Source organism: Pogona vitticeps, chromosome 1, assembly GCF_051106095.1.
Source record: "Pogona vitticeps strain Pit_001003342236 chromosome 1, PviZW2.1, whole genome shotgun sequence".
NCBI lineage: Eukaryota > Metazoa > Chordata > Lepidosauria > Squamata > Agamidae > Pogona > Pogona vitticeps.
The window spans coordinates 192,683,404-192,935,745 of NC_135783.1; the positions used below are offsets into that span (position 1 = coordinate 192,683,404).

General features: G+C 42.3%; 1 protein-coding gene and 2 long non-coding RNA genes across 8 annotated transcripts; all 3 read left to right on the forward strand.

The window, feature by feature from the left end:
* Positions 1–29,824: 29,824 nt before the first annotated feature.
* LOC140702314 (uncharacterized) lies at positions 29,825–177,195 on the forward strand. 3 transcript variants are annotated; one of them, XR_013545327.1, is made up of 4 exons: positions 29,825–30,272; positions 71,214–71,319; positions 176,213–176,337; positions 176,686–177,195. It is a non-coding gene; the product is annotated as an uncharacterized LOC140702314 (long non-coding RNA). The 3 variants fall into 3 exon arrangements; XR_013545325.1 differs by lacking the exons at positions 176,213–176,337; positions 176,686–177,195 and adding an exon at positions 92,445–92,830 and having other exon boundaries at positions 29,828–30,272; XR_013545324.1 differs by lacking the exons at positions 176,213–176,337; positions 176,686–177,195 and adding an exon at positions 75,644–77,728 and having other exon boundaries at positions 29,830–30,272.
* On the forward strand, positions 53,723–58,916 carry LOC144589287 (uncharacterized). Its single transcript, XR_013545328.1, has 2 exons — positions 53,723–54,354; positions 57,499–58,916. It is a non-coding gene; the product is annotated as an uncharacterized LOC144589287 (long non-coding RNA).
* Positions 177,196–189,027: 11,832 nt separating the features above from the next.
* Positions 189,028–232,545, forward strand: TFPI (tissue factor pathway inhibitor). 4 transcript variants are annotated; one of them, XM_072981285.2, is made up of 11 exons: positions 189,124–189,197; positions 189,593–189,693; positions 204,691–204,813; positions 214,451–214,651; positions 217,139–217,177; positions 221,297–221,473; positions 222,981–223,064; positions 224,634–224,717; positions 225,698–225,781; positions 229,834–230,016; positions 232,302–232,545. In XM_072981285.2, exons 3-11 carry the CDS (start codon positions 204,693–204,695, stop codon positions 232,400–232,402), a joined length of 1,074 nt encoding a protein of 357 aa, XP_072837386.2. In that variant the 5' UTR covers positions 189,124–189,197; positions 189,593–189,693; positions 204,691–204,692; the 3' UTR covers positions 232,403–232,545. The 4 variants fall into 4 exon arrangements, with proteins under 4 accessions (XP_078249731.1, XP_072837386.2, XP_072837394.2 ...); XM_078393605.1 differs by lacking the exon at positions 229,834–230,016 and having other exon boundaries at positions 189,028–189,197; XM_072981293.2 differs by lacking the exons at positions 189,124–189,197; positions 229,834–230,016 and having other exon boundaries at positions 189,240–189,693.
* Positions 232,546–252,342: the final 19,797 nt, after the last annotated feature.

Here is a 252,342-nt window from a genome sequence, read left to right on the forward strand (position 1 = left end):
TACTGGCCTGAAATAGGGAAGCAGATCAAGGAGTTCTGTAAACAATGTGATGTGTGTCAGAGGCAGGGGAATAACCGTGACAGGACCAAAGCAAAGTTGTGTCCTTTGCCTGTGATTGACACCCCGTTTAAATGTACAGGAGTGGATATTGTGGGACCTTTGCCCAAGGCCACAAAGAGGGGGAACCGGTTCATTCTCACCATTGTGGACCATGCCACGAGGTACCCCGAAGCCATTCCCTTGACTAACATCGAAACCAACACAGTGGCAGATGCCTTGGTGGGGTATATGTCCAGGATGGGATTTGCCTCAGAAATAATCACAGATTTGGGCACATCGTTTACATCAAAGCTCATGAAACGGTTATGGCAAATCTGTGGAATTAAACACAAGGAAACCACTGCCTATCACCCCGAAAGTAATGGGTTAACGGAGAAGTTCAATGGGACTTTGATGCGCATGATTAGGGCTTACTTGGCAGAGAATCCAAACAATTGGGACCAGAAGCTGCAATCCCTTTTGTTTGCTTATCGATCAGTGCCTCAAGCCAGTACCGGGTTCAGTCCGTTTGAACTTTTGTTTGGGAGAAGGGTGAAAGGTCCACTTGATTTAATCAAGCAGAATTGGGAGCAGATCACCCAGGATGACCCACAAGACATTGTGACATATATAGACTCTTTAATGAATGACCTAAAGAGAAACCTAGAGCTAGCAGCAGAGAACCTGCAAGCTCAGAAGGTTAGACAGAAAACCTGGTATGACCAGAAAGCCAGGGAGAGGCACTTTAACCCAGGGGAGGAAGTGCTTTGGCTTAGGCCCTGCAAAGAGAACAAACTGCAGCTCAAATGGGCAGGACCATATAGGGTCATTTCTAAGATGTTGGACCTGAACTACCTTATAGAGCAGGAGGAACACCAAGCAAGGAGGGTGGTACATGTGAATGCCCTGAAACCCTACTACAGAGGGGAACAGAGGGTTTTATTTGCAATAAAAGCAGCTGAGAGTGAGGAAGCTGAATTACCCTTCTGGGAGGGTAGAGGGGAAGTAAAATACAACCCAGATGAGGTAAAGATCAGTCCTGCACTCACCCAAGACCAGCAGCAAGAACTAAAAGTGCTGCTCACCAAATATCAAAAGGTGTTTTCAAATAAGCCGGGGATAGTGAAGGGAGTGATGCATCGGATCCATACAGGGGATGCAACCCCACAAGCAGTATCCCCATACCGAGTGACGGGACCCTATAGGGACAAGGTGCGGAAGGAGCTGGACGAGATGCTTAGGGAGAACATAATCGTCCCCTCTTCTAGTCCTTGGTCCTCTCCGATAGTCCTGGTGGACAAGCCTGATGGGAGCATTAGATTTTGTGTAGATTACCGGAAATTAAACCGCGTAACCACTCCTGATGCCTACCCGATGCCCAGGCTAGACAACCTGATTGAAACCATAGGGGGTTGTCGGTTCATTTCATCGTTGGACCTAGTAAAGGGATACTGGCAATTAAGGATTGATCCCAGGGATCAAGAAAAGACCGCATTTTGCAGCCCTTTCGGTCTCTATGAGTTTAGAGTCCTGAGTTTTGGTCTCAGAAATGCACCAGCCACATTCCAAAGGCTGATGGACCAGACCTTAGCAGGGCTCAGTGACTTTACTGTGGCCTACATTGACGATATAGGGATCTTCAGCAATACCTGGGAAGATCACCTGAAACACCTGGAGATAGTGCTGCAGAGGTTAAGTGCAGCAGGGCTAACAGTAAAGGCAAGCAAGTGTCAGCTGGGTAGCCCAGAAATAAAATACTTGGGTCACATAGTAGGGGGAGGAGTGATCAAACCCCTAGAGGCCAAGATAGAAGCCGTTCGTGATTGGCCCAGACCCAACACCAAGAAAAAAGTCAAATCATTTCTTGGGTTGGTGGGCTACTACAGAAAGTTCATCCCGAGGTTTAGCGAGATAGCGACTCCGCTGACCGATCTGACGCGGAAGAAGACTGATGACCGCATCCCGTGGACCAGCGACTGTGAGGAGGCGTTCCGGAGGTTGAAGGAGGCGCTCATCCATTATTCAGTGCTGCGTGCTCCCGACTTCGACCGGGAGTTCATCATCTACACCGATGCGTCTAACAGCGGGGTAGGAGCAGTTCTTTGCCAGGAGGATGAAAATGGTGACCAGCATCCAGTATCCTACCTGAGTAGGAAACTCCAGAAAGGTGAGAGACATTTGGCAACTGTGGAAAAGGAGTGCTTGGCCATAGTATACGCGATTCAGAAGGCCAAACCTTACATCTGGGGAAGACATTTTGTTCTGTGCACTGACCACTCACCACTGCAGTGGTTAAAGACAATGAAAACCCACAATAGTAAACTTATGAGGTGGGCGTTAAACCTGCAAGATTATGACTTTGAAGTGAAGGTGGTCAGAGGGTCAATGAACTGTGTTGCTGACGCATTGTCAAGAAGACCCGAAGAGTGAAGACGGCGAAGAAACATGGACTATGTATATTTGGTGGCCAAAAGTTAAATGTACCTGTTTTTTTTTTTTATCAGTCTTGGTTTGTATTAATAAAGGTAACTTAATGTATTGTAAATATGAATGTTAAAATGCATAAGTGATATGTTTAACCTAGAGGGTAAGTATGGTATTGTGTTATTGTATAACTGTTTTTGTGTGTTTTGATCCTGGTTGTTTTTTGGAGAAAAGCACTTTAGCTTTTCCCCTGCAAAACAACTTATAAAGTGGGGAGGTGTCACATACAGCACTGATGGTACCTGTCTGTCATGGGTTTGGAGGGAAAGTTCCATCCTATGGGGAGTGGAAGGCGGGACATCAGGGGGAGGAGCTGTACTGTATATATATTTGGAGCTTGTGTGGAAATGAGGAGTGGGAGTCTGTGTGTCAGACTGAGTACAACTGTGTGTCAGTTAGTACATACCTGATAGGTTCAGGTTTCTTTATAGGTAGCCAGAACTGATAGGTTCAGGGTCTGTGCTTTACTTTAAAGTGTTCTGTGTGAACCAAACTGTTGTATGTATGATTGAGACTAAGCCACGTTACAGTATCTTATTTACCTAATCTTTTTATTTACCCTGTTTGTTATTTAAATAAACCTTGTTCTTTTGTTTAGTAAAATCCATTCCTGGTCTGTGTGACTTCTTATAGGGAATGGTTGGTGGCAGCATAATTAAAGTGTGGCATATTCCAGTAGGTCTGGGGTTGTCACATTGATGTTACATACAGCACTGATGGTACCTGTCTGTCATGGGTTTGGAGGGAAAGTTCCATCCTATGGGGAGTGGAAGGCGGGACATCAGGGAGGAGGAGCTGTACTGTATATATATGTGGAGCTTGTGTGGAGAAGTTTAGAAGCTGGAGGTGGGAGTCTGTGTGTCAGACTGAGTACAACTGTGTGTCAGTTGGTACATACCTGATAGGTTCAGGTTTCTATATAGGTAGCCAGAACTGATAGGTTCAGGGTCTGTGCTTTACTTTAAAGTGTTCTGTGTGAACCAAACTGTTGTATGTATGATTGAGACTAAGCCACGTTACAGTATCTTGTTTACGTGATCTTTTTATTTACCCTGTTTGTTATTTAAATAAACCTTGTTCTTTTGTTTAGTAAAATCCATTCCTGGTCTGTGTGACTTCTTATAGGGAATGGTTGGTGGCAGCTTAATTAAAGTGTGGTATACTCCAGTAGGTCTGGGGTTGTCACATTGATTGGTGGATCACAACCCAAAACAGTATACATTATAACACAATAACATACAATCCCATACTTACACTCTAGGTTAAACATAGCACTTATGCATTTAACATTAACATTTACAATACATTAAATTACCTTTATTAATACAAACAAACTTGTTCATTAAACAGGTACATTCAACTTTTGGTCACCAAAATATACATAGTCCATGGTTTCTTCGCCGTCTTCACTCTTCGGGTCTTCTTGACAAGGCGTCAGCAACACAGTTCATTGACCCTCTGACCACCTTCACTTCAAAGTCATAATCTTGCAGGTTTAAAGCCCACCTCATAAGTTTACTATTATGGGTTTTCATTGTCTTTAACCACTGCAGTGGTGAGTGGTCAGTGCACAGAACAAAATGTCTTCCCCAGATGTAAGGTTTGGCCTTCTGAATCGCGTATACTATGGCCAGGCACTCCTTTTCCACGGTTGCCAAATGTCTCTCACCTTTCTGGAGTTTCCTACTCAGGTAGGACACTGGATGCTGGTCACCATTTTCATCCTCCTGGCAAAGAACTGCTCCTACCCCGCTGTTAGACGCATCGGTGTAGATGATGAACTCCCGGTCGAAGTCGGGAGCACGCAGCACTGGATAATGGATGAGCGCCTCCTTCAACCTCCGGAACGCCTCCTCACAGTCGCTGGTCCACGGGATGCGGTCATCAGTCTTCTTCCGCGTCAGATCGGTCAGCGGAGTCGCCATCTCGCTAAACCTCGGGATGAACTTTCTGTAGTAGCCCACCAACCCAAGAAATGATTTGACTTTTTTCTTGGTGTTGGGTCTGGGCCAATCACGAACGGCTTCTATCTTGGCCTCTAGGGGTTTGATCACTCCTCCCCCTACTATGTGACCCAAGTATTTTATTTCTGGGCTACCCAGCTGACACTTGCTTGCCTTTACTGTTAGCCCTGCTGCACTTAACCTCTGCAGCACTATCTCCAGGTGTTTCAGGTGATCTTCCCAGGTATTACTGAAGATCCCTATATCGTCAACGTAGGCCACAGTAAAGTCACTGAGCCCTGCTAAGGTCTGGTCCATCAGCCTTTGGAATGTGGCTGGTGCATTTCTGAGACCAAAACTCAGGACTCTAAACTCATAGAGACCGAAAGGGCTGCAAAATGCGGTCTTTTCTTGATCCCTGGGATCAATCCTTAATTGCCAGTATCCCTTTACTAGGTCCAACGATGAAATGAACCGACAACCCCCTATGGTTTCAATCAGGTTGTCTAGCCTGGGCATTGGGTAGGCATCAGGAGTGGTTACGCGGTTTAATTTTCGGTAATCTACACAAAACCTAATGCTCCCATCAGGCTTGTCCACCAGGACTATCGGAGAGGACCAAGGACTAGAAGAGGGGACGATTATATTCTCCCTAAGCATCTCGTCCAGCTCCTTCCGCACCTTGTCCCTATAGGGTCCCGTCACTCGGTATGGGGATACTGCTTGTGGGGTTGCATCCCCTGTATGGATCCGATGCATCACTCCCTTCACTATCCCCGGCTTATTTGAAAACACCTTTTGATATTTGGTGAGCAGCACTTTTAGTTCTTGCTGCTGGTCTTGGGTGAGTGCAGGACTGATCTTTACCTCATCTGGGTTGTATTTTACTTCCCCTCTACCCTCCCAGAAGGGTAATTCAGCTTCCTCACTCTCAGCGGGAAGGTGTGATACGACGGTACAAATGAATAAAAATAGCCTAAATACCAGGTAATATGTCTTGGTTGCTACACTGGGAGTGAAGGGAGTTTGTGTATTTGGAATCAAGGGTAGGAATAATATGGCTTGCCATTTTGTTGGCCTCTGGAGCCTGTAGTTTTTTTCTGCAAAAAATATAAATAAATAAATAAAAGAGGAGGAGATTCTTTTCTTTAAAAAAAAATCTTGTTTGCTCAACACTTGGTTTTGATAGAAATTCCATTTTGAATAATAAGAATAAAAATAATATCCATATGTGACCAGAAAATATCACTCTTGGATCTCTGGAGCTTGCCCATTCCTGCTCTGAATATTGTAAAATTGGATTCAACCCATGCTCTTTGATTTGTAAATCAATGCGGTATGTTACTGACCATATTATGTCTACACCACATAGACTATACCTCTGCATAAGATGTCATTACTTTGAAGGAGGTAAATGCCTTCATACAGGTAGGGAATTGGAAGGTACCGAGGAAGAACGTGACAAACTCTGTTGAAAGGACTAAAAGAGGCACATTTTGTTTATATAATTTCTGCCCTGTAGAGATGCCTAAAATATGGAACACTGAAAGGAAAAAAATCTTTAGTTTGGGGCGACATTTCTCAGTTACATTGCTACAAATGTAAGATAGCAGCAATCACATAAAACTGTTTTTCTGCCATAACCAGCTGAGAATCTAATCTGATCATTATCGAGAATGACTCAATTATTATGTTAATACTTAACATGGAATGTATGTTGAGCCATTTCTTGTAATTTGCATTTCGGGAGAAGGCTAGTACCAATGGCAAGCTATAAGAAGATGCTTTGTTTATGCAGATGTCATCTTGACTTGTAGCGGACTATTTGCTTGGGATGGAAATACTGATGTACGGCCAAGGTCCTGGATATGCCCTGCAACCTTCATTAACTGGTGTAATTGTAATTGTCATTTTGGTATTGTGGTCTGATCACCGTCTTGTGTAATTTAGAGAAGAGGTGTTTATGCCTTGAGCACGTTCAGAACATTTGAGCTATAATCGCCTCCCAAGTTTTAAGCTGTATAATTTGGGAATGATGAACTGGGTGCTGCTGTAAACCTGGACTTGCTAGGTGGTGATTATTCCTAGGTTCCAGTGGGTTGTTGTCACCATTATCCTTGGAGATGTTTAATGGGAGACTATATATAAAATGAACAAACTTTGTCTACTAGTGTTAGAAGGGAAGTGGATGAGGAGTGTTGTAGTTGCCTTCAAGGATAATTATTTATCATCATGGTTATAGGGACCTGATATGACCTAATTTCAAGGCAGGATCACATAAAATCTCATTCTGTTATCACAATGAGAATGTGTGATACAGTGCATTGAAACGATCTCTAAGCTGTCCATGCAAATGAGGTTCATTTGAGGCTATTGTGTGCCAAGTTCGAAGCAGGATGGCTATGAAATGGCTTATTTATTGGGGTTTAATGAATGACCTTCAGCAGATTGGCAGTGAATTCATTCAGGTCAGGAAGAAGGTCTAATATTTTCGGTGCCCTTGCAATAGTACAGTATGTTTAAATTTTTATTACAAGGGAAGTGTTCATCCAATTTTTTCCCTGGTGGCTTCATAAGATTTATTTCAAACATGCTCAGCTTGTGTTTGTTATCTAGTGCAGCCATTCTCAATGGGTGCCATAGGGCAACTTTGGGGCCTGGCACATTTGAAGGGGGCCACAGACTGGAAACAATTCTTCACACACCACCTTATAAGGCCCACTGTGCGACTTGTACAATCCTGATTTGCCCTATATTTCTATCATATTGTGTTCATGGCTGTGGCAAAAAAAAAAAAGTTGAGAATGGCTGCTCTAGGGAACCTCTTGTTGTCTGCGGGGAGGGTTTATGAACAGAGTGGGCGTGGCTTGTTTCCAGGGGGAAGTAAAGATGGGAGAGGGAAGCCACTATAGATCTATAATAGATTTTAGAAGAAATCAAACCAGGCTATCATGGTAAAGAAAATCATCTTAAATTTCAAGGGCAAATATTACACTTGGGTACTGCTTTATTATGCTGGATAGTGTACTTACGTCTAATCTACATACAAATTTTAACCAGTTGTTCATCATCATTTAGTCGTTTAGTTGTGTCCGACTCTTTGTGACCCCATGGACCAGGGCACACCAGGGGTCAAATTCATGTTGGTTGCTTCGCAGACACTGTCCAGCTATCTCATCCTCGGTAGTCCCCTTCTCCTCCTGCCATCACACTTTCCCAACATCGGGGGCTTTTCCAGGGAGTCTTCTCTTCTCATGAGATGGCCAGAGTATTGGAGCCTCAGCTTCAAGATCTGTCCTTCCGGTGAGCACTCAGGTTTGATTTCCTTCAGAATGAATAGGTTTGTTCTCCTTGCAGTCCAGGGGACTCTCAAGAGCCTCCTCCAGCACCACAATTCAAAGGCATCAATTCTTCGGCGTAACCAGTTGTTATTGACCATATTATGAGAAAAAGTCCAGAGCTGCACTGCCTTTCACATAAAATTCATGTTAATGTTTGTTATCCATCCTCCAAACAGGACATATTGTCATAATGTCTTCAGAATTAATGAGCTAAGATGCATGACAGGACTCACTGCTGCAAATAAATCACTAGAACAATTTAGCCAGAAGGACTAGAAACCAGTATAAAGTGACATCAGCATTTACTAAGTGATAACAACCAAACTCCATTTGTAGTGTCATGCCCCTACTACAAAGGTCCCTTTCAGATCGGGATCCAGTGACTTCAGGCCCAGATGACAGGCAGTGCCTGAAGACTCTGGATCCTCAGAGAAGATGGCAGAAATCCCTTCTAAAGAGGCCTGGAGTCCAGATCAGAAGGCAGAGGGTGAGGCAGAACTTCCTCCCAACCCAAGAGGGCAATACCAATTGAAGGTACCCGTGAGGGGTTAAGTGCCTGTTTTGGTGGGTTTCCTTAGAACTGGAATCCTCCTCATGACTCAAGGGTCTTCTCTGGTTCCACCTGACTAGAAACAGGGCATCCAGGATCTGGTATCATTTTGACTACAAAGAAAAAAAAAGCAAACAAAAAACAAACGTGTTGTGTTACCTTTAAGTTTAATAAATTTATTTCAGTAGTAAAAAAATCTGTTGGTCTCAAAGGTTTCCCACCACCTTGTATTTTGTTGTTGCTAAAAGAGGCTGACATGGCTGCTTCTCTGAAATGGCTACATTTTGGGACTGACTCTCACCCTACACAACAATTTCCCCAAGAGATGTTTAAAGAAAAAGATGTTTAGTCCCACAGGGGAATTTGATGCCCCAACTTTAATACATGAGTGTTCAAAACTACACACGTGTGTGAAATTACTTTTTTTTTTTTTAAATCAAAGGGCAAAAAAGAAAGAGCACCTGGCAAGTTTGGCTAATAGCACATAACCACAACACACACACACACAAACAGCCTGAAAGTTCGGGAACATTCATGTTATCTTGAAAGCGGCAGAAATTCTCTACTCATCTTTATGGAGAGGTCATTTGTGACGTGACAAAATACCAACAGATTCTTAATTTAAGTCCATGAAGGTGAGATTATTGTTGTGTACTTAAGGCGTGATCATGATCATGATTCAAAATGTAGTCTCTCAAATTACTGTTCTCTGTGGGATGAAGGGGCTGAGCATATCATTAACCTTGATTTTAAGATGTGCAGTTGCACATCTCATCTAATTCTAAACAGTCATCCTTCCCTGACCCTCAAGAGAGAGTAACCTGACAGAAGAGGAAATTTCACTGACCTGTTTGAAACAACATCATTATAATTCTAGGTAATCTTTTATGAGAGGCAAACGTAAGCTACAATTTACAGTCTGTTCTCATTCTCAAACCAGGAAAAATGTTTTGGTGTTGTCAGGGCACACAGGAAAGGTAGCATTTCTGGCAAAGCTGCCTCTGTAACACACCTTCTCCTGACATCAATTTGAGTAGAGGAGAGTGAAGGTTCTAGGCAACCTAAAATCCAAGTAAATCGGGGTGGGGGGTTGTTGTTTTTTTAGTGTGCTTTGGTGAGAAGTTGGATGTAACTTTCATGTGGTGTCACTGAAACCACTTTGGTCCTCATGTGGATGACCCACACCAGGAGCAAAATGAGGAGAGTACAATCCCATCAACTTTCTTGAGACTCTCAGTAGCTTATAGTACCACTGAGCATGGAATTCTTCAGGAGAGTTTGTCTGAATTGGGATTAATTAGGATAACATTACAGGCATCCTGCTGGTTACAAGAAATATGCAACTCACCTGTTACTACAGTTTCACTAGCTGCTGGTCTGTTTCTAGGCTTAGTTCAAAGTGCTGCTTATGACTAGAGATGAGCACAAACCATTGAACCGTTGGTTCATGCCAGTTCATCTTTTTGGGTGAACAAGTGTTTGGCACTTCCCAGCCCCACCTCCTTTGGCGGCTGCCCACTCAGAGGCTGTGCCCAGAGGAGGTGGGGCAGGGAATCAGGGATGCTGCCTCTGACCTGCCTTGGGTTCTCTATGGAGAAAAAGTGGCATATTTTTCCGTGTATAAGATGCGCTCATGTATACTTCTCCCTCTTTCTAATCTAAAATTTCTTTCTTCGCAAGAAAGTGGAGGGGGGAGGCAGGAATAATCAAAGTGCATTGATCCCTGCCTTCCCTCTCCACTTTCTTGTGAAGAAAGTGGAGGGGGAAAGCAAGAATCAAAGCACTTTGGTCCCTCCCCTCCTTATTTCCATGTATAAGACGATCCTCAGTTTTTAATCTAAATATTTTAAACAAAAGTATCATCTTATACATGAAAATATGGTACATTATTATTATTACTACTACTACTGCTACTACTACTACATCTGTTGTTTCTTTCTTCTTCTTTCTTTCTTTCTTTCTTTGATTGATTGATTGATTGATTGATTGATTGATTGATTGATTGATTGATTGATTGATTGATTGATTGATTGATTGATTGATTGATATATCACCCATCTGGCAGCCAGGGCCACTCTGGGCAGCTTACAACAAATAAACAAACAACAGAATAACAAAATAATACAGTATCAATAGAATTGGGACAGAAATCAAATATCATAAAGTGCAGTAAAACAATAACAATACAATAAATTACAATTAAAAGCATAACATATAAAAACATAAAACAATGAATGAATGAATGAATGAATGAATGAATGAATGAATGAATGAATGAATACAAATGAAAAGAAAGAAAGAAAAGTAAATAGTTAAGGAAGTAGATAGGTGTTTGGAGAACTACTGATTCCCTTGGATTTTATGTTTTCGGATCCTGCAAGTAACCTATGGTGAGATCAGTACACTGACATTGTGAAAATTAGTTTCTCTTTTTTGTTAGACCCAAATGAAGCAGCACTGCATAATTAGTGCTAAATTAGATAATGGACTGAATGTAGACTCACAGATAGAGTAAATCCAGATAAGATGGAAGTGGGTGGGTCAGCTATCTGAGACGGTGTTGTTCCATTTTTAACATAGTAGGACACAGTTAGAGTAGACCCATTCGAATCAGTGGAACTTATAAAGGAGTTGACTCACCAAATCCCCATTGATTCAATGGGCCTACTCTAGTGTGATTTACTATGCTGGATTTTGGCCAACAATGTCATAAATCTGCAAGGTTTATACAGGATTGTGTCTGACACCTGCTGGCTTTGGGCAAAAAGGATACAGTTGGCAGCTGTTGAATCTGCATGCCTAAAAGGACAATCTTGCATAATCCCAGTAGCATTTGCTCCTCTCGCCTAGATCAGGACACAATTTTGACCGTAGAGCTTTGCTTTGTTGTAGCTGCAGATGCTGAGCAGCATTGGGTGTTCATTTAATTCTCTGTGTCTTCCATTTATCCGTAATGCCAATGGGATCTCCTGTTAGGCTCAGAATTTCCCCAAGAGAGCTATTAAAATCAGCGGGAGTTTTCCTCTTCACTGGGAAGAAGAGCATGGTTTCCAAACAGCTGTTGCTCCACTAAAAAAGGCATTAGCTCCTCTTCATTGCTTTTATCACATTTTTGCTGTATGTAGGGAAGGGTAAGGATTAGCCACAGAATAAGAGGATAGAATAAAAGCTGAACATGAATCCAAAATACATACAAACATATAGTCTAATAAAAAAATGTGCAAGAGTTTTATCTTATAAAGGTCACTACAATAAAAGTATAAGCACAAACAACCAAAAGCGCTTCGACAACATTTCTGTCATAGAGGCGATAGCACTGGTTGGACTCTGCTGGAGGTTATGAGGTACCAGAGAAACTGCTGGAGATCCTATCCTTCTTTGAATTACGGCAGGAGGGAACAGACAGATACAATGCTAAACAAGAGTTCTTTATTGAATACAAGGCTAAAGAAGAACGAAAAGCACTGTGTGTGTGGGCCACGCAGAGGCCCAACAGAGATAGCTCATTACGCTAGAGTTAGCTTGGTGCCTGGGAACAAGCCAGCCAGAATATGACTTCTCTACGGCAGGACCCCTCAGGTGGGTGGTGGAGAAATGGCCCTGACCTCTGGGTATCCTTTAGTTTTTTGCGTTTTTTTTATTATACTTTGCTTCCTATTGTCCATCTTCCTCTCTTACTGAAATGCTTTGTTCTTACAGTTAGGGTTGCACAGGGAATTTTATATATCCTCATATATAAGTTGGTGAGTACCTGTGAGACGGACCTCTGTCTGGAGAAAGCAACAAGACATCTCAGCTGGGTTGGCCTTGATCCCATCACAACTCGGATGGTACAGGAAATCCAATACCATCTAAACCAGTTTCCCAAACTGTGGGCCATGATCCCCCAAGGGGGTTGCAAAGTGTTTTCGGGGGGGGGGGTTCACTATGGTTATTTTCAGTTACAATTATTTTTATATGAAATTTCACCATAGAAGATTTCAACTTTTACGATGATCTCTTCCTCCTCTATACTTCCATGATAATCTGAGGTGCCTCTTTGCCTTGCTGTTTTAAACTGAGTCTCATACACTGAGTTCAATGCTGTTTATTCCCAGCCAAGGGACAAAGACATCAGCGTGTGAGACACCGCCATGAACTCCCCCTCCACCTTTTTTCTTTTCATGGGAGGTGGAAACTTTTGCCATGCTCTCTGGTGTGCTGACTGGCTTCAGTTTTGGCAACGGGAGCGCTGCAGTGCCAGCCAGGGGAAGCTGGCATTGATTCTATCCCTCAGTCAACAGTTCGAGTCCCGCCTCTTTATGCAAAATATGTCTCTCTCTCTCTCTCTCTCTCTCTCTCTCTCTCTCTCTCTCTGTGTGTGTGTGTGTGTGTGTGTGTGTGTGACAGATTACTTGGCTTTCATAAAAGGGGTCACAACTCAAAAAAGGTCTAAACATTCTGTTGTGGACATAGAGTGCATTCCTTTGCAACAAAATGGACCATTTGACTCTCTTTGAGGCATGCTGGCATGTAGGCATTTTTTTTTTCCTTTTTGAGGTGGCACAGAGATTAGTAAAGCTGTGGTCTGGCTCCCATAGAAGAGAAGAGGAAGAATAATTTGGGGGCCCAGACTTTTTAATAGCCTTAAAGTGTGGACCAGAAACACACATGATGAAGGGTCAACTCTTTGTCCACTAGCGCGGTGGGGAGGAGACAAAGGGTTTAGAGAATTGTCTGATTGCCTTCATACCTGGGCTGATTGGCTCTTTAGCTCTCCTGTCAAAACTTTTACCTACACAAGGTATTAATTTGCATTTAATAACCAATTTAATTAATCTGCAGTTAATAATGCACAGACGTTGTTGGAGTTTTAACAACCTGTATGCTGCTTTTAAGAGGTTTTGCTGGGAGGGTTATTTCTGGGCTGGGTTGACTGTCAATCAATCTAGCAGCAAACAATTATTCCCTCTCTGACTCAGATTTTGAAGAAAGCCATGCCTTTCCAGTTAAGAGTCCCCCCCCCCGTTGATTTTCCTATCAGTGATCAGTTACTGTTATGTCAGTATTATGTCAATATTCTGTCAGTATAGCTTCTTAGGTGGAAATGGCTGCAGTCCGCAAGAGGCCTGTGGGGGGAGGGTGTGGCTTCAAGCTCCTCCCCGCCTATGTTTTTGTATCACCCAACTCTTCAAGCAAAGGGCAGATCAGCAGTCTAATCTCCTCTCATTTTCCCCTTCCACCTTCTTTTGAAACACAAAGCATTTCTACTTGGCTAAGGAAAACAAGAGAACCCCACAAGCATGGCCAGCCTCCATCATAGTTGGGATTTAAAATAATAATAATAATAGTTAAACCACTAGGAACAGCCAATTTTAGCCAACGTAAAGGCAAATAAATAGTTATACCAGGTGGATGTGTTCCTCCCCATGCATCCATGATGTTCAAGAATTCATGTTGTTCTTCAGTTGGTGCTCTGACCAGCCATTCTACAATATCTTACACGTGTGTGTGTGTTTAGTCGTTTAGTCGTGTTCGACTCTTTGTGACCCCATGGATCAGAGCACGCCAGGCCCTCCTGTCTTCTACTGCCTCCCGGAGTTGTGTCAGGTTCATGTTGGTTGCTTCGCAGACACTGTCCAGCCATCTCATCCTTGGTCGTCCCCTTCTCCTCTTGCCATCACACCTTCCTAACATCAAGGTTTTTTCCAAGGACTCTTTTCTTCTCATGAGATGGCCAAAGTACTGGAGCCTCAGCTTCAGGATCTGTCCTTCAAGTGAGCATTCAGGGTTGATTTCCTTTAGAACTGATAGGTTTGTTCTCCTTGCAGTCCAGGGGATTCTCAAGAGCCTCCTCCAGCACCACAATTCAAAGGCATCAATTCTTCGGCGGTCTGCTTTCTTTATGGTCCAGCTCTCACTTCCATACATCACGACAGGAAAAACCATAGCTTTGACTATTCGGACTTTTGTTGGCAAGGTGATGTCTCTGCTTTTCAAGATGCTGTCAAGATTTGTCATCGCTTTCCTCCCAAGAAGAAGGCGCCTTTTAATTTCAGGGCTGCTGTCTCCATCTGAAGTAATCATGGAGCCCAGGAACATAAAATTTGACACTGCCTCCATATCTTCCCCTTCTATTTCCCAGGAGGTGATGGGACCAGTGGCCATGATCTTAGTTTTTTTGATGTTGAGTTTCAGACCATTTTTTGCACTCTCCTCTTTCACTCTCATTACAAGGTTCTTTAATTCCTCCTCACTTTCTGCCATCAGAGTGGTATCATCTGCATATCGGAGGTTGTTGATATTTCTTCCGGCAATCTTAATTCCGGCTTGGGTTTCTTCCAGTCCAGCCTTCCGCATGATGTATTCTGCATATAAGTTAAATAAGCTGGGGGACAATATACAGCCTTGCCGTACTCCTTTCCCAATTTTGAACCACTCAGTTGTTCCATGACCAGTTCTAACTGTTGCTTCCTGTCCCACATATAGGTTTCTCAGGAGACAGATAAAGTGGTCAGGCACTCCCATTTCTTTAAGAACTTGCCATAGTTTGCTGTGGTCCACACAGTCAAAGGCTTTCGCATAGTCAATGAAGCAGAAGTAGATATTTTTCTGGAACTCTCTGGCTTTCTCCATAATCCAGCGCAAGTTAGCAATTTGGTCTCGAGTTCCTCTGCGTACAACATATCTTACACAGTTCAGGAAAAATCAGGAAAAGGCCACGTGGCCCCAGAACAATACGAATACAAGAACGGGCAATGCCTTTATTGAACCACTCATTTATGAGAAAAATATTTGCATGTTGTACGTGACTTTAAAAATCCTCCAAAAAGGGACATGTGTTTGATAATTGTTAACCACAGTTTTCTCTTCATTGCCTTTTTGGGATACATTCAGCAATTGCTGTCTTCTGCTGACATATTTCTCAGTTCCTAATTGATTCCTCACTCATAGGAGGCAGTGCGTTCAGCTTTCAATTCAGATGTGTATGACGCATAGAAGCAAAGGGAGCAACCTAATTATGATAATAAAGGAGGAAAAGCACAGATACTGCAACCATACAACTCCAGATTTTGGAGCAGGCACTCTGAAGCTAGTAAGCTGGCTCAAAGCACAGGGGGCAAGGGTACTGTCCTCAATATATCTCCTCTTTTGGCCATTCTCATGATGACAGTTCCCGAATTTGTCAAAGAAGCTTTGTCAGTAAAGAATAACACCATAGTGAAGATGGAAAGAGAACCTTTGTCTATTATGTATAAAAAAGGGGGGGGAGTATACCACCAATGAGAGAACCTACATTTCTTGGCTGCGTGCCTTTCCGTTTCACCTGTTTCTGTAGTTTCCCCACAAGAATGTTTTAGAGGACTGTAATGATTTTTCCAGCATAGTGTACAAATTTGTTGGAAATTCATATCGGCAAGACTTTACAGCATGAGTGGCCTTGCAGATGTTGCTAGATTTCAGTTCCCATTAATCCCAACCTACTTGATCAAGGAGCATGGAGGAGGAGAGCTGTAGTCCAAGAGGACTGGAGGGACAAGGTACATTATCGGGTTTAAAATAATCATCATGCAGCAAAGTTAGTCTCTTTGCAGCCCCTTCCCCACCCATCACATGCACCAAAAAGTAAATTCAGGTCAATATCAGATGTAAAAGTGTGTGTGGTAAACATGAATTCATATGAATGTGTTATAATGGCAAGCCCAGACCCTACTTACAACAACAGAGTGGCTTATTTCTGCCACTATTCCTTCTTAAACCTGCTATATCTCCTTTTGATTCACATCTGATTCAGAGTCTTGCAGGGCGGCATTCACAGGATTAAATTGGGCTGTCTTTCATTGTTGCACCCTTTTTGAGTTACTGCACTAGTTTTATTCCACACCGTTCATGATGTGCAGCATCTCTTTATCCAATCCCACTGGCCTTTCATCTTGCTTGGTGGCCTGAAGAATTGCACCCTCAATGTGCTGTGATATCAACACCATTTTTACTCAGAAATAAGACCCACTGGCCAAAATCCCGTTGCTTACTGTAGTAAATTGCGCTTGAGCAAAACAATGGAGACTTGGTAAATCAGCCCCTCTTTAAGTTCTGTCAACTCATATGGACCTAATCTAACTGCAACTTACTTTAGCGTTGTAAATCGCGACCAGAGTAGGCTGATTTGAATGCATGGAACTTATGGAGAAATGGACTCATTAAAGCCCCATTGATTCAATGGGCCTATCCTACTGTGATTTATAGTATTAAATAAGAAGATTTGGGCAGCTGAGTGGAGCTAATTCCTAGGCAGATACAATTAAGCACTGCAGCACTAGAGGCTGATCCTGTTGCAGGTTTACTCAGACAACTCCCACTAAAATCAATCTGGTTTACTTAGAATAAAGTAAACCAACAGCCCTTTACTTTTGAGTAAACCTATGTAGGATCCATTTCCATCATGTGACTTTCGTTCAGCAAGAACAGCCAACAATCTTGTATCACCTTGAAGACCAACAGGTCTTATTTGGCACAACTTTTATTGAATGTGATGGCTTCATTTGCAGTTTATGCCCAGTGAAACTTGCTAGTCTTTAAGGTATCACAAGATTCTTTGATGTATAGGTTCAAGCTGTTCTGTGCTGCCTTTTCCACAAATCCATTGTTGTTCTTTATTAACGTTTGGTTTGGTGTTACATTTCACATCCAGTAGATTAAGAAAGTGTGTGTGTCTTTTTCCCCCATTTATTTTTAAAAAAGAATATCTTGCCAGCGCCGCATGCCAATAGAACATCTATAAAAATGGCAAAATTGATGAAGAATTGCAGTACATGTATGCTGGCCGCATTTCAGAATCCTAATTATGGCATTATTAGGGCTTTATTGCTTCTTATTGTGACAGTTTCAATCTGTATTCTTTTCCAAATGTAAGACAGCCTGGGGTTCCTTATGATCTTTGGCTGGAGGAAACAAGCTTGTTAAAGGCTGCTTTTCCTAGTTATTTTAATAGCAGATATTGAACCGCTGGCAGGTATTTTATGAAAAAGTTTTTTTAAAAAAGTATTCGGCTTTGCTGCTGTAAATTGAAAATCCCAAAAGGCACTCTCTCTGAAGGATGAGAAAGTGAGGAACAAAGGGATCGGCTAATTAGACTTAATTAGATCATTTTACCAATGCATATTAACATAATTGATTTAGCTTGGAAATGAGCCCAGGGGGATGGGGTATTACCATGGACACACTGGTTGGAGAGGATTAAAGAGGATAGCTAAGGGTGTAGGGAAGAGGCAGCAGGAGTAACATTGTGCTAAAAAAAAGGAGGGGAGGGGGTTGGCATTAAGGTTTCCAGGTCTCAGGTGTTTGATGGATGTCTCAGGAATTGCTGTGTTCACCAACCTCTCTAGACGGGAGCTAAACCCTTAAGGGAAACCGTGCTGGGGAAGGATCAAATTTATCCCCACATTCCCAAGTGGCGACAGGGCTTCTTGGCTCAATAAAGGAGGCGTTGTTGTTGTTGTTGTTTAATGTCTGATCTGCTTGAACAACGGTAGTACAAACCAAATCTAGGAGCAACAAGGAAGGCCTGTGCCCGTTGTGCTGTTTGGAGCAAGTTAGGAAGGAGAGTTCGAGCCTTGTTCAGGATAGGAACCTCCCCCAGATCCTAGTAACACAATCGCCTTGGTGAGCATCACAGAATCCTTGGTCTAGGAGAGAGAACTTCACAGAATCATCATGACCAAGCTAACAGCGGCTTTAAGTAGAACACATGTGACGTGTTTTTTCCAGACCTCATGCTCTTTCTGGGGCTTGGGAAAGGCTTATCATTAGCTGCAGCAGATTTTTATTTCCTCCAGTTCCTGCACTGCAACATCAGCCGAGGCACATGTGATGAGAGGGCTCACAAGTTATTACATTGGTGCTCCACTCCTTGTTTGCTCCAAAGCAAAGCAAACGGTGCTGCTTATATGACACCTCCTAGCACTTAAAGCACTCTCTGAGCAGTTTACGATTTAATTATGTAGGCTACACATTGCCCACCTCCCGCAGTGAGCCGGATACTCAATTTACTGACCTTGGAAAAATGGAAGGTCGAGTCACCCTTGAGCCAGCTACCTGAGCCCAGGAAGTCATGAGCACTAATGCAGTTTAACCACTTTGCCATGACGCTTCCAAAAGTTTGCAAAAGGTCCAAGCGGACATACCCATCTGCTTTCTTCTCAGTTCCCTCCGCTCATGCCTGATTTTTTTGGGTGAGATGACATGGTGCAATCGTAAGACACATCTGAACATCTTCACACTGAGTGGGATGAGTGGCAATGGGTGGTCAGAATTTACAGAAATAAAAATGATCCGGAAAAATGTAGTATTTTGATCCACCACATTAAATTTGATTCATACTTACTAAATAATTTTAAAAAATTATCCCGATAGCATCGAAACATACATTGATATAGTGGTGGTAGTATCAGACTAGAACTAAGCTGGGGAGACTTGGCCAATCAAATACTTGATTGTCTGCCACTCTCTTGCACTCTTACCCCCTCAATGAGATTCTTAGCATGCATTTTCTTGCTTTGTAAATCCAAAACACACCAATGGAGTGCACGGAATGTGAAGAGAGCTAGTGTGATGTAGTTGTGGTTGTGAAGATGAAAAACTACCAAGTAAGAAAGAAAACACACACACACACACACACACACAGAGAGAGAGAGAGAGAGAGAGAGGAGCATGAAGGAAGCATAAAAGAAAAAAAGTGAGCCCATTCTGTGTGTTTCATGAGGTGAAACAATCATTTCTTGGTTTTGTTTTTTTGTTCTAACCTGTGCAGCCAAAGGGTGAAGTAATGAGTGGTTATGGGCTGGAATTCTTAATACGTATTTGTTGTTTTATTCTACCTCATTTGCAAATCAATGAAATGTAGATTTATTCTCCCCCATATTTCTGAGGGATGACCACCAGAAAAAACATTAATGTAGGGCACAGCCCTCGGTTTATATTCATAAAAACACAAAACTTTAATCTGGATTCTGTCTTAAATTTTGTTTAAAAATATAAAAATGACTTTGTTGGCCAAGACAAGTTTGAACTGCCAGATTTGTATAATACAGTGGTGCCTCGCATAGCGAGGTTAATCCGTTCCGGATTAACCTTCGCTATAGCGAAACATCGCTGAACGGGACAAAAAAAGCCATTGGAACGCATTAAACATCGTTTAATGCGTTCCAAATCGGCCCAAAACTCACCGTTCAGCGATGCTCCCGGGGTCCGGCAGCCATTTTCGCGCCCTCGGTAAGTGAGGGGAGGGCGCGAAAACGCGTGCGGCCATTTCGGGTGTCCGGCAACAGCCGATCGCCCGAGGGCAAGAGGAGGAGGAGGAAGAGGGAAAGGGGGGCGGACACACGAGCGCGCGCCACTTCCCTCCCTCCGCCTGCCTGTCTTGCCGCCTGTGTTCCTCCCCAGCGGCGGCAGAAGAGAGAGGAGGAGGAAGAGGGAAAGTGTGGGGGAGGAGGACGAAGAAGGGAGGCGGACGCATGAGCGCGCGCCACTTCCCTCCCTCTGCCTGCCTGTCTCGCCGCCTGCTTTTCTCCCCGGCCAGCATGGCCCCGCATCACTCTCGCGGCGGCGGCGGCTCCTTCCAACGGGCCCCCCACATGGAAGATCGGTAAGCGAGTTTTGCCCATTGGGGCCGACGCTATGCCTCCGCATTAGCGATCCCGGAAAAGGGATCGCTATGCGGATTCGTCGTTATACGGTGCATTCGTAATACGAGGCACCACTGTATTGTAAAGTACTGTTCTCCATTCGTTCTTATTAATTAATTTTGTTATACACAGAGGGAGGGAGAGACCTAGGGAAACAGCTATATATACATATGAGAAAGAGAAAATGTTCTTTGAAAAATTAAGCTCTGAAATTATTATTTTTCTGGGGAGAAAAAGTCCATTGAAGGAGGTTTTCTATTAGACATCACTGTCTAATAAAAATAGCAAACTTTCCTTGCTTAATAGTGCCTGTCCTGCTAGGTCTGCAGGAGACTAGGGAAGCACAGCAATTGCCCAAGGCTTCTGCCCGAACACTGAGACTTGAATGAACAGCTGGATAGCTCATGTGGTTGGGAGTTCGATTCCCGGGGGCTGGACGTGATGATACATAGCGTCCTTTCCAATTCTGAAGTTCTAAGATAATGATGATCATGATGATTGACAACCCTAAAACCACTAGTGGCCAGAATTATTTTGGGAGGCAAGTGAAAGCAGTAGGACGAAATCTGATCATGGGTGGATAAAATTATTTTCCTTTTTGTTCATCTTTATAAAGTGAAATTCTCAAGTCTCTCTCTGAGGGTTATTCCATTGACAGCAGGGGTGGAATGCTACAGAAAAGACACTTCTCTAGTAGTAGTCAGAAGCACTGCTGTTGGCAACAACATCCAGAGAGGGTTGGGAAAAGCCTATGATGAAAATTTTAACTATGGGTGAACCAAAGCCCTAACACATTATGTAGCCAAATAAAGGGCATAGAGCCCAAAGTCAACCCACCTTGCATTGTTTAGGAGAAAGCATTTAGATACTTTTTCTTGGTGCTGTTTATTTTATTAATATCTGAATTTTTGTCAAACCATTATTTACTACTGTATATTTTAATAACTGTAAACTTCCCAGAATAGTGCTTTGCTCTAATGCGGTGGTATATAAATCAAATAAATCAATACATTTCAACTTTTTTTTCTTCCTGGGCCTGTGACATCTTTTGTGCATTTCTGAAACTAGAAGTCTTGTAGCACCTTTAGGATTAACTAGTTTTTATTTTCTCATATGTTTTTGTATGGTCAAGCACATTTCTAATGAATGGAGTGGCTGTGTCTTTGGGGGGAGTTTAAAACTGTTGGCAGGGTAGGTGCGTCAGAAAGAGCAATTGGTCCTGGGTAAAGAAGATCTATTGCTGGCCTTCCTGCCAACAGTTTGGGGTTGAGTTTCCAGTGTGTTCACTGCAGTCAGAGACCAATACAGAGCTAAAGGTTAAAGAAAACCTCTGCCTCACCTCACATAGATGAAAATATAAGGCAGAGTTGAGCTTCATCCTCATATTAATGGCCCCCCACTTCACCCCTCCAGGTAAAGGTAAAGGTTCCCCTTGACATTTTAGTCAGTCGTGTTCAACTCTAGGGGGCAGTGCTCATCCCCATTTCCAAGTTGTAGAGCCAGCGTTTGTCCGAAGACAGTTTCCATGGTCACATGGCCAGCGCAGCTATACATGGAACACTGTTTACCTTCCCACCGTGGTGGTACCTATTTATCTACTCGCATTTACATGCTTTCGAACTGCTATGTTGGTGAGGAGCTGGGACAAAGCAACGGGAGCTCACTCTGTTGTGTGGATTTGATCTTATGATTGCTGGTCTTCTGACCCTGCAGCACACAAAGGCTTCTGCAGTAGACACTCTCCCAAATCTGCTTCTTGTAGATTTCAAAAGGCAAGAGGGACAACTCTAGAGGGTCATCAAAAGTGAGGTTTTACAAGACAAAGCAATGGTCCCCTTGACAAGTCAGACACAAGAAAATGTACGTGAGTTATTACTTACAACATTTGTATTTATAAACTCCAGTATGATATATCAGAAATAGAGTGATAGAAACTCAGTCAAGATGAGATACTGCAAAATTATTAAAGTAATAAGTCTCAATTAAACAAATCACAGTAACCTCAATAAATCCGATGAATCAAAGAATAAACCAAAAACCATCATCATCAGTTTGCAAAATAAATTCTTACTGCCCAGAAATCTCTCCCTATTACATGTACCTCCATCTAACACTCCCAGACTGCTATTTATATGCCTTTTTATCACTTATTAATCCATCAGCTCTCAACCATTTTTAGTGTTCTAGTAAATTACATTTTATACGTGTTTTCTATATCTTATTATAGAAATTTCTATTAGTTTTGCTACGGTAACAAATCACAATTCTTGTTAATTGTAAGACTGGCAAATAGCCACTTAAGCAGATAATGGGATTTGCTTTGATTAATCTGACCTTGCACCTGCACGATATATGGAATAAAGTTGCTGCAAATTAGTAAAGGAGTATATTACTAATGTGGTAATGTACCACATCTGTAATTATCATGTGCTGGATTTACATATACATTTTGACATTTTAAACAATGTGAGCTAGATTTTTTTTTTTTTTACAAATACAATATCATATCCTTCACATCATCTACAACCTTGATCCCCTAGTGCTAACTACTTGGCCAAATGCAAACAGAACAAACAAATAAACAAAACCCCACAGTGTTTCCAACTTCCCATTCACGCACCAAAAAAATAAATAAATCTCAGTTTTAATATGAAAAGAAATTGAGAGATTCAAATAGGAATGTTCAATTGGAACACACTCCTCCTGTCTTTCTCCCATCAAAAGTCATTTCATGGGGTCACCAGAGCAGACTCCACTCCAGAAACAAGGCTAAAATGTGATCGAAATGAATCTAGAAGGTCAATATGCTGAAGAAGCACCTGACATGGAGAAGTGACAATCCAGTCAGTTAGTTTTCTCCCAAATGGGAGATTGATGGATGGTCTCAAATTAGTCAGGTTCTCTGAATCTACCTCTAACATCTTCAAAACAGGCCAAACCCCTGTGAGGTTTGTTTGTTTGTTTGTTTGTTTGTTTGTTTTTTTTTTTGGTAGTTGGCCATCTCTGAGGGAAGTGTCAGTTATTTCTTGGGTCTAAGTATTCAGGTGAGAAATGTGTGTTATAATCTGCCAAGGTGGTGAAGAATCATGAGCAAAGATAGCTGGATGGAGAGATCTAAGTCTCTCTACATCCTTTGAGCCTCAGCAGATTGGATTTATCCTACTAAACAAATCATTGGACTGACTGATCGTTTCCTCTGTCTCGTTTGTGTTGCCTATGTATCATTTCATGGACTCTTCATGGCAGATCTGAACTTTATCCTCAATTTATATCACAAGGCACATTTATATCACAAATCACTGTGATTTTTCCTCAGAACCAAAAGCAGTGTGCGGGGAAAGCCTGTGAAGATGCAGTAGTGGTGGGAAATGAATCATTAGGTTCGATAATGACCTCTAACCTAGAGATCAGAAAAGTTCAGGGATTTGTAATCTAAAGAAGTATTTTTTTAAAAAAGGTCCTGTCAGTAAGTTGGATTCTGTATGGGGCTTTCATCTTCTGCTTTCGGTCTTCCCGCTTCTTTCCTTCATTCTAATCAGTTCCACTGTACAACAGGCTCCAAATTATCTGGAGCAAACGGTACAGACTAGTCAGTGATCAGATTCACCCCCCTGATTACCTTGCACCAGAAGACCAAGGCTTCAACAGAAGCACATTCTTCTCACTAGGAAAATCTCAAGCCCTCAGAGGTCCCTTCAGGTTCTGTATTCTCTGGGAATGGTTAATTGTAGCACTTCCATTAATTCCGAAAAAGGGAAAGGAACCCCAAGTCTAAATCTCATTAAGTTGCTTGCAGAATGTTTTGGGGTATTTCGAGGTTGTTCTGAGAGGTGAAGGCATGACATTGAAGCTGATGTTTTGCAGGAGGAGAGATGGTTGCATTGCCAGGGCACTATTTTGGCGTTTTACCATATTTGAAGCATTGCCAAGGCTTTGCTGACTGGAATAAATGAAACTTCTAATTTTCAGAATGTAGGTCTCCACCTACTACTACATTTATAGCATACGTTGCACTGTTTAAATTGTGTTGTTTTTGTAAAGCCAACAATAACATTTTAAAAAATTGGATTTATTTACTTGTTATAGATTCATTAAGTATTTTTTTAATTTTTATTTCAAAGAAAAGACAATCCATCATGTTACAATAAATACAAAGCTTAACATATTAAGCTGTCATCTTACATTATTATACAATTTAACTGTTGACCAATTGCTATTCCCCACAATTCTCCAAATCACATTTACACCATTCCCCGTCACATCGACCAACAATCTAAATGCTCCAAATTGTTTTCCAAACCACGTGTCTCAAAATTAATTTAATTGCCATATTTTAATCAAGGCTTCCAATTTTCAGTTAATTGACTGTGCCTTATTTCTCCTCTATATAGTCTAACTTTATTAGTCATTTTTTCCATCAACATTGTATGCCATATCTTTTTCGCAAATGCTTGTAATGAGAGATCTTGAGTGTTTTTCTAATTTCTAGCGATCTCAGATCTTGCGGTGCCTATAAGATTTGCAACTAATTCTTTATATTCAAGTTTCCCATTTTCCCCTGCAAATAATGAAAATAACAATAATGTTTCATTCATACCTTTTTTTTTTTTTGGTCAGCATCTCTATCCATCTAATCACCTCGTGCCAGAATGCTTCTATTTTGGGGCAAGAAATCCACATATGTTCCAAAGTTCCTTGATTCATTAAGCATTTTGACTGATATAGATCCTTGTTGACTTTATCATAGTGTTGGTATTTATCAATGATAATGATAACAGTAATTAAAGTATTAATTGCTAATATAAAATAAAATATTAAATTCTTAGAGCACAACCAAGTTAAAAAAACCCACTAATAAATTTCTAAGAAATTTAGTTTTGGAAGATAAAGAATGTTGTTGTTTTAATTTACTTTAAATGTATAATTCTGGCTGGGCTGAACCCCCCCATCCCCTTTCTGTGCTATTTCATTAAATGCATACATACTTACCAGAAAGCTATTATTTGTTCTTCAGTTCAAGAATTAGAAGTGGGGGGGGGGGAGGACAACCCATCAAATCTGAAGTCATAAAACTGTCTTGAAACCCAAGTTTGTCGTTTCAGAGGGTTTGGAATGAGCGCTCCTTAACAACGGGGCTTTGCCAACTCAACTGTGATTACCTTTGCCCCTAACACAAAGAGAAGGCAATTACAGTGAACACTGAATGCTGTGCAAAGTGGCTCTTGTCATGTCTGGCAGGTTTTGGGCCCTGTCTCATATTGTTCCCATTTCATCTGGATTGGAGGGTGATTTAAAGGTCAGACTGTAGTCTAAGATGCAAAGCCTTGTCCCTCTGCTTCTGTCAAGGCCAGGGTCCTCCTTGACATGTGCCTGGCCTTCAAGCAAAAACGGGAGGGGGGAACATTTGTCAGATGATTAGGTAACTATAGGAGACAATAGCTTTGTCAACTCATTGATACAATTGGAACAAGAAAGAAGCCCTATCTCATCACTTAGCTTTTTGTCTTATAAATGGGTGTTTTACATCTTGCATGTATCAGAAGACAAATCACTGGTGCAGAGCTTCATCCATTCCCCCTTAAACTCTCCCCCCTCCCTATGATCGGGATTAGAGAAAAGGAGCTGTGAACAGTTTTTTCTCCATGTTTGTTTTCATGTGGCATGAACATGTTAGTCAAGAAAAACTGGCCGCAGGATATCGCCACTGAGTTTTAACTCGAACCAATAACCTAAGGAGGGCAACGGGAAATATCGATGAAGTTTTGCAGCTATGTCAATCTTTGTGACGAGGAATTATAAAACTTTTTTTCTCCAACCTGAAAAAATGACAGGCATCATTTATAATGGAGATAGTTTTATTTGGAAGAATATCTTACCTCAATTTTTATGCAGTTGTGTAACTTGTACAAATTATCCATATTGTGTACCTTGTACATATTGGACAAATTCCACAAAACCACAATAGCTACCGTCTTGTTGTTGTGACTTAAAAATTAAAAGCATTAGTGTGAGCCCTGCCAGCCCAGGCCGGTCAATGGGAACTTCCTGCCCCATCCCTTGATCCGTAGACAATGGCACAGTGGGTTGAATCAAAATAGGGTTTCTTGTGAAAGGCCAGGATTGATGTTTGTACTTTGCATTTTAAAAACAAAGGTCCTTAATCTTCTGCTGACTTCTGCAGAGACATTTTGCACATACTGCAGAAACCTTGATGAAGAAGGAAACATTCTTTGTTTCCCTTTCTTGCTGGAGGTAATGAATCTCACAAAACTTGCAAATTCTTCATCATGTTTCATTATGTTGAGACAGTGTAAATTGATGAGAACAAGGGATGTCGTGCATATTTTTCACATTCCGGCTTCCAGAAGGGGATGGGCATTTATTTGAGGCCTGAGGTGGGTGGTAGGAGAGAACAGCCGAAGTTATGGCAGTGGAAACAAGAGGATGGAAGTACAGCAACTTTGTGGAAAATACAAATTCATTCAACCTTGTATCAATACCAGATAGGACAGCAAGACAAACAGTTGAGATCAGAGAGGCAGACCACTTGATAGCAATGGCAAGAACAGCATCCAGAGGAATATGGCCAGCTGATCCATTGTAGGTTGCCCAACAGATGCGTAGTTACCTGTGGGCTAGGAAGAATGGTAGGTCATTTCTTCTTTCACTTATCATTTTGGGATCCATGGTTTAAAACCAGCTCACAGACAAAAATCAACCCATCTCCTCCACCACTGCTCACCCTGATTCTCTGGCTGGAGAACTGGAAAAGCATGGCAATGCCCTGAAACGTCAAATCCTTCCTTGAAGCCAGGCAACTCTGATGCTAATATTTATCTAGGAATAAGAGTCCTTCTGGGCCATGTCTTCTAAACATGTAGATAATTCAGCTCTGTGGGCTGAGAAAGCACAAAACATTCACAAAGTGACACCAAGCAAGGGAAAGTCCCAGATGTTGACACCTTTTTAAATCAGTGAGCCATTTCTCACCCAGATGCAATGCAATTATCATACCCGTTTTTCAGCAAGTGAGAATGGTAGTGAGCACAAGAGGGTATCCTATTGACCAGGGAGTTTCCAAACTTTTCAGTATGAGGGCCACATCATATATTTTACACATTTTCGAGGGCCGAAGGGGAAAACAAATAGTTTTATAATGAATAAATAAGTTTTATCTGGATCAGCAGACTTGTACTTGTGTACTACAGTATTAATGGGAATGATGGAACTGTTTGTTCAATTTCAAAATATTGCCGAACTGAGATTTCAAGTTTGAGGAGCCAGTTATTAGAACGGACTGAAGATGCTCATCGGATGAACTTGCTTGATAAGTTGGACTTGACACACTTCATTATTGAAAAGGTTTGTTCACACAGATATGTTGTACCAAAACCTGACACAAATCTGCAAGCAAATCGCTTCAAATATGGAAATTGCTCAGGCTGCAAAGATTTATAAAACTGGATGAGATTTCCTTCTGCCCACAGCATACAGGACTGGGCTGGGTAAAAAGGCAAGGTGGGCCAGATGTGGCCTGAGGGCCGTAGTTTAGGGACCCCTACTATAGACCATCTTGACTGCTGCCATTGGTATTGTCAATATCCAGGCTGCCCTTTTACTATGTAAAGCTTGGCATCTGTTTTCCTGCTGGCAACACAGGAATGATATTGTGCAGCAATTTTGGATCATTTCCTGGCTTTTTGGATTGCGGGTACAGAAGCACAATATCTCACATTCATAAAATGGAGGGTTTTTTTGAAGAATTGAATTTCCTGGAAGTTTAAATACACATATGCCACAAACAAACTCAATTAGAAAATTTCCTCATATAGAATTACCCAATGCTAGGGGATCCCAGATGATAGCACATATGGTTGCTGGGAGAGGACAGAAGCAAGAACAGCTGAGATGTGACTGCAGTCCCTCTGTGGCAAAATATTTTGAGGGGCTGCTTTGGACTTCATGAAATGGTGAAACAAAGGTTTGAGCAAGTGCAACACATACAACGGAGAAACATACACATCCTTTAAACTCTCAGGGAAGTTAACCTTGCCATGCCCACTCAGCAGAATGCAGAATAGAAAGTTATGTCCCAGTTTCCAAACTTGAGGTAGGCAAGTTGAGGGACCCAAAGCTCTACAAACATGTTGTATGTGTGTTTTCCGAAAGATCTCCCCTTACCTTTCGAAATAATAATAATAATAATAATAATAATAATAATAATAATAATAATAATAATAATAATAATAATAATAATAATAATAATAATAATAATAATAATAATAATAATAATAATAATAATAATAATAATAATAATGGGAAGGCTTGGAATTAGCAAAGATTGCCACTGGAACCAAAGTCAAAATCATCCATACTATGTGAAAATAAAGTTCCTCAATTTTGGCACAGAGAAAGAGAATACTGTCTACTACACCTGTGCCAACTTTGGTGCTGATCCAGAGTCCAATTTCAAAGCTATAATGTTTTGTTTGGGCTGCCCCCATTTTTAGGTTTGCCTTGTAGAATGTGGATTTGCTCCACTGCACAATAGCATATAATTATGAGCTGTGTGAAAATGGCCTCTCAATATTCTCCGTCCTTCTTCTGGCAGAAAAATTATAGGTCCCACTTCACTGAATTTGTCCAGAAGCGAGAGATAAAAATTCCACCCTGAGAATTCACAATAAGTCACTGTGTTAAGGCAGCTTCTTCATTTGATTTTGTTTGCCAAAAGGTGTGTGTGCGCTTGCAAACATCTTGGCAGCAATACCATAATTTTAAACTCTCTGTAAGGACCCTACTGTTGATTTTTTAAAAAATATATAATTATCTGTATTAGCAGCTCTGGGATGGAGTTATAGTGGTTATCAGCATGAAAAAGATAAAGACTATATAATTTTTTTTCTTAAAGTAGCTGTTTTGTCGATCTGAGATAGGGCTGGTGATGAGAATATGAAAATCTAAGAAATTGTCTCAGAAAGCAAATACGCACATGCGCGCGCACGCACGCACACACACACACACACACACACACACACACTTATGAAAAACCAGTTTAGCTCTAAAACTAAACCTCCTTCATGTGGTTATAACTGCAAAGATGAAATGAGTACTTAGTCATGCTCATGAATATTTTTGCTGGCAAGACTCTCATCTGCCCTTAACATTGATTCAAAAGGGAGCTATTTACAAGAGGACAAGTGCTAAAGGGGAGAGATATGGTCTCACTAGCAAGGCAACTGAACTAGAACAGCATTTCCTTGACCATTTTCACATAACTCACTACCAGGAGTAGAATGTGTATGTAAACCATTTTTCAAGGGTCGACACCTTTTTTTTCCAGACCCTGCTTTTTTTGCCTTCAACAGACAAGGAAAACTTATAATACATCAGGCTCCTCCAGTGTCATCTCAAGCCAGGCTTCTTCCCTCCTTCCAACCTCCCAAACATCTGTCAGCTTAGCTAGTTCTAGCCACCTGCACGGATCCTTTCCATGAGATTCAAGGCAGCCTGGGGCTACCAAGTATAGGCCCAGACCAAAGACTGTTCTCTTGGAGTTGGGAAATGGAAAGAGGGATCCACTGCATAGCTTTTAGATCACAGTTGAAACAGGCACGGTGAGTAGTATTGGGGGGGAGGGCAAATCCAAGTGTCCTGGTTTGGATTCAATCTCCAGGCAACATTCCCTTGCCCTTTATAAAGCTCAGCGTCGTTTGACACAGTAAATATTTATTCTGGAACAGACCGTTTTGTGCAAAGGTTGTAGTACAATGATCTTGGCTGTCTTTGAAGAACCGTTCCATTCCATTTGTTTTTTAGTTTTTCGCTTTGGAACTGCAGAGAGAATTTGGGAGACGAAGTACAGGAAGAAATTGCTAGCGCTGAATATTTGATTTAACAAAGCGTTCCCATCTGTCTGACCTCAGGGCGGCTCACCCTATTAGTCCACCTCAGAAGAGAGTACAAAGTGTTTCTTTTAGTAGCAGGGCAATTTAACTAGTGAGGCCAGAGCAGCAGCTGCTGCCGGTCACTAGACATGAAGGTTATCATCGTTGTTTAGGATTCACCTTCCTTCGCTCTTGCCATTTTGTTCTGGAAGCTGCCAAGATGGCTATCTTTTCATTTATTTGGAAGAAATGACCGCTTGGCTAGAAGATGTCATTTCATTAACATCTGAACAATGAGCTTGCTAAAGAGCAGCTGAGATACAAACAGGCCTCCAAGGCAGGATTTTAAGCAAATCAGGACCCAGGTGGGTGTATTTACTGTGTTTATCCGAAAATAAGACAGGGTCTTATATTAATTTTTGCTCCAAAAATGCATTAGGGCTAATTTTCAGGGAATGTTTTATTTTTCCCCCCCAAGTACAAGAATCTGCATTTATTCAAATACTCTACAGTCATGTCATCTTCTGGTTGCTGCACAATGGTGGAGGGCGGGGTTTCACAACTGGGACTTATTTTAGGGGGTAGGTCTTATGAGTATCCCGAATAATCTTACTAGGGCTTATTTTCCAGTTAGGTCTTATTTTCAGGGGAACAGGTTACACAGCTAGGAATTGAAGGAGAGATGAGGCTCCAGTAACCTTGAGAGAATTAATTACTGTCTCCTGCAATATTCTCAGGATCTCTCTCCTTTAAATGGAGGCCTGGACTTACCAAAGGTCCCCCATGTTCCTGTTGAGGCAGGCTCTCGGGGCTTAGTGGGCTGTAATGGTGATGGCCACATGGTTCCCAATTGGCTAGCAATGAGTGGGGTTCCCCTGTTAGCCTGGTATTGGCCAGAAGGGGAAACCCAAAGAAGACTGTGGGGCAGGCAAACTGGGAAAGTAGGGCTTCCATTCCAGGCCACCTGTCAAGCATATAACCAGGGATGCAGCTGACCCCCATCCAGTCCACTGCTTATTGGATTCCCCCATTTTTCCTCCCCCCTCTTTTATGGTGGCGGAATGGGATGCTGTTTTAGATTAATTCATAAGCTACAAGGGTGAAAGGTTGGGTGTGTTCAGTTCGCTGATCTTACGTTGTTAATTAGGTTTGTCTCAACTTTGTTGGTGGCTGGAGCATTAGGTTGGATCTGGATGGTAAAAGGGTGAAAATGGGTGCCTGCTCACTTAGGTTGGTGAATGAACGGCGGCACTCTATGGGGAGATCCGGGCAGGGAATGGTCTGGCCTAGCTTGGGGGCCCGCTGGCCCAAGCCCTGCCTTCAGGAGTCAGAGAATCACAGAGTGGCATATGCCTGGGTGGTCCCCAAAAGATGGATACTTTTGGGAGGGGGGATCTTAGGTAGTTCATAAAGCAAACAATGGTGGGCATTGGGAGATTCTTGGTGCATTGGATCCAATTCCCCAATGCTAGCTGGGGTCTGCCAATAAAGCTGAGCACCTTCTTTTATTCCAACAGGAATTTGTGTGTTGTGTTCCTTTTGTATAGTTTAGAGAGCCTGTTAGGGCCTGTTCAGCAATAGGCCAGCAACCACGGACTCCAAGTACCCTGTCTGGACAATTCTACCAGCAGGGACAGATGAGAGTCTTGTTTCTGTTCACATTTGATGATAATTTAATAGCATCTACACATGTCTTTGTATTTGGAATGGAGATATTAAATGCACACTCCACTTTAAGTCTTAAAAGTTTGGGTTTGAATCCTTCTGTATTCTGCCATGCTAGTGCTGAATTTAGGTTCACCGTCCGTTTTTCTTCCGAGAAGCTCCTCGTCTTAAATGCCTGCACGTAGACAGGTCCAGCCTATGCTGGGAATTTGGCCCATGGAAATGGGACGAATGAGATTTCATTTAGATTTTGAAGGATTTACCAAAGTGCATGCATTTCTTCCTATGTGAGACAAAGAGATCATGCAGTTTAAAAAAAAATCTGTGTGGGGGGAAAAACTCATGGATTTTCCAAATATGAATGCAGGCCTCTCAGCTTTCAGCCTAAATCCAACTGTTAGCCATAAGTAGAGTAGACCCATTGAATCAGCTTTACTTGCTCAAGTCCCACTGAGTCATTGGGACTAGGAGTTAAATTTAGGCCATCATTATTAGGTTCAGGCAAATGCAGTAAAGTCAGGGAAACGCCTTGAATCAAGGGTTGAGGGGCAGCAATCCATACTTTCAACGCACTACGGTTTCTCAGTCCAGTTTTGATGGATTCACTCCATAATCCTAACCCCAGAATTTCAGAGCACCCTGATGGCTCAGCCCTACCCACTTTGTTTTTTAAATTGCACTCTAGTGTGGCAGGGGCAATGCTGAGAGCAGAAGGAATCTTCCCTTGTATGCATGGAACTGGGGGCATGGAATTGCATCTGATCTTTGAACACTTTGCTCTGTGTGTCTATTAATTATGTGAGGGAATCACTGCAGCCACGCCCCCCACGCCCCTAGCTGATAGCTGCAACTAAATCCAGGCTACTGACTATACTGCTAGGGGGAGGATGATTCTGTGATGTCTGATAAATGAGCAACTCAGTAGACCCTTAAGAACTAGTTCTAAAGAGATGCTGCTTTGGGAAGGCTTTATTCATCAGCAGCAACATCAAGAAACAAAGAGAAAGAAAATGAGATGTGCTCAGAAATTTTACTCAGTAGAAGAGATTTTTCTTCGTCTTGCTTTCAAAAGATTAATGAGCCAGTGCCCCGGGCTCCAAAGCTAGTTATTTCATCCTGCGGTCATTGGAATAAAAAGCACAAATGTTTTCTCTGAGGCTATTGGTACCCCCATCCTAACGTTTTATCAGTGTCACTCATATGTCACTCATATAATAGTTTTGTCGCAGCAAAATGGCTGTGATCTGGCAACGGCTCCATTATAATTTATAAAGCTTACTAAATTTCAACAGATTCATTCCTTTTCTTTCCAAACAGACAAGGCAGTGAGGCAAATGTGAATGGAACCCATTTGTATAAGACCATGAAATGCACAGCTTTAAATTAAACAATGTCAAATATCCTTCTCTAGCCACCTTTCATCCCCTTTTTAGCTTCTTTTTGGCTTCTCTCCCCTTTTAAGCTTCTTTTTAGCTCTTTTTGGCTTCTCTCTCTTGCTTCCTAAATTTCATATGCTCATCATCTTGTCTTCCCCACACCCCCATCTCTTTTTTTATTGAAAGAAGGAAAAATTCATTGCCAAACTTTTACAATTGTAATTACCAGTCATTCAAACCCAATGATTCCTTGTTAATTCCTTATATCCATTGTATTTTTTTCTCCCCGTCTTGCCTTCTTTTCAACAGGTGTGCTCAATGATGCATGCCTCTGTGTATCCTGGAATTCATCCCATGTTTCTTTACAGAGCAAACAAGCAGGTAGCAATCAAATCAATCCAACCTCTCAGGTAATTCCGGCCTTTTCAACCATGTTGACCTTGTTCACTTTTCTGTTAAGAAAGAGTGTCACTACATCCCAGGGTTACCTTGTCATGCAATCCCCTCAACAGAATTCCTGAGAATGGCAGTACTGACGTCCTGAGTGAAGGCGCTGGCAGGGATCTCTAATCTTTAGGGACCAGAATAGGACCTTTTTGACCCCTGGAGTCAGGTTTCAAGACAGAACCAGACCACATTATAGGCATTGTGTTATATGGTTACCTAAAGAACAAGGTGAGGGACGTGGTGGCGCTGCGGGCTAACCCACAGAAGCCTGTGCTGCAGGGTCAGAAGACCAAGCAGTCGTAAGATCGAATCCACGCGACGGAGTGAGTGCCCGTCGCTTGTCCCAGCTCCCGCCAACCTAGTGGTTCGAAAGCATGCAAATGCAAGTAGATAAATAGGGACCACCTCGGTGGGAAGGTAACAGCGTTCCGTGTCTAAGTCGCACTGGCCACGTGACCACAGAAGATTGTCTTCGGGCAAAAACGCTGGCTCTGCGGCTTGGAAACGGGGATGAGCACCGCCCCCTAGAGTCGAACACAACTGGACGAAAATTGTCAACGGGAACCTTTACCTTTAAAGAACAAGGTGCCCAAGTTTCAGCATTTGCAATATAAAGTATTTTTGAACAAGCAGATAATCATCTGGTTAAAAGTTAAGCCAGCATAAACTGGATCTGGCACTAGAAAAAAAATGAATTTCAACCCTTTGAAAGCTTTCTATCCCATGCCCTTCAAATTCTGAGACTCCCAATGGCTGCCATTCATTCTTTCATTCCTTAATTCATTAGATTTATATACCTCCCACCTAGTGGCATGCCACTACTCTTCCGCCATGGGGAAGTCTTTGGGAAACATTTGGTGTAGGAAGGGAGCCCTTAATAGTAAAAAGGCACTGCTAGATTGCTGCTGCTGGACTCTGGACCACTAATGGGAATTTTTGCATATTAAAGGCTCCCTGCTCCATCCTAAGCTCTCAGAAACTTCCCCAAAGCAAAGGAGCAGGGGCATGCCACATCCTGGCAGCACCTTAATGGCTAACACATCTGTTATAGTATAAGTACACAAAATCGTATGCCGTGATGAATTTCTGTGCCTTCATGGAGTCAAAGGATTCTTCAATGAATTGGTGCATAACATGATTTTTTTTCCTGTATGGAAAATTATTACCTTGTGGTTGTGTATAACAAGCTATTGTTAGATGTATTTGCACGACGTATTTGCATATACACTGGGTTGTAAATTGAGTAGAAAAATTTCGGTACTGCTATCAGCAGCAAAGAAAAAGCCAGCACAGTTGGTGAAATAGGATCTGTTCTCATGGCAAGTTGTAACTAGCAGTTTTGGTGTCTGGGGCTATGTGAGAACCTGAGCCTCGTGAGACTGGTATAAGCAAAGGGAGGATGGAAGAACAGGAAGAACATTTCAACCTGAACACACAGTGGCCTGCTGGTTCTATACTGGACCAAGCCTGTTTTGTGTTTCTTCTAGAGATGGGCACAAATTTAAAAATTAATTGAAAAATTCATTTTAAAAAGCACTAATTTGTCAGTTTTTCCTGTCGTGATGTATGGAAGTGAGAGCTGGACCATAAAAAAAAGCAGACCGCCGAAGAATTGATGCCTTTGAATTGTGGTGCTGGAGGAGGCTCTTGAGAATCCCCTGGACTGCAAGGAGAACAAACCTATCAATTCTAAAGGAAATCAACCCTGAGTGCTCACTGGAAGGACAGATCCTGAAGCTGAGGCTCCAGTACTTTGGCCATCTCATGAGAAGAAAAGAGTCCTTGGAAAAGACCTTGATGTTGGGAAAGTGTGATGGCAAGAGGAGAAGGGGACAACAGAGGATGAGATGGCTGGACAGTGTCATCAAAGCGACCAACATGAATTTGGCCCAGCTCCGGGAGGCAGTGGAAGACAGGAGGGCCGGGCGTGCTCTGGTCCATGGGGTCACGAAGAGTCGGACATGACTAAATGACTAAACAACAATTTGTCAGTTTAGGTTCATCCGAAGCAATGCCCTTGAGAAACAAGAATCAATAAATCTTTAGTGGTTTTTGATTAATTGATTCATTGGACTATAAAATGCTCCCTGGGGCACCTAGAGAAACCAAACTCACAGAGACACCGCCCCTTACTCTTCTCTACAATCTGTACAGGTTTGGTAAAGATTGGGTTTTGCTTGTCTGAGTTATACGCTTACAAAGATGGTTCCCCAGGAAAGTTCTCGCCAGGCACCTCAAGACACCAAAATCACTGAGAAGCTTTTACTGTCTCTTCTCTACAATCCCTTCAAGTTTGGTGAAGATTGGGTTTCCCTCAAGCCAGCTGCTAAAGGGCACTTTCCTGGGGGGACCCACTCTGTGGGTGTATAACCTGGATGTCTGAAACCCAATATTTATCAAACGTGCACCAAGTAGGGAGCAAAAGGGGCCAGAATGATTTGCCTTTATGTCGTGTACTCAGTTTTTTAAAAAAATGAATTTAATCATTTTACACCCATTTGACTGTGCAGTTGCAGCCTTAACTTTTTGTTTAAATGTTATTACTATTATTTGGTCAGCTATGTAGATCTAGATTCATGAGGTCCAGTGAATCTGGGGACACAAGGAACAACAGACTAATTTAGGTGGCACAGATAGCAGAATGACTGAGAGTTCCCTTTCTACCTTCCAGCGGAGGGAATGAAAGAGGAAATGTGTTGAGGACTAGAATGCTTAATGGAAAGCAGTCTGTTTTGAGAATTAGTATAACATTTTAAATGTTACTTTGGTGGAATCCTTCTGGTGAAACATTCACAAAAGGATAACATGAAATGCCATTTAAAAGAGGAAAAACATCTTCCAGAAAACTAAACCTCACCTACCTTCTTTCAGTTACCTCTTAGAAGATGAAATTTCAGAAAAACGAATGTTCCCTAGCTGTGTTTGTCAGGATAACCTCAAGGAACCATGAAGGGCATCAACAATGCAATTTCCTCAGTGTTAAGAAAACAATTCCTTCAGTCCCTAAATGTGATTTTTTTCTTGAGAAGCTAATATTGATCACTCACCTAGGCATCACTGGCCATTTTAAATGGGTTAAATCCATTTAGAGAAGATGGATATGCTATCTTAACTGGAGGAGGTTTCAGCTTTCAATCACAGTGAAAGGTGAGGTGGACTAGAAACTTTATTTCTTGTCTTGTCTATGGTGTTTTATTAAAAACCCTTTTTCTTTGAGGGGAGGGTCTCTTTTTTCTTCTACCTTAAAATGGATCATATTCTTTCAGAAATGTTGGCTGACAGGAAGAAATAAGGAAAGACAAAACTGTTGAAGTATAAAGTGAGGCAGGTATTTGAAGGGAAATCCATATTATTTCAGTCATTTTGGCAAAGGTGAAACTTATTGTGCTCCCCCCAGCCAGTTACTCACCCTATATCAGTGGTCTCCAACCTTGGGCCTCCAGATGTTCTTGGACTTCAACTCCCAGAAATCCTGGCCAGCAGAGGTGGTGCTGAAGGCTTCTGGGAGTTGTAGTTCAAGAACATCTGGAGGCCCAAGGTTGGGGATCACTGCCCTATATAACAACTTCATTTTGAATTCTCACGCCAATCCCTGTAAAATATGGTCAAGCTAATGTATGACACAGTATTAACCCATGTACTCTTTCACCTCCCATTTTTCTGTGATGTGGGATAGTATTTTAAAAATAGTACAGTGGTGCCTCGCTTGACGGCGATAATCCATTCCAGCAAAACCGCTGTAGAATGAAATTGTCGTCAAGCGAAAGTAAAAATCCCATCGAAATGCATTGAAAACTGGTTCAATGTGTTCCAATGGGCGAAATACCTCAGCGTCCAGCAAAGATCCTCCATAGGGCGGGCATTTTCCTGTGCCTGTAAAGCGAGGAATCCATCCTAAAACACAGCAGGGAGCCATTTTACACAGCGGGGAGCCATTTTGAAGCCCGATGATCAGCTGTTTTGATTGTCGTTAAGTGAAAAATCGGTTAACGAAGCAGGGAACCGATCATCGTGAAGCGATTTTTCCCTATTAAAACATCATTTTGCAATCGCAAAAGCGATCGCAAAAACTTCATCGTTAAGCGATTTCCTCATCTAACAAGGTAATCGTCTAGCGGGGAACCACTGTACTTGTGATGATTTCACATGATGGGGTGAGGACAACGAACTTGGTACTGGGCTTGATGTTTGGCTGGCAGCTCCTTAATTTCTGCTATACCTGTTTATGGCTTCCCTTCGGCCACCCAGGGGGCTCTGAAGGCGTTTCTGGACTCAATACTCATCATTCCTCCATTGGCTTTTTGCACACTTTTGACACATCAAATCTATACTAGTCCGTATTGCCCTGTTCCATTTTATTTAATGCTCATCATTGCAAGACATTTAATGCACTGCAAGAAAAAAGTTGTGTTTTTTTGTACTTGAGAAGATTAAGAAGATTAGTTATCTCATAGGATGCAAAATCCAGCAGCTGGGCTAACTACTACACACTCTTGGGATCTTATTATGCTGGCTGTGGCGCCCATTTTCTTTCTGGTCCTGATTCAAGGTTGATTGTAAATTTCAAAGCCGTAAATGGCTTGGGAAGTGGTTGTTCTTACAGTAAGAAGAGGGACAGCTCAGTGGTTTAGGCATCTGGCTGCAGCACCAGAGGTAGGGAGTTCGATCCCCCCCTGTGCCTCCCTAATAGGAGCTGAGGATCTATAGGTCTCTTCCAGTTCTGCGATTCTGAGATGATGATGATATTAAGAGTGCTATCACTTGGAGAGGCCTGCTTGACAGGTTTGCAGGAGGGGACCTTCTCTTATGTTGCTTCCAGACTGTGACATGTCTTCACCTGAGAATTTCCATTTTCATTCTCTTTGCTTTTAGCAAAAGTGTGAGATGCTTTTTTTCAATCCTACCTTTTGAGCTGTTTCATTATTGTGATGATTAGGTGGAGGATTTCTATGACATTTCACATTTTTCTCTGCAACCTACATTTGAACTCATAAGTAAATTCAAATATGCTTATCTGTAATCTGGCCTTTCTCAGCAGATTACTCATAAACAGGTTCAAACCGGTCCATAATCTCAGACATAGCTTGCAGGGGAGAAAATAACATGTCATAGAAATCCTCCTCCAGATGACTAATGATTTAAAATTTATGATTAAAATTTTAAATGGTATTGATGGTTAAGGTTGGTTTTAGTTGTCTGTTAGCAACTTGAGAGGCGTGGTGGCGCTGCGGGCTAAACCGCAGAAGCCTTTGTGTGCTGCAGGGTCAGAAGACCAAGTCGTCGTAAGATCGAATCCACGTGACGGAGTGAGTGCCCGTCGCTTGTCCCAGCTCCCACCAACCTAGCGGCTTGAAAGCATGCAAAAGGCAAGTAGATAAATAGGGACCACCTCGGTGGGAAGGTAACAGCGTTCCGTGTCTAAATCGCTCTGGCCATGTGACCACAGAAGATTGTCTTTGGACAAAACGCTGGCTCTATGGCTTGGAAATGGGGATGAGCACCGCCCCCTAGAGTCGGACACGACTGGACAACAATTGTCAAGGGGAACCTTTACCTTTTTACCTAGCAACTTGAATCCCATTTTTTTAAACAGAAATTCAGGCTACAAAAGTAACAATAATTAAATGAGTAATTATGTGCTGCTATAATGAAATAATAATATTTATATGCTTGACAGCCTTTAATTTGCTATTGAGGTTAGCTAAAATATTTTTTTAAGTTGTTCACTGGGCTGCCTTATCAGCAGATTCTCTCCTCCTGCTGGCTTTTGATTTTACTTGCAAGTGGCATATTTGTAAATGAAGGCAGATGTTCCCTTTCTGAGGAAGCAGCAGAAACGTGAGATAATCAATAAAACTTTATTAGTCCGAAAGATGCATTTGCTGCACTCTGAAGTAACACTCCGACTGGTTCTTACTCTTTGGGGTAGGGAGAAATCCACAACGTCTTGCTCAAATGCAGCAATTTTTGTCAGCAACAGATGGTAGAATCTAGTCTTCTACCTCTGGTCATCAAAATAAATTTGGTTAGCAGGTGTGTAATAAAAAATGAGAACAAAACACTTTTGTGATTCCAAACAACAACACAGATATCACCTGAACTTGGTTGGAAGCAGCTAATGTATAATATTTTCCGGAACTAGGCTGCAATGAAGAAGACTTGGTGGCTTGTGTTTTAATGTCAGTGCTAATGTCACGTTCTATGAAGAACAGGGATTGTAGTATTTCAAAAACTTTCCTGTTTCTTGACCAATGTACCCCTCCACTGTACCCCTTTACTGCTGTTGGACTCTATTATGAATAGCTCCATCCATTCTGGCCGCTGGGGAAAGATTGCGAGAGTAACAGGTCGTGAACATCCAGAAAGCCACTGAATCTCCAGTCCTGCTCTAGACTGACCTTCAGCTATTGACCATGCTCAGCTGTCTAGAGACTTGTCCATCTAATTGATGTATGTGTTTCTTTCCATATCCTTGCAGAAAAAACATATCCCTTATTGAGGGCCACTATGTAAGACCTAGCCGGCTGGATAGCTCAGTGGGTTAGGTATCTGTCTACAGAGCTGGATATTTGGAGTTTGAATCACCATCTGTGCCTCCTGAGAGTAGAACCAGCCTGGGTGGCCTTGGCCCAGCTGCGCAGTCCCGAGATGGCCCCAGAAAAATGGAAGGGGAAGCCCCTTTTGAGTAGTCTCTACGTTTAAAAAAAACCTGGAAAGAGTTGCCATAAGTCAGAATTGACTTGACAGCACACAGTTATGATCAGAGATGGACATGAGCTGGTTCAATGGTAGTTCATGATGATGGTTTGTGGTTCATCAATGTCCATGAACCATCATGGATAATTTTTTTTAAAATGAACCAGTTCTAAATGAAGGGCTGAGTGACACAGAAAGCCCCTCCTTGTGGGGGTCCCACACAACTAATTCCTTCATGGGCTCCAGCACCTACCTTACTTGCTCTGGGCCTTCTCCTCCCCTCCACTGCTGCTGGACCATCTGGTTGAGTAGGCTGTTTAGGGCCTTCTTCCTGCCCTGGTGCTTCCTGGAAGGCTTAGGGTATTGTGGGCAGTGTAGACTTGATAGCCATTGGGATATAGAACTTCACTTCCCACACTGCCCTAAGCCTCCCCTTAATTTCATACCCATCTCTAAATGAAACATTTCTCCCTGCTGCAATATAGTGAGGAGTCTTTAAAAATTTGTCTACATTGTTTTGTAGATTTTCAAGAGTGTTTTTGTGTATGTGCACATTACTGTAAAATATGCAAAGCAGAAAAAAATATGTTAACTGTTGGTTTGGTGTATTAGTTAGTAAAAATAATGACAGTGGATGAGTTGTTTTTGTCTTGTGTTCAATCAGCTTGCTGGTTATATTTGTATTTAGTGTAACTGGGATCAGCTGTTCAGCAGGCACATAGGCAGAGAGGGAAGTCTAGACTGCCGGAACAGAAGGTGCCATTCCGGTAACCTAGCCTTCCCTCTGGGGATGAATAAAAACCAGGTAAATATTTGTCCCTTCGTATTTGTCAGTGTCTCTGGAATTGACAACTATGAAGCAATGAATGTTCATCGAATCAGCGATTTTCTATGAGTATTGTCATTCATTTTTTATTTCGTCCTCATGTCTAATACATCAGCTTTGAAAGCAGTGGCACATCTAAAAAATAAAAATCCTGGATTTGACATAGCTAATTCTTCATATGCAGAACTGGCAAAGATTAAAGTTCTTTGATAAAAGAGGAATAAAAGCTTTTTATAACCCACTTCTAATCATTCTAGTGATTTATGGCATAGGAATTAATATATCCCTTTGCAAATTTGCCTTGTAAGAAACCATAAAAGTTTTTTTTTCAAAGTTTAAGCACTAGAATTTAACTTGAGAGTGTCAGCTTATGATGGAATAATGCACTTTTCTTGCTGTGGCACTGTATACACAGGAAATCTGAATCCTAGTATTCATAAGTACTCAAACACAAATCACAGTTTATAAGATTATATACATGCATTTTGCACAAACACACATTTGTACTGGCAGTTATTTGTATAATTGTTGATGCCATTGTTTAATCCACTGATTTACTTCTGAGTGTGGTTGAAAAGTAAGGACGTGCTGTATTCAACCACATGCTGACAAGTGAAAGGAATCTGGGCGATGGGTACATTTCCATTTGACCACCAGGGGGAGGTAAAGAGCAGCAAACCCCCCCCCCCCATGGAGCCTGTGTGTTAAATCTGACATTGGTAAAACGTTAAAATAAAGAAGATGTAGCACTATGAAAAGTGGGGAAATGGGAATTAAAGCTGTCAATGCCTTATAATGAAAATGCTGAGCTCATGCTCTTTACCTTAGAAATGGAGCTTCCTTGCCTTTCTTGCCGCGAAGTGAATGATTAAATCAACAAAGGCTGTGAATTCTTAAGAGTTCATAAGACTTGGTTCTGCAACCATCCAACATTCTGCGTCTTTGCAGAAATTAGCATTTCTAATTTCATATCTCAGGAAGGGGGTGGGAAGAGAGAAAGGGTACAAGGTGTAGACAGGGCTGAAAGGCTAACTCCTTTTTCCCCCTATAGAGGGCAGCCCCGGAAAAAAAATGCACATCTCATAATGAGGTAAAAAAAGCAAAAAACAAAACAAAACAAAAGCGTGCTGCTTATATACCGCCCCCATAGTGCTACAAGCACTCTCTGGGCGGTTTACAAGTTAATTATGAAGGCTACACATTCCCCCTCCCCAGCAAGCTGGGTACTCATTTTACCGACCTCGGAAGGATAGAAAGCTGAGTCTACCTTGAGCCGGCTACTTGGGATTGAACCCCGGGTTGCGAGCACAATATTGGCTGCTGTACAGCAGTTTAACCACTGTGCCATGAGGTGCTTCCTAGGTAGGTCTCCTAGAAAGCGCTGGGTCAGTTTCCTTTTTTTGTACAGAAAGCTGGTCAAATACAGAAGATAGGGCCACTTCCAGGACAGTGAAATGCCACTGTCTGTATGTGTGTTTCCAAGAATTCCACATAAATCAGCATAAATTTGTTCTTCGTTAGATTTGCTTCCCATAACCTGCCAGGTCTGTCCCTCCATTTGGGCACCTAACCACAGCTATAGTTAGGTACAGTCCAGAGAACAGAACATTTAAGGAGGATGTTGGCGTCTTCTCCCTGCTCAAGATGTAGACTTCCTGTCCTCATAGGAGTTTTAAAGCCAGTGCGGATAATGGGGGATTAAGTGCAAAGATTTTGTAGGCTGAATGGAAAAAGAATGTTCAAATGTGAAATGGTTACCAGGAGGGCCTGGTAACAGGAGGTTTTAGGCAACAGAACTGTACAAAGTCTTGTTGTAAATTTTGAGGGACTGTGCTATTCATTCATTCTGTTTATATCCCATGTTTCTCCTATACCCTGCCTTTCTTTTGGGTTTTTAAAGCTCTTCACAAGGCAGTGAGGAAGTTGAGGTGGAAAGACAGTGACTGGCTCAAGGTCAATCAGTGAATTTCATGGCTCAGTGGAGACTAGGTAGCTCAGTGGTTTAGATATCTGATTGAGAGTTCAATTCCCCACTGTGCCTCCTTGATAGGGTCTGGATTTGATGATAAGGCCTGACCTTGGGCTGACTCACCCTATTAGTCACCTCAGAAGTGAATACAAAATATTTCTTTTGGAAGCAGGACAATTTGATGATCTATAGCAGGGGTCCCCAAGCCCCGGTCTGTGGCCCGGTGCCAGTCCATGGGCCTCCTGGAACTGGGCCGTGGGCACGGATCTCCGCGCGCCCCCCCGCATGCACACACGGTGGGCGCGTTGCGCTTGTGGTTGGGTGTGTCGTGCTTGCGGAGGGATATGTTACGCTTGCGGGTGGGCATGTCGCACTCATGGAGGGGTATGTCATGCCCGTGTGCATGCACACAAGTGCAACACGCTTCTCCATGAGTGCAACACGCCCCTCTGAAGCGCGACACACTCATCCACAAGCAAAGGGGTGCCCTGCCCCTCTGCCCCCCCACGCACAGAGCCTGCACCCCCCCCAACCAGTCCGCGGTCCCAAAAAGGTTGGGGACCGTTGATCTATAGGACCCCTTCCAGGTCTGCAGTTCTAAGATGACGATGATGACAATGATGATGATGATGATGACTGAGGACTTTATATGTACTTTATAAGTACTCTTTACTGGATTACCACTTTACTCAAGTGGCCGTGGTTTACCAAGAGTGCAACCTACTGTCAGAAAGATGAATAAAGTTTGTCAACAGGTTATGCGATGTCTACTTCCTCCTGACTTACGACAATCCTTACAGCATTTTCAAAGTATGCCAGACATTTAAGGAGTGGTTTGCCATTGTCCCCGCTGAGTGAATTTCCATGGCTAAGTGGGGGTCTGAACCCAGGTCGCCTGAATCTTAGTCTGAAGTTCTGTCTACTGCACTACCCTGGGCTTTAATTTAATTACTTAGTGCCTAAGAATACAGAGCATTGGAAGAACTGATTCAGTAAGCTAGGTCCCTTTGGAATGGCTTCCTAGCATCAGACACAGACAGTTTGCCATTGCATTAACACTTTCTACACATATAAAGACTCCTAATTTCTCTGTAAGTGGATCTCCAGAGAGTTGAGGTCAAGAGTAGGAGTGTTTCATGGTTTACTACCTAGCCAGCTCCTTGCATTGTTTTGCATGCTGCTGTATAGTCTGTTGTTCTTTTCTAGAAGTCAAGGTGTTGATAATTTGGCTTTTAGTTTGTTTGAAGAAAGTATGAGATTGCCACTTTTTAATGTCCTTCAAAGAAAATTCATCTTAACACACTTCGTATTTAGAATAATTAAACAAAGATACAGATGGCATGTGTGTCTGCATCATAGGGCAGCCACTGTGAACTCCTTTAGTTGTATGACTGCTCAAGATATTTTGCTGCCTGAATGAACTAATAATGCGTGCGCGCGCACACGCACACGCACATGCGCGCGCGCGCGCGCACACACACACACACACACACACACACACACACATGAAGACTCATAACACCTCAAGCTAAGCCAGTTATTTCCCAGGCCTGGGCCTATTTTTAGGCATGGGGAATGATGGAAGTTGGATAGCCTATAACTCTAAAATTCACTCAGATCTTTTCTTCATTGAGAAGCTATATAGTTTTAATACTTGATTGTGTGACCACAAGGGATCTCCAGGTAGGAAGGAATCTTGGCTGAAACCTTGGAGGATCACTGTTCATTAGTGCTGATAGCATTGGGCTAACTCAGTGGTTCCCAATAGAGATGGGGGTACAGTGGTGCCTCGCTAGACAGTTACCCCTCATGACAGTTTTTTTTTGCTAGACATTGACTTTTGTGATCGCTATAGCAATTCGCAAAACAGTGATTCATATGGGGGAATTTCGCTGGACAATGTTTGGTCCCTGCTTCGCAAACCGATTTTCGCTAGATGATTTTGACAGCTCCCTCCGCACTCGCAAAACGGGTGTTTTCGGGACCTAAGTTTCACAAGACAGCGATTTAAACAGCTGATCGGCGGTTCACAAAGCGTCTTTCCTATGGCTGATCTTCGCTAGACAACGACGATTCTTCCCCATTGGAACACATTAAACAGGTTTCAATGCATTCCAATGGGGAAATGCTTTTCGCTAGACAATGATTTCGCTAAACAGTATTTCAGTGGAACGGATTATCATCGTCTAGCAAGGCACCACTGTATTCCTATTTATACTCATCCTTGCAGCGAGGCTCATCCTCCCACCTCCTGCCAGGAGTGGCTTGCAGACCACAAGCTCCTGATCGATAGGAAGGGAGCGCGGAGCCCACAGCATCAGCAGAAAGTGAGTGGATGGTCTGGCCCCAGGTAGCTGGACCCTTGCTATGTCCACCTGTGGATGGGGTATTTGTATTCGTATACAAATGCCCCCATCTCTAGTTCCCAACCATGGGTCCTTAGGTGTTCTTGAACTACTGCGACTTCTAGAAGCCTTCACCATTAGCTGTGCTGGCCAGGATTTCTGGGAGTTATAGTCCAAGAACATTTGGGGACCCAAAGTTGGGAACCACTGAGCTAGATGAACCAACGCTGTGACTCAGGATAAATCATCTTGCTGTGTTTCCAAGGGCTGCGTGCCTTGTAAGTTGCTCTGCACCTCCTAAACTGGACTGTAGCCTTCAAACATGCCAGAGTATTACCAGTGCTGAAGAAAGGTTTAGCTGGCTTGGCCTTTGTACGTGGAATGGGAGAGCACCATCTTGTTTTTTACCTTGGGCAGCAAAAGGTCTTGGTCCAGGCCTGTTATTTTGGGACTTGAGACAAAACATCCACAGTTATTTTTTTCCTTTTCCAGCAATATAAAAGTTGGTGCCTTTTCATGGTGCTGCACCCACATCAGCTGACTTGATAGTCACCTCACCCCCATCTCTAGTTCCCATCCGTGGGTCCTAGGTGTTCTTGAACCTGCAACCAGAGAAATTAAGTTATTAATTGCCCTAGCCATTTCTCTCTCACACTAGTCATTAAGACACCTCACACTGAAGAGATACCAGGTGTTATATACATTTGTAATATATCCCAAGGAAACCAGAACAGTGAGTATAAGTAATGCACACTTTATGTTCATAACAACTCTTTATTGGAACTTATTGACATTCTAAGGCTGCCCAATGCGACACCACATTTAAGGAGGATTTCAGCTGTGCTCTTACGTACTCCTGGTCTGAACGAAATGTTTTATCAAACAGCAGATTTTTATTGGTGCAGTGATCAATGTGAAGAATGGCTGTAACTAATCGTAATTATTATGGGTTGTCAAGTCAATTCTGACTTATGGCTACCCTTTCCAGAGTATTCTAGGTAGAGAGCACTCAGAAGTGGTTTATCATTTCCTTCTTCTTGAGGAACTCTGGGACAGTGTTGCTTGCCCAAGGCTGCACAATCTGGTTCTTCTCCTGGCTTGTGGATAATGGGGAATCAAGTTCCTTAGCCCTGTCTCCACAGCCAGATACATAACCATCGTAAGCAACCTGTGCCATTCAGAACATCTGTAATATTCCAATGGTGAACTGTTTAAAACCTGGAATGGCTTTAAACATTTTTAAAGTATTCAAGTATTAAGTTCTTTTTAAGTACAGTATTCTTTTTAATGTTAGACAAACATTTTAATTGCATAAATAGTGGCTATCACAACAATGTATTTGTAGGGCCTGTTATCGTATTGGCAATAGCACAGCATCTGAAGGAGAGCAGAGCAGCCTCCTTTTAACAATGCAGTTGATCTCTTAATTAGCCCACTGTAAAGCAACCCTATTAATTTCAAAGGTTATTTCATTCTCCATCTATGTGGCAGAGTTAATACAAAAGCACTTCTACAGTTACAATAAGCTTGTGAATCCTTAATGTGTCATGCATTATCTAAAGATACTTAACTCGCCAATTAACAACACAGCGTTAGTATGGAAAAAGTTATGTTTCGAAAGATTGTGGGCTCAGTTGTGCTTCATTGTACTCAGTGGTGCTTTTAAATGGCCCTGGCTTCAATCGGATTTGCGTAAAGGGTGGGGCCTTCTGTTTTACTGGTATACAACGTATGATTTGATCAGTGTCAGAACTGCAGTGCTTAGGGATCGGCTGGGAAGGAAATAGGGTTGTTTCAGAGGGGCAATGGAAGTGCAATGGTCCAGGTCCACTGACATACTGCACGTTTACCTGAAAAAAAATGTGGGCTAGTTCTTGGTCCATCTAATACAAGTTGGCTGAAATCCCACCCCATGTTCAGCAGTTTCTTCAGTGTCACTGGTCAGAAGAAATTTACTTTCCCTCATGGAAAGTTGTACTTCCATCCTGGGAGGAAAACACGGAATATAGCATAATGCTGGTAGAAGGTGCAGGTTTCTGCTTTATGAGGAAGTTGGACTTAATGGCCCTTTTCTGCCCATTCTAGCTTTATAATTCCGTGGTTCCGTAAGCCCTCTGTACCCAACAAAACATATTCCTTAGTAAGGGTGTTTGCCACTTTGCAGTAGTTTCTAGATACTGTATGCCACAAGCTCAGCTGAACAGAAGAGCAGTCTTCTGGGTCACTTCAATGCCTGTGTGGGGCTTTTGAAATTCATAGGCACAGAGCTCAGTATATACAGCTTTGCTAATAATCAATTCCATTAATGTCCACCTTTCTAACATAGTCCATCTGGTTATGCCAATATTAATTGTGTGATTATTTTCCCTCACTGTCCTTGTGATAGACGAACATGCTGAGCTCTTGAACGGGGAAGGATAGTCACATTGACAACAATGACCTCCCTGCCATTATGCCAAGTCATAATGGCCGGGAGGCTTTGCCCTCCCACCCAGAAAGGCGGCGTCATGGTTGAACGACGCCACTTCCGGGGGGGGGGAGGAGGGACGGAGGCTTGATAAGCCTCCATCATCCTAGCTCAGCCTCTTTGCTGTTTTTCCCCGGCAAAGAGACGAACTGTGCAGTCGAGCGAGGAGAGGTTTCGTTTTCCCCACCTCGGCTTATCTCTAGTCTCTCAGCGGGTGACATTTCAGCACTACCCAGCTGCTTCTTACTTATTTAATCTGTTAATATTAGATTGCTTTATTATTTTTTGGTGATTTTTTTGGCTTCCTTGTGTTCTCCAGCGTCGTATTGGGTTCACGCATCAGCAGGCATGAGGGATGACCTGCACATCTGGTTACGTTTCCTTGACAGTTTCAATGGGATCTCCTCTTGGAGAGATGATCTGTACTTAGGTACTGAATTCCAGGTACCTTCCGATGCTGACAGATCATCGGGTTATGGAATTTATTTTAGAGGCCAATGGTGTGCCGGCCTGTGGCCCGGGGAATGGAGTGACTCCGAAGTCACCCGTGACCTCACATTTTTGGAATTTTTTTCCAGTCCTTGGAGCCCTATGGCTTTGGGCGGATGGTTGGGCCAATTCAGCAGCCACCTTTTGGTGTGACAGTTTGGCAGCGGTTCACATTGTGAATACATTTACATCTAGATCACCAAGAGTTATGCAGTTGGTAAGAGCATTCATGCTCTGGTGTTTGGAATATAACATTGTGTTCCAGGCCAGACATGTACCTGGTGTTAAAAATGAGCTGGCTGATGCCCTGTCCCATCAACGGTTCGATCGGTTCAGGGTGTTGGCTCATACAGAGACATTACCTCAGGAGGTCTGGAGCATTGGAGGATTGAAGCCAAGCTGCATGTGAGGAATGTTTTGTGTTTTTTAGCCGGGTAGGATTGGGACGACCATAGCCTGTAACAGTCGATCATTTACAACAACACAGAGTTTATCTTCATCAGAAAGGTTTGCCTCCTCGCACTATACAGGGAAAGATGTCGGCCCTTGCATTTTTCATCAAGGCACATGGTTGCCCGGATCCTACCAGTGATTTTTAGAAGTCGAAAAATGATTGAAGGGTGGAGTAAAGAGAGGGGTAGGCAGGACAACAAGTGCACACCGATGTCATCCAAAATCCTTTTTCAGCTTAATCAGGTTTGGGAGGCGGTGTGCACAGATTTGTTTGAAGTCAAATCATTTAGGGCAGCCACTCTGACTGCTTTCTTTGGGGCCTTCAGGGTTAGTGAATTGATAAGGGCATCCAAGGATAACAATTCTAGGACGGCGTTGCAGATCAATGGCTTATTGGTCTCCAAAGACAAAGTCACGTTCCATCTCCACCTATCCAAAACTGACCAGTACAGGAAGGCCCAAATTATATCCTTGGGAGTGTGTTCTGTCAAAGACCTTTGGCCATTTAGGGCCATTTCTGAATTTACCTAGGTAAGGGGTGATGCAAAGGGTGATCTTTTTTGCCATAAATATGGCTCACCCCTTACGAGATACCAACTTTGGGCGGTTACGTCTCGGGGTCTTCAGGAAGCAGGTGTCGTGGGTTGGAAGTTTGGAACCCATTCCTTTAGAATAGGTGCAGCGTCCACTGCAGCAGCTTTGGGTTACAGGGAGGAGCAGATAAAGAAGGTGGGGAGATGGTCATCATGCGGATTCAAGTCTTATGTTCGTTCTGTCCCACATTAGATCTGAATTTGTTTTCTTTTTCAGGTGACAAGGCAGACTCCACTCATTTCCATGCAGTTATATTTGACCACAGTTACGTTCACTGGGCAGTGAACCATGCCTAGCAGACTGGTTGGGGTTGCAACTTAGGTTTTGGGGCCAGAGCCTCGTTAGACTGGAAAGGACAAAGGGGTATGTTATGGCCTGAGCTGCTAGAGCAAGCTCTCGGATACATTACTGGTGAGCCCCCAGATATATCTGTGATTCACTTTGGAGGAAATGACTTGACTGTGAGAACGGGCAAGTCATTAATATTGCAGGTGACTCAGGACCTGTCTCCTTCATGGATTACTGCCTTGTCGTGGCGAAGGGGCTTGAGTAACTCAGAAAAGCTATGGGCTATGCCGTGCAGGGACACTCAAGACGGACAGGACATAGTGGAGAGTTCCGACTAAACGCAATCCACCTGGAGTAGGAAATGGCAAGCCACTCCAGTATCTTTGCCAAGAACGCCCCATGATCAGAAACAAAAGGCTAAAAGATATGACGCTGGAAGATGGGCCCCTCAGGTCGGAAGGCGTCCAACATGCTACTGAGGAAGAGTGGAGGACAAGTACAAGTAGCTCCAGAGCTAATGAAGTGGTTGGGCCAAAGCCGAAAGGACGCTCAGCTGTGGACGTGCCTGCAAGTGAAAGGAAAGTCCAATGCTGTAAAGAAAAATACTGCATAGGAACCTGGAATGTAAGATCTATGAACCTTGGGAAGCTGGAGGTGGTCAAACAGGAGATGGCAAGAATAAACATCGACATCCTGGGCATCAGTGAACTAAAATGGACAGGAATGGGCGAATTCAGCTCAGATGATTATCATATCTACTATTGTGGGCAAGAATCCCGTAGAAGGAATGGAGTAGCCCTCATAGTCAACAAAAGAGTGGGAAAAGCTGTAATGGGATACAATCTCAAAAATGATAGAATGATGTCAATACGAATCCAAGGCAGACCATTCAACATCACAATAATCCAAGTTTATGCACCAACCAGCATTACTGAGGAGACTGAAATTGAACAATTCTATGAAGATTTACAACACCTTCTAGAACTGACACCAAAGAAAGATGTTCTTCTCATTCTAGGGGACTGGAATGCTAAAGTAGGGAGCCAAGAGATAAAAGGAACAACAGGGAAGTTTGGCCTTGGAGTTCAGAACGAAGCAGGACAAAGGCTAATAGAGTTTTGTCAAGAGAATAAGCTGGTCATCACAAACACTCTTTTCCAACAACACAAGAGGCGACTCTATACATGGAAATCACCAGATGGGCAATATCGAAATCAGATTGATTATATTCTCTGCAGCCAAAGATGGAGAAGCTCTATACAGTCAGCAAAAACAAGACCTGGAGCTGACTGCAGTTATGATCATCAGCTTCTAATAGCAAAATTCAAGCTTAGACTGAAGAGAGTAGGAAAAACCACCGGGCCACTCAGGTATAATCTAAACCAAATCCCTTATGAATACACAGTGGAAGTAAAGAACAGATTTAAGGAACTAGATTTGGTGGACAGAGTGCCTGAAGAACTTTGGATAGAGGCTCGTAACATTGTCCAGGAGGCAGCAACGAAAACCATCCCAAAGAAAAGGAAATGCAAGAAAGCAAAGTGGCTGTCCAACGAGGCCTTAGAAATAGCAGAGAGGAGAAGGGAAGCAAAATGCAAGGGAGATAGGGAAAGTTACAGAAAATTGAATGCAGACTTCCAAAGAATAGCAAGGAGAGACAAGAGGGCCTTCTTAAATGAACAATGCAAAGAAATAGAGGAAGATAACAGAAAAGGAAAGACCAGAGATCTGTTCAGGAAAATTGGAGATATTAGAGGAACATTTTGCGCAAAGATGAACATGATAAAGGACAAAAATGGGAGGGACCTAACAGAAGCAGAAGACGTCAAGAAGAGGTGGCAATAATACACAGGGGAATTATATCAGAAAGATTTGGATATCCCGTACAACCCTGACAATGTAGTTGCTGACCTTGAGCCAGACATCCTGGAGAGCGAAGTCAAGTGGGCCTTAGAAAGCCTGGCTAACAACAAGGCCAGTGGAGGTGATGGCATTCCAGTTGAACTATTTAAAATCTTGAAAGATGATGCTGTTAAGGTGCTACATTCAATATGCCAGCAAGTTTGGAAAACTCAACAGTGGCCAGAGGATTGGAAAAGATCAGTCTACATCCCAATCCCAAAGAAAGGCAGTGCCAAAGAATGCTCCAACTACCGTACAATTGCACTCATTTCACACGCTAGCAAGGTTATGCTCAAAATCCTGCAAGGTAGGCTTCAGCAGTATGTGGACCGAGAACTCCCAGAAGTACAAGCTGGATTCCGAAGAGGCAGAGGAACTCGAGACCAAATTGCTAACTTGCGCTGGATTATGGAGAAAGCCAGAGAGTTCCAGAAAAATATCTACTTCTGCTTCATTGACTATGCGAAAGCCTTTGACTGTGTGGACCACAGCAAACTATGGCAAGTTCTTAAAGAAATGGGAGTGCCTGACCACCTTATCCATCTCCTGAGAAACCTATATGTGGGACAGGAAGCAACAGTTAGAACTGGTCATGGAACAACTGAGTGGTTCAAAATTGGGAAAGGAGTACGGCAAGGCTGTATATTGTCCCCCAGCTTATTTAACTTATATGCAGAATACATCATGCGGAAGGCTGGACTGGAAGAAACCGAAGCCGGAATTAAGATTGCCGGAAGAAATATCAACAACCTCCGATATGCAGATGATACCACTCTGATGGCAGAAAGTGAGGAGGAATTAAAGAACCTTGTAATGAGAGTGAAAGAGGAAAGTGCAAAAAATGGTCTGAAACTCAACATCAAAAAAACTAAGATCATGGCCACTGGTCCCATCACCTCCTGGGAAATAGAAGGGGAAGATATGGAGGCAGTGTCAAATTTTATCTTCCTGGGCTCCATGATCACTGCAGATGGAGACAGCAGCCCTGAAATTAAAAGACGCCTTCTTCTTGGGAGGAGAGCGATGACAAATCTTGACAGCATCTTGAAAACCAGAGACATCACCTTGCCAACAAAAGTCCGAATAGTCAAAGCTATGGTTTTTCCTGTCGTGATGTATGGAAGTGAGAGCTGGACCATAAAGAAAGCAGACCGCCGAAGAATTGATGCCTTTGAATTGTGGTGCTGGAGGAGGCTCTTGAGAATCCCCTGGACTGCAAAGAGAACAAACCTATCAGTTCTAAAGGAAATCAACCCTGAGTGCTCACTGGAAGGACAGATCCTGAAGCTGAGGCTCCAGTACTTTGGCCATCTCATGAGAAGAAAAGAGTCATTGGAAAAAACCTTGATGTTAGGAAGGTGTGATGGCAAGAGGAGAAGGGGACGACCGAGGATGAGATGGCTGGACAGTGTCTGCAAAGCAACCAACATGAACCTGACACAACTCCGGGAGGCAGTAGAAGACAGGAGGGCCTGGCGTGCTCTGGTCCATGGGGTCACGAAGAGTCGGACACGACTAAACGACTAAACACACACAGGACCTGTAGACATTAAGGCATAAGTTCCCTGCAATGAGAATCCTGTGGTCTAATATTATTCCACGATTGGTATGGAGGGCTGAATGTGACCCCAGGTGTATTGACCATTCAAGTTGTGGTGTAAATCGTGAGGTCGGTCGGGCCGTGAGGGCTGGTCTGGGATCCATGATTCAGCACCCGGGCATAGGAGTGCACTGGCAGGGGTTATACAGAGAGGACAGTGTTCATTTGTCAGAACTGGGTCTGGGCCTTCTTCTTAGGGACCTGCAAGGGGGGCTTTTGTGCCAAAATTTTCGGCTCTGGTGGTGGGCTTGGAGCATATAAATAGCCCCCAGCCGTGGCAGGTAGTGCGAAGACAGAGATGGGTTGAGTTCACAGTTAGCACGTGATGAGACTATGATGCCATCTCTCTGTCAGATTGAGCCAATCAGGCATCTGAGGAGAGGTGGTTCCATATAGGGGAACTTGCCTAACAGCAGCCCATTTAGGGTCACGACACTCGGTGGGCTGAGAAGGTGGGTTACCCTTAGCACTGAGCACCTTAAGGCGTGCTATTCAACAAACAGCACAATTCAGAAATAGGAGCTTGCCCTGCTCTACTTGAATCGTCCAGAGGTATAGGTTATTCCGGCCTCTAATAGGAGATTGCACTACGGTTAGGACCCCTTGTAATTGGGGAATTAGTTTAAATAATTAATAAAGCTGTGGCCCAAGTTTAACCCAAACAACCTGTGTGTCACCTCGTTATTTTGGGTTGGGGGGGACAAGTGCATTTTGGTGAACATCAGTGCTGGGAAGCATCAGTAGGACAGCATTCATGTCTATTGCAAAGAGATGAAATCTTTCACGATTCCTTTATATACCTATATTTTTAATGGTTGTTTCTGGCAACAGCATCTTTCTTGTTGGAAGAGTATAATCAAACCGTAATAGTTTACCCTCAGGGTTTATAATTATGTTGACAATAATCGTGAAATTGAATAAAAGGAAATCAGCATCAAGTTATGCACTTAGTCTGTGCTTTATAGGATTCTAGACAGTGACGTGATAATTTATCTCTATAAACTGGAAAATAAAACAACTATAGCAAAATCTTACACATCACCACCCTGATATAAGTTCCATTGAGTTCAGTGAGACCTATTCCCAGGTAAGCAGGCAGAAATTTGAAGTCTTGAACAAAAGAAAAGAGCTGACAAAATGTGATAAACACTTGTGGGTCTCTGTACTGATTCAACTTCCTTTGTATCAATGCAGGGCTTTTTGGTGGTTCTGTTACTGGAGTAGAGTGAGCCATACATTAGCGGAAAAAATCGAACACATGTTTGGAGGAAAAAAGAAGACTGTAAATTAGGCTGCAGTCTCTATCAGTTTTGCATATATTTATCCACAAGTCAGTTCCATTTCATTTTACTATCAAATTACTTTTTTTAAAAAAAAATGCATGAAAAGTGGAGGTTTAAAAAATAATTTATATCAGTCTCACCCCCTAAAATTCAGCTTTGTACACTTTGGCTGAAACCCTGTTCACACAACTGTGCCCACAAAAGGCTGAAGACCTTCACCTAGAGGGGATGGTTTTCAGTAGTTAAAGACTTTCTCCTCCTGTCCTGTGGCTCCCACAATTTCCATGCAATGAAAGGGATTACATGGGAGTGGAGGGAGCTACAGGACAGAAGTGGGAAGTCTCTGATTCTGAAAATTGCCCCCTGCTGATGAAATAATCAGTCTTCCACAGCAGTAGTTGGATGAACAGGATTTCAGCCATTATATCCTAGATAAATGTTTCTGTATATATAGTTCTGCAGAGACGTGTACAGTAAAATAGGATAAGTATGAAATCTAAAGAGTAACTATGCTTCGATCCATGTGTGGCCTAGAAAATGTGAATTGAGTAATTTCTTAATTAATACAACCTTTAAAAAACCCTTCAAGCATCCATAGTAGTGTTAAGGGTAGAGGTCTATAAATGGGGATAGGTGAAATTAAGCATGTGTCATAATAATTAGGTGGTATTTAAATGTACTTACAATTTAGAGGTATAGTAGTTGCTTCTTAAACTGTCTAACAGATGTGAGGGTGACCGATGTGTATACCATTCTATTAACTCCTGACTATTAGAATTGACTTGTGTAACCTTCCCTGGGATTCACTTCAATTCATGTCTCTCTTTTGCTATTGCTTGAAGGGAGGTGTGTGCTGAACCAATTTTCTTTTGTTGAAATAATATGATAAAAAAAAAATGAGGGTTATCCATGCCCAAGGCACCGCTGCAATCAATGAAGTTTTCATCAAGTAAAGTCTGCAATATCAGTATCTTTGAGGGATGTCTGGAAGATTTACTTTGTGAACATGAGAAATTTCTGGTGATGTTTTATTCCTGGACATGTCTTCTATACTGTCTTTGGCACTTTGATAGCATAGGAAGGTTTAAACTATGTGATCCCATAAGATGTAAAAGGTAAAGGTAAAGGTTCCCCTTGACAATTTTTGTCCAGTCGTGTTCGACTCTAGGGGGCAGTGCTCATACCCGTTTCCAAGCCATAGAGCCAGCATTTTTGTACGAAGACAATCTTCCGTGGTCACATGGCCGCTGTTACCTTCCCACCGAGGTGGTCCCTATTAATCTACTTGCATTTGCATGCTTTCAAACCGCTAGGTTGGTGGGAGCTGGGACAAGCGCTCACTCCGTCGCGTGGATTTGATCTTATGACTGCTTGGTCTTCTGACCCTGCAGCACAGGCTTCTGCAGTTTAGCCCGCAGCGCCACCACGTCCCATAAGATGAGGACAGTTCATAATCGACATGAAAATGTGACTGAATGGAATGGTGTATGGTGTGCCATTTTAATTATGAATTAATGCATTAAATGTTTTACTTTGAACTAAGAATGCACCGTCAACTGTCCTAGTGATATCAGTAAGGCTTTTGTAGTTAAACCAGTAACATAAGTCTGAAGTGGTAAAAGCAGTCAATGATTTTACTTATTGCCCCAGGAAAAGGCAAGTAAAGGATACGTCAGTTATGATAAAACACAATCAAAACAGATTCTTTTTTGGTTTATTTTTGTTTAGAAATTAACTGCTACTTTCACTCTATCCCAGAGTTTGTAAAGTACGGTTTTAGAAAAGGAATTGTTTCAAAGGCCCCCCCCCCAGTTAATTTGTTATTGTTGCTATTCTTTTGTTTGTTGTTCCTTACAACACTATGTTACTTTTTCGTCGCATTCAGGACACTTTGAGGGGATAGGAATGAGAGAAAATGAGGGAGGGAAAGCTCAACCAAAATGCTTCTAAACTGACCTCTAAGAGTACCTTTTAAAGGTAACTGGAAAAATCAAAACTGCACCTGAAACTCTGCAGCACGAAAAATCTGCAGCAAACGATGTATGATCAGCTGAGATGCAAAGAGGGATGTGACGGAGATGTGTTGTTTCTCAGGACACCAACTGAGGTGCTATGAGAAGAAAATACAATCTTCTCATGCTCTTCCTACTACTTCTTAATTTATACTCTGAAAACAGCTTTAGAAAAGAAGCACTCGCTGATCCAAAACAATGTTATCTTTGTCCATGGAGGGCTTAGCAGTAATTTCTAGTATACAGACAAAATAGTGATATTCTAAGTAAGAATTTTGATTGTGTGTAAAAGTTACTGAAAGGTTTCCATCAACTGTCTCTGCCCACATATAGATTAATGAAATGTCATTGGACGCAATCCTCTTAAAAGATGTTCGACCAGATCATGGGCGATGGAGCCCTGTTTGGGTGTTACTTACTTAGTTCTCTCCAGCTCACAAGGAAAGGAGTACCTGTCCCCTCCAGCGTTGTTTTCTGCATGTGATGAGTGATGCATCTGCAGAGGAGAGCACTCTGCTTGCATGTTTGTTCTCTCTGTACAAACAAGAGCACAGATTTTTTAGAATCCTTGCTTATGTGGAGAAACGTCCTCTGAACAGGAATGGAAACGTCCTCTTTGGATATGGAAAGAGAAGTGGTCTAACCAGGCCCCTGGTCATGCGTCAGAAAGAACTAGGCAAGGCCCTCGACCATGCAGTTCATTTTAGGACTGTTGACTCGTCAGCATCTGTGAACCTAACGCATACACGGGGTTGCCGTGAGCTTTTTTAAAAGGGAGGGAAGACCACGTGCACCATCTTGAGCTTCCTAGAGGAAACTGAACATGTGACTAGTAAATAAGTAAATAAATCATCTCGTTGACAAGAGTTGTTACTACATAGCACTCCTTTCCACTTAATTCTTCCTGGCACAGAGAGACTCCATAACTGTAGTGTCTACCATCTGGCATGAGAACTCCAAATCAAGTGGAGTCACTCTGTGGAAAGTGACAGAAGTGAAAATCCATGCAGAAAGTGCATGAACGGTGGCTGAAGTAAGTTGACACATTCTCTTCTGTGGTAGTGAGGTTGTCTTCAGTACAAAATGAGAGATGTCAGTGTTCTTTGAGGACATTTTCACATAATATAAAAAGCTGAGCAACTGAAGAGACATGTTTGACTTTTTCCTCTCCTTTTTAAGGGCTAAAAATGTATGGCCATATGGTATTGAATGTGTTGCTGAAAGAAATCGACATATTGTGCCATTGCTATTACGCCAAGAATACTGACATATTCTGGGGGAAAATCAGGAAGAAGAAAAAGAAAATTGAATTTGGCAGAAAAGGGTGAGGTGAAATCTTTCTGAAATAATATTTGCATTTTTGTGCTGAAAGGATGTTTCCGAGCACAGCTCTATGTTTCTTGAAGTTCAATGACAAAACATAGGTATTGCGTTCCTCAGGCAGGAGCTTCGGTTCTTGAGATATTTAGGTAGGATTGAAAAAAGATCTCCTTTGAAGTCTTGGGGAGTTGCTACCAGCCATTGTAGACAATAGCAAGCAAGATGGACCATAAGCTGAACTTTAGCCTCATAGTCTTAAGCATTTGCTCACCAGTGCTGGCAGTACATACAATGGTGGCAGAGTGACTGGCAAAAGCCACAGATTCTGAGGGCTCTTCTTTGTTTAGGAGGAGGTGACACCTGGAGGAGGTGGCTCCAGTACTTTGGCCATCTCATGAGAAGAGAAGACTCCTTGGAAAAGACCTTGATGTTAGGAAAGTGTGACGGCAAGAGGAGAAGGGGATGACAGAGGACGAGATGGTTGGACAGTGTCATCAAAGCAACCAACATGAATTTGACACAACTCCGGGAGGCAATGGAAGATAGGAGGGCCTGGCGTGCTCTGGTCCATGGGGTCATGGGGACACGACTAAAAGACGACACCTGGAGAAGATACTGTCACCTAGAAGAGATGGAACTGCTCCACTGAGCTCGACGCCTTGATACAACTCCAATCCTGCCTGCGTAATTGACCCACAGATGTCCCTCTTGCCCTGTAGGCTCCAGATTATGAAAACAAAAGATAACATCACTGCTTTCCCAGTGTAATTATAAGTTTTATGGTTGAAGGGACATGGCTTCATTAAATGATGGAAGAGGAATATCACATAACTCAAATGCTGCTGCCTCATGCTATATTGTGGGCATTGAGATGACCCTAGGGTAGAAGGGAACAGAGTGTCTTTTGTAAGTAGAGATGGGTATGAATTGCTTCGCACCAGGTTGGCTTGAGTTATTGTTGTTGCAGCACAGGTGCCACCCATTCCCTTCCCCCACCCCCTGGCTGGCTTCCCCGCTCACTAGCCAGCACACACTGTTCAGTTCCTCCTCATCATGTAACTGTTCAGTCCCAACATGGGCACCTGCTTCCCTCCTCCACATCCTCCCTCAGCCACCCAACCAGATGAGGAGGTGGGTCAGGGGTTCCTGGAGCACAGCCTTTGAATGATCAGCCCCCTAGGCTCAGGGTGATCTCTGTTGACCCCTCTCACAGAAGGTAAAACGGGAATTTAAGCTGCTAGTCCCTGGCTCCATAGCCAGGAGCTCCAGCACACTGACTGACTGACTGACTGACTGACTGACTGACTGACTGACTGACTGACTGACTGACAGGCAGGCAGGCAGGCAGGCAGGCAGGCAGGCAGGCAGGCAGGCAGGAAGGAAGGAAGGAAGGCAGGAAGGAAGGCAGGAAGGCAGGAAGGAAGGAAGGAAGGAAGGAAGGAAGGAAGGAAGGACTATTTAGTTGCAATGGGGAAACTGAAAAGTTAATGCTGAATAATGTAGCTATAATTGCAACTAACCTTGCTGGAGGGGGATTTTGGATCTACGTATAAAAGTACCATAATTAAATTAATTTAAAAAGCAAATTTCCAATTTATGGGTAGATATTTGCCCTTGTATAGTCCAGCAATTTGAGTGTCCTGTTTGCTAAAGTCCCCACTCCTGTGCAAAAGACACTGGCTTTATGTTTTAAATATTTCTAGAAGAAAAAGGGCAAGAAACATGGTTTTGTTTTAACCAAAACCCAAGATTCAGACTTCTGCCTCAGCTGTATTTTGCACATACCACCATCCGGTAATGTACAGATGCAGAATGTTTTTGGCCAAAGTGGCTATTTATATACGTAATTGAATAAGTTCATGAATGGGACGAGAAAGAAACTAATGGCTTGCCTAAAAGGCAAAAGGTTTTTCATTGGGTTGTTCTTCTTTTTCATGGGTATTTTACTGCAGGGTGCAAAATGTAAACTCCTCTTCAGGATGCCAGCTCTGTTCTCCTTCCCCACCTTTCCTGAGGAATTCACAGAGAAAATTTCACCTCAGCCTTTTTCCCTGACCGACTTAGAGGTTTTCAGGGATGTTTAATCAGTAAAAGAACAGAACTCTATTGACCATGGAAGTCAAGAACAGCATCTTAAAAGGGCTATAAAATGTGTCTCCTTCTGATTTCTAAATGCATTGTTCTTTTAGAGTGATGTTTACAGTATTTCTATTGCACAGAAACGAAAATAGCATAAGGATCAAAGTAGGGAAGTGAGTTTTCCAGATGACATTCTGTGGCATTATAAACTCTCTCTTGCAGTTAGAGCTTGTGAAAGCTGTCCCTGGGTTCCTCTCCCCACCCCCAACCCATTAGAAACTCCATTCTTATCTTAAATTTTCAGAATGCTGGGTACTGTATAAATCACATTCACTTCTCCAGTGGGGATGGGACCAATATGCAAGTGTAGTGGAAGGAGAAATGTGACCCAAGATAGCTAGATAGAGCCTTGATGTAGAACACAGATGCTCCCTGTCTCTTGCTAGTCCTTCACTTACTTACATTGTCAAGAAGGCAATCATTATGGCTGTGGAAGGAGGGGTTCTCAGCACTGCTGCATATGAACCCTGCCATGTGTTACAGTGGTGGCTGCTCTGTGAGCTGCCAGGCAGCATCTTCCAAACCCAGAATGTGACAAGGAAAGAGAGACAGAGGGGGGCCTGTGGAATCTGAGCTTCACAAATTTTACAAACTGCTCTATGACTATCGTTGCATTTCTCTCTCTCTTGAATATTTCCAGTGCACTTTGCTGTTTCATTTGTGTGTATGTTTAATGGGGGGAAATAACCCTGAAAACTATGATTTATAGTGTGAAACAGGCTCTGAACTTGTAGAAGAACAAAATTCTCTGTTTTTTTGTATTGACTAGAGACACGGACATGGACAACCTAAATGACTGACCAGAGATTTACAATTTTTCCCAAAAGAAACATGAATTGAGTTTTTGGTTCATTCAGGAATTTTAGACAGCCTGGTGGCTACTAGTTTTGAGCAGAGACAATTTGGGGAAATTACAGAGATGTTCCAGTCACACACATATGATGGAGCCACATATCTGTGAAAGCTGGACGCAGCCAACATGATATACACACCACATTCACACACATCCATCCACCTACGTACTGTTTGTGTTGGGAATATAAAGGTATTTCACCAGTGTGCTCCAGCATTATAATGAGATGCTGAGCTGGTTTTCCCCCACTTCTGTTCTGGTTTGCACAACTTGCCCATAATGCCTCTACTGTGGTTTTCCTTTCTGAAGCTAAGCATGTACATATGCGCATGCTCTCTCTCTCTCTCTTTCTCTCCAAGCACAAAAGAGCTGGCTGATCAATGATGAAGATGCAAACCATCCATTTAATGCATCAACTTTTAAAAAACTCCATGCCACAAGGCAGCAGTTGTCATTCTTTTAAGTTTTGTGCAGCTGCAAATTCTGTCTCATAAATGTGCAATTTCTCTCTGAGAGCAAGATTATAAAAGGCTTCCCCTCAAGCTATAAGAATAATTGTTTTTTTGGGGGGATTATGCCTCTTCATTCAGCATGTGATGACAAAGTAGGTTCCGATTTACACCCTTGGTTCACATACACCCAATTTTACTGGTAAGCATCACATTCTCTTACTGTCATATTCATCTGTCTGTCCAAACTCCCTTCCAATTCTCCTTCCATTTCTCCTTCTGTCAACACTTCCTTTCATCTGTCCTCAACCCCAAAGAAATTCAAGCTTTCATAACTGTAGGGACACAATAACCTATGGTTCCTGTCACTTCCCTATATCCTTGTCCTCTATATCAGGCAGATAGAAATTCACAAAACTCTTTGTATAAAGTTTAGATGTGATTTGGGATGGACCTGATAGAGAAGGGTGTGTGTGCACACATGCACATTTCAAAGGGTGGAGCTCTGTAACTGAACAGTTGCTATGTGGAAATCCTGACTTATTCTAGAAAAAAATGACCGTGCACAAAGAAGGCAAGAGCAGGTTGCTGTAGAAATGCACGAAAGAAGGTATATTTAAACACAACACAAGTAAAGAGGGGCATGAATTAAAAACAAATTGCAAAATTCTTCAAAAATTGCTAATTTGTTGATTCTTATTCATCTGAATTCATCCCCAATGAATATGAATCAATGAGTTTTTAGCAATTCTTTATTTGTTGATTCATTGGCCTATAAAATGCCCCTCCCCAGGAACACAAAGACACCAGAATTGCACAGAAGCGTCCCCTGAGTCTTCTCTACAATCCCTCCAAGTTTGGTGAAGATTGGGTTTTCCCCAAGCCAGTTGCTAAAGGGCACTTTCCTGGGGGGAACTGCTTTGTGGGTGTATAACTTGGACATTTGAAACTGAGTCACCACCAAACTTGGAGGCTTATTAGAAGAGAACCAGACAGAGCTTCTTTGCAGTTTTAGTGTCTCTTGGTCATTTTATAGGGTTTTAAAACCAAAATGAATTGACAAATCAAGTCATTGATTTGTCAGGAAAAAAATGTAAATTTGTTGTTTGTGATTCATCAACCCTGATGAATCATGAATCAAAATGTACCATCATTTTTCCAACTTGTGCCCATCTCTAAGCACAGGACTTTGTCAGGACACAGAGTTCAAGAGGCATATTTTGTCTCAATTCCTTGTGAATTTGAATACGAGACAAAGGGGAACCCAAAACTAGGCACAGAAAGAGATGATAGAAAGGATCCGTTGGGGCAGGTGAGGGGGCCTGAGCTGGCTGGACAGCTGGTGGGTTGACTTCTAAGGCTTGGTGTCTCCCACCACTTTCCTAACAAGTATGGCAAATTGAAACTTAAATTTTAAACCATTGGTTCTGATTCTGGCTTGGAGACCGGCTACAAAATCAGGCAAACAAGAGTTTGCCAATACTGGGCATAAAAATAAACCATCCAGGAGGGAGCTGGTACATGAGAAAAGCAGACAAACTTTAGGCATTGTTTGGATAGCCAAGTTATGGCCTGTTTCCTGTGAATTGAGAAAAGACTGTACATTTTGAGAGCTACTTTAGTCTGACAGGACAATTTTCAGAACCTTCCATAAAGCTTTTCTAAAAAGGTATTACTTGGACTTCTTTTCAAAATCTGACGCTCCTTTTCTTTTTAAAAACCTGCAGAGAGTTGAACTGCTTGTTCAGTTACAACCCATTCATTGTTTAGATTAATCTCCACTCTCAAAGACACTTGTTTCCTATAATTAATCTTGGCGCGTGTGTGTGTGACTGAGCAAATGGCTCTGTTTACCTTTTTGATGAAATATTCTCTCATATCTGGTTCAAAGTAGTAAATCAGCTGCAAGAAGGGTCTGTAGAGGTTCAACATAGGCTTGAAAGTGAAGAGGGCATGAAGGAGGCATGCTGCGTTGTGGCCATACTGTCCTCTACCACATCTAGGCTGAAAATGTAATTCTTATTTTTAATCTAAGGAAGTTAATGTGAGCTTGACTCTTAAATCTCTTCCATGGCTACTGTTTCTAGTCCCTCAGCTTTTTCAGTTTCTGTTACCTTGACCAAAGAAAACAAGATAACAAATGTCATCCTACAAAATACAATGTTACACAAAATGTCATTTTTTCCAGTAAAAAAAGGTCCTAAAAGGTGTGTGTTGGGGTGGTGGTGGTGGTGGAATGCTCAAAAATTTTCAATTTCACCTGAAAAAATTAAGTAAGGTTTGCATCAATAATTTTTAATTGGGTTCTGTGTTGGCTTAAGTTGAAGCCCAATTCACTGTGATTTGAATAGATTTAAATTTTGCTCCAGGATACAGCGAAGTAAACTTACAAATCATTTCAGTCCACTAAGATTTTTTTAAACCAAACTGAAATATACCCAATATTCAAATCCCACAATCTAGCTGTCTGAAATCTTGACAGATTTACTCATTTCTTTAAAGTCTATCACATTTCCAAAATTCATATACACCAATGATAAAATAGAAAAGTTACAGCTTTTTCCCCCTGTGCAAATCAGTAGGAAACTGATAGTCTGTATTTACAAATGGACTCAGATCTGATATAAAAATCAATTTTGTTGGGACACAAATCATTCTTGACCAAATCAAGACACATTCCAAAACAGATCACCACTATTTCCATCTTACGTATGGACTCCGTAGGCTATGTAGCCAAGGGAAAACATCTAATTTCTATTTTCAGGCTACTTTTGCATATATCACACTACTAGTCATTTCCATCCAGTTTATTTATACATTTACAAACAAGACAAATATTCATGTTTATTTCCGAAGGCAGTTTTCCCTAAAAAATGTACTTTGGATATTGCTTTCCTTAATATATGCATTTTTGTGGATACCATCTGAGCGAAGAAAAGTGTCACAGGATTCAGAAAAACAGGCCATTTTAGGGACAATGCTTTCACTCTACATATTAATCATATCAGGATCTAGCCCTTACTGCCCTGGCAGCTGCAGGATTGGGGCCATCCTGGCCCAGGAATAGCTTGGTGTTTTCAGGCTCAGGCCCTGGCCTGTGTAGCAGCTGCTGGGCCACTCACGAGGCTCACCTGGAAATTGGGAAGGAAGGTCCCCCCTCCCAGAACTTGCCTCAGCAACAAAGGTCTTTGGCTGTGTTTACTGACTTGCTGTTCCTCAGTCCATACATCTCTGCATCTTGACTCCAGTGTTTCTGCACCTGCTTCTGTTCCTGCCTTGGGCCGTGCACTTGCCTTCAGTATCTTGGTGTCTTGCTCTGGATCCATTCTCCCAGCCCGTTGCTCCTGCCTCCGCTTGGTCATGACCAACTGAACAGTGAGTGCCTTTGGACTTGATACTCTGCATGGGGGACTGGGTCCTGGTGCCCTTGCCCCTGGTGAGAGGCTGCCTGGGATATCTTGGATTGGGAAAAATCAGGAAAATGTTATCTGGGCTGGTTTACTTGAAAATGCTGTCAAAATGACACCATCTGTGTACTTGGCTTAGAGACTGACTACACAAGCATTTAGCCCACTGTTTGATCCACAACAGGTGTGGGCTGGTTCAGTCATAAAGACAGCACTCAGATGACATCTTTGTTGGAGCAAAGCAGCCCATTCCCTGAGTGGTCCTATTTGTATCTTTCTGAGCCCCTGTCAGGTACTTCTACTCTTTTGGGGCGGATAGGATTGCTCTGGTTTAGATCATGTGTGGTTGCTAGAACCAATCCAAAGCAAGCCTTACAGTTTGAATTTGCCAATAGTGTGATGTGGTTTATTAAGCTAGCCACTTCAGCATTTTGGCAAATTAATCACTTCCTCCGCTCTGTAGCAGAGGAGCAGAAGAAGTGAATTTTTAAAAGATGGTAGCAGACCATCACTGATGTGATGCATCAATTAAAACTCTTTTAATTGCCTTGCCTTAATGGGATGGTTAAGAAACCACCCACAGTCAATCCACTGTGGTGCCCTTTAAGAGGAGGCAAAGATGGGCTGCAATTTCCATATAAATGGGAGGGCTTGATTAGATCATGCTTATCAAGCTCAACCATTCAAAAGCAGCCCACACTATCTAGCTCGCTTCCTTCCACTACTGTATCTTCACCCTAAGTGAGAAAGTGTACCTCAGATCACTTGTACTCTTGAGATCATACAGTGAGGACTGATTTAAATATACTGTTTTCTGGTTGCTGCCAAGAATTGCAGCTGAGTGATTGGGCTGCAACATGGCAGTGAGAACTTTTATTTGTTCTTTCCACAAAGAATCACATCTGATCAGGTAGGCATAACAATCTGGCAGCAAGTGTGCAATAAAAATGATAAAAACAAATCTATAGATCTGTGTGAGGTCCAAGGAAGAAGAGACATGTATGTAAACTGGTTTGACATCTTTTGTAGCCACATAGGGATGCATAGTCCTCAACAAAGAGTTTCTTAATAAACTCGAAGCTTAATAAAACTGATGGTATAAGCGAGACTGCACCAAGATCCTTCCTGAGACTAAAAGGCATATACCCCACCACAGATTAAATCCAGGTCTATACTATCGAAAGCCAGAGAAAATATTTTGGTACCTGAAAAAATCCAGCACCACTCCCCAGGCCTGTCAGCAAAAATGTCCTAACACCAACTTAAATAACTAAGAAATTGCTGTCTCATGACACCCAAAATTTGCTGCCTGAGATTGTCACCTCATTTTGCTTAATGGCAGGACTGGCACTTCATCAAACAGAGCTCATCTCTCTGATCTATATCTAAGCTTTTGCTGGACAACAACACCAGCTATTAAGACTAAAACTGATTAAAACGTTGCTGTTCTTCCAAATCACTATATATGTTTTGCTGAATTAGCTTTCACTATATAGCTATGCTAGGGGGGTTGTATTAATCTGGTCTGCCAAAAAGAAAAAGAAAAGCCAGTTTTTGAACTTTCAAAACTTAGTTCTGTTGGAAAATTTCATACTTTCTCAAAAGTTCCTCCAACTTCAAAAAATGATGCCTTCCTTGCCAAAGATACTATAGTTAGGCACTGAATTTTGCTCGCAGTTCTTCTGGTCACTACATTTGGGGCATTAGGCTGGTATTGACTGGTACTGCTATCTTTCCAACACAAGGCGTGTTTACTTCTATATACGTGCCACTGTGTTTAGTGGGGCAGAGTCCTTGAGACACACTGCTAGTTATTGTAACTATAGCTCTTTAAACACATCATTGTGTGCAAGAGGAAGTATGATTGGCCAGTGGGGATGGTTTTCCATTAATATTTGGGTTATACATTAAAGACATATGTATCCCACTGCCTAAGCATTTAGTTAGGCATCTGGCTGTGGTGCCAGAGATTGACTCCCCTCCGAGCCTCCTGGGAGAAAAGCCAGCCTATGTGGCTTTGAGCAAGCTGCACCAGCCCAGAGTGCCTCCAGAAGAAGGGAATGGGAAACCATTTCTAACAATTTTATACCTAGGAAACACTGGAAGGCATTGCCATGAATCAGAATTAATGTGGCAGCGTATAATATCATCTCCATTATTTAAATGTCACTGTTTCGTTGAAAACAGCTAAATAGGTATGTATAAAGCTAGCCTGCTAGATGGGCTTGAGTTGGGATAAATGGTGATGAAGTTTCTTTCTTGGCTTCTCTAACTTTGAGTCCATGGATGGAATTGTATTAGGACCTAGCAGTCCATATTAGTTCGCTTACATGAAGGGCTCTTGAAAGGGGCCCCAAAATGTAGACAGTATAGAGGCATTTTGTTTGAGGGGAAAGAACGTATCATCCACTACCATCTCCCCCCTTGGTCTAGTCCTCACTAGTTTCCACTTCCAGGTGTGCCCCACCTGTCATCCGGCTTGTTTCATCACCCATTGATTTTTGTGTAAACCAGAATTACAAGTGTTGCTAAACTGGAATGGGTGTTTGGGGGCAATTGGACTGGCTACCTTTTTCATCTCACCATTCCACTGTGAGAACAAGGTCTCAACTGAATCACAAGCCCTATCAGCTGGAAACTCTCCCAGAGCATTCAGGAATTTTTGGGGTTCCGTAAACGTCTGAGGGTAGACCATTCTAATAAGTCCCCCACGTCTGAGGGTCTGCTGCCATCAAATCAAACTTTACGAGGAAATGATCTAATCGTGATAATAGCGTTACACCACACCCTAAAGATCATCCTTTATTCTCCTAGTGGCAAAAAAAAAATTAAAATCAAACTCCAGAGAATCATCTGCCACAGGTGTTAGGCCCACAATGGATTGAGACAGTTTCATGGCAGCCATGAAATCCCAAGCAGAACCTGTCAGGAGAGCCTTGGTGTGGATGTTGAAGTCCCCCAGAAGAACAGTTCTGGGCTTATCCAGCACCACCCTCAAAATTACCTTGGCTAGCTCAGACAACGAGGCTGCTGGGCAGTGGGGTGAGTGGCGCACCAGCAGCGCTCCAGTTCTGTCTCTTTGGCCCAGCACAAGGTACAAGACCTCCAAATTGGGGCCAGGCGTGAGAAATCTTATGGGTGACGGCAACTCCTTCCCTTTCCCCAGCCCTCCTGTCTCGGCTGATGCCTGATCAAATATCCGGGGGGGGGGGCAGAGCTGAGACAGGGCCACCCCACCCAGCTCATCTACCCAAATCTCAATAATACTCGCCAGATCAGCTTCTTCATCCACAATCAAATCATGGACGGTGCCTGTTTTATTATGGACTGACCTGGTATCTAGCAGCTGTACCAGCAGACTGGAGAGTGGGCTGACAAGGACAACCTGGAACTTGAGGGATGGGGAAGGGAAGGACTGAAACATGGGGTAGATTTCAAAAATCTAACCTGCCTCCCCCTCACCTGGCATGTGGGTCCCCCAGCACCATATCTTCCTCTGCCTGGTGTAACATAAATAGGAGCATCTACTTCCCTCCCTTTTTCTGAGATTCACCCAGATACATGCACCATATAGGTACAGGATCAGTGCAAGTGTAAAAGTGCAGCAGGTGAAGGTAACAGCATTTCCCAGCAAGCATAGCAACCATTACAGGGGAAGGCACAGAGAACTGCATGGAACACAGAAAGGGGAAGGGTATTTCTCTGGTCACCATCATCCCCCCGCCCACCTCAAGACACTCCAGGTGCCCCACTCTCAGCTAGGCACCATCCAGACCATCCCTTTGGAACCTGCTTCTCACACAGGGATTCTGGAGGCAATCTCTAGCATGCTCAACCTGCACTCCCACGGTGGGTGGTGCCACCGAACCTGATCTCTCACCCAAGGTCTCTGTTCTCCTGTCCATTTCCACCCCCTCCAAGCGATAAACCAAACAACAAGCTTGGCTTTTTTTTTATCCTCGGCCTCCCACGAAGGTGAAGTTATTGGGGTGGGAAGAAAAGCTGGTCCTGATCAGCTGAGAGCTTCCAGCAGCAGCCAGCAGGGTCCCAATTCAGTGGAGAAGCAGAAACCTCAGAGAGAAGGTGGACAATGTGAAAAAGCCTTTCTCTCTTCATTTGTGTTGACCCAGTTGCCAGCACCCATCATGGGTAATGTATGACTGTATATATCCATACCCATTCGCAATATGTGAATATTTGAGAACTATTAGTGGCTTGATTCATAGAGATAACAATATTACAATCCCAAAATACAAATCTGCTGGATAGCTCAGTGGCTTAGGTCTTTGTCTGCAGAGTCTGAGATGGGGAGCTCAGTTCCCCACTGTGTCTCCTTGAGAGGAGCTGGACTTGATGATCCCTGGAGTCCCTTCCAGCTTTGCAGCTAAAAGTTTATTATTATCAAATGAAATAGTCTAACTTCCAAATATTATCTGATCTTTCTTTCATTGTTCAGCAGAATCTAATATTTATTTACTCATGTCAGTCCCATTGACTTGATTGGTGCTTGCTGTCAAGTAAGTGTACATCGAACTGTAGGCTGAGTGTTTAAACTTCTGATTAGCAGCATGACAAAAGATGGATTCTGCAGTGCGAGGAATTTTCCTTCTCACTGGGCAGAATAATGGGGAAGTTTTTGGTGCTCTCCGCAGAGTTGTGGGACTGCAGTTTTTTGAGTCAAACCCTGCCATTCATGCAGTTGCTTGAATTGTGCAAATTGCTCGGATGTCTGGTTGCTTCAAGAACTGGATGGGTTCTGTGCATCATCTTTAGTATTCAGCCGGTCCTCCTGTGCTTGTTGTGTATCTGCCCTTTGCTCCTCTGATTGGCATTTTGCACAAATCACAGAGAGTTGTGGGGGGGAGGAGAAACATTTGTTTCATACTCTGCTTGCAGTGAGGAATCTCACAGAGTCTCGATGTTTCATACTGAGACATTGATGAGCCCGAGTGGTTTAGCAAGTGTGCTTTCCACACTTGATGATTAAATATTGAGTACATGTGAAACTGACATGAAAACAAACTTGGTTCTTTCATTTCAGCTGTAAATGAAAGGTTCTTATCTTATTGCATCCTAAAACCTGACTTAAAACTTATAAATCATACCCTCTTGTACTTTGGTGAAGATTTCAAATGGCTGTGGAATTGTGTGCTTATTTTTATGTATATATATCTTGGAAGTGCTTCCACTGGAACCTGCCAAATCTTCAGCCACCTGAGGGTTGTGGGATTTGCAACCCACAGAAGTAAATTTTATGAGTTTTGTTCATTTGATGCTCAAAGTTTTAAAGAAAGAAGTGAGAGGAAATAAAGTGGATTGGGGCATGGGACTACGCACACAGGCATTGTAGACTTCATTTGCAGATATTGTTTGAGGGATGTGAATGAGTAATTCATGAGCTGATAGGCTGACTGGGTATTTAGGGCCCTTGATTACTTCAAGAGCTTTCAAATTGTGCTCTTCTAAATGAAATGCTCTCCAGGCTGATAGCCAGCGCATGAAATAAAAGCCATTTGCATATAATGAATTTATACTACTGCCACTTGTAAGTGAGAATACACAATGCTTACACATTAAATGAACACTTCCGCTCTTATTAAATGCAGATACTTGAAGAATGTTTTTATTTGTGAAATCCAATTCACAGTATACCATTCCAGTGCCACTCTGGCCCGATTAGAACATCCTAAAGTCATGTATGGATCAGTGCACAGCTATTTTTAGATTTCCATGCATCTCTGAATATTGCAGTGCCATTCTCTGCCCCCCCCCCCCAATATAGAAAAATCTGTAGAAAATGCATATATGAGAACAAAATGTTTTAGAACAGTGTACCTTTGAGAGGAAACATATTTACAGATCTTCAAAATTCAATCTTTGGAAATACAAATGTTCATATATGTTTTTAAATGAAATAACTCCAGATTAATTCAGAGATGGGACAGAACAGTGGAGCACTTATGAATGACTATGTACAAAACTTCATCCAGTGATCGTCGGATCCCTCACTCCTTAGTTACCTGTTTTTGATAAGATCTTGTTATTAATGTTTTTTGAAAAGTGAAATGTCCATTATTATTTTAATTGAACCAGTAACAGCTTTTAAAAAGCAAATGACTAGAAATGTATTTGAGCATATGAAAAGATAAGACACAGTATTGTGTCCTAGATTTGTGCCCCACTTACAGCTGCCACATTGAAATTTTGCCGCAACTCAGGAGGAAGTCAGTAGACCTGTTCCTAGAGGAGTGGGTCTAGGATTGCAGCCTAAGCAAGTTAAATGCGTCCGTTAATGATTATGGTTAAGCTTCAATCGGTTGTGTGTGTAGGATGCTGCACAGGCACCCTCGTGTGATCTTTGTCCAAAACAGGTCAGAAGCCAAATTTCCCATGCTCTTTGTGGGATGCCCCTGTTTCGTCTGTGTTTGTGTCCATGCTGGTATGTATATGTTGCCAAGTCTTCAAGAAAAGTGATATTCCCATGAGGGGAACTGTTGGATAGCTCAGTGGCTTAGTTATCTGATTATAGAGCCAGAGGTTAGGAGTTCAGTTCCCCCCCATCTCTGCCTCCTTGACAAGAGCTGTACCCACAGGGTCCCTTCCAGCTCTGCAGTTCTAAGGTTGTTTATTTGTTTGTTTGTTTAAAAATATAAATTATTTCCGGCATAATTATTTGCTGGCATGAACTGGCAGAAGCTGAGACTAAGACACATCCACTTTCTTCAGGACTAACAACCGCATCAGCAGAAGGGAATGGATAGTTCCAGTGATGATGGGGGGAAGGAGGAACTCCTGGCGGGCAGCTCCTGGGCGGCGGCGGCAGTAGCTGAAGGTAACGTAGTTAGAGGATCTCTCGCAAACAATGGCACTGATACTCCAGGTAAAAGTGAAATCTGGGCACCTGTTGGGGTTGGATTTTGCTACCTTGAGGTTAATTCAGTCTTGTGCAGCCTAGGGGAAAAGGCTAAGGAGTATTTTGGATATTCCCTGTGAGTTTTTTTCCTTTTCCTCCTTTCTTTCATATTCATTTGTAGCATTTATTGTCCTCAGTAAATATTGCCTCCACATGAATCCAACAGAGCTGTGAGTAGACTCAACTGACTGGGAGTGGGAAGCTCATTGTGACCTGAGAATCCCATTTTGACATGGTTTTCAGCTGCAGGGGACTTTCTGTTCATGTGGAACCCAAGTAAAATCTCCCTTCTGACCACACCATTCCATGCATCAAGGATAAGGAGACAAGTCCAGGTGCGCACAAGACCCTGGATGCTGGGTGTGTGTGTGTGTGTCTGTTTAAAAATCACTACTTAAACCCTGCCAAACCTTGCAGGAGAGCATGGAATGCATGCTGCACCTACATAGGACACAACTTTAATAAGATGAAATAATAGGAGTCCTTACCGATGGAAAAGCTCCTATGTTAAGCTTTTTGCCGTTGCCCGAATCCTGAGCTGGGATCATACTGTGAAACTGGGCTTTGAAACGAGCTGCTGCTTGAGAGGTTAATCCCATCGACCTTAGCAACAAAGCCTCTTAAAGTAAGGATTCCCAGCTCACCCCTCTGATTGTGGTGGCAATTATTTTAATGTTAGAGTACAGATATGAAGCAGCGAGATGCAGTTTTACATCCCCGCCCTTAACAAAGCTCTTGTATAGTATCTCAGATCTTGTATAATATCTGGAGTTGAAATACATTAAAGGCAGTGCAGTTCTTGATCATTTTAAGCTGAAACCCCCCCCCCAATGTGAAGTCAGTGCAGGCTTTCTGAGTATGTCTGAGTGGGGTTGAGGTGGGGAAGATGATTAAAGGAAAAGTAATAGGGGATGATTAGCAATATAATATCGTTTCCTTTTATCCTATGCCCTGGAAAGGATTGCTTTCCTTTGCATAGATTTCACTGCTTAGGGCAAACATCTGGAAGAAATGTGCACCTTGTGAAATGTGTACCTTTGGAGCTTTCCTCTGTAATACAGATTCCTACGGAGAGACTGGTCATTAGCAGCTGTGCAGCTTCATCTTTTCAGGTTATTCAGAAGGAAAAATGGCCAATTGCTGTTGCATTTGAACTTTTCAAGCGAAAGTGAAAGAACAATAAGATGCAGGAAGGGAAACGGAAAGCCTTTGCATATCATATAGGGCTATGTGGGGCCTGTCTGTGAAATAATTCACATTGAAGAATTCAGATGTAACACTAAACCACAGAATTATGAGAACAAGATGCAATAGGACTTGAACCCGCATGCTACCTCACTAGTATATTCCTTCGGCATAGCTGTGAAGAAGTAGCAATTTACATTTTAGAGAACTACAGTTAGTATCAAATCCACCCCTAAAATATTGTTGACTTTAATTATGACTTGCTGAAATCAAACAGCTTCATAACCCAAGCTAGCATATTCCAAGAAAGGACAGTTAAAATTATTGATTATTTAAAATTACCCAGTTTGCTTGGGTTTGGACAATGTTTCAAGCTGTGATTAATCTAAAAGGGGAATGAAAGTTCAAGTTCAATTTAATAGCCACACTAGAAGAAGAAGGAAGCCCAAAGTTTGCTTAGAATCATTCTTGTAATTATAAACATTGTTTTAGCACTTATTCCAAACCATCAATTGTATTCTCTTCAGTTTGGTGTTGTTTGAAAAACAGCTACCCACAAATAAAGTATTTGTGCCATACATCAAAGGGGCCATGGACCACATGAGGGAACTTATGAAAAAACACAACCTACAAACAGTATTCAAGCCCACCACAAAAATACAACAAATATTACGGTCAGCAAAGGACAAAAGAGACCCCCTCACCACTGTAGGAGTGTACCGGATACCTTGCAGTTGTGGCCAGGTATATATTGGAACTACAAAATGCGGCATCCACACCAGAATCAAATAACATGAGAGACACTACAGACTAAAACAAACAGTAGCTGAACATGCCCTGAAACAAGCTGGACATGAAATTCTCTTTGAAAATACTGAAGTACTGGACAACACCAGCAATCATTATGTTAGACTGCACAGGGAAGCCATTGAAATCCACAAACACCAGCAGAGCTTCAACAACAACAAAAAAGGAAGTCTAAATCTCAACAAAGCCTGGCTTCCAGCACTGAAACATACAGCCTGAAAAAGGTCAACGAAGTCTACCCAACCACAAGGACCGGTGATCACTGCACACAAAAGATTAGATAATGATGCCCATCAATCACAGTGACAGATCAACTCTCCCCCTTATCACAACAATACACCCACAACAAAAAACACCATAATCATCCAATCTCCTGAAAAGGACAAAAGCTGATCCCATAGCTATAAATACTCTACTATCCCACAAACTGCCCCAGAGCACAGACAGAGTTCTGACTCCTGTCCTCTGAAGATGCTGGCCACAGAGACTGGTGAAACGTTAGGAAGAAAAACCTTAAGAACACAGCCAAACAGCCCAAACAACCTGCAACCAATTAAAGTAGAGTTTGACCTGTGCAACCATCTCTGTGTAATAATGAATTAATGCCAATTATATCTAAGATATCAAGGACAGGTTATTGCTGTTTTTTTAGCCAGATCAGATCTGATAGCACCGAGCTGACAGAAATCTCTTCCTAATAAGTTACGTGCCTGCCTTTTGTTGCCTGCAAAGATTGTTAAAGGCAAAACTAAAGTTTATCTGAGTGCCATTCCTAGAGGTTAAACTTTCAGACTATATAAAGTACCAGTTAATTGATCCTGATTTAGACAGAGTATTTGGACTTAAGTTTTTGACTATCTAACTGGAGTCAACTGTCAGGAAGAAAGGTCAACCTGATTGCAACTGGGAAGTGACCTTTAGGTTTTGCTCACCTAATAACTAAATGGTACCTTATTGCTGTCAATCTTCTTCAAGCAGTATCCCGAAGACAGGATTTATTTTCTTCCTGTGCAAAGCCAATTGTTTGTTAAAGGTTGCCCGTCAGACTGGATTTAATGTAGAGCAAATTTATGCAACTGCATTGTTTTCCAGAAAGATAAATATTTAAATAATATTTAAAATTGTTATTGGGATGTTCAGATGAGGTCCAACTATTAAAAAACTATAACCATATGTCCTCTGAACATTACAGTAGCAGTTTTGATGATCTGATGCATGTGCTGGTATTAATGGGGAAATTTTACAGCTAACACAGAAGCAGATGAGGACATTCTGGGAACAGGCAAATATGGATGCTTGCAGAAGTGATTTCTGAAACCAGCAGAGCTCTGTTCACAGGTTGTTTGGAGCTAGAAGGTCCTTACCTTGAAACAGTGAGCTACTTCTGTTCTGCTTTATCTGCTCCCAATCTGAGAATTCATGTTCTGTGTAGACCGGGCAGGAAGGCTGCCTCATCTCATGACACTGGCTGACATCTCAGGGAATTGCTCTGTTTTGTTGATCTCCAGGTGGACAGGCAAATCTCAAGGTGGGAAGTGGTGAAGGAGGGCAAAGTCTGATTGTTGTTTGTAAGATGGCTTTCAAGCTTGCATATATACCTCTTTCAATTCCAGTTCCCTAGCCCTGTTGTAGCAGGAATCCAATAAGGCTTTTTTTCCACATCAGGATACTTGGACTAGGATTACCATAGGGATAGAAGAGTCCTTGCCTTCTGTGGGAATGTTATCATTCCCACACATGACAAAACAGTAATGCTGAGAAAAATTTAAGTCAACAGGAGAGGAGGAGGACCAAATATGAGATGCATGGACTCTATAAAAGAAGTTGTTGCCTTGAGTTTGCAATATCTGGGCAGGATTGTTTATGACAGGACCTTCTGAAGGCTGCTAGTTCATGGCATCAACAAGAGTCACCTAAGACAACATCCTGCAATGCAGGATTAATACCAGTATTAATGGTGGTTGACAATACAGCCTATGCTTAAAGACCTCCAGTGAGGGAGAGCCCTTAACCTCCTGAGGCAACCTGTTCTACTGTCAGTTCTGAACATTATGACATTTCTCCTAACATTCAAATGACATTTGTTTCCCTACAGTTTCTGCTCATTTCCTGTTCTCCAAAGCAAAGGAGAACAAAGCAGTTCAATCTTCTGAATGGCAACCTTTCAAACATGTGGCCACTGCCTTGCCTTGCATGAATCTTCTATTCTCTAGGCTGAACATAACCTGCTTGCAAAAATTGTTCTTTATAGGACCTGGTTTTCCAGATCCAATGCCATCCTGGCTGCTCAAGTCCAGTTTATCAATGACTTTCTAAGAATATGGTGCCCAGAACTAAACACTCTGGCAGGTAAGTGATGTAATCAATTTGATTTCTTTCATAACTGGGCAATGCTTTTGAATACAAAGGTGAGACACTCTTTTGATTGTTGTGATGGAATTGGAAACATTATATAGGTTTTCTCAATGCTAAGAGACTCAACTCAGGCAATTATAAAGATGTGAATTCAGCTTTGGAAAGCTCTTCTATATACATTGCTGAAATTTCAGTTTGCAAAAAAAAAGGAGGGTTCTATATAAGCAGTGTGTAAACACTCCTTGAAGCAGAATAGTTTCCTTCCATTGTCTTTCTGTTTAATTTCTGTGCGACTCAAACAATAAAAAAAAACTTTCCATAGATAGAATCATTTTTGGCAAATAGAGGTGATAACCCATCTACTTAGAGCAGAAACAGATGACAGCCCATTTCATAATTCAAGCATTGATAAAATAATACCCTCTAAACATAGTTTTTCAAAGCATTGTATCTGTGCAGTTGACGTGCAAATGAATCCCATGCTTAACTCACAGTGACCAATCACAGAGCAAAAGCAACCTAATTCACAGCTTGTACAGGTCAGAAACCTTATAGTATGAAAAACAAATGTTTAATCTTTAAGGAATCTTTGCAGTTAAAGTGAAAGCTGGTAGGTCATCTGTGTCTGCATTGCTTCAGCGAGGATCATCAACACCAGATGTTTTTATTGTCTTTTTTGGGGGGGCCCAAACTATTTTGAGAGTGTATTTGTTTAAAGTTGCAGAGATATATCTAATGTTGTGTTGAAACAACATTATTTTGCTGTACAAAAGCCAGAATCTTATCGTTTTATGGAATCACATAAGGTGCATTAGGCAAATAGTTCTGCCTTTTCGGTCTCCTCTATCTACTACTGGTCTCATGATGAGTTGTATGCCTGGTGTGATGGATTGCAAGCAAAACAGGAAAACATGACTGCACCCTTGCCCTTAAATGCACAGGGTTCTCAGTAAGAGTTTGGCCATTATAATGTTGAACTGCTTGATAGCTCAGGGGTTTAGGTCTTTGACTGCGGATCCAGAGGTGAGGAGTTCAATCCCCCACAGTGCCTCCTTGATGGAGGCTGGACTCGATGATCCAGAGGGTCCCTTCTAGTTCTGTGGTGGTGGTGGTGGTGGTGGTGGTGGTTGTTGTTGTTGTTGTAGTAGAGCAACAGATGCGTGCCAGGGTGTACCATAGGAGACATTATTGGGCGCTATCATAAGAGGTCAGATTTGTATGGGTTTCTAAATTGTAGCTTTTTAGGTTAAATTATAGATTTTTAGTTATTCCCCTGCAATTCCTCTAAGAGATATAGAATATACGTTCCCATGTGTGTGCATGCATGCACTTCTGACTATAGCAAGAAGTAATGCTTCTTATTGAGTACCAATATTATGATCCCATATCCCCATAAACTGAAGAAAGGCCTTTTGAATTGCATGCTTACTATCTTCTTAAAATACAGTCAGTGACTGGAGATGTATGTAGCCATTGATGGCTATGGTGGCAGTTTTAGAGAGGGTATGGTTTTCTCCATTCATTTTTATCTCTTGCTTACTTTGCAATAACTTGAGATTGCTGCTCCTTGTCACTCAGTGACTAAACCTAATTGGAAAGAAACTCGGGTGCCTTTCAGACGGCTATAAATCTTTGATTGTCGTGTACTTCAGGGATTATTTTGAAGCCTGTAAATGGAATGATCTAAAGGTTCCCCATCAGCTATTTCCCAAAGGTTAAATACAAAGAGAAGTATCACGTGCAAACTAGTAGGGAGAAAAAAAGGAGACATTGTGGAACTGCGTGTTGGCATTTTTTCCAAGGACATTGGATGGCTGCATGCAAAAGGCTCTTCTTGCTTCTTTTGCTGCTGGTACTGGACATGGCATTCAGGAGCCCTCTTCTGTTTTCGGATCTCGCCGTCCTGCAAGAGCACCAAATAAGGCCAGAGTTAGCTCTCAGTAAACAATTAATACCAGTCCAGAAAACCTAGAAGATAAAACATAGATGTTCCTTTAAAAAAAATCCTCAAAACTATTAGGATTGTGACCAGTTACCTTGGTCATATTATGACCGTTATTTATTCCAGGATTATCATGTTTCACTCTTTTTGTGCCTGTTTTTTGATATTTCTATCTCATCCTGCAATAACCCCACCACCATCTTCTCTGTGTCTACATATACATTATCTATGTTTACTGTTTCTTCTGTGCATCTAACAAAATAGTCTTGTGAAACCTTTTGCAATTAAAGAGAGAGAGAGAGAGAGAGACTCAGAGATAAAAGCAGATGGCCAAATAGCCATGAAAACTCACTGGGGGTGGGGTGGGGGGGTGGAGAAAGTTGGTAGTCATAAACCATTCTTTGAATATCAGTGGTATACCTTAAAAACCCTATTATAGTTGCTCTGAATTGGAAGTGGCTTGAGCCACTGACCAACAAGAATAAAAAGGATGTTTCCTAGAAATATGTATTCTGAAAAATTTTGGCTTAACGCTTGTTGCTCATGAGGCTCCACAGCCATTTTTGTTTTAAATGAATTGTTTATTGAATAACCAAATATTCTTAAAGCAGGGGGGAAACTTAACAAACAATCTATACATAGGAAGTATGAATTGGGGGGAGACTATCATATATATATTCATATTTTTCTGTAGCCTCCTTGCAAAATTAGAAAACTCTGAAAACTATGGTTTCAAATTACATGAGGTCCAGGGCCAAACTGCAGAAATCTAACTCGGTTGGATCTATTAGTGCATTTCCATGTGACCATCGGGTGGAACACTTAGGAGTGACTGCAGTGCATAGCAGCACCTCCACCCCACAACTTTAATCATGATACTACATTGGCCTTTTCCTATATTGGTGCCTGAGATATGTTAAGCAAGATCCGTTTTGTAGTGTTGGTAAGTGTTCTATAATCCAGTTGCTGTTTGACTCTCCAAAAACAGACAGCTAAATAGGTCTCTTGGCCCAAGATATGCCATTAAATGTAATGATGACCCCAGTATCACCATTAGTTCTAACATACACCCTAATAGTCTTCTATGTCAATCATTGTTACGGTCATGAATCTAAGACTAAGACAAAGCAAGTCAGAGGTGTCTCTGCAACCTCAAAGACCAACATGCTCCTCTCAGGACTGGCTCCAGTTTTTCCCAGCCCAGATTCCCTGGATGTTGTACTACACTTCTCAACATCCTTGATAATGGGCCATGCTGGCAAGAGAAGGGCTACAGTTACAGTCTAAACATTCATTGAGGGTGTGGAACTGGTTGAAAGCTCTCCTTAAATAGCTCACTTACCTTGAATGCCCTGTTAATGCTGGTATAAGTCAGTTCTGACTTGATTGCATAGAACACAGACACAGACACAGACACAGACACAGACACAGACACAGACACACACACACACACACACACACACACACACACACACACACACACACACACACACACACACACACACACACACACACACACACACACACACACAAGTTTGCAACATTTTTGTAGGTGGCATAGAATACCAGACACATTCAATTGTAACAATCAAATCTGTCCTCTGTGGGTCCCAAACCCCCTTTCGTAATGTGTCCTCAACAGTGAAAGAGAGCTGTTTGTCAAGGTTGGCTTAAGATGTTTTGCTGCCTGAGGCAAAATAACAAATGGTCTCAGAGAGAGAGGGAGGGAGGGAGAGACCCCACACACATCAGGTTAAAACCATGCTACCCAAATTCAGCCAATGTGTTTTGGTACAGGAAGGAGAAAGTCCAGCAAACTTCCATTTCTGGCAGGAAAGATACAATTGTGCACAACCAGTTTCTCAAAACTCTCCAGCCTACTTATGGGAAGAGAAATGTGCGAAGTGGGGTATTTCACCAAATTTCTCCTAAGGAAAAAGCCATTTTCCAGCAGTTGTTCAGAAGTGGGGATCAACATTAGCTGTAGTCCTAGTACAGGTTTCATTTCCTTCCTCTCCTCCTCCCCCTCAAATGATGTTGTTTTTTTGCACTGCCGTGGCAAGTGTTAAGCGCAACAAGCCTGTGGTCAGCCTAGCAGTCATTTTGTTTCTTCTGCAGTGCCCTCTATCTAGAGTTGCTCAAGGTCCTAATCGTGGAAGAGGAGGAAGCTGCCACCAAAAAATGGGGATGAGTGGCCTTCTGTTTCTAGCAAAGGAAAAAAGAAAAAAGGACCGAAAGCCAGCATGGTGTTGTAGATGCAGCACTGGAGTAGGACATGAGTTCAGATCCCTAGATAGTCATGGAAACCCACTGGTGGCGGGGAGCTGGTGGCCGTAAACCATTCCTTGAACTTCACTTACATATCTTAAAAACCCTATTATAGTTGCTAAGAGTTGGAAGTGACTTGAGGCACTGAACAACAAGAATATAAAGGATGTTTTGTAGAAATATGTATTCTGAGAAATTTTGGCTTAATGCTTGTTCATCAGCATTGTTTGTAAAGCTTATCTTGGAAACCGACGGTGTGAATTAGTCATCCTGCTCATTAAACTGGAAATTGCCGATTACAAAGAAGCCTTTTTGGCTGCCTGCCTCATATGCCTTTGCCACAATTCTCCATGTAATAATAAAGAAGTATACCAACCGAAACTTGCCTGAAATTCAAATATAAATTTCTCGAAGCAGCATAGAAATGGTAGGTTATGGATTCACTACTGTTCCTGTGCAATGTTTCAGTTTGGTTCCCCCACCCATCTCTGATGCCTTCTTTGCACTTATCCTGATTGCTTCAGCCGACTGTGACAGAACCTTCTGTTAACAACCCTCTTTTTGTATCTTGGTCCTATGTGGAAGCACTCGACTAAAACTGACAAAAACAGAAGCCGTCTGAAGACTTGTGGACTGGAGGGAAAAGGGAGAAAGGAAAATCTCTCCTGACCTTGCAAGCAAAAAAAGGATCAGCAACATATTTTACTTCAGAATGAGGAAGAAAAAGAAAAAAAAGCCATTAGAAAAGTGCTCAGCTGCATGGTGTGCACTGCGCTAATAATAAAAAAAGAAATGTCACAAAATCCCCCAGGATCCAAAGTATCCTTCCAGTTTCCCCAGGAAGTAGATGTCATTCTCTGAAGCAATTGTGATCCTAGCTCTGAGATTTTAAGGGTCATTGATGTGAACATGCCAGCTGCATCTGCTCCCCCAGCCCCTGGATAGACAACAAACACATTTTGAAGCAATTCCTCAGCAATACCAAAATGCCATCCTATTTGTTAAATAGTTCAGCCCGAAGAGACATTTCAAATGAAGTAACACAGATCCATCCCTTCTGAGAAGATGGGGCTTCAGAGAAGGGGAAAGTTACATCTGCTTGGGTTTGCTGTCATGGCTGCCTCACACTTTGGAGCACCCACCTAGTCACGTAGCAAGACTGCATGAACTTTGCATACAATTCCCATCACCCTCAAAATAAAATCAATAAATATAAGACTCCTTGAAGAACAGATGTATGTGGTTTCTGGAAGATTCTTCTACTGCTGTGATGAAATGCTTACTGCTGGAGCTTAGGACGTAATAGATGCAGCTCTATTTTCACTGCTGTTTCATTGTTTTGATGACTATCATTATACATACCGGTATACATACATGCACGCACACACATATACTAATATCTATCCCGCCCTTTTTCATCTAAATTGGTTCTCTCTTAGAACACGCGAAATTAATGGCTACCAGCAAGGATGGTATGGCAGAAATTTCAAGCACAAACTTATGAGAAAATCCCATTGTGGGTGGCACCGATAGAGGCATTCTCATTAAAAGCCCTGAACCAGAAAGGAATGTTAACCACATATGAAAATCTGTTAACAAAAGAGCTGAAGATAAAGGACAAACAAGAGCTTGAAAAAATGGGTATAGCGGTTGATTGGTGGTCAATGGTAAAATTAGAATCAAGATACAAAAAAGACAGGACTGTGGGTTTTTTCGAGGGCAAAGTCCAGGTGGACAGACTGTGGCTATATACAGACGAAGGAATAATTAAGAAATGTATACATATCTGTTAGAATATGAACGAGAGGATGAGAGGGTGAAAGAGACAATGATAAAATGGGCAAAAAATTTCGGGTATAATGTGGACCTTGATGATTGGACTAAGATGTGGAAAGAAAGCTATAAGATCATTAAACCAGTAAACTTAAGAGAAAATATACTCAAATGTTTTATAGATGGCACTATACACTTGTAAGATTAGCAAAAATGTCAGAGGGTAATAGCAATATATGTTGGAAGTGTAAAAAAAATGCAGGAACCTATTATCATATGTGGTGGACATGTGAAAAGGTCAAAATTTATTGGACACAGGTATTCATTTCGTTTCGTTTAGTCGTGTCCAACTCTTCGTGACCCCATGGACCAGAACACGCCAGGCCCTCCTGTCTTCCACTGCCTCCCGGAGTTGGGTCAGATTCATGTTGGTTGCTTCGGTGACACTGTCCAACCATCTTATCCTCTGTCGTCCCCTTCTCCTCTTGCCTTCACACTTTCCCAACATTAAGGTCTTTTCCAGGGAGTCCTCTCTTCTCATGAGATGGCCAAAGTACTGGAGCCTCAGCTTCAGGATCTGTCCTTCCAGTGAGCACTCAGGGTTGATTTCCTTTAGAATTGATAGGTTTGTTCTCCTTGCAGTCCAGGGGACTCTCAAGAGCCTCCTCCAGCACCACAATTCAAAGGCATCAATTCTTCGGCGGTCTGCTTTCTTTATGGTCCAGCTCTCACTTCCATACATTACAACAGGAAAAACCATAGCTTTGACTATTCGGACAAGAAATTACTCAGCAGAAGCTAGATATAAAGCCTGAAATGGCATTATTGAATGTCATTTCAGAAGTAAATGACAATAAAGTGAAGCACTGTCTGATGTATATACTCACAGCAGCTAGATTACTCTGGGCCCAAAAATGGTAAACAGAAGAGGTTACGATGATAGAAGAGCTGCTAAAGAAGCTATGGGACATAGCAGAACTGGACAATCTATCAGAAGCACTACGGGAACAGCCAAGAGACTATGTAAAACAAAGCTGGGGACTAATATATTCTTGGGCCCAGAAGAAGACAAAAGTCTAGGGTAAAATTTATGACATATGTATGACCATTTAGTATATATTGCAAATCGATATAGGGAGAGTAGAGGAGCTAACGAGGCTGGAATCTTTGACTCCAAAAGGGGGAGGGCGTACCTTAAATAGAGGGATTAGCCAGTTTTTTTGTCTCTTTTTTGTTTTTTTCTTTTTGTATGGTTTTTTTTTTGTTTTGTTCTATGTTTTTCTTTTCTTCTCTTTCCTTTTTTTGATGTCCTTATGGTTTCTGTATGTTAGAAATTACTTTAAAATAAAATTTAAAACAAAAACAAAAGAAAAAAGTAAAATTAATGGCTACCAGCTACTTTGTAATCTACAGATGTCTTTAAGAAAAGATGGGAATCTGTGGAGGAGGAAAATGGTTGAAGAAAAGAAAGCACAGACCATTCATTTAGACAACAGAGTCTGGACTAGTGGGATTTACTGTACAAAGTGCTTGCCTGGAGGATTTTTCTGAGCACTCTAAGTTCCTGCAGAAGAGCATAGTTCACTTCAGATCATAAAGGTGGCTCTCAAGTACTTTATCTCCTCACACCATTGCCATTTCCTAGCTTGAAGTCTGATGAATAACACCCTCTTATATTTTTTTTTCCATAGGGTCCACTTCACCCTTTCAGTCTTGCCATGTGGAAAGATTATGATTTATCTGCAAAACACTTTAGAATGCCACACCAATATCCCAAAATGAAACGGTGGATATAGTTTAATGAAGCATGCACGTTTCTTTCTCATTTTACGGAATAGTCCTGGGTGGCATAACTAGCACATTGCAATAAATCACCGGGGGGGTGGGGGGTTGTGTGAGCAAAGGAGTATATTGCAAAAAGGTCTTATTTTCTGGTCTGTGCATTGTGCTCCAAAGACCCTGCCCAGGTCCTCCCTGCCATTAGGCAGACAAGGCTGGCAGCCCATTGTGCATCTCATGAAGGGACAGCACAGTCTTGGTTAATTTGTTTTGATGTCACGGATGGGGAGAGGTCTGTGGTGGTGTTTTTCTTGGTCTCATGCTTCAAGAGGTTGTTCTGTTTGTGTACTGTGTGTGCACCTTGATCAGGAGGAACAATTTGCCCCTGTCGGCAAGATGTCATCATGCAACAGCAATAACACTCAGATGCTAACTTAATTGTATCCTTTGAAAGCAATATCGTTGGCCTCTCAAATTTTAGAACTTTCGAGGCAACTCATATTTTCTTTTTGTTAAAAATATGGATTGCAAATGTAGAAACACTTACTGTATAAAACAGTCAAACATCCATGGATGCAGTAAACAGATCATGCAGGCAAAACTAGGTATGGAAAAAGAATCAGAGAGAGGAGCTGGCGTGAAGCTAAGTTCTGTTTCAGAAAGTTTCGGTGCTTTGCAGCAAGGACTGGACCACATGGAATAGATAAGTTTTTCACAGGCTAAGCTTTGCTGCAAAGCATGTTGTCCAAGAGTATGGAATCAAACAAGGATTTGCAGGAGGTTGATCAGGATATACTGATGATTTGATGTTGGATGATTTGAAGTAGATTGTCAAGAATCTCTGACTCCCAAATGTATAACACCAGCAACAACAAAATGATGCTCACACACATACCTTCATGAACCTGAAATGAAGGACATTGGGCTTAGGGAAGTGGTCTTTTTGAAGTGTACATTTATGTAGAGGGATGCAGAGCTATGTCCAATGCAGGTACCCAAAACAAATTCCTGGGCTCAGAATTCTTTGTTTGAAGAGCATCTTTTAGACATCTGGTCACCCCTGGCCTCAATATCTCAAAGGTACATGATTAATAGGCAAATCTCAATCGGGTTTTGCCACATCAGCAGGTGGAGCCAGATGAATGTGGAATTGTTTTCTTCCCTGCAACACCCACTTTGGGGGCAAGGAGTGACAAAACTTTGCAGAAACTTTGAATGGTGGTGACTGAGATAACTTTTTCCCCCCAGTACAAACCTTTAAAAGGCCATTATGCTGACACTCACAATAGCACAAGGTTATACACAGAGATTTTTTTTTTAAAAAAAAGAAAAATTTAGCAGCACATCCTAGAATGACCATGTGATCACACAACATCGTGGATCACGTGACCATGTGGCACAGCACTGGCAAATTAAGGGGGGGGGAAATCTGTATAAAGAATGCACAAAGCGTTTTCAACACACACACAGAGTGGGAAGAGATTTCTCAAACACCTTCTGACTCGAGCAACTGCAGCCTCCACTTCTCTCCAACTTAGCAAGTTTTTTTCTGAAGTTTGTTCCGCAGCCTTTTCAGTTTCCCTCTCTCCCACTTGAATGGTACCCAAGAGATGAGAAAAGCTCAGCGTAGTTCTAGAAAGACCTTTTGTTCTTCTTTGGTTCTATACATTTGCCTAAGGCCCCCAGAAGCGAGGCTTGCATCCCTGTGGCATTTCCCCTCTCACTGTCCCTCTCTTCCTGTCTTTAGACCCAGAGCTGACACAACAGGTTCTTCTTCCCCCATGCGCTTGCTGCTCAGCATTCATCATACTCCTCTGCCTTGAAGGAGAATTGCCCATTCGCAATACTTCCAAGGTCACTGAGTTACATTAATGCCATATTGAGATACAAGGTTGGTAGTCTCTAGCATGTAAAGCCTGCTTCCCAAGTGCAAATGGAGCAGTGCTGGTTTATGGGGTTCTTATTTCTTATCTGACAGCTTTAGAAGACCTCAGGTAGAGTGTTTCTGCATGCTAGGCTCAATATCTTGCCCTCAGCAAAACTCCAGGGCGGATCCTTGGGAATTCGTTGCCAGCAAAGGTGCTGCTTATATTCTTTTGTGCTGTAACTTCTTCACAGAGCCGAGTGATCATATACTTCATCCCTTTCTGCATCAATTTCAGGGTCATCGTGGGGACTGCTTGGTTATAAACTATCTATGGGACTGGAACTTCTATGCAGAATTCTTAGTTGCAGACTAAAGTCAGTTCAGTGACTGAATTACAGTATATGGAATTTTCCCCCACCCCACTTTGCAATGTGCATCTTGTGTGCTAGGAGTAAACAGTTTGGCTGCACTTTGAAGGGTTTGTCCTGAGCTTTTCTTGATCTGCGAACACATTAACATTATTTCATCAGCACCTGGAGGCTGATCAGGCTTGCCATGGGGCAACGGGGAACCAGCAGTGATAAACTCAGTCACAATCGAGCAACACGAGTGTGCGAGCCCACTAATTTCACCTTCCACTACTACTGTTAAATGTTAATCTGTTCTACTCTATACTTCCCTTAGTTATAGAAAATGAACATTTTTTTTTCATTTTTTTAAAATTTGGTGACTGACCTGTTTTGGGATATTGCCTTCTGCAGTATATTGTTTTTCTTGGAGGGAGGATTGATCAGGGTGCCTTAGTTAGCCCCAATACTTCACTTCTTGACATGATATTATATAGCAAGAATCTGTGGTCCTCCATATGCTGCTAGACCACACCTGTAGGCATCCTTCAGTCTCGAGAGAATATGGTAACACACTCTGAATAGAGGTCTTGGAACAGCATTTAGTGTGGTTGAGAAGGCCAGTTTGAGAGTGACAATCCCTTCCACACTGAAGACAAATACAATCTGTCCCCTGTCCAGCTCCCTGATTTTGCTGGGTTCAGGACTGCCTCTTCGCCTCGGCCTGCTCAACAAGTGCCTCTTCAAATTGCGAGAGGCCATGATGCACCGCCTGCCTCCAGGCTGAACGCTCAGATGTCAAGGTTTCACATCTGTTCAGGTCCATTCCTAAGGCCTTCAGATCCCACTTGCAGATGTCCTTGTATCGCAGCTGTGGTTTCCCTCTGGGGCGCCTTCCCTACACTAATTGTCCATACAGGAGATCTTTGGGAATCCGACCATCAGCCATTCTCACTGCATGCCCAAGCAAACGTAGATGTCACTGTTTCAGTAATGTATACATGCTAAAAATTCCAGCTCATTCTAGGACTACTCTACTTGGAACTTTGTCCTGCCAGGTGATACCAAAAATCCGTCGGAGGCAACGCATATGGAAGGTATTCAGCTTCCTCTCCTGCCGTGCACAAAGGGTCCAGGACTCACTGCAGTACAGGAGTGTGCTCAGGACACAGGCTCTATAGACCTGGATCTTGGTATGTGTCGTCAGCTTCTTATTGAGCCATACTCTTTGTGAGTCTAGAGAACATGGTAGCTGCTTTGCCAATGCGTTTATCCAGCTTGACATCTAGAGAGAGGGTGTCAGAGATGGTTGAGCCAAGGTACACAAAGTCATGAAAAACCTCCATTTCTTGTGTGGAGATGGTAATAGAGGGAGTCGAGTCCACGTCCTGGCCCATGACTTGTGTTTTCTTCAGGCTGATTGTTTGTCCAAAGTCTTAGCAGGCCTTGCTAAAACAATTCATGAGTTGTTGGAGCTCTTCAGCAGAATGGGCAACAACAGCTGCATCATCGGCGAAGAGGAAGTCCCTCACGCACTGCTAGACCACAGTTCCCATCATAAAGTTGTCACCAATGCTCCTTCCTCAGAGACCCAAGCAATTGTTTTAAATTTAAAAGAAAATGTTGACCCACTTTGGGGTGCAAGGAAAAGCCTTTGCTTGTTTTTTTTAAAATAATATTCTTTTGGGTGGTGTAGATTGTGGGAACAAATGTGGCCTGTGAAGGTCCCGGGATGAGAGTGAGAACTCCCAGGCCTCTATTGGCTGCTCACCCTTGCAATAAAGCATAAGGGGTTTTGATTGAAAGAACCAAAAACCAAGACTCGGTGTCCATTGCACATAGAATCCAGCACTGGCCCAAAGTATCTTGCTGCCTAAGGCACAGCTACAAAGAGTGACCCCCTTCATCTGTCAAAGTATTTAGTACCTTAAACCAGCCAAATTATTTTGGCCCCTAAGACAGATCTTACCCGTGATCATGTCCTTCATAGTACAGTAGTTACAAATTAGACAGTTAAAGATGTGCTGCCCTTTCATGGCAGCCAGCATCTGCTTCTTGAGGCAGTTGCCTCATCCTGTCTGATGGGAAGTCTAGACTTGACTGACCCGACACACTCAAGTGCTCCTAAGACAATACATTAAGGTGGGGTATCCCAGTGTGATGTAGTAAACAGAGTAACAGACTAGAACTCAGGAGGCCTGGGTTTGAATCCTCGCTCAGCCGTCGAAATTCACTGGGATGTGGAACTGATAAAACCACACCTTAAATGCCTCACTTACCTTCAGATCCCTGTTAGGGTCACTATAAGTTGGTTCCAACTTGACCGCACTTAACAGTATCTGCAGTGCAGCTTTATTCACACACAGTCACATACCCACACATCCACCCACTTACACACACACCAATATACACTTACTTTCCCACTGAGAGCGACTGCTTTGTTTGCATTTCATGTTGTGTCAGCTTCTCTTGATAATGCACTTCTTATATCAGGCTGGTCATTTTTTTCAAGATTTAGTTCAGGGGGAAAAAGCTCTAATCTGATTCTTTGAAGTTTGGCATGAAAGAGAGAGAGAGAGAGAATATATATTAGCATCCTATCATCTGATGCATGCAAGGTCTGTGCTTCAAGGTCATGCAAAAGTACTGAAATGTTTCCTTAACCTTAAATTATATTCCATGTCTGATGTTCATTTTTGTATCAAGTATGCTATTTTTTCTTGTTGTCGCTCAGATCTTTTTTCAAGTGCTGGTTTTCTTTCTAGCAAATGGCCTTGTAATAATAGTAGTAAAAATACCACAGTTTTGTGTTTTCATTTATTATATCTCTGAGTGCACATTTTCTTTTTCTTTTTCTTTTTTTAAATTAGAGTTCTGGTTAAAGAAAGAGCAGTCCATCTTCAGACCTCAAGAAAAGAAGTATTTTAAAATAAGGGGTTGTATAATTCATAGAATGTATTGTATTTCTTTAGCTGTGCATTTAAACTTTAAGTGCTATCTTGTGTCCAAAGTACTGTGATTTCAGACCAAGCAGACCTGGAGACAGAATTAATTTTTCTATCCAGTCAAGTTTCTTCAGACTAATTTCCAACTGATTTATATTAAAATAGTCACCTCAAAGGAAAATACCTATTGGTTCAGCTGCAGTGATACAGCTGAGACTTGTATTCTATATTCAATACTATATTCAGAGAACACAATCATGTTTATTTCTAATATAGTAGGACACCTCCCCAAATCCATGGGGGAATGGTTCCAAGCCCCCCTGGAGATGCTGAAAACAAATGCTTTATACAGCATAGAAAAAGAAAAAAAACACCCAGAAATAATATTTTCACAGTGTATTTACCAGAACTGGACACTGGAGGAAGCCAGAGATCTTGCTGTGTAGTCTTCAACAACATGAATTCATAACATGTTTATTGGCTCCCTGCGGTGGCTAGTTCTGGTAAATATATTATGAAAATACATATTTCTAGTTTTTCTTTTATTACTTTTAATATTTTCGGACCATGGATAAGTGACTGCAGATACTTATCCTGCAGATAAGGGGGTCCCACTGTACTAGGAAAACTTTGCTCCTGCAGCTCTTCTGCAGCTTGAGTTTCAATTTCATCTGGAAAAAACATCCCCTCCCATTCTCCTGACAACACCAGCACACACACACACCGTGCCTTATATTCACCCCGCATATCGAGCTACGGCTTCTCCAGTAGTAAATCCCTTACCTGCCTTTCTCACTTTCTGGATTGGTAGGTTGAGCAGAATTCCCATGGTCAATTTCCATTTGAGCAAATCAGAGCTAACATGGGGATTCCTCCAACCACTGTGCTTTCACAGTTAGGTCCTTGAGAAGAAGGGAGGCTGTTTGGTGTCCTTTGGACCACACATCACAGCGTAGCTGTCTGAGGAATTTGGGAGCTTGAAGTAAAACAAAACAAAACAAATCAACACATCTCTGTGTCTTTCTCTCTTTTAAAACTAGATCTGAGTGTTACACTTGAACCGCTCACCATGTGTTTCTTGAATAGGATTATAAGAAAACTTCTAGTCCCAAGGTGTGTTTCCTCTTGAATATCTGGTAGATCTTGAGACATGTTTTCTCTTGAATATTAGGTATGTCTCTTGACTTTTGTCTGGGGCTGATAGTTGTGTTCCAGATATGACTCTGAAATGTCACTCATGGTCCTTGTTAGGATGAAGATACCCTGTTTCTTCAAAAATAAGACCTAACGTGAAAATAAGCCCTAGTATGATTTTTTAAGGTGCTCCTAACGTAAGCCCTACCCCCAAAATAGGCCTCAGTTAACTGAAACCCCACCCTCCACCATTGTGCAGCAACCAGAAGGAGATGACATGACTGTATTTGAATAAATGTAGATTGTTGTACATAAAAAAAATAAAACATTTTCTGAAAATAAGCCCTAATGTGGATTTTGGAGCAAAAATTAATATAAGACCCTGTCTTATTTTCAGGAAAACATGGTATGTACATAGGCATGGCACCCAGTTTTCATTCTGGGTTATTTTTTTATCAGGAATTATGTAGGAAGTGAAAGTAACAGAAGTGGGTCAGGTGGTTCTCTGGTGGGAGATCATCTGATGTTACCAGCCACCTGTGGTTTGTGTGGTGGACCGCCTCATCCTACTGCTGCAGGCGGAGCTACTGTCCCTTGGTCAGACCATGGACCAGTGCTATCTTCTGCCACTACAGGACAGTTGGGAAGACCCAGGGGTAAGAATAATTGGAGTTGGGGTGGTGGAGGAGGATCTTTCTCCCATATAGTTGCAGACAAGTTAACACCTCTGCCAAATATCAGCAAACTAGGCCACCAAGCACCACAGACCTGTACATTAATTTAGGTGTCTTTTCTCTCACTAACTCCTTCAAAACGTTGCGAGGGTGTTTTCTCCTCCCTCCGTGTGTCATGCTCCCTCTGCAGTACTGACAAATGCTTCCCACTAGAGAGCCCCTTTATCAAAGGCCACACTGATGACCCAGCTGCAGGAGCAGTCTCCTGTAACAGCTCTCTGTTAAGAGTTCCTATAGAAATAGCTTTTAGAGTCGATCAGCAACTGGCTGTTTGCAGCTGGCTTCTTCATGCAAGGTCAGCCCATAATTTCATTTGTTTCCTTAGTTTGCCATTCAAAACCCAAGGCACAGCAGATTTCCCTTGACCATGAAAGGTACCAAGCAAATGTGTGAGTCTCGACGATGATTGCTCATTAACCTTTTGTCCCAAGGGCAGTAATTTCTTTTTTTGTGGTGAAACCTTGTGGGTAGTGTTGAGAAGGGAAGAACAGGTGGGAAAATAAATGATAGCATGTATGAGCTATTTGATGGTATATTGGAGTTTTATTTCACCAGTCCGATGACACAAAACATTGTTATTTTCTAGTGTCAAGAAAACGCTGTCTGGGATCAAGAGCTCAACAACAATAATAAAAAAGCAATAGTTTTAGAACGGCCGATCAGTCATCACAGTTTGCTTAAAATGTCAGCCAGTGCCATGCTTTTAGACGAGAAGTGTGCAATATTAACCATAACTGTGTGTGTGTGAACGCAGGATGTAATGCTGTTCGAATTCATAAGCTATGTCAAATTTTAGACTTACGTTAATTGAAGATGCTTACAAACGTAACATTAATTCTCTGCTGCTGTCATTCTGGTGCCTTTATGAAAATCTTCTGTGAAAATGTTTATTGCCTCTTTGTGTTACTGGAACATCTATTTCACAGACTGCTGTTCAAACAGCATTCCTCAGAACCTCCTGTCAGCCATTAACAGGTGTGTGGACTGATATCTGCCCATGTAAATTTCCTTCTAGATGTGGTGCTGAGTTTGTACCTCTGATAAACCCATCAAGCTTTGCTTAAAAATGTCATTTTCTCAGTACAATAGACACTCCTTTTGCTGTGCAGTTTTGTTTCTGCTGTTGTGTTTTTCTGCACTCTCTCTTTCTGCTTCTATCCATGTTAGCCATCTTTAGAACGGTGAAGGGTTGTCGAGCTGAAACTTCCTCAGTCTCATAGGGGGACAAAAAGATGGCAGGGAGGGCAAAGATGAACTATTACATAGTCCACCACAGAAGTTAAAAATTAGACTAGGGTATGAGGTTATTTTGTACCATTGCTGATGTATGTAAATTAGAGGGGGTTATTCGTATTTGTATACGGATACGAATACCCCCGCACAGGTGGAGATAACGAGGTTCTGGCCCCATGGGGCCGGATGGTCCACTCACTGATCCGCCGCTGCTACGGGCATCGCAATCCCATCCTATCACTTCAGAGCTCGCGATCGGCTAGCCACTCCTGGCAGGAGGCGGGATGACAAGCCTCTCTGCAGGGTCGAAGAGTGGCTTGCTGGTTGCGAGCTCTGGAGTGATAGGATGGGATTGTGATGCCCGCAGCCATGGCAGATCAATGAGTGGACCATCCAGCCTCATGGGACCAGACCCTCGTTATCTCCACCTGTGCGGGGGTATTCGTATCCAAATACGAACACCCCCATCTCTAATGTAAATCTCTTGAGGCACCAAATGAATTAAAATGTCTGAAACAGAATTCTCACCCAGTTCTTCTTTCTCCTTGACTATAAAACCTCATGGGTTTCCTCTGGGTGCCATTACATTTTGGTAAAAAATTCACAGGGGGGGAAAAATGAACAACGCCATGTTTTCTGCTGAAGATTTTTTGTTGCCCATGTGTTTTGCCACAGGGATATCTGTACCAGTCAAGATGATTCTGTTGCTCTGGGGACACTCCAAGCAGAACAGCCTCACGGAGACAAAAATAGTCCTAAGAGTGAGCAGCATATGCCCATTCTTCCTTCAAAGTGTTATAATTTAATGTGCTTGGCCTGTCAACAAAATTGCGCACGGTTGCTCTGCATAATATATCTTTCATCATGAATATATAATTTTTGGTTCTCTTGCTTGGAAAGAAAATGTGAAAAGTTGCATCCTCTCCATTCATTTTGGATGCTGTTGTTCTTAGATGCTACTGTGAGCACCAAGGGTCTCCTAAAAAAACACCTGAGGTTTGAACAGAGAGGTTCCAGGTGTAAGCATACTCCTAAAGCAGCTGAGCTGAGTCTGGGTACCCATCCAGCGTACATTTTGGGGTGGTTGTGGCCCCATCCAGTGTATGCTGTTTCCTGGTGATCACATAACATGTGAGAAATAGTGCTCCAGCTCAATGCTGATCCATGACCAAGCTGCACCTTTTTTGGTCCAGCAGTAGGACTTGTGCTTTTTGAAGCCAAACGAGTGATGGGCAGAGACCAAGAACGATGCTGGCAGATTTGTAAAAAAATATCATAAACAAGTGGTTACTTTCAGGGAGATTGCTCCTTGGAAACAACACTGTCAGGACACACTTTTCTTGCCATCAGATCCCATGTTGACTTATGAATCATTGACTTCCAAAAGGTCCTATCATTAACAGCCCTGCTCAGCTTTTTCAAATTCAAGGCCACGGCTTCCTTTATTAAGTTCACTCCTCTCATGTTTGGCCCTTCTGTTTCCTGCTGCCTTAAACGTTTCCCAGTGTTCTGTCTAGTGCTTCTGTTAGCAAGTCCTATGGGCGCAATGGTTAAACTGCAGTACTGCAGTCAAGTCTCCGTTTACCACCCGAGTGAGCCTCATAGTGCAGTGGTTAAACTTCTGTACTGCAGCAAAAACTTTACTCACAACCCAAGGTTCAATCCCAGCTAGCCAGCTAAAGATTCACTCAGCCTTCCAGCCTTCCAAGGTCAGTAAATCCAAGGTCAGCTTGCAATGTGTAGCCTGCATAATTAAATTGTGAACCACTGAGAGAGTGCTTTAAGTGCTATGGAGGGTATATAAGCATCATGCTTTTTTTGCTTTTTGAGTTTTATCCCAATGGCTTCAGGTAGCCAGCTCAAGGTTCACTCAGCCTTCCATCCTTTCAAGGTCACTGCAGTAAAATGAGTACCCAGCTCGCGGGGGCGTGTGTGTGTGTGCAGTGTTATTTGTATAATTATGTAAACCACCCAGAGAATGCTCTAGTGCTGTGGTATATAAGTTGAAACAAACTATAAATGAAGCAAGCTGCTATAGAAGCAGAATTTTTAAAACTGGCACTGTGCATATAATTCTGTACTTTTCAGACATTCTGCATACTATTGTGGGCCAACTTGTTGGTGAGCAAAGCTTTCTCATGAACAGTATGATACAGTCCATAAAAAATGCTTTGAACTCGGGATTGGCAAAGTCTTTTCAAGAATCATTTGTTGTTCTTTTTGTCGTTAAGTTGTGTCCAACTCTTTGTGACCCTATGGGGGAAAGTGAAATAACACTTTCAAGAATCATACATTTTAATAAACATTCAGCTATGTCAATTTTTGAAAAAAATTAACATTCAGACTGCAGATCCAGAAAAGAATGACCTCTGAATCAGAGAAATTTAGATCTCTCTCTCTCTCTCTCTCTCTCTCTGTGTGTGTGTGTGTGTGTGTTTGTAATAATTTTCTCTTTTATACAATACAAAGCTGGGATGGTAAAGAACAATGGAATACACTCAGGATTCCTAGTGCCATTAAGTTCCCCACCTGTTCTTGTGTGCCTTTGGCAAAGTCATTGTCCATCTTTCCTTGAGGTTTCCAGTTAAGTGGTCCTTGATTGTTCTGTCACTTAAATTCCATTCACATCCCACTGACCACATTTTAAATGTAAGACTGATGCCATAGGGCTGCAGGCCGGTTTTTGAGCTCATTCGTCATAACTTTCAACAGAGCTACAAGGAAGAATGTATTGGAAGAGAAAGGTTCTGAAGACCAACAAATATGCCAGATGATTTATAATACATCACTGTGAGGATGAAGGAACGGGCATTTCAGTCTCTGCCAAGGGCCTGTGTCACCTCCCAATGGCCGCGGAAAATGTTCCCATCTTTAGCTGTCCCTTAGATCTAGGGGAAGCTCTGTCCAACACAGAAGAGAGAGAAAAGGCAGGAAAAGAGGCAGAGAGGAAGGGAGGACACCTCGGTGAGGGAGGAGAAAAGGAGGAGCAAGGAGGAAAGGAAGTTCCGGTGAAGGAAGAGGATAAGGAGGGAGAGACTGAGGAGATGGTAGAGGTATGGAGAAACACAAAAGAAGAAATAGAAGTTGAGGCTTGCCAGGCTGAAGTGAATGTTCTGAAAGTAGTGGATCTTCAAGAGGGTTGGAAATGTGTAGAACATGAGGACTCTTGGACTGGGGATCATGTCACGTTAAGAGTTCACAGGGTTGAGGTGGAAAAGCTGCAACGATCAAGACCTCCTCATCAGCCCTCCTTTTGGAGTGAGAAGAAGGAGCTGTGAGGGTGGGGAGTGAGAAGAGGTTTGACTCAAAACCCTTCAGCCTGGCCAATCATCGGAGGCGGCCTGTCAACGCCCCTGCTCCGATGAGAAGGAGAGGGAAGGTGGGATAGCTACCCCTGTCATACAGTCGAGCATAAATAGAAACCATTCCTGTTGCGACACCCTTTACTTAGCGTATTTCAAGTGGGCCGTCCAGTTAATGGAGGGACAGGGGATGACTTGACAGGGACAGAGAGAGGGGGAGTAAATGAGGAGACTAGTAAAGAAACTGTGCTTGGTTCCAATTTAGAAGAACCTGGAACCTGTTAATAATGGTCCTCTTTTACGAGTAAACTCAATTTTAATAAATGCGGTTGTTGATGAGCATACTCCGTCTCCAGTGGTAGATTCACTCCAGTGGGCCACATTAGAAGATGAAAATTTGGTTTGGGCCGCACATAAAATAACAGTAACGATACCTGATCATCAAAAAAAAAAGGGGGGGGCGAGAGGTTCAAAACTTTGTAAGACAGCTCTTCGTAACCCTTTTCACACTTTTTTTCTGTTCTGTAACTGTCCTGATGACTCACACCAAAGTAATGCTTTTGCTTTGGTTTGCCTTCATGATACAGAAGCTGGAAAGCTACCAGCACGGAGCGACCCCGCAGCTGGAGACAGAGCCCAGGAAATTCAAATGCCCTCCCCCACCGGGCTCCTGCCTCCTGCTGCCATGTCTCTCCATGCTGCTGGCTTCCCAAGTAGAAACTCCGAAGTTTCTACTTATACTCAGCCTTTCGCCAGCCAAATCCAGCCCTGCTGAAGGCGGCGACCACGGTTGCGTCGGTCTCCCCTCTGGACTCCCGCCTGCAGTGGGCTGCCTTTCTCCCCGCTCAGCTGGAAAACCCAAAGCCTGGCAACTGGATGGATGAACCGCCAGGCTGACTTCCTCCTTCACTCTGGGCAGCAATGGAGTTGAGAGGCTCGGCTACCCGCTTTCCCCCCAGGCGCTGAGTTGGCTGTTGAGCTGCAGGGTGGATTTGGCCCTAAGGCTCCAGAGTTTGAGGCTGGCTTTTTCCCGCCCGACACACAGACACTCCGCAGGCGGGCGGGCAGCTCCTCCCTTTCCACCTTCCCCTCGCTGCATCTTTCCAGCTCTTTTTTGCTTCCTCGCTCACCCACTCACACGCTTTCCTCTTCGCCAGGAGAGTGGCCGGGTAGCAGAACTGGAACGCTAGCACAGCATTGTGGGAGGTGTGGGACCTTTAGTGGGCTGCATTAGGAGCTGACCTGGGCCACATGCAGGCCGTGGGTTGGACAAGCCTGATCTAGAATTTGGGAGGTTCTCCACTCCTGACAAAATTCTGAAGTGAATGGGCTTAAGTGTACCTAAGCCACAATTAGACTGTGGTTGAAGAACTATATCGTATTGATGGGCCGCTTGTATGAACAGCATCAAAAAGTTATTTTGTGCTTTCTGAATTCACTCACTGTAATTGTAAATAAAGCAGTTGATTTTTAAGCACGAGCAGAGACGGAATTCTACCTCTGGTCACAGTCTTATGCTGTTTCCATGGGAAGAGGGACTGTCTAAAGAGGAAAGCTTCTGTGACAAATAGTAGTTTTTCTATGCAGTCGAAGATCTTGAAAAATCAGGATTTTCAATTGAATGGAGAAGCTCCATCGGTAGCAAACTGTTTCCTCTTTGGACTCTCCTTGGCCACCTAGAGACAGTGACAGGAAGTCAAGGCTAGAACTCTGTCCCTGATCACACTTTGAAATTGACCCTCTTTTGAACACCTGGAGAGGGCTTGTTGATCTTTGATTCTTATATTCTGAATGCGCAAGTTCATAGACCAGAATCGTCAACCCAATTTAGAGCCAGCAAAACAAAACAAAGCGGAATAAATGAAGAATAAATACCTGCAAGGATGAAGGGTAGAAACGTCTTACCTTGTCCTTTTGCTCACTCTGGAGCCTGCATTCTTGGAAGAAACAGCTTGTGACTGTACAGTGAGAGCAGTCACTGATTGGTCTGACATTTGAGTACGCTGGATGTCCTTTTAGATACATAGCAGCTAGGAATATGGCAGGCACTCTCCTTTCCTGAAGGTTAAAAGAAGTACAAGTCTCTTTCAACTAGTCAACTTGAATATATCTGAGGTTTATTTTAGTATACCATTAGCTGCCTAGGACTGTTTCAGTCTGCTTTCGAAACAGAAGGAAGTGCTCCTTCAGACAGCATGGAATCCAACCAAGACATTTGCTGCCACAAGTCACAATGATGGCTGCCAACTTAGATGATTTTAAAGAAGAATTCATGGAGGATAATGCAGTCAATGGCTACTATGACTTGACTTCCAGTGGTTTACAATGACAGTTACTAATGATATTATGTCCAGTGCCTATTCAAGAAACTTCTCAGTGTCAGTTTGCTTGGGGAAAAGAAATAAAACGGTACTGTTCCACTTCTTGTAAGAAATAGTTTGTGGGTTTTTCATAGGAATATGATTGCTTGCCAAAGAAATGCTAGAGGTCTTATGTTCTTAATATGCATCTGCTGCATAATGTCAGAATTTAGCAAAACATGGGTGAATTCTGACCACACAACCATAAGGCGGGTTAGTTGATTATCTCTTTGAAAGGATCTGCATCCACATGTAAAGCCATTCATTTTTAGTGCCTGACCATATGATGTTGTGCTTTGCTATGTGGCCAGAAAAAGGACATTGGTGAGATTTCTTCGCAACCTTATTTTTAATGCATCACTTCCAAATTTTTATTTAATTATCCTTGCCCTCAGTCCCAGGCTCAATCAAACTATTGATCCATCTAGCCCAGTAATCTAGATACTGCCTGGCAGCAGCTTGTGAGGATTTTAGGTAGAAATCTTTTCAACCTTACCTGGAGGTAAGTACCAAACCTGGAATCTGCTGCTACCACTGAATTATGCTGTTCTCCAAACTCAGTGGGCGATCTTCAATAGCATAATGGCCTAGCATCCTATTCAGAACATAAGGACAATTGTGTAATCATTTCCCCACTCCACCAGGCCCGTGTTGTGCAACCAGTCACACCTCCAGTTGCACAGACAATCTCACAATCAGTGGAAGACAAAAGGAATCTTGCCAATTGGGGGAATGTTTATTGGACTGAACTTTCTTTCATTGATCATGTAATGTGAAAGGATACTGGCTTTTAATCTGTTAGCCTAATCTAATTGCCAAGATTATGATGACAAAAGGCATTGTAGTGTTCTAAAGAATGACACTCAAACAACACTCTCAGAACACTATAGAACTTTATAACATCCCTTGATAGTTTATGGAGGAAAACCCATGATTTCTCTGTGTTGTTTCTGCGCTGCTGTCTCTGAAACTGCCATTTTTTTCCTGCCCCTGGCCTCTTGGCTCAGCTTGGCATGGATATGTTGTGGCTCAGCTGGTTTTGTTGTCTCTGTGCTGGCTCACTGGCAACATGCTTAGATTACACCAGCCCTTTTATAGGCATGGATGTTTATATATCTTTATGTATTGCTTACACTTTCTAACCAAGGTGATTCTAATAATAGAAGATTCTAAGAGTAGATTCTAATAGTAGTTCTAATGCAAAATGCATACCTTCTGCTTCAGTAGCGGACAACAGATTGATAAGGTTTATGCCAATAAAGTCTCTTAACTATGTCTTTTCCTTCTTTACCAGATTCAATGGGATTTTTCATTGACTCTGCTTCTGCAGAGACTTTCATTCACTTAACATTGCTCTTTGCATGAGAAGCAAGCCCCATGGAGAAACAATGGGTTTCTGCTTAGTTAGAAAAGTACATGGAATTTAATATGATTCTGTGTATGGAGTCTGAGAGAGAGAGAGATTCTGGTAGTGAGAGACAGTGTGAAACTTAAAAGTAAACTAAGAGTGAGTTAGAGATCTGTGAGGATGATGAATGCAATAGAGAGTTAAAAGAGGTTTAAAGATATAGCAGTCTTGATTCAAATACTAGTGATTATCAACCTGTGATTTGCCTATTGAATATTAATCATTTTGGTTAACTTCCCTGATCTAATAAATGACTTAAGTTTTAAAAGCACACATGTCTCCATGATTAAGTGGTATTAAAGCAGTAATACCTGGTGGCAGCGAAGAAAGAAGAAGGGCGAGAACCTCATGAAGACCTGAGGAGATAAGGGCTTCAGAGGAAATCGCCACAGGAACCCCCCTTTTTAATTATTATTTTCTAGGCTACATTTCTTTGTCCAAAGGTAACCTCTATCAAGCAGTTCATTAATGTTCAAACCTCCATGTTATAATCACATTTCACATTTCCAGGGTTACAATTCTTATACTTTTAATCATTTAATACTTTATTTATCCAAAATTCAAACTGTGAGTTCCCTCTCCTTCCCTCCAGTCAGGTGAGTGTGGGGATGTCTTGCTTGTATGTTTCCTCTCTTGCTTGGCATTCCCGTTTTGCAGTATTGACATTACAATATAAATGTTTAACATCAAGAAGAAGAAGAACTGTCGTAGTAACATCAGTTGCAATGACAACAGAAACAACTGCAGCATTATTAACATTTATGCTTGGTTAAGGATGTGTGCAAATAATTCCCTTTAAATCTCACAGCCTAGGATTGCAAACTCACACATGTGCATGGATTTGGAACTAGCCACTGAGATCAAAGGAGTGTGCCACTGATCAGGGTTGGAAAAGATTGCAGCCTCAGGGCCCACATCTTCAAAGCATGGGCTCCAGTATAATACTGATCGGTGCAACGGGAATATAGGACAAACAGTGATTGATGAACCCCAAGCCAAATATGAAATGAAGAAGATGAGAAAAATGACATCCAGGGAAGATTGAACCAGGTAAGCTTTATTAAGTAGTAGAAGTAGAATGTAAAGTTACTAAGAAATATTACAGCAAATTCCAGTTTTCAAAAAATTCCAGCAGGGTCTGAAAAAAAATACTCTTAGCAATGAAATCAGATGGTTGGGTGTTAATTTACAATGGATTTTATTGTCAAGAATGTAACAAAATACACAGTGACTAAGCAGAGATTGAAATTTGAACGGCACTGAACCTTCTTCCTTTTTTGGCCATTTTTGTTTTGTTCTTTAAGTAGCTATTTTTTTTTATTTCTACCTACAAAACCCGAACATTGACATAAACATATAATACTTCTGATCACAGGTTAGTCCTGAGAACCTAGCCATGATGTTACTTGTCCACAGTGCAATTAACAGAAACATGATTTGGTTATATAGTCATAGGAAGTCTGGACCACTGATTCAAGGGTCTCCTGAGATTATGCCAAAAATTGCCATCCCAAAGATGCTATTTTCCATTCAGGGAGTGGATGCCAATTTGGTCCATGGTGATCCAAGCCCTGCCTAATGCAGTTTATGCCCCCAGATCCAGGGTGAGAAGTCTAATCAGATCACTGGCCCTCCCACTGGCTTGTACCAAAACAGGTATAACATATTCTTCTTTTTGCATTAAATTTAAAAAACATGATGGACCTTAAAGAGGGCAGTAAGGCACCATGTTTCAGACAACTAGCTTCAAGGACTTGTGTAGCAAGCAGCTTTAAAATTTGCTCCTTGAAATCTGAGCTGAAATTCTGGCCTGAAATAGCAGATAACAGCTGCCACTAAGCAATGGCCAGCTCTACTCTTTTCCTCCCCATCATCCATTCACATTAATCCCACCTTGAAGTCTGGCTTCCACCCTCATTTAAAATGTTCAAATAACCAATTTAGTATGAATGCCCTTAGCTTCACCCTAGAACCGAATCTGCTCTTTTTACTTCCATCTGGATGTCATAGAAATCGGCTTCTGTCAGACAGATCATTTTCTAGATTCCGCATTTGGCCAAAGATGACAGCCCTGATGTAAAAACGGTATATATATTTTAGGGAAAGAGAAAAAAAATCTTTGGCTTGATTAATCAAGGACAGCTTTCTAGACAAGTAAAAAGCATTGTTTTTAATTTGCTGATCAGCTGAATGTTGCAGTGCTTATATTTCATAACTGTCTAACAACATTGCTATTATCCATCCTTTGATTCTTCCTTGCAGCGTTGTTTTCCCTCAAGCAGACAGTGGGCAGAATCCCAAGAGGAAAACCAATAGACACCATAATGGGAAGATAATGGTTAGCCTATTTGGAAAGTCTTACCTGACTTGGAAAATAATTGATGAAGGGAAGCATTGCCCTCTCAAATAATTGTAGGATATAGGCTTCTTATAGAGCTAACTCCAAAGTTAAGGTAGACTGATTCCCAGTCTCATTTTACCTTAGAAGTCTAATTATGTTTCATCTCCATCAATTCCATATGGTGAGCAGTTCATACTTCATTTTCTTTGCATTTGTGTGGGAGAGGGGAATCAATAAAGCATCCAAGCACTTTTAATAGATGTATCCTTGGGAGATTCCCTTCATCGCACCTTTAAGTAGTCGATTGACTAGATGGGCGAGGTGTAAATGCAATAAGTAAGTAAGTAAATAAACAAACAAATAAATAAATAAATAACAACTTGAGTTTACGCCATGAGAAGCATATGCATCATTTTCAGAACTTACAGAAATAGGAGAGGGGTTTGGAGAACAGGCAGTCGGAGAACATCAGAAACAGGTAACCATTACTACATGTCAGCTGGGGGCCTTAAAGATACTCTTCTAACATCAAGAAGATGCACAATCCTTCAACATAACATTCTAACCTGCCAAAATCAGACTATCAACCAACATGAATTTGTACTAGAAACTACAGTAATTGCAATGTTCTCCTAACAGCTTATTGGACCTCCTCGAACAAAGTGTTCTGCACTCAGTTCCTGAACTAGTGAGGCGGTTGCGCTATTCCGTCCCGCTTTAAAGTGCATGAAGCTCTTGTGTGTTGAAGGGGAGCATGAGTGCCCTGCCCTTGCCATCTGAACTGGGGGAGGCTGCTGTGGGCAGGTAAGCCCTCCACCAAAGCCAGAACCATCCCCGGGGCTACTTGGATAGGGAGCCTCCTCTTCTTCAGAGAGTTGTATTTCTGTGGCTAAAGTGATGTTGGAGGGCTTAGGTCTGGCAGAACGTTCTGAGTGTGTGTGGTCTCTACAAGCTTTAAAGCATGACTGGAAGAGGCTCCTGTAAAGGCTTCTGTGGTATCTGAATAGCTGGCGCTCATTTTTAAAAAAACCCTTTTTATCTGTTTACTACATAATAGTAGCAAACTATTAATTTCAAAAGAACCTTGTGGCACAGTGATTAAACTTCAGTACTGCTATGAAGACTCTGCTTATGAGTTTGATCCTGGGCTCCAGGTAGCTGGTTCTAAGTTGACACAGCCTTTAATCCTTTAGAGATTGGTAAACTGAGGACCCAGTTTTCCAAATCCAGTGCCCATATAGGAGGTTTGGAAGACAAAGATACAGCAGGTGACATGGCCAGACTAGGGATGGGCACAAAATGAACCACGAACCAAACAACAACAACAACAAAAACCCACCTGATGAACACGGTGGGTTGATGGTTTGTTTCACAACCCAATTCAGGCATCCTGTTTTGCAGAAGCAAAACAATATGCAGAATGTTTTTCCTTTTGCTTCCCTTTGTTTGCTTCAGCAAAATGGGATACGCACCTGCCCCCTTCTCACTGCCCCATTGCCTGTGCCTACCTGCTCCTGTTGCCATGGGTCCCATCCTCAGTGGCAGTGCCCAACTTCCCTGTCAAGAGCTAGGCACTGCCTCTGAGCATCCTCCCATAGAGGTGGCAGGAGCAGGTAGCCCCCCCCCAAGCACAAACTGAAAAAAAATGAACCAGTTTGTTTTTCTGGGTGGTTTCCAGTTTGTACTCCTCTCTAGTCCGAACTAATAGCATTTATTTATTTTTTTAAAATAAGCTCTACAAAAATACAGGATAGTAACGTACATGACTACTGAAAAGCCAGTCCCCCTTTGATCCACTGGACGTACTTTTAAGTAAGAGGGTACAGGATTTCCAGTAAGCCCATTTTTCCAGATGATGCAGCAGAAAAGTACTTAATTCTCTTAGGTATCTTTTTCATACTAGGCAGCCCCCAGCAGGCAAACAGCTTAGAAAAAAAGATATTGATGTGTATGATAAGAAGAAACACACTCAGTGCATGTGCAGAGTGCCAATCTAAAATGAAGTTTACTTAGAATATAGTTCTAAATAAAGGTCAGAAAGAAAAGGAAGAAGAGCAATTCAAATCGATGAGAAATGTAACTGCAATACGACATAGAGATGAAATCCCATTATTTGGGAGAGATGGTTTTCCTTAATCTGAAGGTTTCCAGATGTGTTGGACCCCATCATCCCCAGGCAACAACTGTATGTGAAAACAATGCCAAGAAGGCAAACTTAAAATGAAAAAAGGGAGAGAGGTTTTTTTAAATTAAAACTTATTTATTGCCCATCTGACTGTGGCCACTCTGAGCCATTTACATTTAGGTGCCACTAGGGGTCAGTTGGCAGCCATCCACGTGCCATTCTCTCTAGGGTCCCACTGTCTACTGAAGATCTAATGATTTAGCCATGAACTACTTCGAATCAGTTCAGTGAATTAATTCATCCCAAACACTAACAATAACAAATTAATCTCCCTCCTGTTTCTTTAGTCAAGAGGATTAATGAATTCATTTTCAAACTAACATGGTTCGTGATCATATAAATGAACTCTCAGGGGGAAATGTACGTATGTGGGTGCAGAAACGTGGGGAGTGTGTACAGGAATACTTCATCATTTCTTTTAATTGGGGCACTTTATGACGACAATAAGGACATGGTGGCGCTGCGGGTTAAACTGCAGAAGCCTCTGTGCTGCAAGGTCAGAAGACCAGCAGTCGTAAAATAAAATCTATGCAACAGAGTGAGCTCCTGGCACTTGTCCCAACTCCTGCCAACCTAGCAGTTTGAAAGCGTGTAAAAATGCAAGTAGATGAATAGGTACCACCTCGGTGGGAAGGTAACAGCATTCCATGTCTAGTCGCGCTGGCCATGTGACCACAGAAACTGTCTACAGGCAAACACTCGCTCTACAGCTTGGAGATGGGGATGAGCACCGCACCCTAGAGTTGGACACGACTGGACTAAATGTCAAGGGAACTTTTATCTTTACCTATGATGACAAGCATTTTGACTCTTAATGGTTACAAAAGTGTGCAAGTAACAGGGTAAACTATTTTGAGCAAGGGTTCAATAAGAAGATTCTGCTGATCTGACTGTTTCTATTCTTGGAACTAGGGGGTTGATACCTTCTGTTGCCCTAGTGTGCTATCCAAAACCTGCTCTAGAACACTGGTTCTTAACCTTGGGTTACTCAGGAGTTTTGGACTGCAACTCCCAGAAGCCTTCACCACCAACTGTGCTGGCTGGGGTTTCTGGGAGTTGCAGTTCAAAAACATTCAAGTAACAAAGGTTAAGAACCACTGCTCTAGAAGACTTGGTATACCCCACAAACTGGTATTCTGCCCCCCCCCCATGCAGAGGGCTTTAAGTGGAGAGAAGTTCCATCATGTTACTAGGTCTCAATGAGCACAATCCTGAATGTAGATCCTAATGCACTTTTTGGGTAGATTTACATGCCTCACATCCAGAAAAGAATGTTCACAATTTTTGACTGCCAACATCCATTCTTACGTTCAGTGCTGCATAACAACAAGAGCATTCCTAACTCCACTAGATGTCCACTCTGTCTGTGCCAATGTGTTGGACAGGAAACTGTACAATTTTGCAAATGGTTCACCTATCAGTCATTTCCATGAGATGATACCATGTGATGCAATTATAAATTGGGCTGCAATTGGATAGAAAAGCACTCGGGGGGGGGGAGGAAAAACGAACCACACAATGACACGAAGTGCAAAAACAAATCCAGGATTTCCTGTGAACATATATAAGCAGCTTGCATTTGCTCTCTATAGGTTCACCTTGGCATGATCCTCTAGAAGATTTTTCCATATCTCTGACACCTTTTTTTATTTATTTTATTTATTTATTTGATTTGTATCCCGCCCATCTGGTAGGTCAGTACCACTCTGAACCATTGTGTGGTTCGTTTTTTGCATATTTGATACTTTTAAGATTACTCCCTTTTTTCAAAATTCATCATGCATCTTGCTATGTCATAGAATCATAGCATAGTGAAGCTGGAAGGGGCCTATAAGGCCATCATGTCCAACCCCCTGCTCAATGCAGGAATACACATCCAAGGATATCCATCAGGTGGTTGTCTAACTTTTTCTTGAAGGCCTCCAGGTTTGGAGCACTTACTACCTCTCAAGGTCATGGTTTCTAATGTCTCAGAACCTTATGCTGAGTTCACATGCCTTGTTGTATTTGACCTTTCTGATATTATAAAGACTGAATATTTACTGATCATGCTTGTCTATAACTGCTTTTTTTTTCATTATGTGTTGTGTATTTTGTGCTTTGTGCTTTTGCTTGTCCAATGGCAAAGATGAGCAGGTTCAAAGGAAGTGTAAGAGATGAGCGGCCAAGAAGATACCTACCTCTCCCCTCTCCTGTCCTTTAAAACCTACAGATTGTCTCTCTATATGTGCTTTTCTATGTGTTTTGAGAAAATACTGTAGCGTTACTGCCTGCTCCGTCTTTCCAAAAATGGTGGGCTGGGAGACTGTCATAGGAGACTGGGATATAAGAGAAAACCCATCCTGACTCATTTCCCAGCTTTCTGAATACTCTTTTTGTGGATGTTGATACTGCTAAATCCCATATTTTGAAGGTAAGTAGAATTTGGGGGAGGGGGGAGGAGCAGTAAGGTGTGGTGTAAATTGGCCCTGTCTGTACTACTGTACTCACAAATTCAGCTCTGATAATTAAGCAAAGCCCTCAGTCTGGAAGGGCGAATCCATCAGCTTTGGCATCCACATTCAGATATTTTAAACATCAAGTGCTTTCCATCTCAAACTTCAAGACACTGGAGAATTACAGAATATCCCACCCCATTTGTGGATGGTAAACTGAAGGGATCCCTTTTCCTTAATATTCTTCGGGGAGAGGAAAATGTTACCATCAGTTTCTTGGGACAGGACTTGCACTGGCTGTCGTGGCATCATTTTCCTCCTCCCTCCCTCCCTCCCACCTCTGAGGGTTTTGGTGACAAAATAAACAAGAGCAGCAGTGGATTAATTAGAGAAGGAGAGCACACACATAATGGTAGGACAGGTGTGAGTCCTACAGCTTAGCTGTCATACGTTATGTGACGAAGCCACAGCAAACAGTTTCATGTCTGGAAGGTTTTCCAGTATCGTGCCAGAAAGAGCAGGCTTCAAAACTTTTTGTCTCCAAGCAAAATCAATCATTAATAGATGTTCAAGTTGCTATCTTTTTTTTTTGTCTCTTTGTCGTGTCTTGCTCTAAAACTAGAAGAAAAGTTGGAAAGGGAAGAAGCGGCCCAGTGTGTTGTTCAATTCAGAAATAACAAATTCCAGTTATACAGAGGGAGAAGCTGTGATATTGATGGTGCTTTTTCAGGTTAAAAAAGAACTGTGACCAGGATAGCCATATGGGGAGAAATAAGAACACATTTCTTTCTATGCCTCCTTAGACTAAGGGATGAATATCTGGCAAATCTGTTTAGAACACACAACCTTTTGCTTCACTGTGTTTTGGGATTATGGGATTATATAATTTACAGGGTGACTATATAAAGTCATTGCTAGAGATTTAACTGTTTTGCTTTGTTTTCATTTTGGAAAGATAAGGTTTTGAGAGTGCTGAGAACCAGGAGTTCCTCATTTCAAAATATGTGGAGAAAGCAAGGACAGAGAGGGTCCCATTGCTCCTCTCTGACCTGGTTGATGACAAGTAGTTTAAGTAATAACTGACTGGAATGTTTATATGCAGACTATACACATGAGCAAGATCCCTGGAAAATTTGGGGTCTTGTTGACATGTTCAGCACATATGTGGACAGTGTAGAAAAAGCAATCTGAAAACGCACATTGTGCTTTAAAAATGATAATTGAACAGCAATTTGCTAAAAAAATCTTTCCAAACAGTCAGCTCCAGCCAAGTCTCAGAGCAAGGTTACTATACGATAACATTGCCATGCCTGAAAATCAAACTGTGGAAGTAAACAGAGGAGAGAATTGAAAGTGTGTTTAAATAATTGTTTTGTAATATGTAAAATGCTAACATGACAGGTAGTTGGCATTTGCAGTTCCAGTGATTTGCTGTACCTTATTTTACTAGGCCGTTTATTTTAGAATCATTGAAATCTGCAGGCTCTGTAATTGTTAGCCAAAATAATAATGCTTATCATCATGGTGGCAGTTTGCCAGATTCTGATTTACAAGCCATTGTATTTATAGGAATTGTAACAGCATTAGAAATTTCCATTATAAAATTCCTGACTATGTATTCAAAACCCTGTAGGTTACAGGTCCTGCGAAAGTCAGTTGTTTATAGTTTGAAGGGAAATATAAACATCTGAGAGAAATGTAAACATAGGGAGGCAGAAGACACACATCAGTGCAAGACAACACAACATGCCACACCACACACACCAGATATCAGCAACACAGATAGCAAAGAGCAGCATGATGTAGCAGCACAGATGAGGACAATATGAATTTTCCTCCATAAGTTTGAATTGAGTTAGCTGAGTGACCACTTAGAGGAATTTTGTATGTGTGTTTATAATATGCTTAAAATGCAAGTCATTTTCTTTAATATATTCTTACTTTTAAGAACTTTGGTATTTTAGATATTTATTCTTTGCTTTTTAATTGTGCTATAAACTCTTATATTACCTGAATGTAGTTAAAACTTTTTTTTGTATTTTCTTGTACTTTTTATGCTCCTGTCTTGTGGACTGAATTTCGATTTAAGCATTTGCCTGGAAGTTTAAGTTTAGCTTTCATATATTTTCAAAGCATTTGTGCTTATAGGTTTTTTTTTTAATAGCTGTAAGACTTTTGGAAGTTTTCAATATTGGGGATTTTATTTTTGTGCATATGGAAGATAGAAGCAATGCAGATAAATAAAGCTTGTAGAATTAGACAAGTTGTTATTGCCTGGAGTTACTGCAACAATGAAAAGACTTTTACCTTGATAGCCAGATGAATTTTGATGTAATGGAGATGATTGTCTGACTTCATTCTGGAATTAAGCCTTCTTCTGAGAGAAATGCCAGCTGTGACTAACAAAGGCTTCTGATTTTTTCCAAGAGGACTATAAAATTCTAGGAGGATGTTCAGGCATCTCTGACCTCACAAAGGCATAAACTGACATCTTTTTTGAAAAAAACTTTTATTCTTGAGAGTTTGTCATTTTCAGACGAATGCATCTGCCTTAGAACTGAAGAACTGAGATAGATGAGATCTGTTCTTTTTTTTAAAGTAGTAATTACATGCTAACTCTCATTACCATCAAAATGGAAGAACAGAGATGTCCAGCCACTTTGTATAAATAGAGTATTTCCCATAAAGAAGCTAATTTTATTAGGCAAATTTAATATTCATACCAATGTTTGGTGTAGTGCAAAAGTGAAAGAGCCAACATTGTAATCTCAATTAACCATTCAAGTGAGTACTAATCATACATCAGTCTGTTTTACTTTGGAATCCAGATATAAATTGTTCCATGTCATTGCACATCTCATTGCACTAGGCAACATTATGGTGTGTGGTTTTTTTCTTCTTAAAGGCTAGTTCACAAAGTTATGTTGACAAGCGATGGACTCCTTGAGCATCTCTCCATTTGGAGAAGTGAGGTGGGCAGAAGAATATGTTAGCCCTATGTGTGGTATCATCATTGAGCAGATGATAAATTCACATGTACTAGCTGTGTCTGCTGTGGGCTTCACATATAAGGACCCCAGGTTTAGTTGCAATTTCTCAGAATAGGTCAATTGAAATTAAAGATTTGTTGGGGGGAAACACTATAATTGGTACAATGAAAACTATATAGGTTTTTCTGCTCTGAATGAGATGACCTGCCTTGAACCATCAAGAGGGCTTCATTGTCTGTTGAATGATTGCTAGCACCTGCAATGTGTGTTTGTTCTTTAGAAGTACATGAGCTACTGTGTAATGAAGGGCAAACATCCAGTCCATAGGCCTAACGTGGAGCACAAATGGTCAACAACAGGCCCATGGATGATCTGGATCTGCCTGTCCTCTCCCAATCATTGCCAGTTATCAGATACAGCAGAGATTCCCTGTCCTGTTTCTCAGCTACTGCTTAGGAGCTCCTGGATGTGTCAGCTGAAAGCTCTTTGTTCTTCTGCCTCCATTCCCTTGTTTTGGAGAAAGGGGAGCAAAACCTGCTGTTTCAGTGGAGGGATGAATTCATATTCCTTCCCGAAACGCCATGTGAGGGAAAATGCCATTTTAAGGCCATTTTCCTGATGATGTTAGTGGGTGAGACCAAAAAGCCTTGGGTGTCTGCAGGTGGTATGATCCAGCCCTCGTTTTGTTCTAGTTATCCACTCTGATAAAAAAAAGACTGAACTCCTGATGCAATGGGTCTGTTCTAGTGCAACTTTCTATGCTCAGCAACAGGATTTCAGGATTTCAGCCAATGCGTGATTAAAGATAATAACCAATTAAAGGAGGCATTACTTCCCCCCCCCCTTTCCAGATAACTTCTTTGTATGTTTGACTTTAAAGGAAGTGCAAGGATGTTCTAAATATGCACAAAATGCTTGTTACCAGACTGTAGGGGAAACATGAGTTTCAAACAACAGAGACTAGTTCTTAAGGCTGGAAGATACAAGATGAATGGTCATCATAAAATTTGATTGATATAGGGATAGAGAAAGAGATATCTACTTCAGTACTGACTAGAGACCTATAAAGGTTGCTAGTGTGTACCTGATGAGAGGACTAACATGCTTCTGTCTCTTAATTCAAGCAGAAGAAACTTCCCTCCAAGGATAAGCCTGAAAAAGTTGACTGGTCATCCCCACCTAACATATTTCATCCTTATGGCTTATGTTCTGTGATCTCTGTGTGTAACTGCACTGTACAACACAATTTTCTACATCCCACGACACAGGAGTGTAGGATGTATTTCTTCCCCTTCTTCCTTGTTCAGATACAAGAAATGAAACAGAGTGGGCTTAGTGATTCCCCCACTCCCCACCTCAGCCAGCTCATTAGGTGCAATTAGGAGAGAACGGTCCGCCTGGGACCGATGCCTCAGAGCTCCACTGCAATGAAGAAACACGAACATCCATCTCACCTTCACAATTCTTCTGTAATGTAGTTTGAAACTTCTCTTCTGGAACTAAAATTGGTTTGAAATCCTGCCTGGGAAAGAATTTAATATCAGTGATGGTCTTATACGGAACCTTGTGATCCAATATGATTTCTGTGTCTTTCCCTCGCTTGGTTCAGTAATAGATGTGTTCATTTCAGGAGGGAACATTTTTGGAATATTTGAGCTAGAGATGCTCCCTTATTGGCTTGACAGAGAAAATTGCTTATGAAGGAGACCCTTCTGTCCAAGATGCAGGATATACCTGTAGATGTAAATATGTTATACACTGATTGATAAGGAGTTAGAACAGTAGCATTGCAATCCCATATGTACAGAAGTACACCCCACTGACTTTATCAGGTTTTACTTATGGGTCTAAGTGGTTATACTGGGAGTATATCCCACTGAACACAGCGCTTATTCTGAATGATGGGAGACCCATTTTAATGGATATTGTTCACTCTCTTTTTTCATACAAATAGACATGGATCTGTTCTTTCGGACACACACTAGAATTTTTGTGCAGTGGAGTTCTCTGGTTAGAGAAAAAAATACAGTAAGTATAAGGGTGAAATCACACAAAAATCAGGTTAGTGAAAATAACATTCAGAATACATTCTGTTAAGAAAATTGTGTTTGTATCTTAGACAAAATTGAAAATCTTAAAAAGCAGATGCATTTGGAGAGATTCCCATTTTCATGTGAAGGAAAAAGATGCTAGTTTTGTGCGGAGACAGTACAGAATTGTGCATATTTTGTATTTGGAAACTGCAGAAACCAGGCTGATCTGGCATCTCCGTTTTGTGTTGAAGGTCAGATCTCTTGAGGGGTTCGATATTCTTCAGAAAGCTGCCTCACCATGTAGAGATGCCTAATCCTATCCCTAGTTTAATATCTCTGGGTTGGAAACAACCATTGTATTAGCCTTCAGACTTGTCACAGCTTGAGTCCAATTAAAGATAGAACTAGATCTTATTGGCTGTACTGAAGAAGTGCATGAGATGCTGAGCTGAATACTCAAGCTATTATTGTTATTCTTTAAAATTAGTGTCTGTAGTTATCGGAAAGTGATACTACAGTCACCCAGCCATCAAATTATAGCTGTTTCTATACTATTGAAAAGGAGCAATGTTTGCCCACATGTAATACAAGATACAAAGCTGCCACACATATTAAAAACTCAGTGATAGAGTGAGAGATCTTTATGAACAAATTTCCTTTCTGAATATAGTTCCTACTTCAAGTTGTGATCAGATCTGGCCTCATGGAAACCTGGATTTATACTCTGTTTCCCAAAGTACTGCATCTCATCTCTTACTTTCCTCCTCAAAGAGAAAAAAGCTCCTGTCCCAACAAGAAAGCAACCACAGGGCTATGCTTTGGTTGCAAATTCAGCTCAGTATAACTCAGAAGAGCCCTGCCTGGCCTTTCCTGTCAGTACTATAGTCATCTGATGTCTGCTGACTAGAGGTGGGCACGAACCGAACCGCAAGCCAGAAAAACCAACAAACCAGGCTGGTTGGTGGTTTGGTTTGTGACCAGCCTGAAGGAAAATGAAATGCCGACCTTCCCCTCCCCTCCCGCTGCCCCATTCACCTGGTCTGGCTGCTCCTGCTGCTGTGCAATCAAGTGGGAGGTGGGTGCTTACTCAGAGGAAGTGCCCCAGCTTCCCTGCAAGAGCCTGGTTGCTGCCTCAGATCAGGACACCTGGGGAAGGGGGGGGAGGAGGAGGAGGGGGAGGTGCATAATAGGAGCAGACAGGGTCCCCTCCATGCATGGACTGAAAACCCAATCAGGAACCGGTTTGGTTTTCCGGATGGTTCATTGTGGGTCATGGCTAGCTCTACTGCTGACCCATCGTTTCCCACAAGGTAACACTGTTCTGGTTTGGGAAAAGAGGAGGGGAACAAAAAAGAAAAGAGGAGCCGAGGCTCAATTGGCCTATTTCAGAGCTTGACACAAGTACATTAAAATCATTTGCTCAGCAATAACAACATTCATTTTCAACAGTTGGGAGAATGACCTTCTCAAACATGCCGAGTGCAATGAAAACTACCTTCATTGCGTTGTGGTTATCACCAGTTTTTATTTATGTAAGCTGACCTGGTGTGTGTGTGTGTTCCACTGTTAATGATGTTATTCGTTGGATAATCACCATTGCTTGCCTTTATTTAGCACAGGCAGGCCACGTCTCTCCTCTTTCAAGTTTTACTTGAAAATAATGATTCCATGCCACTCAGGGCAGTGGCCCACACAGATCCTGGAGTGCTTTCAACCTTTCTTTGCTCTGTTAATGGAATTATTTTAAGCCAGATTTGGGCAGTTTTGATGGCCATGAGTAACGTGTTTGCACCCCCATGACCTGCCCTGGGCTTATTATTTATTTATTTTTATTTTTATTTCTGAGGCTTCATGGGCCTCAGAAATGCTAACAAATAGGGAGAAATTAAACAGGCATTTTCTAGGTGGCCATTTACACTTCTTCTTTCGGGGTGCTTGGCGTACTGGGAATGCATGGCAGCTTTCCCTCTTGCCCTTTGCAAAAAAATGCTGGCGTTTGACTCCAAATCTCAAAAATTGAACTTGTTTACTGTAAACACTCAGGGCTGCGACAAACACAAGTGCTCTGTGCTTCTGTAATGCAGAAATACTTTGAATATATATGCCTTACAACATTGTATGTTACTTTCCTGGAGACAGATGGCAAAGTGACCCTTTCTGGAAGAATGTCATTCCATTATTGACTTTAAAACAAGGTTGGGTTTGTTTGTTTTTTACTCTTCGATGAAAATCTGTCTTTTGACTGTTTCTGTGAACTTCCACTGTCCTACAGCCTTCTCTGCCCATGATGCTGCAATAGTGTATCTACTTCACAACGCATATGCTGGTAAGCCTGTTTCACATTTGTTCTGTTTATAACAGTCACAGTGACAGTGGGGCTGGGGGATCACATGGGTCACCCTTCCCCCATCTTCCTATGCCTGGGCCAGAGAAAAAAGCAAGGCAGGTTGGATGTGGCCCATGGGCCGTAGTTTGGAGACCCCTGGTTTAGTCCTAGGCCATTGTTCCCTATCTGCCTATTCAGCCTAAGAACCATAATATTCTGAAGTTATCCAGTTCAACATGGGCTGGCTCGCCACAGTATCTCCTCAAGCAAGCTACTCTAATCTGGTCTAAACAAAGATGTCACACATTTCTCTGGAGGTGAGGGGCTTCATTTTGTGTGTGTATTTAGTTCAGCATTTGGCAAATTTCAACATTCCTAATATTTAGCTCAGATGCTTCTTTGGTTCTCTTTCTTGTGCCTGCTTCTGGTTAAATTTCCTGCACATGCTCCTGAGCATCTCCTGTCCTTTCACTAGGCTATATACCACTGGTTCTTAACCTTGGGTTACTCAGGAGGTTTGGACTGCAACTCCCAGAAGCCTTCACCACCAGCTGTCCTGACTGGGGTTTCTGGGAGTTGCAGTTCAAAAGCATCCGAGTAACAAAGGTTAAGAACCACTGCTATATACTAATAGTGCAATATATGGATGTCTTGTATTACCTACTAGTAATGCAAATGCAAGGGTAGGTGGTATCTTTATAGATCACTTAAAAATGATTGTACAATATGCAAACTTTCATGGATCAAGACCGCTTTGTTGGGCTTGCACCAAAGTGAAGAACTTAGAAGTCCAGATGTTATAGGCGAAATGGATTACGCCAGGCATCTCTGTCATGCTGATTACAGTCAGCATTAGGGTTGTTTCCAAGTAACAGCTGAGGCAGATGTGGATTGGATATCATACCCCAATTCTTAAAGCAAAGATACAAGCCATTCTCTCTCTCTCTCTCTCTCTCTCTCACACACACACACACACACACACACACACACACACACACACACACACCTTCCCATTTGGCCTTTCTTTGAAATGGGCTTGTCTCTGCTTGGCCAGGGTGGGGAGGGGTGGGGGAATGGTCCTTTCTACCATGGCAACTTTGCTCATAGGTAATTTAATGACTCCCTCTCCCAAAGATGAAGCCATCATCATTAGACACCCTTCAGTCTTGAAAGACTATGGTAACATGCTCTGTATGGAGGACTTGGAACAGCATGTACTGTGCCTGAGAAGGCCAATTCGAGAGTGACAATCCCTGCCACACTGAAGACAAATACAATCTGTCCCCTGTCCAGCTCCCTGATTTTGCTGCTTTCGTAACTGTCTCTTTGCCTCGGCCTGCTGGACAAGGGTCTCTTCAAATTGGGAGAGGACATGATGCACTGCTGGACAAGGGTCTCTTCAAATTGGGAGAGGACATGATGCACTGCTTGCCTCCAGGCTGAATGCTCAGATGTCGGGGTTTCCCATCTGTTAAGGTCCATTCCTAAGGCCTTCAGATCTCGCTTGCAGACGTCCTTGTATCGCAGCTGTGGTCTCCCTCTGGGGAGATTTCCCTGCACTAATTGTCCATACAGGAGATCTTTTGGAATCCAACTGTCAGCCATTCTCATGACATGCCCAAGCCAACGTAGACGTCTCTGTTTCAGTAAAGTATATATGCTAAAAATTCCAGCTCGTTCTAAGACTACTCTACTTGGAACTTTGTCCTCCCAAGTGATACCAAAAATGTGTCGGAGGCAACGCATATGGAAGGTGTTCAGCTTCCTCTCCTGCTGTGCACAAAGGGTCCAGGACTCACTTCAGTACAGGAGTGTGCTCAGGACACAGTCTCTATAGACCTGCATCTTGGTATGTGTCGTCAGCTTCTTATTGAGCCATATTCTCTTTGTGAGTCTAGAGAACATGGTAGATGCTTTGCCACTATTGTAGATTTCCATGCATGAAACTAACATTGTGTGAGTTGTGTTATTGACAAGGTGTCTGTTGCACAAGTGGTTAGCTGTGTATGTAGAAATCCCCAGCTGCATACTAGCCCAATAAACTGGAGATGGGAGGGAATTTTGATCAGTTCATCCCTTGCCAAGTTCACAGTTTGAGACTTTTAAATAGCAGTTAAATTGAATTTTCCAAGTTTGAATGCATTTAATTCAAACTGTTTTATGTTGAATTTATGATGAAATTTGTGGATTCTGGAAAGTCTTTACCAAACCAGGTGAATTTTTTGTTCACCCCTAAAAATGAATGTCATTCAGTGTTTTTCTTTCCTCCAGCCATCACAGGTGGAGAGATAATTAAAGCATATGCAACATTCCAATTCATGCAGTTCTTCTCTGGCATAGAAGAGGATAAAATGTTTCACAAATCAGGCCACTGTATGCATGGATCTCTGCACAGAACACATACCTCTTGTAGTGTGCTGTATGTATGGCTGTTGTATTTTTTTGTTTGTTTCAGTTGTTGATTGATTTATTAACAACTTAGCATGGACAACAGAAAAATGACCCTCCATCTGAAAAAAAATCTTAGTCAACTGTGTCTTTTCCATTTTTTATTTCTTCATATTTTCAAGCCCATTGCCCTTAGCCTCTATGAGTCACTATACAATGGTCACTGGGATTTACAGTGACTGTTCCTATTCTCCTGTGTGATAACAGGAAGGTAAATTTTCAGGAAAAGAAGCTGTACAATTATTCTCCTCACTCAATGAGACAGCGAGAAACATTGTGGATGCCTTGACAAGAGAGAGCGAGAGTTCTTTTTTGCTCAAATTAAGCAAGATTGCACAGCTAATGAATGCTTAAATTATGCAAAATGACAAATCATAGAATCATAGAAAAGTGGAGTTGGAAGGGGCCTACAAGGCCATAAAGTCCAACTCCCTACTCAATGCAGGAATACCATCAAAGCATATCTGCCAGGTGATTATCCACATTTTTCTTGAATGCCTCCAGTGTTGGAGCCCTCACCAACTCCCGAGGCCACTGGTTCCACTGTTGTACTGCTGTAACAGTTAGGAAGTTTTTTCTGATATTCAACTGAAATCTGGCTTCCTGTAACTTGAACCCATTGTTGTGTGTCCTGCACTCTGGGATGATTGCGAACAGATCTTGCCCCTCCTTTGTATGACAGCCTATCAATTATTTGAAAAGTGCTATCATATCACCCCTCAGTCTTCTTTTCTCAAGGCTAAACATGCCCAATTCTTTCAGCCTTTCCTCATAAGGCTTGGTTTCCAGCCCCCAGATCATCCTTGTCGCCCTCCTCTGAATTTGGCCATGGCTTTCTCTTTACTAGATTAGAAACATTTGAGACAAAGTTTTTGTTTCTTTTAACCTTCAGCCCTCACATGTTCTGGGTTTAACTCTGTCTGTCTGTCTGTCTGTCTGTCTGTCTGTCTGTCTGTCTGTCTGTCTGTCTCTCTCTCTCTCTCTCTCTCTCTCTGTGTGTGTGTGTGTGTGTGTGTGTGTGTGTGTGTGTGTGTGCGCGCGCGCGCGCACATAAACCTGTATTTTGCCTCTCAAGGGTAAAGGATATTGGGTCAGTGTAGAAACAGTTTGTGAAGACTGATTTAGGATAAATCACTCCTTGGCCTGGTGTTGCCTGGAGATGAGAAATCTCAGAAAGCTAGAATATTCATCATCAAGGCATCTCCTTATATCCAGACCCTTTAAATGTATAAGGATAAAGAATTTCATGAGTATTCTTTATGTGCCTTAGGGGTATGTTTGTATCATATATCATCGGAAGCATTTTCCTGGCGTGGAATACCCAAACAGTGTGCCAGGTTTATAAGTTTGCCTACTGCATGCAAAATGCCAGACTCAGCCCCACCATCTGCTGCCATGATTCTGTTAATTATTTCCACCACAAAGGGAGGTATTGCATACCCATTCATACACTTACCCATTGTCTTTCTAGTAAGTGTTTGAGCCAGATGCACGGCTTTTGAAATTACAGGTTTATATTGGTGACAATTCTTGGCCCACTTATCTAGGCTGTTTGGGCATTGGGAAGAAGAACAAAAATGGCCAACACTTGCTGGAGTTTTGCTGTTATTATGGTCTCTGTGTCAGCAACACGTTCTTTAATATGAAGCTTCGACACAGAGTCTCTTGGAGACTTCCAAGCTCCAAGCATTGGCATCAGCTCGATTTGATCCTCACTAGACGCTCCAGCCTTCCTAGTATTACGATCACATACAGTTATCAGGTGCTGATTGTGATACTGATCACTCCCTGGTGTGTAGTAGAGTAAAACTGCGAACAAAGAGATTGTATCACACAAAAAAGGAAGGAAGACCACATATTGACATCAATACAATCAGAGAAAAGTAGAGGAATTTGCCCGAGCGCTTGAGGAAATCCTTCCAGGCCTAGCTGTTGCAAATGCACCTGAACGATGGGAACATTTCAAGAACGCTGTTTATAACACCGTCTTGCCCACGTTTGGCAAAAAGACCAAAAAGATGGCAGGCTGGTTTGAAGCCCATTCGGAAGAGTAGATGCCAACCATCGAGGAAAAGAGGAGAGCTCTAGCAGCATAAAAAGCCTGCCCTAGTGAGTACAACTTGCAGGTACTTCAAGTTGCTTGTAGCAAAGTTCAACAGACTGCCAGGAGATGTTCTAATAATTATTGGCTTCAGCTCTGCTCTCAGATACAGACAGCAGCAGACACAGGAAACATCAAGGGAATGTATGATGTTATCAAGCAGGCTTTATGCCCAATGCAGAAGAAATCTACTCCTTTGAAGTCTGCTAAAGGCGTGATCATCCAGGACCGAGCACAGCAGATGGGTGCAGCACTACTCTGAGCTAAATTCTAGAGAGAATGTAGTAACCGAAGAGGCATTAAATAACATTGAGTGCCTGCCTGTCTTGGAAGAGTTGGACAGTGAACCAACCTTAGCAGAAATAAAAACGGCCTTGGATTCCCTCACCTCTGGCAAGGCACCTGGGAAGGATAACATCCCCGTTGAAGTGCTGAAGTGCTGCAAAGAGATCATCACCACTGAGCTGTATGAAATCTTTTGTCTTTGCTGGAGAGAAAGTGGAGTACCACAGGACATGAAGGATGCAAACATCGTCACATTGTACAAGAACAAAGGAGACAGGGGTGACTGCAATAACTACCATGGCATCTCTCTTCTTAGCATTGTAGGGAAGCTGCTTGCTCGTGTTGTGCTGAAGAGGCTCCAGGTTCTTGCAGACAGAGTCTATCCAGAATCACAGTGCGGATTTCGAGCTAATTCATCCACCACCGACATGGTATTTTCCCTCAGACAGTTGCAGGAGAAATGTACGGAACAACAACAACCACTCTTTGTGGCCTTCATAGATCTCACAAAGGCCTTTGATTTGGTGAGCAGGGATGGCTTTTTTAAAATACTTCCTAAGATTGGATGTCCTCCTCAACATCATCAGGTCCTTTCATGAGGAAATGAAGGGCACTGTAGTTTTTGATGGCTCAACATCAGATTCCTTTGACATCTGAAGCGGAGTGAAATAGGTCTGTGTCCTCGCACCAACCCTTTGTGGGATCTATTTTGCTGTCATGCTGAAGTACACTTTTGGAACTGCAACAGAAGGTGTCTATCTATGGACTAGATCAGATGGAAAACTCTTTAATCTCTCTGTATTGAGAGCAAAGACCAAGTCCAGCTGAAATGTATGTGGGACTTCCTCTTTGCCGATGATGGAGCTGTTGTTGCCCACTCTGCTTAAGAGCTCCAACAACTTATGAATCATTTTAGGAAGGCTTGCCAAGATTTTGGATTAACAATCAGCCTGAAGAAAACAAAAGTCTTGGGCCATGGTGTGGACTCACCTCTCTCTATTACCATCTTCACACAAGAATTGGAGGTTGTTCATGATTTCGTGTATTGACTAAATTTGTGCTCAACTATCTCTGACACCCTGTCTCTAGATGGTGAGCTGGATAAACACATTGGCAAAGCAGCTACCATGTTCTCTAGACTCACAAAGAGAGTATGGCTTAATAAGAAGCTGACGACATATACCAAGATCCAGATCTATAGAGCCTGTGTCCTGAGCACACTCCTGTACTGCAGTGAGTCCTGGACCCTTTGTGCACAGCAGGAGAGGAAGCTGAACACATTCCATATGCGTCATCTCAGACACATTTTTGGTATCTCCTGGCAGGACAAAGTTCCAAGTAGAGTAGTCCTAGAACAAGCTGGAATTTTTAGCATGTATACACTACTGAAACAGCAACATCTACATTAGCTTGGGCATGTCCTGAGAATGGGTGACGGTCGGATTCCGAAAGATCTCCTGTATGGAGAATTAGTGCAGGGAAATCGCCCCGGAGGGAGACCACAGCTGCGATACAAGGACATCTGCAAGTGGGATCTGAAGGCCTTAGGAATGGACCTCAACAGATGGGAAACCCCGACATCTGAGCATTCAGCCTGGAGGCAAGCAGTGCATCATGTCCTCTCCCAATTTGTAGGGACCCTTGTCCAGCAGGCCGAGGCAAAGAGGAAGTCACAAACCCAGCAAAATCAGGGAGCTGGATAGTGGACAGATTGTATTTGTCTTCAGTGTGGAAGGGATTGTCACTCTCGAATTGGCCTTCTCAGCCACACTGGATGCTCTCCCAAGACCTCTATTCAGAGCATGTTACCATAGTCTCTTGAGGCTGAAGGATGCCTACACAGATACTGGTGACCATCAAAGTTACATAACAATAGCATGTATAACTACAGCACCTACCAAGGAGCACACATATATACATATTTTTTTTTATTTTCAAGCACTTTCATGTGAACACAAACAACCACTTTAATGGATGCACAGAAGAGCTTTAAGCCAAAAAGTGAACCTTCTAGTCATTATTATTGACAGAATGAGAGCATGTAAGTTAAACAGAGTTACGTGGGGGAAATAATACCAGATGGGGGTTGAGGAATACAGCACACAAGGAAGCCTACACAAAATAGTCTGTTATGGGGAAAGGGGGGAAATGGAACACTGAAGTAAAATAGAACATAAGAACAGGAGAGATTTGCAACTGGAAATAGTAGTGTTTGTAGGATATATCAATCTTCTTTTAAAAGGGCAATTCTATGAAAAACAAATTGTGACAGATTCTGTGAAAATACTCTAATTGCTCATGTAAATTATTGTCATTTATCTTGCTTTTCTGAACTCTAGACTTGACATTTGATAATCCACAGAACTGAATCCACCCTCAGAGTGTCTTTCCAAACTTTAAGCATAAGAATTTGACAGTCTCACTGTCAGAAAGCTACTCAGTAAAATAATTGAGAATAAAAGTTCATTGTTAATAGAAATTATCAGTGCACAAGACTGTAGCTTTGTTATTGCACTGGGAGAGCAAATCAACATTCAACAAGGACAATTCTAGAAATGGGGCAGACCAAACAAAACACTATAACGTTGAAACTGTAATTCAGATTCCCCCTCCCATTTTGAGACTGATGAAGCAATATTTTTAAAGCAAAACTGTTTCCTCTATGCAGAAATGAGTGGCCTTTTAATGTCCCTAAATTCAAAACTGATCAAATAAATTGGTCCTGCTTATCTTGAAAGAGGATGGTTGGCCCCACTTGCTTTTTTTATTTTAAAAGCACCCAGGCTTCTGGGGCTGAACTACTGATCTTCAAAAAAGCATTTTGAAAGGGAAAACAACCACTTTATTATTAACTGAATATGCTTGGAACAGGATTACCAGCAAGAGCACTGCAAAGTATATTCATTGTTGCAGCTTCATGTTGGGAAGTCTGCAGGGCAATGAAAGGTCACAGAGGCAGAGTCAAAAGGTACAACTATCCAGGCTGTGCTGGAAAATGGGAGATTCTGAGAGATAGCCTGGTCTCCTTGCAGCAGGAGCCCATGGAGATACTGGGAATTGGGGTTTGAATCACTTTGTTTCATCTTCCTCTGTTTTTAGTGTTTAGGGAAGCCACATCACACTAATCTTTGTTCCTTTTGGAAACAGAGAGACTATCTGTTTAATCCTGTTTTAACTGAGCAAAACTATTTCAAAAATATGAAAGGACTCCAATTTCCCTGCTGAAGCTTTCTCCTGCAGTAATTTTTTAAAAATGCACTATTTTTGTTTACTTGAAAGCAATCTAACTAAACAAAGAAGCTGTGATTGCAGAAAAATCTAGTTTCCTCTGGGTAGCATTAAATTGTGCTCGCCCCACAAGGAACAAAGTGTTTTTTTAACACTTTTCTTAAGATGAGGCAAAAGGACACACAGATGTGTGGATCTGTCACTATGGTTACCAAGACATACAGTATATTATGTTGTCTGGAAGGAGGGAAAAATACCACAACCTGGTGTGATGGACCAGGATACCTTTACAGCAACCAGTGTTCCACCTGAACAAGACTTTCTTCATCACAGTTAACTTCTACGCTTCAATCACATTGTGGTCAGTGCAAAGATGAGAAGCTCCTTTCATATACAAAGGAAATCAAAGAATTTTGACCTAGTAAGTTACTTTTTGCTCACATTGATTTAGAACCAAGAATGTCTGATTCATTATGTTGTGGAACTAGCTGGGAGTGGACCTCGATCCTTTATCCATATGGATGACAGGACCATAGATGCCCCTGATAGTGAGCTGTTGTGCTCTGACCCAAGGCCTGAGTCTCCTGCATCATCCACAACAATGTCTTCTGACATTCCAAGCAGGGACAAGGTAGCACTGACACCCCTGACACTCTCATGAAAGCGGGACCCATATCGAGGCTATTGTGTTGATGTTCGCTTTGGGGATCAAGGGATGACCCCTAGGGGAAAAAGAGGGAGCCGGTTTACCCCTGGCAGATGGTGGTTATAAAAGCTTCCTTGGCACCAGTGATGGCAGAATCCCAGCAGAAGCTGACCAAGGGAGAAGCCAGCTGTTGCACTGAGAAAACAAGGGAGCACCAAAGCCTCTATGGGAAGTAGCAAAGCACACCAAGTAGGAACCCAAAGGAAGGGAACTAGAGTCCACTGGGGAAGGTGGGGAAGACTTTAGTGAAGGGTTTGCAGGGGGGTGTCCAGTAGAAGTGCCCTGAGACATTTTAGGCAGAGGGCTCCCTGAGTGGGACTATGTTTATAAGGAGGACCCATGGATGTGGGGGCTGGGTCAGCTCTGGGTCCTCAAAGTAGAGAGGGAAAACATGAGGACCACAAATTCTCTCTGTTGTTTATCTGTCAGATTTCCCCCCCCATCCCGGTTAACAATAAATCCCGTTCATGTTGCGCTTTTATGGAACAAAGAATGGAAGAGGGATGCCACAGAGATGTGAACAGGGCTGGTGGGGCTCACAATCCACCTTACAAAATGTTAGAGAAGAGCTTTGATGGAACAGAAGGTCTGACTGCGATCAGTTTCAAAGCAGAACAGATTAAAATTGGGCTAACAAACTGCCAAAAGTGCCATAATGTATCTTTGTAACGACTAGGCTGTTTTAATAATTATGCACCTCTTCAAGATGAAAACTTTTGCTTTTATCAAAGAGGAGATGAAAGGGAAGCACAAAGAAAAGAACAATAGCACCTGAAATGGTAGAGCAAGGCATGTGAGGTGTCTCCCCAAGGTGGGTTTGTGGGATGCTGAGAATTACCGCTTCCACCATATGCGGGACATCCTAAGAATTTTTGCTATTGTTATTTGCAGTGTTTATGCAGCATCTTTATCCCAACCCCCTGATGTTTTTTGCATATGCTTCCGATATTGACTGAAGGCACTTTGGTACAGCATCACTTGGCTTAGGGCACAAGTCAGATGGGAGATGAATCAGGACAAATCATATCTTCTGCAATAGCCGGATGAGAAGGAACAAAAGAAATTGAGGTTAATCACTCTGGATGCCCACAGTGAAGGTAAGAGGGGAAATGTACATGTTTTCTTCCCACCCTAAGAATGCCATTGAGGATAAGACAGGGCAAAACACAGATCTGAATACAGAGCACCCTAGAGATGACCCCTCTGAGTATAAAAGTGATCAAGGACAACATGGGGTTACCCTCATTGGCTCTTCATCCATTCACTGCAGACCAAGGGTAACAGTAAATAAATTATTTCCTTGAAGAGGGGAGTGTGATCTAAGAAGAAAATGATAACAATACAGGTCAAGATTTACAAAGATGCCCAAGCCCTCCTTAGCAATCATGTATGATCCTGGTTACTTTAAAAGTAATACAACTTTGCTGCATTCGTTTTAACCAGGGGGATCTGTGAAATGGCACGAAGAAACAAACAAACAAACAAAGAGTCAAGGAGGCAGGCAACAGGCACACCATCTGCCAAATATCCCCATGGAAGGGAAGCCCTCACAAAACCACCGTGCGGAAGGAGGAAGCAGTGGAAAGAGAAAGAACAAGCACTGACAACTGGGAGAGAGATAATGGCCAAAATCCTGTTGATTTGCTAAAATGAACTCATAACCTTTGGACTGCTCGTCCCCTGTAAGTAACCCATCCCTACTGTAGTTATTGGGAATGTGCATATACACACACTGGCTCTTGGTGTGTGTGGCTCCCCTGAGAATCACAGCAGGGACACTTTGTATCCTGTGAAGGAACAGACCGAAAATTGTGGTTCGGCGTTTGTTAGGCAGCAGGCATTTGGCTTATGTTTTGGAACACAAATACAGAGGGAAAGGTAATGGCAATTGCAGAGTAGGGGAAAGAGTTACAGCAGCCCAACTCTAGCTACTGTACCCCTTGCAGAGAAGCAGAAACAAAGTGGAGAATGCTGCAAGCGATACCATGGGCTCCATAAGAGTTGTCTTTACAGGATTATTCAAGGTTCTCCCACCCTCTGCGAACCACAGCTTAATCCAGTGGTGTCGAACTGTGGCCCTCCAGATGTTCTTGGCCTTCAACTCCCAGAAATCCTGGCCAGCCGAGGTGGTGGTGAAGGCTTCTGGGAGTTGAAGTCCAAGAACATCTGGAGGGCCACAGTTCGACACCACTGGTCCATTTGGCAGGCCCTGCAGTATTTCATGTGACATTTTCTGTGGATGGAGGGAGGCGTGAGGAGGAAAGATGGGAGGGATAATTCCACTCCCAAATCTATGTGCCCAAACCCACATCTAGGCCTAACTCATCCTTTGTTGCCAATGGTATGCATAATCTTTGGATTTTAAAAATTGTCTGAATGTCAGAGTTCCGCACGCTCTTATTAGACCAGAGGTCTGCCTCCAGTTTTGCAACAATGGCAAGAGGTACTGTGAAATTAATAGAGGTCCAAAATATGGAGATATTGGTAGAGATTTGCACGAGAGAGTGTATTTTATTGTCATGCTTAATTGTATTGGCCAGAACACATTTCTGAGGGTCCTGGTTAGTAGAAGAGAAAATAATTCCTCAACACTTTGGGTTTCTTCATTTGATTTCTAGAAACCAGTAATTGCTTTCCTGAGCATTCCCTAGAGTACTTTTCCCCTTTCTATAAAATCAAATGTACACCAATTTCAATTTTATTGATAGTTTAAGCTCAATGCAGAACAGTAATTAAGCTATTTAGCACCACAACTTTGGAATACAGCATTAAGAATGCAAACAAAAGGGACAATTTGGTGATAAGCTACTTTATCTGTATAATTTTCCATGTATACGTCTGATTTTCGCCATTAACGCAGGTCACCATATTCAGCAGAGACAAGTGTGATGACAATCACAAATCTATCTAGGTGAAGTTCATAGTGTCCTATGTCAGATGTGGAAAAGTAACACAACTCAATTTAGTTATGGTGGCTAGCTTTTAAAAACTGGTTTTAATTGAAATCACAGCTAATTCTTAGCTAGATTTTAGAGCAGAAAAATGCTACTGTCTGCAAAAGCTCAACCTGCACCTAAGAAAGAAGCTCTGTATATGCAAACTGTACAGATGTATCTAACTTCTTCCTTGACATGAATGAGAAAGCTTGTATACAAACAGAAGGTCCACAGAGCCTGGGATTGTGAGGTGTCTCGCCCCAGAATTTTGGGGTGCCCTCTGATCTTGTGATGAGCTGTTTATACATGCAAGTGAATGAGGCGGCATGTATGTTTTGATTATAGATATGTGTTAAAAGACACATGGGAAATGTGGCTAAAATGATGGCTAGACTAGGAGAACAGCGCTCAGTACATTGATGCACACTATCCATAGATGGTTGGCAGAGCAAGCAGCCCCAAGTAGCAGCTAAGGGAGCAGTTAGATGAGCATATAGCTCACCGTCTTGTTTACTTTTTTTGGCACAGTTTGGTTCACTCTATTTCCCGGCAACCACGTGTGTTTTACGTAAGAGTGATTCATCCTGTCCCATCCTGTTCCACTTCTTTCTGGCACACCACTAGGGCTGCATTTTATTTGGTGCAGTTGGGAGCACTCTTTGATTATCTCGTTCTGCAGCCTGTGTGGTTGCTTAATTCACCCCCAAACAGAACTATGGGCAGTGTTCTCTTTGGTGACAACCTTGTGATGTATGCAGTGGGTCCGAGTTGAGTCACCGGGTGCGACTCAAGTCTGACTTGACAGCGAGTCCCACGATTCAAGTCCTCATCCCTGCAGAGTACTATATGCTGTGGGTTGTGACAGTAGAATGATACAATCACAGAATAGTGAAGTTGGAAGGGATGTAAAAGGCCATCGAGCCCAACCCTGTGCTGAGTGCAGGAATACAAATCCAAGAATATGTGCCAGGTGGTTCTCTAAGTTTCTCTTCAAGGCCTCCAATGTTGGAGCACTCACTTGAGCTAATTGGATCCGGAGACAGATGGCAGAGAAACCCTCTCCTCTATTTTCCTCTTCTCACATTTTTTTTTAAAAAAATTATCCTAAGTGAAAGCTTAGGAGAAAGCGCCTAAGAGCTATTTCAGATTTCATTCTGTTCCATTCCAACTGTTTACTAGTCCCCCAATATTTTATTTTGTGTAAACATTCATGGATGCATCTGATGAAGTGGCCTGTAGTCCACGGTGGTAATGCCGATAAAATTAGCTTCTCTTTAAGGTGTCAAAAAGAGAGATAGGAGAATTTTAAAAAGTTGAGCCATTTGGAAGCCCATTGCTTAGAAAGAAGCTCTCTTAATCATTCAAGCAGTGATAGAAAGTAGTAAAAGACAAGCCATTAGCTATTCCTGCTCACTCTTTTTCTGTTCATAATGTACTGCTTTTCTCATATGGAGGGATATACATGTTTCCACTCCACGCAGAGCATGACATGAACACGAAAGCCACCCTTGCATCTAGTAATCCCCCAAAAGAGCCCTGAGCTACCCAAGGAGGGGAAGGGATAAAACTATCAACATTTCACAGCAGTGGCTTCAGAATTTTAAAAAAAGTTCAATCCATTTTGGGGTACTGTAATTCAGGATTGTAATGCCTTCCCTATTTATCTTTTTCCATTTCAACATACCTCACACCTTCTATTTCTGACACAGAGTTTGATCGATACTAACCTCTGCACTGGAGGCAATAAGAAACTTCTTGACAAGAAGAACACATACATAACTAGAATTTGTTTAAAATTATATTCCAAAGCCACAAGTAAAATATATTACCCTACTCCTTATAAGACAGCAACCCGCATTGAACTGCAAGGGCATTTTCCTGTCATATTACTGCCATAACTCAGCAGCCCTCAGCTGCAGGCAGGATTGCTGCAGCAAATTTGTCACATCCTCTCTACAGCCTCCATCTTAAATATTATACCCCCTTATAAATATAAATAAAGGCATAGAGATTGTCTCATTTGTGAAGGGTAGCACAGAGTTGCTTCGACAGATTTGTTTGTTCGTTCATTCGTTTGTTTGTTCATTCGTTTGTTCGTTCATTCATTCCCCACTCTTGCTAACCTTTTTGCTTTTCCTTCTCCCTTTTGTTTGGCGAGGTTCATGAGGACCGTGAGGCTTTAACAACTTTGCCCAGGAAAAAAACCAGAAAGGGCAGCTAGAGTAGTAGATCGATTAGGTACTGGCAGAAACTTCTGTTTCCAGTTTGGCCAGCTATTTCCCAAAACCAATATTTCTGACATACTTTTCACACCGAACAGCAAAGCTTCAGACCATATGAGAAGAATTATCAGATGGTTTGCTACAGAATTGGTGCATTGTTCCCAGATATACAGTGTGTGTGTGTATATATACAGTACATGTATATGTAGCAAATACTGGGGGGGGGGGAAGCTGAGGCATTTATATCATCTTTCTTTCTCATTTTCCCTCTTCTTCATCTGATCAGTTTCCCCCTCCCCGCTTCACCTGATTTGTGTCCAGGACAGAACGATGGATAATGGGCAGAAAGAGTACTAATCCCCTAATCCCTTGCAGCTCCCACAGAATTTAGCCACTTTCAAAAATTCTGTTATGCATGGTGAATTGCTTTGTGAACAATTACTTTAGATCAAGATGGGAATCTATGGCTCTGCACATGACGTTGGGCTCGGGCTCTCCTCTTCCAAGACCATTGGCCATGCTGGGTAGATCTGGTATAGTTGGAGTCTAACAATTTCACGAGGGCCACTGATTCCACTATCTTCTTTTGAAGTTTATTTAAAAAAAAAAAACACAGAGCCACTCCTTAGGAGTGGTTCAGAAGAACCATAACAGTTATATACAGTACTCCCCTAGAAGTAGTGTGTTTACAACATTTCTGGCTTCTTGATCAAATGAAAATGTTGCCCTGTTCCTATCAAAATAAATGAGATGTAGCAGCATAACATCAATTATGAAAACCCACATGCAGACATAGCAAACAGAGGCAATTAAAAACATTGTGGAAATAATTAAAAAGAGCTTGGGTTATATAAACTGAACTCTTTGTCAAGATCTATCCATTTTGTCAATGAGAGATGCCAACTTTTTAGTCTTTGGTTGTTGTGGGTTTTTCGGGCTCTTTGGCCATGTTCTGAAGGTTGTTCTTCCTGACGTTTCACCAGTCTCTGTGGCCGGCATCTTCAGAGAACAGCACTCTGTGCTCTGGTGTAGTTGGCTTGGGAGTGGAGTATTTATGGCTGTGAGCTAGGCTTTTGTCCTATTCAACAACCTTCAGAACACGGCCAAAGAGCCCGAAAAACCCCCAACAACCATTAGATCCCAGCCGTGAAAGCCTTCGCGAATACATTTTTAACCTTTCTCCAGCAGTGTAATCACTCTTGGGCTTCTCCTCCCACAGCATTTGCAAACAAATTCCGGCAGCTTCTCTCTTTTTACAGCACATGTGCACTGATATTTTTATCAAAGTACTATGCAAGCATGGTGAAATTTAAAGCTCTGCCTTGCGGTCCTCACAAACTAATACAGCCTCGGAGCAGCAGGCAGCTACTTTTGTCCCAAATAAAGAAAACTGGCACATGTTCTTCTCTATTTATAAATCATTAACTGCTGTAACACATTTGTGCTGAATTTTATCCTGCAAGAGCCTCTTGCGGAGAAAGCGCAACAGTGCTTTCCTTATTTTGGAAGAAAAAAACTGCAACGACTTGCAGGCATACTGCAACAACTGGAAGAGCCTCATTTCACATTTTCTCCCAGTTGTTAGTGTGGTTGCTAAAATGAATTAAAAGGAAAATGTTCATACACAAGGCCTTTGCTCCGTGTAGCACCACATTCTGCAAGAAAACACCAGCCACAATCTGTAGGAACCCATCAGTCTGACTTTTATCCTTTACGCTGGCCCTCTCCATTTCCTCATGGTGAGAACATAAGTTTCATGGTGGTGTCATTAAGCCATCCATTTGGATTTCTCCCAGTGTTCTTCTTCTTCTGATCTTGTCTGATGTGTCTCAAACTGAATTTGTGTGTGTGTGTGTTTAAAGCTGGCTAATGGATTTGATTATTCCAAAATGTCATCTATCAAGCACTTATGTTATCTTAGTTACTTGACACTGCTGACTGGGAAACCCAGTACTGTAAAAAATGCAATGCTTTTTCATCACCTTGAAAATACTAGCTCTTTAGTGTTGATAGTCTGGAACTGGCACAGACTTCACTTCAGGTAAGAAATTATATCTTGGTAACAGCAGAGTTACTAAATGGGATGTGGTGACACTGCAGTTTAAACCTCAGAAGCCTCTGTGCTGCAAGGTCAGAAGACCAGCTGTCATAAGATCGAATCCATGCAACGGAGTGAGCTCCTGTTGCTTGTCCCAGCTCCTGCCAACCTAGCAGTTCAAACGCATGTAAAAATGAGAGTAGATAAAGAGGTACCACCTTGGTGGGAAGGTAATGGCTTTCCGTGTCTAGTCGCGCTGGCCACGTGAACACGGGAACAGTCTACAGACAAATGCCCTAGAGTCGGACATGACTGGACTAAATGTCAAGGGGAACCTTTACCTTTACCTGTGGTTCTCTGATAGTGCTGTTTGGCATGGAAGAAAACAGACCTTGTCCCCTGGTGTTTCTACTTAAAATTATCCATACTTCCTCTTTAAGAGCTGGCCTGTATCTTTCTGGCACAGGGCTAAGGCATGCAATCTTTTGGGGACAATTCATTGAGATGCAAAATAGCTCCTTGTTCTTCACAGATGAGTACAGAGAGTTAAAATAGATTTCACTGAAGATAAGGAGCTTTTAAGCACTGGCCAGATTATACAAAATTTCACAATATGGACAGGCTATAACTGACATTAGGGATAAGCCCCAAATGGCCTTAAAATTAATAACCATACCTCCTTGGTCATTTGGGGATGTATTCCCTATGCTAGGGCTGGCTTTTTTTGGGGGGGGGGACAATATGTGGCATTCTGGGGCCTCAGACACTGCAATGGGAACTTAAGGCTGCATTTGACTTGTGATGTACAGACAAGTTCCTGATAAAATATGAGTTCTGTCATATTTGAGGTCTCCCAAGCTGTCAAGATTTGAAATTTTGTATATATGTCTGTTAAAGTAATTAAGATGTTATAGAAAAAGTAGCCCTGAAAAATGAAACTGCATTTAAATTAGAGGCGTGAACAATAGTTTACTATAGTCATTGAAAACATTTAGCCAGTTCTCTAGTCAAGCAAGGCCACTGTACCATAAAAATCTTGACAACTGTACTATAACAATCTTGACATGTAAATATGCAGGTAAAGGTTGCAGGTCCTATACCTACAATATTCTGGTGTTCCAGGATCTTGGTGCTGCAATACCTTGATGTTACAATATCCTGGTATTACCATATTTTAGTGTATCATATAATTTATTGCTCCAAGCTGTGTAAAATCTTAGTCAAAACAATGATATCACCATAGTGGCAGCTTGCCAGATATTAAGTTACAGACCCTGGAGTTACAAAAAACTGTAGGAATAATTTCCTATTGAAAAAGTTTTCATTGATCTCCAGGCCCCTAGGAGAGAGATTGTTTACAGACTGGGGAGAGGTGTAAGCATCTGAAAGAATGATAACTATAAGGAGATAAGACACACACATGAATTCGACTCTTCATCACATCTTCACAACTCCATGCCACTTTAAGGCACTTGACATCAAAGAAGAATGACCATGTAACATCACAGCAGCAGGCTTCATTTCTAGAAGTTGGCAACAACAGTCAACGTGTATTATTTTCCATGGATTCATACTGATTTGGACAGGTGAGCACATAGAATTACGTTGTGTATTATTAATATGCTTAAAGGCTAAGACCTGTTTTTGACTTTACGTATTCTTACTTTTAAGAACTTTGGCATTTGCCCATGCTTTTTAAATGTGCTTTTGTAGGCTATAAACTCTTGTATTTCTAGAATGTAGAGACATTATTCTTGACATTTATTATACTTTTGCTCCTGTATTTTGGATTGAATTTTGGCTTAAGTATTTGACTACAACTGAAGTTTAGATTTCACGTATATTTTTAAGTGTTTGTGCCTATGGTTTTTCTCATAGTTGTAAGAATGTTTTCAATACATTTTAAGTAGTTACTGTTTAAAATATTTTTGTGCTTATGGAACACAAAAGCAATGCAGATAAACGAAGCTTGTAGAATTAGAGAAGCTGATGTTGCCTGAAGTTATTGCAACAATGAAAAGATACCTTGATAGATGAATTTTGATATGATTGGGGAAAGACTGTCTGGTTTCATTCTGGAATTAACCCTTTTGGGGGATAAATGCCAGCTGTGACAAACACGGGCTTCTGGTTTTTCTGAAGAGGTCTATAAAATTCTGTGGGGCTCTTGGGAGGATGTTCAGGCATCAGAATTCCTGACCTGACAAAGCTATACAAAGCTTTATAGGTTGATTCTCTATTTTAATTAGCCATAACATCATGATCATCAAAAGGTGATTTGACAGGTGCATAGATAGGTATCATGCCGCTGTTGCAAACAACTGTCTCTCTTCTGAGGAAAAAGGACTGGTACTGCCAGTGGCAAATAGCCTAACTGGTATAATAGGCTGATGGCTTCCTTTATATTAGAGGTTGCTATGTGACACCTGGGCTGTTTTGCATGAGTTACTTTGACACATTGATCAATCGAAAGCGCTAAACCTTAAGGAGAGGTCTGTAGCTATAGGTGTGAGCACTTCTTCACACATTTCCTCAGCATGTAGAACTCTCTATGTTTTGTACTACAACTCTGTAAACCCCAGTGTTACATACAGCACTGATGTTACCTGTCTGTCATGGGTTTGGAGGGAAAGTTCCATCCTATGGGGAGTGGAAGGCGGGACATCAGGAGGAGGGGCTGTACTGTATATATATGTGGAGCGTGTGTGGAGAAGTAAGGAGAAGCTGGAAGAAGAGCTGAGAGAAGAAGCTTGAGTGGGAGTCTGTGTGTCAGACAGGGTACTACTGTGTGTCAGTCAGTACCAACCTGATAGGTTCAGGTGTCTGTATGGTTAGCCAGAACTGATAGGTTCAGGGTCTGTGCTTCAAGTTAAGTGTTCTGTGTGAACCAAACTGTGTGTATGTATGATTGAGACTAAGCCACGTTACTGTATCTTATTCACTTGATCCATTTATTTTTCCCTGTGTGTTATTTAATAAACCTTGTTCTTTTATTTGTTAAAAATCCATCCCTGGTCTGTGTGACTTCTTATAGGGAATGGTTGGTGGCAGCTTAGTGAAACTGTGGCATATCCCAGTAGGTCTGGAATTAACCCTTTTGGGGGATAAATGCCAGCTGTGACAAACACGGGCTTCTGGTTTTTCTGAAGAGGTCTATAAAATTCTGTGGGGCTCTTGGGAGGATGTTCAGGCATCAGAATTCCTGACCTGACAAAGCTATACAAAGCTTTATAGGTTGATTCTCTATTTTAATTAGCCATAACATCATGATCATCAAAAGGTGATTTGACAGGTGCATAGATAGGTATCATGCCGCTGTTGCAAACAACTGTCTCTCTTCTGAGGAAAAAGGACTGGTACTGCCAGTGGCAAATAGCCTAACTGGTATAATAGGCTGATGGCTTCCTTTATATTAGAGGTTGCTATGTGACACCTGGGCTGTTTTGCATGAGTTACTTTGACACATTGATCAATCGAAAGCGCTAAACCTTAAGGAGAGGTCTGTAGCTATAGGTGTGAGCACTTCTTCACACATTTCCTCAGCATGTAGAACTCTCTATGTTTTGTACTACAACTCTGTAAACCCCAGTTGTCATGGTCAGGGATTATGTGAACTCTAATCCAAAATATCTGGAGGGCATTTTACCTGGTGTGAGGAATGATGACAACACGACTGTGTTCCTCTCAGCTGTTTTGCTCGATGTGGTCTCCACTGCAATCACACAGAGGTGACAGTCTGAAGGCAGGAAAAAAAATGAAGTGCAAATATAATGGCTCACTTTATAAAACACAAATACACTGGGAATGTTGAGACTATTAACATGCAGACCATAATCATGAAAGGGGAGTATACAGTGGTGGACACATTTCTGTCCTGCCTGTACACGTGCAGTTAAATCAATGGCTCTTGGATCTTCTGCTTTCATTGAGAACAAAAAGCAATGAAACTGAAAGGCCACAGGGTGACTGGAATCAGTGCGTTTGTTCGCCTGAGCCATAACAACACTTTCAGAAAGCTTGCAAATGTAACATAATCCTCCTTTAAGCGTTGCAATGACAGGCTCGTGTTTATCCTTTTCTTTTACGTTCTGCAAATAATTACTTAATGCTAGCTGCTGCTATGAGAGACTTGCTAGAGGAGGGCATGATAGAGATCGTTTATCAAGCCCGTCAATAGTGCAAATTTCCTTGGCAGGTGATAAAACACAAGTGCACAGCTTGTAATGCGAGTAGAGGTTTATGTGAATAATTTCAAACAATGGCAGACCAATCAAAAAGCATTTCAAATCCCTGGGATGAATCTTCTAGAATGGAAGGCGTTTTTACGACTGGCAGTGCACTCATTAGGTAATGTCCTATAAAAACCCAGGGGCTGACAAGAGAGACAGATTTTCATTGCAAAGCCTTCTGCTGAATTTTAAAATGAGAAGGCCGTGGATCAATTGTTTTGCTTTGCTTTTTTTCCAAGGTGTTTTCCATAAAATTCAACATACATCAGGATGTGGTTCCTGAGATGCAGAGATGTCCGCTCAGAGATGGGGGTGAGTTTCAATCCCATAGTGCTTTATACAGAGCAAAGGAGTTTTAAGGGTGTAGATATCACCAGAGGGAGCAGAAGCACTGTTCGTTCAATAACTCTAGTCTTTGGCAAGGAAGAGAAAAGATTAGCATGTTTAGACATTTAGAACTGGAACTAGAAAGGCAATCCCTATCAGGAATGGCAAAATCAGTCAGTTGCACTATCACTTGCATTCGCCATTTTCCACTCAATTTTACTTCCACCTTTAATATGAAGGAATTTGCCAATTGCTGTGAATTCTTCTAAAACAAAATGACTGCCCACTTGCACTGGGGAAATCAGCTAGGGATGGGGTTACTGGATTGCTAAAGCATTCCTGACAGGTTCTGCATCTTCCTGGCTGGTATTTGGCTAATCAGTCGCCTGTACATCCAATAGCATGCCACTGCTCAACCTTGAGTGTTCACTTCATCCTTCACCCCCCCCAATGGTGAATCTGAGTATGATGGGAATGGTCTTCTTTGAAAATAAAGGGTGAACTATTAATAGGTGTTGTTTTCCTGAACTGGCAGGAAGCTAGAGGCGATTATCTCTGTGGTCCCTTCCTATCCTTCACTTCTGTGACTGTGTGGCACTTACTATAGCTTCTGTCCAAAAAGAGGTGATGATTTGACATTTATACTAAAGGTGTATAAGAACTTGTCTCTTCTTGTCCACACTTTCAGCACGTGTTCTTTAATACAAGCAGGCAAGTAGTGCAAAGGAGTCTGGATAACATCCAATACTTTATGAAGGCACTAGAGATTGATTTAGTTGTATTAATAATAAATAGGAAGGAATAATTAATATGAACTTCACAATATAGTTTTAAAGATCACATCTGATTAAATTGGCCTCAGAAAATCAATGTTATGTCTAAAATAATAATTCTCAGAGCAAGAATGCATTAGAGGAAGGAAGGGAGAGAGGGAGGGAGGGAGGGAGGGAGGAAGACACAAGAAGAAGAATATGAAAATTGTGCAAGGCAGAGTGAATATCCCAAAATTCCTGTGGGACATGTTTGCTAGGGTTCTGAACACATGTTGGTGAAATCTCAAATTCTGAGCCCAATTGAAGTGATTTGGACAAGATCAGAATCAGTTGAATCAGCCCAGTTTACATCTGGAACAGATAGTCTCATTCTGAAGAAGAATTGGATGATTCTGGACCAATCCACAAAAATCTATGTACTGTACGTTTAAAGCCAGTCAGTGTTATCTCCAAGAGTACCATACGTATACAGAAAACACTGTGATGGTGTGATGGGGGTGGATGGGAAGGAAGACGGTGGCCGAAATCCAGTCACACCTAGGGTAAGCCCATCAAATCAGTGGAACTTACACTGGTGTTGACTCAGGGATTCACTGAATCTCCTCTGGCTGTGTGACTTTTGGATTTCAGCCACTGAGTCTTTTTGGATGACAGCTTATTTCCAATCTAGGATGACAAGTTTCATCAGCATCCTCCAGTCAGCATGTTTGGGTGACAGGAATGGTATGAGCTTGCTGGATTCTATAGCCAGAATCCTCTTGGTGCTCATGTAAGATCTGAGGAAATTGCCATGGCTACTGGAGAAAGTGCCAGGCATCAGTTCAGTGCTGACACCTCATAATGTAGCTGCAATCAGCCATGGCAAGTTGTGCAAGCCTTACGCAAATCCTAATAAGATTCTCTCATATAGGTCTGTCTGTGCTCCCTTTTAAAGATGTGGCTCAGCTGTATCTGTCAACTGCTACTGCTACATGCCCACACAGCTAGCACCCTCAATCTTGTCTCTCAGTCACTAATTGAACTTTGCTCATTACTTCAGATCCATGGCTTTCTTAGGGATGTGGTGGTGCTGCGGGTTAAACCACTGAAGCCTCTCTGCTGCAAGGTTAGAAGACCTGCAGTCATAAGATTGAATCCATGTGACGGAGTGAGGCCCCCTCGCTTGTCCCAGTGCCCGACAACCTAGCAGTTCAAAAGCATACAAAATGCAAAAATGCGAGTAAATAGTTACCACCTTGGTGGGAAAGTAAAGGGCGTTCTGTGTCTAGTCGTGCTGGCCACGTGACCACGGAGGATTGTCTGCAGACAAATGCTAGCTCTGTGGGTTGGAAACGGAGGTGAGCACTGCCGCCTAGAGTCGGACACAACTGGACAAATTGTCAAGGGGAACCTTTACCTTTACCTTGTTCTTTCTCTCATCACTCTTCCTCTTGTGTCCGTTCTGTACTCTATGTGTGTCAGTTGGACACTACACTTGCACACACATACACATTTACTCTCTTACTGCCCAAGCAATCTTTATGTATGGCTAGGACTGAGCATTCAACTGCCTGCCTATTATTTAAATGTTTTATTCCACACAGTAAAGGTGACCAGCCCAAAACTAAGATGGAGCCTCCTCCCTGCCCATTGAGAGGAGAGCTCTGAAGGGGACGCTACACCCCCACCACCACCACCTTGCATCCACCTTGCATTACCGTCTGGCAGAAGATATAGAACAATTAAGACTCGGACCACACGTTTTCTAAATAGTTGTTATCCCAGAGGTATAATTGCAATTAATAATGGGCTTAAAGACCACCAGTAGTGAATAATTAGTTGGACTGTGTTACTTGGCCTGCGGTGTAAATGTTTGTATTTTTAGTGGGGGACTTTTAGTGGGTGGGGAGTGTTTGGGGAATTTTATGTGTGTGCATGTGTCTGGTCTCTGGGTGTCTGTGAATTTCATTGTATGGGTATACTGTGTATATACTTAAAATGACAATAAATAATAATAATAATAATAATAATAATAATAATAATAATAATAATAATAATAATAATAATAATAATAATAATTTTATTATTATTATTATTATTATTATTATTATTATTATTATTATTATTATTATTATTATTATTATTATTATTATCAGGCACTATTATATCAGAGTGTAGTTTACTCAGGGAAGGCCTGTCTAAATAGCCAGGTTTTGAGTAGCTTTTTGAAGGGGCCAGGTGAAGGGGCCAGACAGACTTTGGGCGGAAGAGAGTTCAATCGTTGTGGTGCTACTTGCCCCAGGCCGGAGTAGTTCCTGATTTGAATCTTTGGGTCTGACTCTGCTCCAAATGAGGGAAGGAGCCCGAACGTTGTGAATTCAGAGAAAGGGGAGGAAAGAGAAGAGACAAATACGTAAGTCCCTCTGGTTCAGTTTATACCTACTCTTGTAACACCTTAAAATGAATCTCTCTTTTTCATCATAATATGTATGAAATACACGATTTGCTATTATTTCTTCAGCCAGAAGAATGGGTTTTACTTTTGCGTGCAGCAAATAGACTGCAGAGTTCTAATAATTCCATAGCTGACTATTAATGCCAAGTGAAACAGAGAAAAGAGCTGTGTGACCTTTATCATCCGTTATCATTACCACTACATGAACTTTTATTTGTGTTTCAGTAGCAATTGACTAACAGTAGTTCAAGACATGAAAGTGATCTTTCTTTCTTTCTTTCCTGAACATTCAAATAAAATCTTAATAGTTGCAGATGAGCTAGGTGAGAATAAACCAAACCTAAGACCAGGGAAAAGAGAAATCAAGGGAAAATGAAATCAATTAGATTCACCAGCTCCAAAAGCAACTAATTTAGTTTCAGTGCTTCAGTTGTTTAGCCCACCAGTTGTAGATTAATTTGATAAATGCCAACTATCCATTTATTAAATAGTATTCATGGATCATTTATACTAAGAAAAAATTCAGAGCATTACACAACAGTGTGTAGTAGAATTATAATGAATGACATACTTTTTTTAAAAGGGTAACTGCACAACAAAAAGGGACGTGGTGGCGCTGGGGGCTAAACCGCAGAAGCCTGTGCTGCAGGGTCAGAAGACCAGCAGTCGTAAGATCAAATCCATGCGACGGAGTGAGCACCCGTCGCTTGTCCCAGCTCCCGCCAACCTAGCGGTTCGAAAGCATGCAAATGTGAGTAGATAAATAGGGACCACCTCAGTGGGAAGGTAACAGCGTTCTGTGTCTAAGTCGCACTGGCCATGTGACCACGGAAGATTGTCTTCGGACAAACGCTGGCTCTGCGGCTTGGAAACGGGGATGAGCACCGCCCCCTAGAGTCGAGCACGACTGGACAAAAATTGTCAAGGGGAACCTTTACCTTTAACTGCACAACAACTACCCTGAAATAAGAAATTACCTTTCTGAGGCAACTGGTCAGAACAGGGGATACTGACATGCCTGCCCCACCCTCACAGTTTCTTTGGAGTTTTAGTCCAAATCACAGTCATTCTCAAGCTTCATTTTCGAATATTAGCGGTGGAACACATCGAGGTTTTATTCTTCTGTTTTGACTCTCTGACCTTTGCACAACACTGTAAATGAAAGCAGATTATTTGAATTTCCTATCTCTGGGGAGAGATTTCACTTTATAGCACTGAGAATGGCTTTATACCTACTTGGTAATTATCTGACTATGACTGTGTCATAGTCTGCTGATTATACATATAAAAGAACTCAGAATGCATTTATTCCTCACTATAAAGGTGCCGTATCCCTTATTTCAATAGTACTGTTTATTAGAAAGTATTATTTGGGTAGTCTTAAGGCACCGCTGCTAGGATGAAACCTGCAAATTGCCAAATAGTCAGATTATTGTATTAATGTACGTACTGTTATTGGGATAACGATGATGATTCATTTGTAGGGCAGATAGTTTGCTTGATTCCAGCAAGCCTAGTAATGTCCTAGGAAGAATAACTATGGTCTTGACTTGAGGCATCTTGCTGAAAGCTTGGCACGTAAAAATAAATAAATACATCTTACTTCATTTTTTTGCTCTTTTTTTTAGTATGATATTGGTTTGATCCTTTTTAATATTTGTCCACTCACTGTTCTTAGATTTGATGTTGTCTTTTAATGATGCAAGCTGATTTGGGTCATTTTAAGGAGAAAAGGTAAAGGTAAAGGTTCCTTGACATTTAGCCCAGTTGTGTCCGACTCTAGGGGGCGGTGCTCATCCCCGTCTCCAAGCCATAGAGCCAGCGTATGTCCACAGACAGTTTCTGTGGTCACGTGGCAAGTGCAACTAGACACGGAATGCCGTTACCTTCCCACCGAGGTGGTACCTATTTATGTACTCGCATTTTTACATACTTTTGAACTGCTAGGTTGGCAGGAGCTGGGACAAGTGACGAGAGCTCACTCCATCGCATGGATTCAATCTTACGATGTCTGGTCTTCTGACCTTGCAGCACAGAGGCTTCTGCGCCACCACGTCCCTATTTTAAGGAGAAAGGTGGGGCAAAATATTTTAAACAAACAAAATTGCATGTCCTGCCATCCTTTCACTGCATCTCAAAGAGGTGAGAGTAAGGGGGGGCAGCATAAAGGCCAAGGGTCATATGACTCTCTCTCCTCTCTGACATTCCCATGGTTGTGGGTAGAAGCTAAACCTATTGGGTGAAGTGGGGTTTTCTCCTTGCCATCTCAGTGGGATGTAAACGGGAGCACAAGAAAAAAGAAGGCATACACAGGGGAAGCTGGAAGTGTAATTCAACCGCAAGGGAAGGAGAGATGGGGAGAAGGCAGATGAAGCCATGAAAATGTACCAAAGCCAAATTCCTAAGGGGTTTGAGTGGGGAAGAATGCAACTAGCCCCTTTGAGTTGAAGTTGTTATGCTGGTCTGTGGAGGATCTTTAGGAAATGTGAAGAATTTTGGAAAGGAAAAAAGGAGAAGAGAACTCTTGGTAGGCTTGATGTACTTCTACTTTAAGCAACATAGTGAAAAAACATTTAGACTGTCACAGGCTGCTGTTTCATAGCAAAAAGCAAACACTCTCTTGTGTGGCAAAAGACCCATCCATTATTGGTGACTTCTAATAAAACATGTCCAGTAAAGCAATTTTAGTGAAATGGCCCTGTAGTAAAAGAATTTTGCATATGCATAATTATATTTATACCCCACCAGTGAGCTCAAGGTGGGGTACACAGCTCTCTTCCCCCTTGCATTTTTATTTTCTCACTAAAACTCTGTGAGATAGGTCAAGTTGGGAAAGAAAGCCTGGCCCAAAATCATCCAACAAATTTCAGCACTCAGTGGGGAACTTGGATTTTTCAAGTCCCAATCTGAAACTAACCATTAGTGTTTTGTTTGGTTTTTTTGGGTGGTTTTCTTTCTAGGCAACAAAATGGGTAATCTTGTCAGGCTAACAGGAGTGTGAAATAATATTTTGGAGGTTGGGAAGTAACTATGTTATAGCAGGAGGTAACCAAGTGGACTATATCATTGTGAAATGTGGTTTGATGGCAGGAGACCCTCTCTGCAGGGGTGGGGTAGCAACTAAGATGGTTGGCCCATGGAGATTTGTGGAATCTAATGGATTCCTGAATTGCTGTAGGGGAAAATTTCTGGCTAATAGGACTGACTGTTCAGTTAGTCTCTGTGATACAAGCAATAGCGTTTTCAATTATGCCAAGAAACAAAACTCTTTGGTGTACAGAAGAGCTGTAGGCCATGGAACGAGCTCAAAGACAGTTAGAGCACATGTCACCTGTGTCAGCAAGATAAAATTATCTGAAAACAGTGAGAAAATGGAAATGTGCCAGGGAGGGATAAAAAAGAAGAGAAAAATGGGCAACAGGGAGATAAACCAATGGAGAATGAATGTTTACAACCCAAAAGCAACCCAATCCAGTTGTTAGCTAAATGTGTGGGACTCACAAATGAGATGGTTGGACAGTGTAATCGAAGCAACCAACATGAATTTGACTCAACTCAAGGAGGCAGTGGAAGACAGGAGGGCCTGGCGTGCTCTGGTCCATGGGGTCATGAAGAGTCGGACACGACTCATTGCTTTTAATATGCAGAAGTGACCGTTTGAAGACTGCCTCGTGTCAGTCAACACCTCAGAACCCTCTTCAGAGTGTGCTGAAAGCAAAGATGACTAGCGCACACCCCTCATTACATATCGCCTCTACATACTTACCTAACAACTGAATATAGTTAGCACCTATTGTGTCCTCATAGGGGAAGAAGAAGGTATAGGGAGCAAAGCATATCTGATTACTTATTCTTATTTTTACATGGCTGGCAAGAAGGCCCGGAAGGATTCACCTGCTTGGTGAAAAGCTAGTGGCACAGCTCCCCATGAGCTAATGTCCACCTCAAGAACCAGTCAGCAATACTAGTTGGGTCATGAGGTTGGGCTTTGAAGCAGTCCTGAGGTGGAATATTCTTCTTCCATTCTCAAAAACATGATGAACATGAGCATGGTCCTTAAGACTGTCCTGTGGCCTCTGAACTTGGTTACTGACTCAGAGGTAGTGGTGAACATTGCCCCATTGTCTGTAGTGAAAATAAATTTGACAGCGAGTCCAGCTTGCATCTGGGAATGGGGACACCAACTTGTCCTTCACCTCTAACGGGGTGTGTGTCTTTGGTTGGTCTTGTTGTCACATGGTGGGTTTAATTATAGAACAGAAAACCTTCTACATTTGCTTTCCAGCAAAAGCAATTGGCAGGGCAATTCTGTTTCCTTTCCACAGCTTTTTGAGGAAGATAAGAAATGCAACTGATAATAATAAATGAAAATGAAATGAGATTTTTAGTGTAATCAAAGGAGACAGGTCAGACGCTGCTGTCTGTTTGGATAGGAATCTGTTAGAGGTTTCCTTCCTTCGTCAAAGGAAAAAAAAAGGTCCACATTTATATTGAACTAGATGAGAAGCAAAAAACCATGAATTAGTCTCCTAAAATATTCTCTGACATTTCAAAGCAGCTGTGAGAACAAGCGAAGGTGGGAAATGGATCTGAGCTGTGGTGTTAAAAGGGATAAAACCACCAGAAGTTCTCTTTCCACATGCATTATAGACCCCGCTGGGAAAAGTATGCATTTTCATATTAGGATATATGTTTCTACATGTTTTGCATCCCAGTTTCTTGTGGCACATGGATTTTTCTTCCACAAAGAAGACTGTTAATATTATGCAAAACATAGGAAGTTAAACAGATGAAGGAACTTAATCAAGTTCTTATGCCTCAAAGTTGCCTCAAAATGCTATGTTCTCACTATCTAAATGTAACCAAAACAGTTACTTTTTAAAATCAGAATACTGCAGCCAACAGGTCTGTGGAACAGAGCACAGCTAAGTAGCAAGACCACTCACTCACTGTAGCTGTAATAACCACAAGGAAGCCTAGAACAGTTACGCTGCAAAACGAGTGATGTTATTCTTCATTATTTTACTGCGATGTGGCTTTACCTTAGTTGCTGCAAGAAGGAATTAAATGCAGGAAACTTTTTCTAACTAGTTATTTCCCAGCTCTCAAAATTGTATATGTGTATGCTTGTCTGGGTGTGTGCGTGTGTGTGTGTGTGTGTGTGTGTGTGTGTGTGTGTGAGAGAGAGTTTCCCTTAGCATCACCACTCCAATTCTTATTTGGGCTCCAACCATTGTTTTTAAGCTTTGGGGGGAAATATGCTAGTATTTTATGGATCTCTGCATTGACTAATTTGGTCCTTAGAATGACATCTTTTTTCTTCAGCCCAGTTGGGACCCAGAGGGACATTTCCAGGTAAGACCTCTATGCAGGTGTTCGGCTTATCCACTTGAGGGTTGAAAGGGTCCCGGAGCTGAACACATGCATACAAGCTCTGTCCCCAATGTTGCCATCCCCATCACTTCTTTCCCCAACCATCTGATGTTGAGCTAGGAGATCGGAAGGCATTTCCTGTTCTCATGCTCTAACGGTGGCTCTGTGATTGTACAGAAGCTTCTCCTTTCATAGAAGCAGCCACAGATAGAAGCTCCATCAGACCTTCTCAGTCAGCAAGGTCAAAAATTGAGCCAACAGGGACAGCAGAGGTAAGATGGGTGTATTGTACATCCTTTCCAGAACCATCCTCCTACATGAGCAAGTCTGAGGGGGGGTGCTGCTGCTGCTGCTGCTGCTGCTGCTGCTGCTGCTGCTGTTGTTGTTGTTGTTGTTGTTGTTGTTGGACTTATATACCGCCTCATAGCGCTACAAGCACTCTCTGGACGGTTTACAATTTTAATTATACAGGCTACACATTGCCCCCCAGCAAGCTGGGTACTCATTTTACTGACCTCGGAAGGATGGAAGGCTGAGTCAACCTTGAGCCGGCTACCTGGGATTTGTTTAGTCGTGTCCGACTCTTCATGACCCCATGGACCAGAGCACACCAGGCCCTCCTGTCTTCCACTGCCTCCCAGAGTTGTGTCAAATTCATGTTGGTTGCTTCGATGACACTGTCCAGCCATCTCATCCTTGGTTGTCCCCTTCTCCTCTTGCCCTCACTCTTTCCCAACATCAGGGTCTTTTCCAGGGAGTCCTCTCTTCTCATGAGATGGCCAAAGTATTGGAGCCTCAGCTTCAGGATCTATCCTTCCAGTGAATACTCAGGCTTGATTTCCTTCAGAATGGATAGGTTTGTTCTCCTTGCAGTCCAGGGGACTCTCAAGAGTTTCCTCCAGCACCACAATTCAAAAGTATCAATTCTTCAGCGGTCTGCCTTCTTTATTGTCCAGCTCTCCCTTCTATACATCGCTACTGGAAAACCCATAGCTTTGACTATGTGGACCAGGTGATGTCTCTGCTTTTTAAGATGCTGTCAAGGTTTGTCATTGCTTTCCTCTCAAGAACCAGGTATCTTTTAATTTTGTGGCTGCTGTCACCATCCGCAGTGATCATGGAGCCCAAGAAAGTAAAATCTGTCACTGCCTCCATATCTTCCCCTTTGATTTCCCAGGAGGTGATGGGACCAGTGGCCATGATCTTAGTTTTTTTGATGTTGAGCTTCAGACCCTTTTTTGTGCTCTCCTCTTTCACCCTCATTAAGAGGTTCTTTAATTCCTCCTCCCTTTCTGCATCAGAGCGGTATCATCTGAGGGTGTTGATATTTCTTCCGGCAATCTTAATTCCAGCTTGGGATTCCTCAAGTCCAGTCTTTTGCATTTATGTATTCTGCATATAAATTAAATAAGCAGGGGGACAATATACAGTCTTGTCGTACTCCTGTCCCAATTTTGAATTAATCAGTTGTTCCATATTGAGTTCTAACTGTTGCTTCCTGTCCCACATACGATAGATTTCACATACGATCTTATGGATTTCTCTGGAGATAGATAAGGTGGTCAGGCATTTCTTTAAGGACTTGCCATTGTTTGCTGTGATCCACACAGTCAAAGGCTTTTGCATAGTCAATGAAGCAGAAGTAGATGTTTTTCTGGAACTCTCTGGCTTTCTCCATAATCCAGCGCATGTTAGCGATTTGGTCTCTAGTTCCTCTGCCTCTTCGCAATCCCGCTTGTACTTCTGGGAGTTCTCGGTCCACATACTGCTGAAGCCTCCCTTGTACGGTTTTGAGCATAACCTTGCTAGTTAGTGTGTGAAATGAGTGCAATTGTACCATACATCCAGCTGGAATTTGGTTTAAAATACAGAGTGTTTGGGTTCTCTTATTCATTGGCCTTTGTGAATAGGTAAAGAGACCTCACCAGAGGGCAGTGTCCATCTCTTCTCATGGATACTTATTAGTCTTCAATGCCAGCTGATATATCTTCAGTGTTGTCACAATATAGCCCACAATTCTCAGGGGAGGGGAATGTTGCAACATTTCTGATGAGCATTTTCTCTTCGGTGAACACTGACATTCCCCCATCTTCAAATAAAGACTTGTATTTCATCACAGCAAATCCCTGGATGAACCAAACACTCAGACTGTGCTAAACAATTTATACAGCATCTTTAGCAAGAAGAAGAAACAGCATGGCTCTTAAAAAAACACTGACAATATTGTTCTATCACACTTACTAGTGCAGAACAGTGGTTTAGGTCCCTGGCTGTGGAGCCAGTGGTTGGGAGTTCTGATTCCCCCCACTGGGCTTCCCTGACAGGGGCTGGCCTCGAAGATCCATAGGGTCCCTTCCAGCTCTGCACTTCTAAGTCAGGTATAATAACTAATATACAACTCTGTGTAATGTTTTGTGGGATTCATGTATGTCTTAGAGAAAGAGAGATGTGACTAGTGTGCTTCCCCAATTACTGAAATTGCCATTTGGAACGCTGTGACTGTATTCATGGATACCCTGAACACTGTTTATTATTCTATGTCCTTTACATATAAATGTGTCCCTTTGTACTGTATATAATGTGCATCTGGGTATATCAGGGAGGGCACATAGAAAGATTTGGAGCACCTGAGCCAGTCCTTGATGGAATGGCCACTGAGGACACACATGGCATTGTTGTTTATTTATAAATAACAGAGCTGTGCTAGATTTTGCCTTCCTGGTGATGCTAGACTGTCTCTATCTTTGTCCCTAGACAACAACACCAATGGAGAGGAATGCTGGGTGTTGCAGTCTGGTGATACCCAGAGAACTGGCTTTACTGAATCCTATTGTACAATACAGTGACCAAAATCATGTTGCTTAGCACAGGAAATATCACTAGAGTAGGCCTATTGAATCAATGTGGATTTGGTGAATCAACTCTTTCATAAATTTAAATTGTCAAATACTGTAGTCCTATTCTAGCTATTACTTACTTTAGCACAGCGGTTGGGCTTATGAAGGAGTTTAACTCACTAAACCCCCATGGATTCAATGGGCTGACTCTGGTGTGATTTACTATGCTAATCAACCCCGTTTGGGCCGTGTTTGGTTGGCACCTCTTTTCTCCCTGGCTGCTCCCACATTTACAACCTACAACTTTCTTTCTGGAGCTGTGCTGATGAAAGCAGTAGTTTGACAGGCTTTACCTGTGGGTTATTTTCAGAGGAAGGAGGGTCATTCCATTACCACAGTTCAACTTTCTGTCTTTACGCACTGCAGCGCATGATAAGCAGTAAGGAAGGGGTGCTTTGACAGAACAGTCAGTTGTAATCAAAGCCGCCGAGGTTGGATGCTTTCTCTCTGTCAGGCAAAAGAGACCCAACAACAAGGTGCTTTTGGTTCAGAGCTCCCCTCAGGAAATAGGTGACTTGCAATCAGTTCTCTCTCTCTCTCTCTTCCTCCCCATGGATATGAACCAGGATAGCTGACTGAAAAGTACAGGACAAGGAAGAGCAGGATGTGGCCCCTACTTCGTTTCCTTCCAGATAGCTTTTCATGTATGTGGCAACCTTGCCACATTTATTTATCTGTTCTGAGGAGAGGACAAAGTCTCTAGAAATACACCTTGTTTACCAAAGTTCCAGAAAAAAAGCAAGGTACTAATGTAGCAACAGAAGAAGAAATCCCCCAGAATAATGTTTTCCTCTTTCTTTTACCATGTCTCTGCCTTCTGACAATATAAAATGAAGAAACTTCATGGGGTGCTTTTATATGTGTGTGAAGACCCTGATTTATATATTTATTTATTTGTTCGATTTATATCCCGCCCATCTGGCATATTCTATAAGATGTGCTAAGGGGTTGTTCACTGATGAAAAGGGTGATTTTCATTATTAGGAAGAGCGAGGAAAACAGTCATTTCATTTGCATTTTAATACAAACTTAATTTCCAGATTGAAACTACGGCGCAAAATCAATACACAAACAAAATTGACTTTATCCTTGCAAATTCATACTCTTCCACTAGACTTTTTTCATTTTAAAAAAAATCTAAACATGTCACAAATTCAGGAAAAGTGCAACAAAATGAATAAATACCTGAAGGTGGACACCGAGATGGCAGTGGTGGCAAGGAGTACTTTTGCACACCTTTTCTTAGTGTGCCAGTGATGAGCTTTCTTGAGTTGACTTGGCAACAGTCATCCATGATTTAATGACATCATGTCCTGACTCCCGCAATTCATTCTGTGTGGGGCTGCTCTTGAAGAGGGTCTGCTAGACTGGTGACTAGTACATGGTATTTAGATCATATGAGTCTGATACTGAAACTCTGCCGCTGGTTGTAAGTTGCTTCTAGGACTCAATTCAAGGCACTGAGTTTAAATTTTAAGGTCGTAAATATCTGGGGGCTAGACTTTCTCAGAAACTGTATTTCTCATTATCATCCTGTCCTGATCTTTAGTTTTTCAGGAGAGGTCCTCCCAAGAGGGGCATAAGGGAGAGAATTTTCTCTCATACTGTTCCCAGACTCTAGAATGAACCCTCTTTAGAATCAGGATCATTTCCCATTCTCACTATTTTTATGAAGACACAACTCTTTAAACTTGTTTAAGAAAACATTTCTTGTCATGATTTTAGCTATCTGTTTATAGACTAAGCTGATCTGAATGGTTCCTCCTGCTGAATCAGTTTTCTGTTTTGTTGTTTTTTGTCTGTTTTATGATATTCGTAAACCCCTTCACTATTGATCTGCAACTGAGAAATAATAGAAATTTTGCTGCTGCTATTTCTACTGATGGTAACAGGTAATAGATAATGTTCAAAGGTGATTTACATTAAGAACATTAGCTATGAAAAGTGTGTGCATCAAACAAAATTGCATGTTTAAAAGCATGCTGTAGGAGAAATGCATACAAAATGCACATGGAATTAGCTACCTCTTTGTGGGGGGGGAATTAACATTTAGGATTAATTAAATTTTAAATTGGAAAAATTCTTAATCTTTCGATAAACCAAAAGTAAGGTTGCAGAAATAAGTACTGGGGAGAAACTCATACCAGCAGAGTTGCCCATTCCTAAATGATCCTAACTAGCCAGAAAGAGAAAGCTGACCTCAGCAAAGACGTCAGCCAAACCTCTAGCCCAGTGGTCCCCAACCTTGGGCCTCCAGATGTTCTTGGACTTCAACTCCCAGAAATCCTGGCCAGCAGAGGTGGTGGTGAAGGCTTCTGGGAGTTGCAGTCCAAGAACATCTGGAGGCCCAAGGTTGGGGACCACTGCTCTAGCCCTTGCCACCCATTCAGAATGGCCATGTCTCCACTGCCAAATGAAAAACAGGACCTAAGAGGACGCATATCAGTATATCATTGGTGCAGACTCATTTATATGTATATATGCAAATTTAGAAATAATTTCCAGGGGTTACGTTTAACAGGCAGCAATCCTATTTATTTCTCATGAACATCACTGTAAATAATATCACTGCAAATCGGACATTCTCAAACCTAGTTTGGGGTCTCCTCTTAAATGGGAGTGACCATCTATGCATTTCCCCCTCTGGTAGCATCTTATTCTTTGCAGATTAATTTTTGAGCTCCGCCTGTAGGAAATCTGAAAGACTGTGGTTCATCCTTTTGCCTAAAGGTTGGTTTTTAAAAGAGGAAATTATATTACAGACTGTTACATGTAATTTTCATTGACCATTGCTGTGGGTTGGCTAATGCGCTGTTTGCTACATAAAACCTCCAAGCTTCCTCCTCACAAGGTGGCCGTACCAGTTACGGCATGAAGGATACTGGGTCAAGTAGCATCTGTGACAAGAAGCTCTTAAAAGGAAATGTACCTCAGGAATTGAACATGTGTTTCCCTGAACCCTAATGAGTTAGCTGTGAAGCAACCCAATCATACCACTTTTAACTCTGTTCTTTGTTCCATTTTGCAACTGAATGAAATTTTAAAAAAATAACCACCTGAAGAAATCAGCATTGACTCACTCAGTTTATAAGTGCCTCTATCCAAAATCATGGCTTCAGATACCAAATAGGAATTTAGTGTTTTTATGTTTCCTATTAAGACTGGAGTGTTCCTCTCTCCACTGAGAGCCTGCAAAAGCAATTATAGCTCTTTTTTCAGCATAGAATGCAAAATGTCTAACTTCTACAGTCTCAGGGAAGGGGCGACTGGTAATGAGTTCACTGCCTAACAAGCTCATCCTATAGGAGGAAGAGGAAGTTTAAAAAAAGAAAAGAAAATAGATATGCTTTTTACTAGGAGTGATTCAAAGGTACTTTGCAAATTGACCAACATCCTATTGCTAGTTACAACTTGAATAGATGCATTGAATCAGTTACTGAAAGGTTAATCTACACTTGCTTAAATCACACTGATGTAATGGATGTACACTAACCCGGACTAAGCAGTGGGGGCCTGCCCTTTCTTTCTTCGTTGAAAGACAGCAGTGCAAATATGTGTTGCTGAAACCTGAAATATGACAAGATTAGATATGTGATGGTGGAAAAGTAAGAGCCAATTACTGGGGGAGGTGCAAAGCCATCGTTGCTCCTTAATCTCACCTATGTCGAGGAGTGGGTCCTTGATCAAGCCTGAACAGTCTCCAGAGGCAAAAATGTTGAAGTTGAGGCTGTCATACTTCAGGCACATCATGAGAAGGCAAGATTCCCTGGAAAAGACAATAATGCTGGGAAAGGTGGAAGGCAACAAGAAAAGAGGAAGACCAAATATGAGATAGGTCAACTCCCTAAAGGAGGCCACTGGCTTGAGCTTACAGGAGCTGAGCAGGGCAGCTGAGAACAGGACATTTTAGAGATCACTCATTCATTGTTCCATCATCAGTCGGAATCGATTTGACAGCGCATAACAGCAACAGTATTGAGGAGTGCCATTTCCCGTGCAGCATTGCTCTAAGTTTACCAACACTCCTTTTAAGACAGGTGAAAATAGTCTAGCTGCCTAGAGTGGTCGTAAGACCAGATAGGCGGGATATTAAATAAATAAATAAATAAATAAATAAATAAATAAATAAATAAATAAATAAATAAATAAATAAATAAATAAATAGCATTACTTAGTTGGAGCCTTTTCTTGGTAGACTGTGATTTGTGAACAGTGGCAATAGCTGAGGCAAATTGTATTTTTAAGAACCGTGAAGACAAGTGTTGTTCAGGGTAGAACAATAGAAAGAGGCATTATGTTGTATAGATTTGGTTAAGGAAATAAGTACTAATATGTGGAGTAATCTATGGAAAAGGGGAATTTTAAAATCCATGTCTAACAGAGTAAATTAAATTGATAGGGAGATGGTACTTGACACTGGTGAAACTAAATATTATGAATCGTAGATACTCTAAGACAGCGGTCCCCAACCTTTTTAATGCCGGGGACCGGTTTTGTTGAAGACCATTCTTCCAAGGACCGGGGGGGGGGGCTGCCACTGCTGCCGGAGTCCATGAATTGGGGGGGGGCGTCCGTGCGTGGACTGTTGCAGTCTAAAATATTAACTGCCCCAAATTTTGCGCGCTCTCTCTCCCTTCCTCTCTCTGTCTCTCTCTTTCTCTCTTTCCCTCCCTCTATCTCTATCTCTATCTCTCTTTCTCTCTCCCTCCCTCCCTCTCTCTTTCTCTCTGTCTTCCTCCCTCTCTCTGTCTCTCTCTTTCTCCCCCTTTTTCTCTCTCCCCCTCCCTGTCTATTTCTCTCTTTCTCTCTTTCTCCCTCTCTCTCTCCCTCCCTCTATCTCTCTCTTTCTCTCTCTCCCCCTTCCTCCCCCTCTCTATCTCTATCTCTCCCTCCCTCTCTTTCTCTCTCTCTCCCTCCCTCTTTCTTTCTCTACCTCCTTCTCTGTCTGTCTATCTCTCTCTCTTTCTCTCTCTCTCCCTCCCTCCCTCTCTATCTCTCCCTCCCTCCCTCTATCTATCTCTCTGTCTCTCTCTCCTCTCTCTTTCTATCTCCCTCTCTTTCTCTTCCTCCCTCCCTCTTTCTCTCTCTCCCTCCCCCTCTCTCTCTTCTCTCTATCTCACTCCCTCTCTCTTTCTCTCTCTCTGTCTATCTCTTTCTCTCCCTCCCTCCCTCTTTCTTTCTCTCCCTCCCTCTCTGCCTCTTTCTCTCTTCTCTCTTTCTATCTCCCTCCCTCTCTTTCTCTCTGCCTCCCTCCCTCCCTCCCTCTCTCTTTCTCTCTGCCTCCCTCCCTCCCTCTCTCTTTCTCTCTCTCCCTCCCTCTCGCTTTCTTTCTCTCCCTCCGTCTCTCTCTCTCTCTCTCTCTCTTTCTCCCTCTCTCCCTCCCTCTCTCTCTATCTCTCTCTTTCCCTCCCTCCCTATCTCTCCCTCCCTTTCTATCTATTTCTCTGTCTCCCTCTCTCTCCTCTCTCTTTCTATCTCCCCCCTCTCTCTTACTCTCTCTATCTCTCTGTCTATCTCTCTCTCTGCATGCCTCACCCATCTAGTTATTTGGCTGCAAGGTAAGGCAAATAGCAGACAGATGTCAGAGAAACAAGCCCCTAGCCTTACAGGTGCAGAGCTGCAGTTATTCAACTACAGCTCCCAGAATCCCCCAAGCAGAATTCTGGATGTTGTAGTCTGCACCCACAAATCTGCCCTGTTGTGGCAGGATCCTGGCAGCCCTCTCTGGTAATTCTAAACTCCCCTTTGAAAACAAGCAGCCTTCCTCGTTTCTCCCTTCCTTTAACGTTCTTTATCTGCCTGCCAACTTCCACCTTGGGGGCGGGGTGGAAAAAGTGTCATTTTTGCTTTTCGTGTTTGAAACGTGGCTTGTCCAACCAGCCCAAGGAAGGCAAGGAAGACCCCTGGGGTGTCTGTAAAGCTTTGGACGAAGGAGGAAGGGGGAGCCGAGCCCTGCTCTCCTTGCTCCTCCTCAGTGACCGAAAACAGCAGCTCACAAGCAGGGAAGGGACTCTGCCGGGCAGGGGGGGGGAAGCGTTGTTGTTGGTTTCCCGCTTCAGGAAAGCCACGCTTCTCAAAATGAGCGCCAAGAGGAACAAGTTGACACTTGGAGGGGGCGAAGGAGGGCTGACAGAGCCCCGCCCCAAGACAAAAGAAAGCAACGTTACTCAAAGTTTTGGCGCATGGTGAAGACACACATCCCTGTGATTTCCGCCTAGGCGGAAGATCGGCTGCGTGAGCCAAGGCATTTCCCTCCCTCTGGGCTCAACCCACGGACCACTAGTGGGCCAGGGACTGGTTGTTGACGACCTCTGCTCTAAGAGATATGGACAAGATATAGGTACTTATTTCCACATGTGGTGGGAGTGTGAAGAAGTATTAAAATTTAAGAAATTAGTATTTAAAGAAATGGAAAAAAAAATGTTGACCTCTCAGGGAACCTGTTACTTCACAAGCACTCTGCACATGCTTAGTGAGATCTAGCCCAATTAAATGAGGTGCTGGAATATGATCAGAGATTGCCACATCCCAAATTCCAACCCAATCTCTATACTTTATTTTCACTTTAGCCATGGGTAAAATCACTGGAGTAGAACTTATTCCCTTGATGGTAACAATCTGGTTTGGGAGAATTTGTTCTTTAGGAATCACTTCAGGATTTCAGGATGACACAGGATTATGTTAGAACAAGTATCAACCACACCTACATAAGACTTCATTAATAAGAATCCTCTCACCAGGGTTATGAACTAAGATATCTTCTGCTTTTACTAGAAAACAATGAACAACCTGGGCTAGTGGCAGATCAGAATTTTCTGTGTGCCGGTTGCCATGGAGATAGAACCTTGATTACTGCTTTTCTCAGTGGCTTCAGCTGGTTTTAAACAGTAAACCTTGGGCTGATTATCATCCTTCTCATTCCTAAGTTTAGTTTTCATACAATTGAATTGTAAATAACTGAACTCTCCACAGTTATAACACTGTTTAAAAGTCCTTCTCTCACTCTGAGGAGATCTGTTCAACTTTAACTTTTCCTCCGGGTTTATTTGAGTCTGAGAACTAGGCCATGCTAATTTAGGTGAAGTACTACCCTGGCCTTCTTTTCCTGTTGTTTTGCTGAGCTAATTTCTATTAAAGGATTTCTTATTGTCCCAGTTCTGCTTTTTAAAATTTACCTCGGAGAACCTGTGGTTTCGAATCTCCCCAATGTAATCAGCTGTTTCTCCTGCTTCTAATAGATTTTGGGGATTTTTGTCCTTGACTAAATAACACAATTCCCCAGACAAAATAGAGTAAAATTGCTCTAACCCAATCACACTTTTCATGTGTTCTAGAGAAGTGACATTTTCACATTCCATCCATTTCTCCAGACATTGAACTAATTTGTCCCCCATCTGGGAATAAGATTCCTCAGGCTTTTTGGTAAGAGAACAAAATTTTCACCTCAGTTGTTTTGCATTGATAGCAAAACTAGAATAATACATGTTTCTATAGGCCTCAAAATCTCTGGCCTGCTCTAGAAGCATCTGTGAATACAACTCAGCTAATCTCCACTTATTTGGGATCTCAAAACCATCATCCTTTCATCATCCTTCACATTAAAGTCCCAGTGAGCATGTTCAAGGGAAATGAGGGAAGATTCTAGGCAGTCAGCTTTTCTATATTAGGGAAATTTCTTTAGATCAATCTTTGAGGGATTTCCTCACTAGTGCTGTTGTTATTGTTTTTGTTATTTTGAAAAGTTAATTCTAATAGTTTCATCTGTAATTGAAACTCCATTTCTCTTTGTCTCAATTCCATTTGTTTTACCGTATTTGCCGGCATATAAGATGACTTTTTTGCCCTGAAAAACATGCCTCCAAGTGGGGGGGCGTCTTATATGCTGGGTGCACTTCCAGCGAAGTCACTTACCTGGTAGTAAGACCGAGTACACCGAGCTTCGCTCCTCCTTGGTAGCCTCAGAACAACCATACTCTAGTGCCGAACAGCTGACCATCAGGAAGCAGCAGAGAGGCGGCATCCATTTTGAGATGCGACCACATGGCTGCTGCCTCTTAAAATGGCTGCCACCTCTCCAAAATGGCTGCCACCTCTCTGCTGGTTCCCGACAGTCAGCTGTTTGGCACCGATGCTGTCCTTCTTCCAGCAAACCCTCACTCTCTCCGAGCGAAAGGAACCAAAAGCGGCAAAACGAACTCTCCCATGATGCAGCCAAAGCAGAATCATGCATACGGAAGAGGGGGTAGTCTTATATGGTGAGTATATAACAAACTCTATATTTTGAGTGGAAATGTTGGGGGGGTTGTCTTATATGCCCAGTCATCTTATACGCCGGCAAATACAGTAATTCCATTTCTCTTTGTCTATTTTCTTGCTCAAATGCCATTTGTCTGGCCTCTTCCTCACCTTTTTCTCTCATCTATAGTTCCCTAGCTCTCTCCGCAGCTCTGATTTCTAATTCCTTTTGTCTGGCCTCCTGCTCAGCCCTGAGCTGTAGTTCCTTAAGCCTGAATTCCTGTTCCAATTTCCATTTTTCAAAACCTTGGGAGCTTAGATCCTTTTGTCCCTCTGAGGCACCCTTCTCAGTCTCCAACTGTTCCCTTGGGGTTAAAGGGTCTCCATTTCTCTCCATTTCTTCAGGTAATAAATTTGTGCCTCTTAAGAATCAGTTTCCTCCATTACTAGCTTTTTAGTTCTTTTGGGTGGCATTTTTATCTGAGTTACTTAGTCTTGAGTGTGTTTGTACTGATTTTAAAAAGGACCTGTCTTTCTTCTAATTCCATTCACTGAAATAATTTTCTATTTCAAGCCTCTGATTTTTCTTCTATTCCCTCAGATCTTTTTTGACCCCTGGCTTCTGCTTTTATTCACCAGCGCTCCCTTCTCTCAGAGCCTTGGATCTTAAGCTAGCCACTAAGTCTCTCAAATTCTGAAGTAAAACAGGAATTTTTTTTCAGAGTTGTTCCCTATCTTAGTTCCCCAATTCTGGGTTCAGAAGCCCTGCCACTAAGCTTTTCCCAAAAGCTCTAGCGGGTAACCTACATCTTCACCACAGACCTCTGTCTAAAAGGTACTCTTAACTCAAAAAAATTCACTTTAAACTCAGGCTTTACTGGATTGCTTTGTATCCCGCCGCTGGATACCAATTGTGACTTTTGCCCCTTTGTGGCCCCTGTTTGTCTCCCCAAAACAGAGAGCTCACAAAGGCAAACAAAAAAACCCCACACCTTTTCACATGCTGCCACCAGTTGATTACTAAATCAACGTACAGTGGTGCCTTGCACAACGGGCGCCTTGTAGAGCGATGAATTCGCTCTACGAGGCCGTTTTTGTGATTGCAAATGCGATCGCAAAACGGTGCCCGTATAGGCGGGAAATCGCAGAACGAAGGTCGGTAAGCTGCTCGCTTACCGACCTTCGCTTTGTGACCCGACAATCAGCTGTTCCGCGGCTTCAAAATGGCCACCGGAACAGCTGAAAGGGGCCGGGGCGCAGCGTTTTCGCACCCTTGGTAAGCAAGGGGAGCACGCGAAAACTCTGCGGAAGCCCCGAAATGGCTGCGCGCAACCATTTTGGGGCTTCCAGCAGCATTTTTGCGCGCTCCCCTTGCTTACCAAGGGCGCGAAAACGCTGCGCCCCGGCCCCTTTCGGCTGTTCCGGCGGCCATTTTGGACCCGCCGAACAGCTGATGGCAGCCATTTTGGCACCCTCGTTGTGCAAGGGGAGGACACGAAAATGGCTGCCGGCCCCTGGGAAACATCGCACAATGGTGAGTATTCTATGGCATTGGAGCGCATTAAACGCTGTTTAATGCGTTCCAATGCCTTTTTGTGTTCCGTAGTGCGATGTTTCCCACAGCGAAGGTTAATCCGGAACGGATTAACCTCGCTGTGCAGGGCACCACTGTACTTTACTTAGGAAAGATGAAGGTCCATTCCTCACTGTCTTTTGAATAAAACAGGTTTATTGATTACAGATGTTTCTATAATAATTCATAAGTATCTTCTTCAGGTTCATCAATCATCAATAACAATCTTCTATATTATCGTACAGGTTACTATTCACTCCTCAGGCTAATCACTCCTCCGATTCCCAAACTAACTCCCTCTCTCTCCCCCTTCAAACTCAGATCCAAACTGTAAACTCCTCCTCTCTGGCTCCGCCTTTTAACATCTCTAGTGCCCCCTCTCAACCACATCAGCAGAAAACATGAATAATGCATGACTTATTTTAAACACCACAAAGATGTATGTAACTTTCATTTTTAATTTGAAGCAATAGATAGGTTGTTTGCCTCTTTCTTATTAATTAGCCATGCTTTGTAGTCTCTGTTACATTTATGTTCAAATTACAGAAACTTTTTTCTCTAGTTTTTGGGCAAAAATTAGGAGTCTCACATTTTTAACAATCCCTTCTTTAGATATCTCGTGTTGGCAGAGCCTAAATAGATGAGAATGAGGAATTTTACCAATCCTTTTTCTATTCCTATTATCTTGATGACACTTGTCACTCTTCTTCCAGTGTTGTGATACATTGCCGTGAGAGCTTTTCTGCAAGCACTGCTTAAGAAATACCTTTGTTCAGTTTTGCTGTAAAGTTACTCACTTTAACCTGACAGCATTTCCTCTCATTTTATGTATAAATGCTCTTGTAGTGTGTGTGCTGTGCAGGGAGATATTCCGTTACCTGAGTGATGAATTCATAATTGTCCCACCCTATGTTTTACTATCTTGAACGAAGTATTAAAATCCCATCCCCCCCCAAAAAAACCCACTACACTGATGGATCTCTATTTTTATCCACTGAAGTGAACATAAATAGTATGTAAAGCTGGCCAAATTATTTTGTGATAGGAAGCAGAAAACCTCTCAAGCACCTCTCACTAGTTCTAACTTTAAAAGTACAATAGGAACAAATTAAATAATTACCAGTGTGCTGCCATTTCAGGGCACCTCAAATTGGCTACCTCAGGCAAACAATTAAGGCCAATACTGATTGTTTATTTAATTGATTTCTATTGTATTTTCCTCCAACTACAACCTTTTAAAACACAGCCTTTGAATGATTTAAAATACAATAAATTACAGTATTAAGAAGCAATGAAATAGCGATGTGCTTCAGGTTCATAGTTTATCTTGAATCTGAAGCAAAGTAGACAAATTTGTCCATTTCAGAACCAAAGAAAGTGAAGAAGTCCAAAGCAGCACTCAGATCAGGGTTCTTAGAAGTGCAGTTTGCAGAACATTGCTTAAGCACTTCAGGTATTTAAAAAGCTGCTGCTGCTACTACTACTACTTCTACTACTACTAATATTGGTGTTTTTAGGCATTATCTGGGAAAATGAAAACTATACTGTAATAGAAGAACCAGGAAGCACACAACATAAGGAGACTGACATCCCAAGCTCTCCTGGAAACCCCAGTTATGGAGCTCCTAAATGAGACTTTCTTGTCCCTATGATTTCATGTTGAATTGTGATAAACTAAATTAATGAGGGACTAGCAAAGCTGAAAGTTTTGCTTTCTTTTCACATTTTACTTTTGTAATTTTTGATAAATCCTATTCAAAATCAGACTAAAACAAAATACCTGCCTACCTTAATATTTGCATATCAGAAGCCAGAAGTGCAATACTAGCCAAATTTACTAAACTATCTGTGGATTCTTGATGTTAAAATGCTTGGAATGATGTACAGTGGTGCCTCGTATAACGAGGAATCCACATAACGATGGCTTTTTTGTGATCGCTTTTGCGATCGCATACCGATGTTGCCTATGGGGGGAAATCGCTTTGCGATGTTTTCCCCATAGGCACCATTTGCCGGCTGAAAACGCGGCGTTCACTCGGGAGGAAGCGGGGGAATCTTCCCACCTCCTCCTGCCCGATCGCCGGCCTCTTAGCCGGCTGAAGTCCGGCTATGCTTCCGACCCTCCCCCCACGGCTTAGATCCAAGCCGTGGGGGGAGGCTGGGAGCGGACTCTTCGGCAGTCGCCGGGGCTCGGATCCGAGCCACGGCGGCTGCCGAACAGTCCAGCTATGCTTCCGACCCTCCCCCCACAGCTTGGATCCGAGCCGCGGGGGGAGGGTGGTGGGATCCGGATGCCTTTCAGGCATCCCGGGCTTGGATCCCACCCGCCGCCGGTTACCCATGGTTTGGGTAACCAGCAGGGGGTGGGATCCAAGCCCGGGATGCCTGAAAGGCATCCGGACCGCCCACTCTCCCCCGCGGCTTGGATCCAAGCCACGGCGGCTACCCCAGCCATGGCTGGACTCTAGGGAGTCCAGCCATGGCCGAGGTAGCCGCTGCGGGTCAGATCCAAGCCGCGGGGGGAGGGAGAAAACCAGATAATCTGTTCCTATTAGAACGGATTATCTGGTTTTCAATGCATCTCTATGGGAAAACTCGTTTCACTTAACGATGTTTTCCCATTGCGATTTTTTTTTAGAACGAATTAACCTCGCTATGCGAGGCACCACTGTAATCCCTTATAGAAACATGGAACACACTTTTAAAGCATTATTTACTTTTTTAACATTTCTTCTTTAGCTGAGTCTGAAAAGTCAAAATGGATTGCAAGGTTTAGATCAATATATAGTAATAATTCCTAAAATGTGGTAGAAAACAAAGATGGACAAAATGCCATGTATTCATAATCTTTCTTCTCTTAATGATTATATTTCTGTCTGACATTCATGGTGGTCCTTGAAAACTAGGTTGTATTCTCTGATGTGCTCACATCAGGAGCCTTCAAAGCAAAGTGTGAAATTTTTCAGATTTTGCCATGAATTTCAACTCCCCTTGAGGGGCTTCTTGAAAAGTTTTCATAATGAGTGATCAGCCCAATAAAGTAGCTTGGCTCCTCTGTTTTTGTTCTTGTGATTGGGTAAGCTTAAAATTGATAGGGTTTTTTTAATAAGCTAAATACTCAGAAAAGAGAAGGCAGTTGAAAAGAAACCAAGGACTTGTTTATACATTCATTTTGAAGCAGGCTGCATTGATCTAAATGGGGTCACTAGGAGGTCTGGTATGCCATTTGGTGTGATTCTTCCATCCAAATGGCACACTAACCTTTGGTCCATACCAGCCTGCCATCAGAAGCAGGAGGACGCAGGAGGGGGGAACAAGGGGGATTTTTGTTTGCTTTTCTCTTAGATGTCCCATCAAAGGATGGTCAAGAAAAACAAGCAAAACTCCACCTCATTGCCTCCTCCTGTCCCCTTCTGCCACTTGCCCTTCCTGAAAAAACAAGCCACACCAAGTTCCCCGCCCCCATAGACAGACACAGAGAGAGAAAGAGAGGGGAACACATGGGTGCAGGGGAAGGATTCTGAAGGCAGTCTCCCCATACTCTCTAGGCAAGTAGGACCTGAGTTTGGTCCAAGAAGGACTTCTCAAAAATCATAGTCCTCAGAGGGAGGTGCTGGCCAGCCTCTGTGGCTTGGGCTAGAGCCAGGCTTCTATCTCTGTTCCCCTGATAAGGCTTGCTATTTTAAAAGGTTCCGGCTCCTCTTTATCCCCTAGAGATGATGGCTTATTTTCTTTGCTCTCCTCTCCCTTGCCCCCTCTCACTGGCATTTCATTTCTTCTTTCCATTTGTTTTTGAGGGAGGAGGAGAAACATCTGGTAGGGAAAGGGAAAGGCCAGTCGGCACTTTACAAGGACCTGGCCAAGGCTCTCTGGAGAAGAAAGGTGAGCATCACTCTCTTTCCAGAGAATGGCACAGGAAGGGTGTAGGAGGCAGTTTTCGATTTATTCTAAAGTGAGGAGGCGCATGTATGTTGCCTTAAATACACGTAATTTTTTTTTGTCTGTTTGTTTCACTCTCTGAGCCCTTATTGGGAACATTTAATCTGCCTATATCGTCAAGCAGCTTTCTTATTACGCCACTTCATGATATTAGCAAATTGAAAGAGGAAGTCCTCCTTTGCTCTCTTTCCAGTTATCATCACACACACACTCAAGACAAACCAAAGCAGAGCAATCCTCCACACCAAAGAAGTAGAAGCCTTTTGACAGGAGGTGCAGAAAGGTACAGGCAGGACTGCTCTGGAGGCTGGCAGTTTCGCTCCAAAAATTTTGTCTGATCATCAGCTCTGGGAACAAACTAACTAGGACCAACCCAAGTGGTCTCCCTATGAAATGCATTTTTATCTCATATCCTCCATGTCTGTTGCATTCACTGCAAGAAGAACCAATGTTCTTCAGTTTTGCGTTTGGTAGACTGGGATATCTATTATTAGTACAAATGTTTTTTCTCTTCAGTTTTCAAGACGTTTGGCTGTCTCTAAAATCCTGTGCATAACCTACATTCTCTGGCTCCTGCTTCACTAACCGTGCCACTGTTGGGCCATTTTACATTTGCAGCACAAAGTCAAAATGGCACCCCATCTTTCAGCTTATTTTATAAGCACACTGTGGGAATGCGAAAGCAGGACACAGTGGCCGCCTAGGAACCAGCTACTGAAAGCAACTGCTCCACATCCTTTTACAAAAAGGTCAATCTCCACTTTAACTAGGAGGTCAGACCACCAGTTGAACTTCCCTTGTGGCTGTTCTCAACTTGATAGCTTTTACAGACAGTTGTGACATCTCTGAAATTTTATGTGGTGTATGTCCGAGATGATGTAGGAGGGCCCATCTAATCCTTCTGCAGATTGTGGGAAGCTTGGGCCCGAAATTCCCAGAATTCTGCAATGTATTCCTATTGCCTGGGGATGTACAAGTGGGCTCTGGGTTCTTTGAGGGCTACCCTCAGCCCCAGTTGATGGAGAGAGAAAGGTGGCCTTCAGACAACAGTAAGTGCAGAATGGGGTCTTTTCTCATGATTGCTCTACAGTAAAAATGCCAGTTTGCAATATAATGATTTTCCCGAAGCAATCAAATTAAGAAAAAATAGCAAAACTCACATATTTAAAGCATTTAAGACCACTGGAAAGTTAACACTTCCAGCCTAATTCATGCCACTCACATTGTGTCTTTAGACATAGGGCTGCAGCCACTGTCATGCTCTTTGCCACCCAGATTTTTCAAAAGACCCATGTCATGACTTAGCTTCTGCAGAGCTACAGCATCAACATAATTTAATTAACCAACACTAATAAAGTAATAAAAGGTCTTGTTACCTGTTTCCTCCTGCAATACAAATGGAATTTATTTTTAATTTTTGCTCATTCTGTATGCCTTAGAGTTTTCCAATGTCATTTGGGCTAATGAAACAAGATTCAGCCAGGTCACTTCTCTTATGTGTGAGATTGTAATTGACTTCTGATTTAACATTATACCTGCCCTTTCATGCTACTGAGAATAAGCTCAAGATTATGAAATTTAATGTAGGGAATTTGTTGTAGCTGTTTGGTTGCTTTGCTGGAATAATTTGACCATGGGAAATCTGGCAGACATGTGATAGAAACACAAACTGCTAGATAGCTCAGTGGTTTAAGCTTCTAGCTGCAGAGCCCAAAGTTGGAAGTTCAATTCCCCACCGTGCCAGCTTGACAGGGCTGGACTTCCAGCTCTGCAGTCTAAAATCATGATGATGATGATAACATGCATTCTGATAATGATTATGACAATGATGACATAGGCAGATTATCACTTGAGCGGGGGGTAGGGACACACCACCAAATAATTGGGATTCTCCAGTACCATCACCACCTGGCTTGGTCCACTAACTAACCCTACTAGTTGTACAATTTCTTAGTCCCATCAGCAAGGTGATTTTGCAAAGCCAATGTGATTTGTTCGAATGAAAATGATGTTATGGCCATGGTGTATATTGAAGTCTTTATGACAAGGAAGGTAAATTTGGACTTGCGGTGAAGGGGAGAACAGAATTATAACACCATTCCACATCTCAACAACATGGTTTCACCTTGGCTTCAATAGCCATGCCATCTTTTGGCTGGAGAAGGAAGCAGCCCAGATAAAATAAGAACAGATGGTATGATTAGAGACATGAAAATCCTTCTTTCTGAGGTGAGATTTAAAAGATACGACTGTTTAGCCTAGAGAGGGGCTAAATAAAAGATAACTAGACAGAGGGAATATGAAATAGCTAAAAGTAGAGAGAAGGTCATTTGGGAGTACTTATCCTTTTCCTTAGCACAAGAAAACATCTAGTAAGCCAGAACAACACAAAGTTAAAAAGAAACGAGAGATATATTATTTTAATATTTCAAAGGGCAGAAGAAATGGTAACTGCAAGCCATCCTCTCTCAGCCAAATGCAAAAAAATCTTACTATTTATTTTATTCTGGCAGGTGACTTTCTGGCTCAAAGGAGTAGTTGTGAGGCTGTTACAAACACGCAAACACAAAAATGAGTCTTGCAGCACCTTAAAGGTCAGCAGCAGCTTTTATTTGGCCGTTGGCTACTTCTTGAGAGGCATCTGAAGAACTGAGTTACATGAAGGTTTATGACCAAGAAAAATTGTAAACCTTGAAAGGGTCACAAACTCTGAGTTGTTTTGAATCTCAAATTTTGTTTTTCCGGAATTGGCAACTTCAACATGGAAAAGAGTAAGAGTATCAGGCAAATATTCCCTTATCAAAAGAAAGGAGGCCTGTAAAGAGAGACAGGCAGACAGATCGATGGATGGAGGAAGGATGGACGGACAGACAGAGAGACAAATAGACAGAAGGACAGACATAGATAGACAGAGAAACAGAAGGGCAGAGAAAAAAAGACAGACGGACACAGATAGACAGATAAACACAGATGAACAGACAGATGGACAGACAGAGAGTGAGACAGACAGGCGGAGAGAAGGACAGACAGAAAGAGAGACAGAGAGACAGATAGAAAGTTAGACCAACACAAAGACAGACAGACATGCACACAGACAAAGAGATAGACAGATGAACGGACAGACTGACAGATAGCCAGATAGAGAGACAGACACATGGGGAGATAGACAGACAGAGGAAGGACAGACATAGAGAGAGACAAAGAGACAGACACACAGACAGACAGACACTGATAGACTGACAGATGGACAGAAGGACAGAGACAGACAGACTGACAAATGGACAGATGGATGGACTGACAGAAAGACAGATGGGCAGACAGACAGACAAAACGTCAGACGGATGGGGGTACAGACAAATTCATAGACAAACAGACAGGCAAATAGATAGAGACAGATGAAAGGACAGACAAACAGAGACAGAGAAAAAAGATAGCTAGGCAGACAGAAAGACAAACAGATGAAAGAACAGACAGAAAGAAGGATGGACAGATGGACGGATGAACAAACAGATTGATAGACAGACAGTCATATAGGCAGATAGAGATAAAAACGGATGGACAGGCAGACAGAAAGACAGACAGAGATAAGGCACCCAGATAGATAGACTGATAGATAGAAAGACAAACAGATGGATTGATGGACAGATGCATAGACAGGCAGAGACGGACAGACGGATGGACAGACAGACAGACAGATAGGCAGGCAAACAGATGGATGGATAGAGAGAAAAGTGGATGGACAGAAAGACATACAGATGGACAGGAAGACAAATTGATAAACGGAGGGACAGAGAGACACACATAGACAGGCAGATAAAGATTGACAGAGAGACAGAGAGACACAGATAAGGAGACAGACACATGGACAGACAGACAGCTAAGCAGATGGATGGACAGAAGGACAGACAGACCGACAGATCTATAGGTGGACAGACAAAGGCATGGTTGGCCATAGAGACAGACAGATGGACAGACAGATAGAAAGACAGATGGACAGAGAGACGAATTGACAGAAGGACAGATGACAGACAGGTAGGCAGGCGGACAGACAGAAATCAAAGCAAAAGCAAAGCATGTTGCTTCTCCTTTGTATCCTCTGTGAATTCACACTAATGGGTTAATCTGTGGCTGAGCAGAGCAGTCTTCACTAACTTCCACAGCTTTAAGCACTTAGTGCTGGGACCTCCCCTACACCTGGCTATATAACTCCACCTCCGGCCCAGTGCTTCAGTTCTTAAAGAACCAACCGCTGCTGCCCAATATGCCATGGCACACGTGATGGACAGTGGGGAGGAGGGCAGGAAGAACCAGAGTTACAGGTAGGTAACTGTCATGTTCCCGGGGGTTACAATAGCCGAAGTCTGATAAACCAGTCAAAGGTCAGAGATACCAAGAATGCAAACCAGAGTTCCAAAAACAAACTTACAGAGTGCAGTCCAAAGTCAAAGTCCAGGGTCAGATACACAGTCAGAGTCCAGAGTTCAGAGTACATAGTCCAGGGCCAAGGTCCAAAGTTCAATACCAGCGCAGGTCCAGGGTCAAGGTCCAGAGTTCAGGAACAAGAGACATGGATGCCAGCCAAGATGTTGACTCCTTGCTTCCACGAAGTTTCTGGCTTCACTGAAGCTTGTTTTATCCTAAAGCAGCTCCTTGAGCTGTTGGAAAGCTCTCTATTCTGCTAGTACTCAGGGCTAGGTGAACGCAGGTCCCTGTGGAAAGCCTTAGAGCCGATCCTCTGCTCTTCTTTCCCTGAGTCTTTTCCGAAGCCTGCCCCCGAAGCCTGTCTGCTGTGGAGGGAGAATCTGGAGGCTGCTCAGCTGTTTCCGATCTCTCCACACTCTCCTCAGCCACAGTTAACCCTTCTGGGTCCAGAACTTCGGAAGCACTCATGACAGTAACCTCTTTTATATACTGCCCCATAGTGCTTCAAGCACTCTCTGGGCGGTTTACAAGTTAATTATGCTATGGATGGATGGGCAGAGAGACGGATAGATGGGCAGACAGACGGATAGATGGACGGACTAAAAGAAATGACACCCGGATAGATTGATAGATAGAGAGATAGGCAGACGGATGGATGGACAAACAGACAGACGGACAAACGGACAGAGAGATAGGCAGAGAGACAAACAGATAGAAAGAGAGAGAGATTGACAGACTGATAGATGGACAGATGGACGGTCATAAAGTAGGATGGAAAGACAAACTGACAGATGGACGAACATAAGGACAGACTGAAAGGCAGATACAGTGGTGCCTCGCAAGACGATGTTAATTCATTTTGTGAAAATCGCTGTTAAGCGAAAACATCGTCTTGCGAAACACGTTTTCCCATTGAAATGCATTGAAAACCTGATAATCCGTTCCAATGGGAATGGATTGTCATCGTAATGCGAAAATTGCCATAGGAAACATCATTAAGCAAAACGCGGTTCCCAAGCGAAGACAACCGTCTAACGAAACAGAGACCATTAAAAGACTCGTATAGTGAAGCAAGACCAAGCTGTCAAAAAATCGTAAAGCGAAAAACAGGGACCTAAAATTTAACCATCTTGTGAGGCAAGGTCCCGAACATCATAAAGCAAAAATCACCCATAGGAAACATCGTTAAACGAAGCACAAGATTGCTCTGAAAACGTCATCGCAAAGCGAATTTGTCATCATGTGATGCAATCGTTTTGCGAGGCACCACTGTAGAGAGAGAGAGAGGGACAGTCATACAGGTGGATGGAGAAACAGAGATAAACAGAGAGACAAACAGACAGACAGATGGACGGATGAAGAGGCACGCTTAGACAGGCAGACAAAGATCGGCAGACAGACAGACAGACACAGATAACTAGACAGACAGATGGACAGAAGGACATACAGACAGTTAGACAGACAGACAAACAGGAGGACAGAGAGACCGACAGATGCAGGGATGGTCGGGCATAGAGATCGATAGACAGATGGACAAATAGAAAGACAGACATACAGGAAAACAGAGAGATGGACAGACAGAGAGGCAGATGGACTGATGTATAGACAGACGGACAAATGGACAAACAGAGATAGACACCCAGATAGATAGACAGACAGGCAGGCAGGCAGACGGATGAATGGACAAACAGACAGACAGACAGACAGACAGACAGACAGGTAAACGGATAGCTAGAGAGAAGGCTGGATGGAGGGACAGACAGATGAACAGATGGACAGACAGACAGACAGACAGAAATAAGACACCCAGATAGATTGATTGATAGACAGAGAGATGGATGGACGAACAAAGAGATAGACAGACAGAGAGACAGACAGACAGATGGACAGACAGAGATAGAGACCCAGACAGATCAATCGATCTATAGATATAGTGGTGCCCTGCAAGACGATTGCCTCACGGGATGAAAAACTCGCTGGACGATTGGGTCCAGTGAGGGTTTTGGTGCCTCACAAGACAATTTTAACTATGGCCCTGTTTCACAAGACAAAGCCCTGGGAGGCTTCTAAAAGTGGTGCTTTGCTGGGGGGGGGGGGGGCGATGTGTGTGTGTGTTCTTCACTCCCGCCCACCTCCCCGCCTCACAGCTGATCGGTGCAGGGTGTCAGAGGCTTCTCCGGGCTTTACCAGCAGGTAAACAGGCAGTGGAAATGTACCAGGGAAACCTCTGAAGTGGTGCTTTGCCGGTGTGGGGGTGGCAGGGGCAGGTCCACCCCCCGCACCACCCCCGCAGCAAAGCGCCACTTTCAGAAGCCTCCCGGGGCTTGTTCAGCAGTGGAAAAGCACCCAGGAGGCTTCTGAAAGAGAGAACGACAGATGGAGGGATGGTCAGACATAGAGACAGACAGACGGACAGAAAGATAGGTAGACAGATAGACAGGCAGACAAGCAGAGACACAGACCGATGGACAGACAGGGAGAGACAGACAGGCAGACACAGATAGAGAGACTACAGAGACAGGCAAACAAAAGACAGGAAGATAGACAGAGAGACAGAGATGGATAGAGAGACTGACCGACACAGACAGAGAGTGGGAAAGAGAGAAAGACAGACAGATAGACAGACACATACAGACAGAGAAAGAGAGACAGATGGACAGACGGACAGATGGAAGGACGGACGATCAGATGAACAATTGGATTGACAGACAGGGTTGAAAGACGCAGGGACGGAGAGACGGACAGACATGCGGACAGAAAAATTGGCAGACGGACTGACAGTGAAGGAGGAAGACAGACAGATGGACGGACGGACAAGGAGATGGACAGATAGACAATCAAACAGACAGAAAGAGACAGACAGAGAGATAGACAGACCAACAGAAGGACAATAAAACAGAGAGACAGGAAGAGAGACAGAAAAATATGCAGACAGAGAGAAATAGAGGCAGACTAATGAACAGATGGATATACGGATAGAAAGACAGACAGGCAAGCAGACAGACCGTCAAACAGAAAGGGACAGACAGAGAGACTGATAGGCAAGGAGACAGACAGTCTGACAGACAAGCAGACAGACGGACAGAGAGAGACGGACGGACAAATTGACAGATAGACAAACAGAGAGACATCCAGACTTACGGATGGACATATGGACAGGTAGACAAGCAGATTGACAGATTGACTGACGGATGGAGACACAGATAGAATGTCATGATCTTTTCAACCTAAATTTGAAGAAATGTTTATACATTTGGTAAATTTGGAAAACAAATTGAGAAATAAAAATGAACAAATGTGACATTTGGTCCCATCTATACTGTACATAACTAATGCTTCTAAAAGAGGCAACATTATTTATGATACATATGGTCCAGTGATCAGATATGGGGGGTTAGTGAGATATGGATGTCATGTGCCAAGCTGGATTTGAGAAGTACTGGTATAACTACCAGAGATACTGAAAAGCAGTATGGCCCTGGAAGAACACACAGGATGGGAACTATGGAGGGAGGGAGGGAGGGTGAAGGAGAGAGAGAATGAGAGTATGTTTGGTTTGTTGAATATTTTTCAGCCCATATCATATCTTTGCTCAGAAGCTCATTAACGGAGCATGCTTTTCTGATGAGAATTGGAAAAAGATAGAGCTGATTTTTCATCAGTTTATTGATTTGTATACTCGTCCCCCCCCACTTTTTGTGATTTTAAAAGGTTGATGAGAGGAAAAATTGAACATTTATCTTAATTGCACCGCTATTATCCATCTGATGTTATCCACCTGTGGGGAGAGGGAATAATGTAGGCAAATTATATTTGTGTGCAATCAAATAACCTTTTCTGTCTCTTTTTTCTGTTTACAACACTGCTTTTCAAGCCTGCCTCATGTACTGCTTTTATGAAATATACTGAAAAATTGAGATACTACAGTATATTCAGTGCTGGTGGAAACCTACAGAGCTGGTGTTTTCGTTATATAGTGAGCCTTGCTGAATTGCCAGCAGTTTGGATTGTGATACAACACCTCCACCTATATTAAAATGTTGGACATGATCCTAATTTAGCTATTCTGTCCCGGCCCTCATCAGACATGTGTAGAAGGGAGATCGGAGATAATACTCTTACTCTGCTCACCTTCTTGTCCTGATTCCCTATTTATCCACACATTAGAAAAGTAATGCCTCCTAAACATGGCACAGCCATTGACTCTTCTCGGATGCTCCCAGTGGTATGCTGGTTATAATTCTGGATCTCTGCTGAGCCATAAAACCCAATGGGTGACCTGCGGTCATTCACTCTCTGACCTACCTCAGAGAGAAGAGAGTCATATGACCTTGAGCTGCAGAAGAGGCGAGATATAAATGTAGTAACTCATCAATAGATGCAATAACTTCTTGAGCAGGGAGAAATCCCTGCCTCTGCCACAGAATCACTCTGTCAAGATTCTCAAGTGCTAGGATATGCCTGGGTCTGTGCAGCAGTACCAATAACCAGAGTGCAGCTAATTTGCTGAGGCTCTTTTAAAAATATAGTCCTGCTGCATCACAACAACAGCAACAGTAACAACAACCACAATTGTGTGCTATTAAATCAAACCCAACTTACGGTGACTTTTTCCAGGGTTTTCTAGGTATAAAATACTTAGAGGTGGTTTATCATCCCCAGTTTCTGGGGGTCTCTGGGACCACGTAACTTGCCCAAGACTAAGGTGGCCGACTCTTCTCCCAAATGATACAGTGGGGAAATAAACGCATGCCCTCCTGCTCCCCATCTAGGTATCCAACTCACTGAGGTGTCCACCCAGAGCAGTTATTGCTGAAGCTGAAGATGTGTGCTGCATCCAGCAATTTCCTGTATTCAAAAGAAGCAGGTCTCTGCATTTAAAACGGCACTCTCAACTAAGAATGAGAATGAAAAAAGAATCTGAATTAATTTCCACATATGGCCATGGATTACAAATGGGACTGGCCCTAACATTTGACAACCCAAGGAAGGTACCACAGGCAAGAACTCCTCATTTGGATTCTCCACACAACTTGAACTTGGCGATGTAGCCCATCATGCAGAAACAGCAATGTCAGTGGCTCCCATTTGCCACCAAATGACGCCCTGGTCTTTCCCCCTGACTCCATGATTCTTCCTTTGTCTGCGATTACGTGGGCTGGTTTCTTCCAGGTTCTTAGGAGACCAACTAACAATTTTTTTTTTTGTGGGGACCACATCTCCCATTGGGCCTTGTTTGTGAGGATCTCTCACAGTGAGGTCTTACTGAAGAAACCATCCAGTGACCTTGGAGCCAAAGGGAATGGCGTGGAACAAAGGGAGAAAGCCAGCTGTTCTTTTGATCTAGCGGCGGCGGCTGCTAGTTTGGCAGAGGTCAAATAGCATGTGGCGCAGCAGTGGTTCAAGTGTAAAGAGGGGTGAGACTTGATCTCCTGCCTCAGATGTTGCCCCTGATTACACAAGTGAACAGAACAGAGATTAGCATAACCCTTCACAATGTTTCTTGTTGCTTACACTTAACAATCCCAACATCACAGCTCTGTGCAATCAATTTGGGATGATTTTGGATGAAGGAGATTAAGAAGCAAGCTGCCTTTAAAAAAAAAAAAGTCTTTCAGACCATTTCTGTTAGGTTCATATAATTTCCTGTTTGAACAACCTATCTTTAATATCAGTCAATGAAGTCAGCACATACACTTTCATCCAGACACCCTTTGTTGAAATTTAATAAACCTGTAATTCAAGATGTTGTATATGTCTTATGGTTGAAGGCCCAGTGCCTTTAATATTAATAGGTCCATATTGGCTGCCATCTTCTAGGCAGATTGTCAGTTATCTGTGTTCCAATTTTCATATGTGTAGGCCTCCAGCCTTTCTTTCCTCTTGATAACTTTCTCACACAAGAAGCACAATAACCGGCCATTTCTTCCTCCACTTTCTCTGGGAACTTCAGTGTATTATTCTGTTTCTAATTTATATACACCTATCTCTTTGGCATTCTGCCATTACACTGCCAGTAATACGCACATTTTCTTCATCTTCATCATGTCTTTATTGCCTTACTCATTTTTAATTTAAATTCTGCATTTTGCAGATAGAGAGATGGCAGACACAGACAGCTGAGATTAAACAACTTAAACCTTCATTAAAGAAAAACTTCAGGAGATATGAAAAAGCGGTGTTCAGAGTGCGCTACAACCTTCCTTGTCATAAAGCCCAAGGAAGGCGACATAAACAACCATCCAAGTTGTCTTGCTGCCAACCAAGATGCTTTTCTGTGTGAAGGAAAGCAAGAAAACACGCTCACTTCCCACTCTGTGCTACTAAAAACTGGCCAGATTATTTATTGGTTCCAGAGAGAGAAATTCCCAGAGACACCTTCTACATACCTCCCTGGCACGAGAAGGAGGAAGAGGAGAAGGTGTTCATTTGTATTAAGCAGCATTAGAAAATACTTATGAACCAAGGTATAAGCAATATATGTGGGGCCTCTAACAGATCATATCATAGCTGGATGCTGGATGCCCCAAGCTAGCACAAAGAGGTTCTATGTGCAGGCATAACCACAGGGCAAAGATAATATTTCAGCAATTAGCAATTACAGTGGTGCCACGCTAGACGATTACCTCACAAAACGGTTTATTCGCTAGAGGATGAGTTTTTGAGATCACTATAGCACTTCACAAAACGGTGTTTCCTATGGGCGATTTTCACTGGATGATGTTTTGGCCCGTGCTTCGCAAGACGGGGGTTTTTGGGGGGATCGTTTTTCGCAAGATGACGATTTTGACAGCTGAGTCCACGCTTCGCAAAACGGGTGTGTGAGGGACATGTCAGTAACCACTCCTGTCCATCACAATGGAACCCTGAATTAGCAACCAATGGTTGAACAGAAAGGGCGGAACTAATATAAGGGGAGAATGGAGATCAGTTAGGAACTTCAGTTAGGAATATCAGTTAGAGTTAGGGATTTCAGTTAGGGACTTCAGTTAGGGATATCAGTTGGATAGAAGCAGTTTAGGTAGTTAGGACCAGAAATGTGTTAGAGAAGAGTAATAGAGAAATAAAGAATAAGATAAGAAATGAATAAATACCTTGATTCAAATGATTCTTCATAAGCATTTATAAATGTTATCAAAGCACAGTTTATTGAATGAATAAAATAAGACCATTCATGATTCACTTTATATGATTTACTTATAAACACATTATATCGGATAACTACAATTTAGGAGTCATATTTGATATAGTGAGGAATAAATCCTCTGGTGGCAGCGAAAAGGGTTGAAAAATAAATGTCATACCCAAAAGTGAACCTGGATTGTGTGGAAGAACAAACAGGGGAACTGGGGTGTGTGTGACAGGGTGTTTTGGGGACCGTTTTTGTAAGACGATGATTTTGACAGCTGATCCGCGCTTCACAAAATGGTTTTCCTATGGGTGATTTTCACAAAACAACGAGAAATTTTCCCCATTGGAACACATTAAATGGATTTCAATGCATTCCAATGGGGAACTGCATTTCACAAGATGATGTTTTCGCTAAACAGCGATTTTCGCAGAACGAATTAACATTGTCTTGCGAGGCACCACTGTACTCCCATTTCTACTCCATATCATGAATTCTAGTCACTTCCAGCTTTAGAAAATGAATCTGCAATGTAATACCAGGACAAGCCAGCTATCATGAATAAAACTATTGATTTCAGTAAGTTCGATGTTACACTTTTAGATAAGGAACCAGCAGAAGCATACTTTGTAGAAGTTGGAGTTTTATCAACAACCTCAAAGAGACAGAAAGGACAAAAACTGCAAAGTATAAAACAAAACTGCTGGAGAACTCAGTGGCCTTAGGTCTCTGGTTGCGGAGCCAGAGGCTAGGAGTTCAGTTCCCCCTCCCCCGGGCCTCTTTTGACAGGGGCTGGACTGGATGATCCCTTGAGGGTCCCTTCCCACTCTGCAGTTCAAAGGGTATTATTGAAAGAAAGAAAGAAAGAAAGAAAGAAAGAAAGAAAGAAAGAAAGATGCAATATCTCCCCTCCCCGAAAAAACAAAGTGTACTGCTTATATATCGCCTTAGCTTTTAAAGTACTCTCTGGAGTGTTTGCAATTTGGTCTTTAATAGTCCAGAACCATCTTTGCTTTGTGTCTTTTTGTTGTCCTTAGGTTTTATGTGTGTGCTTTGCAACTTGCAAAAATAAAATAAAGTCCCACACACCAGAGGAGCAGTCAGGTTCTTCAAAAAAGTTGAAACCAATGTATGCACATTGTGCTGCATCAACAGTGACATCCAGTGACTGGTGAAAGAAATGTCCACATGCGAAAGCTGAAATGTTAAGTTAAATGTTCAGGAAAACAATTTTGTCTTTTTATAGGTTTCCTACAATTTTGTCTTTGGGGTCAAGGACACTATAATGCATTACTGTGGAAGGAAGTTGCCCCCATTTCAGTCCAGTCCATGAGCCACCACAGTCCAAAGCCTGTCTCATGTAACAGAATATAGCAGAAAGACTGCTCTTGCTTGGTGCCAAATTTGGGGATGTTTGGCCATGGAGTTTTCAAGTTGCGAGGGTTTTTTTAAAAAAACAACAACACAACTTTAGGGTGCAGAACCAAGCACCTGTTTCAGCAGCTGACAGATGAAAAATATAGATAAGACAAAAATTGTATACCTGGGGAGAAAAGCCTGTATTTTAACCTCTTTCTCTCCATCCACAGGAATCTAGCCATTCCTGGCTCTGATTCAGACCCTTTAATTACTGCTTTTTAACCTCTAACATTTCTCAAACCACTCCTTTTTTGAAAACTTCTGAGAATTCCAAAAGAAAGAGTTATTTGCATAACAGAGCATTCTGGCCAATCAGAATGTGTCTTCAGATAGCCCACAGGGCCATTGGAAGGGAAGAGTTGGACCCTGCCATCATGGCCTTCAATGTGAAAGAAAACATTTAATTCCTTCTTGGCCACATATTCTTAGCTTCTGCCTGTGGAAATAGTTTAAAAACTATTTTAAAAAAATAGATAATATACATCAGCTCACTCATTTAAGATGTTAAATTACTGTTTAAACCCCCCCCCCTTGTGGCTTTGAATGATCCATAAACTCACCCAGTTTACTCATGAGTTTATGGATCCATATGATTTTTAGATGTGATCCTCCCTAAACCAATATCAGATCATAGGGCCCATCTGTACCCATAGACTACACCACAGAAATCATAGGTCCCCAAGCACATGGCTTTGCAGTGGTGCAAAAGCATGGATCTGATGCATGGATCCCCATGAATCCCCATGATTTTGATATAGGATCTTCCCCAAACCGCTGTCCAATCATAGGTCCCATCTCTGCTCACACACTAAAACACAGAAATTGTGGGTTCTTCAGCGCATGGCTTTGCAGTATGTATAGGTTCTGAGGTAGACTGCCTCTTAACCTGGAGGTTCCATTGCAACGTTCAGAGACAGACTGCCTCTTTACCTCTTTTGTAAGTTTCCAAGAAGTATCTAATTGGCTTCTAGTGAGGAAAAAAATATGTATAGGTTCTGAGGTAGACTGACCCTTAACCTGGATGTTCTCTTGCAACAGGTTCAGAGGTAGACTGCCTCTTAATCGGGAGTTTCCATTGCAGGAGGTTCAGAGGCACACTGTGTTGTACCTACTCACACCATTGCTTCACCATTTCATTAAGTCCAAAACAGCCCTTTGAAACATTTTGGCACAGAGGGACTGCAGCCACATCCGAGCAGTTCTCTCTTCTGTCTTCTCTGAGTAACCATAATACAGATCATATGCTCTTCTTCTGGAAACCTCTACTGCTGGGTAATTCTACATGTGGGAAATTTCTGATTGGATTTATATGTAGCTTCTGTATATTTAAACTCTCGTTTAAATAGCCAGGAATTTCAATTGTTCAAAACACCTCTGATTTATGAATGTGAGATATTGTGCTTCTGTACCCACCATTCAAAATGCTAGGAAATGGCCCAATATCACTGCACAATATTGGGCCCATATGGCCGGCAATAAAACAGATGCCGAGCTTTACATAGCCAAGGGCAGCCTGAATGTTGACAGCATCAATGGCAGCAGTCAAGGTGGTCTACAGCAGTGGTCCCCAACCTTGGGCCTCCAGATGTTCTTGGACTTCAACTCCCAGAAATCCTGGCCAGTAGAGGTAGTGGTGAAGGCTTCTGGGAGTTGTAGTCCAAGAACATCTGGAGGCCCAAGGTTGGAGAACATTGGTCTACAGCAAAGTTTCTTAATTGTAGGTCGAGACTCCATATGGCATAACTGAATGTGGGGGTCACAAAAAAAATTGGCAAAAATTGAAGGTTTCCATGTGGAGCCAAACTTGCATTTTCTGTTTTGCCTTGAGGCACTTGTACTGAATCTTGCCTTCCCTTCCCATCCAGCCCTTCCCTGAACATGTGTGCCCCTGACCCTTACCAGGCCATCTTTCCCCAGACTCACCTTGGCACCAAAAGACAAGCCTCCGAACCGCAAGGTTGGTGGGGCAATTCAGCCTTTGCATTTGCAAAGGGGAGGGTAGCTGTGGGGGAGGGAAGAAGGAGTTGGACGGGGCCTCAAGGCACAGCCTTTGAAACACGGCATGGACTGCTTCAGAAAGGTTACGGGCACTTGTCCCCAGTTCTGCCTTGGAAGAGGTGACATTACGACCAGGCTGTGGAGGGAACCGGAGCGAGAAAGAGAAAGCTGGTATGGGAAGTGACTGGTCTTTTCTGCCCTTTGGTGGCACCTCCCCCCCCCCCGGTACATCTAGCATGAAGTGCTTTATATATGGGTCAAATAGTTTTCCATGTGTTGGAGGGTAATAACATTTATGCCCTCTCTTGGCCATCTGAGAAGGTCTTGCCCTAGATGGTAACGGGAAATGTGTCCCTGCAGAGTTTTACTAGTTTGCGCTTCTTACATCTATTCCCAGGGTCAACTAGATTCGTAAAGTTATCTAGTGCACATCTAAGAGGTGTCTTAGGCACTTTCTCCACTGTAGCGGAGTTGTTGTTTCCCATGGCAATTGCTTTTCCCAATTAACATGTCCTTAAAAATAAAAATAAAAAGGCCTGGCCTTCAGCGAGTTTCCCAGCATGGCCCACTTGTGATCCCAGAAACAAATCGCACATGAACAGCGGCCTTATCCCCCTCTCACTATTCTTTTGGGTCAGGATCCCCCACCTCACTCACATGGACCCCACTTGGTAGGTCCTTCTGCTGGGTATGCCCCTCAAAACCTCACTCACCTTTGGACCCTCCCTCTCTCACTCATCCTCTCTCTTCAGCTGCATGGGTTTTTGGACCTTCTTGTCGGGGACATCCCCCCACTCCTCAATCACACACCCTTTGGGGTTTCACTTTATGTTCCCCCGGTGACTTTCACATGCACGGGATCACCAGGCCAATCCCCCCATGGAGGTATGGAACTGCTATCTCACCCTCCCATCAGGCCCCTATTTCCTGATCCACACACACTCCTCTCTTTCAGATTCTGGGGAATTTACCAATTCCTTCCCTTTGCAAGTGCTTGCCTTCTGGGTACACTGACCCTTCTAGTTACCAGTTTCAGAATTTTTCCTATCGCTGTTCCAGGGATTCCCTCAAGATGAAGCCTCTCGTGGCCATTCATTTGTGGCTTCTTAGAGGTCTGCTGGAGGCTAACTCTGGGTGCCCTCACAACAAAAAGAGGTCAGTGTGCACTAGTTTCTCCCCTCCTCAGTTTCCCCCTGGAGCCAGTCAGAAAGGATACCCAAAACAGGCAGGGTTAAATAAATTTGGAGGTAACCCTAGGAGCCTGAGAAAGGATAAGCCTTTCACAGTCCCATCTGGGGTGCCAAAATGTTGAAACCAGGAGCTAGTCTCTGGAATAGTGATTCAAAGTTTGAACACCAATAACCTTGACATGAGAGAGAGAGAGAGTTCAAATGGTTGCTGTTTTATTTAGCTAAATAAAAGGCAGATGGAAGTCATGCCTCCAAGTATAGGCAAGAAAAACCACACTATGCATAGGAAGACCAGGACTTTTATAACATTAGATACACAAGGGAATGGGAGGAGAAATGGGTGGTCCATGGTACAAGGAGTTGGGAGGAGAAATGGGTGGTTCATGACCTATTGGCAGAAGGAATGGGATTACAAAGGAATCACCGGTCACCGGTCCCCTTTTCTCAAGATATTGACCCTGGATATTCCTAGTTCCTTGCAGACTCACTTGTCTCTGGGAGGTTGAGCTGTTCTCACATGGGACACGTGGACCCAGGATTGGTGGGTTGTATTCTTCTTGCGTGTTTCATGTAGTGCTTTTGGGTACATGGTCCCATTACCCACCACAAGATGCCCCTTTGCCACCACAGGATTTGGAAAGAAAGAAAGAAAGAAAGAAAGAAAGAAAGAAAGAAAACTATTTACCTCTAAAAGCACATTCTTCCCCCCCTTTCCTCACTTATGTACCTTGTTTACAAGCTCCTAGGAGCAGAAGTTCTTCACGACTGACTGTCAGTTGTGACTCTGTCCTGCCTATTAATGTGGCATGTGGAAAACACCCATCTTATTTGAAGATGAGAAGCTGCTTTTAACATTAAAATACTCCTTTTGGCCACTTGTTGGAATGTGGGAGGGGGGCAAAGGACTGGAAAATGAATGCCGGCATGCGCGCCTCCTGGGAGTTGCAGGGTGGGATTTTTTATTTTTATTTTTTTGTCACTGCTGCTGTAAGAGATGTAATTAAATATCTTCTCACGATATTAGCTGGTTTACATTGTTACATCTATAGCTTCTATAGATTTGTGATGCTCCATTCAGACATAACACCACACCAGTATCAACGATAACAGTGAGGAAAACGAGTCCCACGCAGCTAACCTATCCACTCTCTCCTTCTCTAGTGGCCCCAGAGCCCTCGGATGAGGCCACTAAACCACCGTCCACCACCACTGGAAGGCTAGGAGTAGGATTCTCTTTCCCCAGGATGTTTACTGTGTCAACTGATGCCGAGACGTTTCACATTAAGGTAAAATACTATGGATTTGGGGCCTTTAAAGGGGCTCATCTGCTTAATTGCCTCCATTCCACGCCAGCCTTAGGAACATTCCTTGAAGCCAATGAAGTGATTTAAGTAGGCATTAAGGAAATAGGCCACTTTTAAAAAGCTATCTCACCATAGGAGGCAATTTAGATAAGGCACCAGGGAGAGCCAAGCTACATAAATAATTGTATTCCCTCTCCTCATGTTAAATGTCACACCATGGTGTTCCTTGATAGAGTCACAGGGCCCACTAAATCAACAGAAGCGAAAGCAAGAGCTCCTTGCACCCTTAAAAACTAACCGATTTACTTCAGTTTTTGCTTTCCTTCACAGGTCTTTTTGAAAGGGGTCTATTCCTGGCTGAATTATCTGGCCCTCTCCAGCCCAACACAAGAAAAAGAGACTTGAGAAGATGTTGTGAAGAACTTTCGCAGTAACACCACTGGACCAACAAGAAAAGATACACCGAGGTTTAGGAGGAGAATGACAGAAGCTCACACCCTAAAATGAACCTCTTGAAATTGACACAGGAATGTACATGTGCATCAGCTTATGCACACATGTGCAAAGAAATCCACACCTACATAGAGACCCCAAGGAGTGTAATTAACTGGGTTTTTTTTAATGGGGGGATTGAATAAAGAAAACAAAATCTGAGAACACAAAGCCTGGTCAGTATTTTACCCCAAAAGAAGTCCCTCATTTTGTCTGGCAGCTTTTTAAAAATAAATAAATTCAGAGAGTGTTTGCTGAAGCCTAATGCTGTTACTCAGAGACCTTCAGCAACTGGAGTGTGCAGGAAATATCTTTTTCTCTGGGAGGTAACCCTATCAGTCTCTCTCTCTCTCTTTTTATTACTGGCTCAGCAACTTCCTTATAATACGTTGATCACACTTATTAACATTTTGAGCCCTGTGCATGTTAAAATGAACATGGGTGATCTGTGGCAGAGCTGCTGTTCTGCCCTATGAGTGCACCTGGGTTCACTGATCTGCCCTTAGATAGATAGATACTGTAGGTAGGTAGGTAGGTAGGTAGGTAGGTAGGTAGGTAGGTAGGTAGGTAGGTAGGTAGGTAGGTAGGTAGGTAGGTAGGTAGGTAGGTAGATAGATAGATAGATAGATAGATAGATAGATAGATAGATAGATAGATAGATAGATAGATAGATAGATAGATAGATAGATAGATAGATAGATAGATATGGCAAATAGAACTTTATGTGTTTCAGAATAATGACAATGTATTGTTTACATTGCTTTTAAATTATGACATAACTCATGGATGTCAGGATCAAACTTACTTGTAACTTTGTACTGTATAGGTAGAAAGATCTTCCCTATCTTTTTTTTTTTAAAAAAGTAAGAGTATATCTGTAGAAAACACCACAAAAGACAACAGTGCAGATTTATCAATCAGCCTCATATGCCAGCAAAACCCTTCTTCAGGTAATTTACTTTACAAAATATAAAGAATAAGTGGAGTGCTGTGATGTTAAGATCTGTCAGTAGAGGGCCACAGAAGACAACATATGCCTTTGTACGTTAAGACACAGAAACAAGCTGTAAGTAACTGGGTTGTTACATTCATTCCACAGCTTCCTAAGCTGTAACCATCAAACAGCAACCGGACTTTGGACTTCCACCTAAGAAACCCATCCTGCCAAGTGCTGCTGGACTTAACATCTAAGAGCATCTGTCCTGGCCAAATCCATCTTGCCATGGATGTTTAGACTTTAAGTTTGGGACTTTACGTTTCCAGGGCAAACACAGGTCTGAACCAACCCCTACTCTGTGTGTGTGTGTGTGCGCGCACACACACACACACACGTGCGCATGTATCTATAAAAAGCAAGACGGTGGTTGGATTGTTAGCGAAAAAGCAGTGAGTAGCAGGGAGGCTTAAACACTTCTCTGATGATAGAGACCACCTTCTCCAGAGGTTATTTTACATATAAAGAAAAGGTACATTTCCAGCTTTTGTTATGTGTATGCAGCTGCCATTTATGCTCCAATTCCAGTGCCTACTCTCTATGTCAGTACTGTGATTCATTACTACTGTAGCTTCAATGCCCTGCTTGTTACAGAGAGCTCCCAGCTCAGTTTTTTTTTTTTTTGAATCCTCATACCTCACTGTCTTCTGTTATCTCTGTCTTGCTGAAATTTTCCATGCTCCTCCAACATCTCAAAGTAAATACCTTAATGATGGAACAGATAACAGTTCCACCACCCTGGCATGCACAAAACAGTCACTCCTAACATGCTGAAAACAAGAGGAGATAAATCATTCAAGAGTTCTCCATCCACAGGATAACACCACTCAATTACAAACAGTTTGTCATACTTTCCGAAAGGGCCAATTCCTGGCATTTTGTTGTCTCAAGCAGGGAAGAAAATGGCAGCCCCTTCTCATGTCATGTACCAAAGTTCAACCTGTCTTCACCCCAAGTGATGGGAGAATATTCTCAACCACGCCTAGAGTCAGGCGGGTAACTTGAGGATGCAGATCAAGTTGGGTCACACAGTTTTGTGCCCCGATACCTGCAGCATGTTGTTGCTTGAGGCAACTGCTTATCTTGCTTGATAGCAGAGTCTGCCCTGGGTATTATTTATGTTTTCTACTGAAACTGCGCCATAGCATTGAAACAAAAAGCAAAGCCCTGTTCCTGTGTTGAAGGAGCATCTGTAGGCCACATTCAAGGAATGGTGCATACCAGGCACAGCCCCTCTGTTGTGCTCATGCAAAAACAGCACATCTGGAGAGGAGAGCCTATTATATCCATAAAGGCTCTGTGTGTGAACCAAACCCCCTTGCCTCCCCTTAACATGTGAATAAGGCTTAAGAGATTCTGGTATTAATCAGGAAGCTCTTGGTTTGCAACACATCTCTGACGTAAATTCATAATATGGCCTTAGGGAAGCCATCTCAGTCTCAGTTTCCCCATTTATGATGAAATGGGGGAGAAGAATAAGTAATGACACCTTAAATTAAAGAAATAATAGTAATATGCCTTCAAGTCAATTCTGACTTATGGTGACCCTTTTCAAGGTTTCCGAGTAGAGAAAACTCAAAAGTGGTTTCTCATTCTCTTCTTCTGAAGGTATCCTGGGACTGCGCAGTTTGCCCAAGGCCTCACAGGCTGGCTCCGCTCACAGGAGACGCAGTGGGGAGTCCAACTCCCAACTTCTGGTTCCACAGCCAGACACCAAAGCAACTGAGATATCCAGCCAGCTCATGATTTGCTTTACAGAGAATTAATTAAGAATCATCACTATCAGGTACAGTAAACTCATTTCCAATTTCGGGCAATTCTCCTAGAGATTTTTGCATACACAGAAGTGATTTTCCAGCCTCTCATCCAGTGATGCTATGAGACTTGTGGTACCCTTAGTCTTAAGAAGGGCATATCCTTAGTATATCCTCTTACAATGATTATTATAATTTTTCTTCTGAAAGGATGAAAAGGGCCTACAGAAACTCTTGAGTTGAGTTCTTTTTCAGAAGCATCATTTTCGGAAGCTAACACACATATCCCTGTACAAGAACTGCTGGATAGCTTAGTGGCTGAAGTATCTGGCTGTAGAGCCAGAAGTTGGGAGTTCGATTCCCCACTGTGTCTCCCTGACAAAGGCTGGACTCAATGATCCATGGCTCTGCAGTTCTAAGATTATTCTAAGATTATTATTGTTACAGGTGAAATTATTTTCATCGGTGCTTTTCTGTCTGGACAAGGGAAAAGCTCTACATTCTGAAGGGCCGATCTATACAGGGCCGACCAGACCTGTGTTCTAGGTATGTATACCAAACACAAACACATGCCTTCCATTAAAAAGGAGAGGGTGTGTAACCTTTTGCTCTTTCTTCATAGTATGTTGAGAAATAAACAAAGTGCTGCCAGTGTTGGCAGGAACAAGCTCTTTTATTGGAGCAACACAACTTCTTAATGAGCCAACATGGCTCCACAATAACACCCATAAACTCCTAGGGCACCAGGGAGTTAACTCTACTCCCAAACAGTCCAAAACAAGGAGAGCAATCTTACAAGTGACCTTTACTGGGAGGGACAGAGCCCTGCCTCCTGTACCAGTTCCAGAACCCTTGGCTAAACACAGAGTGCTACAACGAAGGGGGTAGATGTGAGATAGGAAGAAGGCGGCCAGCTGGGTGACATGAGGGATGCTGTCTGGGAGGTCCTTGTTGTGAGGCCCTGCCACTTCCTTCCCTGGCAGCGTGCCAATCAATGGGTCTCCAGTCTTCTCACCTCACCTCAGAATATTTGGGCTGCTTCCTCAGGCGGCACCAGGAACTGCTCCCTGTGTCTGGATCTTGGCAACAGATAGCTTCCTAGCTGGCTGTCGAGTGCTCCGGTAATGCCAACACCTCCTGGGCCTCAAAGGCCGCCCAATCTTTGATGTCTACCTAGCAGTCCTCTTAGTCTAACCCTAAGCTCTCCTCCTTAAATCCCCAGCCTGCCATGGCTACGCGTATGGCCTCCAAAGGGGGGGGGGAGGTCTGCATCCACCTCAGTCTGCAGGTGAACTGTGGCTTGGAAACCTTACCCTGTTTCTCAAGGAGGTGGACAGCTCACTCTTGTCAGAAGTACCAAAATGTGTTGTTGGTTTTTTGTTTGTTGTTGTTGTTTTTAAATAATGTGCTGCTCCCCCATTGATCTTGAATTGTATCCCAGCAGCCAGTCTAAACCATGTTAGGAAGTGTGGGGGGTGGGGTTACTACTCATTCATATACTGATGGTGATTAAAGCTTACCCTATTGTATCATACATTGAGCTAACCACTTCAAATAGTAAATATTGCATATTGCTGAAACTGGAAGTGTAATATGTGTTGTTTTATTACTCATGGTTTACTACTTATGGCTATGCAGAGACGTCTGGCACTAAAAAGAGTCACGTGTGGGGATATGGGGTTTGCATACTTTTCAGTGGTTCCAAAACAACCTGAAGGGCTGTGAATGGATTCACTTTCAAATTTTGACAACTCCTCACTTTGCGCGGGAAATATCACAGGAGACGTCTTCTTAACTTTTATAACTTCCTCTTTATTAGTTACAGGCAAATCAACATTATTCATGGTAGGGTCAAAACAGCTTAACTCAGGCAGTTATGTGCCATAACTGTCTAACACAAAGTCCCGAACACCATCCATTGAACTCACAGGGGGGCTGGGCCAAACTTCTCTGCATTGGTTGGCTTCCAAAGAGGTGTGCTCCACACTGCACAGATGGTCCCGCAGCATGGGTGTCGAGCCCAGTCTCCTTCGGGAGGAGGAGTGTTATAGTGAGAAGCCGGTCTAATTACCTGCCAACCTCAACCCCTTATTCTTGGGAAAGACAATAACCAACCATTCTAGCATTTCATATTTCACCTCTCTTTCTTCTTTTGGGATAGGATCTGGTAGTAGCAGGCCGCCTAACTTTAGATTTGGGAAGTCTTTCAACAACTCTTGTGTCTTCACCCTTTCATATTCCCTTAACCTCTCTAGCTCTCTTTTCCATTTCCGCAACTCCAATTCTACTTCAAACCACTGTTCTCCTTGATTACTTATACCCTCCTCCCAGACTGACAGCTTCTGCTCCTCCCCTTTCTTGCTCCCTCACTCCTCTACCAGACTCACTTCAAATTTCTCACCACATTCCATTTTCCCCTCTTCTGAAGCTACGTTCTCCCTTTGGTCCACTTGTCCTGTTTCATTCTCGGGTTTTTCCCTAACACCCCCCCCTTTCCTTCTTCCTCTTGAGACAGCACACTCTCTTCTGGGCAACCCTCACAAGGCCCCATAAAAGGTCAAGCAAAAGATGCCTTATTATGACCTCATCTGGGTAATGTGGCTCCAGTAAGCTGCCATGGCACTGTTGCCATGAGGCCATGATGGAGCGAATTTCTAGTTTCCTGAGCTGGGCTGCAGATCCTGCCATGAGACTCTTGAGGTTAGCCCTGGTGTGAGCTAGGTACAGCCGGCGTGGGCAGGTCCCCTCATCGACAGCAGGACAGTTATTGGTTGGGAAAACACCTGAGGCAGGGAAGAGTGGAGGGGACACAGCTGTAACCTTGGCCAAAGTAGAAAGAGAGGGGAGTGAACAGGGAGAGGAGGAGGTGTTGGAACTGAACATCTGGATACTGAAAGAAGCTTCCAGAAGCTGGTATCCTTGGAGAACTGTCTGATCAGCTGAAGACCAGTACCTGAAGTGGGAAAGGCAGGTGGGAGACTAAGGGAAGGAAAACTTCCAAGGACTGCTGGGACCGCATGGCCTCCCCCGCCTGCAGGCTTCAAGCCGAGTTGCTTTAGACGCCATGCCAGAGGCTGGACTGGCAAGGACTGTTTACCAGCCAGAACCTTTCGTATCAGCGGTAATGGGCCGCTGCAGGAGTGCTGTACCTCCCGAGGAACTGAGGGGCAGAGACTGGGTGTTCCCTTGGCTCTAAAAGGACTGAAATTGCAGAGAACGACCATTCCCAACCTTGCTAGATAGAGCTGAGACCCCATCCTGCAAAGGACTGTAGAAGCACCGTGTTTCCTTCCCCCCCCCTTTGTTTGCTGAGTCCAGTAAAGTTAAATAACCCCCCAGTTTCACTATGAAGGCAGCAGTCGGGGCCGCTCACCACCTGAAAAGAGCAAATCATCATGTGTGAAATCACTCAATCCACGTGGTGTGCTCTCAACCCCTCCTCAGAAGAAGTGTGGTTCCGCTATTTCAACAAGCTGTTTGTTTGTATACCGCCCATCTGGCAGCCAAGGCCACTCTGGGCAGTTTACAACAAGCAACATAAAACAACAAAATAAAACAACATAAAACAACAAAATAGCAAATAGTGACATTAATACATAGGGGTGAAAATCAAAAAACAAAGTGAAGTGAAGATAAAATTACAATACAATAAATACAATTAAAAGCATAGAAAAATATAAAAACATGGAGCATGCCAGTACTGTATGATAGAAGTTATATTATCGGGCACTATTGTATCAGAGTGTAGTTTGTTCAGGGAAGGTAAAGGTAAAGGTTCCCCTTGACATTTTTTTTTTAGTCCAGTCGTGTCCGACTCTAGGGGGCGGCGCTCATCCCGTTTTCAAGCCATAGAGCCAGCGATTGTCTGAAGACAGTTTCCATTGCCACATGGCCAGCGTGACTAGGAAACGCCGTTTTACCTTCCCACCGAGGTGGTACCTATTTATCTACTCGCATTTGCATGCTTTTGAACTGCTAGGTTGGCGAGGAGCTGGGACAAAGCAACGGGAGCTCACTCCGTTGCGTGGATTCGATCTTACGACTGCTGGTCTTCTGACCCTGCAGCACAGGCTTCTGCAGTTTAGCCCACAGCGCCACCACGTCGCTTTTGTTCAGGGAAGTCCTGTCTAAATAGCCAGTTTTTGAGTAGCTTTTTGAATGTTCCCAGTGAAGGGGCCAGACAGACTTTGGGCGGAAGAGAGTTCCATCGTTGTGACGCTACCTCCGAAAAGACCCAGTTTCTAGTGGCTGTTTTCCAGGCCCCTCTCGAGATCAGAACTCTCAGCCGCCCTGCCTGCGACAATCTTACAGGATGGACAGACCTAACCGGAAGGAGGAGCTCAGCTAGATAATATGGTCCCAAACCATTTAAGGACGTATAGGTTAATACCATCACTTTGAAACTGATACAGAGGTGAACAGGTAGCCAGTGTAAGGCAGCCAGAGTGGAGGAGATATGTTGGTATTTTCTAACCCCACTCAGCAATCTGGCCACCACATTCAGGACCAGTTGCAGTCTCCATAGCAGTCCCAAAGGCAACCCCACGTAGAGGGCATTACAGTAGTCTAATCTCGAGGTTACTAGTGCATGGACTAGTGCGGTGAGTGACCCGGTGTCAAGGTAAGGACGTAGATGGGTGATCTGCTGTAGGTGGAAATACGTAGATGGGACCACAGCTTTATGAGATGTCATTGATAGCGATGGGTCCAAAAGCACACCTAAGCTACAAACCTCCTCCTTCATGGAAAAAGTCCCTGCCCCAAGACCACAGACACCACGGGCCTCCACTTGCAGGATTTCCATCTTGTCCAGGTTCAACCTCAGTCTGTTGTCCCTGATCCATTCCAGCACCGCATCCAGGCAGCACTCAAGGGACGGGACGGTATCCACTGCAGAAGGTTGGAAGGAGAGAGAGAGAGCTGAGTTTCATCCGCATATTGGTGACACAACACTCCAAAACTCCTGATGACTTCCTCCAAGGGGTGATTTTTTTTCAGGGGACTTTCACAAAGTTGGGGAAAGCAAGGCTCACCCTTCCTGACTCAGCACCGACCCCACTCATATGAGAATGTCTCTAAAGTTATAATTGTCACTTTTTGCAGCCTGGAAGCCTTACTTGTCCCCAACAGAAAGATTGTGTCTTGTTTGTAAAACTTTGCTGCGTCATGGAAGAATGCACAACAAATCTCGTATCTCTGATCATTCTGGCAGGCTGAATGGGGCTTTTCCACAGGCAATACAGGCAAATGTGACCCATGATCCCCCATTTCTCGTCTATGGGATAGAAAAAACATGGACCACGTCAAGCATTCAATCATATAATAACCCCTAGCTTTACAAAGCTGAAACACAGATGTCTTCCTTTGTTAACATCTGTTGACACACCAAGCACAAATAATCTCTCTGTGTGTTTGCACTTGTATGTATTCACCGATTGTGGAAGAGTCAATTTTGTTCTGCTTTTTTTTTTTTTTTTTTGAGGGAAATGTGTTAGTAAATGGCTACTGCAGTTTCTTCCCCCAACCTTCCCACTAATTTTTAAAATAATAATATTTAACTTCATAATGGATCTGAAAGAAGTTATGGAGTAGCTGAAATTTAATACATTCAGCAGCTTTTGCTTTGGAAATACTTGCATGGAATAGAAATGAAGAAAAACTGTATCCCTGGCATTTTTGATCTGGAAGGGGCAGTTCAACACATGATGACATTGAAAACATATTGTATGTGTTTATCTTTGCAGTGAAGCAACTGTGCAGAAAAGGGCCCATCACCCTTGAAACTGCACTGCCTGAGGAGGAGGCACCAGCCAAAGCCCCAACTGGCAATTTTAATATTCAGGACTAGAGATGGACACGAATTGAAAAATGAATTGCAAAATTAATTAAAATTTGCTTATTTGCCAATTCCTATTAATAGGAATCAAAGTCCCAGACGAATATGAATTAATGAATTTCTAATTATATTTAATTTGTCAATTTGTGGGGTTACGAAATGCACATGTCCGGCGTTTTGTCCGGGCACCTAGGAACACCACAATCACAGAGAAGCCTCCCCTGACTCTCCTCTACAAACCCTCCAAGTTGGGTGAAGGTTGGGTTTCCCCAAGCCAGCTGCTAAAGGGCACTTTCCTGGGGTGGAGCCACTTTGTGGGGGTATAATTTGGATGTCTGAAACCCAATCTTCACCAAACTTGGAGGGATTGTAGAGGAGAGTCAGTAGAAGCTTCTCTGTGATTTTGGTGTCTTTAAGCGCCTGGAGAGAACTTTATTTTTTGGGGGGGGGCTCTTTGTGGGTGTATAATTTGGACATCAAAAACCCAAACTTTACCAAACTTGCAGGGCTTGTTTAGGAGAGTCAGAGGAAGCTTCTCTGTAATTTTCATGTGTCTAGGTTCCCAGTGGGTGTTTTACAGGGTTTTACAGTAAAAACTAAATTGACAAATTTGTCAATTCATCAGAAAAAATTGTATGTTCATTTTTCATGATTTGGGAACTTTGGTGAATCATGAATCAAGACAAATCACCATTTTACTGATTTGTGCCCATCTCTTTTCAGGACTATTGGGTAAACTTAAGTCATGTGAGATTTGCATACCTAAGGCGAGGGAAGAAATGCCTGTGTCTGAATGATTGATGGTTGTATTGCTTCATAGTTTCATAGAATCATAGGCTAATGTGGTTGGAAAGGCCATTGAGTCCAACTTCTTGCTCAATGCAGGAATGCCAATCAAAGTATATCTGACAGGTGGTTGTCTAACTTTTTCTTGTGTTGGAAAGCTCACTGCCCCCTGAAGTAACTGGTTCCATTACTGTACTGCTCTAACAGCTAGGATTTTTTCCCTATATTCCAATGAAATTTGGCTTGCTGCAACTTGAGCTGGTTAGTACACTTCCTGCACTCTGGAATGACTGAGAACATTCCACCTCCTCTGTTTGACAACTTTTCAAGGCTGAACATGTCCAGTTCTTTGAGCCTTTCCTCTTAGGGATTGGTTTCCAGTCCCTTTGTTGCCCTCCTCTGAACTTGCTCCAGTTTGTGGGCATCCTTCTTAAAGTGTCATGTCCAGAAATGGACACAGGACTCCAGATGAGGCTTAACCAATGCTGAATAGAAGGTAAAGGTAAAGGTAAAGGTTCCCCTTGACAATTTTTGTCCAGTCGTGTCCAACTCTAGGGGGCGGTGCTCATCCCGCTCTTCAAGCCATAGAGCCAGCGTTTTGTCCAAAGACAATCTTTCCATGGTCACATGGCCAGTGTGATTTAGACATGGAACGCTGTTTACCTTCCCACTGAGGTGGTCCCTATTTATCTACTTGCATTTGCATGCTTTCGAACCGCTAGGTTGGCGGGAGCTGGGACAAGCGACGGGTGCTCATTCTGTTGCGTGGATTCGATCTTACGACTGCCGGATCTTCTGACCCTGCAGCACAGGCTTCTGCGGTTTAGCCCACAGCGCCACCACGTGGACTAGTAAATCATGGGATTTGTAGACTATTGTTAATGGAACGTAATGTCTTTTTTGCAGCTATGTTGGCACTGTTGGCTCATATTCACCTTTTGAGCTACAACAATTCCAAGATCCTTCTCACATGTAGTATTACGGAGACAGGTATCCCCCATCTTGTTAACTGTGCATTTGGTCTCTTTCCTTAGAAACAGAACTTTGCATTTATCTCTGTTAAATTTTATTCTGTTAATTTCAGCTCTGTCCCCATCATTTACTACTGATCAAGCCCACTTTGTGTTTCCTTCTGTCCAGGGAGAACCAGCTGCAGGTAGCATAGACACTCAGGTGGGCAGGTATGCATCCACCTAACAGCAAGTAGGAGCTGACAGTTTTGCACCTTTCCTGCAGCAGTAAACTTTTGTACTCTCTGAATTTTAGTGCCCTAGATCAAATCCCTAGTTATGACTCTGACACCAGCCACTCCTTGTTTGGCTTTCATTTGAACTATCCAGTTAGCTTTTCAAGACAAATACCAAATAGCCGTCCCGTCCCTTGAGCGGTGGTGGTTTCCCCACAAACTGGGAGGAGGAAACAATGCTTAAATTCTTTGTAGTTCTGATCCTGATGCCACCACTCACAGGATAGCTCCATAGTGTTTGATTCCCTACGATGACTCCCTGACAGGGGCTGGACCCGATGATCCATAAGGTCCCTTCCATCTGTACAGGTCCAAGATGATTATTCTTGCTGCAGTTAAAGACAAAACCAGGTTAAACACAGAATATGTATCCTGGCCCTATACACATTGCCATTGAGTAGCATGGACATACATCCACATCTTTGTTAGACAGTTTACCAGCAAAACAAAGATAGCTCAAAATGCGTTATTAATCCTGGGTAAGAATTTTGTTTTGGTTCACTTTGGATAAGAATTTGCCAATGTTTGTAAATTTCTTTCTGGATGGAGAGAATGAGACTAAACAAATGTGAATGGGGGGGAAACCCAGAACCGGCAGTTCTTTCCATATTTTCCAGCTCTTTAGTTGATTAAATACAAACGCTCTGGCTTTTGATATCTATCTATTCAAGCATGGTTGCATTAGTGAGCATTATCTGTGCATGTTTCCCACAGTTCTTCTCAATGTGTTTTCTGTTGACTTCATGACTTTAGCACTCATCGCAAGTATATCAGATCTTTTGGCAGGAGGATGGGGTCTATGTTGTTTGGCTGGCAGGGCTTATCCCTTTATTTTGTCTTGTTTCGGCTTCTGTGATCACTGATATTGATCCCCTGAACCTATTGTTGGGCATGTCCTGATGCCATCATGAAACCTACCCGTTTTGCCTGCCTTCCCTTCACATTGGCAAGGACTAAAAACATTTGTTCACCTACTACAGCACTAATTGAAATGCTTTCCATGTCTTGTTGGTTCAGTGCAATTTCACTTGGCAGACCTTAAAAGGAAGAAGGGATTAAAACGCTGGAGGAAGGGGTAGGTAAGAAGGTGGGGCTAATAGCAGAGAAAAGTGGGCAAGAAGGGGAGCCCTGTGACATGTGGAGACTTGGAATGTATCTTCTTGGAATATTTTAAAATTTCTGTATGAACCGTGACAATGATTCAAATGCCACATGGTGGTATAAAGAAGTACGCATCACCCCAAGGCAGATCCCTCTGTGGGCATACTTTGAACTAAGATTGCCACTCTCCCCCCCCCCCCCACACACACACACTCCTTCTCTTTGACAGTTCCATGATTGGAAGGTACAGGTTGACCCCCTCCATGCTAAGAACAGCTGTATCAGTAGAATTTGGCCAGTGCAAAGGGAGCCAGAGTTTGGTCCATTTCATCCATGGAGAATATGCTCACATTGGCAAATCCTACATTTTCAAAGGAAATAACTTTAAGGTGTTTTCTTTTTTAGTTGAATGAAAAAGAAACTGGTCAGTTCCCCCATCCCTAGCAGAGTAGTACTATTTTTTAAAGACATGAAAGCAAAACAGAAACCACCATTGCTTGGCTACAGATGGATAGCTGTCCAAAAATACCAGCTGTCCCTGATAAAACAGGGATGTTTGGAATTCACGGAATCTACCAACCTGCAACCCAAGTCTGAACATGCTGTCATGCAGTATTTTGGATAGCACTAAAGGCCAGTTTTATATTAACTCTTTGAGGAACAAGAAATGCGGGGGGGGGGGGGTGTCTGCGAATGCAGCCAGCTATTAGTCAGATGGTTTCTGTTCATCCTGTTTCCCATACATTAGAAAGCAAGGCATGTCCTAGGGAAAGCTGGCCGGGGGAGGGGCAGGGGGAATCGTTTAAAGACAGGCAGGGGCATTGTGCTCCAAACAGGAAGCTCTGATATTTCCTCTTTGCAGCTGATCTTTTGGAATCCCGAAGCCACTCTGGAGCGAAGAGGTGCAACCTCTGGGCTGTGTAACCACATCAGGCTCTTGCAGCTGTAGTGACAGCTGGAACAGAAAGATCAGATTACATTTCTCTCATTGTTTCCACCTCTCTCTCTCTCTCTCTCTGCACCCACAGCCCTACATTCTGAAGCTGAAAGGAGAAGAAGCAAACACAACACTCCTTGGGGAGTTATCTCGCCTTCCTTTCGCAAAGTATTTAGCACTGCCAACTGCTGGGTGAGTAGCTGATCTTGTTGTCTTTATTTTCAAGCCTTTGTTTTGCTGGATAAGGATCTTTTCCCACACTGAGGTGCACATTAGAAGTTTGGGTGGTGGTCGTTCTTGTTCTTACTGTTTCGTTTTAGGGTATTAGAATGAGATTAAAATGGATGAATAAAAATGGAAGGGAAAAATTGACATCCAAATGAATACTGCCACCTTCCTCTGACGACTAAACTAGAAGTGAACTGAAGGCAGAAGCACTTAAAATAAAAGAAGATTTGGATTCTGTTGTAAATGTGGGGAGACAAAAAATGAGCACTGATGAAAAGGCAGAGTTAATTCTCTAGAGTCCTTGTGGAATAAGACATCCTTTTGTCATATTTGGGATCCGGATTCAGGGAAGCTGTGTGCATGCAGTGCAATCCTGAACATACTATCTCCAGGATTCTCTGATCTACTTGTGGAATCTACTCTCGTGTAAACTGTTCTTGGGACTGCAGCCTTAGTAAAGTTTTGATACTGCAATCAACTCATGAACAAGCTTTTAGCTTTGGACTGTCCACAAGGAGTTACTCGTGCAGCTGCTTGCATTTCCTGAAATAATATTCAATAGGAAGAATAGCAGTCAAGTATTGTATATATTTATAGACAACTAACTTTGGAAAAAGGCAAGCCTTTCAATGCTGATTGGTAGGGTTTAAGCTGGAAAACATACCTGGAAGTAAGTCCCATTGAATCTACTAGCCCTATTCAGGCATCCTTAAATTATTCATTGAACAGGTGGGGAAGAGAATATGCTATCCCCATCATCAATACAAACATCCGGAGGATGTTGATTTTCCTCTTTTTGTCCTATGTGGGATCCCCAGGGTGGTGTAGTGGATTGAGTGATGGACCTGGACTCTGGAGAACATGTCTCAACCCTCCCCCCCCCCCATTTAAGCAATGGACACTTGACTGGGAGAGTGGAACTGGTAAAACCACTCCTTAAAATGTCTCACTTACCTTGAAAGCCCTGTTAGGGATGCTGTAAGTTGGTTCTGACTGGATGGCACAGAACACACGTGCATCCCACATGGACAGCCTTCACAGGCTGAAGTTTTTCTGTTCAGATCTGTTGCTTTCCAAGCAGGCAGATGGAAAATGGAGGGGTGGTGGCCATGGCATGACCCTCCACATCTGTTGAGTGAGCACAGTGAAGCGTGCCTGAACGCAGGGTTACTCTTCAGTGCAGGGGAACGGAAGATTTCCAGGATTTATTAAACGTCCATCACTGTTGCGTCTGACCTAGGAGATCTAATCATGGCTCTCCACTGTCTTATCAGGGACTCGGCATAGGATTGTAGCTACTAGGGCAGGGGGCCCCATCTTCCCCTAAAAACTCTTTCCCCTGAATTGGCAACTTTTGCTTTAGACACCAGTCTCAGACACAGCAGTCCAACGAGGGGAACGGATTGGTGTCACTGGAGCATACCATGGAAAATGTACTTTTTTTGGACTACAACTCCCAGAAGACTCCAGCCAGCTTAGCCAGAGGGCCACCTTAGCTGAGAGGCTCTGGGAAATGTAGTCCAAATGTATATAAATTCTGGCTGGAAAAACAGACACCGGTTGTGTCTGTTTCCAGGGCACAAAGTGGGGAGGAAGGTCAAGGGATTTTTCTGCCTCTTTGACAGACCACTCGGCTTCTTGTTTCCATCACTTTGCCCTATTCTGGTGGTAGGGGATTGTTTCTAATGGGAGGGTAAATAACTTGAGCAGCTCTGGTGACATGTCTGAGGAACAAGGGGGCTGCAAATCATGTGGCCCCAAAGCATCCTCTGAGCCACCTCTGAAATGGTCCAGAACACACACTCTTTCCTGGCTTTCCCACCGCTTAGCAGCCATTCCATTCTCAGTCAAGGGCAGGGGTATCTCTACAGTCAAGCTGCCCTTCAGGGGACTAGTGGTTTTGCATCCTGATCCTTTTTTTCTTAACTTGTGAAAATAAAGATATGTATGTAGAGAGGAAATGGTACCATTATTCACTAAAATTTAAACCTGCTCTCAGTATTCTGCTCACTACATCCAGTTGTAGTCAAATAACTGAAATGTATGATGTATTTATTTTTTTATTCAAAAAATCCAACTTTTTAAAGTTGGATTACATAATAAGGCAGTAAGCCTAACCATATAAATACTAAGCAGAGCCCGGAAAAGGTACAGTTTGGATTTCACCTCTCAGAAACCCCAAACCAGAATGGCCTCTTTGGTAACTTGGCACTATTTCCAGGTTTCAATGCTAGGTTACTTTCTCTCCTCTCTGGATCCCCTTCTTCCCACCCCTGCCTGTACTATATAATACGACTTCATCCCATCACCATAACATTCCTAGGTATGGATTTGATTTAATTGGGAGATGAGTCCCAACTGAAATGACTCATTTCTGCTGGCCTTGACATAGCAGCAGTAAATTAGATGAAGGACATAAATGAATCTGACTTACAAGGACAGAAATAATGAAAAGGAAGTAAGGCATAAAACGGAGGTCACACAAGATGAATCAGTGCTCTGGAAATTGGTCATATGCCTATGTAAGAACAGACATTCACTCTTTTTCCTAATAGCTTATGCGTAAAGGTTAATGAAGGAGAAGTTCAACAGCCAACATATCATGAAGGAAAGGGTCACCACCAATTAATAATTATCGTGTGTCATCAGGTCTGATTTATGGTGGCCCTTTTCACAGAGATGTTTTACTATTCCCTTCTTCTGGGGTGCTGTGGGACTTTGCAGCTTGCTCAAAGCCACACAGGTAGGCCCTTTTCCTAGGAAGCGCAGTTGAGAATCGAACTCTGCAGTCAGATGCCTCAACCACTGAGTTATCCAATGAGTTATTAGATGTATAGTATCCAAAGAATGATAATCTCAGGTTCAGTCAAAATGGGTATGGTGAGGTGAAAATTTGCAGAACCTTATGGACTACTTCTCTCATTTCTTTTTTTCTTTCTCTCTCTCTCTCTCTTTTTAGTATTTCATGCAGAGCAGCTGAGCATGAAAACTGCCCATTTTAAACTATGATACTTTGTTGGTCTTCTACTTTTCTATCAAAATAACTCTGTCACTTTTTAAGATTCAACTGCACTGGCTTGTTTATTTCTTTGTTACATTTATCCTTTCTTTCCTTCAAGAAGTTCATGGTGGCATACTTCGCTCTCATTTGTACTTTCTCCTCACAACAACCTAGTGAAGTAGGTTAGACAGACTGAGAGAGTTTCATGGCTCAAAGAGAGCTCAGACCAGTCACTGAGGGAAAGATTGCCTGAAGAGAAATGTCTTTTTTTCCTGTTTGTGGAAGGACAGCAAGGATGGGACCAGTCTGGCCTCTTGTGGGTCTGGGAGCAGCCACCGAGAAAGCCCTCTCCTGTGTCTCCATCAGACTCACCTGTGAAGATGGTGGGACTGAGAGAAAGGCTTCTCCTACAAATGTATCTACCACATGTTTTGGTCATGACTAGGGATGGGCCCATACTGCCGGTTCATCCTTCAGGCGAACAGGTGCTTGGCAGTTCCCAGGCCCACCTCCAATGGCAGGCACCCACTTAGAGGCAGTGCCTCAGTTTCCCTGCCCTGCTTCTTCCAGCCACTGCCTCTGACTGGGTGCCTGCTGGAGGAGGCGGGATTGGGAAGTGCCAAGCTTCTGCTTGTTCGAAGGACAAACCATTATGAACTGGTTTGTGCCCATTTCTATTCATGACCAAATCTTGCACTGTAGAAATGTGATATCAGCATCTAAACATTGCAGGATTACCTATCAACTAGTATACCTGGCCTCAAGGAAAGAATACCAGCAGCAAGGGTAAACCCTACGTCATCAATCCATTCAGGATTATTGCTTCATTCATTTTTAGGTATTGTAGCCATTGCACAAGATCTCTCCCTCCATGTGAAAACAATGCAAACCCTGAAGAATTTATGTTTAAATTGTCCTACAAGATCTCATTTTCCACATTCTCTATTTTAAATGCATTCAGTGACAGATACAGACATTTCCTCTAGAATTATAATAAGATGACAAGGCTAGCCAAGATAACTTTCACACAGTTAGCTATTGTATGGATTTTCTTTAACATGAACTAAAGGCAATGAAGAGGGCATGATGTGGGTCCAGACCCTGAAATGATGGGTAGCAAAGCTAAATCAGATTGGTTCTCCAACGTTTCTAGTGGCTGGGATCCAAAAAGCTCCCATTCATTCCAAAGAGTTTCCCAGGTTTTTTTCCTATCTACAAAAGGAAGATTTTTTTTTGAGAGAGAGAGAGAGAGGAGACTGGAGGCAAAGGCCTCAGGACTCTACTCATTGGGGCACTACACTGAAGTCCTGATGCAGATTGAACTGGCCCTTCCCTGTGATTGCAATTTGCTTTCCAAATGTTTTCTGTGCACTTGCAAATTGTCTGTGGGCTGACATGGGTCCTCTACTTTGGCCCTCACAGCTACAGGCCTGAGTCCAGTTGGCAGTTCCAACCAGACCAGACCCACTGAGCTGTTTGCTGAAACACACTGTACATCAACAATTATGTCCATGTTTATATTCCATGTGCCTTTTCTAGTTGGAGCTATGAAATGGATTTCAGGTTAAGATTCCACATCGGTAGAAAAACAAATGAAGGAAGGTTTTGGACGTTGATTTTGGGGGTGGGGGCACCATGAGTGATGATCCTTCTCTTCATTTACATACTATTAGAATGTACCCTTCAAACTCATTATTATGAAATCATTTCATTAAAAGAACCTTTTTATCAGAAGAAGGGCAGAGGGTGCACTTCTTACGATTTCTGATAAAACGTTCTTTTAATGAAATGATTTCTTAACAATGAGCTTGAAGGGCACATTCTAATAGCATGCAGTTATAAAGCTTTTCAAAATATTTTCTGTTTCCAAAAATATGTACCATCCAACCCTGGCATTCCCCAGTATTGCTGGGAAAGGCTTCTGTGTGGAAAACCCAGAAAATCATTGTTAGTCAATGAGAACAATGGTGATCTCTGATGTGCCTTGACACAATGTTCCTTCTGCAGATGGGAACTTCTACGCATAGTCAAAAGTATGCTTCACCATCTAAGCCCACTTGCAGCTCCAAAGCTTTCTCTGTTGTTTGCTAAGGTTACAAGCAAAGTGCTCTGTTGGAATTGCCCCTGCTCTCCCCTGCCCAAAGGTGCCTGTATGGATTTTCCCCGACTTCTTTAGTTTGTTTAAGAAAAAAAATCCCCAAAGAGAAATGCATGTGCAAATTATTTCTCTTTAGAATTCAAATAATACTTCCAAGCAGAAGTGAAAAATCCCTTTACCGTACACTGTTAAGTTTTCAAAGTCAATTTGAGTTCAGTCTAATATTTAACCTGTGCTAACCGGTAATGAATTACTCACTGAAAACAGAGTCTGCTTTAAAAACAAAGGGTAACTTTCCCTCCTTATTTATTTTCTCATGACTCTTTCCTCCTATGTGATAAAGTAATGACCATTAATCAGTGTGAACTGAGCCATTGCAAATAAGCTCCACCAATGAAACGTGATGTATCACTCACTTTCATCCATATAGGACTGTCCCTACCATTGGATAGAATAAGGCAACTACCTCAAGTGGCAGACACTGTGAGGCAGCAGCAGTATTTTGGAGCAGAAGTTTAAAACTCTGGCTATGGTTAGGACTATTATCCAATTGCTATAGCTGGGGAAACATCCCTGACTGCCAATCCAGTCAGGCTCTATACTAAAATGAGAGGGGTGACATCTTGTTCTTCACCTCAGGCAACACAGTGGTTTTGGGAAGCACTTAGCCATGGAATTCATAAAGCATATGATACTTCAGTGTGGACATATATATCTGAATTTGTATCTATCTTTGTACCTGTGCATACAGATATATAGGTATGGAAATCAGAGACATAAATTCATGCATGAACTAGGGATGTGCCTTTCATGTTTAAACAGAAGACCCAAAACACAGATTTTTGTGCAACTCGTGTTCTTTTGTTGATTGCTGAAAGAGAGCCTCTCAAACATGAATCCCATGTGGGATTGTGTAACTTGATATCCTCTATCTGTCAAATCACCTAAGAAATTTTTCATCCAATAGTGTTGTGAGGGTTGCTGTCAATAGACAATCAGAATATCTGAGGGAGTGGGATTTTTTAAATTGGAAAATGTCCAGGATTGGTAAGAACCCAGTAAGGAGTGTTCTTTGCTTCAGTCATTCCTGAGGGGTGGGAAGTTACTGTGCACGGCTGCATTCCTGGTGCCCTCTGTCTTGGATACATTCCTTTCGGCTTTCCTTTTTCTTGATTCTTTTGAGATTCCCCCTTTCTTGAATTAGTTTTGCTGCCTAGTCCTGGCCCACCTTCTGCTGCATGCTGGACTCAAAGAAGAGAAGAGAAGGCATCAAATGGTACAGGAGAGCAAAATCTCCTAATATTCTACTAGTTTTACTACATAGCTTTTCTTTGTTTTCAGGAGAGTAGGTGGTATGTATCTTTTTAATTCTGCTTTTTTTGAATACGAAGGACTGTTTGATTTCTTTAAATTGGTATTTCATTAATTTACTGTGGACTTACCCTGTGAAAAGAGAATGGGTTTGGGGGAAACTCTTTTGTTGGCTTCTGTAGGATGGTGTGGTCTGTGGGGTGGACTTTGCGATTGTGCCAAAGTGCCACTGGGCTCTGTCTGTGGTTGTTGCTGCTGCTTGTGCTGTTGCCTGCTTCTGGAGTAAGACTGATTCCCTATTGATTCCCTCTGCTTTTTTTTGGAAACGCTGTTAAGGTGCTTTAAGGCTCTTGGTTTACACATAACACAAATGGGGAAAGTTGATACAGATGACAAGAAAGAGGCTTTCCTTTTCATGTAAAATGAAAATGTGAAAACAAAAGACGCTCAAGAACCTATTAAAAGAAACTGAAATAGAATAAATATGAAAGCCAATACTGTACGTTGGTTTGTCAACTGTGAATTTTAGACTTGGGGTGGAGGGTTGAACAGATCTTGCAGCAAGTGTTATACCCAAATGCTTCTCGTTTTATCTGTATGGTGAAAAGGATAAACAAACATAGCACTCGATCTTTTATTATATAAGCAAATAGTTTCGCATACAAATGATATAACACTACGATGAAATACTACAATGTCTGTATACATCATGTTATACTTCAGTGAGTTGGACACCTGTTGGGAGTTTGGTTCCCAACTGTGCCTCTTCGGAGAACAGCCAGCCTATATAGCCCCAAGCCACCTACACAATCCCAGGATGCCCCAGAAGAAGAGGGCAATAAACTACTTTCGAGTCATCTATACCCAGAAAACCCTGTTAAGATTTGCGATGAGCTGGAATTAGTGTGATGGGAAATAACCAATTAATAGAAGCCAAAGGCATTTTGATGCCAAAGTCTTCATCAGTGGCCTAAAATAACACTACATGATTCAGCACAATTACTTTACTAGAGTCTTGCCTGACCTGCTCCTATTTAAATGTTTTGGATTACACTTCCATCATCCCCAGCCAGGAAATCCAAGCCTATTTGTATTTCTGTTACTTTATTCGAAAGGATCCTGTGTGGTCTTCCCTTATTCTTATCTCCTTAACTCTGTGTCTTGATTATGTTCATTTTAAGGAATATTTTCTGTCTTTTGTTCTTTGCACATCGTTAGCCTACAAGTCCTCTTGCAGAACTCCATTTCAGAGCCTGTGACATAACAGTCTTCTGTGAAGGCTTCTTGAAGGGCTGTTCAGTTACAATTTGGTTGAAAGATAAAGAACCATAGAAGGTTTCTCTCCATGGATGCACCTAATGGCTGAGTGGGCAGGGAGTCTTTGCCTGCCCCCCAAAATGGGGAAACAGGCTCCTTGGGCACCCATAGGTTGCTCAGAGCTCACCTGATGGAGGGCGGGCTGAGCTGTTATCGAACACAGGCGCACACTCCTTTGGGTCTCTTGCAAGGTCCAAGGACATGGCCTCCCACCCTTGGGTCCGATGCAAGAGTAGCTGGTTGCTTTGGGGTCGGATGGGAATTTTGGACCCTTTTCACCCAATTGGTGAACAAAAGCTGTGCAGATAATTTTTGCCTATCTTGCATTGGCTACCTAGAGGGTTGAATATGGGCGATTAGGGGCAACATCACATTTAAATAGGTCACACTGGTGGACAGTGCAGAGGGAGAGATCAATAACCATGAGTCCCCCAGGATCGTTCAAGGATAATATTGCGCCCAACATTTTGGCACTGTGGATCATGAGATTCAGTTGCCAGGATTGGGGGTGTGTTGAACAAGGGGGGGGGGGGGGCTGGCCATGGCCACTGGCTGACAGAATTTCACAAGTGTGGTGTGGCTAGCAGCCCTGGGGGGAGGTGGGAATTCAACCAGGTATTGACCAGCTGGAACAGGCTGTCAACTCGACAGCACAAACCTGGGGTTTGTGACTCGCCAGAGGGGAAAATAGGGTAGGGGTAGGAAGGTGCCCCTAAGCTGGCCCCAGGAGTCCACACCATAGTAACCCCCTCTGCAGCAAGTTGGGGGTTATCATTAACATTTAATAAGGTGGCCGCAGTTAACCCATCACCTGCGTCTATCTCCTTATTTGGCCTGGGTGATCAAAGGGAGAACATGGGCAGTGAATAAGAGCCAGAACAGCATACAGAGGTCACTATGTTCCCTGCAAAAATCTGTCTCAGTAGGAATTGCCAGTGCTGCCATCAGCCTGAGCCAGTTGCTTTACCCTGCCTAATGGAAGGATGGGCTCTGGTGAGCACTTTCTTCTCCTTCAAGACACTTGCTGCACTTGTAGGTTTTGTCTCTAAAGACATGGCAATTTGGGGTTTATACAGTGTTTTCAAAAGGGTTCAAACAATGGTAACTGTGAACATGTTTCCACTGTAGTGGCCTTTTCTCTCCTGTGCAGATTCATAGTAACATTTGAACATACAGTAGCCCACTCTTCTACAAATGTACATGTGGGGATGGAGGCGAGCGGAACCTAGTTCGCTTTTGATTCCATTCGGAAGCTTGGATGAAGATAAATAAGGAAGCAGAGGCCTAAACACAGATGAGAATCCCAACCAAAATAGACCTGTTGAACCAATTGCTGAAGGGTGCAATAACACCTACAAAAATCCCATTGATTCAATGCATCAACACAGATTGAGACTCCCAGTTGTATTCCGACCACTATCAGGAGATGGCCACCTGTCTCCCATACCAAATATATATTGTCTCTTTTTGTGATCCTGGATGCAGGCGGTTGTAAGAGCCCTATATTAAAAGTATAAGATTTTGTGCAGGGACGCAGTGCCATTGTGGTTTTTACTTTTTTGTGTGTGTGTGTGGGGGGGGTTAATGATAAGCAATTACAGTTGACATTTTCCAGAGAGCTGAAGTCACAATTGTCGTCTAGAAAGACCTTTTCAGATCTTACGTTTTTGTTGTGTTCATGGTAAATTCAGACCACTGTCATATAATTACATCTCTTATCTTTTTCTTTTTTTTCTTTTTTGGTTTTGTGTGTCCTTTTACCCTATCCTTTCCTTTGAGCTGTAGCCACAGATGTGACTCATGCAAAATGACAGCACAGGAAATAGGAAAAGAAAAACACAACTCAGTATCATCCAGAGACATTTGCTGGCTGGCTCATAATCAGAGTGAGACCTTTTCTTTTGCTTTCCATTCAGTCCAACAGGAAACATGCACAAATGTACACATACACACAAAACACACAGAAAAATGGCTTTTAATGTTTAGTTGTACTGTGGAAATGACACCTGAGCCAAAAAGAAAATCCTAAAGGCTTGATGTCATGAGGTACCGATGCATATGTTTGAGGCATACACCTAATGTCAATCCATTACTCTTGTGAAATAACTGATGAATATTGATATATTTGCAAGTAGTACAGTAAGGATAATTCCCTTCTTTGCATTACATTTTCTGAGTCTTTTATTTGAAAGGAGGTGTGCCTGGGATTCCCACATGTTCACATCAAGTTTAATAGTTTTGTGAGGTTGAACAAAGATTTATGTTAGCATGTGCCTCTTTAGACTTTTGTACATGGAATCTTAAAGCCGGAATGGTGTCTCTAAGCATGTTTTGCTAACTGCTAACACAGCCCCCTGCAATTAGGAGACAGACATAGCCCTCTTCAGGCCCTGAACCTGAAAGTGTATAGGGAAGAGAGGGCAAGTGATGAAGGTATACACATAAGAAGAGGTCATGCCTCCAATGAGCTGCTGGATAGCTCAGGGACTTAAGTCCCTGGCTGCAGAGCCATTTGTTGGGAGTTCAGGTTTGCACTGGGCCCCCTGAGAGAGGCTAGACTCGATGATTCATAGGGTTCCTTCCAGCTCTGCAGTTCTAAAATTATTAGATTCAGATCAGCTGAAAGTCCCTAAACCTCATATGGGATCCTGCTGACCCTGGACCCTTGGGTCCAGGTAACTTTCCGAAGTGGGTGGCCCTGTGCTTGAGTTGGAGGAGAAGGATGTCATAATCTCTCCCAGTACACCACAGGGTGAAGATATGAGCCTGGCTGGAAGTCCCCACTACAGAGAAAGATTCTCCTGTGGCCTCCTCAAGAGTAGAGCATCTTGAGGGGAAACCACCAGATTGAGATGTAAGTGTGAAATCATTAACATGAATTAAACTTTTGGTGTCTTGGGGAAGTAGTTAATCATTTGCATATATGTTAAACAAAACAGAAAGAGAAATCTATCTATCTATCTATCTATCTATCTATCTATCTATCTATCTATCTATCTATCTATCTATCTATCTATCTATCTATCTATCTATCTATTGAGAGTCTTATGTGCACAGAGTCATCTCATGACTCTGCTGAAGTTCATTATTTTCAAAACTGTATTTTGGGAATTCAAGTGACAAAGGGTTTCATTTGAACAAGTAAGATAAGAGGAACCCTGAAGGTGATTAGCCTCTGGGGTCCTCACCTCTCTGCTCATTTTCCTCCCTATAGCTGCAACAGTTGAGGAATCGTTATTGGGAAAGTAGGTGAAAACGACAAAAGACGTTTCAGTATCGGCTTGTGCAGCCGAGTAGGCGTGGGATGAGAAATTAGTTCTCAGAAATTTCATCTCTCCCTCTCCTCCCTCTTCTTTCTTTCCCAGCATGAAGTTTAAGAGAACAAATATGTCGTGCAGCTTTATCATGAATAAATGTTTTCCTTTTTTTAAAAAAATCAGAGGCATTTTCTATTAATCCAGCTCCTCATAATTATTACTGGATCTGTTGCATCAATATTATGCAAAATGGTCACAGTTTTTGTTGCTTGCAAATGTCCTTTCATCGTTTATTGCTGTTTTCTTTTCTTTTCTTTTTAAGCTGCATGGGTCAAAAAGATATTTGCAAACTTTCCAGTAACTCTAGTCCAAAATCTCCTAAGGAGTTTATCTAGTAAGCATTATGTGTAATATATGATTGAATATTAAGCCATAATTAACAACAAAATATTACACTTAATGGCTGGTGGGTGTTAATCCTATTCCTAATTAAATTTGCAAGAATAGTTGTTTCCAAAATGTTTATTTTGCCATTACAGCTGACTAAGCAACGCCCATGAGCCATGTCTCCGGTTTTCCTAGAATAGAAAGCAATCTTACATTGAACTAATTCAGCATGACTGGTGGTGTCAAACTGTTCAGCAATGTGGTCTAGACATCTGGTCAAGAAAGACAATTACACAATGACTAACCCAACTTTGTGTGCTATGCAAATTATACAGCCTGCAGTGAGATAGTAAGCATGTGAAAATCAGCAAAAGATAGAAATAGGAGAATAACATATTGACATTTTTAAAGGCAGTTTTGGACTACAGTTTTCCACCCATGTGCATCATTCTGAGACAGGGGCATGCGAGCTACCATCTGATCTGATTTTGTATCCAAATATTTGTTGTGCCAATTTGGACAGCTACTCCTTGAGCTGGTTTGGAGGAAGCCTGGACTGATTTGTTCTCAGATCCATGCAGGTGTTTGTATGCTTCTGGGTCAGTATTAAACAAAGAAAGAAAGAAACAGCTTTAAAAAAAATACTATGGCCTGGGATTGGAGGTGCTATGCAGTGCCATCAATCTTGGGAATGTATTGGTCTTTCATTATGAAGACAAAACTCCTACCAACTTCTTCCCTTCTTCACTACTTCACCCTGGGAGCAACTTATCACATTTTCTGAGAATGCCCATTTTACAGATTTCCCCCCAAAACATGTTTAGAAAATATGGAAAAAATATTTGAAAACAACAACAGGAAAACTCATTTTGTGGCAAGGAGAATGTGTGTGTTTCTGTGTCTGTGTTACTATGTATTCTTCTACTCAATACTGACAAAAACTATGTATTCTTCTACTCAATACTGACAAAGCAGTTCAAGATTTACATTAGGAATGAGTGGGAATTGTGCCTAGTTTTTTTTTTTTTCATAGAATTTATTTTAAAAAATTAAATTCAAAGGAGGAAAAAAGTGAAACTGACAGATCTGTCCTTCCTTTCTCACAAAGTTCAAGAAGAGGGCTACTGTTGGAGGTGAATGGGTTCACTTCAAAGATGTATTTTCCCCACATCTTTGAAAGAGATTCAATGGGTTCTTTTCTTTCTTTCTTTGGCTGACTCAGGCCTGGACATTGACCAAGGCTTTTACTCACAGTTTGGAAGGGTTCCCAAAGAAATGTATGCTCTTGGCAAAAGAACCCCCCCCCAAAAAAAAAGACCAGCAAACTAGGCTAAACTTTCATTTCAGCTCTGACCCAGCCTTTACACACCCATCGCCTGGCAATCTTTGGTGCCTGCATCTAATTTTAGTTGTAAATTTCTCTGTATGGAAACCAGGTTGGCTAGAGATTTCTGTAGATGAATCAGATGATTCAAGTATCTGCTGATAGCAGCGGTTTGCTGTGCCTCCCCTAAAACAGTGTGATCGACAACAATACCAGGAAAGGAGGAGAACAAAAGAACTCTTTGTACATTTTTTAAAATTCTTCCTCTAACAACAAATGGGGAAGTGTAAAGTGTGCCATTCCAAGGTCTTGGCATAATTCCTGTTTGGGGCTCGCTATTTATAGAGTTCAAGGAGAATGCTGGAAATGGTGCAAGTGGCGGATGCAACAAACAAACCAGAAGTACATTGGAAAGTAATTTTAGAAACAAGACTAGAGTAATAAGTGCCATGGGATTTATCAGATGCAAGACAATGCTGGAAACTGCTACATCAAACAGACTGACAATTACTGGTGTTGCATTAATTCTTCTCAATAGATCTATTTGGGGAGATATTTCAAGGTAACATCATTAGTGCAGTCACATTTCACACATTTTGGGAAATTCAAGGATCAGTACAATCACAGTGCAATGCATGAATCTCACCAGAGCTGTAACTAGAGTGAGGCAACCTGCCCCAGAGTGCCATATGTTAAGGGCATGCGCCTTCCCCCATGACTGGTATTGGCTCAGTGGCCCTGGCCATAGGAAAAGATAGTAGACCTCATGCCAGAGTGGAAGAAATCAGCCCCTGAGACAGTAGAGGGCAGATCCACCCAGAACTTGGAAAAACAGGGTTCTGCCATGGAATTAAGAGGAACCATCTAGCTGGACAACTGGTCTACCTGGAATGTTGGTAGACCAGCCCTCCCTATTGAAGGATCTACCTGGGACTAGGATATAACAAGCTGGCTTTGGACCTGGATATATAGAATCTCAGTTTTGTTACTGTAATATATATTGTATGCTAAACAATATTTTTTGTGGAAGAGAAGAGATGCTGGCAATGTTACAATTAGCTTTTGTATTGTTTTCACATCATGAATTGTAATCGGGGCACACCGTTTGTGATGCTTGCCATGTGTGCCAAAATAGTTATGGCTCTGAGCCTTGCTGTGGGAAATGTTCTTTGTGACTGAAGTATTGCCTCTGCCAGGAAGTCTAAAAATGTGCCAGCCAATTCAGGAAACTGTGTCATAGTGTTCTCCTTGTTTATGGCGTATTCCCACAATGGTATTTGTATTTTTGTGATATTTAAAACCTTTTGCGGCATAGTATTCAGCTTCTTGATACAGTATGTTTAAAATAATTTCAAGACCTTCTCTGTTTAAAATAATTTCAAGACCTTCTTAATCAGACCCAGATTAAGAAGTGCTGAACCTGAACCTATATCAAGATTATGAGTCTCCATAAATGTTTTCCCAAGCACAGTATTAATCTAACTGTTGCTGTTTAGAAGCTCCTCATAGTCTGAGGTCCTAAAGTGTGACTCCTCTAGTTTGTGCAGAAGTCTGGCACTGGTCTTCAACTGGCCATGCAAAATATTCTGAACTAAAACTCCTTCAGTAAATTGATCGTTGTTGTCATGCAAGGCAAACAGTGTTGGGTTTTGTTTTACGGTTTGTTTGAAGGAGATGGCCCTTCTTTGGCAGATCTCTCACGTTTTTCTCACTGTTATATTTCAAAGAAGTATTAGTCATATACTGTATCTAAGGTTTGCTATGGATTTCTCACCAGAGATTGTGTGTGGGAAAATGTAGAAACCTAAAATGGTGTGCTAGGCCTTGCATTTTTGAGAACTTTGAATTCTTCAGATTGGTCTCTCTCTCTCTCTCTCTCTCTCTCTCTCTCTCTCTCTCTCTCTCTCTCTCTCAATCTTGATGGATTAGAAGAAACACTGAATTTCCAAAGTTACTACTTCTAGCATGCCAAAAGATCACAGATGTATAATCCATGGTAGGTAGGGTTAAAAATTAATGGTATGTGATATAAGCAGTTGAGGATTGAAGGAGACTGAATTGTAATTGTTATGAACATTTTGTGTCCCACCAAAACAATTTCTGTGTTCTATCAGTGGCACCCTGGACCACTGAGAGAGATACACTGATCAAGGCTACACAGAGTCAATGTCTTACTCAACACAATTAAAAACAGATCATTAAACCCAAATTTCAGTTTTAAATGCACCTTATACAAATGCCTTGTGTTTTCTTTTATATTCCATAGGAATGTTGCGTAAAGTGAGAATGGGTGTTCTCCTGGCTGCCATCACACAACTTACGTTCAGTTTTGTGGCTTGTGAAACAACGGAAGCTTCTGAGGATGAATATGAATACGGAGATGTTGTGGGTAAGAGATTTGATGTAGTCATAAACTAAAAATACCTTGGGAGAAATATCTCTGAACAGCAGAGAATGCTATTTCAAGCCCATTCCCAAATCAGTCCATTTTGTATGGTTTTCAAAGAATAGATGGCTCAATGGATTTCAAGTTTATGTCCATGGGGTGCATATGTCCAGTTTGTCCTGCTACCACAGAAATCGGAGGGAGTGAGGGGGGAGGGTTGCACATTTTTTTCTATTTCCACAAAACATATTTTACCTTGAAGTAGGCAATTTAAATACGTTTTTGTATAGTTCTGAAGCAAAGACCAACTAGATAGATTTCAAAAATGTGTGAAATCTGAAGGTTAATTACCAATTGACCTGAACATTCCTCTGGGAGATGCAGAGTAGAACAGTTTGCACTGGAATTCATCACACTTCAAAATGTTCTTACTCTTTTCTCTGTCTGTGTCTGTGTGAGCAACAACGTTGTACACTTTTCTTCTTCAGTGAAAAGATGGGGGTCAAAACAGGCAAAGAACAGACAATGGCCCCACCTGCTTCTTCTTCACCAAAACCAAAGCATCTTTGCCAGAATATCCAGAAGCACAGGCAAAGTGCTAAAAACTGCTTATGCTAATAATTTGGCATCTGCTTCCAAAGAAATGAAAGGGTTTCAGTTGTACTAGAGGAAAGCATTCCTCAAGCCACCCAGTCTCCCATCTAATATACATAACTCTAACCTTTAATGGTAACGCTTGTACAAAAATTACAGCAGATGCTCCTTATAGATGTCCTTTGGAAATCATTCATCCCGTCCATGGGAGGGGAGGTGCAGGGGGACCATTTCCCCAGATTTCTCCAGAGGAAGCAGTAATTCTCCAACAACTTCCCTAAGGTGTGACTCTCCATTAGGAGTAGTGGCTGTAACACAGCATTCTTCCCTCTCCCCAAAATGTGTGTCTTTTCCAGCGACACTAAAAATGTATGCAACAACAATTGTGTTGGCACCCCAGCCACCAATTTGCTTCTTCCACAACGCCATCTGTGTTGTGTAATTATGGATTCTTGGGGTGATGGTGCCATGTAAGCCCTGCCCCCAAAACTGTGAGAGACTGCCAATGGCCTTCTGTTTCTGGAGAATAATAAAAAGAGGATCCAAGAATATTTCTCAGAATAATGTTTTCTAGCAAAATTCTGGCTCAGCACATGTTGCAATTCTTCAGGGTCCAGCCTCTTCCCCATACCTTCCAAATGCTGCATTTCGGAAAGGTCATGGTAGATCAATTAAACCCACCTCCTTCCCTATGAGCCCTGTGGCCAGCCTGAGGAAGGTCAATATTCTGTGCAGGTCCAAGAAAAAGGAGAAGCTAATGCCGTACCATAACTTGTTCTCCAGTTTCCTCAAAGTTTTATCTCTCCTTGAAAGGAACTTCCACTTCTTCCTCATGCTCAGAGCTTTTTAGAATGGCTTCTGGTTGTATTTTTTTGACCTTATTGTAACATTGCTGGCTGCTGTGTTTGTTTCTCTTACACATCTTCTCTTGCCTCTGGCGCTCCCTTGGTTGCCCACACGTCCTGATGTGAAAAAGCTATGTGGAAAGGAGTGACCTCATGCCATTTTCCCCTTGGGCTTTCAAGAAGTGTGGGAAGCTGAGACTGGGTCAGAAAGGATTTCAGAATGGGAGACAAGACATGCAGGCACACGCCGCCGCCTCCTTCTCACACACCTCACAAACACAAACATCCTGAACGTCACCCATGAGAATTTCTCCAAGACTTCCTTTCAAAGGGAATTGCTTTTTCAGCCAGTTCCCTGACAACGGTTGAAATGGTTCTCATGGGACACATTTTGGCTCAACTCTAATGCTGCTAAAGCTCAGTCCAGCGTGTCTGCACTAGCCAGAGGCCAAGGATGGGCCCATATACCGGAACCAGGCCTTGGGAGGGTCCTGCTTGACCTGGCAGTTTTCTCCCCCAGGCTCTGTCTCCCCTCCCAGGCCATGTTCTTTCCCCAGACCAAAATTTCAGAGGTACAAGTTGGCAGCTGGGAAAAACTCTGACCCCCTGCTTCCTGCAGGGCAGAGTCACAAGGCCTTTCCCCTTAGCTCACCACTTAGGCTTTTACAAAAGCTTCCAGTTTTTGCCGGTGGAAGCATTTTTAAATGAGCAAGGCTGCAAAATCACCTCAGTAACAAAATCTTCCAAAAGATACCAGCCAATCTGCATTCTCTTTCACTGGGCGTAGAACGTGTCATGGGACTTCTGTGCAAAATTAGGTAAATTGCCCCAAACCAGGGTTCTTTATTTAGGAATCTGTGTCGCAAGATGAGTTGTTTGCAAAATGTGTGCAGACACATGTACTTTGCTTCTTTAACACCAGAGACAGTGAAATTATGTTTCACTCTGGAGGTGAAGAAACTTGCAGGGATTTGAAACTCCCCATGAAGTTTGGGAGATAGTCTACCTAACTAAAAATTAGGAATTCAACAAACATTCTTTCTGTTGCTACCTAGGGGGTCCCTCACATTCACAGAAGCTTCATCTTTTCTTTCTTACCAAATTTTCCTTTAAATTTTAATTCTATCCATGGCAGTATGGTTGCTGCATGGAATACTGTATTTGTGTTAGCTGTCTGTTCAGTATTTGTTGTTGTTGTTTAGTCGTTTAGTCATGTCCGACTCTTCGTTACCCCATGGACCAGAGCACGCCAGGTCCTCCTGTCTTCCACTGCCTCCTGGAGTTGATACATCTATATCCTGTGTTTCTGAGCTTAAGATCATGCGCATGCCTTTTCTCCTCTCCACTTTGTCATCCCGACCACCCAGTGAGTTAGATCAGATTGACAAGGAATGACTAACCCAATGCCACTCAGTGAGTTTCATGACTCATTAGGGATTGGAGCCTCCAACGTCTGAGTCCCAGTCCAATTCTCTAAAATAACTACACCACACTAATTCTCTCTATAGTAATTTTAATTAACATTGCTGATTTGAGGCAGATATGGTGTACAATAGGAAATTATCATCAAACTGTGCTGAACTCAGACAAATGCCACATAATCACACACATTATTCTGTTCATTGTACAAAAGAACCCTGATGTGCTGGATAAGATTGACAAGGAATCTGTTGGCAATTTATAGGCCCTGAAATTATAAGACTAAGAAATGGGCTGCAGATTATGAAATTAAACTTCTTAGTCTTTAAGGTTCCACAAGACCTTTCTTGGTTTCTTTCCCACAACAACAGACTAACATGGCTGCCTCCACGTGTGACTAGCAACCTTTGTCCTCTGGGCCACACTTCTCAAAAAGAATGACCCACAGCCATTGAAATTGCACTGTCTTGTAAATGTGAAAGCCCATGAAGAATGTTCAGCCTGGCGGTCTGGACATACTGCGTGTCTAACAGGGAAGGTTTCTAGCAGTGTGCGGGTCGGTGAAAGAGTGGGAAGCGAGTTGTCAAAATTCAGCTATTGTGAGGGACAAGGAAGAAACCCATTTTCTCATGCAGTGTCAAGCTATTTTGCCTTGGTAATGCTCATCAGTGAAAAGTATTTGAAAAGAGTCTTCTAATCATGGCATTGCAGTTATCTGCAGAAACAGAAGAATTCACATGTGAAGCATTTCACTCAAGACAACCAATGAATAGTCCACTGAGTGGTACCTATTTCAAGCCAATTTCTAACAAATTGATGGACATTTAATGATGACATTGAACAAAGAGGTAGTTTTGGCTTTGCTATGTGAGAAACATTTGCAAATTACAGTAACATGGGCATGGTTTGGTTTATTGCACATTTACAAAATGGAGAGAGAGAGAGAGAGAGAGAGACAGGAAGATGCAAGATGGCAGCTGAAGTCTTGTTCCACAGGTCTGCTGTAGACAGTAAGACCACGCCTCCCTTTATATTATATTTCATTAGATGGCTTGTGTAAAACATGAAAAAGTACTTTTGTTGATTTTAAAAAAAACAGATATACTCAATTCACACTTCACAGATTTAAAGGTAGAACTGAACACTGTTTGCATTTGGAAATCTGTACATTTTTGAGTTTGTGATATTTTGTGAGAAAGAAAAAAATTCAACAAGGGGAAAATTCAAAAATACACAAAGAAAGCTACATTTGATTCATATGCTTCCATGATATGTGTGATACAGTCCATATATGACACATATGATTCTAAAATGTACATATACAGTGGTGCCCCGTATAGCGGGGTTAATCCGTTCCGGATTAACCTTCGCTATACGAAATCTTCGCTAAGCGGGAAGTAAAAAGCCATTGGAACGCATTAAACTTCATTTAATGCGTTCCAAATCGGCCCTAAACTTCCCACTTAGAGAAGTTTCCTGGCCCCGGGCAGCCATTTTCGCGCCCTCCCCTCGCTTGCCGAGGGCGCGAAAACGCCGCGGGGGGCCATTTCGGGTCGTTTTGAAGCCGCAAAACAGCTGTTTTGCGGCTTCAAAACGGACCCGAAATGGCCCCGCGCGGCGTTTTCGCGCCCTTGGCAAGCGAGGGGAGGGCGCGAAAACGCCGCACGGGGCCATTTCGGGTCGCCCGCAGCCATTTGAAGCCGCAAAACAGCTGTTTTGCGGCTTCAAAACGGACCCGAAATGGCCCCGCGCGGCGTTTTTGCGCCCTCCCCTCGCTTGCCGAGGGCGCGAAAACACAGCGCGGGGCCATTTCGGGTCCTCCCGCACCCATTTTGGAGCCGCCGATCAGCTGATCGGCGGCTCCAAAATGGCCACGGGACGCCCAATCGTCGCAAAGCGAGGTGCGGCGATTGGGTGCTCCGTATAGCGATCCCGAAAAAGGGGATCGCTATACGGATTCGTCGTTGTACGGTGCACTCGCTAAGCGAAGCACCACTGTATATGTCTTTGTTGGTGGATGCAATAGATTTACAAATCTGTGGACATTTTATATATTTTTAAAATTTATATGAATGAACTTGCAGTGAAAGATCTTGCCAATCTCTATAGTGGGTGTAGCTCTGTATAGCCATGTTTTCAGTGACTCAGATGTTTGCAGAAAGAAATTTAATATGGTTTGATTTTGGCTTGGCTACAATTCCAGCCCAAGGGCATGATATAATACTATGCGAATCCTGGTAAATAACATAATACAGTTTCATCACAAAAATATTTTAGCTGTTTATCTGAATCACAGGGATGCATAAGCTATAATTCAATGTATTTTTGCCTTTATTTGTTTGCCTGCTTTTCTTGATTATGGGGAGAGGGGGCTTTGTGTATATTTTTGAGGGGGAAAGGAGATGCTGTCCTAAATGTATATTTGAATAGAATAGAAAAAATGTAAGCTTCGCATAAATATAATACAAGCCACATTAAGAGGTTTTTTGAAAAGTTATGGGGAAATAGGATCCATCACACAATATAAGAAACTACAATTGAGAACACAGGCTATGGTGTGTTGTTGTTCAAGTTGGCCTTGGAAAGGTCTCCAGAATGTGCAATATTTTTCACAACAGTGTTGCTTTGGATGTCTCAGTAACTGCCTTCATCATCTGAAAGGGTTTTTTATAAGTAGCAGGACACATCTGGACTCAACTTTCAGGCACTGTGAATGCCTGAAAGGGAATAGGATGTGAAGCAACTGACTCTGAGGAAACCGACATATCTGGTTACTTCAACTCGTCAGTATCCATGCAACGTTTTTCATGACATCTCCGTGCAACAAGCCATCTCCACCAATACAAATCACCCGAGCTGCTTTCTGTGAGAAAGCCATGCAGCTAACTGTAGTAAAGTACTCTGGGCTGTTTCAGACGTTGGGTCCTGTGCAGAACACTTAGTTACACATAGACACCACACCAGCATTCACAGGAACGAACAGTATGCCCAAATTAGGTTTTGCTTTTGGTCTAGCCATTCTTTTTTCCCCTGATATTTTTTTAAAAGCATTTTTGAATGGAGGAGCCTCTCCTCCACCCCTCCTCCTGAGTGCATAGTAATTAAGAACTGCTTAGTGGTTTAGGTGTCTGGCTGCAGAGCCGAATGTTGGGAATTCAGTTCCCCATTGCACCTCCTTGACATGGGCTTGACTCAATGATCCATAGGGTCCCTTCCAGCTCTGCAGTTCTAAGTTGATGATGATTCAGAAATACCATGAACAGTCAATCAAAATTATAAAAACATTGACTGGTATTATATAACAGATACAGGTTTTAACCAAAAAAATCTAAGTAGCTGTTAAATATTGGCACAGTATTATGCTGTTCCTAACACTGGCATTTTTTTGGTGCTCTGATGGTGTGATTTATGAGATCTGCAACTGCCTATAGTACTGTGTGAAGTTTCTTGATATTGTTGCCAAAGCCTCAGTGACTACAGGGACCACTGAAGTGTGTTTCTTCCAAAGGCGAGATGTTTTGATTATCAGGTCTCTGTACTCCTTTAGTTTTTCTAATTCTTTATTTTCAACTCTGACATCCCCTGGAATTCCAATGTCAATGATCCAGACATTTCTTCGTTCTATTATTACGATGTCTGGTGTGTTCTGGTCAAGGTGTCTATCCATTTGGATCCGGAAATCCCACAGGATCTTGACTTCCTCATTTTCTGATACCTTCTCCACCTGATATTCCCACGGCTTTTGGAGACCGGCAAGTTATATATTTTTTGCATAATGACCAGTGCACTCATTTTGCCACTCAATCATGTCTAATTTTGTAATCAGTTTGTGTAATCTTTGGACATTTGCAGATGAGGTGGAACATAGTTTCATCTCTTTCTTGGCAGAATCGACATTAGCACTCATTCATTGAATCTTAGCTTTCATCACATTGGTTTGGAGAATTTGTTCTTGTGAGGCAAAAATCATCATCTTCTTCTTCTTTAGGGTAAATATGAATATGTCTCCATATCCCATGTTCCTTCTCCCCTATAGTCTTTCTCCTGAACTGAAATGCTACACTTCATTGCATACTAAACAATATATAGTAACAGCATATGTGTGCTCTCAACATGACCTATCTTATAAGGCTCCTGTGAGGGGAAAATGTAAGCTGACTCGAGACAACCAAAAGTAATACATCAATATAATTCTCCTCCTTTTCCTCCTTTGTGTATCTGTGTCTGATCCTTCACATTTTCTTCCCTTCAGAAGGTGCTCCTCCTGAAGACCTTCAGTAACTTCAAGGGAAAACTTGAGGAATGTGCCTCAGGCGAGAGCATCAGCTTCCTTTATACTCTTCTTATGCCCAAGGCCAAACACCTTTGCTTTGGTTTGGGTTTTTGAACATGGGTCAAACGTTGAAGCACCGTCTGAAGTCTAGCCACTTCTAATTAGGAAACCGCAAGTTGTAACACCTGGGAGTTAATCTACTCACTGCTTGTTGGGGCAATATTAGCTGTAGTGAGACTGCCCTCTAGAGAACATTTGTGTTCATCAGAATTCAAGGCCGGTGCATTCTCAGATGAATTATTCCTAATCCTGTTAAATAAATACATGTACATATTTAGAATGTTAGGCTTTTTTTTTGCATACATGCATATGTTTAAAAAGTTATCTCTTGAAACTGAGAAATGCTGAATCCTGCATTGCATTGTTTTGGGCAACAAATCTGAGTGATCCACATTATTGTCTCCTGCCTCCCCAGGAGAAACAGTGTACTCTTACTTAGATAAGAAATTAGTGTTAACCATGTTAGCCCCTTTGATAAATACTGAGAAGGTGCCTTTATGTGCATATAAAGAACTATTCGGCCGCAATGGTATCTGGACACTCGCCTTTCACTAAGTAGCTTATCCATGTCATCTGTATGTCTCTGTGTGTGTCTCATTTGCTCCAGACTCAGGTCTTATATTTTTATATTTCTTTTCAGATATGAGTGGGGAAGTACTCTTTTATCTCAGGCTTCAAATAGTTCAGACAGACCTACTTGTGCGGTATTGTGGGGGTGGGAAACATCACCACCACTTCCTTCAAATGCTGGAGAAATATTTGGAAGATAGAGAAAATTCTGCCAAATACCCTTCAAATTTAGGGTCAAATTTAGGAAATTTAGAATTTCCTTTGTCAGCATTTAATTGTTTATTTAAAACATTTGTAGCCCACTCCTTAGCTCCCCTACTCTTTAACATGATGGATGTTATTTAAATTAGTATAATATTGCAACAAAGAATCTGAGGGAACTCCATGTTTCCTTTACTTCTATTATATAGCTCTCTAGCACAAGACAGCTTCTCTAGTGCCCAGGCTTCCATCCTGATTTCTTTCCTTTTTTAAAAGACCCCATGAGAAGAGTTCTTTGATTACTCTTGAACTGATGCACATCATGCTTTGAAGACTGCTGGATAGTGGGGAGATACAATGTAAGACATGTTTGTAACCTATCTCAGCCTCCACATGAGATGAGATAAGAACTATGAAGTGTCTTATTGGCTTTCTCATTAGAGAATTTCTCCAAAATATTTTCCTCCTTTGAAGGTTTTTTGGAAAAACAATATTCATTGTACAGTAAATCTGTTCTAAAATATGGTTGATAAATGTGGAAGAAAAGTTTTGGTGTTAACATGACATATTTCCAGTGTGCTTCTGAAGGATATTCTTGGTGGCCAAGATAGGAAAACCCTTTCCCTCCAAATTTCTATATTATTGTTTTCAGAACTGATCCCGAGTCCCAACACTTATATTAGATCAAGACGGGAAAATACGGACTAGTGAACCCAAAGAATGAATGTGCTATAACCACTGGATGTACTGGCTAGTTGCAGACAGAACAGGCATAGTGCTACATGCATAGAGCAGGACTTGTTGTTAAACCCAATCTTAAGTCAAGCATTGATATTATACAGAGTTTCCAGTTCTGCTAACTCAAAAAGCAAAATCAGCTTCATGGCTCATACAAGCCCAATATGCCATATGTCTCATTTAAGCATTTAACAAAAAGCTAAATCATATATTAAGGGAAAGTGTCTGTTTTCCTGTTATTACAATGTCTAATTATTATTGTTTTATTTGCCTCAATTAATAGGCCATCTTTCTCCCCATGAGGGGACTCCAAGCAGCTCACAGTGCTAAAACAAGTAAAATTAAAAACACAATAATTTATACACTAAAAAAACAATTAAACTATAACAGTAGTTCAAATACATTAAACATTTAAAATGTTTAATCAGTTCTTTCGAAGGACGGGATTGGAAATGAAGACGTGGAATGAGGTTAGGTTTGCTTTCCAGTGCCGACACAAAAAACCAAACCAAACTAATTTGTAAAACTGAGAGTGAGGGAAGCTCATGATATGAGCATCAAATGTGGGTGTTGACTCTGTATCATTTTTTCTAGCCCAAAAAACTCCAGCCAGCTGGACTGTTGAACACGGCTTGGGTGGAATGCAAGTTCAAATTCCCACTCATTCGTCAAACCTACGGGTCTACAATGGCCAGTCACATTCTTTTAGCCTGAGCTACCTTGCAAGGTGTTTTGAATGAAAAGTGCAGAGGAGAAAAAGGCTTTCTGGGGTCACAAGAAGCAAGGAGGAATTTAAATGTGATCAGTCAATGCTGCTTCTAAGTTTCCATCTATCCTGTGGAAGCTTATTTTGTTGTTATTCCATTGGCCAGTTCCTCTTGGGATGATGCATTATGCCAGAGGATTCTTACATGCAGTTCTTTCACTTACTCTCCTCCAGGTCCTGCTTTAGCCCCCCTGAAACTAGGCATGTCAATCTGCGGCAAGAAGGCAGACAGTGGCCCATGCAAAGCTTTACACACCCGATATCATTTTGACATTCTGACGCGCCGTTGTGAAATTTTTAACTTCGGTGGATGCCAAGGCAATGAGAACAACTTTCTGACTCTCGAAGAATGCCAGGAAAAGTGTGTAGTATCAGGTCAGTGCATTCGTTTATTTCCTTTTCAAAGTTTAACAACAAAAACAACATTATTAATGTGCTGTCAAGTCAATTCTGACTTAAATCAACACTTCCCAGGGTTTTCCATGTAAATACTACTCAGAAGTGGTTTCCCATTCCCTTCTTCTGGAATTGCCTTGGGAGTGTGCAGCTTGCCCAAGGCCACCCAGGCTGGCTCTCTTGCAGGAGGCACTAATGGGGAATCGAGCTCTCAACCTCTGACTGTGCAGCCAGAGACCCAGCTGATTGAGCTACCCATGATTTGGCTAGGTCCCAATTTCCAGAGGAGAAAGGCACTTTCAAATTGGGTGCTGATTAAGAAAGTCCAATTGTCCAAGTTGCAATAAATCTTTCCACAACACACACACACACGCACACGCACACACACACACACACACACACACACACACACACACACACACACACACACACACACACAGGAAAGTGAGGCTAATGAGAGCAGTCCTACACTTCAAAGGCCAATTGTATGCTGCTGATGAAATGTGAGTGAATGATACTGTGCATAAGTGCTGGGGAAGGTTAGTCCAGGGTGCTTATGCACACATTCTTGTTATTCTCACTGTAAGTGCTTAGCCATACGTGATCTTAACAACATCAGGAATCACATGAAGTGTGTCTAAAATTAAATAATAGACACGGTGATAGGAGAAAAGATAGCTATCAAGATCACAGGACATGGAGAAGAGAAGTTTAATTCACCCCTCTACTGCCACCTGATTTTAATATCTCTGAAATCCTTTCCTGAATTTAAAAGGTACAAAACAATTATCTGGTGTCACACTAAATAAAACACTGAATAGGGAAATAAAACCTGAATAGGGAAATCTTTATAATGCTCCAGGCTTCTACTTTCCTGGAATTGTATAGACTTCTTGAGGGCTCTAGAACCCAGTTCAAATATCAAATGATTTGGTTGGGCAAGGTCATCATCCCTTCTAGAGATGGGCACGAACCGCCAGGTCAGCAGTTCATGCTGGTTCATTTACCTGCTGAACCAGTGTTTGGTGGCTTCCAGCTCCACCTCCTTCAGGAGGCGCCCACTTAGAGGCAGTGCTGGAGGAAGTGGTGCAGGGAAACCAGGGCATCTGGTTTCTGAGTGGGCGCCTGCACCTGCTGGAGTGGGCAGAGCTGGGAAGTGCCAAACACCTGTTCAGCTGGTAAACAAATCAGCATGAACTGCCAAAGTGATGGTTTGTGCCCATCTCTGATCCCTTCTGACCAAAAGGTCTTTGTACATGAATCTGTGAGTCCTAACTTCACGGTCTCCCACACAACTGGGCAAGATTCCTGATCAGATAGCACCTCACTTTTTTATGGAATGGCAGGGCGGTGGAGGAAGAGGAAATACTTCACCAACTCCAGGCGTCACTCAGTCTGTCAGTGTCTCTGTGAGCATCTTTTTGGGATCTGTACTGTAAGAGCTCTAAGATGAGAACTTCCTCATTCCCTTCACAACTGAGGAAGCAGGTGAGGAGGGGAGACAAAAATATGGTAGCATTTTAAAGACGAATGGTTTCATTTCAGTATGGGCTTTTATGGATCAGACTCCACTTCCTCAAATATAGGAATTCAAACACATGGCCTGCATGTTTTTATACATATCCCCATTACCTGGTGAGGATGCAGACAATAGACAGAGAGACAGGGATTCATTAACACAGGGATGGAACTATCAAGTTGTTAATTACTTCATGTTGCAGTTCCTGGCCAGGGCAGTAGCTGGGAATTGTAGGCGACTACTAATGGTATTCTGTCATTCTCTCTGTTGGGTCCATCTCCTAGCAGGTTGTTTCTGGGCACCAGTATGACTTTGTCAATTTGCCCCAAACCTGATGAGTAAGCATTTCTTAAACTACATCACCCACTCAACATGGTGAAAAAGCAGATCAGGCAGACGAAGAGCACTTTTGCCAACCACAGACTCAGTCACAACTCAATAATTAACTAATACTGCCCTAGATGTGCCTTGGGCTATTCAGGTGAACACTTGCATGCACTGAGGAGGGAAGAGGCTTCCATTCACAGTTGTGCCTCGATGGGTCCATTGGCATTGTTCCTAGTGCTGTGCACTTGTTACAGGAAGGAGGTGTCAGTAGGAAAGCTACATGCCTATGAAGGAATCCTACCCACCTATACCAGTGCTAAATATGCAGCTGCCCAGGGCATGAAGTCTACCATGGTCCTTAGATATGGCTCTGTTCCTCCTTCAGTTCATGTGGGCATTTATCTGAATGGCTCTTACACGAAAATGTTATGTAGCAAAGGAAAGAAAAAGAGAGAGATCCACATGTTGGACAAGAACCTGTCTTCTTATCCCCCACCTTTATCATCTTTGAAATAAATGGCAGGTATAGTTTTGAAATGGAAGGTGTAGCCATTCTTTGCTGTGCAACTTCATACCGTTTCCATTTTTTCTAATCTAAATATATTTTGTTTCAACTACAGATTTGCCTGAAAAGAAAAAAAGATCAAAATTCAAGAAAGGTAACTTCCTTATTTGTTTCCAAATATTTTGTCACCTGTCAGTGTTTCAAGCTCATTTCCAAGAACAGTATAGTTGAGATAAATTACTCTAGCAAATTCACTGAAATGTTTCCAAAACAATTATAATGATCAGAGCATATTGAAGGATATTTTTCACTTCCTTTCTTCAGTGTAAAGGAAAGAGATTTACATTGTTTTTCAGATGGTATTCAGCTGTTATGTAATGGTAGGAAAACTGATGTAATTAATAACAGAAATAGTTCTAATTAATTGATTAATTATTAATAAATGCACAAAAAATCATTTGATTTTTTTTTCTATTGAAGGACAAAATAAAATATTTTGTTGCACATTCCTGCAAAGCTCCATGGAACTTATAAGAGATTATGGGGCAGGTCGGTTTTTGAGAGGGGTTCTTTAATAGAGCCTAATGGGCAGAGAGACTACCTGTCCCTTAGTTCCTTGCAGCTCCCATGAAACCTTGCCGCATCCAGCCATTTCTTTCTTCTTCAGAGGCAAGCACAACTCATTGCTCACATATGGGCAATGAAAACAGATCTAGGGACTTTACAGTGGGGTCTTGACTTGAGAACTTAATCTGTATTGGAAGGCGGTTCTCAAGTCAAAAAGTTCTCAGGTCAAATCTGCATTTCCCATAGGAATGCATTGAAAACCATTTGATCTGTATCTGCTCTTTTCCGTCTATAGAAACTAATGGGAAGCTGCTATTCTGCCTTCGACCACTAGAGGGGGATATTTTGTTTCTTTTTTTCTTAGGTCAAGAAAGGTACAGGGAAGGCAGGGAAAATACAGTCCAGGCAGTACAGTACCAGGCAGTCTGAAGACTGTCTCCCAATCCACTCTCTAAATGCTGGGAGGAGTGAGGAAGCAGACAGGCACCCTTTTCATTGGCCAACAGTTAACTGAAAGTTCACATTTTGCGCTTTCCCTGCCTCCCACGTGGTTTTTTTTCAGTTCTTAACTCAAATCTAAGTACTTAAGTCAAGTCAATATTTTCCTATGAGAGCGGTTCTTAAGTCAAAATGTTCTTAACTCAAGCCGTTCTTAAGTCAAGACCCCACTGTATTTGTTTGTTTGACTATACTCCCAGAATTCTGGGTGAAGAAATTTCTGGTGAATTTTGGAGTTGCAGTCTAAAAAATGCTGTAGTCCCATGCCAAGTTAGAACATCACACATCTGTAGGCTCTCTCTCGCTCTCTCATTGACACCTAGTGTACCTGAGGAAGAGCCTGCCCCAACAATCTTGCGTCTTATGCACACCAGCAAATAAAACTTAGGAAAAGATAGGTTGACACAGTAGCTATTTTCCAGGGACCATGCATCTTCCAGGGTGCCCAGATTCTTCTGTTACTGTGTAAATTCGTGGGGCTGGACTTAGTCTATATCGTGGGCCTCAATAATGACCATCAGCAGGATCCATACACACAGTGGCTTTATGATCTGCAGGTTAGTTAAAAATGTAGTGATATGTTAGGCTAAATTTTTCATTTATCTTTGACAACTGAATAAAATAACGTATTTATGTATAGATTTATATATAGTGCCCATAGGTTGAATAGGAGTCTTCTCAACACATCCCACAGAAATCTCCTAGGAAAACTTTCCATACATGCTGACTTTTTCCCCCATGGTGGTCAAACCTTCTGTTCTAAAGCTTTTTCACAACATAAACAGCAGCCCAGCTGCTAAGTACAGCTGTTCTAATTTATCATCTACGGTATGTAATGTTTACTAGATTTATAGCAACAAAGAGTGGAATATTGAGCCTCTGGGATAAGAGAGGTTTGCTCATATGGATAAATAATCTTGTTCTTTAAAAATCATCACCCTAAATGGCTTTGATCACTATGAACCTCAGAGACCACTTCATACCTGGTTACCTCTGATTTCATTTCCATCTGATTACATTTCATTGGGTTAAAAGAGGATTGCTCAGATATTTGATTTGCTGTATAAACACTGTAACATTTTTTAATTATTGGTGAATAAGCCTCACATAACAACAATGCTTAATGTCTTCCCAAAAATTGTTATAAGTTTGTCTTGTGTACAAAATGAATACCATATGGACAGTGATGTTTTTTTTTTCAAGATGAATAAGTACTATTCACCTTTGTATTTGGAGCATCCATCCTCACATGGCACGCCATGCCACTTTCATTGTCCCAGCTCAATTAATTTGCTTTTGGATATTTTTCTTCTTGGCTTTGCTCGCGATCATCTTGAATTAGGAAAGGAGCCCACTGGGATGAAATCCATGGAGATCAGCGTGGCTTCCAACATCACAGTGATCTGAGGACTGGAAACGCTGTGTTGCCAAGGGCTTCTTTTTCAAACTGTAAAAGGGAAAAAAAACGACTGACTTTTAATAAGCAAGGTGATTTGCCCGAGGAGTGTGGGCATCCTTAGGCAGAGCAGGCCCCTGGCATATAACAGCAGCAGTTCATTTATCATTTTGATATTAAAATGCACAAAATCCCCCAGGGGAAAAATAAAGAAACTCATATGACAATCTGAAGGTGCCACAGAGTTTTGATATTTCCAAGCAGACCTGAAAACAAACATAAACTTTTTCAGTGCCATCTCCTTATAGAGCCTTATGAGTATTTCATTCCTTTACTAGTTCTAGTGGATTCAAATGGCTACAAACACCAGGAGGTTGATAGTTTTACCTCAAGAGCTGAGGAGAAAGTTAATTTCATAATTTTCTGAAAGACTTGAAAGTAGGGTTCAAGGATAGGGTGTGGGTGAAAGAATTCATTAAACTTCCCACTCACCTATTTTTTTAATTGCCACCTATTTTTATTGCCTGGTTGGCAATGGCAGCCACATTTCGAATGGCTATATAGCAATCTTTTCTCCCTTCTTAATTGTGGGACTCCAGAGTGAGGACATAAAATATTCGAGCCATAGTATAGTATGGTGTAGTATTCTGTGGATTGTTTTACTTGTGTATTTGGATATTGGTCTTTGACTGTATCAAAGGTGATGATTGATTGATTCATTGATTGAGATTAAAAATGGCAGCAGCAACCGGTGAAAGTTTGATGCCACTAACAGTAAGTTTATTCCATACTAGGGATGGGAAAAAATACTGGCTAAATTGCTTTTTGGTGATGGTTTAAGCCAGTGGTTCTTAACCTTTGTTACTCGGATGCTTTTGAACTGCAACTCACAGAAACCCCAGTCAGGACAGCTGGTGGTGAAGGCTTCTGGGAGTTGCAGTCCAAAACTCCTGAGTAACCCAAGGTTAAGAACCAGTGGTTTAAGCTATCTCAACATGCTAAATCCCCTCAATGAGGAGTTTTAAAGCCCCAGGAGATTCTTTACCTCAAGCCAAGAATGAAAGAGCTCTTTCCCACCCCACAGGTGCTCTGTAATTTGTATAAACTGTCTATACCTCCTTTTCATTTTGAATAAAGTATTTGTGTGAGCATGCTACTCACACAGAGATAGAAAGTGCAGAACAATGAGCTGATTTGTTTCAAAGGGGTAAACAACTCATCTAGTATTTCAGATCCTCAAAACAGGTAGCATCCTATTTAGGAGCAATTTGCACAAAATAGGCACTTTTGTACAAAAATTGGCAGGTATTTTGAGCAAAACATCCTTCTCAGCTCTAACCAATGCAGGAATTCTACTGACAGTATCAAAGGATGCCCTGCATCCTCTCATTCAGGAGGACGAGAATGTTACAGTTCCTCATCTTTCCCAGGGAGGATGAGGCAAGTAAGGAGTTACATCCTCCCTAGTGATTTGTTGTGCTTTTCTGATCTTGTTTGTCATTTACTTACAACTAGTTGTGCCTCCGGTATCACCAAAGTGCTCTCCAACAGAATGAATAGTTTGAAAACTGGATTAGGAAACAAAGGTTGAATTCAAATTAACCCTAATCTATGAAAATCTTCCATTATTAAAACTAGAACATTGAACAGTTGCTTAGATTTGTACCAGTGAAATTAATGAGACTGAGAAGTGTTTAATTTTTGGTGATGTGGTGATTTCATCATCCAGTCAATAGATATCAATAAGCTAATCATGGAAAATCAGACATAATTGTTTTTTTTTTTTTTCTTGAAACAAAATCTTATTCCCAGAACAGCCTGAATTCTGCCTTCTGGAAAATGACCCTGGAGTCTGCCGTGGATTGATTACCAGGTACTTCTACAACAGAGAGTCACTGAAGTGTGAAAAGTTCCTGTATGGTGGTTGCCTAGGAAACCAAAACAACTTTCGGTCTTTGAAGGAATGCCAGGATACCTGCCAAGATACGTGTAAGTGGGCTCGTCTTCTGGGACTAAATGCCTTGGTGCCTGTAACATGATGAATAGATCAAGAAGCTGTTGCCCCACACTTATGCTGGAATGACAAGCATTGATCCTTGGACTGAGAGAAGCCACCACCACCACCAGGGGCCCACAGGCATGACTGTATAGTTGATCCCATTCCAAAATGGTTGCAAAACAGTTCAAGCTCCATTTGAGGTGGTGATACAGATTCAATTATCTCTTTTCTCTAGAGGACTTCCCGGCTGCTATGGCCAATAAGGAGAGCTGTACTATTTCATATCTCAAAGTAAGGGTTGCTTAGTTGGATATTCCTCTGATTTGCAGAGGTTCCAGCAGCATGGAAATGCATAATGTTAAGGCCGCCCAGGGCATAATGGCATTACCTGTCCTGGCAATTTGCTCTCCAAGGTGTTCACCACATCCTGGCTAATGGCAGAGCTTGCCTCGCACACGCCTTTCCTCTAAAGATTCTATATGCACACGCTGTAGCATTTTTATTCCTTAGCCTGGGAATGAAGCAAAGATGGAGGCTAATTATTAAATCATCTTTGGAAAAGCTGTGTGAATCACGCAGCAGCAAAGTACAACATTTCTGAATATGAGATGGGAATAAATATGGCTTTTGTAAAATATAAGTGAAATAGAATTCTAAAAATATCTTGTGTTTAAATAATATTCCACCCAAATGTATTATTTTTATGAAACACCTTTTTTCATCCTCATGGAAATCTCAAACAGAGATGGGCAGAACCAGCGGTTCTTCCCCAGTTTGTTTACCTCTGCAACGGGTGTTCAACTATTCGGTGCCCCACCCCTCTCAGAGGCCACATCCCTGCTTACTTTCCCCCACCTCCTCCCAGTACTGCCTCTGAGTGGATGCCCGCCAAAGGGGACGAGATGCCAAACCACCAAACACTTGTTGCAGCGGTAAATGAACCAGCATGAACCGCCAAACTGGCGGTTTGTGCCCCTCTCTAGTCTCAAATGCAATCCTTAGATTCTGTTTGCACAAGGTGTAAGACTGTTTATTTGTTTGTTTGTTTGCTTGCTTGCTTATTTGTTTCTTTGCTGGCTGGCTGGCTTGCTTGCTGGTTTGTTTGAGATATTTATGTGCCACATAAATAGATGCCAAGCAGTCTTAAAATGAAGGAAAATTAACCCATCAAACCTCACATCACAAACTAACATTGATAACCAAGTAAAACTTAAAGCTTAATTTAAACTAAGACAAGGCATTGCAAAACTAATGGCAAGGCCTTACTCACCATATAATGCCCGCTTGCTCAGGTGTTGCTTCCGTTAGTTGTGGCTCTTGTGTGACCTCTAGCAGAATACCATGAATGCTTCAGATTTTTCTGCTTTTCAAACCTTGGATATGACCCACAGTAAAAAGAAAGATTAAAATAATGTATTGATGTTGTACTAAGTATGTGGCAGTCATCATGTTCTCTTCCCAATACAGAGCCTCTGTATCATTGTTTCTTTCTTCCAGACCCTTTAATCAATGCACTGCAAACAGAGGAGGACAATTTGCCCTTTAACGAAGCTGGTAACAGTACTCCAATTGTGCAGCGAGGTATACATTTAAAAAGCTTGTTGTGGAATAAGAATTAAGGAAATTCCCATCATTCTTCCTTGAATTCTGATTCCTAGGAGAGACGATACTGTTTTTCATTTCAAACGAGGGGTTGTGGATTCAAATCTTTCTCTCGTTTAGAGAATCCCAGGCACATGGAAAGCTACCGTGTCACATGGCAATGAGGAAGGAGAATTATGTCTGGTGCATTTGTTAAATTTCAAACATTTCTTCACAAAAGTGAGAGAAAACATGGGAATGTGGGAGAAGGCAAAAGTGAAGGATTCACACCAAAGGATGAGGAAAAAGGCACTTAGTTCCCAGCTCTTCAAAATTTGGCCTTCAATCCCTGTGTATTCAGCCATGTTTCTTCTGCCACATTAGAACTGCTGTTCTTTCTCCTGACTGGCTACTCATTTTTAATAGTGTCATGGCAGGAAGGCACATGGTGGTTCTCTCCATATTGAAAATAGCTGTACTGAGTGAATACAATGGTATGGTTGTGTTTGGTCAGTTGGTTCATTTTGGGGAAGAACATCAGAATGCAGAAATTTCTTCATAAATTCAACAGTAGGAAAGTGAGGGGTTTTTTTATTTAAAAAAAAACCCAATGTGGGAGGAAGTGAAACTGACAGATCCACCTATTCTTCCCAGAGAGAAGTCTGGGATGAAACTCTATTTCCTGAAATGCAAAGGATCGCACACGCCTTTTAATGTGTTCTATCAAAAACAAACAGCCATTCAGAATATACCAGCCGAGTCCTGACCCCCTACCCCACAAATTTACATGAATGTACTGTAAAGACAATGTTTTTTTCCTTAATATGGAAGAAAAGAAAAGTGGAAGGGTACTATTTAAATCCTTCTTGAAGAAATTATGTGAGCAACATGGCAGCAATGAAGCATATTGCTGAGCACAGAGTGGGAACACCTTTTGTAAAATGTAATTGTAAATGAACTGAACAGTGGTGACTTTTTAAAGGACAAGGAAGGAGGAGATATTGTGCAACAGCAAATTACTACCATCCACGGTGTTGAAAAACAGCCCTGACCATTGCTTTGTGTTTGGGTGAGAAGTGGTTAACTGATGAAAAAAAGGAATCGGCTTCTGGGATTTTCCCTTGTGCAGTCTCACTTGGTGAATGGTAGTGAACATCCTCTAGACCAGTGGTGTCGAACTGTGGCCCTCCAGATGTTCTTGGACTTCAACTCCCAGAAGCCTTCACCACCCCCTCTGCTGGCCAGGATTTCTGGGAGTTGAAGGCCAAGAACATCTGGAGGGCCACAGTTCGACACCACTGCTCTAGACCATCTTGATGGCTGCCATGGGTTTCATCAACATTCAGGCTGCCCTTTGCTAGGCAAAACGTGGCATCCTTTTTCTGCAGCCAACACAGGGATGGTATTGGGTCATTACCTGGCTTTTTGAATTCATGGGTACAGAAGCACAATATCCCACATTCAGAAACCACAGGGATTTTTTAAAAATTAAATACATCAGTCACTCCTTCCTGGCTCCACTACACACAGTGTTTAAAACCTGTTTTATCACTGACTCTTTCCTTCCAGCTCCTTTAGTGGCCATGTCTCAAGCAGAGAACGACAGCTTGCTCTTTAGCACAGCAGACAGTAGGACTCCACATGTCCAAAAGGGTATGTATGAAAAAACATACTGTCCAGTAACATTGCACAGGGTTTCAAAAAGGAGGGTTTAACATTTCCCTTCCTTCTTCTGGGGTTCCAGTTCATAAGCAGGCCTCAGATCTCAGGAGAGAAGTTGAATGATTTGCAGAATTCCATGTCTGCAGAAGTCCAAGTTAGAATTTTGGTCAGTTGAGAACTCCCCACCAGTAGGGCCACTGGCCTTCCTGACTAAAGAATTCTGGGAGCAGTATTCAAAAAAGAAAATTTCTAATCTTTGTTGCAAACACATAGAAAGCCAGAATGTTGAGGAAAATGTTGGATGGCAAACTTACTACTTGAAAATGCTGACAGGCAACCCCTCACCATTAGTCTGAAGTCATAATTGTCCCTCCTCCACAACATCTTTTGATGAAGTTTTTGAACTGACAGCATGCAGCTAGTCTCTCTCTCCCCCCCCTCTCTCAGTTTTACCCTGGGGAAAAAGCAAAAGGGAAGGATAGTCATTAAATCTTGAAGAAATGATGGAACACTACAGTAGCAAATCAGTGGCCTGCTGAATCTTCAGTGGGAATGACTGGCTTTGAAAAATGTGACTGAATTCCTAATGAAAAGGAAATACAGTACATACAAAATAATATTATGCTTGCTAGCTCTCTCTGTGTGTGAGGGGGGGAAGAGAGAGAGACTGCATCCATATATATACTGTATAATATGTAAAACTATGGTTTCAAATGATGCACTGCCGTAATATTGAACTATCCACAAGATGTGGGTGCACAGCCTGAAGAAGATGATTTATCATAAACAGCTAGTTGTTATTTTTTCAATGGTCTGATAAAGGTATCACCTGCTCTTGCATTTGTATTATTTTTGGGGACCATGCAGTCTTTTTCCATTTTTCCCCTGCCATAAAATTAATTATGTGCCAATAAGATGTTTTCTGTGCACATTATTTTAAAAACCTCTTATCTCTGCTTCTGTTCTTTCAGTGCCTTTATCCAATGGACTGAAAACAGAGGATGATGTTGCGATGTTTAGCAGAGTGAATGAAAGCACCCCACTTGTTGAACAAGGTATGCATTGTTTCAAAAGGATTAGGAATACCACTATAGTATTTCTTATCTGAATCTCTTTCTGAAGTTCTGATTAGCCTGTCTTATTTCCAGAGAAGAACCATCAGAAAGCAGAAGTTAATACAAAAGTAGTTAGTATTATGAAAAAGATTTGTAGAGGAGAATGGAAAGAAATTGGTAGAAAAGGAGATAACAGCTTAACTAATGGTCCATCAGTGCAGCCCAATATCTGCCAGAGGAAGAACTCGCTACTAGCTAAGAAACTATGAATCCTTTAAAAAAACAGCAAGCAAATTTTGCATTTGTGGGAGTCAAAAGACTCGTAAGTTGCACTAAAGTAGACCTATTGAATCAGTGGAGATTTGGTGAGTCGACTCCTCAGTAAGTTTCATGGACTCAAATGGGCCTATTCTAATTGTGACTTACTATACCAAAGTAATTCATAACTTGAGCAGGCCCATGTGAATCAGTGGAATTTATGGAGGACTTGACTCACCAAAGCCCCACTGATTCAATGGGCCTGCTCTAGCATAGCTTATTCTGCTAAACAATAGGATTTCAAAGTTTTCTGCTTTGCATTTGTTTATTTATTCAAAGTGTTGTGAATGCTGCAGTTTGCTGTAAATTTCAGTTCCGTAGGATTTTCCTCTGCACTGCACTGCCAACATGGAATTTTTTTTTGTCTTTCTTAAACTTGGAGCCAAGATCTTTGTCTGTTGGTGGTTGTGTTGCAATCCTGTGTGGTGTATTGGCAACATGGGGAAGCATTTGGGAGACTCATTAAAATACCAGACAATTGATGTTGGATTGGTTTGTTTTTATATGCAATCATACGTATCATTGCATCAGGATTACTTTGTGGCGATGATTTTTCAGGCTGTGACTGACGCCCTCAAATTAGTAGAAAGCTAAGTAATGGACATGCATATTTTGATAGGAATTAAGTATATACTGTGATGACTTCCTTATCTTAGATCTTGATTTATATCTAATCTGAGAGCAGTGCTTTAAGGATGCACTACAAATATTTCTCCATAGATCTTTACTCTGTCAAAGACTGAGGCATGTCATTTTTAACTTTTTTTTTACAATTCACAGTTGTATGGGAGGGAGAAGGCAACAGCTGGAAAAAGACTGATCATTTTCATCACATTTTGCTTCTGGCAATCTGCATTTCTACCCATATGTGCATCTGGTGACTGGCAGGCAGTTTCTGGATTGTGCATACTGGCTAGAAAACATGGGAAGTGTGCTGGGAGCAACCAACAAGATCTCCTCAATAAAGTTTGGCTACGTGCAAGTTTGGAGAGTGTTGTGTCATTTTTGGCATTGCAGCTGTAGACACCATTCAGGTCGCAATCCAATAACCTATTTATTTATTTATTTATTTATTTATTTGCCGCTGACTTAGTGCAAATCCCTACTCTAAGTGATTTACAACAAACCAAAAAAGGGAAATAAGCAAACAACACAAATCATAAACCGAACCACACCTACACTGGACATACGTGAGACATATACAATGTATTAAAAACCGCAAGAGATGGCAGAAACAAGGAACTGTTGGCCTAAGGGAGGATGTTCCTGAATGCCTCTTGAAAGAGGACCATTTTCAGCATCCTCTTAAAAGATGGTAGAGAGGGCAACCTGATGTACTTCCATTGGGAGCCTATTCCAAGGGTAAGGGGCCACAACCAAGAAGGTGTGTTTTCTGTTGACTATCTTCTTTGACTTTCTTGGTGTAGTAACTTGAAGAAGTGAAGCCTATGAATAATGAGTGATGTGGGCTGATGCTCTTAGGAAAAGATGCTCTGACAAGTAATGGGACCCCAAACCACTGAGGGATTTATAGACTAGCACAAAAATCTGGAACCGGGCCCAGAACACAACAGGAAGCCAATGCAGGCAAACCAAGACCTGAGAGATGTGATCCAATTTGTTCACACTTGACACCAGTCTGACTGCTGCATTCCACACCCATTGTAATCTCTGGATAAGCCTCAATGGCAGGTCCATATAGTGTTACAGCAGTCAATCTTAGAAATCATCAGCGCATGCACCAATGTTATCAGGGATGCAGCATCTAGGCAGGAGTGCATCTGGGCGATCAGTCTAAATTGGTTAATGGCTGAAATGGACACAGCCAATAATTGGTGTTCTAAAGACAGGGCTGAGTCCAAAAGCACACTCAAGTGGGCTATAGTGACTGGGTGTGACTATGCAGAGGACTGTGCTATCAGTCTGCTGTTTGTAGATGCTGCCGCTGGCAAAGCCTGTGCTTGACTTCAAGTTTTGCACACCACTCATATAGAGACAAAGGGGTGGCTATAGTAGAATTAGTTTTCTATGGGACTATAATGATAGTTGTGATGGAAATCAAGCTTCAAGAAGTGATATGTCATAGTGATCAAGTGATCAAAGGGGTCAGTTGATTTGTGGCCTGAATTGCCTTGATTTTGGAGAGAGGGTATCAACCACAACTTTGGAAACACATACACACACAACAAAACATGCACAAAGCAAACCAAAACAAAACAAAAACAGAGCTGAGGAAAAAAACCAAAGGTTTGTTTTCAACCAATACTTTGTGTGCTCAGACTTACCACATATATTGAATTTCTTAAGCAGCAAGTGTCTTGAGCTAGTCCTTGATTATGCTTTATATAATGGGCAATTTTTAAGCACTACTGCTATATTTCTTGGAGGGTGGAATGCTTTTGTATCCAGCACTGATTTCTGCATAATGAACCAAATTTAGTATGATCCAATATATTTACTAATGTAAACACTAGCCACACTTTGGTCATGTTAGTTCATTTTTATCAGAATTTACTCTGCAGTTTTTGCTATTTTTAATATATTTGTGTCAATTCCAGTGTTGATATTATTCATGTGGAAGCAACTCCTTCAAAGGCAAACAGAACAATTTTCCTCCTCCTGTAGCCCCGCCTGTCCCTTCGCCTTCCTTGCACCTAAAACCCTATTCTAGAGGGTATATAGACTGGGGCATAAGTAGATGGCTCTGGATAATCTGTAAAAGGAAGGCTCTGAAAGTTCAAACATGATCATGGTGATTTTCAAGTTGGATGTAGGCCTTGAGATATTTCTGTTTTAACATTTCTAAAAAGTGTATTTTAAAAAAAAGGATTTACAGCAGTCTTGGGTTCGATGATATTTGCCAGAATCCTATTGGTTACTTACACTGGCATAAGTGCATTTGAGGGGTGAATTGGTGCTTGTTAACAAAATGTCATTTGTTTCCCTCACTGTACAACACCAACATGCAATTTTAAAGGCAAGTGAACTAGCAGCAATGCTAGCCAGCAACAATGCATGTCTACAGTTTATGCCATTGGACTCAACAGTCGTATAACTAACTGTTAGGATTCTGGCCTCGAAATAGAAATTAGCCATATGATTATCTTGATTATTACTGAGGTGGGTGAATTTGTCATGTTGTTGCCTATGCCCTTTTGGCATGGTTTATGCATAATTCTAGGGATGTGGTGGTGCTGCAGGTTAAACTGCAGAAGCCTCTGTGCTGCAAGGTCAGAAAACCAGCATTCGTAAGATTGAATCCACGCGACGGAGTGAGCTCCCGTCTCTTGTCCCAGCTCCTGCCAACGTAGCAGTTCGAAAGCATATAAATGCGAGTAGATAAATAGGTACCACCTCGGTGGGAAGGTAATGGCGTTCCGTGTCTAGTCATGCTGGCCACGTGACCACGGAAACTGTCTACGGACAAACACTGGCTCTAAAGCTTGGAGATGGGGATGAGCACCACGCCCTAGAGTCAGACACAGCTGGACTAAACGTCAAAAATGCATAATTCTATGTCTTTTAGAAAGATTTGTGTTTTTTCTTATTTTTAGAATAACCGCTTTAACAACTAAAAATGTATATATTCCCTCAAAATATAAATACAGGTTCATTTGAATGGCAGAGAATTGCTTTGCAACACTCAAAGAAGTGTGTATTTGTAGCAGGAAAAACACTAAAAAGCAGCCTTAAAAATGCAGTTGTTTCTCACCGTGCTTCCTCCCTGTGTCTAGAGCCTGTCCTTCTGCCTTCCCTCTGCATGATGCACATGGATAGAGGTCTTTGCAGAGCCCAAGCAAAAAGGTTCTTCTACAACTACTCAACTGGAAAGTGCCGCCCCTTCAGCTACAGCGGATGTGGTGGGAACGAAAACAACTTTACGACGAGAAAGTCGTGCCTGCAGATGTGTAAGAAAGGTATGGTCACAACGACAAATGTGAGACATAAGGGTGATTATTTTCGATCCAGCTTGGAGAAAGGTTATGCTGAATGGATAAGTCACACCAAATTCTCAACCTGGTCCCCAGGTCAAGCTCACCACCAGCATGTTCACTTTGGCCGTGCAGTTTGTCAATCACCCGGAGTGCAGAGTCATGAGGAAAGTAGGGCTAGGAAGGACGGAGAGCTCTGCCTTGCTGGAATTATGGTTGCATCCGGGATGGCTCAGAGACGGAGCTGGGGAAGATGCCTCATTCTAAAATATGGGATGAGGGCGGCTCTCTCTGACCCATTCATTAGATTTCTACAGCTGCAGCAAACTAGCCTGTAGCTTGTGAAACAATGTTTTACATATTAGAATGAGGGTTCACTCTAGATATGTCATCTGTATCTTGTCAGCTCTAGACTGGGCTATTAATTGAACATACTCAGGTCACCTTTTCTAAAGGCCATCCTGAGAGGCTTTACCGGTTCACGTACCTAGGTATAGGTTTATACCTAGGTATAAAACATTGAAATAAAACATTAAAATAAAACATTAAAGCAAAGCATGCAGTTTATATACTGTCCCATAGTGCTTAAAGCACTCTCTGGTTGGTTTACAATTTAATTATGCAAGCTACACATTACCACACCCCAGCAAGCCGTGTAGTCAGTTTACGGACCTAGGAAGGATGGAAGGCTGAGTGAACCTTGAGCCGGCTACCTGGGATTGAACCCAGGTTATGAGCAGAGTTGTGGTTGCAGTACTGCAGTATAACCACTGCACTAGGGGGCTCATTCTGATACCAGGCTTCAATTCATTTCTTTATTATAAAACATACAGTATTGGAATGTGAGGCAAGAATTCAACAAGTCTAGAAAGCAAAGATGCAAACATGGCAAAAATGTAATTCCACACAAATTCAAGAATCCCCATTCATCAGATGTGAAGTACCAGACAAATATGAGGCACCCATCTGGTTGTTTTCATTTTGTTTGGAAAGTTTACAAAAAGACACCCTTTGAGCAACTCAGCATGTTATATCCTGAACTGGGTGACTCTATGAAGCACCACTATTTTTTTTATTAGATTCCAGAAAACTGATCTCTGTCACTCGTCTACATGAGAAAAGATGGGTGTTTTAAGCAACAGGTGCCATAAACACACTTCATGGGAAAGAATATTGGTAGCCTCATGAGAGAACATCACCTCGAATGTTGGCGGGCAACCTGTTTAATTATGTTTTGCTGTGTAACCATACCTTTATCTTTGATTGCACATGCAGGCTAGGTAAAGGCAAAGGTAAAGGTTCCCCTTGACAATTTTTGTCCAGTCGTTTTCGATTCTAGGGGGCGGTGCTCATCCCCGTTTCCAAGCCATAGAGCCAGCGTTTTGTCCGAAGACAATCTTGCGTGGTCACATGGCCAGTGCGACTTAGACACGGAACGCTGTTACCTTCCCACCGAGATGGTCCCTATTTATCTACTTGCATTTGCATGCTTTCGAACCGCTAGGTTGGCGGGAACCTCTTCTAATTGCACTAGTTCACACTTTACTGCTCTTAAGTCAAGGAGTTATCGGAAGCTCATAATTTGTTGTGCCTCGTTCAAACCCAAGCTTTTGATTAGGATTTCTTGACCACACCATCCTGTTACTTTTTCCAGCAGGATAGCCAACCCAGTAGTGTTCTCATTCCATGCTCAATTTTTTTAAAGAACTAAATCATGAATCCTTTATACCCTCTCTTTTACATTTATTTATTTATTTCCATTAATATTCATTTATTCACTCGTTCATTTATAAATTATGTTTGAGTGTCAATGTGATATAGGGGATAAAGTGTTGAACTCAGGCTCAGGTGATGTGGGTTCAAATCCCCACTTGTCCATGGAAATTTACCACAGGGTAGCAATGGTAAAACCACTCCCTAAATCTCTCACATATCTTGAAAACTCTATTAGGATCCCCATAGCTCAGATGCCACTTGGCAGCTCTTAGCAAACGCATAAACATATTCGGTTTACTGTTCTTACGAATAGCATAAAGACAAAATATCCTCAGCCCATCAAACATAATAAACAATACTTATGGGCCATAACGTCAGTTTTGACTTACAGTGACCTTTTTCAGGGTTTTCTAGGTAAAGAGTACTCGGAAACGGTTTATCATTTCCTTCTTCTGGGGGGCATCTTGGGCCAACCAAAAATAAGAACCTCACAGTTTGGAAAAACCATGTTTTTGAAAAAACAAAACATTCTGATTCTCTTTTGTTCCATCCAGGTTTCTTTCCCAAAAAAAGGGGTATGATGAAAATCCGCAGGAAAAGGAAGAGACAACGAGTAAAGCTGATTAATGATGAAATCGTCATTGAAAGGATATAATCACCACTCAAGTGCTCTGGAAATTTATTGTTTTGACCACATCATTTGTATTACCTGCTTTATTTAACATTTTCCATACTCATTATTTACCAGTGCTTTTGTGTTTCCTTTTCCTTTATAATTAAAACAAAAACAAAAACTGAGGAACCACATTTTTTTAATGGTTAAACTCATATTGCAATCATATCCTTACTTACACCGAAGGCAATTTGCATGGTTACTGTGACTACAGAATGCAAGACTGTCATCGTGACTGTCTGTATCATTCATTTGCCTACTGAGTTGCTTTTCTTAATCGAAATAGAAAACTGTAGCGACCAAGAATTTCCTTGAAATGAAGATTAGAAGACCCACAGTATGGACTTTGCCAGAGAAGTGGTTTTACAATTGCAGATGTCTTCCAAACGATTCCCATGCAATGTGATATCTTGTGGTCAATAGACCCAATCCCATGGTTAACCCTTTTGCAGACGTTGACATGTTTATGGAAGTCTCTGCTCTACAGTGGATTTCTGTTTGTACCTCATGGAACTCTGGGAATCTTTGGGTTTTGGACAGAGGTACATAAAACTCAGGACTTCCACAAACTTGAAAATCTTGGAATTTTGTGACTTTCTACATTTGTGCATGTTTTAGAATCGTAAATCTGCTCCGATAGTAGTTTAGGTCTGAGAGCTTTCCCAGAATCTGGGTTCATCATGGTGTCTACCATAAGAAGCCATGGTGATGTACCATAGGACTGGCTCCAGAATTTTGTGGGCTCACAGTACACAAGGATGCCCTTTCATTATCAATCTGACAAATCCTGTTCCTTTTCCATCCACACATTTCCCTCTTTGCCTTCTTCTTTTTGGCCCCACAACTTAAAACAAAAGCAAGTCGTGTCCAATATGTCAACCCCATGCTGTCAAATAAAAACAGTAGAAACACTTGGATTTTACTGGTTTCCCCTCATACAATCCAAATATAGCTTAAAGTGGTTGAGACTGTGACGCCAGCTCAAATGTATAGTTTTTATCAATGTTCACTGCATATGAGAGTTTTGTCTTGCTTATGCAAGACAAAACTCAGGTTAGTTGGTGACTACATATTTACATAGTCAAAGAAATACTTTGCATTGTGATTGAGGTATGAGTAGAAATGGCTGCCCAAAATTATTCTTTTTACCGAAGGCAAAAACGCCATTTTGTTGAATGTTCTTAGGTAAGGCAAAATTCTTCCGAGTGTGGAAGTAGGAGGAAAAGTTATTGCTTTGTCTTCTCAGTGCAGTTAATCTATCATATTGTTAGTGGATAAAAGGAAGGTATGAGTTAAGAGAGAGGAGTAGAATGAACAGCAGCCAAGCCTCTTTCAACAAGATTAAAACAATATTAAATAATATTAAAATTGGAATTATATTTCTACCTAGAATTCTCCACGCAGTTCAGGAATTAAAAATTTGGGAAGTCCAGCTTCTCAAATAATCTGCAGAGGACGACTGAAGTTTTCCAGTGTGAGGAAATCCAAAGAAAATATTTAATAAAACATTGATGAAGAAGTGTCCACAAACTAAGTAGACATTTATTGCAGGCTAACTCATTGGTTTAGGCATCTGGCTTTTGAGCCAGAAGCTGAGAGTTCAGTTCCTACAGGGTCCCTTCCAGCTCTGCAGATCTAATGACTAATTGCTTAGTCAAAATGGAGCAACTTCCATATAAAGAAAGGGTGAAGTATTATGGGCTTCTTTATTTTTGGGCAAAAAAGAGGAAACCTTTGAAATTATAGCTTATTTAAGTAGACAATACATAACTAGTATCTTAAGTGGTCCTTCCACTGAATTCCACTGATTCCACCAGAAGTGGCAAATGTTTCTTTCTCCTGTTGACTGGCAGATATCTTAAAACCAGCTGCAGAAGGCTGGGGAATTTCTGGATCAGTGGCTTTGACACCGTTATGGACTGGAAGAAGAGACAGAAGGAGGAGGGGAAGAAATCACCATTCTGTTCTCACCAAATAGCAAAGTACACCAGTAGGTCCTGAATCACTGGTTTATTTTTTAAAAGACATTGTTTTTATGTAGTTTCCCTTTTCCTTTGTATACTTCATTGCTGTCAATGGAGCTAAAGTTTAGAATAATCATTAGACAAACTACATATTGAATAATCTTTTTTTCAAAAGATGAGTTCCAATCCTCAGGGGTTCTGCAAAGAATTGTTGGCTGAAAAAATAATAAATGCTCAAAAATTAAGATGATACATTATTCATGCATTGAACAAAAACAAATGGCCAGAGGAAATGAAAGATCAAAGAGATGCTTTCCGAGAGTTCAGATTTAATGCCAGCAGGAGTAACCTCAGGGAAGGAAAGAGAATTATTCAAACCATATGTCATGTTCCTGCCTGTCCCTTGATTGTTTCACCAAGAAAAGGCACAAGCTACGTGTCGTTCAGCTGCCACCAGTTGATTACATCAACATTATTCACTATTATTGACAGACATCCGGGCAAAGTATAATTTAAGAACCAAGTAGAAATTGTTTATTGTTACAGGTGATAATAGTCAGGTCAATATCATTAAGTCTCCACTAAAACAACCTTTTCTCTTCATTCTCAACCCCTTCTCTCACTCACTCTCTCCCTCCTTTTCTTCACTCCATTTAACTCCACCCCTCACCAACTCCTATTGGTGCATGGAAATCTCATAATAAATATTCATGAGCAGGGTGAACGCTACATCCTTCTCCCCTTAATTAGTTTGTTTTAGGAGGGGAAACGTAATGGTTTGCCCTCATAAACAAATGAAGATTCCTGGAAGAATGCAAATATTAACCTCTTACATTACTAAGCATATTTACTATTATTTTTACTACCACTGTACTTAGTTTATTAAGTTTATTAGTTTGTTAACAAACAAGCAAATTTTGCACTTTAAGCATATCACATAACTATTATACTGTACAAAGAGAAGCAGTTAATATTGAACTCACATAAATACAAAAAAAGATTTTCTCTAGTCATTTGGCCTTCTAGACAAAGCATCCACAACCACATTCTGAGATCCTTTTACACTGCAGATTTCAAAATCAAAATCTTGCAAAATCAGCACCCATCTTGTAAGTTTGCTGCTGTTAGATTTTATAGTTCATAGCCACACCAAAGTCAGTGAAGAGGATGAATTTCCTTCCCCAAATGTAGGGAAGAAATGATGTCCACTGAATGTTTTTAGCTTGCTTCTTTCGGGTTAAGTCTGTTAACAGCAGCTATTTCACTAAACTTTGGGACAAAATGTCTATAATATCCGGCTAACCCAAAGAATGCTTGGATTTTCTTTTTAGAAGTTGGGGTGGGCCAGGTATCAATAGCTTATATCTTTGCATCTAGGGGTTGATAATCTCTCCTCCGACTAAATGCCCTAGGTACTTTATTTCAGAGTTCCCAATTTCAAATTTAGCTCATTTCACTGTCAAACTGGCTTCATGTAACTTTTGCAACATGACTTCTAGATGGGATTTATGTTCCTCCCAGTTCTGGCTAAAAATACTGATGTCATCCATGTATGCCATAGTGACCTTTCTCAGGCCACACAGAGTTTTATCTATCAGCCTTTGAAACGTGGCTGGTGCATTTTTTAACCCCAGACACACAACTCAAAATTCATATAGTCCTAAAGGACTGCAAAAAAATGTTTTCTCTTGGTCCTTATGACCCATGGGCACTTGCCAAAACACTTTAGTCAAATACAAACTAAAGATATATGGACATTTCCCTATTGGATCAATAAGGCCGTTCAGGTGAGGCATTGATAATGTGATTTCATTTTCAATAGTCCACACAGAACCAGATGCTTCCATTAATTAACGCATCTGCCACAGTTTCCGTCTCTATGTTTCTTAGGGAGACCACTTCTGCGTATCTGGTGGCAAAATCAATAATGGATAAGATATACTTATTTCCTCGTCTAGTCACCCTGGGTCGGGGTCCCACCAGGTCTAGACCTAAAAGTTGGAAAGGGGTCAAGATAACAGGTAATAGGCATAGTTTAGCTCTAGTTTTGTCATTTCCAGTACCTCGCTTCTGGCAAGTATCACAGGTTTGACAATATTGCTTAATTTGCTGCAACATCACTGGCCAACAAAAATTCTGTGCAACCCTTTGCTTAGTGCAAGAGATCCCCATGTGAGCTCCAAATAAATCTTTGTGTGCTTTTTTCCATAATCTTTTCTCAGTATTTAACAGGGACAATTAGCTATTTGTGGGGCTCTTCTCCACCCCTAGAAGGTGCCATTAAAACTTCCCTATATAATAGGTCTTGGTCTACACAATACCTCTCTGGATGTTCAGGGGACAGTGGAATGGGATTCTCTTTAACTTTTTCATAGCAACTATATAAGGTGCTGTCTTCTTTTTGTTCCTTAATAAAGGAGGAATTATCAGAATTTTTCATCAGCACCAAATCAGCAGTCTCCCTTATTTCAGGTTGTTCCCCTAAACTGGATTTTTCAAAGAGTTTCAGTGGTTGGGATTCCAATGCTTTCCTCAGCGGCTACAATTTGACTTCCCTGAAAGCGGGTTACCATGCAAACACTCTGCACATGTTTTGAGAGATCCAAACCAATCAGACAAGGAGCTGGGATTTGATCTGACACAGCTACTTTCCATATTCTAGACCAGTGGTTCTTAACGTGGGCGATAATGCCCCCCAGGGGGCGATTTCATTTTTCAGGGGGGCGGTAGAACGAAAAGGGGCAGTGTGGGGGCGCTGGAGCAGAAGGAGGGCGGTAGGGGGGCGCTGGAGCAAGCCAAACCTGTTACGATGGCTGCAGCCTTTTTACAGTGTGCATGAATATATATTTTTCTCCAATCTTAATTTAGTTTCAGAGTTTTCATCTTGAAATTTTTAGTTCCTGCATTGTGGTTTGTTTTTATGCCCTTTTTATATTTCTTTTTGCGTCTTAAAATTCGCTTGCAACTAAATCATTAAATGTTACTTTTTTGGGGCATTCCATTTTCTTGGAATTGAATTTTGTTTTCAGGAGTCATTGGATTTAAGTGTCATAAATAAATAAATAAATAAATAAATAAATAAATAAATAAATAAATAAATAAATAAATAAATAAATAAATAAATAAATAAATAAGATATCATCGCCGCAGGGAGGGGGGCGATGATAACTTCCTCAATGGCTCAAGGGGGCGTTTCTTTCAAAAAGGTTAAGAAACACTGTTCTAGACCACCCATGGTAATCCAGTGCTACTCTAGCTGTTGGCAATATTACCAAATCAGAACTTATGCCTTTAAGACTAATCCTCTCCTGCTCCAATTTTTTTCTTTTTAGGGATTATGTCTGAGTGACAGATAGTTACTTGAGAACATGTATCAAATGCCTATATACTTTTTTCCATTGATTAAAATCATTTCTCCAGAGCTTTCCTGTAAGTCTTGGTCACAATGGATTAAATAACACTGGGTCACTCTGCCCTAGGGAAGCTCTGGGCTCTCTGCCAAGTTCATTTCCTTAGCAACAGTGCAGCCATTAGAGGCCTCAACTGTTGATGGCTGAAGGCAGAATACTTTTTTAGACTGACTGAAAATTTTATTTTTATGAGTTTCACATTGGGACCAAAAATGTCCTTCTTTGCCACAAGCATAACATCGCTTATTTGCCCTATGTTCAGGGTAAAGGGACATATCAGCTTTTCCCTCATAGTTATTTGATCTCAGTAGACTTTACTCTGAGAATGAAGGTCTTGCTTTAAAATGGATTTCTCTAGTTTGAGTATCACTGAGGTAATTTTTACTGCATGAGGATACTCTCTTACTGATGTCTCAAACTTTTCTGTCAATTTTTAGCTCAGAGGATCGAGGATCTTTGATCCCACTAAGAAAATCAGAATATTCAGATGCCTGTTTCACATTTTAAGGATCCTTGACAAGATAATGCAACTCCCCTGGTAAAACTGAATAAAATTGGTCTAGCCCAAACACATTTTTAATTTGGTCTAAGGAGGTGACCCAAGTTGAACAAAAGACTCCTCAGGTCTCTTCAAAATTATTAAAATCAAGATAATTGAACTCTCAAACTTTATCCTGAGATGCTCTGAATTAATCCCAAATTGGGAACATGCCATCTTTCAATAAGCCTCAAAATCTCTAGCTTGTTCAAGAGGCATCTGTGAATAGATCTCAAATAAAACTCTCCCTGTCTGTAACCTTAAAATTACCAACTTCTCATCATCTTGAACCCTGAAGTCCCAACAAGCTCTCTCAAAGGAAATCAGGAAAGATTCAGGACAATGTCCTTTCTGATACTGGGGAAATTTCTTTAGATCGATATTTGAGGAATTTCCCACACTGGAATTATTATTTTTTATTATTATGGGCATCTAATTCCAATAACCCTTCCAGGTCCAGCTAATGTAAATGCACCTGAACGATGGGAACACTTCAAGAACACTGTCTACAACACCGCCTTGTCCACCTTCGGCAAGAAGACCAGAAAGATGGCTGACTGGTTCGAAGCCCATTCGGAGGAGTTAATGCCAGCCATTGAGGATAAGAGAAGAGCTCTAGCAGCATACAAAGCCTGTCCTAGCGAGTACAACCTGCAAGCTCTTCGAGCCGCTCGTAGCCAAGTCCAACAGGCTGCCAGGAGATGCTCCAATGACTATTGGCTTCAGCTTTGCTCTCAGATACAGATAGCAGCGGACACAGGTAACATCAAAGGAATGTATGATGGTATCAAGCAGGCCTTAGGTCCATTACAGAAGAAATCTGCTCCCTTGAAGTCTACTACAGGTGTGATCATCCAGGACCGAGCACAGCAGATGGAACGCTGGGTGCAGCACTACTCCGAGCTATATTCCAGAAAGAATGTAGTAACCGAAGAAGCATTAAATAACATTGAGTGCCTGCCTGTCTTGGAAGAGCTGGACAGCGAACCAACCCTAGCAGAAATAAATGCGGCCTTGGATTCCCTCACCTTTGGCAAGGCACCTGGAAGGGACAACATCCCTGTTGAAGTGCTGAAATGCGGTAAGGAGATCATCATCACCGAACTGTATGAAATCTTTTGTCTCTGCTGGAGGGAAGGTGGAGTACCACAGGACATGAAGGATGCAAACATTGTCACGGTGTACAAGAACAAAGGTGACAGGGGTGACTGCAATAACTACCGTGGTATCTCTCTTCTTAGCGTTGTAGGGAAGCTGCTTGCCCGTGTTGTGCTGAAGAGGCTCCAGGTGCTTGCAGACAGAGTCTACCCGGAATCACAGTGTGGATTTCGAGCAAATAGATCCACCACTGACATGGTATTCTCCCTCCGACAGTTGCAGGAGAAATGCAGGGAACAACAACAGCCACTCTTAGTGGCCTTCATAGACCTTACAAAAGCATTTGACTTGGTTAGCAGGGATGGCCTTTTCAAAATACTTCCCAAGATTGGATGTCCACCTCGTCTCCTTAACATCATCAGGTCCTTCCACGATGGAATGAAAGGCACTGTAGTTTTTGACAGCTCAACATCAGATCCCTTTGACATCCGAAGCGGAGTGAAACAGGGCTGTGTCCTCGCACCAACACTTTTTGGGATCTTTTTTGCTGTCATGCTGAAGCATGCCTTTGGAACTGCAACAGAAGGTGTCTATCTCCGGACTAGATCAGATGGAAAGCTCTTTAATCTCTCTAGATTGAGAGCGAAGACCAAAGTCCAACTGAAATGCATGCGGGACTTCCTCTTTGCAGACGATGCAGCCATTGTTGCCCACTCTGCTGAAGACCTCCAACAACTCATGAATCGTTTCAGCAAGGCCTGCCAAGACTTTGGACTAACAATCAGCCTGAAGAAAACACAAGTCATGGGCCAGGGTGTGGACTCACCTCCCTCTATTACCATCTCCACACAAGAATTGGAGGTTGTTCATGACTTTGTGTACCTTGGCTCAACCATCTCTGACACCCTCTCTCTAGATGTCGAGCGGGATAAACGCATTGGGAAAGCAGCCACCATGTTCTCTAGACTCACAAAGAGAGTATGGCTCAATAAGAAACCGACAACACATACCAAGATCCAGGTCTATAGAGCCTGTGTCCTGAGCACACTCCTGTACTGCAGCGAGTCCTGGACCCTTTGTGCCCGGCAGGAGAGGAAGCTGAACACCTTCCATATGCGTTGCCTCCGACGGATTTTTGGTATCACCTGGCAGGACAGAGTTCCAAATAGAGTAGTCCTAGAACGAGCTGGAATTTTCAGCATGCATACATTACTGAAACAGCGACGTCTACGCTGGCTTGGGCACGTTGTGAGAATGGCTGATGGTCGGATTCCAAAGGATCTCCTATATGGAGAATTAGTGCAGGGAAATCGCCCCAGAGGGAGACCACAGCTGCGATACAAGGATATCTGCAAGCGGGATCTGAAGGCCTTAGGAATAGACCTCAACAGATGGGAAACTCTGACATCTGATCGTTCAGCCTGGAGGCAGGCAATACATCACGGCCTCTCCCAATTTGAAGAGACTCTTGTCCAGCAGGCTGAGGCAAAGAGGAAGTCACAAAGGAAGCAAAATCAGGGAGCTGGACAGGGGACAGATTGGATTTGTCTCCAGTGTGGAAGGGATTGTCACTCCATTGGTTTTTCATAGCTAACTCCTCCAGTTTAAATTCCTGTTCTAGTTTCCAATTTTCCAAATCTTAGGAGCTTTGGACATTTTCTCCTTCTGATACAATTATTACTGGTCCCTCGGTTTCTTCATCACTTTGAATTTGAGGGTTCCCATTTCTGTCAGGACCCTGGAACTCAGCATGTGTCCCCATAACAACTTTTTACTTCATTTGGGTGGCATAAACAATACAATTTCTTATTCAGTGACTGGTTCTTTTCCCTCACAAGAGCCAAAAGGACCTCTTCTTGGGATTCCCCAGACCTGGGTTCAGAAGCCCCAAAACTAAATCTTCCACAAGACTCTGATGGGTAACCACTTTTTACACCTCAGATCCTAACCCCCTTTCCCTCCAGACTCAAGAAGATTCAATTTCACACTGGATTGTTTCATATCCAACCACTATGTCACCAATTTGTCACATTCCTGCCTGTCCCTTGGTTGTTTCACCAAGCAAAGGAACAAGCTATGTGTCATTCATCTGCCACCAGTTGATTACACCTGTAGTAGACTCCAAATGATTGTATTGTCAAAGGCTTTCACGACCGGGATCCGATGGTTGTTGTAGGTTTTTCGGGTTCTTTGACCGTGTTCCCAGAGAACCCGAAAAACCCACAACAACAAAACAAATGATTCTCACCCAATCTAGCCAGTACAAAGCCTTTCTGGTGCTGTGTCGTTGCCTCTTCTTCCACTGATGTTGGTCTGGCATCATTTTCACTCTGTGTTTCACATCCTTTCATTCTCCTTGGACAAGATGTCCTATGCCAGTGCCTGATTTATTCCCCATATTTATACTAATCAAAATCCAAACAGTTCTTATCCTGCTGAGGGAGCTGACAGCTACAATAGCAAACAGGTAGGATAGTTACTAGCTATGGGTGCCACTTGCTAAGGGAACTACTGGGTAGGTCTGCTGTTTTAAAGTGATTCATACTAATGCCATTAGATGGTGATACAATACAGTGAAAAATATACAGTACAAAGATTTTGCTTACAAAAATGTTTTCAAATTCCATAACCTTGATCTGTGGTGTTGTTGTTTAGTCATTTAGTCGTGTCTGACTCTTCGTGACCCCATGGACCAGAGCACACCTGTGCTGTCTTCCACTACCTCCCGGAGTTGGGTCAAATTTTACTGGAATACATACATATAAACTTTATTGTTTCTGGCCATAGACCTTTACAACGTACTGACTACTATAGCATATAAAATCCGATTAAAACAGGTAATAACCTTAAAACAATTAAAACCATTAAAACCATTAAAACCAATAAAACCAATAAAACGAATAAAACCAATAAAGCCAGGTGTAAGAATATTATCATAGCACAGAACGTCAATCCACTGTATTCAGCATTTATGTGGCATTATGATCCCTGACAAATCGAAGCCTCAGATTCTTAGCTGCTAGTGCGAATTGTGCTACAGCATATGTAATGTTCAATTGTGTATCAGCGAGCAATCCTACTATTATTTCAGTGGTGGTACAGTTAAAATACATCTGAGTAATGAGTGACAGAAATCTTTCCCTAGGATTTTTGTAGAGAGGGCAGAACAGTAGATAGTGAGTTAGATTCTCAATCTGGTTGCAGCCAAAGACACATTTCCGTTCCTCAACTGGGATTCCTTTATACCTCCCTTCGAGATATGCTGAGGCCATCTGTCCAAATCTAAATTCTGTAAATGCTCTGCAAATCTGGGGAAAAGTCAATAACTCAAAATAATTTGGTTTTGCATGATTCACCTGAAGTTGGGGGTACCAGGTAGAGAAATGGGAGCCAACAATAGCTGCCCTATCCTGACTAGCGTCAAGATCAAAGATCCAGTTCCTGAGGTCGCGAGAGCTTAAACTAAGGAACTTTTCCATCGGAAGGTTATGGACCTTTAATTTTTGGTGACATTGTTGTGCCCATCCACCAGACTTTAGTTGTTCTAGCCAGCAGCACTTTGTCAGGGAGGAGTCCTCCAAATTGTTCAGTCTATGCCAATATCTAAGATAGGCCAGATCGATTCTAGCTGCAATTGAGGGTAGGCCTAGCTCAGCTCTGAGGTGAGCCGAGGGGGTTCCTGGGGGGAGCCCCAGTATCCACCTCATGAATTTGTTCTGCAGGATTTCTAATTTGGGCTTGACTGTCTCTCCCCATAGTTCTGTGGCGTAGAGCATTTGTGCTAGAATTTTGACAACGAACACCTTGAGGGCAGGATTTACCAGCTGGCCTCCTCTGCTGTAGAAAAATCTTTTTAATTGCCCTAATGATCTGGTGCTCAGTAAGATGGTGGCATTTCAATGCTGTCTCCAGGAGAGTTTCTCACAGAATTGAAGGCCCAGGTATTTAAATGAGTGTACCTGCTCGATAGCATGCCCATCCAGTGACCAGTTATACTTAGGTACTCTCTTCCCAAAGACCATGATTTTTGTTTTGGTGTAGTTGATTGTTAGCCGTTCCTCTTTACAGAGCTGCCCAAATCTGGACAGCATTCTTTTGAGATCAATTTTATTCAAAGATAGTAAGACCAGGTCATCGGCATAGAGCAGTATTGAGATCTTCCTACAGCCAATGGTTGGAGGGAAGAACGTGGGGGAAGCCATTTGAGGGATAAGGCTGTTTATATAAAAGTTGAAGAGAAAAGGTGCTAAAATACAACCTTGTTTCAACCCTCGGCTAATGGGAATCTGTTGTGATAGAGCTCCCTGTAAGCCTATACGCACTTGCATCGTATTTTCTTTATGTAGTTGCTGTATGAGCCACAGGAGTCTCTTGTCAATGTTTGTTTTTCCCAATTTATACCATAGGCGTTCTCTGTCTATCAGGTCAAAGGCTGATGAAAAATCCACAAAGGCAGCATAAAGATATTTGTTTGGTGGTTTGGTGTATTTAGTAATTACATGATGCAAAACGAAGGCTTGATCTATTGTGCTTCTGCCTTTTCTGAAGCCTGCCTGTTCTTCGGAGATGATAGAATGCTTGTTGTCCCAGTCAAGAAGCCTATTCAGGAGGTATCTAGCATAGAGCTTAGAGGCCACATTGAGAAGACTGATAGGTCTGAAGTTACAAGGATCTAGAGGATCACCTTTCTTAAAAATTGGCACAACAATGCTAGTTTGCCAACCTGTAGGGAGGTTGCCTGTACTATTAATGTAGGTGAATAAGCTGGCTAGGATGGGAGACCACCACTGAATGTCAATAGCAAAGACCTCAGCGGGGATCATATCTTCACCAGGCGCCTTGCCATTCCGGAGAGTTTGAATCAAGTCCCCAACTTCTTTGGGGGAAACAGGTGGCCATTCAGGGAAATTAGAGAGGGTCTCATGAGTAATGTTTCCATGAATATTACCCCCAAAAATGTGACTGAAGTGGGAGACCCATACATCTGGTGTGATGGAGTTGGTGATCTCAAAGGCTTTCTGTGAGAAGCCTCTTTCTATCTGCATCCAGAATTTGATGTCATTACCCTCAATGAGGGCCTGGCCCAAAGATTTCCAGTTCTCTGAGTAGAAAGCCTTCTTTTTCCCTCTAAGTAGAGATTTATATTCTCTCCGTAGATGTTGCAGGACAGCTGTAGCTTCATCAGTGCCAATGAGTTTTGCCTGTCTTGTTGCTCTGCTCAGCTCTTTTTTCTTGATCTTACATTCCCTGTCGAACCAGGACCATTGAGCTTCAGGTGTTCTTTCTGGGTGTGCAATGATTAGATGTGGTTTAAGTGCAAGAATTATATCCTGGTAGACCTTGCAAATGTTCTGGGTCCCCAGAAGAGCGTGTTGTCGTAGCTCTTGGAGTTTATTGGTGTTCAACATCTGCCTTATATTGTCATCAGTTTTAATGGACCATTTTAGCCTTTTCTCGCCTAGAACGTGGCCTAGCATTTTGTGGTCTGTTAATACCCCTGATTGGTTTTGTTGGAATCTTAATGACACTCGAAGGGGGAGATGATCACTTTCTGGCCTGTCTTCAATTGCTAGAGAATATACATAAGGGAGAACAGCAGAAGATCCTATAACATAGCCTACGACACTAGCACCCTTATCTGTTAGAAAAGTGTAGTAGCCATTTGAGGTGTCCAGTTGGGAGCCATTTAGGTATACAAGATGGAATTTGTAAATCAACTGAAAGAGGAATTTGCCATAGTTGTTAATTACCTTGTCTTGGGAGTTTCGGGAGGTGTTTTTATCCATTTCAAGCTCCAAGCCAAGGGCTTTTTCCATCATGCCATCACTGTTTCCCATTCTAGCATTAAAGTCGCCACAAATTATAAAAAAATAGTTAGGATATTCAGAGAATAATGTATCGAGAAGGTCCTCCAATTTAGCCCAAGCCTCTGAAGCAGTACCAATTGCTCTCGGTGGGAGATAGACGTTGACACAGATCAAGGGACCTGGTTTGCAGCCGTGTATTGTTAGAACTTGCCAATAGCTAGAGTTCAGTTCATCTATCTCTATTGCTTTCAAGCCAGTAGTGGAGGAAATTGAAATAGCCAGGCCCCCACTTCCTCGGCCTGAGGTTGAGGTTTTTTGAGCTGGAAATTCCCATGTCCTATATCCCTGTAAATTTAGAGAATTTTTCTCCAAAAGCCAAGTCTCTTGCAGGCAAATTATGTCGAATGACTGAAGGTACTTTATGAAGTCTGAGTCAACCAATTTATTCTTCCATCCTGCAATATTCCAAGATAGAAGGTTCAGAAGCTGACATTGTGTCTTATCTGAAGTTAGTCAATCTTGGGAGAGGGCAGCTAGAGGGGCATATCTGTTGTCCTGGTGCCATTCAGAATTAGACCTACTAGAAGTTCCAAAGTGACTGGGTAGGTGGCTCTTCCCCTTGGAGGCTTGATAAATTCTTTGGCTACTGGAAAATTTGTTGACCCTGATCCTTGGAGCCTCTCTTTTTTGTGTTCTCTGATTGTTACATGTGTTTACAAAGCCACGGGGTTGTTTAATCAAGATATTATTAGGGGCAGATACAAAAGGTGGACATACTTCTTTCCCTCTATAGTTTAAGTTAGGCTCAGGGGGTGCAACACCAGCGTGGGTGGGGGCATTTCCCCTGTACGTGGGGTGCTCATAATTAGAAGAGGGTCCAACAGTTCTTTCTGATTTTCCATGAGGTATTGGAATCCTTTTAAAATTTACATCATGTCCAAATTCATCAACCATTATCTTCCCATCAAAAGTGCCCCTGTGATTCGCAGCATATGGCTGTCTGTTTGTTTTGAATGGTCTTTGGAAGTTTCGTTTTGCAGATGACTTGAAATTGGGCCTACGGTTTGTTATATGTGTTCCCCATTTGAAAGATATTGGTTTGTCTTCAAACTTATGTATTAGGCTCCAAAACTGATAAGCATGTCCATTTTCTTTAAATGACAGATGCACCCTCCCCCTCCACATTTCAGGCTTTATAGGATATATACATGAACAATGTATATACATTAAGGGATCCCAATCTTTACCCAGAATGTCCAAGATATCCCGTGTTACATCAGTGTTGGTTTTCCATGTATTATTGGACCTCCTTAGAGGCCAGTTGTATATAGTAATATGACTCACAGTGTTAGTTGGTGAGACTGAAGACTGTGGCGTCTCTGTTCCGGAGTCTACTTCCGTGGGAAGTCGAAGGTGGGTATTGTCCGGCAGTATGTTGTCCCTATCTGTAGGGGCTGTAAATGAGGACTATGGGCCATTTACGTCAGGGATAACATCTTGCCATTCATCGATTACTATGAAGTCTGCAGTTGAGAGGGTTGAGTTCAGGTCCTCAGCAGCTTTACTTGCGTTGCAACACTCGGGCTGAGTTTCTAGAACCTTTTCATAATTTGCAGCCAAATCTATGTCCACCAACCGCTGTATAAGATGCTGATCTTTTTGAGTTAGGCAGGGATTGTTCTTGCTTGTTTCTAGTGTATGAATCTCACTACCTGGATGGTGGAAGTTTGAGTCTGGGTTGGGAAATGTCCGGGGGTGCTGCTGTCAGAATTCCCGTTTCTATCAGGGTAGCTATGAGTTGGACAGTTGCTTTCAGGTCGAATATTTCTTGATTTTGTGGATAGGAAGCATTGGTCACGCAACTGATTGTAGATAATTTTGATGTCTTCATTATCAAGCCCATAAGATTTGTCAATTTGTTCTTCTGTGGATATATTCTTTGGATTGGTGTTTAATAAATTTGGATTTTTCTCAGGGAGGTCCATTGATAGAATTGATGACCTTTCCTGCAATCCTGGGTCCACTGACCAATTACCAATCAAGTAGCCAGAGAGGTCTTCAGCCACATCATTTCTTTGGGGATCTCTGATGGTCGCATTCAAATCTTGATTGTCTAAGGTAGATGGAGTACTTGAGACAAATTCCCTTGGGAACCTTTGCCCAGCAGAGCTGGAAAAGTCCTGTTGGCTGATGGAGGTTAAAGGCACACAGAAGTCTACTATAGCTCTTTGGCTTTTACTTCTGGGAGCATTGTTACTTCCAGCACGAGCTTTCTGGGCTCTAGTAATGACCATTGGAGGTGTTTATCCGTGCTGTTGAAATACAGCTGCAACCAGGAAAGTTAGAGCCGTCTACAAAACTTAGTACAAGTCCTAGTGTGGTTTCTTTATTATCTTGCCTTCTGTGATGTCTCCTTATCAGATAGCTCAGGCAACTCCCAATATTCGACTTCCAGTCTCTTTAAACAACTCACAGTATTCCAGCGTAGTTCCTGCACGGCCCTGAATTTTCCTTGAAAGAGTCTCAGTCCTTTCCAAACATTGTGTTGCTGATAAACTCCCCCGGGAGACTCGACGCTTCTTGCTCTCTTTGGCTCCAGCCACCACCGGTAAGCAAAGTTCTTTTAATAAAACAACTTGAGCAGCTGAATACTTCGTAAGTATTAAAAATAAAGATTAAAAAGGGAGCAGAGCTTGATGCCAACGCTGTTCCTCCCTCAGACCGGAACCGGAAAACCCCTGGGTCAAATTTATGTTGGTAGCTTCGGCGAACACTGTCCAACCATCTCGCCCTCTGTCGTCCCCTTCTCCTCTTGCCTTCACATTTTCACAATATCAGCGTCTTTTCCAGGGAGTCTTCTCGTCTCATGAGATGGCCAAAGTATTGGAGCCTCAGCCTCGGGATCTGTCCTTCCAGTGAGCACTCAGGGTTGATTTCCTTCAAAATGGATAGGTTTGTTCTCCTTGCAGTCCAGGGGACTCTCAAGAGCCTTCTCCAGCACCACAATTCAAAAGGCTTAAATTCTTCGGTGGTCAGCCTTCTTTATGGTCCAGCTCTCACTTCCATACATCACAGCTAGTTAATTCTTTCGGTCCACTTAAAAACGTTAAGGAACGACTCATAGTACCAGTACCAGTAGGCATCTTTCAGTCTCGAGAGACTATGGTACCATGTTCCGAATAGAGAACTTGGAACATCATCTGGTGTGGCTGAGAAGGCCAATTTGAGAGTGACAATCCCTTCCACACTGAAGACAAATACAATCTGTCCCCTTCCCAGCTGATTTTGCTGCTTTTGTGACTTCCTCTTCGCCTCGGCCTGCTGGACAATGGTCTCTTTAAATTGGGAGAGGCCGTGATGCACCACCTGCCTCCAGGCTGAACGCTCAGATGTCAGGGTTTCCCATCTGTTGAGGTCGATTCCTAAGGCCTTCAGATCCCGCTTGCAGATGTCCTTGTATCACAGCTGTGGTCTCCCTCTGGGGTGGTTTCTCTGCACTAATTCTCCATACAGGAGATCTTTTGGATTCCGACCATCAGCCATTCTCACAACATGCCCGAGCCAACGTTAGACGTCTGTGTACCAGTTCTAAGCTGTGTGTTTAAACTACACTTTGATCGTAGGGCTTTTTCCTGCACTTCCATAAAACACATTTCAGATATGGACAAACTGGTATTGAAAATTACATTTAGTGTGATGTAGTGGGTGGAGTGACAACTTAGGACTCAAGAGACCAGGGTTCAGATCCCTGCTTGGCAATGGAAATTGGTTGTTGTTTTTTCAACCTACGCCTATCCATAAAACACAGAGAGACTAAAAGAAAAATCACAGACACCATTAATCTTTCCTGAAAATGATATTCTTTATTGGCCCTTTATTCTCATTAACCAGAGATGATCTGACGCTATTCAGACGTGCAAATAATTTGAAGATTGATGGAAATCACAGCAGATAAACAGGAAATAAGATCCATGAAATGGAGGCACAATATAAAAGGAACCAGATGAAAATCAATTAACTTCGGACACAACACATTGCAATGATGAAATGAAAACTGCAATGCAGAACAATCTAGATTGAAATATTTTCCTGCTTTCTGGTTGGCTTCCTTGCCTTCACCTCTAAAATTCAGTTCTGTGTCAGTAGATGGCAGGTTGGGAGAAATAGTGCATTGAACCATCTTTCTTTATTCCCAGAAAATAAATCATCGTTTTGTTCTGCAGCTCATGATGTAGTTGCAGTGTCTTATTAGGTTACATTCTAGGCCTGGAGCCACTGAAAGTATCCAACTTTATAGATTGTCCATACTGTTCCATTGTCTTCCATCTCAGCCAAAAGCCTTCTTGTTAGAGCAGTCATCTATCTATCTATCTATCTATCTATCTATCTATCTATCTATCTATCTATCTATCTATCTATCTATCTATCTATCTATCTATCTATCTATCTATCTATCTATCTATCTATCTATCCATCCATCCATCCATCCATCCATCCATCCATCCATCCATCCATCCATCCATCCATCCATCCATCCATCCATCCATCCATCCATCCATCCATCCATCCATCCATCCATCCATCCATCTATCTATCTATCTATCTATCTATCTATCTATCTATCTATCTATCTATCTATCTATCTATCTATCTATCTATCTATCTATCTATCTATCTATCTATCTATCTATCTATCTATCTATCTATCTATCTGCTCATTTCATTGTGCAAAAATCTAGGCTGGGGGAAATCCTCAGCCTTTTTGCAAACAGGAAATAGTCAGTCATGCCGTTTATGAAAGACCAAAGATTTCCTCTGTGACCTTCAACAGGCAGGCCATTCCATAGGTACACAATCCAATTCATAGGTCATATATCTATAGGCTTGTTCAATCTGCAGGTGCACAGGCTTTCTTTCTAGTGGACCCTTGTACTTTTAAAGTAGGGCCTGAATAACACTTCCTACTCTGCTTAGGTGGAGAACCAGTTGGGGGAATGACTTATGTCCATATGCACTTACTCGCAAGTTTAAAAAAAGGGACTAATGTGGAAGTGCACATTGCCCATTTAACATGTCATGTTATTTAATCCACAGTTGATAGTGATTTGTTTCTCAGTGTAATTTCTGGTTAGGCACATCCATGACTAATACGGAGGGGTGGGAAGGAAAAACCCTGTGGGGCCGGAAATTCTTTGAAGTCCTCAAGGAAAGAGGTTCCCTTTGACCACAGCGTCAAAGCGATTGCATTTTGGCCCCTACCGCTCACTTAAAGACAACTGTTGTGAAGACATGCCACAGTTGATCAGGGCAGAATGAATGAATACGGGAAACCAGCTGGTGAAGGAGAGAATCAATAAGGCAAAGGAATACATTCCTTGGCAAATTGCCTGTGTTTGCTTAAGGAGGGAACCCCACAGACTGAGAATGTTGCATCCAACAGCACAATCTTCTTCATGCACACTCCACATGTTCAATGATCTATCCTCACTGACTGAAATTCTGTGGCTTAGTGTAGCAAGTTGCACTACAGTAGGCCTATTGAATCCGTGGGGATTTGGTGAGTCAACTCCACCATAAGCTTCACTGATTCAAATGGGCCTCCTCTAGTTGCAGCTGACTATGCGTTTGAATCAGTGAGGCAAGGAACACATCCCTTGATTTACTGGACAGAGTTGACATACCAGGGTTGATTCAGTGGGCCTACTTCAGTGTAACTTACTACACTAAGCAACAGGATTTCAGCTACTGCGTGGCACAGATCTTATAAACATCCCCTATTCAAGAATTACTCCTACCTCAGCACACAATAAAGCAAAGGTTTAAAAGAACAAAGAAACCAGTTACTGTATACACAAACACACTGAATGATGAGATTAATGTTGTTCAATCTGTACTTTCCCTCCCTCTTTAGTTATGCAGTACATATGCATATGACATTCTGCATGTTTCAAAAAACAAATTAGCAGTTCTTGGTGTGTTATTTGTTAGAGTGATGCTGCCCTCTGGTGGACAGTTACTCTCATCAGGACTTTCATGACATTCCTTAGATTAAAACGTAAAGGTAAAGGTTCCCCTTGACAATTTTTGTCCAGTCGTGTCCGACTCTAGGGGGCGGTGCTCATCCCCGTTTCCAAGCCATAGAGCCAGCGTTTTGTCCAAAGACAATCTCCCGTGGTCACATGGCCAGTGTGACTTAGACACGGAACGCCGTTACCTTCCCACCGAGGTGGTCCCTATTTATCTACTTGCATTTGCATGCTTTCGAACTGGTAGGCTGGCGAGGAGCTGGGACAAGCGAGGGACACTCACTCCGTCACGTGGATTCGATCTTACGATTGCGGGTCTTCTGACCCTGCAGCACAGAGGCTTCTGCAGTTTAGCCCACAGCACCACCACGTCCCCCTTCCTTAGATTAGGCGGTGTGTTAATTTGTGAATTTAATAAAGTAAGCTCAAGGTTCATGCATGCTTGTTTGCTTCTATTCCTTTGCAAAAGTCGTCTGGACAACATAATCCATATAATTTCTAAATCATGATGCCTAACAGAGGCAGCATATGCTGAAACCGCAACAGTTTTGGGAAGCAGAAACACAATCAGTTTGAGCTCAAGCCTCTGGGCTCAGGATCCCATCAGGCACAGAGGAAATTGTGTCTTTCCTGCTGTTTTCTGTCCAGGCATGTAAAGCTTCAGGTTTAGGTGCCAGAGCTGTCAGATGCTCAGTCGAAACCTGTGTTCCTTTCCCAAACTAATGAGCAATTACAAAACTAAATCAAGCTAATTGAAAGGAAGAAAGGAAAAAAGATTGAGGGAAGGTCAGGTTAGAATAAACAGGCAGTCTTTTTTGGACCTCAGCGAGACATAACTGCTTAGCACTTAGGATTCGTGTATTATTTCATCACTCTGTGATTTAGTTTGATGACTTTTAGGTGAACCCAGGAACTATTTGTTTTGTCAGATTAAAATAAATCTTGATCTCCGCTCGCAGGTGTCCCCGCACAGCCTCTGTGATCCGCGTACATGGGACTCCGGAGAGTGCAGCGTTCCGCAAGGTGGCTTGGGCTCTCACGGTTCCCACAGTTCTCCCGGGATTCCCGTTCAGGGATCC

Bases quoted from the DNA above. Each gene is read 5' to 3' on its own strand.
- TFPI (XM_072981285.2), top strand. From the start codon at position 204,693: ATGTTGCGTAAAGTGAGAATGGGTGTTCTCCTGGCTGCCATCACACAA. The intron at 214,652-217,138 runs GTCAGTGCATTC...TTTCAACTACAG, and splicing joins GGAAAAGTGTGTAGTATCAG to ATTTGCCTGAAAAGAAAAAA. The intron at 224,718-225,697 runs GTATGTATGAAA...CTGTTCTTTCAG, and splicing joins GACTCCACATGTCCAAAAGG to TGCCTTTATCCAATGGACTG.